At 40.9% G+C, this 263,009-nt stretch overlaps 14 protein-coding genes across 19 annotated transcripts; 6 read left to right on the top strand and 8 right to left on the bottom strand.

Moving 5' to 3' along the window:
- Positions 1-2,223: 2,223 nt before the first annotated feature.
- On the bottom strand, positions 2,224-5,078 carry vma21 (vacuolar ATPase assembly factor VMA21). The gene is made up of 3 exons (XM_006781614.3): positions 4,900-5,078; positions 4,548-4,657; positions 2,224-3,318 (listed from the first exon to the last, which is right to left on the bottom strand). The coding sequence occupies exons 1-3, from the start codon at positions 4,959-4,961 to the stop codon at positions 3,179-3,181; spliced, it is 312 nt and encodes a 103-aa protein (XP_006781677.1). The 5' UTR covers positions 4,962-5,078; the 3' UTR covers positions 2,224-3,178.
- A 14,108-nt stretch (positions 5,079-19,186) lies between these two features.
- Positions 19,187-27,771, bottom strand: mtnr1c (melatonin receptor 1C). Its single transcript, XM_006781615.3, has 2 exons — positions 27,572-27,771; positions 19,187-20,534 (listed from the first exon to the last, which is right to left on the bottom strand). Exons 1-2 carry the CDS (start codon positions 27,762-27,764, stop codon positions 19,669-19,671), a joined length of 1,059 nt encoding a protein of 352 aa, XP_006781678.2. The 5' UTR covers positions 27,765-27,771; the 3' UTR covers positions 19,187-19,668.
- A 7,777-nt stretch (positions 27,772-35,548) lies between these two features.
- Positions 35,549-64,027, bottom strand: neurl1b (neuralized E3 ubiquitin protein ligase 1B). 3 transcript variants are annotated; one of them, XM_035909628.2, is made up of 6 exons: positions 63,862-64,027; positions 42,721-42,968; positions 42,294-42,627; positions 39,923-40,663; positions 36,823-36,948; positions 35,549-36,433 (listed from the first exon to the last, which is right to left on the bottom strand). In XM_035909628.2, exons 1-6 carry the CDS (start codon positions 63,956-63,958, stop codon positions 36,186-36,188), a joined length of 1,794 nt encoding a protein of 597 aa, XP_035765521.1. In that variant the 5' UTR covers positions 63,959-64,027; the 3' UTR covers positions 35,549-36,185. The 3 variants fall into 3 exon arrangements, with proteins under 3 accessions (XP_035765521.1, XP_006781679.1, XP_006781680.1); XM_006781616.3 differs by lacking the exon at positions 63,862-64,027 and adding an exon at positions 46,762-46,990; XM_006781617.3 differs by lacking the exon at positions 63,862-64,027 and adding an exon at positions 46,762-46,990 and having other exon boundaries at positions 42,721-42,965.
- A 9,959-nt stretch (positions 64,028-73,986) lies between these two features.
- Positions 73,987-77,298, bottom strand: dusp1 (dual specificity phosphatase 1). Its single transcript, XM_006781618.2, has 4 exons — positions 76,608-77,298; positions 76,232-76,377; positions 75,903-76,122; positions 73,987-75,235 (listed from the first exon to the last, which is right to left on the bottom strand). Exons 1-4 carry the CDS (start codon positions 77,014-77,016, stop codon positions 74,880-74,882), a joined length of 1,131 nt encoding a protein of 376 aa, XP_006781681.1. The 5' UTR covers positions 77,017-77,298; the 3' UTR covers positions 73,987-74,879.
- A 4,617-nt stretch (positions 77,299-81,915) lies between these two features.
- On the top strand, positions 81,916-102,844 carry ergic1 (endoplasmic reticulum-golgi intermediate compartment 1). Its single transcript, XM_006781619.3, has 10 exons — positions 81,916-82,052; positions 88,226-88,287; positions 93,624-93,696; positions 94,149-94,243; positions 97,048-97,172; positions 97,736-97,840; positions 97,945-98,005; positions 99,235-99,335; positions 100,063-100,185; positions 101,813-102,844. The coding sequence occupies exons 1-10, from the start codon at positions 82,033-82,035 to the stop codon at positions 101,918-101,920; spliced, it is 873 nt and encodes a 290-aa protein (XP_006781682.1). The 5' UTR covers positions 81,916-82,032; the 3' UTR covers positions 101,921-102,844.
- An 836-nt stretch (positions 102,845-103,680) lies between these two features.
- flt4 (fms related receptor tyrosine kinase 4) lies at positions 103,681-151,030 on the bottom strand. 2 transcript variants are annotated; one of them, XM_087848720.1, is made up of 30 exons: positions 150,597-151,030; positions 132,530-132,626; positions 130,925-131,199; positions 129,025-129,146; positions 128,747-128,918; positions 126,110-126,249; positions 125,860-126,049; positions 124,248-124,365; positions 123,926-124,110; positions 123,495-123,660; positions 120,842-120,977; positions 120,202-120,310; positions 117,831-118,190; positions 117,102-117,248; positions 115,516-115,647; positions 114,920-115,026; positions 112,480-112,615; positions 111,919-112,023; positions 111,597-111,710; positions 110,795-110,883; positions 110,380-110,539; positions 110,188-110,282; positions 106,989-107,111; positions 106,731-106,842; positions 106,418-106,517; positions 106,076-106,181; positions 105,864-105,988; positions 105,393-105,513; positions 105,138-105,223; positions 103,681-104,272 (listed from the first exon to the last, which is right to left on the bottom strand). In XM_087848720.1, the coding sequence occupies exons 1-30, from the start codon at positions 150,652-150,654 to the stop codon at positions 104,053-104,055; spliced, it is 4,206 nt and encodes a 1,401-aa protein (XP_087704846.1). In that variant the 5' UTR covers positions 150,655-151,030; the 3' UTR covers positions 103,681-104,052. The 2 variants fall into 2 exon arrangements, with proteins under 2 accessions (XP_087704846.1, XP_006781683.2); XM_006781620.3 differs by having other exon boundaries at positions 125,860-126,031.
- Positions 151,031-155,272: 4,242 nt separating this feature from the next.
- On the bottom strand, positions 155,273-161,431 carry trim105 (tripartite motif containing 105). Of its 3 annotated transcripts, XM_087848712.1 has the most exons (8): positions 161,331-161,420; positions 161,000-161,243; positions 160,542-160,887; positions 157,959-158,054; positions 157,284-157,517; positions 157,129-157,142; positions 156,880-156,995; positions 155,273-156,663 (listed from the first exon to the last, which is right to left on the bottom strand). In XM_087848712.1, exons 3-8 carry the CDS (start codon positions 160,830-160,832, stop codon positions 156,104-156,106), a joined length of 1,311 nt encoding a protein of 436 aa, XP_087704838.1. In that variant the 5' UTR covers positions 160,833-160,887; positions 161,000-161,243; positions 161,331-161,420; the 3' UTR covers positions 155,273-156,103. The 3 variants fall into 3 exon arrangements, with proteins under 3 accessions (XP_087704838.1, XP_035765451.2, XP_087704832.1); XM_035909558.2 differs by lacking the exon at positions 161,000-161,243 and having other exon boundaries at positions 160,542-160,861; positions 161,331-161,426; XM_087848706.1 differs by lacking the exon at positions 161,000-161,243 and having other exon boundaries at positions 155,274-156,663; positions 161,331-161,431.
- A 4,105-nt stretch (positions 161,432-165,536) lies between these two features.
- On the top strand, positions 165,537-170,358 carry npy7r (neuropeptide Y receptor Y7). The gene is made up of 2 exons (XM_006781621.3): positions 165,537-165,638; positions 168,269-170,358. The coding sequence occupies exon 2, from the start codon at positions 168,303-168,305 to the stop codon at positions 169,416-169,418; it is 1,116 nt and encodes a 371-aa protein (XP_006781684.1). The 5' UTR covers positions 165,537-165,638; positions 168,269-168,302; the 3' UTR covers positions 169,419-170,358.
- A 747-nt stretch (positions 170,359-171,105) lies between these two features.
- Positions 171,106-176,174, top strand: prelid1a (PRELI domain containing 1a). The gene is made up of 6 exons (XM_006781622.2): positions 171,106-171,239; positions 171,787-171,895; positions 173,394-173,619; positions 173,735-173,848; positions 174,138-174,216; positions 175,333-176,174. Exons 2-6 carry the CDS (start codon positions 171,804-171,806, stop codon positions 175,452-175,454), a joined length of 633 nt encoding a protein of 210 aa, XP_006781685.1. The 5' UTR covers positions 171,106-171,239; positions 171,787-171,803; the 3' UTR covers positions 175,455-176,174.
- Positions 176,175-176,317: 143 nt separating this feature from the next.
- mxd3 (MAX dimerization protein 3) lies at positions 176,318-180,230 on the bottom strand. Its single transcript, XM_006781623.3, has 6 exons — positions 180,021-180,230; positions 179,247-179,346; positions 179,046-179,075; positions 178,805-178,919; positions 178,129-178,294; positions 176,318-177,966 (listed from the first exon to the last, which is right to left on the bottom strand). Exons 1-6 carry the CDS (start codon positions 180,088-180,090, stop codon positions 177,854-177,856), a joined length of 594 nt encoding a protein of 197 aa, XP_006781686.1. The 5' UTR covers positions 180,091-180,230; the 3' UTR covers positions 176,318-177,853.
- A 1,108-nt stretch (positions 180,231-181,338) lies between these two features.
- On the top strand, positions 181,339-195,029 carry fam193b (family with sequence similarity 193 member B). Its single transcript, XM_006781624.3, has 10 exons — positions 181,339-181,615; positions 183,535-183,813; positions 185,907-186,093; positions 188,638-188,856; positions 189,268-189,679; positions 189,778-189,961; positions 190,077-190,304; positions 192,025-193,087; positions 193,178-193,253; positions 193,372-195,029. Exons 1-10 carry the CDS (start codon positions 181,457-181,459, stop codon positions 193,466-193,468), a joined length of 2,904 nt encoding a protein of 967 aa, XP_006781687.1. The 5' UTR covers positions 181,339-181,456; the 3' UTR covers positions 193,469-195,029.
- A 103-nt stretch (positions 195,030-195,132) lies between these two features.
- Positions 195,133-203,426, top strand: ddx41 (DEAD (Asp-Glu-Ala-Asp) box polypeptide 41). Its single transcript, XM_006781625.2, has 17 exons — positions 195,133-195,311; positions 196,827-196,922; positions 197,171-197,321; positions 197,443-197,517; positions 197,641-197,701; positions 197,790-197,926; positions 198,022-198,094; positions 198,175-198,328; positions 199,665-199,801; positions 200,078-200,240; positions 200,728-200,859; positions 200,971-201,042; positions 201,132-201,228; positions 202,167-202,316; positions 202,414-202,485; positions 202,823-202,933; positions 203,056-203,426. Exons 1-17 carry the CDS (start codon positions 195,285-195,287, stop codon positions 203,190-203,192), a joined length of 1,845 nt encoding a protein of 614 aa, XP_006781688.2. The 5' UTR covers positions 195,133-195,284; the 3' UTR covers positions 203,193-203,426.
- A 10-nt stretch (positions 203,427-203,436) lies between these two features.
- Positions 203,437-209,389, top strand: dok3 (docking protein 3). The gene is made up of 5 exons (XM_006782053.3): positions 203,437-203,850; positions 204,699-205,001; positions 205,293-205,383; positions 207,212-207,399; positions 207,789-209,389. The coding sequence occupies exons 1-5, from the start codon at positions 203,794-203,796 to the stop codon at positions 208,659-208,661; spliced, it is 1,512 nt and encodes a 503-aa protein (XP_006782116.2). The 5' UTR covers positions 203,437-203,793; the 3' UTR covers positions 208,662-209,389.
- Positions 209,249-210,530, bottom strand: atoh1b (atonal bHLH transcription factor 1b). Its single transcript, XM_006782054.3, has one exon. It carries the CDS (start codon positions 210,342-210,344, stop codon positions 209,559-209,561), a length of 786 nt encoding a protein of 261 aa, XP_006782117.1. The 5' UTR covers positions 210,345-210,530; the 3' UTR covers positions 209,249-209,558.
- Positions 210,531-263,009: the final 52,479 nt, after the last annotated feature.

Here is a 263,009-nt window from a genome sequence, read left to right as displayed (position 1 = left end):
TGAGCGTCTGGTCATTAGCACCTAATCTAAAAGCGCCTGATGACGAAACTTTAGTCAGTGATTTGAAGGTATGATAGATGTAGAAATCTATGTGACATATCAGTTGTTTCTGGTGAACCTCCACCTGTAGCTCTATGTACTGAGAATTAAATTGTCTTGAATTCTAAGTTTCAAACACCTACACAGATGAAACTGTGAAATAAAACCTTCTAAATTGTTGAAACATATCCTGTGTCTTCTCAAAAGCGCCTGAGCTGAATTTCATGGGAAATAACAACGCAGACTAGCACAATAAAGTGCCTCCTTCGTTGTGTTTAATGATGGATATGATCTCAAGTGTCCAGATGAGTTATTCTCCTGTCTTACTCTGTTTGCTCCCCGAGGTTTCAGTGTGGTGGACTTTATTTTCCACCAGCTGTAGCGTGGTACTCTACTGCCCTCTTTCTTTACTTTCACTTAAACACCAACACAGCTGCTTGTTTGAGCTTTGCATCTGTTGGGCACGCCATCTGCTGGGCAGGGAAATCTAATCGGAGGAGGCATCTGATACACTCAGCAGCCACTTCATTAGGTACATGTTCCTGGTATTGGGTTGAACTCCCCTTTTTGCCTTCAGAGCTGCCTTAATTCTTTGTGACAGAGATTCAACAAGGTGCTGGAAACAGCCCTCAGAGATTGTGGTCCATACTGACACAACAGCATCAGACAAGCTGCTGCATATTTGTCGGCGCGTCCATGATGTGAATCTCCCGCTCCACCACATCACAAAGGCGCTCTACAGTGGGACCATTCTCCTCTGACCTCCGGCCACAACAGAGCTGCGGCTCACTGGGCATTTTCTCTTTTTCAGACTGTTGTCCGTAAACCCTTGAGATGGTTGTGTGGAAAATATTCAGATCAGCCCATCTGATGCCAACAACTGTGCAAGGGTCAAATGAGCTAAATCGCTTTCTTTCCCCATCCTGATGCTCGGTTTGAACCTATGCTTGGCTAACATTTGTGTTAGGCTGGTGAGTGTATGCTCTACTATATGCAGTATGAGCCGATGTAAAGTGCACCAAGAACATTTGTGCTATGCATGAGTTATCTGAACTCTGTTACAGGACAGAGTATACAAAAGAAAATCATCAAGGAGTGCTGACTTGTATCGCTTGTAACCCTTCGTTTAGGTAGACGCTCAGCTCTCTCTGGCCTGCTTTTCATGTCACTGACACTATGCATTCAACCTGCTAATGTGTGCTAAATGACAAAGAGCCAACAGCAAAGCCTGCCCTTGCCCCATCTTTCTGTTGTTGCAAGGGTAAGCGTATGAAATATCAGCCAAAGGAAGGGGGGCATCTGATGTTTGCTGACTGAATCAGACTGATTGCTCGCAGGCCTGTCACCTCATCACCAACACCAGCCTGTTAAACTCACTGCAGGCAGGCTGCACAGCTCCGACTCTGGAGTACAGCGTGGGAGCTACACACACATAAAGCAGTGCTGGTGAGAAGAGGCTCTCATAGTGTGAAGGGGAAAAACGAAGAGAAATCAGCTGCTGACATGGTTTCCGAGGCAGAAAACATTGTTACGGCCAGGCAGCTGCCGGGTCTTATCCTTGCTTCTTTTACTGCGCTGTCTGTGGGAACTGGCTGACCATTTACTGCCACCATGTGACAATTCAGACTCCCTGCAGCGGTCAATAAGGTATCTTCCCAGACATGTGAGACAAAGCTTGTTTTATTTTGGCAACCAAATTCTAATGGTTTTCACTACAGTCTTTATCAGGCCTGGGAAAAATCTGGGTCATGTTAATGAGGTTTGCAAATGTTTTTTTTATTTCATTAAGATATTTTTATGAATTAAATAATCAGTTTTGACAATTTTCCGCACTGAATGTTAGGATTGGAACTGTTGTGACAATGTGTAAATATGCTTCTGGGGTGGACTATTAAAAATAAGTTTGTTTACGAGGATGTTTGAACTCTGTGCACACATTTTTTGGTTAGTTGTGGCAACAAATAGTAGGGGAAGTCATAACCTCTTGTGTGATAAGGCTCACTCATCACACGCAGGCCTTATTCATAAAAATACAACAACAAAAAACAAACAGTTCATCCAAGATTTAATCAGAGGATTGCAAAAGATAATACTTTAAATGTGTTTTTTAATATCATATTTATAGTAGTCCATTTGTTGTTCTGGTATTAGACCATGTAAAAAAACAGGACGCACACTAGAAACCTGAAAACAAAACTCTGCACTTTATTAAAAATAAAAGATGATTTTTTTAGAGAATCAAATTAATTCTTTAACCAAGCACAAATCGTTTCCTTGCATCTTTGTAATTTAAGAAAATACCACTAAAAACAACAAAAATGTACACTTTCCAGTTTATTTGAACAAGTCGGCACTCACATCTGCATGACGACCAACGTCACTGGCTACATCATCGACACAAAACACACAAATTTAAATACAGTGTGAATTAGGAACTGACTGCAACACCAAAGTTTCATAATGTCGCCACGCTACGGCACACGAACGCACATCAACTGAAAGAAAACCAAATTTAAACACTCTATTTAAAAGGGTTAACAGATGACTCGATGATATGGTTTGCGTGAGAGTTAAGCACATTATGGGTTTATAATGACGCTGAGAGACATCCTCAAATGTACAACAACTAAAATGTGATTAAAATAACATGACTTCGAGCTAATTGAAGCATTTTGGAAGCAAATCTTTCATATGCATTAAACATGAGGCAAAGTGTGTGTGCGTGCACACCTGCACACATCAGTCAAAACCCAAGATGCTTTCCTACAAGACAAACTCTTTGCTGAGAAGGGACTTAGAGCACTTAGCCAAATGGCGGCTTATGACAAAGCCTCTTAAAAACCACGGCTGTCCTCTGTTGACAAAAGTAATATTTTCAAAGAAAAAAAGAAAGTCAAGAAGGCGGGCCCGCTGAGGCTGGTGAGCAAGCACACTCAGCAAGCTCCACTCCCCCCGCCATTGCCGGGGAACACGGAGTAGTTTCAGGCTTTAACCTTGGAGCTCTAATGCAGCTCATTGTAGATGGTCTTACAATGCCCATGACCTGGGAGGGGGTGTGAGGGGAGGGGGGTGGGCTTGGATCCCTCCCCACGTCGGTTGGTCTGTCTCCTCTGGTCTTCTAAGCTGATAAGGATATGCCTTAATCATGTTTGCCCTTGCCTTTAGGCGCGCCTTCGTTCCAGGCCACATACACAAACAAAGCCAGAACCACATGCACAGCGAGCACCGCAACAATGGCTGCGTAGAAATAACTGTCAGAGCTTGACATCTTCATCGAACCTACGAAACAGAAGCAGAGCGTTAATGGCGACGACCAGAAGCTGCATCACAGAGTTTAAAGTGTCACAAGTCAGGTTTATATTAAGGTGCTAAACACAACTTTCTCTGGCACAGAATGAAACCCAGAAAAATAAAAACTGCAGTGGCTTTGTATTCGATTATTGTGGGTAGGGCTGTTCATATAACGATAAGTATCGGATGACGATATAAAAACGTCCATCGTTTCATTTTACGCTATCGTTTGTTTCGTGGTGTCGCAAAATAAACTGTTTATGGCAATATTTTTTCATCGTTTTGATGGTCACTGTAGTGGCTATATTAATTTCTTAAAGTTCTCTCTTTCTCTTATATTTAATATAACCACACTATGGACGGACATGCGCCTGTTTTTATGCGTTATGGTTAGCAACAACGACGGTAACACCATCGCGTGTCCGCTTTTCACAATAAAGCTCAAGATCCTGTTGAGACTTTTCAAAATAAACTGAATCAAGCGAAAGAGCAAATTATTTACGGATGAGAAGTACAAAAGAGCCGCCAGGTGCTACAAAATAGACCTTAGACTCAAACTTTAGAACTTTAGAACGTGCCTGCAGCACGCCGTGTAATAAATACTCACAAAGAAAACGGCGGCCGTTACAACTTATGTCTAAAAATGTATCGTTTCATGCATCGGTTAAAACTGTTGACTCCAGCTACATGACGCGCAGCTGGAAACACTTCACGCAAATCGAGCTGCCGAAGATTCACAGAATTTACAGAAAATGTTACATTTTTGTGATTTATATCGTTTTCCGGACGATAGAATTCTTATATCGGGATATGAGATTTTGGTCATATCGCACAGCCCTAATTGTGGGTGATATTATCCAGTATATTTGTCATTGTGGGTACTGGGGAAGTCGTCAAATGTGATAATTATGGGGGAAAGAGTTCCGATAAATCCCTAGATCCAGAATAAATGCACATTCTCATCTGGATTATCATATTATATCATATGAAATGGAAATCTTGGTATGGAATGACAAATGCTATGCTAAAAGACTCTTACTATTAGAGCTTAAAGATAAACTGACTGCTCTATTAACCCGTCAGCAGATGACCACTGAGCAATAGATTTTAAAATTTGGATGATGTGCTACGTTTACAAAATAAAGTAAAAACCCCAAGAAAATGTGAAAGCAGGAACAGAGTGGAGGTAAGTCCACAATCATCCGGACAAACTTCACCTTCAAAGATGTACGCCTTTGATGCGAAATACAGTCCAATGGGCAACGTGACCATGAGGATGGTGAAGAACAGCAGAGTCTTAAGGGCTGAAACCAGGGAGCTTTCATTTCTGCAAAGGAGCACAAGTTCATGAGTCAGCCGGGATCAAACCACACAGCGACGGGGGCTCTGACACGCTGACTACGGATGTGGATATGTACCCTGGTGAAAATTACATCTATGTTCCAGGATTGTGCCACATAAAAGAACCGTCTCTATGGCAATGAACGGCACCGCAGAGCTCGGGTTTTCAGGTCACTAGGTATACAAGCTAGCCGTTATCTTAGCTAGTTCGTTATACTATTTTCTCACCCTCTGAAATACTGCGGCGGTGGGGCGGAGGCGTCCAGAGATGCTTTCATAGATCCGTCCATTGCTGTACTGTAAATGAAGCGACACAACGACGAAACTTGTGCGCGAATATTCTCGCGTTTATTCTCTGTAAGCGTTGTGTTGACAGCGCTAAAATCGCTTCTTCCGGGATGGTCACGAGACTGGTCACATGATGAGATTAGACGCCAGATAGTCTCGCGATGACAGAATGTATTTGCCCGAGTAATCGGAGGATATAAAGGCTGGCTTTATCTTTCAGCAACATAAAACATCGGACTGTTGACTGCTGTAGAATCATGAGGGTAATTTGCAGCCCAGATGTTGGTAAAAGTAGAATATTCACCACTTTCTGTTTGGGAAAGCCTTAAAAGATTCCAGTTCATAACAATACAAGTATGACTTGTTTTTCCCAGAACTATTGGTGGTAGTGGAAGGTGATGATTTGAGCTTGTTTTGCATCCACAGGACCTGGGCACCAGTCAAGAACTCCTCTGTATACCAAAGTATTCTACAGTTAAATGTGAGGAACAATGAGCCAAAACACAGCATCGAATCTACAGCTGCATGGCTTGAAAAGAATCAAGGTGTTGCAATGGCCCACTCAAAGTCCAGACCCAACTATAATGCTGTGGCAGCATCTTTAGAGAGCTGTGCATATGCCCACAAACTTTTATGAGCTGACACAATGCTGTATAGAAGAGTGGGCCAAAATTCCTCCTCAATAATGTGAGAGACTTAAATAGTCGTACAGAAAATGATTCCTTCAAGTTATTGCCAATAAAAGTGGTTCTGCAAGCTCTTATGTGAAATCTTAAAATTGCTAATTAAAAGGGTTATTGCAATTGGATTAGTTTTAAAAATAGATGTTTTCCTAGCAGGGAGATAGATAAATACAGTCATATAAACAGCACTTCACGGCCCTTCCATTCCCAAAGATATTCTCTGAAAATAAAAGTGGGTGGATTTTAATACGTCAACTATCATTACTTCATTCTTAAATGGAAAAATGTCATGACATAACATAGCCTCAGTGTCCTCAGTGGCTGTGCATGCACAGTTCACATGGTCGGCATGTGTTTGTACACACACTCCTGAATAACACTGCTACACTGTTATCTCCTGTTTAATTGCTGATGTAACAGAAAGCCATTTAGTCCATTCTGAGCAATTTGTGTGGATTTAGTATTGGTGCATTACCTATGTTTCTGGTCAAAGCGTTCCTCTCTGAGTCTCAGGGAGTGGCACTTTCTGCTCCAGTTGGCTTTTGTTGTTACCAGTTTCACGCTCAGCAGGCTCCCGAAAAACACATTCAGTTTGAAAAGACTCAAAAGAGACGAAAGAGAAGCTCTAAGAAGAACCTAGGGACCCATGTTCTAAATAATCATTTCGCTTTCAGTGGCAATTTCACTCTCAAGTAGTTATCCGAGGGGGGGGGGAAAGAAAAGAAAAAAAAACTCGCTAAAGACGTCAGTGAGGGTGAAGATGCAGCCGATTGTCATGGTGATTCATATTAATTTAAAATCTTCTTGCAGATGAACCAACATGAGCAATTTTTAATACTGTTCTCTTTTGTTTTGTTAGATTTTGCCCTTTGGGAGACAGAGAGGAAGCACAGGAGAGCGGTTCCTGAATCGATCGTGCGTTCTTGTGTGTAAACTTGTGAAACCAAGTGTATTTCTCGTGAGGTAATGGTAAATGGCCTGCATTTGTATAGCGCTTTACTCAGTCCCTAAGGAACCCAAAGCGCAAGGTGAACGGGTAAGCCTTGACCTTTATATGTGGAGGAAGGAGGGCGGAGGAATTAGCAGTTTGATGAGATGGCACTGAGGTGTGGCCCCTTTTTCATGTGTGGCATGAATATTACTGCTCACCTGTGTGGGATGATGATCTCTTGCTGTCTCTCTGTTAATGTCCTGTGTAGTTTATACATCGCTTGCTTATATATAGCGCTTCACCAATTCACCTTTATTCCTTCAGTATCTTATATGATGAGCTTAATTATGATTCTGGTGATTGTAGCGACGACTCACATGGATCAGGTGGCTCGGTTTCGTTCTCATTTTAAAAGCTGTCAATCAACAGCCATCATCCCCAACGTTGAACCATGCAATAAACCTGTCAGTGTAGTTCACCTCTTGTGCCTTTATTGTGTGTATGTGCGTGTTTCTGTGTGTCTAACCATACATCCGGTTTTTATCTTCACCTAAAAAACTAGTACAAATCAGCCACTTAATATTTTTTCATTCAGACAGTTTTTCATGTCATTCAGCCTGAAACGTAATTTCACCTCACAAATAATAAACTCTTGCCAAAGATTCTGCTTTTCTTTTCTTCCTTTCTTCCTTTTTCAGCGAAATGGATTCAGTCTGTTGCTTATTTTCAAGAGACTTCACATTTGTGTGGTTTTTTTATGTTTAAATTTCTTCACTTTTCACTTCCATAATGTGTGTTTCGCCCTTGTCTCTCTGTATTTTCTTGGTTCCTCTTCTACTTCCCTTCAACCATTTGAGGTAGAAGGCTGCCCCTCCCTGAGCTTGGTTTTCCCAGAGATTTCTTCCTGTTAAAAGGGAGTTCTTCCTTCCCACTGTTGCCAAGTGTCTGTTTGCTCTGTAATATTTTAGGATATTTATCTTATGATAGAAAAGTGCCAGTTTAAAGCAGTTGCTGTTGCAAATTTGCACTGTATAAATAAAATAGAATGATTGCATTAAAAATGCAGTATCAGTATTTGTACACGTTAGTGATGTAGGGGTTTGAATGAAAGCATTTTAGTACTTAGCAGCATACCTTCAGAGAGTTAAACTGGCAACAAAATATATTTAAAGGGTTCTACTGCTCTGGAAAAGGGGCTGCTCTGGTGTCGTGGCTCAAAGAGTTGGCAGTTCGTCTTGTAACCAGAAGGTTGCCGGTTCGAGCTCCGGCTCGGACAGTCTCAGTCATTGTGTCCTTGGGCAAGACACTTCACCTACCGCCTACTGGTGATTGCCAGAGGGGCCGATGGTGCGATATGGCAGCCTCGCTTCTGTCAGTCTGCCCCAGGGCAGCTGTGGCTACAACTGTAGCTGCCTCCACCAGTGTATGAATGTGAGAGTGAATGAATAGTGGAATTGTAAAGCGCTTTGAGGGCCCCGAAAAGTGCTATATAAATGCAATCCATTATTATTTTAATCACATGTCATTCAAATATTTATTCTATTATTTTTTAACGTAGAGCTTTTCATTGTTTATTTTAAATGTGAAAAACTGGCAACATGTCTGCTCTATCATGGCTGGGATAAAGTCCAGCTGTGATGACCCTGAGTCATCAGGGTCATCACCATCTATCCAGCGATGGATGGATGGATGGATGGATGGATGGATGGATGGATGGATGGATGGATGGATGGATGGATGGATGGATGGATGGATGGATGGATGGATGGATGGATGGATTTTTTACCCACAGTCTGAGCCCACTCCAAAGGGTGAGAAGATAAATCTGAAGGGTTATGAGGCAACTGATTAAAAAAGAATAGAATAAAAGCCCTTAGTTTTTTTTCTCTATTCTTTCCATTGTAATTTTATACTTTCGTGCTTTTTATTATGACACATTCTGAGAAGATGAGATGATACATCCCGTATTGATGGAACGGCAGGACATCTCATGCTAATCATTACAGTTAGGACCAACTATAAAATAAACAGTGACCTCTTCTGATAAACAATAATCCACATCAAAATTCCTTCATCTAAACATGTTGGACTTATATTTTTCCTGGAAGCACATGAAAAACTGGAAATTAATTAGATGGTTTATTGCAGTGAGCTTTGGGAATAGACCATAAACCACACAAGATGGAGTCAGTACAGTCACTAGACGCACATGTTCACCCCGTCATGGTGGGATTACGAATTTTAATAAAACAACCAGCTCTAAAATAGAAGCCTGACAAAACTCGTGTTCTCAGTGGAATACGAGCCTGTAGATTTGGTCCGTAGGCGTCTTTAATTGGAAGTTCATTTGAAGGTTGTCCTTCAAATGAATCTTGACCTCCGACCTTCTGGAAGCATTTCTCATGGCCCCCTGTGTCTGGACTCCCCAGGCTATTTGGACTTCACGTCTCACCGACAGTCAATGCCAAGCATGAGGCCCCCTACATTCCACACCTGTTGTTTAGACCAAGCTACTCAGTCTCCCTAACAACAAGTAAGAATGAAACAGCTTTCCTGTTTGTGCAGCTCCTGATGTGGTTTAGGATTGTTGTTGGAACACAGTCATGTCAGCAAGCACTAGGAATTTGTGGCGCCAAGCAGGCTAGGACCGCCACTGACTGTCATTGAATTCAAAACTGGCGACAGGTGTGGCTCAATAGTTTTTACCATGTAGGGTACTTCCCAAACACGACATTTATGATTGACATAAATGTCAATCAAGTTGTAATCGTCTACTTTAAAAATGTATTAAATTTTGGTAATTGAATTAAATATTAAGTATGAAGAGCTACATATATTTTCGGCACAATGGTCCACTAGACCTGCTGTCAATAGTGAGCATGGGAACATTTTCTCAACCAGAAATAACTGAGTTAAATTAAGTTAAGTCCAATCCCCTGTGTAGACTATGATACAAATAAAGTCGCATCAAATCATTGTCATCTTCCCCATTTCTTGCTCTCCTTGGCCTCTTTGGATGTACGACACCTAAAACCTCATGGTACTACTGTGACCCACAGCCCATCGGGATATGTAGGAACACATCATATGCATGATAAGGCAGGCAGCGCTAAACCCGATGGACAAATGCATTAGGAGAATTGCCATTGTAGCAGCAGGCCCACAGTGAGACTCCCCCGCTGTAAAAGGCAATGGTGCGCAAGCGCTGTAGAAATTCCTCTGTGCAGAGAGCGACGTTACGTGCGGCTTCATCCAGCGGGCCAAAAAAACATCCTGTCACGCAAGAGCTGTGCCATAATGCCTCATTGCTCATTCATTTTGTGTCAGCCGTGTTTGCGACAGAGTTCTGCTGCCGTAGAAATAATCACACACAAACGATTTGTTTCTTTAACACTTCTCATGTGCACGTTAAACTGAAGAGGGGAGAAAATAGGCAAGTAAATGAACAGCTGTTTCATGTCAGCAGATGAATTTGAGTTTATGCCTTGCTCCACTTGGTGCAGTTGCACTGAGCACTGAGAGATCTGCTAAAAACAAGGCAAGAAAACCGGTAAAAAAAACAAACAAAAAAACAACAACAACAGTTATTTACATTTACACTGGACTTATCTCAATATTTTAGGCTGTGACTTAGCTCTAAGCTTACCAGACCGCTGATATCGAGCTGAGACTGAGCGCTGCTCAGAAAGCCCACGTGACTCATGCGGGACAGAATCACATACGTATGTGAAATTGACAAAATAGAGTCATGAGTTATGATGGATCATGCAGCATAAAGCGGGATGGGTAGACTATGCTGTCCTTGAACATAACAGAAAGAAAAATGTCTTCAAGCTTTTGCCCTTCATATTAAATCACAAAGTGACAGGCACAGCGGGGGGATCACTTCAGCCATTCATCCCAGATTCTGGATTCTATTACGGACGTTTCTGCTGAGTAACATGAGTTATGACACAGTCTTTTCAAGCAGTCCACTTAGTTTAAGCACAATTATTATTTTACAAAGACGCTCTATTTTAAAATGATCTAAGATGGTTAGACATATTAAAGTAGTAAATCAAATATCAAAGAGACTGTGTAAGTGATTGATATGATTATTACCAGCAGTGACGTACAGAACTGATAGCTGTACATGGTGTATATTGATGAATAAATGCATATGTATTTATAAATGACTTACTAAGGAGGATTAATGATATATAAAGGATTATTTAAGCACTCGCTACCTTACTAATGCTTAATAGTGTTACATTATTATAAAGTCATACCATTATTTTTATTATTAGCGGAAGCTCAACCTGCATGCAGTTTTTGCCAGATTTGCATCAGATTCGTTACAGTTGAGAATTCTAAAGAAAACATGTAATTGCTAATAATTTGGAACCATTCAAAATGCAGAATTTTTAACTTGTAAAGTGTAAAATGTAACAGTAACAGTCCATCAGCAGGTACAGCTATTTACCTTGACCATTGTAGACATCCTTTCTGTTATTTATAACTTGATTTAGCTGTAAATCATAAGCCTACATCGCTAAATTACTGCTAAATTTGATTTTGAGAACTGTTTAAAGCTGTGCATTTCGTATGTGCAGCTATATATATATATATATATATATATATATATATATATATATATATATATATATATATATATTATAGTCATTATAGTATGATTTAGAAATATTTTTAAATGGTGCTTTGACCCTCTGGATTCAACGAACACACCAGTGCATCCAAATCACATCACTGATTTAAGACAAGCGTGTTGAAAGCGTAGGCTTCAAACTATATATCAATGTCTATGCATATTGATATATGCATAGACATTGATATATGTATATTTTGTGTGACGGTGGTACTGTGTGTACATATTAAAGAACATTCAATTCAATTCAATTTTATTTATATAGCGCCAAATCACAACAAAAGTCGCCTCAAGGCGCTTCATAGATACAGAGAAAAACCCAACAATCATATGACCCCCTATGAGCAAGCACTTTGGCGACAGTGGGAAGGAAAAACTCCCTTTTAACAGGAAGAAACCTCCGGCAGAACCAGGCTCAGGGAGGGGCGGCCATCTGCTGCGACCGGTTGGGGTGAGAGAAGGAAGACAGGATAAAAGACATGCTATGGAAGAGAGACAGAGATTAATAACAGATATGATTCAATACAGAGAGGTCTGTTAATACATAGTGAGTGAGAAAGGTGACTGGAAAGGAAAAACTCAATGCATCATGGGAATCCCCCGGCAGCCTACATCTATTGCAGCATAACTAAGGGAGGATTCAGGGTCACCTGGTCCAGCCCTAACTATATGCTTTAGCAAAAAGGAAAGTTTTAAGCCTAATCTTAAAAGTAGAGATAGTGTCTGTCTCCCGAATCCAAACTGGAAGCTGGTTCCACAGAAGAGGGGCCTGAAAACTGAAGGCTCTCCCTCCCATTCTACTTTTAGATACTGTAGGAACAACAAGTAGGCCTGCAGAGCGAGAGCGAAGTGCTCTAATAGGGTGATATGGTACTACAAGGTCATTAAGATAAGATGGGGCCTGATTATTTACGACCTTGTATGTGAGGAGCAGGATTTTGAATTCAATTCTGGATTTAACAGGAAGCCAATGAAGGGAAGCCAAAACAGGAGAAATATGCTCTCTCTTTCTAGTCCCTGTCAGTACTCTTGCTGCAGCATTTTGGATTAGCTGAAGGCTTTTCAGTGAGTTTTTTGGATATCCTGATAATAATGAATTGCAGTAGTCCAGCCTGGAAGTAATAAATGCATGAACTAGTTTTTCAGCGTCACTCTGAGACAGGATATTTCTAATTTTAGAGATGTTGCGCAGATGGAAGAACGCAGTCTTACATATTTGTTTAATATGTGCGTTGAAGGACATATCCTGGTCAAAAATGACTCCAAGGTTCCTCACAGTGTTACTGGAGGCCAAGGTAATGCCATCCAGAGTAAGAATCTGGTTAGATACCATATTTCTAAGCTTTTCAGCGCCGAGTACAATGACCTCAGTTTTATCTGAGTTAAGAAGCAGAAAGTTAGTGGCCATCCAAGTCTTTATGTCTTTAAGACATTCCTGCAGTTTAACTACATGTCACTAGATATTTAGGATTGAGGTATTCATTTTAGTTTGATATTGCAAAGCCCCATTTGCTGACAACGGTTGGTGTAGGTCTCCCACAGTGCGGGGTAGGATTAGGATTAATCATCAGAATCAGAAACAGAATACTTTCATAATCCCTAAGGATGTGGGTTACAGTTGCTCCAAAACAGTAATGGTAACAGACTAAAGTAATTAAATAATACAATATATTACAAAGTTTACAAATGTAAGAAATAGCAGTAATGTATACAAATTGCTCAATTATAAATATCAAGAATATTACAGAGGAGAAATATATATATATATATATATATATATATATATATATACAGTGGGGCAAAAAAGTATTTAGTCAGCCACCGATTGTGCAAGTTCCCCCACTTAAAATGATGACAGAGGTCAGTAATTTGCACCAGAGGTACACTTCAACTGTGAGAGACAGAATGTGAAAAAAAAATCCATGAATTCACATGGTAGGATTTGTAAAGAATTTATTCGTAAATCAGGGTGGAAAATAAGTATTTGGTCACCTCAAACAAGGAAAATCCCTGGCTCTCACAGACCTGTAACGTCTTCTGTAAGAAGCTTTTCTGTCCCCCACTCGTTACCTGTATAAATGGCACCTGTTTGACCTCATCATCTGTATAAAAGACACCTGTCCACAGCCTCAACCAGTCAGACTCCAAACTCCGCCATGGCCAAGACCAAAGAGCTTTCGAAGGACACCAGGAAAAGAATTGTAGACCTGCACCAGACTGGGAAGAGTGAATCTACAATAGGCAAGCAGCTTGGTGTGAAAAAATCAACTGTGGGAGCAATCATCAGAAAATGGAAGACATACAAGACCACTGATAATCTCCCTCGATCTGGGGCTCCACGCAAGATCTCATCCCGTGGGGTCAAAATGATCATGAGAACGGTGAGCAAAGATCCCAGAACCACACGGGGGGACCTGGTGAATGACCTGCAGAGAGCTGGGACCAAAGTAACAAAGGTCACCATCAGTAACACACTACAACGGCAGGGAATCAAATCCCGCAGTGCCAGACGTGTTCCGCTGCTGAAGCCAGTGCATGTCCAGGCCCGTCTGAAGTTTGCCAGAGAGCACATGGATGATACAGCAGAGGATTGGGAGAATGTCATGTGGTCAGATGAAACCAAAGTAGAACTTTTTGGTATAAACTCAACTCGTCGTGTTTGGAGGAAGAAGAATACTGAGTTGCATCCCAAGAACACCATACCTACTGTGAAGCATGGGGGTGGAAACATCATGCTATGGGGCTGTTTTTCTGCCAAGGGGACAGGACGACTGATCCGTGTTAAGGACAGAATGAATGGGGCCAAGTATCGTGAGATTTTGAGCCAAAACCTCCTTCCTTCAGTGAGAACTTTGAAGATGAAACGAGGCTGGGTCTTCCAACATGACAATGATCCAAAACACACCGCCCGGGCAACAAAGGAGTGGCTCCGTAAGAAGCATTTGAAAGTCCTGGAGTGGCCTAGCCAGTCTCCAGACCTCAACCCCATAGAAAATCTGTGGCGGGAGTTGAAAGTCCGTGTTGCTCGGCGACAGCCCCAAAACATCACTGCTCTTGAGAAGATCTGCATGGAGGAATGGGCCAAAATACCAGCTACTGTGTGTGCAAACCTGGTAAAGACCTATAGTAAACGTTTGACCTCTGTTATTGCCAACAAAGGTTATGTTACAAAGTATTGAGTTGTATTTTTGTTATTGACCAAATACTTATTTTCCACCCTGATTTACGAATAAATTCTTTACAAATCCTACCATGTGAATTCATGGATTTTTTTTTCACATTCTGTCTCTCACAGTTGAAGTGTACCTCTGGTGCAAATTACTGACCTCTGTCATCATTTTAAGTGGGGGAACTTGCACAATCAGTGGCTGACTAAATACTTTTTTGCCCCACTGTATATATATATATATATATATATATATATATATATATATATATATATATATATATATATAGAGAGAGAGAGAGAGAGAGAGATATAGATATATATAGATATATATCTAGATATAGATATTCCATTTAACTCTAACCTGTGAAACATTTGTTATTTTACTGTTGGGCGAGTGCAAAAGGGTGTAACTATTGCAGTGGATTAGCATGTGGACCTCAGAGGGTTACAAGGACAACAAATTAGAGTAGATGTAACTCACAAGAGCTTTTCAAAATAATTTCCATGCATACTTGCACACCTGTAAACAGATCACATTGTTTGGTTAAAAGGAAACCACAGGTTTGGTTGCTTATGGAAATCGTTAGGATTTCCTTTCTTTGTTTAGAAAACTGCTAAGCTGGGTTATGTTAGAGCAGTACCTGCAGCATTGTTCCTCATGTAAAGAAGAAGCTATAGCGATGGGGAAAGATTACCCATAAAAGAAGGAAAACGGGTAAATAGGATCTATAGCTTAAATGTTTTGGCTAATCTCTTTTAGACTGATAAGAGCTAATCAGCAAGCAAACATGTTTCCAGAGTGTCAGCAGCATTTTGCGTCATATTTGTGGATGTACCCAGTGTACTCTCTGCTCCACTCAGTATGTGTCACAATAAAACAGATGCAGACACGTGGACTGTAGGAGAAAAGAGACAGGTAAAATGAATATAACTCGACTTGACAATCAATCGTGACATTGCTGTAAGTGTAATAAAAACTTACTGAAAGAGTGTTAGTGTGCGTTGATGCTTGGCTTTTAAAGACAGGTTTCTTTTTTAGTTTTTTTTTTTTACCACTATCATCTTGCTGGCCAGTGCACACCAGGCACTGAGGTTTTAATGTCCACTGACTTTTTTTTCTCTTGTGATCTGCTGCAATAGGACCTGCATTATAGTTTAAGTACTTTCCTCAGCATTGTGGATGAGTGCTGTGTCGCTACATGTAACAATAAAACTTAAAGGGGAACAGTAGAGTGGGCTGAGAAAGAATTGGTAAAGCAGGGGAAGCTTGGCATAATTATGCATATATAATCATAAAGTGAGGTAAATGTGCAATGGGAGTGCAAACTTTTAGCTTTATTTCAAGGCGTTTAACAAAAGCTTTGCCTAAAGGGTTAGAAGTTACACCCATTTTCATGTTTAGTCCTCAAAGACTCAAAAGTAACTGGACAACTGACTGACAAGCATTTTCCTGGCTGGCCAAAGCTTGTTACCTCATTATTCCAGAATAAATTGAGTAGATAAAAGATCTGGAGGAGATTCCAAGTGGTGAACTTACCTTTAGTAGCTGTTCCTGGAGCTCTCAATGCTATCAATGCCAAGTCCAGAGGGATGTCAAAACAAATAGTGCATGATAATAGAATTATTTCTCTTGTTAAGAAACCTTCATGAAAGGTAAGAAGAGAAAAGTGTGGGGGAAAAGAAACACAGCTCATACTTATATGCCATGCATGGCGGAGTCAGTTTTATGGCATGGACATGTATGACTTCCTGTGGAAGTGGGCCACTGGTGTTTATCGATGCTGTGATTGCTGATAGAAGCATCAGGATGAATTGTGAAGTGTACAGAGCTGTACTCTCTGCTCAGATTCAGCCAGATGCTCCAAATCAAATCAGACAGCACTTCACAGTGAAAATTGATAATGACCCAAAGTATACTGCAAAAGTAACCCAAGGGTTTCTTAAGGCAAAGAAATGGGCCAGTCACGTGATCTTAACCCAACAGAGCATGTTTTCAGTTATTGAAAACAAAAATGACGTCATAGTGACTCACAAACAGCCGCAACTGACGGCAGCTCCATAAAGGTCTGGCAGACTTCAGACAGTCATTGACTGGAAAAGACTTTTTTCAAGTATCCAAGTATCAAAAAACATCCTTAGATTTTAAATTATGTTAGTTTGTCAAATTAGGTTTGAGTCTCTGGAAATCAAATCTTGATAGATTGAAAATCCACCGTGGTTGTGTGCCAGTGTTGTGTCCGCACGCAACAGACAACTTAGAGAAGAGCAAAATTCATTTTGTATAATAAATTAAATTTTGTATCTTTGTTACTAGCAGCCTGTTGGAAGAATGCATCATTTGTTCCAATTTCTTTACTTGAATCTATGAAAAGTCTCAAAGATAACCCAGCTTGACAGTAACAAAACAGCGTTTTTGCACTAACAACGTGATTCCCAAAGAGCTATTAGCCAAAAACTGTGGCATATCTCAGCATGTATGAAGTGTGTGCTTAAAAGATTTGAGGAAACTGGACAAGTGGAGGATGAAAGAAGTGTCAGGAAAAAAAACCTACATCCAGCAGATGAGCAGTATCTGAAAGTCATGTCTTTCACAAATACGAAAAATCCTGCAAAGGACCCTTCAGCTGATCCACCTACTGTTTACTGAAGCCTCATCAGAAATGGTCTCAAGGGAAAGGCGTCTGTCAAGATGCCAGTCTTCAGTAAGAGGGGCAGGGAGAAAAGGCTGATGCATGCCAAATTACACAAGAACTGGACTGAAAATCAGTGACAAGAGGCCATGGATTGGCCTCCCCAGAGCCTGGACCTCAACATTAATGAAGCAGTGTAGGATCATCCTGACAGAGAACAGAACAAAGGTCAGCCAACACTCAAAGAAGAGCTTTGAATGTCCTTCAAGAAGCCTGGAGAACTATTCCTGGAGACTACTTCAAGAAATTACAAGAGAGATTGCCTAAGAGAGTTCAGGCGGTGTTGAAGAATAAAGGTCGTCATACCAGATACTGACTTTCAAGTTTGTTAAATTGTATAAACGCTGCTTTTGTCTTATGTACTGTATTTCCATGTACCTGTTTCACATGTTTCTCATAAAATGAAAACAAATGACTCAAGACTTTTTCACACTCCTGTAACTGTGTCTCATTTTGATGGACAGAGATTGCCTGGTGATGCACTTTGTTTATGTCACAGTGAGCAAAATCTGCAAATTGATTTAAAAAAAGAATCTTGGGTATTTGCCTTGCTCTTTAACAGTGATATGATGCATAATTGGCTAATCAGTGTGACGCAGTGATCAACCTTTCTTCTTTAAGCTCTCTCTCTTTATTAACCTTTTGTTTCAAACAAAATGTGACGCTATTATAAGACGCCTTAGGGGACAAGAAGAGAAAATAAACAGCACAGGTTCAAAAGAGCAGAAAAAGCAGAGAATGAAAAGTAGAAGGTGGAAGCAGAGGGAAGAAGGGTGACCAAGCCATCCGTCTGTGACTCTTTGGTGCCGTAGTGAATGCTGTCATTTTCCCTCAAGCCCCTTTAGTCACTCATCTGTGGCCGACCTTGCGCTGCCATGTGGGCTGCTTCTTTTCTTCCACATCACACACACTGATTCGTTAGAAGCAGAATTGAACAGTTTTGTGTCATTTTGCTGCTCCTGAGCGAGTTGACGCCGCCTGGCTCTGTAAGACAGCTTGAGTGCTGAGCCAACATCCCTCGTGAATTCAGATTCCTATTTCTGCATCTGTAATCCTCCACTGACGATTTAAATTAGTCAGACATCAGGAAAACTATTCAAGCTTAGCTGCCTCAAAGCACAGCAGAATGCAAAAGCTGGACAGTCGACCTGTAGATAAATGTGAAACATGCCGGTGATATTTACAAATACCGAGCTACACATGTGTAATTTTTTTTAAATATTCCAGTAACAGTGCATCACATCAAAAATGTGTCACATTGACATCTCGGAGCCTCCCTGTGAGATGAACTGCTCAGAGTTTGTTTGCTGGGTGGAAGTTGTGCTGGGAGGCTGTCAGAGCTCATCTTGGCTGGGGTGACATGTGCTCAGGCACCCTTGCACTATCACGGAACTGCATCTCCTCTTTCCTGATGCTTATCAGGTCCCCCAGGCGTTTTATAAAGAAGAATCCTAGCTTTGTTTACCATTTGTTCTTCCTCATTGCACATTCTCCCCAATCTTTAAATCATTTAGGGTCTAAAGGGCGATGCCCAGAGCTTTAAATGTCCTAGTCTGATAGGCATATGAATGCAATGGTAAGAAATAGTTAATAAACAGTCGTGTTTGACAAAGATCTGCCAAAAAGCTATGAGAGAATGTTTTTCAAACAACAAGACATGCTTTGTTGCATTAACAAATAAAAACCCATTGTGATATACTTGCTTTCCCCCCTCGTTTCTTCAATTATAACCGGAAGAAAAGCTTCCAAAATTTGATCCACCGCGTCATTGCTCAGAAGATGTACCCGAGGGTGAAACAGCATCACGGTGAATTAATAAGCCAGTGAAACTGAGGCTGAGATGCTCACTCAGGCTGAAGAAGAAGTACGAGGTTTGAGTTAGACTGAAACTGAAATGTGTTTTCGAATTGGCACCTGCCCCAGTTTTAATACTCTTGAGTCACTACCATCCAAATAAGAGCATTAAGACTTTGGTAATTGATCCATAAAACAGCTTCTGTTTAAACCTAAAATTAGATTAAGGATCCTATTGAACGGAAATAAAACCTTGAGGCTTTTCTATCATTATTACTGTATTTAAGACCCCAAAGACACTGTGGCCATAGAAAATACATTTATTTCATTATCACCATGGTGCTGACATACTCGTAATTGTTCTGTGCAAATAGGCAGTGAGTCATTCTCGTACACGTGATATATACATGCTGGGACTTGGCTTTAAAAGTAGGTCCCTCACCCAAAGAGTATCGGACCTTAAGTGTGCGTGAAAGATTTTGAGAATCTAAGAAAATAATTTTCACAGCTGGCCACTATCTACAATCTGAATGTTCTCAGTAATTTGTTCTTTCTGCATTTTTTCCCCCCCAGTTTGTTAATCTGTCTTAAAACTCACTATTGAACACAAAATACTTATAATTATACAATCGATGTTTGTTCTCAACAGGAGTGCAAAGTGTCCAGTAAGCTGGAAGGAATATGATGGCAGCGGTGTCCTCGCCAAACACAAATGCATCTTTACAACATGAAAAAGAAACAGATCCTGAAAAGGCACTCTGTGAATCACAGGACACATCCACGTTCCCGGTAAAAGTTCATACATCTATCTCCGCCACATTATTGTTTGTTATGGCTGGTGAAGGCTTGCTCTTCAGTCCCTCTGTGGCACATCTTGAAGTTTCCGTGAGGAGCAAACGAGGAACGCAAAGAGCGAGGAGAATGGTCTTGTACTCTTTGCGGAAATTTTGGTTGAGCAGTCCATATATGATGGCATTGAGGCAGCTGTTGAAGTACGCCATAAAGTAGCTTGTGACAAAAAGCCACTCGGGTATGTTGGGTGCAACCTTCGGAGGATTTATGGCTACAGCCAGGCCTATGAGGTTCAGGGGGGCCCAGCACACGGCAAACAAGACAAACACCATAAACATAGTCAGGAAGTTCCTCACATCACTAGGTTTCAGTTTGGTCCTTTGCTCCGGTTTAACTCGGTGTTTCACCTGAATGACGAGCACCCATATCCTCATGTAGCAGTAGGACACCACCAGCAGAGGGATCAGAAAATGAATAATCACCACTGAGATAGTATAGTACGAGCTGACGGTCTGAGCAAAGGTGCAGGAGTAGATGCGAGGGTCGTACTGCAGTGAACCGACGAAGAAGTTGGGAATAGTGGCGATGGCGGTGAGTAGCCAAGTAAGACCCAGGTAGCAGAGCGTGTTCCTCAGGCTGTACAGACGATCGTAGTGGAAACTGTGACAGATGTAGCAGTAGCGATTGATGGCGATAGCCGTGATGTTGAAAATGGAGCCCATAACACTGAGGCCCATGATGAAGCCGCTGACCTGGCAGTGCAGGTCACCCATAGTCCAGTCATTGTGAAAGATGGCTGTCAGGACCAGTGGGTAGGGATACAGCGCCACCACCAGGTCTGCCACAGACAAACTCACCACAAAGATGTTGCCTAAAGAAAAAGAAAAAAAGGAGGTTATGAAAACTGACAAAATGTGACCAAAAGAGAAGGTAAAATATGCAGGATCATGTTTGTAACTTTGCTTATTGGGACAGTGGAGGCTTGACTGTGACTTTCCCTTGATTAATAATGTGTTTCATCAGTAAACAGGGTTTTTCTCCTTAATCTAACCATGTAGTTTTAGCATTTTAGCCAAACAAAGAGTGATAGAAAAGGTCAAATCCACAACCAAAGTCAAATAAAAGTGCATAAAAGCAGCGATACATGCATCTGGTTTTTGCACATTCCCCATGTTAGGAAACCTAGCTAGAGAGGTATCCAGGTGCACTGGGAGTTAATGCTTAAGGGGTATAACCCTTCATGCATGAAAACATGATCCTGATGTTAGTATTTCATGAGCTGGGAGCAAGAATCTCTACATCCTTTTCATACTACATTATTTTTTATTGCCCCAATCTGGATGCAGGCCCATACTGAATTCTCTGTGTATGCTAATGCTGTAGACGAGCGGTCTAAATGGGTCCAGCTGGAAATATTTTAACTACTAGGAAGCTGATTGCTGTGAAATTTGTCACACTGCAATATTTCCTTATTGGCACAAAGAAGTTTGCATGCATTTTCGGTCATTATATTAGGTACACCTGTTCAAATGCTCGTAAATATAAATATACGGTCAATGGCAGCAACTACATCTACACATTTAGACATGGTCAAGAAAGCTGCTGACGTTCAAGCATCAGAATAGAAAAGAAAGGCAATTTTAATGATTTTGATGGTGTAGTGGTGTAGTTCTTGACACACTTAGTGCCCTTTAGTGCCAACTGAAAATCATCAAAATACCACAGCCTACCTGATTATTGTTGCTAACCATGTCTTTCCCGTTATGAGCACAGTGTGCCATCTTCTGAAGGCTGCTCCCAGCCATAACGTTCCATGTCACAAAACTCAAGTCATCTCAACTGGTCACTAGAGCTCAATCCGGCAAAGCACCTTTGTGGAACAGGGGAGTTCTATCCTGAATCTGTGGTGCTATCATGTCAATATGAACTAAAATCTCTAAAACTAAAATGTTTCCAGAACCTTGTTGAATCTATGCCACAAAGCATTAAAGCAATTCTTAAGACAAAATAGGGTCCAAAGCTGTACTAGCAAGGCATTCCCGAGTGTATATAGTTTTTATTTTAACAAATATTCGGTGAATTCTCTGGATACTCATGTCCCTTGCAAAGACAAATTATAACTGACTTGGAGCACCATCATCACCTCAACCTATTTTGTCCTGTACTTTGATTAAGCCCAGATTTAGTCAATTTAGCTAGTGTGAGCAAAAGGTTATCTCCCTATGGGCAGGTCCATCCCAATAATATGCTCTTCTCACTATAATGCTTCCTCGCTCCTGGGAAAATGCAGTCAGATACTTAGAACGCAGTTAAAGTACATATCAACAAGGACGCGGGTGGTTTCAGGGTCCGATTACATCCAAACAAGCCCCCATCCTCCAGAGGTCAGTGCTGATTCTGGTGTGACACTGGATCTCCTCAGATGACATGAGTTATAGAAAATGACATGTGATGTTGTTACAGTGCAGCTGTTCTGGGTGGGGAAGAATAAAATAATAAATCAAATTGTAAAGTCAGATAAGAAGACAGATAAGAAAAAGATACGCTGACGCCATAATGCAATTGTGTTGGTTTTGCAAAACAGGGAATAACCTCGTGTGAGGTTAAAGTAAATGTACAATATGTTAAGGACAACATAAAGCTGTTGTTTTACAGCCAATAGATCGAGTTGGTCAATCTTTTTAGAGATTAAGCACTTTATTGTATGTTAAAATGCTGGGTGACAACTTATGAAGCCAGAATGTAAAAGGAGCAAAGCTCTTGCTTGCTCAGGCAACAGCTGAAACAACAGCGCTGGAAGTGGATTTGAAACACATGTGGCCATCAATCCGCATTCAGGTCCTGTTGTAATCTCTGCACGCCAACACGGCCGCGTTATGTTGTTTAGCAACCACTCCTGGAACTTTATTCAAACGGTGTGCTAACGAAGCAGACAAAACAAACAGGGGCACAGAACATTTAAAGTTTCATGAAGAAGAAAATCAGATGGTTGATCTCCCGCCAACCTGGAGTTTTTACAGACAAGTCAATTTTCCAAGTCACTAAAACGGCACCAGCCGTCACTCAAGCCTGCTGGGACAAAAATAAAACGCATTTGTTCTTCATCCTTGAGTCAGCTCAGTGGGCAAATCTGTCAGATTGCATTTGTGATGCTCCCACTGCTCGCTCTGTGCTCTTGTCATTGTGCAGAGGTTTGATTCCTCGTTGACATCACACGGCTCTTCCGTGTGTGTGTGTGTGTGTGTGTGTGTGTGTGTGCTGGCTGGACGGGGCACGGTCCGGCCAGCTCACTCTGGCTGAACCCTCTTACTCGCTTATCATCAGGAGGATGAGGTAAGTGCTAAAACACCGCTGAGAGGATCACTGTGGAGCCACCAGATGACTGTCTCTGTTTTGTTGGCATCGATTATTCAAACCCTGGACGAACCATTACCTCTCTACCTCGGTTTAATTAACCGACTTGGCCGGCGATGATGCTCATGACACCCAAACTCACAGCACTCAAGACCGCTCTGTCAAACAGAGATGTTCACACACGGATACGAGAACGGAGTCGACGTCTTTGGGAGCTATAATTACCAAGTGTTGAATAGACCTTAACCTGAATGCTGATTGGTTACAGGCCATTAGGGACAGCTGACACGCAGCCTTCGACTTGTCTGACACCGCTCGCTCTGCAGTGATCTGATTTTGCAGTATGCGCGCACAAAAAAACTTGTTAAACAAGCGAAACGTTGCATCAGATTAACTGAGACTTCTGTCCCGAGAGAGCCGCGCAACCGCCCAGTGAATTTCCCCAGTGTGAGACTCTGTCATATTTTCTGGTGAATGAAACATAAATTAAAACAGCGCATCACAGAGCACAGTGTCAGAGAGAAACTGGATATTTGTCATCGCTTCGTTCCAACCTGGCGGTTCAGAGTAGTAAAACAACGTGGGAAATAAAACAAAAATATCTTATTTATTTTTTTAAAAAAAGAGAGTGTGTGTATGTGTCTGGGGGGTGAAGCTGGAGCAATACAGAGTTACATTATGAAGATGCGGGCAAACGCAAGCAAACAAACCGCAAGACAAAACAAAAAGGGCTGCCGGTCGATTTGGTTTTCAATCTCACTGCTACGCATGTGAATCTCTGGGGTGCGTGTTCCTATTTCAAATCCACCATCTGTACCCCATCACTCTCACTGCTCATACTGGAAACTTGATTTACTAAGCTTTAATTCACCCGACTATATTTATACACCTTCTGAGGAATTCACCAGGCCATGCAGAAGGGTTTGGCAGTGCCTGAATCCATCTGAATGTCAGCAACGCAAGACTTATTACTGCCAGAGCATACCCTGAATATAATTGCATTCAACTTAGTAAGTCGTAATCATAAATAAGCAAGAATAACCTTTTGGCAAGGACACGGGCGCTGATGAATTAGTGGCGACTTCGTGACCTCGTTTTCGTGAGGCTTTTCTGGCCAGAGAGGCCCCAGAATGAAACTTAACATTAAACTGACATGAGCTGCCTTTTGGTGATACAGCCCGCTATGAGCCTGGTCAAAACCATCATCATCATCATCATCATCATCATCGCCAGAGCCCATCTACCAATCACAGCCCGTATGTCTGAGATAGGAAAAAACGCAGCTGCCTGGAGTTGAAAAGGGGATAAAAGAGGATCACTGGTACACAAACATCGTCCAGTGCAACAGGATTTCAAGGTAGGGTGAAAAGTGGTCATTTTCAAGAAGCCTCTTCCTGTCCGAGATGGATGAGCTGCAAATATGAGATTACATTTCCAGGTGTGGCTTAGCAAGATAATAATAATCTAACAATGCCCCACGACCATGCTGGAAAACTTAATATCATCTGCTCGGGGGGCATGTTTAATGGAGCGTGCTAAGTGATATTCTCCGTGGATCTGTGCTGTCAATTTGAGTGGGGTTCTGGTTTGACTCACTTAAGTCCACTGACTCAATTAAACCCACCCACCCCTACTCCTGTGGACGCTGAAGTGTCTAGGTTTTATTCATGACTGTGGAGCAGCTGAGGGGGGTGCAATGCATGATTTAACAAAAACTCAAGTCCATCTTCAACTCTCACTACACCCCCCCACGACCTAGAGTTTGCACGGCACGGCAGGGCCCAAACTATACGCGCATGCGCAGCGTGGGATCTCTTCTTCCATCTACTTCCCTCTCATCCTTTTCTTTTTCCAACCCTCTTTCTCTCTCGCTCTCGCTCTCTCTCTTTCTGTCTGTGCCGCACTACTCTTTCTCTCTCCCGAAAGCATTTTGTGAGTGTATTTTTAGTATGGTTAACCCCCAGTGGAGAAGCGTAGTGTTAACACCCCATTGGCAGTCCTATAAGTGCCATGCTGTACACTTTGAGGATCTGGTGGATACGCCCTGTTACATTTGCGCACTTTGAAAGACCCCCTGGAAACCTGATACAAATGAAACATAAGGTACCAGATCTCGCCCCCAAGATGTTTCAGCACTAAGAATGTGAACCCCGTGTTTCCATGTACATGACTGTTTGTTTTTTGTTTTTGGGTGTGTGTTGAGGGGTTAAATGGTGGAGAGTATATCGAGGAAGCGTGCAAAGCGAGTGTGTTGAAATGAAACAGAGCGGAAAGGTCCTGCTGCTGCTGTGTGAGGAAGCAAACCAGCTGTCTGAATAATGTGTAATGGAGAGATGAGATAGGATGTTTTCACTACCCCGCCTGACACATCTATATCTGAGTGCGTGCTTTTATATATGTATGTAAACCTTAAACTTAAACTCCTTGCGAGGCCTAAAGAGTAAGGCTAAAGAGTGACGCTGCATGAAATCGTATATGCAGGCCCTGCGCAAACAAGCAAACAAGAAGGGGCCCGTGAATAAAGCTACAGCTGTTCTTTAGCTGTATCCATGCTTCCCTTTTGGAAACTGTACAATTAAACATTCATACAGAGCGAGCCAAACCTATAAATAGCTTGTTAAGAACAGAGAGGAGATTGTTGATAGGCTGACGGCAGCAACAATTTCAGTCACTTAAGGACACACGTGGAAAAAAAAAAAAGCAAAGCGATAGCAGGATGGGCTCTGAGCTTCCACTGGAGTTTCAGGTTTCTATTCATACATGCGAACAAACCGAGCAGCACAACTGTGGAGAGGACTCGCGTGTGACTAGATATGTCAGGGAGCCCAATTAGAGCAGGGGAACACCGACGCGAGGTCTGCAATCAGTGCAGTGCGCACGGTCCACCAGCCTAAGGTGGACTCTTGAACAGGCCATTTAGTCCTGGCCTGTTGTTTGAGATCAGTGGACTGTGCCATTATTTATTTATTTGTCTTTGCCAAGCAGATAATCAAATTATTCTCCGGGATCCTCAACTTCTTGCCAAAATGGCTTTGGGCTGCTGTAAAACGGGTATGTTATGTAATGTATTTGAAATTGTAATTAAAGCCTTGTTATCCCCAACACTGACCTAATCCCGCTGCCTCATTAGCATGCTGCCATTAGCATTTTGTTGTGATCGCAAGGTTTACTGTGTTTTCTCGCTCGGGCTCAGAGGGCGTCCTTCGCTTTTCTTTGAGCCGCGGAGCTGCTGGGTATAATTGCCTGGGTGCACGCTGTTTTCTCCTCCAGACCTTTAAGTTCAAAAGCAGCAGAGTATCAAATGCACCGCCTGCTCGTTGCTCTCTGGTATGTAGTCAGCCTCTGCAGGACATCTCGATGTTCTATTCTGCACTTTTTATTTTTAGTAGGGAAAAAAAATCACGAGATCCGGTCAATTAAAGCAAAATACGCTCCTGTGTCCACGCATCTGTTGCACAGCTGCCTCTCATGCCATAAACTCTGTAGGGTTTCGGGAGGTGGGTCGATTACTGCTCATGTGTTTCTATGCCACACGATATTGGCTACTATACAGCTTTTACAAGTTTATTTACAGAGAGACACGGCAAACTAGTCATGACTGCCAACATTTACTAACAAGAGACTATTATTTGTCATCCAAGAAAAAAGTGGGAGCAAATCATGAGAATATATCTGCGTATCATCTTTTCATTTCCAAGAAGAAGGATGTACTAGTTCTTTGAAAAGTTTCTTATTCTGGCTGATTAATGACGGGGGAACTAAACCCTGCTCCTCCAGTGCTTAGATGAAAAGGCACCTTGAAGAATATTGGTGCGCAAAACATAAAATGCAACTCATTTAGTCCACTGGGTTATGAAAACAGATAGTAGGAGACAAACAGCGCCAGTCACTGGAGATGACCGGCTTCTCAGTGGCCATTAGAAACTGCAGGCTACAAGATAAAAGGGACAGCTGAAAGATAATGCTACTATTGCCAATGAGGAGAAGGGACACAAAGGTAGCCATGATAAATGTCAGCTTTACCTTCTCTCTGCTGTCTGAACATTTCAAATGTAGCCCACAAAGGATGAGGAGGAGGGTTGTGTGTGGCATGAAATGTGTGCAAAGCAACAAAGAAACCATACAACGGTGTCTCTCACCTTGGCTGCTCATCGACACCTGATATAAGGAGGGATGTGATTTATCAGGGATGGAGAAACCAGCAAGGTTACAGCCAAATGGAGGGGAGAGTGCGTGCCATTATTTATGAAGAGATATGAAGGCAGGCAGGCAGGCAGGCATGCAAGGCTGTGGAAACTCTGTCACAGTGAGGCTGGAGGTCCACTTCAGATACCAGTTTGATTGTCATGCAAGAGGGAGGGGGTGTCACAGGCCACACAGTGCATTACATAATTTTAGTTATGAGTGAAGGCAGGAAAGAAAGCTCACTGAGAGAGAAGTTGTTTTGCTTTGCTTGATAAATTCAGCTGGTAAAGGATTCACATGGGTTCTTTTATTTTGAATAGTTAGCATCAATATAAGGAATAACTTCCTGCAATCCTCTGTGCGTCTCACCTGGGTTCCGTAGCTTTTTGTTCCTGTACACGGACAGGATGACGAGGACGTTTCCCAGGATGTCTACCACGATGGTGAAGATCAGCACGCTGGCCAGCGCAGTGGACACTCCAGCCGAGGTAGCGCTCAGCCCGCAGTCGCTCTCATTCCGCAAACAGCTCGAACCGTTCACATCCTTCTCCTCTACGTCCATCTCCTCCACCGCCTCCTCAGGATGCAGCTGCCATGGTGGGCTTACAAGTGTTCAGATGAAAATTTAAAATAAAGAAGAAGAAGCACAAACCAAAAAGGCAAAATGACTTCACGGGAGGGAGTCTTGAACTTATTTGCGCATGAAACCACACTTCCCTGACTGTGGAGTACTAGGAGGCTGAGAGGACGCGAGTCCTGACATGATCTTTAGAATAGTCACACGGGAAGTAAGGAGGTGAGAAAGGTTGGGAAAGCTCGAGTTTCACGGCGGCTCTGAGTGCGGTTAGTCACAGAGGCTCCTGCTGAGCGCCGCTCCATTCTGACAGGGTAGCTCTTCCAGGAGGCATGTGAGCGCTGTCCTGTGCGTAATGGAAATCCGAGGATGCAAAAGCGTGCGCGCACAGAGCAACACGGAGTCTGATGGCTCTGAGAACACTGTGAGCAACACAACATCCGTTCAACTTAAATACTGAAGCTCATCACTTAAAAAATAATAATAAAAAATCTGCCAGAATAAAGACTGGGGTCTGTTTCAAAATCTATAAATATACTCTGCCTCCTGAACCGCTGTGGTGTGCCATTCTTGCTGAATAACAACTCGTGTGATCCAAATGGACACGCGGGCTGTGGAGAATCGTGGCCAGGGCAGTGCTGCTTACTTTTTAATCTGAAAAAATGAGGGACTGTGACTAGCATATTCATCGTGGAGCCAATGTGACACATGATTTGTAAGAGCCTTTATTATGAGAGCATCCAGCGGATCGAGAGAACCTCCATGTGCATGGAAATGGCGCCTTCATGTGTCCAGAAGACATTCTTACAGTCAGATGCATACAGAGAAACAGAAGCTAATGATTTCATTATATATATATATATATATATATATATATATATATATATATATATATATATATATACTACATAAATGTTCTGAAGAGTATCATGAAAGTGGCATGAATATATATATAATGTATACAAAGTCTCACATTTGGTCACATTTCCTCTGCAGTGCACTTGAATTTGTGTCCCTTTAGATGTGGAGAGAACGGGTGCAGCTTGCAATCAGTGTGTCTGTACGCATGAGGTGATCACAGGATGCCAGAGGGTGCAGAGTGGAGGTTTGAGCAGCTGAGGCTGAGCTCTGTCCTGACCATACACTGACCACACAATGGCAACTCTTCTTGTCTTTTCCAGCAAAGGAAATATATACAACGTCGTGTTTTTCCTATTTCCCACTTGCATTGTGTTATTTTGCTTTTAAACCTGTATTATTGTTTACGCTGCTGCATTTTACTGCCTAACTAAGCACTGGAAGCCCTCTTACAAATTCTGTCACCGCTATTGGTCCTCTACGAAACCAGTAGCAGAGGCATTTAGTTCATGCACACACATAGACCTGCAGCACCAAATGTTTTTATCACAGAACAGTCTGCCCCACCTCAAGATTATAATTAAACTAATCAGTAGCTTTTGGCTGTGGAGCTCCCCTCACTCTCTTCAGCTCATTCTTATTCAAGGTGTATCGCTTCCTTCTCAAAACCATATCGAAAAAAAGACCTCAGATATCTCATTGCTACGTGACTAGCCTGGGGAAAACCGTATAGCTCATATAAAATGCTGTGTGACTCCCGCACATGTCCCAATCTGCTGCCAGATGCGAATCATTTCAAAGTGATGGATTTATGAGCAATGCCCAAAACAGCACAAAAGTTCACTCAGCAGCTACAAACCTCCCGAACAGTAAAAGGACAACAAACAAACAAAAAAAACTTTATAAGCCAAGTTCCTCAACCAAAAAAAACCTTCTCACTTCTACTAAACCACTATGAGATGCTCCGTATTTACAGCGTACTGCTACACAAAGCTAAAGTCTCGACTACCAATCAAATCCACATTTTGCATAGTTACCCTGCTCGTGACAGAAAATCTCTCATGACAGTGAACTCAACTAACTGCTGGCTTAATGGTGGGAGTGGCAGGGATGAGGAGAGGGGCTGCGGTGGAAGTCAGCTTGAGTTAAAAAGGCTGCTGTCCTACATTTCTTCAATCCACAGGCAGCTAGCTCTTCAAAATGGAACAATCACAGCGCCCCACCTGCTTCAGCATCAGACACACAAACACCCACGCACTCTCAGCGAGAAGGCGAGAGAGATCTACGCAGATATAAAATCACAGCATCTCCACACCTGAGAAATGTCAGTCAGTAAGGGTTGAACAGATTGTCAGTCTTTTTTAAACCCTTTCCTATAAGTGAAATTCCTGAAGCAACAAGGAGATGAGGTGTTCAGCATCTGAGTCAGTAACACAAAAGGAGTTTCCACTTGGGGTGGATGGGGACAAGATTGGACCCAAGGTGCACTTGGAAACGCTGCAATCTCAGTAAGGCCGAGGCCTCTTTCTCAGTCCAACTGGAGCGTATATCCAATATCCACTACTGAACCATCAACCTTCTGTGCAGTGCCTGTACTGGCTAGTTTTGCACTGAACTGAATGTGTCAGCTTGATGCAGCGGCAGACTGAAAGTACTTCTGAACTGACAGTTTGCATCAGCGTGAATGTTGCGGGTATGAATGGTGATGCTTTTAAGCCCACTGTGAAGCAGTTACTTAAAAGAAACAGACCAAAATTGCAGACTCAGTGGAGGGATTTATACTACCCACTTTTATGACAACATTTTAATAATGCTTTATATCCATAGATGTGAATAAATCTAGGATTCATAGCTGAAAGTATTTCAAATTCCTAAACATAGAGGCTTTGTGTCTCACTTGCACTGATGTGAGAAGCTCCCAATACGATGCTGCTGAAATTAACAATGATGTCTCAGTATGGAGACTCTGAGTTATAAGCCTGAACTATATCTGTGTGACTGCAGAAAAAATTGCCCTAAAAGCAAAAGAAAGAAAAACATGTTCTCCAGTGGTCACTTAAATATTTGCTGCACTTAGAGACAGCGCACAAGAGAGGTGAAGAAGAGAGTGTAGGCAGGGTGGAGTAGGTGGAAACAAGTGTCAGGGGTGATCTGGAACAGCAAGAGCGAAAGGGAAGGTCTACAAGACTTTACTGAGACCTGCTGCGATGAAAAAGAGGAGCTGGAGGTGGAGGTGGCAGATTTGATGATGTTAAGGTTTTTATTGGAAGGGGTTATTAGTGCTGTGCCATACCGCAACTTATGATATCAATCAAATAGCAAGTAAATACAGGGCCAGTATTGCTCATAACACTACCGATTCTTTTGACTTATAAAGGCAGTTTATGTAGGGGACAGCATGTGCCATGACTTAAGAGATGAATAATCATTTTTTATTTGCAAATTAATGACGATTTATCAATTCTGAACACATTTAAATGACCACGAAATAACTGTAACGTTACTTTCCACAATAATCAGCTAACACAACAAAACACACCTTTCTGCTTTTTGTGTATTTTGAAACTGTCTTTTTTTGGACTTTTTTTTTTGAGACCTGGAAATGTAAATGTACCTGTCTCTAAAGGAGTTTGGATACCAAACCTAGAGGATAGAAAGAAACTATCAAGTCTATCATGCCAGTACCAGCTTTGGTATTGATACTATCAATCCGCCCTCCTCTAATGGACAAGATTAGAAAGGAGTACATCATAGGGACAGGTCAGGTCTAGGGCAGTTGGAGGCAAAGTTAGAGAGACATAATATTAACATTAAATATGGAGCTTCCAGCCAGGAGGACATGAAGGCCAAAGAGAAGACTCCTGTATGTAGAGAAGGAAGACATCCGGAGTGTTGATGAGTCAGAGGAGGATGCTGGAAATAGGATGAGATTAAAGCAGATGATCTATGATGACCCCTAAAAAAAGCAGCTGAAAGTGGAAGAATAAGAGAGTGGCTGTAGGGTCAGGTAAAATGTAATAAAAATGTCAGGTCTGAGGGGGGTAAAGAGAGGGAATGTGACTATAATATGCACCATGGAGCCAATGTGACACACAAAATAATATTGGCATCAACTCCCCAAATAAAAGTCAGAGAATCTGACACTGTGGACTTTCAGGAGTCAGACTTGTTTTCATCCCCAAAAACGCTTCAGGCTCTGCAGCAGGTCTGATCAAAGCAAGTATTTGGTAGTCTGTTTTGCTTGACTGTAAAAGTCATCACATATTTTAATATTCTACAGTGTCATTCATTATAGAGGAGGAAGCCAAAATTCAGCCTGGAATAAAAGGTTCCCACTACCATTAAGAGAGGCCAGGCTTTAAAAAGACAAATACCTCTTTACAGTCTCTCTCTCTTTCTCTTTCTCTTTCACTCACACACACACACACACACACACACACACACACACACACACACACACACACACACACACACACACGTGTGTGTTGGGGGGTTCATTGTCCTGCTGAAAAATAAATGATGGTCCAAGTATATGCAAACCAGATGGGATGGCATGTCGCTGCAGCATGATGTGGTAGCCATGCTGGTTCACTGTGCCTTCAATTTTGAATAAATCCCCAACAGTGTCACCAGCAAAGCACCCCCACACCCTTACACCTCCTCCTCCATGCTTCACTGTGGTAACCATGCATGTAGAGACCATCCGTTCACCTTTTCTGCGTCACACAAAGATACGCCAGGAGGAACCAAAGATCTCAAATCGGGGTTCATCAGACCAAAGCTCAGATTTCCACTGGTTTAATATCCATTCCTTGTGTTTCTTGGCCCAAACAAATCTCTTCTGCTTGTTGCTTTTCCTTAGTAGTGGTTTCTTAGTAGCTATTTGACCATAAAGGCCAAATAGATGTGTCTGCTACTGGGCTCTCATCTGAGGTGCTGTTAACTTGCGATTTCTGAGGTTGGTGATGAATTAATCCTTAGCAGTAGAGGTGACTCCTTAGCCCCTTTTCCATTAGTACCGACTCAGGTCAACTTGGCACCATTCACCACAGTTTTTAGGGTTTTCCTTTAGGTCATAGTACCTAGAACTTAGGATGACCATATTTGATTTCCAAAAAAAGAGGACACTTGGCCCAGTCATGAAGAACTTTAACTGTTTGTTTAAAGAAAACTTTAACATATTTAAATGATGCCTTCTCTGTGCGGTTAATGAATGGTGAAATAAAAAAATGTCATATAGGCTTTTACAAGTCAACAAGTGCAAAAAAAAAGAGGACGGTTAGTCACCCTACTAGTACCAAGAAAGTTTTTTAGTACCTGCTCACCGCTGCTCGATTCTAAGTAATATGGGCAGGTACTAAAGTGTGACATCATCAGACTGCATGCCACCAATTGGCTGATCAGTAGCATCACTCGATGAGTCATGAGAAGGTCTTGTTCACAAAATTTAAAAACCCCACTTTTTAAAACCCAGCAACAGGAGAAATGGCTACAAAACAAAACAAAAGAGTGTCTTGGTCTTCCTTTCCTGGGCCGTCCTCATGTGAGCACATTTCAGCATAGCTCTTGATGTTTTTTTCAACTGCACTTGTGGACACAGTCAAAGTTTTAGCAATTTTCCAGGCTGACCAACCTTCACTTCTTAAAGTAATGATGGACTGTCGTTTCTCTTTACTTAGCTGATTGGTTCTTGCCATAATATAAATTCTAACAGTTGTCAAATAGGGCTGTGAGCTGTGTACCAACCTGACATCTGCGCAACACAGTTGATGGTCCCAACCCCATTGAGGAGGCAAGAAATTCCACAAATGAACCCTGACAAGGCACACCTGTGAAGTGAAAACCATTTCAGGTGACTACATAATGAAGCTCATTGAGAGAAGGCCGAGGGTTTCCAACACTGTCAACAAAGCAAAGGGTGGCTACTTTGAGGAATCTAATATAGAAATATATTTACAGTTATTGTTATTTCCATATATCTTGTTTTATATAATCTATCTATCTATCTATCTATCTATCTATCTATCTATCTATCTATCTCTCTCTCTCTCTCTCTCTCTCTCTCTCTCTCTCTCTGCTTATCTGTAAATGTAGATATTTTGTGTATTCTAAAATGCCTTTATACTTTGAATATACCCTAACCATAGCTTCTCTGTCTGGTCTGATCACTGGTTAACATATAGTTGCAGCAACATTAGCTTTTATTTGATGTTAGCTGCTTGACTGTAACTACATTCTCTGGCAACTTCTGAGAAAATCATGAACATTTGGCCCAACTTACAGCATTTGATTTTCAGCCACTCCAAAACAAACCCAAAACCATAAACCCATAAACTTGTGATTTTTAAACTATGAGCTTCTGGCTAACCACTTACCAACAAGGTTCATATTTATATACTCATGACAGAGCTGGAGAGTAATTAGCATCTCACTGATGTCATGTCCACAGTATAACCACAGCATGTATTTTGGTTTGACTCAGAAGGGGGGAAAGAATGAAGCCTCATTACACATGTGCTGTTCTCCAGGCTTTCTGTTTTTTCAAAGTTTTTGAAGTCTTTGGTTCCTTGTTCGCTCGTTTTCTGTCCAGTCCTTGTACCTCACCATTTCAGAGGAATGTTTGGTTTGGTTTCTTAAGGCACCACATACTGACCTGTGGATCAGTCATGAAAAAAGATGCAATAAACTCAATGGATGAACCAGTGTTGTGTCACTCAAAGAACCAATTTTAAATAATATCATTTGGCCTTTGGCAGCATGGTACAGCAGTGGTTAGCACTATTGCATCATAGCAAGAATGTCCTGGGTTTATATCCACCATCTGGCCTGGGCCTTTCTGTGTGGAGTATGCATGCTTTTGTGTTTACGTGGGTTCTGGCTTCCTCCCAAGACATGCGGTGAGCGGGGTTAGGTTAATTCTAAATTGCTTATAAGTGTGAATGGTTGGCCCTAGCGATCTGTTCAGGGTGAACCCTAGATGGGACAGGATAGATAGATAGATAGATAGATAGATAGCTCTACAGGCACTTTGTTGTTAACAGTCTGTCGCAAAAAACACAGTTTGTTCCAATTTGTTTAGTTGAAGGTACAAAAACTGCCAAAGACAGTTTGACAGACATAAAACTGTACTTTTACACCAACAAGGTGGTTCCCAAATCTCTGCATTGTGTCCAGTGTGTCATTAAAAAACTTGGAGGAAACTGTACAAGTAGAAGTGGCAGACATAAAAACTATGCAGATGAACAGTATCTGAAAGTCATGACTTTAAGAAAACGGCAAAATCCAGCAAAGGCCTGGATTTGCTGGACCTGCGAGATCCAGCTGACCCATCCAAGTAATCCATCTACTGCTCACTGAAGCCTCATCAGAAATGGTCACGGTGGAAAGGTGGCTGTCAAGAAACCATTCACAAGGAAGAGAAACAGGGAGAAAAGGGTGAGGTATGCTAAGTTTACAAGAACTGGACTGATATCGGTGGCAACAGGTCTGATGGAACGAAGACTACTCTGAGAAATTACAAGAAAGCTTGTCTAAGAGTTTAGACTGGGTTAAAGAATAAAGGTTGTCAAACCAAATAATAACTTTCAAGCCTGTTAGAACTGTACAAGCTCTGTTTTTGCCTTCTGTACTGTGTTGCCATGCATGTTTAAATCAATAGATTTATAGTCAATAAATGACTGCACCTACTTCCCATTTTCTAGCAAAATATAAAGAAATTAGGGGTGTCTCAAGACCTTTTGTACTACAATTTGTAAAATCATAAAAATTTCTATATACTATAAACATTTCTGCAATATTAAACAATAAAAAGTAACTACAAACTGAACTCTGATTATACAACCTCATCAGATCATGGGTGCTTTTTAAAGTTCTTTATAAGTGTTAATAAGAAAGGCGACACACTTAAACACACTTAAATCATTTTATTAATCTCACGTTGTGCAAAGCCGGGTCCTTTCTGTTACACTTATCAAACATTCCATTCCAACACACTCATATATACTACTAGAACCTTCTTTCTACCTACTACTACAACTTTTATTGCATAAATTCTGTGCCCTTTCCCACCACAAACTTTTAGTACTGTACATTGGAAATATGGCTAGGATTGTTAGTATAATTATTTGGACACATTATGTGACAAAAATCTAAGGCACCAGAAGTCATAGACGATGGTCCGCATATTCTGCTAAAGCATACATAATTCTAGGACGATGACGATGACAAACGAGATATTCAGGAGAGGCTTTTTCTGCTCAACGAATAGATGTGACATCACATGGGAAATACAAAACGGGAGCACGGGTTTCATCTCTTCTTTCATAGCCAGAACCCAGGTGCTCATGTATGGATACTGTGTATTAAAAATGAGCCTCAACACAGTTCAGTCTGTCTCAAGATATAAAATCTGATAGGCACAGTTATGTCCTAGTGTGGCTAATCTCCAGTTGGGATCAAGATCCATGTACACGTGTGCAGCAAAGCCTGAGAAGGAGCAACAGGTGGTATCCCACAGCGGAAGTCACCTCACCTGTTTGAACTTTTGAGCCATCACGGCCGATATGTTTTGATAACATCTTTGATAGGCCTCCGGCATATCGGACAGCAGGCATTAATCTGTCTTTTCAACTTGAGCCCGCAGTCGTTGCACAGGCACATGTGTCCGCAGGTGTAGATAACTGTGTCGACCTCTTGGTCAAAGCAAACGGTGCATTCTCCGTTTTTTCCTGCAGAGGGCAGTTCTGAGGCAGTGAGAGCCGGAGAGGTGGGAGGACTGAGAGGCGAGCTGGGAGCAGTCACTGGAAAAAAACCAAGAAAACATATGTGGGTATTTTAAAAAAGAGCAGACACAGGTGAATGCAGACAGATACCTTTTGGTCATGTTGTTATAGGAAGAAAATTCCAGGTTCAGATCAGCACTACTACTGCTTTTATTCATTTGTGAATGAGTTAGTTTTATGTCTACTTTTAAATGCCTTTTTAATTTATGAACCAATCTTAATCTGAGACCAAAATATTTGCCAAATTATCAACACTTAATACAGCAGCAGAGTTTGCTGGGGCTTAATCAACTGATTGTTGGTTATACATAATACAAGAACCCACACAAACCCACATTACAGTGATCTTGAGAGGGTTTCTATATACATTGTAGCCTTGGGTATGTTGTCAACATTTGGCAACTTACCCAGAGAGGATTCAGAGGCAGAGGAGGATCTGTTGACACTGAATGCCAGGTCTGAGTCACTGTCATCTGGGCTGCTGCTCTGTGAAGTGGTGGGGGATGTAGAAGGAGGACTGGACTGCAGTGTTCCTGTGTCGCAAATATAAATACACATGAACAAACTCCATATAATGTAGTGGCTTTTAAAGGTGAGCTGTGTAGCTGGTATGTTCTGGGGCAATGTGCCCTTGAAATGTTTGACAGTAACACTAGAGATTTGGGATTTATTCTGACCATGTCTAACCAGTCAGATTAGATATGCACGTGTCCTTCGTGGACTGATTTTTCTTTTTCTTTTAGGAGAAAATCGGGGGATCAGAAACCGTTAAAAATGAGACTAGGAAAGAGAGGTCACAGCTCAAGGCTGAACAAGCTCACATAGACGTAAACTATTCAAATGCCTTCAAATTCCTTCAGCCTGGGAAAAAATGAATTGTAGGGGCTAAAATAGACTTTCATTATTTTAGTACTAAAGCAAAACATTTTACGGAAATATGCTCATTTGTTTTGTGTCAAAGAGATGAATATGAAGATTGATGCCACTCTTGTTCTGGACATTACATAAGCTTGTCTCCACATATACAGAACTGCATGCCACAGACAGTATCACTGTGCACAGAAGAAGGTATCACATTTTTTTTACTCTCCCACACTCATTGTGTTTGGAGATTATAGACTTAGATTCACTTCCCTCTCTGCATGGATTTGTTCATTAGTCTGCTTGTTTCAAGAGACACGTGACTTTAAAAGTTTCCTTTTTAAACTTTAAACATTGAGAGTCAGTGAAACAAGTAAGGGCATGCTGTTGGGGGATTAGCTGGAAATCCACTCAGGCCAAATGAATACGCTTACAAAAAAACAAAACACGGGAAATGACACATGCCCAGGCTAAAGGCGTAACCTATTTGCTGAGTGGGAAAACAACAGGCAACTTCTCAGTCATGACTGAACAAGAGGAATTTTGATCACATGATATCTCAGTTATTTTTGTGCCTTCTCTTTAATGCAGTTTTTTCAAACATAATGTAAACAAGTTTATAAAAGAATCAGACCAAAAATTCTTAGGTAAACTAAATCAAAGCTAGAAAGTACCAAAGAGTCTTGTCTTTGATTACAATAGATGTGTCTTTTGCTAGTAGCAGCTAATATAAAACTGACAAGCTTAGCAGGTGGCTATCTGCTACACTGCACTTGTAAATGGAGTCTTTAAGCATTTTTTGGAGTTGCTGTTGATGTTTTGTGACACAGTTTTAATGCAAATTCCTCACTGACAATATGCCCAGCTGTGGAGTTATTTGTGCATGTGAACAAGACTTCAAAGGTAATTATGGAGTTCCACAGGGTTGTGTGCTGGGACCACTACTTTTTATGTTATGAGTGCTTCCTTGAGGCAATATTATTAGAAAATATGGAATATATTTTCTTTGCTTAATAGACGATACCTAGTTTTATTTATGTGTGACGTCAGATGACGAATCAAATAAATTAGTTTATCAACAGGCGCATTTTAAATATGTAAAGGACTGGATGTCATGTAATTTTCTTCTCCTAGATTCAGACAAAATTAAGTCCATCTTTGTCCTTCTGCGTGCGCATTAAACAAATATGCATGACTGCTTTCATTCATATGCACAATATCTCTAAAATTAGAAACACCATCTCTTAGAGTGATGCTGAAAAACCTGATTCTTGCACTCATTACTTCAAGGCTGAACTGTTATATTTCATTACAATCTGACTGTTTTGAAAGTTCACTGAAAAACCTTCAGTTGATAAGAATACTAACAGGGACGAGAAAGAGAGATCATATTTCTCCGATATTGGTTTCTCTTCGCTTGCTTTAAGTTAAACTGAGAATTGAAGTTAAAACTCATCTACTTACAAACAAAGCTTTTAAATATCAGGCCTCATCATATGTTGAAGACCTCATGATACCATTTTATCCTAACAGAGCAGTTCATTCTCAGAGGGAAGGCTTATTTATGGTTCCTAGAGCTTCTAAAAGTAGAATAAGAGGCAGCATTTTCAGCTATCAGGCCCCTGTCCTGTGGTACCAGCTCCTAATTTGGACTCAGGCAACAGGCACCCTGTTTAGTTTTAAGATTAGGCTTAAAGCTTTCGTTTATAATAAAGCTTTGAGTTCGGGCTGAATCAGGTGACTTTGAATCATCCCTTAGTTATGCTGCTATAAGCTCAGGATGTTGGAGCTATTCTCCTCCACTTCCCATGTGTTTATACACCAGTGCTGTATGTCATTAAATCTTGTCTTCTCTCTCCAAAGTGTGTTTTTAGTCCTGTCTCCCTATGCTGTCTTTTTTTTTCTTTCAACTCAACCCCAGCGAGGCATGGCAGATAGCTGCCACTCCCTAAGCTTGGTTCTTCCTGTTAAAAGAGAGTTTTTTCCTTCCCACTGTTGCCAACAGCCGACTGATTATTAGAATTCTGTCTCTAATATTATAGGGTCTTTACCTTACAATGGTGCCTTAAGGTGATTGTTGTTAAGATCCATAGACATATGGGTATACCTTGCTCACCAAGCTTGCTAATATTAGCTGATAACTTCTAACTTAAAATAATGTATTTCATCTAACCCTGGGTACTGCTAAAGTCAGGGCTGCAAATGCATGCTGGCAAACAAACTGGTGAAGTTGTGGTGGGCAAGTCCCTACAGTCTATGGTAATGTAGTCTGAAACTGGCAGCCTCAGAGAGATGAGGAGTAAGCTACAGAGGTCTGGCAACTTCTTTCAAACTCCTTACCCTTAGATATTTATTTCATCTTCATGCTAGTAGCCCTTAGCCTTGAATGACACTGACTCAAGTGACATCAATTGAGGCACATTACGAAACACTGCAATCTGTTTTATGTAATGCAGTGATATTACCTAAGACCTGTAACTTTTTTATTTAGTACTTTTTGTTTTTCTTTCTGGTTTTCCTTCTGATCTAATTGGATTAATTACCTTAATAAAATTCAAGGACATTGGGAATTACGGTGAAAAAGGAATAATAAATATCGGTGTTTGATTCTTGATATCGATTGTGTGCTGCTTTAAATACACGTACCAAGTATCCTGAGTCTGTTAACAGCCCCATGCAGGGTGAAAAAGGCCCACAGGACCTGAGAGGAGTCCACACAGATCAGCCTGCCACGTCCCACTCCGTTCACCCCGTGGTGCACCTCTCCACTGGGCAGCAGACTGAAGCTGAGCACGTCTCCAGAGCAAGGCATCGGGAAGACCCGGTGCACCACCCAATACTCTTTGCGGTCCAGAAGAACTTCCGGGTCTGCTGGCAGGTCCCCAGCATGTAGATTAGCTGGGTCGCAGGATGTTAAACCAAATGACAACGCCCCAAAGTATGGCAGGCCCAGGTGGCCAACCTCCACGTACAAAGTCTCACCCACGTGAAAGGGCCGGTCAGTGAACACCAGAGTCCGACTGCTGTCCAGAAAATGAATGCAAGCAGCTGAACGGTCTGCAGAGAGTATTACATCAGAGCCACGGATGAGGTGAAAGTGCAAATCATTGTCCAGCGGAGAAGAGAGACCCCGGACCACTCTTGGGACAATGAATCCAGTGGAAGCAGATGAGGATGATGTGGAGGAGGAAGAGGTGGAGGAGCAGCAGGGGATGAGCTGAGTGTAGTTATTGAGCTGGAGGTTGGCCATCTTGGCAGCAGCCGCCTGGTTGTTTTCCAACTGATTGTTGCTGTAATTGGCTGAGTCGTGGCTACTCTGGGGGAGATAGGCACTCAGACGGGCCGCACTCAGGCAGCTGGATCCCACACTCTCAGCAAACGTGCTGTCTGTGGTGGAAAATATGGAAAAGCAAGTACGTGACTTGGACATAGAATTACATGATCCTTCCCAGATAAGCTCAGGTCACTTCCTTTCTTGGTGTTCCTTTTCTCTTTGTTCTAGGAATGACATGAAAGCAGTAAGCCCTGGGATCCTATTTGTGTTGCTGCAGACACTTTGATGTCTTTGCAATGTGCTTTTTTAGTTGTTGTTTTTTTTTTTGGTGAGGTAAGCACCCAATAATTGATCTGATTATCACATACTGTGGGAATTCTTATAGGAAAACAATGGTAACAAGGCCCTTAATACAAGTTTGACTTTTTCAGTTGTTTTCTTTCAAGCAATAAATGCTTCAAAATAAAACAACAGAACATAATTAGATTTAAGATTTCGAAATCATGCAATAATTGGTATTTTTAGCTATAAAGAGAACGAACAAAAAATAATAACAAATAAATGGACCTGTTTCAGACACGTTGCTCATTAATAAACAACTATGAAAAGTAGTACATTAAGGTTTTTGAGGATTTCCTGTATTTTTTAGCAGTGCAAAGCCATTTTCGCCTTGAGCATTGTGTTAAAAAAAGACAGAGAAAAAAAAGACATGTTGGCATATATGACATTTCTGCAAAAACACTTCTGTCTATCCGTGGTGGTATTTAATGCTTATTCTTACCGTTGCTGACAGCAAGCAGCTTTGAAATAAGAAATCAAACATGACTTTCACACAGTAAGCAACAACAGTTTGCTGACATCCTTTCTGATAAATCCTCTTGACGGACACTCCAAAGAGAGCTAGACTAAGCATCTGTGCTTAGAGCCCTTCGTACGCCGCTCTTGTTATGATGTTTGTTGTGCCGTTAAATAAACCTTCCCTCTCAGAACAAATAAGCTCTGTTGGTCCTGAGCTCGTGTGTCATTCAATATTTTATTTGCCTCCCTATTTCATTTCCTTTCTTTGCCATTGTGTGCTCTCTAAACGGACGCAGTCCATGCAGAGAATCCACAGCACAGCTGAAATTGTCTGTTTTAGAGACTGATATAAACAAGTCTGCCGCTAGTAGTCCTCCTTTGACTTATGATGCATTCCTTTATTACTATTTCTAGTGATGCAGGAACAGTTGAGCACACTGGCCCCTTACCAAAGCTCCTGGGATCTGCCGACTTGACCAAACAAGGCCAGAGCTCCTGTCAGACTGAAGATAAACACACCCAGTACATATGAGAGGGAAGCGCGGGGGAAAGGGTGATGGAAATGATGGCAGAGTCAAGGGAGAATGTAATAAAGTGCAGGAAACTGATAGTAAGAAAGTGTTAAAGGAGGAGAAGAAGAGTGGTTTGAAGTGCTCAGGCTGAACCGACTACTCACTACAAACTGACTACTCCTACAAACTCATCCTGTGGTGCTGCAGGGCTTTGTAGAACTCCCAAGAAGCTGCTTGAATTTGCTGTGAATATGTTAAAACCATAAAAATATGTCACTGCAGTTAAAGCGTTCTAGCTGACTGATGAAGCTGAGTAAAGTTATTTTCATCCTTTTCCAAAATGTTTGCGGCTCGCCTCACTCAGCTGCAGTCCCAACAAAAAACATAAGCATTTGATTAGGGTGAGAATACAACAACATAAGAAGATGCTTACCAAGCAGTGTGACCTCCTGAGTGATGCCGTAGATATCTATGATGGCCCACAGTGGACAGCCAATGCTGAGTCCACAGTGAAAGAGGATGGGCTCGCCTTCGTTGATGCTATAGAAAACTCTTCCATGGCGATCAGCCCAGAAAGCCAAAATGTTGTCCTTCAGGGCCAGTCTCTCGGGCAGAGCCTTGGCCCAGTAACCGGGCCGAGTCACCAGGTCTGGGCAAGCATACTTGGGGATATCAGCAGCAGCTAATTCACTGGGATCCAAGCTAGTAAAACCAAAACGTAAAGCTCCACTCCATCCAGTGTGCACACCAGTCAAGCGAAGACGCACCTGAATGACACAGTGAAACAACCTTTTACTTTGATTCTTTAAATGAATACCTCCTTAAAAAGTCTCAAAACTAATTAAGGAAAGTAAACAAACCTTTTCATAAAGGTGCACAGGCCGATGGCTGAAAGTGATGCCGTTGCAGAAACTGTTCTTACGGGTGGCACGGCGAAGCTGCCCATCCAGCCTGATGTTCTTGCCTTTAGCGTGTGGGTGAAAGCGAGGTGACTCCATGTTGATACTGACTGGGGGAGCAGATGTTCTTCTCTCAACAGCTGCCCCATTGTTAGGCAGGGTGTAGTACTGCCGAGTAGCCACCGGGCGGGGTTGCAGAGTTGTATCTACTAGTAGAGAAAAGAGGTACAATAGAGAAGAAAGGCAATAAAGAACCTGCTAATTATATGTATATAGCTGGTTTAGAGGTCAGAGGTAAGCCCAAAGTTGCATATTTTATTCCCCATAATAAGTTTTTAAAAACTCTCTGCTCTTCCCAACAAGGAGTTTCTTTTAGCATGTAGTTCATATTTACAGTATAAAAAGGCAAACTGTCCCAAATCAGTCATCTCACCACATCCGTAAGGGGTATTTATATCTCAAAATGAAATAGTGTAAATTCAGTCAAAACCATGTCCACGCAACACCGGGAAACATAAAAAGTAGTGGGCTTGGCTAAAAGTAACATAAACACACACACACGTATCTATATATAGATATATATAGATAGATACGTGTGTGTATATATATATATATATATATATATATATATATATATATGTATGTGTGTGTGTGTGTATGTGTATATATATATATATATATATATATATATATATATATATATATATATATATATATATATATATATATATATGTATGTGTGTGTATGTGTATATATATATACATATATATATATATATATATATATAGAGAGAGAGAGAGAGAGAGAGAGAATAATAAAAATAATAAAAAATAATTTTAAGATTTCCTCCTATTTATGAGGTACACACATCCGTGGCCTAAAATCCCTGAATAGCGCCTTTGATTCTTCAGAAGTGGTGGATGAATCACACAGTCCCTAGTCAGTATAGAAATACCCAAATAAAAAAAGCTTAATCTTTGATCTCATCTTCATAGGAGTCAATGCCCTTCTGGGGAAAGGAATTTCTTTATGAGCAAAACAAATTAACAATGTTCAGGAATCAAACAGGACAAACCATAAAGTAGCTTAAGAGAGAGCTGGGGGTGGGGGGTGGGGGAGGGGGGGGGGGGCTTGGGTTAACTATTAAATGGCATTAAAGCTTTAGATTGTTGTTTAAGGTATAGATTGGCTCAGATTCAATTTTCAAAGGGATGCTGGGTTTCTACACTCCACCGGGGCCGCAGAGTGATTACATTTGTTTAAAATTCACAGCGAAAAAGACAATAACTCAGTGAAATGTTCCACAGTACATTTCCTAAATTAGACATTATCACTGATTATATTCTAAACTATGAAGCAGCAGCAAGAACATCTGTAACATCTCAAATGATGTGCTGGTGCCCCTTCCCTTTCCACTCTAGGAATTTAGCTTTTGAAAGAGTAAAATATACTTTGGTCAAATGGAGTTGGCCAGACTATGTTGGGGCTTAGCCTATAGGCCTTCAGCTCATCTGCCTTGCTGACAGAGTGACATAGTGGGAGTCTGCAGTTAAAGGACCAAGCCTGATATAGACACTTGTTTGCCATTATTAGATGAAAGGCATAGCACAACAGGTCATGCAGCAAGGGACAGCTCACAGCAAGGTCTGTGTTAGCCCTAGCTGGTTTCTCTCATGAATACACATTACATTGGCGCCACAGAGATCACTGGGTACTTATTTCTGAAAAATAAGTACCCAGTGATCTTTCAAAATGTCAGTATGCCATTTAGTAAACCTGCCACCATTTGGCAGAGTCATCTTTAAAACATCTTTTAACAAGCGAATCCTCTGCTGAGCATTCACTCTAGTTGTTCATTCCTACCATCTGAAACAATCCACACCAAAACTACTTTGCTAGTGTTAGAATGAGGTCATAGCTTTGAGCCATTGGATCAGTGCATGGTATTCTATGGCCTTCATAGCCGCCAGATTTCAACCCAACTGAGCAGCTGTAAGACCTTTTGGATCAGGATGTTAAACAACGCAGTCCACTGCGCAGTCCAATCACGACACCATGTGGGGGAATATATTTAAAAAATGGTCATCAGTCCCTCTAGAAGACAGGCACAATGGGTCACTGCGAGGTATTCTATGGCCTTCATAGCTGCCAGAAATAAACCCAAGAGAACAGCTATAGGACCTTTTGGACCAGCGCATTAAAAAATGCCGTCCACTTTCCTGTTCTGACTGATTCTGTCCACTGGTTATTCCTTCAATCTGTCACTCATTTCTAAGTCACCTGCAGCTTTCTGGAAAGAAGCTTAAATTAAGATTCAAAATCAGAAATCTGTGCTATCTAATCTGAGCTGGAGCCATTTTACAGTGAACAAAGTCCAGGCAGCTGATCAGAAATTGTTTTGTTTTTTTTAGTTCAGCTAATGTGGTGGTGGAGGTTATTGCCGTCAGACAAATTCCTTGCACACAGCATATTCAGTATCTGCTACCGTACATGAATCAGTTGGCTTTGGAGAAGAGTTGGGGCATGGGAACGTTGTCTTGCTCTTGATGAATAGAAAAAAGCACAAATAAATGCAATCATAAGACTTCACAAGACAAACTGCCATGCCAAAGATAGCTTTTTGATAGTAAATCTGATTATGTGTATTCGTCAGAGTTATCTTTGGCCACGAGATGATCAGGCTCTTTAGTCACTCATATGTCTCAGACGTATGTGTTCATCACATTGTAAATGATTCAGTGAGCAAGACAATGTGGATTTTAAGGGAATTTCCTGGTAATCACCTCTAAAGCCAACAAAATAACTCGCGATGAGAAGATATACTCTGTGATATGGATTGCATAAATGCAGATATTTGATTAAAACATTAATAGGATCCAGGCTGCTCCTGTTTTTCTATGACTAAACATTCTCAGGCCAAACCCCACTTCAGCTGCTCTGGCAGCAACCACATCGTTTAGCCAGTGAGTGGGTCTGTTGGGGGCGTGAGAGGGTGACAGACATTAAATCAAAGTGATATGTGGAACTGATTATCAAGTAATGTGCTCTAGGTGTCACCATAAAGTGGCTCAGAAGGAGGCATTCTGAGAGCTCATTACAGCAGCTTTATTCAAAAACTAGGGGCTGACAATCAACCCACATGCAAATCACTGGCAATCACTTGAGACTGTACTTTACATAAAACACCTCTGATACTCGGAGATACTGGAAACGATCAGCAGCAAATATAGTTGCATATATTAAGAATGTGGCCTAGTTTCATATTTGTTCAGTTACTGTTTGTGGTGATTTTTCTTGTTTTGCTTCTTGATGTGTCCTTATAGTGCGTGCCCTTGGTGATTTTAGTCTGTAATCATACCAGAATCTAAGGCCAATAAACAGCCAGATATTTGCTGTTAGAGCCACACATAAAGAGAAAAAAAGGAAACGGGAAGTAAAAAGGGGGAAAAAAGCTATGATGACACTAAAAAATGAAATTAAATAATTAAAACGCTTAAAATTTAAATCAATTTAATGTGCAAAGTGTTGTATGTTCAACTAATTTGCAAACAGAAATAGAACTGAGGGCAGGTTACCCACTTCCTCACTGTATGTTCTGTAGTTATTTATGAGCTAAATAACTGCCATATTATTTATGTAGCTACAGTTTATTAATGCCCAAGCATCAGATCCCCAGCATTAGCTTAAATAGTCACTTTTCTGACTATTTTCGATGCTAATGCTCTCAAAATTTTGAGGCCACATCCCTTTGTATAAACCTCGTAAATGATGCCTTCAAAGTGATTATGGGGAGAAACGCGACTGCTGCTGCTGGAGCGCTCGCTTGGACTCGCTCCCTGGGAATCACGCTCTGCGCCCCCGTGATGGGAAGCGCGTCTGTACTACAACACAAGTAGGACAAGCCATGTGTATCCACTGGGTATCAAACCGTTCCGCACAGACACCCTATCTTGTGTAAACATTACCAGCCTCGTTAATGATAAATCGGTAATGAGCCTCACCTATCAAAGGTTTAGGTGTTGAATTTCCCATTATATCCAGAAATGTCTCGCGCCGGCTGACAACTTAATCCCGATTGCAGTGCTTCTCTGTCCATCCATGTATCACGGGTCTGCTGAGTATTTGCCTGGACCTGCTTCAGTCTTTAGTATCAGTGCCTTCCGATCGCTCTGTACCTCCCCGCTGGACCACCGACACGCTCTTCTTAATGTCAACAGCAAGCGCTGCGACAGGCAGATACCTCCAACTGGCGCACAGCAGCCCCCTCCTTTCTTTAGTACGGGCTCCCCTCTGCACGACTTTAAAGACACAGCGAGCATAGATTCTCCCCCTCTTCAAAAACATCTCAGAGCCTCTTAATAATTAATCGTGATTTAATCACCGCTATAATGAAGCCCCGTGGGCGTGTAGCCTTTAAGACAAACAGTATGTTTGATAGAGATGCAAAAGGAGAGTCTGTTGAGATATTTGCATATAATAACTGCAGGCTGGAAAGTTTGGCAACAATAAAATGACTCCGTAATGGCTGTTTAACGGATGTGGTGGTAGTAGTGGCAGGGGGTGGGGGTGAATTAATCTACATAAAGTTAACAGATAGATTGATATATAGCAAAACTGTAAATCACAGAACCCTAAAGCAATATACACACTAATGGCAAGGGGAGCGACCCAGATTTTATCACTCACTCATAGAGTGCACGGCAGATAAGGATTCCACACTTTTGATAAAAGTCCAAGCATTGTATGAGGAAATCCCCTTTTTCCCCACCCTATCCTCTGTCCTCCCACAGCCTTGACTGCTGTGCTTCTCTCAAGCTGTTTCCTGTCTTCTGGACCGCACTGCTCTCTGAGGAGCCATGGCCTGCAGGGCTTGTAGGAATCAGAACATCAGTGAAGGGGGAGCTGGGAAAGCATGAGCATTACAGAAGCCCGAGGTGCAGCAGCAGCAGCAGCAGTGTGACAAATATCATGAACAGAATCTGTTCTTGAAGAAATGGAAATGCATGAATATTTATGCTCGCAAATGATACTTCCGAGACGTCACCATCATGGCAGTGACTAATTGGAAAGCATATGGCAGAATTAGGTGGTTCGTGTGTGCGGGTTGGCTGTGCTGACAGTCAACCCGCCAATTTGCAAAGGGATGGGGGGGAGAAGTGCTGCTGGTTTCTGGTAGATGACAACATGGTCATATTTGATCTAACTCAATCTGAGGGCAAGCAAGCCTTGTGTGAGATGGTGTATGGGTGAAGGCAGACTGTAACTAAATATAACTCAAAGACAAAAGCGTTTGTTTCTTGCTCCTCAATGCTGTTTGTTTTAGCAGGATATGGTGGCTCCTTATAAGCGCCTTGGTGAATGGTGTAGGGGGTGAAGCGAAGCAGAAGTGAAATTCCCCCTGCCCTCACCCTTGCCTCCAAAAGAAAGAGTTGCTACAGCAAAGGGATTAACAAAGGAAGTGAATATGAGGCTGCAATGAGTTCTGCAATCAAGTTTAACTGTAAACACAACAGAGCTGCAGTAACAAGTGCTGCTGCTTCCCCCTGATGCTTGATGTACTGTGTGAGTGCAGACTACGGGGTGTTAATGAAAGCATCATGATTACTAGGCTCACTTTGCTCCAAAGAAAAAGAACTGTACTTTTTAGGATCGTTTTTTGCACAATCATTGCAGAAACAGTGGGGCATCTGCACAAATATTCAGTGCAACTGTGCGATACTTGGGGAAATACACTTTCTAGAAACTGCCTTCCTAAAAAATGACATCATCAATCTTTCCACACAGGGCCCTAATACAAATGGATGATAAATTATAGGGAAAAAACAACAAAGTGTCTTAGTAGGTGCTGAGCCACCACATCCTGCCAGGATAACTTCAATGAGCCTTGGCACCGACTCTCAACTGGAGGGATTACACACCGCTCTTGCAAAAGATATTTCCTCATTTGGTGTTTGGATGATCGCAGCGGAGAACGTCATCTGACACATCAGTCTAAAATCTGCCACAGGTGTCCAATTTTGGGTTGACATCTGGTAATTGTGAAGGCCATAAGAAATAATTTACATAACTTTAATGCTCATTAAGTCATGCAGCGACTCCTCGTGTCCTTTTAATGGAAGCATTGTCATCCTCAAAGAGACCACTGACACTGGATAATTAGCCACTGAATAACTGAGAAATGGACCCAAAGCATGTCAGCAAACTGCTTCCCAGAGTATACCAGAGCCATCAGGTCAGTGTTTTAACTTGTCACATGCCCCTTCTCAATGTCATATACACCAATGAGGCATAATATAAGTTTTTAAATTAGTTAGCTGCAGACCAGTCAGGGTGCCCATGCTGATCTCCATCCAATTATGATGCATGTGAGCATCATAATTGGACCGTGGAGCAATCGAAGGTGGCCTGGTCTGATGGATGACTTTTTCTTTTACATCATGTGGATGGATGGGTGTTTGTACTTACCTGTGGAACACCTGGCACCAGGATGCATTATGGGAAGAAGACAAGCAGAGGCAGTGTGATGCTTTGGATAATGCTCTGCTGGGAAACCTTGGGTCCTGCCATCCTTGTGGATGTTACTTATGTCATGTGGCAGGATGAATGTTATTTCTCGGTTCAACCCACTTTCGGCCTGGCGCATTAGGGGGGCGCTAGTATAAATAGTGGCCATTTGAGCATTCCTGGATCGTTTACCTGTGATCTCCTTTTTGGTCACCTGACTTCCCTTGGTGTTGCAGAGATAATTTGCAGGTTACCCTTCTGAAGCCTCCATCGCGGCTGGTAGGTGTTTAGTCATTGTAGTGCATACATTACCTTACTTGGTGGTAAATAGGTATTGTTTTTAGGTCGTAGCTGTAGAAGCCTCCTATGAGCCACTCTGCTCATGATTCGTGACGCTGTTTACTCAGTTTTGTTACGATCTCTGCCTTTTATTGTTCTTTTATAGTAAATACTTATTATGCTTTGCAGAAAGTGTGGGCCTTCGTTTTACAGAACGCTACGCTAACTGAAGTGCTGCTGCTTTGCTTTTACCATCTGTTCCTGTCGCGAGGTTTCTTTTCCTGCTGCTGCAAGCCTTTTAAAGTGGACAGCGGCGTGGACAGCGGCCATATGCATGCCGGCTACGGGAGTCGGCTGGTGTGCACATTGATTGACTGGATGATTAACTTATAGACAGCAAGTTGGAGCAATATGGCGATTCCGTCCACTCCATATTTTAAAGTTTTATTTAGGTTGTATGTTTGTTTTTTCCATTGTTTTGATTTGTAGTTTGGATTTTTGTTACGCCACTGGTGGGAGGCCCTTTTTCTAGCTGCGGATCACCAGTGTGTTCCTGCAGTTGGGCTATCCCCAGCGTGTGGATATTAGTTTTGTTGTAATATATTAAAATTTTCTTTGTTTCTTTTATTCAGATGCGGAGTGCCGACGTGGAGGAGACTACGGTGCCTTGGTGGTGGGATCCTTTGAGTGTACACACCTGCCTTTTTTAGTTTATTAGTGTGAGTGTGTGATAGTGTGCTGCACTTGTGTCTTGGTGTGTTTTCTCTTCTTTTTTTTGAGTTTGTGCGTGGCATCCCTGCCCCTCCACTGGTAAGCCTCGGCTCTGAATACCTTTTTTAAGCATATTTGTACATTGATTTCATGATTGTGCTTTTATATGTTTCAAATAATTATTAATAAATTGTCAAACTGTTTTATCATTGAACCTCATCTCTGTACTGAGTATAACAAACCTAAGTGCCTTCTTGGTGATCAGTGTTACTTCCAGTATTCTCTGGGTGAAATTCCCAGGGTGGCGTTGTCTTTTAAACTGTGAAGAGTATTTACTTTATTCCCACCTCGTGCTGCTACACTTATATACTATGTACCTAATCATTGTTTCAGACCCTGTACACCCTTTCGTGGATGGCTGTGGCCTCTTTCAGCAGAAATGGTTCAGCAAAGGTTCGAAAAGCACAGGAACGAGTTTGAGGTGCTGAATTCTTCTCCAAATTCCCCAGATCTCAATCCAATCCTTCATCTCTCTAGGATGACAAACAAGTCCAATCAACGGAGGCCCAACCTCGCAAGTTGCAGGACTTAAAGGATCTGTTGCTAACATGTTGGTGACAGATACCCCAGCACACCTTCAGGAGTCTAGTGGAGTTCATGTCTCAATGGGTCAGGGCTGTGAATCAAAAGTGAGACCAGGACCATATCAGGCGGGATGTCATAATTTTATGCCCGAGTGGTGTATTTGTATTTAGCGATATACATATTACTTGATTTTGCATACGAGTAAACACACTGTGTATTCCCATAGTGTAGTTTTTAGTGTGCCAGTTACACTCTAACTAAACTATGACCTTCTCCTAATTCTAAAAAAAATAGACGTGGCTTCTAAAATCAATGAAGCAACATATTTTTGTTAAAGAGCTAAAAAAAAAAAAAAAAAATCTAAACCAAATCAATGTAATGAAAAAACTGTGGTCCCAAAAGGGGCATAAATCACATTCTCCTTGGTAACAGTGTTATAATTTGACAAAACAGCACTATTACACTTGGAAATGGTTTGGTTTAACTATAAGTTACAAAGTCCTCTAAGGGGTGTAATAATTATAACATGGGTCAAAGAAGAAACTGAGGTGGCATTAACCGAACATCAGATATTAACACGTAAGACTGTTGTTCATTTCCCTATTAACTCAAAGACCAACCTTAATCACGCACACCTGGCATAAACCACAATTTGGCCCATCAAACAGAAGTGCTTTAACTGGGGGGAGGTGATGTGCTGTTTCACATCAAATTCATTTTAGGCTCTGACTTTCAATTTACACTTTCCTGTGACACTAAGGAGCCATGCACACTGGCAAGCTTTTGAGATTTTGGTGTGATTAGTGAGTGTGAGGTGCGAACGTGGTTTAATCCAGAGCGGAAAACACCAGCAAAGCCAGCTAAAGCGACATACAGTCCAGAAAAAAAGCTGAATCTTTAGAGCAACGGTGTGCTCTAAAATACATAATAATGCATACGGTCCCCCTTTGGGATATTAAGCATATGTAATGCAGTGATATCAATGGCTCCTACAGCGAATCAAGTTGTTTCCAGAGGAGGAGGGCAGACATGCCTCGTTTGTTCAAGGAAACTTGGCCCACAGCAGCGCGACTGCTGCCATGCAGAGCAGCGCAGTGACTGGTCCTTGGACAGCAAAGTGTTACATTTGCAGTATTTTAAATCTCTTTAAAGATTCAAAGGCATGTGTAGAAATGCTGAGCAGATGGCTGTTTGGGAAGGTTTGTGTGTGGTGGTCTCAGTATCAGGGGGAAGGCTGCTGTCCAAACCCCAGCCACTGATCTAATGGATGAAGTGAGTCATACCCACCTTCAATGTGAACACAACCATCTCCATCAAACACACATGGGCCAGCACAATAAGCCGCATTCATACAACAATGTTTTTCTGGTCACCTTTTTTGTTTTTGTGCACTGTTTTCTACTATGGTGCATTCACATCTGTTTCCAATGTGTCCTCCTGTCTTTTCATTAGGTCGACTCTCAACGGGCCACTGGAGTCAAGCACCTGCTTTTCAAAAAACGCAGTAAGAGTTCAACTATTGCCAAGGCCATTGTGTCAGTAAAAAGCCTCTCACGTAGATAATGAAACACTCAACGTTTAAAAAAAGAAAGAAAGAAAAGGTTTTTTGTTGTGTTTTATAAATCAAAGCAACAGTGCAGCATTTGCCTTTAATTGGAGCCATTTTAGGAGGAGTTCTTGCCATGTGCTTGGTGCCCTCACAGACTGTTTTAATTTGCGAAATCCTCAGATCATAAGACTGAATGCTGTGGTAGTTTCAAGAAGACAAAATGCTTGGTTTCACTTCTGCAATTTCACATTTCAGTAAATTAAAAACACCACTGGTAGTGAATCACTGACGAGTGGTGTAAATTGAGAAGATGATGCAGTGTAATGCAGTCGTTTGACAATCTGAGCTTTTTAAAAATGATGTTATCTGTACATAATTAAAAAAAACTAAAACCTAATTATACATATATATATATGAAGAAAGGGGTGAAAGATGACAGTTAAAGGAATGCAAATCTTGAAGGTGGGCTACACCTGGCTAAAATCCACAGCTGGAAGCAAAGAGTGGATGTCACAGTAATGTGAATAATGGTAAAGGACATAGTAACTTTGGTATGGGGGGGATTTCCTGATTCAATTTCCATTGAGGGAGTCTAAATCATGACATTATGTAACATGTCAGGCTCTAGCTTTAAATGACCTCTGCTACTCTGACAATGGAAGCAGAAGCAAGGCGGCACTGAGAGAAAAACAAAATCAAATGTTATTCAGCATTTTAGATGCACAAAAATTTGCTACATCTTACTAAATTTTAATTTCTGGTAGTGAAACATGAAGCTGTGTCATGGCTCCACTAACATGTTGTTTCAGGCCTCACTGTCAGTGGGAGGCTTGCTAAAAATGTCCTTTCAATGCATTTAACCAGATGCACAGACAGTCTTCTTCCTCCATCTGTTCTATTGTCTCGATGTTCTCTGGGATGAGGAGCGGATGCACCACCAGAGGAGATGCAGGAAATACTCTTGGCCGAGAACTTCTTCTAGCCTCTCGCACACTGTCTTCAGATTCAGGTGTGGCTCAAGATGGTGGTCGAATTAAGGTATTGCCTAATGCGAAATTCATACCCTTACAAAACATTTCCATTACGGTATAAGTTGGAGAAGTCTTCAAAAGCACACACACTGTGTTGCGTAGACATATAATCTTAATGTGTTCCTTATGCATTCATCTTTTAATCTACTAGACTGTAGCTTGTTTGATGTAGTGGAAAACTACAGTTGTCAGAGGGCTCATCGGATCTGGTCTCCAATCTAAAGAGGAATAGGAAGGCTTATTGATGCCTGGGTCAAGTTCTTTGTCATCTTTAACATGACTCCACACAAACAGCCACATGCTCGCTCCTCACAGTCTGTCAGGCATGCTCCAGAAAGAGATGTTTTTGTTGAGCACTAAAATTTACGAGCTAAAGCCATATATTTTTAATCATTGTTGAAGAACGGTGAGAAATAAAACGGGATCTCGTAAAGATTAAAAGTAAATAATGCCCCAATAAACAGAGGTCTGTGTAAATATGTGCGTTTATAACCAACCCGGTCTCAGGGCAGCGTAAATATATTTTTAAAGGATCATATTTTGAAAGGCTGGGTAGATGTTGTCAACCCGCAGCCTTCCACTGCTGCACCGCAGTTGTGTAAAGTCCCGTGCCATATTCACATTAATCCTGTGAGGGCTACAAAAGTGAGGCAGTGAATTCTTGTGGTCTGTATTAAACAACAAAGCTATATTTAAGAAAATTCCAATTAAGCCTCTTAACATCATTAGAGTTTATGACATCGTTCAAAAGCAAACTACCTCCCAAGCAATTTAAGGCTTGTCAGAATTTGCCTTCCGGGTCCCAAATTCGAACCTCTAAATTGATTCACTCTCAAATATTCAGCTGAAAAGAATTCACAATCTCATTAGAGAAACTCAAGTGGTTTGAGGGGAACTAAACTGCTGAGCAGCCAAGTTTAGGGACTTTTCAGCTACAACCATTTTGCCATTTTAATCCATTCCTTTATGTAGTTTCCCTTTCATGTGTTGATCATGTAATATAATGTCTCGCTAAAGCCGGAGCAGCATTTTATTAAAGTTAATGTTCCTGAAAAGTGGAGTGTTCAGTTTGTGAAGCATTGAAGTGCGCTGGTAAGCTTTAAATGACATGACAGAATAATGTGGAATTTATAGGAGACATACAGGCTCGTGTGTTACAGTTAGAGATGGATATTTCCTTTCATTTGTTTGCACATCGCTCCCCCAGTAACCTTGACCACAAAGGGCTCGATGACCGAGGGCAGACCCTGAGGTTATGACACAAAATACTTTTGCTATTATTACCATGTCGGTCACAGTGTACATGAGATCTAAGCCCAGGTTCAGCAACAAACCTGGCTAAGCTCTCAGTTCGAGAAAAATAGTTTCTATGAAGTCAAAAACAAAACAAAAGACACAGGAACAACAGCCAGCAGCCGTCAAACCCAATTCTGAAAATGGTGGGATACTGGGTAAGACGCAAATAAAAACAGAATGCAATGATCTGCAAACCTCATAAACTCGCAATTTATTCATAACAGAAAATAGAAAAGATATCAAATGTTAAAACTGATAAAAAGATGAAGGGGCTAAGGTTGTGGACATGAGGGCGACCAGAGCACCAGTGACCCCTATATCCATCCATGGAGTCTCTACAAGAAGGGCCAAAGCTGTCTCGACTTTCTGAGACGACTGAGGTCCTTTGCCATCTGCTCAGGATTTCTTGTGGTGTCCAGTGCCATCCTATGTGCTTTGGTGCGCTGGGGCAGCAGATTGACAGTAGCGCATATCAACAGACTCAATAAACTGATCTGCAAGGCCAGTAACGTTGTGGCTGTGAAGTCTGACTCTCTGGTAGAGGTTACTGGAACATCTCACGCTGGACAGCCACAGGAGGACATTCACTAGAAGCTACGTCCAACCTGTGGCTGGACTATTTTCACTTACATTATCTTGTTTATACTGTTGTACATTGTATTGTTTAACTTTGGAATATCTAATCTAAAACTATGCTTTGAGTGCCTTAGTTTGACTTATGAGTCTACATTTTCTATTTTTTGTGTTTAAATTTTTATGCCTGCAACAAAACAATTTACCCCCTGTGGGATTAACAAACTGCTATGAGTCGGATTTCATTTTAAGAAAAATAAGAAAAATTTCAGGTCTGGTAGAATCTGATGCCAGCAACACATCTCAGAAAACTTGGGACAAGGCAACGAAAGGCTGTAAAAGTAAGTGGTACTAAAAACAAACAGCTGGAGAGCATTTTTACAACTAATTAGGTTAATTGGCAACAGGTCAGTGACACAATTAGGTATGAAAAAGAGTGATAGTGAGGCAGATGTGCAGATGTTCACCAATTTGCAAAGAACAAAATGTCCAACAGTTTCAGAATAATGTCCCAGAACATAAAATTGCAAAGAATATCTCATCGTGTATTGTCAAATATCTTCAAAAGATTCAGAAAATCTGGAGAAATCTCTGTGCGGAATGGACAAGGCTGAAAATCGGTACTGGGTGCCCGTGATCTTCGGGACCTCAGATGGCACTGCATTGAAAAGAGGGATGAAAGCACTCCGTCGTGGAAATCACTGCCTGGGTTCAAGAGCACTTCCAGAAGACACTGCCTGTGAACCCAGTTTTCCAGGTAATGCAAAGAAATACATACGAAGCCGTACGTAAACGAAGTTAAAATGGACTGAGGCAAACTGGAAAACCGATCTGTGGTTAGAAGACTCGAATTTGAAATTGTTGTTATCAGTGCTCAGTTCAAATGCCAGTATCTCTGCTTTAAAGGAAAACCAGTGCCTATGGAATTGGTAGCTGGCACATCTGGAAAGGCACCATCAATGCTGAAAGGCACAAGTACAAGTCATAGAGCAACATATGCTTCCATCTTTTTCAGGGAAGACCTTACATATTTCAGCAAGACAATGCCAAACCTCACATTGCCCCTATTACAACAGCATGACTTTGTAGTAGAAGAGTCCGGGTACTGAAGTGGCCTGCCAACAGTCCAGACCATTTGACCCATCATGAAACAAAAAATACGACCAACAAGACCCAGGAGCAGCGAGCAGCTAGAATCCTATGTTAGACAAGAATGGGACAACATTCCTCTCACAAAAGTCGAGCAGCTGATCTCCTCACTTCCCAGATGACAGACAGTTATTAAAAGAAGAGGAGATCCTATACAGTTGTAAACATGGCCCTCTCCCAACTTGTTTGAGACATATTGCTGCCATCAATAGAAAATGACCTTGTTGTTTTCTTAAAATAGTAACTGTTCTAAGTTTAAACATTTTATAAGTGTTTTATTGTGAATTTTAAAAGTGGGCTTATGTTTTTTTTCCTTGGAAATCACTGCATTCTTTTTTATTGACATTTGGCACTGCATCTCAGCTTACTGGAATTGCGTTTCTTTGACCATTAAGGTCCACCTGATTTGTCTCACAGTCCAAAAGGAGAGGGGCATATGGAGGAGCAGACAGCTACTGCATTACATAAATGCATATTTCCATTCAGCACTCATCTCTTTCCATTGCTCTGCAGTTTGTAGCCAGAGACAGTATGACAGACATAAGCTGCATGTAGGGTAACCTCCCTGTAACTCTAGCTTTCCTGTTTTTCTACTAGTTGCCCCTTCTCTGGCCCTCTCTTGGGGGTTAGGAGTGATACGCAGGCTGTTCTGCTGAAAATTTCCCATACAAGGCAGAAAAAAATACAGTGTTCTGCACATGTCAAAAGTCGTAGAAGCTACTTTGTTGCTCCGGTCAATGCCTAATTTATCGGCGCCTGAGCTTTAAATGTTATCAAAATAGTAAAACTCCCTCTGGGTTCACCTTATGGCTGATGATAGATGCCTATTATTTTTGTGATTTCACCACAGTTTGTGTATTCTAACCACCTCCCAAAAAAAATTATCCCCGATCAAAAACATCTGAGCAAACTAAAACAGAGGCTCTAACACAAAGCAGTTTTTGTTCTCCACTGGACTGTGCACCATAAAGGACATATAAATGAAACTCCAGGGGGCACATAAGTCAGGCCTCTCCTTCCCTAGTTCTGGGTGCATGAGTCACTCGTGTCAACTGTCATAAAAGAAATTCAAGCCACGAGCAGCACCAGAGGTTCAGTAATAACGTGCTGTTCTTTTTGGTATCTAGGCCAGTTTGAAGGCCCGCAGCTCTGCTCACTGACCCTGAAATGAAGAGGCCAGAGTTTGTCGTATAACACATATCATGCCAACTAGCACATCTTTACTTTAACGGTAAAGTTTAATTAGCAAATTTAATATCATTAACATGTTTAGTGGATGGCAGCATCAAGCAGAGAGCTCTGGTGAGGAAAAATGGAAACCAGTGCCAAAAATTGCAGTTCCTGAAATTGCCACTTGAGGCTTACTCCAAAACTGAGTCAAAGGATAAATAAACATGCTTACAGTTACAAAACCAAAGCATGATTTAAAGGAATCATCTGATAAGATGAACAGAGAGTCAAATTTTATTTTCATTTTACTTGTATGTTACTTATCTAGCACATCTCTATGTCTATGTGAGGCTAATGCTATCAGGCTAATGCTTTTGCTAGCATTAAAGAGCAAATAACTTAGAAGTCCACATTCCTGTCCAAATATGGTCACATTTGGCCCTATAACACCAAAATATTGACAGTCTTCAAATGACTAATAATAAAGTCTTCAAACTACGACATTGCAACCATTTGGTCACATTGCAGTTGCTGTGTTTAACGTCTATATACAGTCCATGACAAGTCTTTGTTTAAAGTCCATTAGAAAATCACATCATTCTGCTTTCAATAAAATAACATTTTTAGCACATTTTTATATATTTTACCTGTAATCTTAGCAGCCCATTTTGCTTCCTTTCCTGCTGCTATGTCCTTGTCTTTTGCCCTATTGCCTCGTTGCATGTTTTTTCCCCCCACTATTTTAAAACAAAGCAGCAACATGTAGTCAGAGAAACATCTTGAGCTGAGGCATGCCCCCTGCCTCGCTGCTGACTCGGGTGGGTGTAGCTAATTACAGAGCAGGTCCTGTATTGTCCAGGTCTCCAGGGAAACAGCTTTCATCCATCCCTAGTTCCCATGGTGCAGCTTGAAGCTGAGGTGTGCGTACTGACTCTTCTGCTAGCGACCATGCTGTTTGGGACGGATGCACTTCACTGAGCACATTTAGGCTGTTTTCTTTCCTGCTGCTTGAGATATAGCTTCAAGATCAACGAGTGAGATGCACAGCATAACAGATCAGTGATGGTGAGTCCATAAAAAATGATCAAATCAGTCACTAAATGACACAAAAATCATGGCACCCCTCTTGTTCTGTGATTCAGGTGTTTATACAGAGGTTTCTCTTACAACTATATATTTGATACTCTACAAACAGAGAGAATGTTTCAGGAAATATGAAAACAGAATCGGGTATCTGCATCTTATCACTGTCTCTCCAGACAAAGCAGAAGAAAAATAAACGATGTATGTGGTGAAACATTGCTCCTCGACAGATTTGCAAAACTGTGACTGTAGTTCAAACATGACGCTAAGACAAATGGGCAGCCAAAGTTTTCCTGCGATTCAGATCATCTTGTTTTGGCTGACCCAATCAGACTTCAATGCCAAAATAAACACCTTTCTCACATAGAAGTGCAAGAATGATTATTTTTTTGTGAGAATTACTTTTTTGTTTGTTTCTAATTGCAAAATAAGACAGATGAATGATGAACTTTCTAAACTTCAGAGTGAAAGCAAAGGACCGCTTTGATTTATTCAAAGTAAACTCATGGTTTTGAACAAAAATATTTGGAGAAACTGATGAAATCTTTATATACACAATTTAGCTACTCATATCTTGTGTTTTTGTAGATTTCATGAGTAACGTGTGGATTTTTTTTCCCCCCCTGTACAAAATATTTTCGATTTTCTTTTCTCTAAATCATATAAAGGTGGCCAGCATCTGACATTCAAATGTAGCTGTTAATTCAACTGTCATCAAAATCTAGCAAAGCTGGAATGTGCTGAACTGGACACTAGCTGCTATCCGCAGGCCCAACTCCAAAGACAAACTGCATGTCAGACATCAAAGACGACTGCCGAGGAAAGGCACGCACCAGCGGGAACTCTGTAAGAGGATATCATGTCCAGGACCTTGTGAGATGTTACAATGTACAGTATGCAGTTAAAATGTTCAGGTAAACAACAGGGCCCAGTAACAGGTAAAGACTGCAGCTCTGGAATTTGTTCTTATTTTATCCAGGAGAGGAAAGACGAAGCTGTGGGTGCCAGAAAACCCCAATGCGTAAACTCTTATTTGAAGCAGGAAAACCGAGTCAATTTCACAGACGCTCTGTTCACCTATAACACTTCTACAGTGCTGAGTGCTTCCGCCCATCTGTTCCCCTTTTCCTGTTCTCCCTCTGCAGCCAATGGGTCAATCACCAGCCACACCCTTTATCGTAACCCCCCTCCCCTTCTAGCATCATTTGGTGGGCTTTTTTGGACTTGTTATTTTTCTTATCTCTCCTTAAAGCAACCCTTCTTTCCTTTCCTACTCCCTGACCCTCTTTTTCTCTCCCTCGCTCTCTCTTCATGACATCGTTCATGTGACACGTGTGGGAAACTTCTGCAGGGCCCCTGCTTCAGACAGGACACTGATATACTGAGAGTGCTGGATGACAGGGCTATTTTTGGAGCTTGTAAATATGAGAACTTCCTTTCCTAAAGTATATCTAATATCCCAGGGGATTAGCAACAACAAGAGACATAATTACTGTGTGTCTGTTATCAATTAGAGCGCAGCTTCTTCTGCTTTTCTCTATGTTTTATTGATAAGACAGAGCTCCACAGTACCAGCCCTTTTCCAAGGCTAGCCTACAAGTTGCACAACAAAATCCTTTTGTCTGTATGATAGCATTTTCAGGCACTTCCACGTATTATGCAGTGTTACACTTAGGTCATAGAGAGACGTAAAGTCCATCATCACAGGGTGAAAGTGAGGCTCAAGTCCTGTTGATGTTTTTGTGACTGCCAAGACTCATCCATGAGACATTACACCACAGTGCACCAACAACAAATGCATACTTCAGGGTGAAAGGCAGGATTATAGGTTGTTGGTGGGCAGACAGCTGTGGACATCGAGGACAAGCGATCCTTATTATAGGTTTTTTTTTAAGTCTGCTTGGACTCCGCCTCGACGAAGTATGCATCCATGTTGGTGCATTGTTGTGTAGCGCTTTGCAAAAAAAGCAGATCTATGATGTTTTTCTCCTTTCTGCAGCTCTCACAATCCAAGTTTAGACTCAATCATTTTTTTACGTTTTGCCAACACCTTGACTCATGAGCGTGCAAGTATAAATGCAAACCCCTTCTACAGTGTAGGCCCTTTAACGCAGTACTTGAAATTAGGCTTTCACCCCAAGATTTATGGAGCCATCCCAGCACACGGTTCAGAAGGCAGCCAAACCTTCTCCCCTGTTTGGAAGTGAAGAGACAAGACAAGGAGCAAAATAAAGTGGAAAGATAATTGAATTTGACCTTTGGAGGAGGAAGCTGAGGCTGCGATAAGGGAGATCTGGGGTTCGTTGCCAGTGTTTTAACAGAAAACAGACCACACAGCATGAGAGCCGGGAACTGCTCTGAACAGCCGCAAACGGATTAGCTCTAACCAACTGACTGGACCTATTTATAAAATTGAAATCAGTATTAAAAATGTATGGCGACTGCTTACAGCGTGATTTCCCATCAATGAAGATGATTAATAGGTGATATATATGCACCGAATATTACTGCCGAAATGATAATGCCTTTCATATTCTTTCTTCTTTTGCCTCTCTCTGTCACAGGCGCACGCACAGCCGAGCGGTCATAAATAACGTCAGTGCTGCTTAATGTTTAACTGAATCCCTCTTTGCCACCCAAGAGCTTTGTTATGAATGAGGGAAATGAACAAGTTCACACAAAGGACATTCTTATTTTGATATTCATATAAAATGCAGGCAATCTGTAAAACATACAGCATGCAACCTAAACATGCATGAGATCTGAAGACAACAAATCAAATTCTGCTCTTTTTTTTCTACAACCACTTCTCTCCTCCGCCTCATTGTAATTTGAAACACCAGCCTGGCCGATGCTATCAGGTCTTCTGCTGATTTAAATGCTTTAAAAGTACTATAAAGAGTCCTATAAAGAGAAACCCTCTTGTTCTGTGAAGCTTTTAAATATAGAAAAAACCCAATGAGCGGTCACTAGACAGTCACATTTGTTGCCTGAGGCAAAAAGACATAAGGATCTACTTGCACTACATTACAGAATAAGCATGCAGCTGTTTCATAGAATGAACAATGGATGCTTAAATAGAAACAAGTGTTTCTGTCCAGTGCTGCGACTTAATCCAGGGAAAGACTCTGATGAAAGATGTAGTTCAGCTTGTCCACAACAGTCCAATGAAGTCATACTTCCACTTGCCAGTTCAATCCTGAAGTGCTGATCCCTCTAATAGGGTCCCTCCATAGAGCGATATCGATATGATACAATGGCACCACCTAGCGGCGTATATGCGCATTTCTAAAACGCATTCCTCTGCGATCATAGCAAGTACAGAATGTTTATATGTACGTGATTAAAGTGAAAAAAGATGCCAATGTCTATTGAAAATAAAATAAATAAAAAATCTGTATAGATGTATAGAGGCATAAATAAATACAGGAAAAAGGAAGAAACAATAGTGGGACCAAAAATTTGAAAACACAGTCAGTTTGTATATTTTCCTTGCTTCGAGATTACATTAGTTCTCCACCAGTCACTTCCTTGTCTGTTCTCACAAGCTTTTTTGTGTGTTTCTCATCAGCCCCTCGGGGGTGTTGGGGAAGCTATGAAGTGGCCTCTTTTAACCTCTCTCAGCCCACATGGACCTCAATATAGCAACAATATGAGCAACAGGCATTTCCTGTCTGTCTGAAAAAGCAAATACAGAAGTTTGGTTTGATTAGGGTGTGGGGGAAAACGGCTAAGACACTGGAGAAGGGTTTCAGCTACAAAATGTGTTGGGTTTTTTTTTTTGTTTTATGTGAAAGTACAAAGTTTAATGTTAAAAGTATATGAAAAAGAGCCAGAAAACATGACTGGAATTCATATTATTGTGGGACAATTGCGTGTGGTGCTATGAATAACCCTGCATTCATTAAGGCTCCATTGTAAGGTGGTTTATACATTCACCTAACACGTGAAACATTCCTAGTACGATCCCAATAGGAGACACAAATGGTTGTGTCAGGAAGGTCATGTGGTCTAAAGACCTGCCAAATCAAAACATGCTGGTGAACAGAGGTGTGTCCAAAAGAGAGGCGTGGGGAGGACCAGTGCCACCTAACCCATAACTGATGCCCCCCACTAAAGATATGATATATGAACTAAAGCACTACTTATATCTAAAGTACTGCTATTATATCTTACAATTAAACACCATTAGATGAGCACATGGATAGGGCCAGTAGGGATGTAACTGAGTACATTTATTCAGGTTGAATATTCTTCTACTTTAACTAAGTAGTTCCATGTTATTCTGCTTTCTGCTTTTACTCCAATATATTTCAGATGCAGTTTTTCCTCTTTGTACTCAATATTATTTAGTTTAACACTTTAGTTGCCTATTATTTTGTAAATTAATTGTATTATTATAGCTAAAGCTACAACAATTATATAATAACAGCAATAATAATGATCCAGTTATATCATGAATAAGATTATGAAAAGTGTCATTCAACATAAGGAGTACTAGTTTTTAGGCCCACCTAAAAACTCTAATCAAAATTCAAGAGAAAGTGATACATTTCCTTGAAATTTTTGTTGAATATACAGATAAAACAGCAGGTTTTTGAATGAAAATTCTTAATGCTATCCAGTCATACACAAACAGATAAGGCCAACGTGTGACCCACCTGCCACTGGGACACAAACTTCATTATGGTTCTGTAAATTTAGGTCAGAGTACTATCACAACCTTACTTCCTCCTATTATCGGTTTAAATTTACTTTTTTATATAAATAAATGTATATAAATATGCAACTGTTCAAACTTGTGAGTAACTTCAAACTGAATTTCTGTTACTACTGTTGCCCACCTGCAGTACCCTCACAACACACCAGGGGCCACTGGCCCACACTTTGGCAGTACTAATAATAATCATCACATTGTCACATAATAACCACTTTGTCCTGGTTCTGTAACAAGAACCAGAGCCACAGATGAGTCTGTAAGTCATGTCTTTTTAAGCCAGTTTCTACACCAAATTCCTTTGCAGCACCTCTGCTGTGCTCTTGAGCTCCCCTGTGACACCCCATTCCAAAAATCCTGAAAGATGTTTTTTGTTTGTTTGTTTGTTTGTTTGTTTAACTAAGATTTAACAGATTGAAATGATACACACAGAGAAATAAAGTGTAAAGCTTACCCTCTGTGCTGCAGCTCAGCTTCTTTTCTCTGCTGGAGAGGGGCAAACCAAGCAAGCCAGAGGGAATGCTCAAGTTTGAAGAGTGGTTATTTCCCATGTTGTCTCCCCCAGAAAACAACACTTCACATTTATCACTACAGAGCTTCTCTTGTCGTGTACAGTCTCTGCAGACTGGCGGGATAGTGAAAGTCTGCTTCTTTTATTGCTAAAACCATCCCGCCAGAAATTTGAAGGGAGTAAACACAGCCACGTGGCTTTAGCTGTCTCTTTATTTGGTCCAATAAAATCCCAGCCGGGAAGGGAAGGACGTTAGCACGTGCGGAAGGTGTGTGAGTATGCGCGCGCGGACCGTTAGCAATACACATGTGGTGGGGAGGCTTTTTTTTCTTCTTCTATTTTTTTTTTCTTTTGCAGCCCAAACGGCAGTTTCTAAAAGAAGGAAGTGGGCGTGCGCAGTAACCCCGACCTTGAAAGGTGGGCGCGAGACAGTGTTAATGTTTGGAGGGAAAATTATTTGTTTTCAAAAGCAGCTCTGCCAAAGGGAAAATAATGGAAAACTAGATTCATTTATAACATGTTAGAAGTGTTCTAGTTCGGCTGGTTTTGCTATGATACTGGACTTCAAGTTTGTTTAATCCTTTGTTAAACACAGCTGCCATGGTGAGGGATTTTTAAATATGTAAAAGTAGAATAAATGAGAAGTAAATGCTAAAATTTGAGCTTAATTGTCAATGTTGTCAGTAACTCCTGCCAAGGTAAAGAAGGCCTAGTAAGTAGGTAGAGGCTACAAGGACCCCAGCAGCATTTATCGTCAAACCTGAAAGCCATGTATTTCTAGCTCATGGGTTTCTGTTAGCAAAGCAAACTGTGCTAAAGTAAAAAGTGCTATATAAGAACAAGTCCATTTACAATTTACTTTTTTCATCAATAAATCAGTGAGCAGATAGTCAATACATTATTTTTTCCATCAAACTTTGTTTATATATCATACGAACAAGCTGCTGAGCTCCAGTAATGTCACTGCTGACCTCTCAGTTTGAAGAACACCAGCTGACCTACTTCTTCTCCAAAGAGTCCTTACATAGTTTGAAGTTGTGCTTTGGCCTGGTGTCCTGCTATGGAAATAAACTGGGTCCTATCAAGCGACAGACACATGGTATGACACTGTGCCGCGAAATGGACTGACTGCCTTCTGTTGTGTATCATTCTGCATCCTGTTATTGTTTTGCCAGTGTGTTTTTCTTTTCTTTCTATTAGGGGAAGTTCACTGACATCTGGGTGAGGTCATCTGTGTGAAGTTGTGGGTCTAAATAAGTGGGGCTCTATTTGGCCCAAACTTCCTTGTTCCTATCTTAACTGTTTCCTTTTTTTTTTTTTTTGCTGGTTTTATATTGCTTTTGTTTTTATAATATATAGTATTTTATTAGAGTTAAAAATGATTTTAAATTATTTTTGTTAAACTGTTAGCAACACAGAAAATGATGACTCTACATCAGGGTGGTAAAGCACAAGGCCAGAATAGACCCAGCATAGACAGCTTTGGAAAACGTGAATGAGTGCACAGATGTTTTACCTTTAACTGTTTTTCCATAGGTTTTACAGCTTTTTCCTAATGAGAACGATCTTGTCATTCATACTACACCAAAGTACCTAATAGATAAACAACAGTTTACTTATTTGCTATAGCAGTATTTATCTAGCCTGTAGAAAAACTGAAAAGTACTATTAAAACTAATTTTTTATATAATAAAGAGGAATAAATGTGTAATTAAACAACTTTACACTGACAGAAAGAGGATTTTTGCTGGTTTGGCCCACTTAAGATTAAAGTGGGCTGTATGTGGCTCACAATGTAACATTACACCCCTGAGGTTACTGAAAAACATCAAAAACTTAGCTTTGCCTTTCTGCCTTTCAATTCAGTTCAGTTCAATTCAATCCAATTCAGTGTTATTTATAATGCCCCATCACAACTGCAGTAGCCTCAAGGCGCTTTATATTGTAAGGTAACGTTCCTAGAATAATACAGAGAAAACCCCAACAATTAGACAATCCCCTAAAGTGTGAGAGTGGTAAAGAAAAACTTTCCTTTAACAGGAAGAAATCTCCCGCAGAACCAGGCTCGTGGAGGGGCAGCTATCTGCCGTATCTGGTTGGTAGTGAGGGCAGGAAGACGGGACAAAATCTATCAATAAGGTAGGGTTATCTCTTGAGTTAGACTTCCAAGGACTTATGAATCTGCCAGCTGTTCCACATCTCATGTGGCAAATATCATTTCTCAAACTAAAGATTCTGATATATTTTTCCTATTAATCAGTTTTCCACCAGACTCTCTGATATTTTTTTCTATTGTAGTTAAGCAAAGATTTCTCCGTTCTATTTCCCGTTATAAAGTATTATACATCACTCTGTTATATCTTTATATTTTGGTAGATTTTTGTATTGGGTTGCCTATAGTAATACTTATAACATACTGATAACTTGCTAAACTTGCCATTAGGACATAGGAGGGATTCCTACTAAAAGTGTATACATGTGTAAATGATACCAATTATAAATAATCCATGTTTTCAAAATTCCTAATCAATTTGGTGGGTTTTTTATTTAGAAAATGCTACTATTCCAAACATTGGAATAGTAGCATTTATTTAATCTTCTGTGTTGTTACCTTTTCCTATTTTAACCTTAAGATATCAATGTTTCATTTCTAGTTGATCATTAACTCTACCCAATACAGATTGCTGAAGTGGTCACATTGCCCTTCATCAGCAGTCTTATAGCACAGTTACTCATTAACTGCTCAAAAGTCTACAGTTTGAACGGAAATGTCTTGAGTTGGACCTATAGCAGTTCAGTCTGTCTCTTGCTTTTTCCAGCTTATTCAGCACTTTCTGTCTATGGGACTCATGGGTATTTTCCGAATTTTAATTTCAATTTGAATAATAAAAGTAAAAATTTAAAAAATTGCATAATGACAATGATGTCATGTTAGTGTGAATCCCCAGGTTAGACTCATGAATGCCGTATCTGTGTTAGACAGTGGGTTATTGATTTTCTATGCCCACACTGATCATTTTAAAACCTCTGTGGTCCCTTGGAAACCTCAGCCTTTCAGAGCATGTGGGATGATTAAGTCAAAATGAAATATGACTTTTATGCTGAAGGCAAAAACTCGTACGCTTCTACTTTCTGTTTAGTCCAGTTACAGGTTGCGTGTCTTAGTGGTGAAACACGCAGTGTTTTCCTCAAGATGGCGCTCACACCCAATGAGCACGCACTCAGTGAGAATCAAAACTCCTTTTGAGTATCCTTTCATTTCATTTGTGTGACAAGCCCCTCTGCATCTTCTCTGGACTTGTGTTTTAACATTTTTTTGTCCACTTCCTGTCAACTATCACAGACTAATTCCTGAATACACAAATTCACGAACGTCGTTGAACAGACAATCCCACCGATGACAAAAGACAGCTTTTAACAGGTCATCAGTGAATAAGAGGACATGTTAATACAACGCAAAGATCATGTGTCCATCTGCAACCACTTTCAAACATGCTCGTGTGATGTGGGAACACATGATTGAAAAAAATAAGCTTAACAATGACTGGAAAGCATAACTGTAACTGCAAATAATGTATAGGAAGAAAGCTGATATTTGGATTTAGAGGAATTGCTGTACTGCTCCTACACAATACCGTCACACACAGGTTGCCTTTAAAGTTGGGATGCTTCTTGTTGTGTCTGAACTTTTAGGTTGCTCATTAAAAGACTAAGATCAACTGTTAGGACAAAGCTGAACACATTTTGACCCGTTTACAGCACTCTGTATGACCTCACATGAAGTATTGTCACTTGACTTGGAACTGAAAATCAGTTTCTTATTCCTCCAGCAAACTGCATCATCATGTGGGACCTTCTACAGCTTTTGTATGCATGAGAGGGCCGGGGTTTAGATTCAGTGAGTACCATATTCTGCCCAAATGCTCAAAGCTTTATTTATCTTTCCAATACTTGCACACGTTTTTAAGCAAAGACTTGTTTTCATCAGATTTCTCATTGTTCGCAAATGTGTAAAGACTCAAAAGGTCTCAAAATTCTCTTAAGTCTCATCTGAAATATGGGCATACTTTTAACAGGCAAACACATCTGCGTGCACCTCTGAGATCCTTATCTACACCTACATGTTCTTTGGGTGTGACATCATCCACCCAGAGTGCAGTCAGCGTAGAAGACAGGATGCCGAGCATTCCTTGAATAACCAACACAGGATCTCATTTCTGCTTGTGAACACAGACCTGACGACGCTTCAGTGAGTGGAAAAATACAGCCTCTGTTCAGTGCCTGTGGGGTGAATGAGGGTGGAATGATGGGTGCCTTCCTCCTGCCTGCGTTTGATGAGTTTTTGTGCTAATAAGTGCTTAAAAGTTGGCAGATATGCAGATTTGGTTTTCTTTATTTATTTTTCTGGACGGGGGGACTTTATAAATGAGGCAATGTTTTGACCCTCGTTTATTCCATATAATTGTTTTATTATAATAAAAAATCCTGCATACATCTTTTACTTCTCTTATCTGACATTCTAGGAGGGTCAGTTAAAGGAAGGGGAGTCCTGCTGACTTCAGTGCAGCTATACATAATGTCCTTAAATTCTTTAAGTTAGTGTTTGGTTATCATGCCAGGAATCTGACCTTATCTCCTCTCCTGTCACGCAACAGCCGCTTGTCTGGCCTCTATGATGTGGAATGTCACGGATGCTGGAAGTTTAAAAAAGCATAGCAGCTTTTACAACATAAATCACCCTCTTGCTGGGTCTTTCTGTCCATTAAGTGACTTTTGAAGCAGTTTCTTTTTTTTTTCTTCAGTTTGGCACATTGGCCTCTTTTATGCGGCCTTTCCTCGACAGTGTCTCGGTAAAAGATTTGACCCAGCAGATGGGGCCTGTGGCCGCTGACGTAAAGATTAGAGCAAGGCATTACAATGCCTCAGACACAGGATGTTTCAGAGGCCGCCCCGTCATAGTCGCAATCCTCTTACTGATTTACTGCAGGTGCATACTATGCAGTGACATCAATGTGTGGAGTAAATCTTCTCACTCGGGATTTTGTGAGCGTGCCGGCTGTTACAAAGACACACTCGGGAAATCCAGTTTAAAGGTGTGATGAAGAGTGAGAAGTGTAATTACTGTGTAATTACAGACTCCTGACACACTAAAAGTCACTTCTAAAGATGTGAGTAAGGTTGTGGTTTCCAGTATCTTCACTCTGTGGCATGTCTGTGTCCCCAAACATGAAAAATGGTGATTAGATTAATAATATTATTTTTGTCATAGCAGTTTGAAAAGTTCAGGTATTTGATTGGTCTTAATACATGTATTTACTTCCTTTTAACACAAGTTACAATGTACTCTACAAAGCACTAAAAAACAGCAGGGTAGCTGGTGGACTCCAAAGAGAAGTGCTCTAATGGATATCTCAAAGTCCCCCTAATATTCCAGCATTTCTCTGTTCCTCCTTTTGCTCTTGGGCTTCCTCTGTGGTCACCTTCTCTTCAACAAAGCACGTCACAGCAATATTCAATCCAGTTCAGTTCAGTATTATTAATGACACAGCAAATCTCAAATCACAACAACAGTCACCTCAAGGCGTTTTATATTGTAAGGGAAAGACCGAACAATAATACGGAGAAAACACCAACAATCAGACAACCCCATATGAGCAAACACTTGGTGAGAGTGGGAAGGGAAAACTTCCCTTTAACAGGAAGAAACCTCTCTAAAATCTGCTGTGACTGGTGGGGGGTGAGGGGAGGAAGAAAGGACAAAAGACACACTGTGGAAGAGAGCCACGGTTTAATAATAGCTAATGACTCAATGCAGAGTGGTGTATAAACGCAGAGAGTGAAAAAAGGTGAGTGAAGAAGAAACGCTTGGCGGAAAGCCCCTAGCAGTTTAGGGCTATTGCAGTGTAACTAAGGCAGGATTCAGGATCACCTGACCCAGCCCTAACTATAAGCTTTATCAGAAAGGGAAGTTGTAAGCCTGATCTTAGAAGTAGAGAGTGTCTGTCTCCTGAATCCAAACTAGCTGGTTCCAAAGAAAAGGGTCCTGGGGGTTGAAGGCCCTGCCTTGCATTTTACTTTTAAATATCCTAAGAACCACAAAATAAGTCTTAAATAAGTCTGAGAACAATGTGCTCAATGTGGGAGATATGGTACTATGAGGTCTCTAAAATGGTTTAATATATTCAGCACAAATTTGGTATATATTCAGATTTAATGGGTAGCAAATGAAGAGAAGCCAATATCAAGAACCTTAATTTTCTTTTATATGCCTTCAACACAAGATCTGTGATTGGGACGCCTGAGTTATTTAGTTACCTTATTTTATTATTCTTGAAATTACAAGACAAATGTGTGCTTTGTGGTCAGGCAAAACCTTATGTAAAGCAAATGGTAAACCTTCTCATTCTCCAGTACCAGCTATCAATGAACAACATTTCCCAGTGACATTAACATGACAGTTAACCTGTGTGTCACCAAAATAAACTTTAATTTTTTCGGTTGGCTTCTACAGAAGCAGCCCAGCAAACCAGTAAATGATGCTGTGAAGGTAGAGGGTACTACTTGACTGAATCTCCAGAAGTTGATTCTGTTCATCTGGACGTAGCGTTTTGTGGGAGAAACGTTTCATCACTCATCCAAGTGACTTCTTCAGTCTCAGCTCACTGCAGGTTTCCCCAGTCTTACAGCAGCACATCAAGAAGGCCCTGAGTAAATGTGGTTATCCCAATTGGACTTTTGTCAAAGCTGGGAAGGCACCTAAAGAAAGCTCCAGCCGATCCAGGAGAGAAGGAAACCTGTAGTGATCCCGTATGTGTCAGGAGTATCGGAGCAGTTGAGACGCATTTTTTCTAAACACCGGGTCTCTGTGGCTTTTAAACCCCAAAACATGCTGCACCAAATATTGGTCCACCCCAAGGATCGGGTCCCCCGACACAAACAGAGTAACATAGTGTACACTGTTAAGTGCCAGGAGGATTGCCAGGATTTATACATCGGGGAAACCAAACAACCCTGGGCGAAGAGGATGGCACAACACAGAAGAGCTACCTCGTCAGGCCAGGACTCTGCAGTCTATTTACACCTACAGGCCAGTGGACACTCTTACAAGGATGAGGATGTACAAATCCTGGAAAGGGAGGAACGCAGGTTTGAGCGAAGAGTCAAGGAGGCAATTTACGTGAAAAGGGAAAGACCATCTCTGAATCAAGGAAGGGGCCTAAGGGTACATCTTTCACCATTTTACAATGGTGTGATTGCAGAACCGACCTCCTAGCCCATTGTTCCTTCAGTGGGCTGGTTTCAGTCATTATGCAAATGTACTGTTTATAAGATTTGGGGAAACCTGCAGTCAGCTGAGACTGAAGAAGTCACTTGGATGAGTGACGAAACGTTTCTCCCACAAAACGTTACGTCCAGATGAACAGAATCAACTTTTGGAGTTTTACTTACCTGGATGATTGAGCATGCATCAAGACGATACTTGACTGAATTTAAAGGTTTGTATGATAAGACATTAACCAATAGGTTACTCACTCGGATAGGCTTGCTGCAAAGACTTCACTGTCATTTATTAAAGGTATGAATACACTCATACGCTCATAAGTGGTGTGGAAGCAACAGTCAAGTCTCACTGATGTGATCTGCTCTGACTGATGTAATAGGGAGGGCTGGGATTCTGTGTCTTCTTGAACATGGCAGCTGTGTCTGACAAATTACATAACTACTTTTTTTTATCTTTTTTTCTTGGGATTGTGATAATTAAAACGACTTTGAAGGTGAGTCAGAGCCCAGCTGCTAAATGGGAGAGTCAACTGGCAAGTTAGTGGAAATTGCAAATGACGTTATGGCCGGTTCTGTCCAACTGATGCCGAGCTAAAACCAGAGGGTGTGAAAAGAAAATGAAGACGATAGTCAAGATGGCGCTTTTTATTCTTATACGAATTGTGTCGTTTTGAAAGCTCCTTTAAATTGTCTCACTCTCACATTTGAATCATCGCTCTCACCCACACTCAAAAGTCACAGCGCTTTAATGTCCCTGACCTTGCAGTTGACTGGGGCCCTGCTTCCCCCACTCTCCAGAGATCTGCATCAGATCACACACAACGACTCACACACATGCAAAAATACACGCTCCTGCCTGCCTCCCACATTACAACGGCAACTCTAACGATGCAAAAGCGTGGGGTGGAGGGCTGGTTGGAGGAGATGTGTGTGTGTGTGTGTGTGGTGTGGAGATGATTGTGGGATGGGGGGAGAGGGCAGGGGGCTCACATATGTCTCCCCCCTCTCAAAAAACCCCCCAACGCTTTCCTGACAGCGGTGGTGTGGTAATGAATGAGCCTTTGATCGCAGAGCCATCACGTCACTGGTAATGGTTGTTGTCAGAGACTACATTTGCATTGCTGTTAGATAAGACATCAGTGCACACTCCCCCGAAACCTGGGCTTCAATGAATACAGACAGTGAGTTTGTATGAAAGGCTTCAGGGGGCTCATCGTTATCGTCATAATCACCATCATCACCTCCACAGGAAGTTTGTCTCCTTTTTCTCACACCCCAGCCGTGGGTCACAGCCAATGTTTTGGCTAATTTGCAAACCAAACATATTCCTTTCCCTTTCATGGCTATCTTAGTCCCCACCTCCTCATTTGAGTTTGAGGCAGGGGATACAAGGGCTGTGCTTGACTGAGCCCTGAATGCTCTTTAGTTGTCACACTTTTCCCAAACGCCTTGCAGCTGCTCCTATTGTGGCAGCAGAGGGAGGTGCTCCTTAGCTGATTCTTTGAGCCTCCTGCTGTTGCCCCGGCCTCAGAGGGGTTCATAGACGGGGAGCGTGGCCTGAACAATGGCTGACGCCATGACATCATGCTTCTTATTTTGGTCGAATCCTTATGCAGATATAAGATAGAGGATTCCATCACATGGAACAAAACAGGGAAGGGTGGTAGAAAAATAATTTGAACACGGCAGTTGACCACTTCCCATCAGCTTTGTTTAGGCAGAATATAAATGTTCCTCTTCTACTGTTCTTTTCATCCAAAATAAAGTAGTTTCATACTATGAAAAACAAACTTATGTACAGCTAAAAAAGTCACTTTATAATGACAGTTTTTATTTTAGGTTAGGTTTTTTAAAGCAAAGATATTTAACTCTTGATTTGTTGAAATTTTAATGGACTAAATGATTTGAGAGAAATAAATGAAAACGATAACACACAAACACACGTGTAGAGTTTGATTTTCTAGACTGGGAAACTGGCTCTTTCATACATAAGCAAACATGTTTATAAATGAGTTATAAACTCATTGGATACTTTATGAGGTACTCACTGCTAGTAGTGGGTTTGACATCCTTTTTGTCTTCAGAACTGCCTTAATTTTTCTTGGCATAGATTTATCAAAATGCAGGAAGCATTCCTCTGAGATTTTGCTCCATACAGGCATGATCGCATCACAGTTTGTATCTATGATACAAATCTCGTGTTCCACCATCATTCCAAAGGTGCTTTATTGGACTCCGTGAATGTGGAGGGCATTTGAGTGCAGTAAACTCTGTGTCATGAGTTGAACTTGTTTACATGGCTGTAAGAAGCCATCAGAAGATGTGTGGATGGCTCCCTGTATAGATAGTCATAACCATAAATAACTAAAAAATAGGGATTTTAAATAATACAATGAAAAGGTTTTGTCAGAGGGCCAAAGAAGAGTGCACTGTGATCATTATGGGATGGGGATGGTCAGTACTTAGGTAGGTTGGGAGCCCAAAGTGGGCCGAGAAAATCTCTGCAACACCCCAAAACCACCAAGGCAGGATGGATCCATGTCTTCATGTTGTTTACTACCAACTGAGTTGCTGCCATGTGTTTAGCTGATGAGATATTTGCATTAGGCAGTTCAGGTGTACCTAACATGGAGGCCGAGGAGTGTGTATTTTTCTGTTGAATTGATATTCCCTGCGTTAGTGACCTGGAAATCTTTGATTATTGTTATGATTCACATTATGGAAGAGATGAGTGTTAAATGATGGGGGGGGGGGGGGGAGAAAAGAAAATGCAACACTGCAACCATGTTTAAAAAAAAGTCAAATGAGATTTATTCATTTGTATAAAAACACATTAAAAGAAACATTTCCAAAAATAGATAGAAATATATTACTTTAGTTAATAAATACGTCATAATGCAGTCGAAGAGGACTATGTGGCCCCATTTTAGTAGTCTTACGGGGCTCCGTCCATCTTCGTGCTGCAGCACACAGTACACATACATGAGGTATTTCACGGTCAGCTTCCCCAAAATGTCAGGATCGTCATGGCTTCATGATGTCTCGTAAGGCAAGTATTTGCATTTGAAATGGCCCCCTGTTCAACTCTAAATCTAACTATGAAGATTTCTGGCACATCTACTCCGAGAAAGAAGGGGATACATTCATTGTTCAAAGGAAGGAGAGACTTCCATGCCATGTTGGGGAGTAGATTAATATTGCTTTCTTTGACCAGTATAGAAAGCAAATGAACATATGAGAGGGTAAATGAACATTCCTGAGACAACTGTTACAGCCCTCTCTCTTAATGATTATGATTATCAGAAGCAGTTGCCTCATAGAGGAGGAAAAAAAATAAGATTTCCCATATAAGACTAAACACAACTATCCTGTCAGTTGTTTCCCCAAGTAATTCAGCTTAAAAAGTGTGGTTAATTTTCACATTTCTCAGATTAAACATCAATACTCAAATGGTGGTTCTCAAAAGTCCCTTTGAAATGATGAAAAGCCAGGCTACAGAGATTTGACCAGCAGATCACATAGCCAAATGATCTGACCCCGAAAACAGTGCCCATTCTGTAAGGCAATACCAGCATCACCATAAATGGATAATAATCAGAAGCGCAGTTTTGTGAAGTCACGCTCGAGTTGCCGTTCAAGTCCAAACAAAGTCTCTGCTGCCAAACCCCTTAACCCCTTCTTCAGCAGCTGGGAGAAGTGGTGATGGGACTGTGGAGGAATGAGAGCTGACCGGCAGAAGTGTGCACGGGGATGGAGACGGGGAAGTTGAATACTGTGCTGCTGCCGCCGATAGCTGGACTGCCAGCCTCTGACGAGCACGTCGACGAGGCCAGGACCTGGGACTCGAACTGCAGGAGCTGACCCATGAAGCTGAAGTTCGGGGAGATGATGCTGCGGCGCTGCTTGACAAACTCAAAGGCCTCGTCCAGCTTCACGCGGTTGGTCCGCATGAGGTAGGCGAGGCAAATGGTGGCGGAGCGGGAGATGCCGGCTTGACAGTGAACAAACACTCGGCCTTCTTTGTTTCTCACAGAGTCTGAAGATGAGAAAGAGAAAGGGAAAGAAAAGTTAGTGGAGTGTAAACACCTGCGAGGTTGTATCAGGGCTGAACTCCTGGCTGTCACAGGAAACCACAAGCACCAAAGTCTTTGCAACACTTTGATATTCTATTAAAATTTGCCAGTGCTCATTACGACACAGGAACACAATAAATGGCGGGGCAGGGTGCGAGCCAGTGGGGGCCGCTACCAAAAGAGGCAGACTGAATGCACAAAAGAGGGGGGATAAACCCCTGCTGGCTGTATTGATCTGGGAGGAAAACTGACATTGAGTGAGGAGAAACTGCCTTTTGTTTGGCCAGAACAAAGAGCAGTGTGGAGGGAGCTATTCAAGCGCAGCCAGTCTACCCACCACAAACTAGTTTAGAGCTGCTGCTTCGCAATGGATCAAAAAAAAAAAAAAAAAAAAAAAAAGGAGGGGGGGCATCCTATTTTCTACGGCTGGGAGGTGGCAATGATGTAACCGCATTGTGCCTGAGCAGGGAGCCTGTGCCGAGCCAGCTGGTCGATTTTGGAGGGAACTTTTTTTTTTAAATCTGGGGGAGGGGGTTTGGTGTTTGTGTTTCTCCTCATCAACAGCTATGCTAGGTGCTTTGATTTAGCAGAGAGGGCGTGCAAAGAGAGTAAATGTGATGATGTACTCACCGATAAATTCGATCGCCTCATTGAAAAAGGAGCTGATATCAGCTTTGTGGTTGTCCTCCACAGGGATGCTCTTGTAGAGGAAGGAGTCCTCAAAGTGGTTGGGGCAGTTGGCAGACACATTGATTAGAGCGGTGATGCCAAGCATGTCCAGCATGTCTTTTCTAGAGGCATGGTAAGCACTACCAAGGTAAAGGAAAGGCAAGATCTCCACTGGACCGCCCTAGACAACCACAACAAAAACAAAAAATCTGTCATAAATATAAAAGTCCAACAGACAGAAAGTGACATTATTTTTGCTTTTTAATCTTTGACTACAATAAAATACCAACCTGGTCATATAGCGGTGTATTGCAAGGGCTACTGTTGGTACCAGCACTGTCAGGATGGTTGGAGCTTAGAGGCAAACTAAGTCCCTGTGGAGGAGAGGGTTTGGTACACATTTCTGGATACTCTGTAGAAAATGTTTCAAATCCGCCTAAAAAGGACAGAAAAGAAACCACCAAGGTTAGATCACACATCTCAACAAAGACATTTTTAAATACAGCTCTCCAAAAAGGTGACAGCTGCTCATGGTGCTATTTTGGAACATCGTTTACTCCAAGCACCAGCTGTTATGGTGACAGGTGTAATCGTCATTTATTGACCTCGTTGTCAGGAAACAGTAAAACAACTCTTTAAACTACTTAAAACTCGGAGTTTTCTTACCTTTCAGAATAAAAACACTGGCACCGCAGGCGTGACGACACAGGGCTGTAGCAGCAAGCATCATTGTGCCGTCTTTCTTCACTTGGCTTAAGTCCAAACTGCGATCGTCGAGCAGTACCACGGACTGGTACTCCCCGGACAGGAGCCGGTTCCTGATATCCTCGTTGGGGACGATGTGTTCAAGTCCCAGACCGCCCCTGGCCCTCCTGCGCACTATGGTGCTGAAGCGCACGTTGGTGGAGCCCGAAATGTGAGAGGAGTTGAAGGATAGAAAAGAGCGACAGTCCAGCACTAGGCAGCCCAGGACTTCACCCTCCAGCAAACCACGGAGGGAAGCGCAGTCGATAGTGGGAACCTCCATTATGACCATAGTAGTAAGGCGGGGGAGAAATGTTAAATCCAAAAACATAAAGTTACGACGAAAGACAAAACTTAAGTTTGAGCCGACTTGACAAACGTTGTTCGTCCAAGTGTTATTCGAAGCGCGGAGTCCTTTGTTCCGGTTAGCTTGTTTAAACAAAAAAAAAGAAAAAATCAAAAACACGAAAAAGTTTTAAGACGATCTTAAAACTGGTCCTTTCTTCTTCTTTAGAGTAGCCTATTCGGCAGCCCCAGGCTTTTATTTGTCTTCTTAAGTTAAAAAAATTAAATGTTATAGTGAGCGCGTCTGCTTGTGAGTGCCTTTCAGCCCGCTTTTATAAACCGGTGGTTGTGAATGAGAGTTCAATGACGTCAAGGGGACCGCCCTCTTGGATGTCTGCCAATTCTGCGAACGTCATCGCCGACCGTACCGCGTGCACGAGGGCAAAAGAAGGCTCGCGCACACGCTGGACATTTCTGTACATGCGTCCTGCACGTACGCGGGCACGCGATGTTGACCAATTTTAATCATTAGCGGCTAATGTGTTTTCTTTCTTCAGTGTGTCAACGTTAAACTCTTATAAAGCTATTCTACTTTAATACATGAGGCTGCTAATTCACCAAATCACAAGTACAATTAACACCAATTTACAGCCTTCTAAGTGTTTACACATCTATTTGTCCTATGCAGTAATTTATAATAGCTGCTTTATGATTGTTTATTTCAGTGCACGCTGCCAGTGTCTTTAAGGTTTTTAATTGTTTAATTCTGGTTCATGTAAAGTCCTAATTTGAAGATCTGCATGTCGGGAAAAAGAGGAATTTGCCAAACCTTTCCATGATGTTAGTGTTTAATTAGATTTTAAATTCGCCTCTTCATCTGAGAGTTGACAAATAACAAGATAATAAATAGATATCTGCCACGGGTGCCATAAAAGTTTACACATTGTTTTTATTAGTCAGCGGTACATAGTGTTCAATGCCCCGAGAGCAACGGCTAACCATAAAAGTTAATCACTATATAGAAATCTGAAGTCCAGTAAATTTCCACATGCTTAGAAACAAAACAGTGGATTGCCAGGAAGGCAACAGCAGATGGAGATCTCTTGACCAGCTACTTTTGTTTCATCCGTGATCTAACTGGAAAGGATGGGTGACATGATGAACTGTGTAAGTCAAAATGAGAGTATGTTTTTAAAAAACAAAACAAAACAAAACAAACAAAAAGCTCTGGGAAACCCTTTTCATTTGTTGTTGTGGTTTGCTGACTCAGTACAGACAACACTTCTCTTTCATAATAAGGAAGCTGGAAGATCACTGTTGTTAGAGACTGTGTGTCTGTTGACTAGCCCTACTGTCTTGAAACTGAACAGCAGACACACATCACGGTTGTTTGGTTGTGAAACAAACATTTTCCAAGCAGAGGTGAACGTGTGATATTACAACACTGGACTTTAGGATACTTTAACAGTCACTTATTAAAAAAATTAGGTCACCTAACATATTTACATTTTTTTTTTAATTGTCACACTGTTTTATCAAATAGGTCATGATGTCATTATGACTTTAACCTGACTGAGTGTGGACTTTCAGGCTTGGTGAGTTCACACCTGTCCTGTTCCTGAGCGTCTCTTTGACTTCAAGCAAGGAGGGGTGAAAAAATGAATTTGTTATCTAAGAAAGGAAGGAGGCAGAGAAAGGTAACCAGTCACGGTTGAGTGCAGAAAAACTCTCCAGCCGGTTTAACCTCACACTCATGTGAGATGAGTCACATCTCACACGAGTGTGAGCCTGTGAGAAGCTTGCAACAAAGCAGGAATGTTACACACAACGCAAGGACGTAGGGTCAAACGGTCTCCAAAAACAGTCTGTACCCAAACATTTTGTCCTTGCAGCAAATCCGCCTTCCTTCCACTTATGAAGCAACAGGCGTTATGGTTAAGGCAGAAACGGAACACCTGACTAAGAGATGAAGACAGACAGCCAGAACAAAACAAAAGCAACCCTGTGAATCAGTTTTGTACTTTCTTGAAGTAAGAGGTGCCCCCCCCCCCCCCCCCCCCCCAAAAAAAAAAAAAAGACAAAAAACACACCATCATTTACCTTTCAGTTATTCACAGATCCTGCTTATATCTGGTGTGATACTGGCTTACAAAATATTCTCGGATATTAATTAAAGTTTTACTGGCAAAAGCCAAGTATCATATTTCACCATCTGCAACAGTGAAGCCGGTATAGTTTTCTCCTTTTGAAGCTGTATGAGCGGCTGTATTATGCGTCATCACTGCAAAATGAGACCCAAAGGATACATTGGGAAATACTACAAAGTCAGGTGTTTTTTTTTTATGTATGTCAGGATGTTAATGTTTTTCTTTTTTTGCCTTTTGTGTTGCAGCCATGCTAGATCAGGAAATGAAGCATGGGTGTGGTTGTCACTTGGGTACAAAGTAAAGGTATTCAGTTACGGGATGAATAAGAGCCCATGACTCAGGGGACCTTTGCAACAAGTAGCTGAGATTGAAACAGAAACCAGGAGATGATGGGTTTAGGACTGGTGTGAATGTGCCAAATTTCTCTGCGGTCATTATGACCAGAAAGCTGGACTTTGCTGTGAGCATGGCTGGATGTATGTGTGAGACTGAATATTAAAAGTGAGCACTGAAAGTAGTTGAAACCATTGCTTTGTTTTCATTCCCATAATAACAGCCTGTAACCAACCAGCGTTCCCATGCAGAAAGGGAAGTGAAACAGAGGATGACAAAGTGGCATTTCCTGTGGTCAGACCGCTCTGTCACTTGCTGACATCTGTGCCTGATTACTGTCATTGTCACTACGGGCTGCACTGAGACATCACTGGGAAAACACAGGGCTTATCCTGTCTTCTAGTGTCTCAGCAACAGATCACTTTTCTTTGAGCCAAAAATATTCTGTTTCTTGATATGAGAATATATATGTGTGTGTGTGTGTTAAGGAAAGAAAACGAAAATACCTACAGTGGAAAAAACTTTAACTGATAGATTTGATGGATTTCTGGTAGGAGAGCAGCAGATGCATTTCTCAACCATACCAGCCTGACGTATAGGCCTCAGTTTCAGTTTTGTGGTGTTATTTTAGTCCCCTAGAAATTTGGACATGATCGCAATGGATGTGAACCAAACTCATAAGTAGTGTTACTGTAAAAACTCACATATTCTCCATTCATTTGTCAGACTTGGAAAAGCTTAGCCGAGGGCTGTTTTGCTTGAAAAATCTATTTTTTACTACACATCAGCTGATTTTCTTTCATGGTGACCTTTTTTTTTCATTTTTGCACGTGAAGGGTAATCAGTGTTGGTCAGATAATGTGCAGGCTTTTGTTTACTTGCCAAAAAGCACAGCTGATGTGCTTGGAGTAAATGTGGGAGATTAGTTGTTAGCACAGTAATACCTCTATTAGTTTTATTAGAATGGCAATATGATTTATATCACATAGACGCCTCGAGCAAAGTAGTAGTTAACACATGCCGCTTGGCAAGCGTGAAGGTTGTTGATTTGATTCCAGCTACAGACATAAAACCCTCCCTGGGTTGCGTGCGTCAAGAAGAGCATCTGATGTAAAACTGCCAGATCAAATGTGCGTAGTTACTCGCCATGGCGGGGGGGGGGGGGGGGGGGCAGAGTGTCTTACTTAATTTTAGAAGTAAGAACAACATGAATAGCAGTAGTGATAAAAAACCCATGTTCTTTTATTAAGTAACACCTTTCTTTAAAACAATCTATTGTTTGGACTCCTGTAAAAAGTTACTCAAAACTAACTTTACCAGGATTAATGTCATATGTACAATTGTATAATAATTTTCTATTCATAATTTATGGACTGGTACTTTTAAAACACTTTTCTACTCAAGTTTAGCACTGCAAGCACTTCCTAGTCTCACTCACCAAATCACATTCATACAGCTGTTGTTTCAGCATTCACACACACACACACACACACAAATGCATTGGGGGCATCTTGGTGTTGTGGATCTTGCCCAAGGATTCTTTCATAAGGATACTTTGAGAATCTAGGGATTCATCCACCAACCTTCTGATAGAGTCCTCCTTAGCCACAGCCACTCAGGTGGCAGAGTTTTATGTTTATCAATTTTCATTTCTTGGTAAGAAAGAGTTGTTAGCATTATTTTAAAAAGTGGGAGAGAACCTTTTCCTCTATGGCAATTTGGCACAGGTGGTAGAGCTGGTTGGCCACTAATCAGAAGGTTGGTGGGTTAATACCTGGCTTGCTATGTTCTCATGATGACATAATGCTTGTATGAATTTGTATATTGAGGCATGTTGTAAGAAAATGAGCAGAAAAGTGCTACACAAGTATCAGTGCAGACCAATTGGGAAAATCAAAGAATGAACTAAAGTATTCTTGGGCAAGATGCTGAACCCTGAGTTACACAGAATTCATCGATCACTGCAGTGAGGGTGTATGTGAATGTCAGCTAAATATTTACTTTTAAAATGTGTAGGTGAATGAGACTTGGAGTAGTATATAATTTTTTTTAACATTTTAAAAATATTTTTGTTCTCTTGCTGCACATATTAGAAAAGAAAGCAAAAAATAAGAGTAAAAGCATAACACATGGATAACACTGGATTAAATTTGAGTTTTGAGCAGTTTGTATTGCCCATTTTTGTCATAAAATTCATAATTCCTTTCCCTCTTAAAATTCACGTTACTAAATAAATAAATAAAACACTGTATAGTTTTCAGTCAATAAAATTATTTTTAAAAAATGTGATCGTATTGCACAAGTTCATCTTTTGTTAATCTTAATGTTAATTTTTAATTATTTCTTAATTTAAAAAACGTTTTCCCATTCATGTTTCGGTCCGTTATAATACGGCTGCATCACTCGGAGGAAGAAGAATCATAGTGAACAGGAAGTACATCTCAGCCAATCAGCTTCTGCAAAGCGTCCTAAGCTGACGTCAGCCCGGTACCCATGAACAACCGGTAGCGTTGAAGATAGTATGGTCTCCTGTTGTTTGTAGTTTTCTTCTTTTTAACACCCCTGTCCAACGTGCAAACATCATGACTTTCGATGTTAGGAGGTGAGTACGGGGGGCTTCCGGTTCTTTGTGGCGGGATATGAAGGGGAAAGTAGTGGTGGTGGTCTGCTGTCTGTGAGCTCTAGATGAAATAACAGTTGGCTCAGCATCACATGCTACTGAGGCAGCCAAAGTTATCACAATGATGTGTTGCGTTTGACATGAGCGAGCTGAGTTTAAAAAGAAAAAAAGAAACATTTTTTTATGCACGGGTTTTTCGTTAAGTCGCCGCAGTGATGCTCGGGGTTTTGTGTGGGTTTCTTTTTTTGCGCATGTGCAAATGTCCTCGACCAGCTTTGCAAGACGTGAGCCCGATTACAATCAGCACAGCGGCAGTCTAAACAGAGGTGATGTCCTGGGTTGGTTTGGTTTACAAAAGAAACTGTGTAGCACGTTCAGTACACAAACATCAAAACATTCAGTCATTAGCCACCAATAAACAGTGAAACCGGAACACAGCCATTGCAGAGCCATTCAAGCCATTGAACTGCAACTTAAACTTGTTTGCCACACCTTCTCTACAGGGCTGTTAACACCCTACCTATCAATAGAGTTCGGGCAGTTAGAATAAAAAACAGGATGTTTGCATTGTCCATTTGCATAATGCTCACTTCATCCTGTTTGCCAGTGCCAAGACAAATTTAGTAACAACACATTTTGAGCCAGCCTTTAGATTTTGAATGGAAATCTACCATATCCACAGTCACAACTGTTAAGTTCACAGAGATGAATCTTCACACATTTGAGTCTAAAATGGTATCTGATAAACTCAACTGCAGCGTGTTCTGGAAACCAATTAAACACATACAAAACGTATGTCTTCAGAGGCTCTGAATAAGTAATGTATTACTTTTGCAGTTATCCTGTTGCTCACCAGACCCAACAAAAGTCATTTTCTAACAGTATTTTAACAAAGCAGCTGCTATATTGGAGAAAAACATTTAGCAAAGTCAAAAACAAAATATCTTCTATGTATTTTATTTTGAGGGCAAATTAAGTTGTAAAGTGCTTGTACATTAATAATATTTATGTTTCCTGCCTGTGGATTGCAATGTTACATTTTGGGCTTAATCAAGTGCCTTTTAGTTGTTTGTCTGTTGGTTTCTTACCATCTAAATTAAAAAAAATTCTCAAAACACTATCTTTGACACACAAAATTAATGTAGCACAATATTTGAGTATGGACTGGTTCTAACCGAGCACTCAAAGTGCCTTTTATTGTAAATGGTAAATGGCCTGTATTTGTATAGCGCTTTACTTAGTCCCTATGGACCCCAAAGCGCTTTACACTACATTTAGTCATCCACCCATTCACACACTGGTGATGGTGATTGTAGCCACAGGTGCCTTGGGGCGCACTGACAGAGGCGAGGCTGCCGGACACTCTGACCACCACCAGTCTCTTGAGCCACGATCGCCCCTTACTACAAGCTTTAGTCACCCATTCACACAGTGCTTTGTTTTATGCCCTCTGGAGGAGTATGAGGTTCACTCCCTTGCCCAAGGACGTTTTCGCAACTTTACCATGACCTTCCGAATAGCAGATGATCCGCTCTGTCTCTTGTGCAGAGCTTGTGCAGTTAATCTTACCAGGGAGCCACATTTAGGGCCTAATTGTAACATTAATTCTTACTGGTAGCAGTTTATAAAGAGAGAAAGTTCATATTGAGCAGAATTGAGTTCGGCTTACTAGCGCAACAGTCACAGTTTCTCACATGGACCCTAGGAAAAATCAATTGGCCATCCCAGGTCCTGAGCCACAGAATGTTAACGCAGAAAAATCGGGCAGATTGATGAAAATGATCAACAGCACGGTCAAACTGGAAATCAGTGTCTGTCATCTTTTTCCAAAGATTACAGCTGTGTTGTGCTGACAGAATGATTTTACTACAGAAGAAAAAACACTCTTGATGAACTGTGTGTCACAAGAGGTTAGATTCTCATCGTTGGATGCTTTGCTTGATGCCTCGATCATACAAAACCCGCATTGCAACAGCTAGAAAAGGCTCGAGTAACTGTTTCGAGGTGTTGTCCTTTCAGAAATACTGCAGGGTTAGTCACCAGCGTGAGGGTGTGTAACACTTTTTGGCTACCATAGATTGCACCATCCACAAAAGTAGGATGTATTCCCAGAATGTGCATGTTATTTATTTCAAAGCGCACAACAAATAAGCTAAAGTGCGAAGCTGGTGTTTGTCTGCTTTTATGTTCATAAATCTAATGAGCAAAAATAATAAGGTGCTAATTTAAAATTTAAAACCTAATTGCATGTACACATTTTCATTTCTTTTAAAAAGAAGACACACAGAAATCCTTGCAGTAGCTGGACAGTTAGTAAGTTAGTCAGCTTTCCTCAAAGAGTTACTTGTGTATTTGTTAGTGACTATTTTAAGCTCTGGATTAATGTACAGTTGGTGTTCTAGGGGTTTTTTCCAGCAGCAGGATGGTGTACACATATACGGTCTTGTGTTCCCCTTCTAATATGTGGTAGTAAATTTCTGGGTTTGGTCTTTTCTAGAAATGCATATCTTTTTCAGCTGCTGTAGATTGACATTTCAACAGTAATAAAGTTCTTTCACAAATGCCAACTTCCAACAATGAGGATCATCTCATTCAGGATGACCGAACAGCGTCACTGAAGGAACGAGTGAATCACCGAAAGGCTTTTATGCCCAAGTTTAATGTCCTTTAGATTATGTCATTTATTGGCACAAGGACATTCTGTGTTAGCCAACCCGATGATCTGCTGTGTTTATTACATGGTCACTTTAGAGGCTTAATATGGATTCTCCCTGTTTTTTCAATAATTGCAGTAATGACTTTATTGTAACAGCAATTGGGTTACCTACGTAAAGAAAGAAGTATTGCTTATATTCTGTGGTGTAAGGTGTGAAAAGAAGAACCTTGATCGTCTGTAATGTGGGTTTACTCGGCTATACATGGAACAAACTACTGACTCACCATGAGTCATTTGCGAGATTCGGCTTATTTATTTAAGACCCTTGAAAAGTAGGCTTGTGCTTTCGTGTCATGGTGTTAACAGTTAGATGCTGGTACATCATGTCCTCCCTAATCGCATAACATCTGAGCAGTGAGATGTGACGGAAGGAGATGTGTTGACTGTAATTCAGGAAATTACGAATGTAAGTGGTACACCGAGATGTGAACCCTTGAACCTCATCATAAATATTCATGAAGTGTTCTGAGTAGAGATAGTTCGATAAAACCACAGTGTCGCACAGGCTAAAAATACATATACTGAAAGTTTATGTCAGTCTTTTTTTTTTTTTTTTTTTTTTTTTTTTACACTTCAGTAAGTGTATAGTCATGTTTTTCTTTAAAGTATATTTTCTTTCATTTTAAATAACTCCTAGATCTTTTAAATATTTTTTTAAATTGCTGACTTTAAAAGGTTTATAACTTCATAAACTGTACTTTATTATAATAAAGTTACTGACTACATTTTTAACTTTTTAACCAGTTACTTTAAAAGTCGAAAAGCCTGCAGCTCTGCTCTGCTCTGCTCTGGATTCCAGTCTTTATGTTCTCGGATTAGTTCTCCACACTCTGGACTCTCTACTCAGTTCAGCTACAGTTCCCCTGCTGCTCTGCACAGCAGGTGACCCACATGTTTCCATGTGTCCACAACCTGCTCTGTCACTACTCAATATTCCATCCAGTCAGCCGGCAGTAATTACTTCTGCTAGCCACTACGATGATAATAACAGACAGCTAGTGTAGCTAATTAATTATACTGCTTATGTTAACGTGTGTGACAACCAGGTTAACATTTATGCTAACTTTTTAATACTTGTTGAAATGTGAGCTTTACTAGTGTCTGAAGTTTCTCCTAAGCTGTTGTTTAGTGTAATGAACATATTAATTTTACTAATGAATTCATTAACCTTTGTCATCTCAGAGTGAAAACATTGTAGGACTGCTTTAAAATGTTACAATAAGTCTCTTTTAAAAACAAAAAACTGAAATAGTTTAGCTGTGAGGCAGTAAACACAACTCATTTTGGTTACTGTCAAGTGAAAGTTGTGTGTTGTGGCCTTGTCTATTTTTGTCCTTTTGTGGTATAATCTTACATCAGACCTTTATTTACCTACCCCTGGTTTGAAGTGCGGGACACTGTTTGTGAAACAGCGGTGTTATTCCAGTAGGATGACATGATCACAGTATGTTTTTACTTTAATGTCAAAGCAAAATGACGTATTTGAGTGAGGAAGCGTGTCTGCATGCAGCTCATTGCTTTTAACTAGTGAATAGTGTGGTTACATGGGTCACCTTTTAAAATCAAATGATGTGTAATTTGAAATACTTGAGCCAATATTGTATGTGGAGTCAGTGATAGTGATGTCATATTGTTCTTTTTTTTCAACATCTTCAACTGTTAAAAACAAAGTGTGTGTGTATATATATATAATCTCCACAGATACACATGTAGTTTTTATAAGGGGAATTTATAGCTTTTGTTTAAAGAAAAAAAAATCCTGTCCACGTAACCAATGCTATGGAAACTATCTCAGTTCTTATGAAAATACAAGAACTAATGTCATGCATTGTCAGGAGCACACAAGTAGTGATAAAACACTAGTTGTATGGAAATGCTAGCCAATCAGAAGCCTGACTTTAAAAAAAAAAAGACAGTAAAGGCTCACACATTTGACACTGAAAGACAACAAGGAGTATTTTAAAAGCTCAGTTTACATGTGTACAGAAGGCAAAAATGCATAGAAAAAGGTCAATTTTCTAAAATACACGTGCATGTAGCTGAACTGTTTCTCTAATTAAGCTGAAAAAAACTGTATTTGTATAAACAAGAATAATCCAAATATAGTCCAGATGAACTTCCTTTATGTAAAATGATCCTTTCCTGCCATAATGCTGAACTTGACAAACTGCACAACTCGCATATTCATAAAATGAGCTCAGTTGTTTTACGTTCTTATCAGTGGCTGAATACATATCTCGAACATCTCTGTTCCAAATAATACCACTATGACCACAATCTGCCTTCAGCCTTAGTCTACTCATACCATCTACACCGCAGAATGCGTAAATAATACTTGAATAAACTCCAAAGACGTGGAAAAGACTAGAACTTGACTAAGGCCTTCACATGGTGGGGATGTATATCATTTTGCTCCACCTGTCAGGTTGTTTTATGTGAGGAAAGGCAGTGCACATTATCTATCTACATTAGTATAGATGTATGCTGTGTATACCCTGATGTATACATATAGAGGAATGCTGAATGAGAGTTTTGGGATCTAGGAGTGCTTCACATTAAAACAAAGGCGTTAAAGCAGGAGGTTATGCAACACCGAGAGAAGAAACAGAGGTGGATTACAGGAAGCCCACCCTCATACTTCCTCCCCGGCCCTGCATTGCATTAGCTGTGATTATTTTTCTGGACGCTCTAAGTGGAAGAAATGTAGACAGATGTGATTGTTTTGGTAGGAGACGGCTAAAGAGAGTTGAGTGGGGAGATGAGAATATCGGGGTGTGGGAGGAGTTTGCACACTCAGCCAAAAGATTTTTCACTGCCCAAAAAGGACAAGCGCAAGAAGTCCAGAACCGAAATAGTTTTGGTGTTGAGTAGCAGATTTTTTTCTCCTTCCTTTTTCTAGCTCCCAAAATTGGCAAGAACAGTATTTCACAAGCAGAGTCGATTGTGTCAGGTGGAAATGATCTTCCCATCTCTTAAACGCTGATTTACGAGCAGTTTGAGAAAGGTATTTTTAGAAATATCCAAAATTGTTAAACTGAGGATTTTACCGAGCGTAAATCAGCAGTTCTTATATCCACTTACTGCCAAGAAGATGAAACCATATGATTTAAAGTTGTCGGTGAACTTGTGTTTATGTTTCTGTGTGTGTGCTTTTGTTGGCTTTGTGTGTGTGGAGTGTTAGACCTTTGTTGGGGTCAGTTCATAATTACAGAGCAGACATTCAAAGGAAGAGGTGTAACCCTGTAAAAGTGCGTGTGTGTGTTTGTATGTGTTGCGGTTGGCCGTCTGGATCTGTTATATATATATAATGGCGGACGTCCAAAGCTAACATTCCACCGTGCTTCTGTAATATCGCAAGGCATGATGGGTACAGAATGTGCAACGTTTTTCAGCACATAATATTTACATTTGCTATATATTTCTTTTTGTCTCTCCTCAGATTTGATATCTACAGGAAAGTGCCAAAGGATCTCACCCAGCCAACATACACAGGAGCTTTCAGTGAGTAGTCCTTCACTCACAGGCCAAACTTATGAGCATCTACTTTGAGGTTTTCATTTTTTTGTAATTTTTTGGGGGGGGATTTTGTTCCACATATGTGAAAGGAATTCCTGAATCTCGCTTCTATAAATGGAAGATGCAAAATGTGGCAAAATAAGATGTGAGACGTAATCACTTTTTCCAGTGAAAGTTAACTGTAAAAGGTCATCCTTCGTGACTGTACAGCTGCTTGCAGTAATTTGACATCAGCCAAAACACTCGTTCTGACTGCTCTGGCTGCTGGTAGCAAAATCTGCCTCTGCAGGACTTAGAGTGAGAATTAACACAAACCAAAGTGTAAAGGCGATAAACCATATTTCGAACAAATAAGATGGCATGTGTTAATGTTTGTGCCATAGATGCTTAGATTTGTGTGTGTGTGGGCTATCTTTGTGCTGATTAAGGCTACGTCTACACTAATGCGTTTTCGTTTTCTCTCCGTTTTGGCGTCCCATCCACACTGAGACGGCGTTTTGAAAACGCTCTCGAAAACGAATACATTTGAAGACGGTGCGTTTGCGTCGCAGTGTGGACAGTGAAAACGTAGACTTTCTAAAATGATGATGCATTTTAGTCATGTGATGCAGTCGTGTGACCAATTAAACAAAGATAGCGGAGGGCATTATACAGCAGTTGTTTTGTTTTCTCTCAATTTTCACAGCCCTATTAAAGATTAATATCAGTTTGTACCAAGGTTATTATCGTTAACGAAAACTAACAAAATAACGAAAACTAGAAGTGAAAAAACATTTTTGTTAACGGAAATAAAAATAAAAACAAGACTTTGCAAAAAAAGGAAAACTAACTAAAACTGTAATGAGTGTTCACAAAACTAACTAAAATTAACTGAATTTATAGCGAAAATGTGTTTAGTTTTCATTGATGTGTGTGTGTCATACGTTAGTCTAGTTTCCAGGTTTTTTTTTCTTGCTGTGTCTCATTAGGTGGCAAGCAGGTGGCAAGTACGTTAGTCGAGTCGTCTGTGTTGCTGCTCCGTCCCACGCAGAATCGTGTCAGCAAAAGTCGGGAGAAATCGCTACAGTCCAATTTCAGATTACTTTGAATATGATTGTGTTTTAGATAAAAGCAAGTGTCTTGTAATAGAATGAGACAAATTATGCGGTGCATTTCTAAAGGGAAAAAAATCCCACAAACCTTAAAGTGCACTTGAAAAGCTCGCACAAGAAGGCTAACCTAGCTTACCTTGAGAAGGTAAGGGAGCACGCCCAACCCCCATCCCCAGAAACAGAAGCTAGTCCCAGGCAAGGCAGTGTAATGCATCCCAAGAGAACTCCACAAAAAACATTAATCCAGTGCTTCCAACAGCGACCCAATGGCTGCTGGTTGGTCAATTCGCAGGAACATCACAAGCGAGAGGAAGCGTTGGTGAATATGTTTATTGAGCCTGGGATATCTACACAACTGTGTGAGTCAGTTGCCTTCAAAAAGTTTAGCAATTCACTTGAACCAAAATTACGAAGACCCGGTGCTGCAAGAGTTAAGTCTCATTGGGGCCAAGATATATCTTTTATAGTTGCCTGGTATCAATGGTTGTTCATCTGCCCTAATTTTTATTTATTTATTTATTTATTTTTTAATAACCCATAGGTTCCCTATAGGTGGGAATGTGAGTTGTCTGTCTCTGCGTGTTAGCCCTGTGACAGACTGGCGACCTTTCCAGGGTGCAGGGTATGGTAGCTGGAATAGCAACATACCCAAGGATAAGCAGAAGATAAAAATAAAAACTAAACTAAACTAGCAAACAAATGGTAAAAACGAATTAAAACTGATATAAAATTGAAAATCTGAAGTCAAAACTAAATAAAAATAAAAACTAATGAAAATTGCAAAACTATTAGCTTTTCTTCAAATTATTTAATTCTCACTCGCTCTTGCTGCTTTGTACTTTTGTGTTACTCGCAGCAACAACTCCACCTCATTGTCAGTCCATTTAAAAAATTTTCCTCAACCTTTTGCCGCAACGTTTCAAAGAGCCGGAAAGTAAATAAACGGCTGACAGAAATGAGGCAGGCCGAATCATCTTGCGCTTCACGCATGCGCAGGACTGGAACGTAAGCGTTTTCGGCCGTTTCAGCTTATTTCCATAGTAGAGTCAGTTCACTTTAGTATAAATGTCAGTGTTTAATTTCAGTGTAGCTTTTAGTAACTTTAGTATTAATATTTTAGTAGTTCAGAATAGGTGTTGCAAAATAAACACAGCACTTTTTGATTATAGTTGACACACAATTATAGACATCTCAAATGAAATAAAGGTATGCAACAAAGTAGAACTACAACATACTATTTTTGTTCACTATAATAAAAAGAACTTGCTCAACTTTAAATAAAAAAATGTAGAAACATGCTAATTGTTGAATATCAGCGCCGCTAAAAACTATTCTTTTAAGCTAAGCTATGTAAGCAGGGCTAACCTAGCATCATTTATCCTCTTGGCTAGCAAGCGAACAAATGGTAGAGTTCACCTGTTTAGTGATTCACTTTTCTAGCAATAGTTAATTGAAGTATATTAACAGGAACATTTGCTTGTCATGAATCAACCAGACTGAATCAACCAGAAATAAAAAAGTAACTTTCATCTATAGCTAGCCCATCTTTATGCTAATTACATTCTAGCTCTGGCATACAATACACCAGCTAGTTAAAACACACACACTTTAATCCAAAGTTTGTTTTTGGAGGCATAATGGACTTTGTATTTTTTTTTAACATAGAGTACTGTACAAAGCTCTGAATCCACCACACATTGCTTTATATTATGCATGGAGAGTTGGTGCAGTAATTCTAACGAGACACTCACTGTTGTACCTCTCTCCAAACGGTCGGGTGCGAGAAGTAGACTGAAAATATGTGAAAAATGTGCAGCCAATGTCCAGTGTAAAGCTTAGAAAGACCTTCAGAAAGCCTGAGGAACTATTGTTCTCTTACAATAAAGTCTGGCTCCTTGGAGTTAAAATACAAAGAAATTAACGGTGACTCGAGACTGTTGCACAGTACTTTATTTTGATTACTCTGATCTCTTTAAACCGCCTCATTCTTAACTCAAAATGACATTTGAGTCATAGCAGGGCTTCACAGTCTGTAACCTTCTTCTTCAGCTTGAACATAAAAAGTAAATAGAATCGGATGCCAGTCCCTGCTCTGGGAGGCAGATGTTTAGGAAAAAGATGACAAGTAATTGTGATTCAAGTACTTCCCTTTTGTCAGCACAGAGGTATGCCCTTATGTAAAAAGCAAACAGCTTGGAGCAGTACCTGTTTTAGCACATCTGGTATGACAAAAATGCTAATAATCATGCTGTCTCATAGTCACTGGCACCTCAGGAGTCATCAGTGGAAATCTGACTGTTTTTTCCTATCAGGTCATGAGTTTTCCTACTTGTCATCAATAAGTCATTGTGTAATCAGGGGCTATATTGATTGTTCACTGCTTGATAGAAGACAAGAGCTCTGATGACACATTTTTGGCAGCAGTCTTATTCATTAGTCAGCTGACAAAGACACATAGTAGGAAAACTGTCAACAAAACTCAGTGGATAAACTGAAGTGCCGTTTCAGTATTGGACCCTTTTAAGGCAGAGAAAAATAATTTTCTGTATGGACAGCAGAAAGAAGTTACTAAAGTTATACACTAACGTTTCCACCCAAGAGGAAATGGATATAAGTTTTTCCTGCACTCAGTTAACTCCCTTCCTGTCTCCATCCGCTGTCTAGGGATGACGTCACTGGTTAGATTGGGATATTAGAAACCTGTTAATGCTTCATCCACAGCAGGCCGAATAACATTCAGGCCACGGTGGCAAAAAAGAATCAGAGCCTGCCTTTTCACAAAAGGCCAAATATTTGACCCTCATCTGCTTTTGTTGCCCCAGGGCACATTCTGCAGGGCTCAGTTTACCCTAAACAAAAGCTCTGTTTGGCCACTGTGGTTTCTGGAACTGCTCATGTTTTGGATTTAATGTATCAGTCTCTTGTTTGTCAGATTTTTCTCTCTTAGTATTTGTGTGGGGTTTTTTTTGCCTGGGCTGGTGTGAAAAAAAAAAATCAAATTTGCCTGTGCTATGGTGGGGAAAGATGAGCCTTAGAAAGAACAAAGATGTTACAAAAAAGCCACATCTGATTGCATAAATAGGGCTAGTTTCAAATGTCAGTGACTGATTCATGGTGTTACTGTAGCCGATTCCTTTGTGTCACAGTCCAAAGAATGTCCGAGCTGTCCGGATAAGCTGGAGCGTAAATAGAAGACAGTCATGTCATGTCTTTGTAAATCATTTCGGGGTGTCAGTATTTCTATTGTGAGACTATTTAAAATCACTCATCTTTAGTAATCATCGTCCTATATTGCATCCTTTGAAGGCAGGGAAAACTTACTGTACAAGTTTTTTAATGAACCTGAATTCGTAATCTATGTGTCACAGTGACACTCCCTTGTTTGTTAGTTAAATATTACCTTATGTAAAGCTTCCTCTAGCCGCAGGTCCGCCTGTGACGCCCTGCTAAACCACAAGGTCACATGACTGTGCAAACCTAGGAGACAGTTGCCACGTAAACATGCCTCACCTGCTGAGCGAGAGCTTTCTGACCGAGGCTCTCACCATACCAGATAGACCACAGTTGCGCAGACACAGATCAGTTCCTTCCATATTTATCTTAGTAAACACATGGCCACTCTTTTATTTGACTCTTCGGCTGATTAGTTTGGCACATGGAGGGAAGCGGACGACCTGGCTGCTTCTCCTCTAGTGTGTTTTTAAGCTTAGGCTTTATGTCGGCACAAAGACACTGAACAGTTAAAGTTAATTTTTTCTACTTTGGTTTCTGCTCAGCCTCCTTTGTGGAAGCCACTTTTGGTCTGGGTGACTGTCAGTGTGTGAGTTTAAGGAAGCCTAAAATGTTGTTTGTAGGGCTTACTAAGGCGTAGCATGAGATCACCTCTCTCAAAGAAGAAATGCTGTAATGGCCGCCTGCTGTGCTGGTATTTAATGTGTAATTACTGTAGGAGGTTCTTTAAAAGAAAGAAAAAACAACATAATGGCAGGGCTAACACTGTCAGTAAAACTGCTATTTAGGGATTTATTTTTTTAGCTGCTGTGATTTCATTAATACCAATAGCATACGTCAGCCGTTCCTTAAGACCCAGTCAGTCCAGATCATTTGACTTGCATCATTCTGTGTAAAGCTTGTGTAACTTCCATGTGAAAGAAGTGATATATGAGACATCACCAGTGACCTAGGTTTGAACAGTGTCTTCATTCTGACTTTCTTCCTCTTTGCCCACAGTTTCCATCCTCTGCTGTGTCTTCATACTCTTCCTCTTCCTGTCTGAGCTGACGGGATTCATAGCCACTGAAATGTAGGTACTGCCGCTCGTCTGTAATATCCTCCGGCTGAAACGCACAGTTCCCTGGTTACCACGCAGGCACAAACAGGGACTTAATTATGAATGTCAATGCCCTCATTATGATGTATTCTGCCCAGCCAGTGTTGTAACCAATGAATGGAGTCAAATTTGTGACAGGAAATTGTCTTTGTGCATGCGTCAGCCTCTTGGCAATGTGTAATAAGCGATGACTTGGTAAGGGTGTGACAGAAAGGAAATTACACCGGCAGAGATACACAAATGCTCTCTCCTTGCAATTTGGCAGAAGATGAGTCCCCTACTATTAAAGTGGCGCACAATAGCATGACGTCAAGGGAGAAAAGTGTCTTTTTCTAATGAAAATACCACATTTCTTTAAATTAAAAGTTGATTTTCTGTTCTAACCATCTCTAACCTTTTTTTTTTCTTTTCTCCATCCATTGCAGTGTAAATGAACTGTATGTGGATGATCCCGATAAAGACAGTGGTGGGAAGATAGAAGTGAGTTTAAACATCAGTTTGCCAAACTTACACTGTGATTGTGAGTATATACATATATACAAATATCTATTTCTTTGCATTACATCTTCTGTTTCTGTATTTTTTCTTCCGCACTTTGTAAGGCCTCTTTTAACAGTTTGTTTTCCCCTTTATCTGACTCATGCTTACCGTGTGCCCTGTCATTTAACATGTCATATTAGCAAAGGATAAACTATCCCTTAGATAAAGAAACAGACTCTCAAAACTATTGTGATGTGCAAATGTCTTGAGCAAGCCCTCAGTTCTTTATTAGTTCATATGATTTTTTTTTTTAAAACCACTTAGCGCTGACCTATGAATCATTCAAGTATAGAAAAGGCACAACTTAACAATTCAAGGGACAAATCAGGTATTTTGTGTCCACGCATAACAGAAACTTAAATTTTTAACTTTAAAAATAGCGGTTAATCAGCATCAAAGACCTGACACAGGATGCGTCTGGACCTTCAGTTGATCCATTTACTCTACACTGAAACTTCAATGGGCTCGGTGAAAGGGTGTGCTCTCAGGAAGCCATTATTAATGATAAGAAAGAGGGAGAAAAGCCTGAGGTATACCAAATTACACAAGAATTGGACTGAAAATCAATGGCAACGAGTCTTATAGAGTGATGAATCCAAATTTGAATTATTTTGAGGATATTGTGAAAATTGATGGAATTATAAATGCAGAAAAGTCTCCTAAGATTTTGATTTACTATACAGTATCATCTGGAAAGTGTTGACTGGCAACAGCTTTATATTTCAGCATGTCAGTAATCCCAAACACACTGTCGGTGCAGTAAAGGTGTAGGTGGATAGAAAAAAACACAACGAAACAGCTTCAGTCAAGGATTGCCCACCACAGAGCCTGGACGTCAGCATTTTTGAAGCAGCGTGGGATCATTTTGACAGAGACCAGAACAAAAGGTAGAAGCATCCAAAAAAGAGAACAATTAGACGATCTGTCTAAGAGAGTTCAGGCTGTGTAAATGAATGGGGGCCTTACTAAATATTGACTTCCCACCTCATTAGAACTGTTTTTGCCATATAATACTGTATTTCCATATATGTTTCAGTAACCTGCTGCATTTATTTTCCATTTTCCTAGCAAAATGTAAAGAAATGAGGCATGCTTTAGAACATTTCACAATACTGCATTGGCAGTTTTGGTCTGGCATGCTCGTAGATAAGACGAGAGCATCCTCTGCCATGTATCTCCTGTTGAATTTCGTGCTGCCACACAGCTGTGATCTGTGTTTCACATTAAGTCGCCTCTACTGGCTCGTACCCTGCGCTCAGATGTCTGTGGAACGTGCGGTTGAAGGGTGCCAGGTCACTTTTGTGCTCCTCATGCCTTCCCCCAGCCCCTCCTCTAAAACTATGCCAAATGACAAATCACTTGCGCAAATACACCGGCAGGTCTCGGGACAGCGCAGAAAACTCACACATCGATTCAGCTCGGGCGATATCCAAAAATGGAAAAGCTTATAACTTGCTTGTGTGAAAATTAAGTCCAGATTTGTGCGATAGAGGCTTTGGCACGCAGACACACAGCTGCTGGCCATGTGTTCAGACGAGCTCACTCACTCATGGCATTCCTAAACAAAGGCCGTCCCCCTGCTCTTGATGATTGTATGTATAGGTCGTTTTGTTTAATTGCAAAATTGAAGCCCTTTCCCTTCCCCCTCAAGTTTGGGTCCCATTTAAATACCAGCTCAAACACGTCGGTTTGACCACACAGTGCAGCTGCACGTAATGAGCAGAAATGTTCCTCTCCTCACGAGTTAATATTCTACACAAGTGAATTTTCCAAAGAGGTTGTCATCCGCTGCAAATTTACTTCAAGGAAGAGGCTCTTTCATCATGGAAAACCTGACATTTCCATCCCCTGGTTTTAGCGTTTATCTGCTCTGCTGCTCCAGAGTTAAACATCATCTCTCTTCGGTGACCTTTACCGGTTGCCCCGCCTTGATTTGTGACTTCATGGAAAAGCACATCCGTGTGTAAATAACCTTATACTAACCTCCACTTTCTATCAACCTGCTTCCAGTCCGAAATGTCTTAAAAAGGAGAAACAACCATCTTTCACTGGCGCATACACACACACACACACACACACACACACACACACACGTCACTTATATTTATGCACTGTATTTTGAGATCTGGATAGAGTTGGAGAGGGGGGAGAATCCCGTCTTGAATGTCAAAGGTCAGACAGACGGCATGTGGAAGTTTTTAGCACAGATCAAGCAGACATCCCTCTCTCTCTCTGTGCACTCGTGGGTGACATAAAATGCAGGCAGGCTCTGAAAATAGGCCACTGCCAATGTGTGCCACCGCAGCCTAAAAGAAAGGGGTGAAGTCTAGATGGAAAAACACCGACACGGGGAGACGGGGGTGATTGGGTATCGTAAATGGTCTGATTGTGTGTTTACTCTGTGGGTCACTTTGTGCAGTAATAATCAGATATTCTCTTTTTCTTTTTGAATAAAAAGTGCTTGTTTGGTTTTTCAAAATAAAATGAATAAAACAGCAACAACAAACAGCTGCTCATATTTAACCAGAAGGTGGTGATGCTCCCAGATTTTTGCTGAAACTCATCAATAAAATAGGCAAATATTTGTCGTAGAGTTAAAAAAAATCACTTGAGTTCGTCATTGTTTTCCGGATATCTTAGAGATTAAAGTAATCACTAAAACAAATAAGTCCCACAAAAACTGTCAATGTTTTTTTTTTGTTGATTCCTTTCTGTTGTTTAACGAAACGATTTATTGGCCGATCGTCTTGGCACTCGTCTGAGTTTGTGTTTCTTTGCTTTCAGTGGTGGGTTTGGACATCCAAGATGAGATGGGACGCCACGAGGTCGGTCACATAGAGAACTCCATGAAGATTCCCCTCAACCAGGGTGATGGTTGCCGCTTTGAGGGAGAGTTCAGCATCAACAAAGTAAGACCTCATCTGAGAGTGCGAGAAGCCTAATCCATACATGCTGTGTGAATCACTTATACTACTGCTTCCCTCCAGGAAATTGCTATTCTGTGCCCAGTAACACTGTGATGGACTGGGTCGGGCTGATATTTGTATTTTACTGACAAGCAAGCTTGGATTGAATGTCAGCTTGTATATTTGAGTTGGACTCGAGTTAAAAATGGAGATTGCCCCCACCAACCTCTTGGGTCTAAATTGAGTTATGCTAAATTGAGGGTGCGCTTGGATTTAGTTACACCTATCCGTATAATCTAGGCTCCATGAAGCTGTGTTTGTCTCACGTCTGCATCTTGTGCGTCAGTCTTTCCACTGCATTTACAGTGATTAACCCTGCAGTTGAACAATTGACACTCGTGCTTGGGGGAGTAGTTGGAAATATGTAAAACACGCGCGGTTGGGAGGCAAGGAACATTTAGTTTCCAACCAAATGCATTCAGGCTCCCTCATTAGCTAACTAAATGTCTTGCAGGTGCTTGTGGTGTTAGGCACAAACCCACCTCAATGTGTTTATTTGTGTTCAGGTACCGGGAAACTTCCACGTGTCGACACATAGTGCCACAGCACAGCCTCAAAGCCCTGACATGACCCACACCATCCACAAGCTTGCCTTTGGAGAAAAGCTCCAGGTGGGACACATTTTTTTTTATTATTATTTTTTTAGATGGAGAAAGTGGAGAAGAATATCTGCAATAATTATTAATAATAATTTTCTCTCTTCATTGTCACACAGGTACAGAAAGTCCAAGGAGCCTTTAATGCTTTAGGAGGGGCAGACAAGATGTCATCTAATCGTATGTATCTAGACAGCAAATGTAATAATTATGACCAACTTATGACAGTGCTTACGTACACCATATTGCCAGAAGTATTCCCTTGTCTGCCTTCACACACATATGAGGTTGAGTGTCATCATATTCTTAATCCATCGGGTTTTATATGCTGCCCCACCGTTTACAGCTTTAAATCTTCTGGGAAGTTTCCACGAAGTTTAGAAGTGTGTTTATGGGAGTTTTTGACCAGAAGCACATTTGTGAGGTCAGACACGGATGTTGGACAAGAAGGCCTGGCGCACAGTCTCCGCTCTTAATTCATCCTGTTCTGTTAGATTGAGTTCAGGACTCTGTGCAGGCCATCAAACTTGCTCATCCATGTCTTTATGGACCTTGTTTTGCACACTGGTACGCAGTCTTATTGGAACAGGAAGGGGCCCTTAGTTCTTAATAGAACTTAAGGGGCTGAGCCCAACTACTGAAAAACAACCCAGAGCCATAATCCCCTCTTCATCAGACTTTACGCTTGGCACGGTGCTGTCAGACAAGTACTGTTCTCCTGGCAACCACCAAACCCAGACTCGTCCATCAGATTGCCAGAGTCGTCACTCCAGAAAACAAGTCTTCACTGCTCTAGAGTCCAGTGGTGACGTGCTTTACATTACTGCATCCAATGCTTTGCATTGAGCTTGGTGATGTAAGACTTTCATGTGGTTTCTTTGCCATGCAAACCCATTCTATGAAGCTCCCTACACACTGCTGTTGAGCTAATCTGAAGTCCACATGAAGTTTGGGGGTTTGTAGCGATTGACTCTGCAGAAAGTTGGCGACCTTACAAGGCGCTTCATGGCTGATTGCTTATGACTTCCGCTTTGTTATAATACCACTAACAGCCGACTCTGGACTATTTAGTAGTGAGGGAATTTCACGACTGGACTTATTGCAAAGGCAACATCCTATCAAGGTACCACACTTGAATTCACTGAGCGACCGATTTTTAAAAATATGTTTGTAGAACATTAAAGGTGATTGATTTTATACACCTATGACTGTGGGAGTGATTGGAACACCTGAATTCAATGGTTGGTAGGTGAGTGAATACCTTTGGCAATGTAGCGCAGGATGATGTAATGTCACAAGACACTCACTGGACAGAACTACATGGGAACTTGTTTTACAAAGACAGCATTCATCTTGAATACTGAAGATGCTTTGTTTGTCTTATTTAATTAATGTTATGTCTCTTGCAGCTCTTGCTTCACATGACTACATATTGAAGATTGTACCAACAGTGTATGAAGACCTCTCAGGCAGACAGAGGTTCTCTTATCAGTACACAGTAGCCAATAAGGTACCGCATCTCTGCACTTATTAGCTGATGACCTTTTCTCATCATAGAGGCAACGCGTCCATGTCAGCATACAGCCGGAGCACGTATAGCTCGTGTTAACATTGCACTCATCTGAAAGTGAAAGCTCAATCCTAGTGACTGGAAAAACTCTCAAGATGTCAACAAACCATAAAGGAAAAAAAGAAAAAACACTTCCTAGAACTGTGTAGGAAGACAGCTGGGAGTGGAGTGTGGAATAATAACACTGCAGGTCAGCTGTGAAGAAGGGACAATAAGGGCCTGAGCAAAATATTTCCAAAACCTAATTTCCAAAGCATAAATAGTGGTCCAGCTGAGGCCCGCATCCGAGCTTGGACTGCGACATTCTTCTGCGTTGTGTTAAATGTGTTTAATGTGGTCAACATTATTGTGTCGGGCAGTTACTGCAGCGCTGATTTTGGAGAAATGGAGTTATATCCACCGCCTGATAACCTTGTCAGCTCGTAACAATAATTCAGTTTACATTGTAGCCTCCTCGAGATTGCTTCATTGGAATAATATTCAGCTGAGATTCATATTTAATGAATCATTTATGACTGTGGAGTGACTTATTCTGAAACTGATTCTGTAGTGACTCACAAACACCACTGCCACTGCTGTAGATGAGAATATGTGCTGATTTATTTTATAAACGTAATGGGATTAAGTTCCTCACTTGTAATCTTTTTTTTTTTTCCCCCACACACAGGAATATGTTGCTTACAGCCACACGGGAAGAATTATCCCAGCGATCTGGTTCAGGTACGATCTCAGTCCGATCACAGTGAAGTACACGGAGCGGAGACAGCCCCTCTACCGCTTCATCACAACAGTGAGTAAACACAAAGCCGCTTTTATTTGAATTACAGGTCTTTCAAGTTCAAGTCCAAAGATCAACTTTTTACTATCCTGTGCAAAAGTCTTGAACCACGCCTTATTTCATTATATTTTGCTTTTGATGAGCCAGATATTCTTGAATTGTTTTTAAAGGGCTTAAGTAATCATTTTCCAGCTTTTCTGAAAGTCTTTCACAGTTTTTCTCTGGACTTTGGCTGCTTTTTCACTCATTTTCAGTCGTGTACGTGACCTTGTCTGTTTGTTTGTTATGCCACCTATGAATCATTCAAGGATAGAAAAGGCACCTGACCCAGTGAATGAACTAGTGTTGTGTTTACACATAACATACAACTCGGCAAATAACACATTTTAGATCGTATCTTTAGGCACTTTGTTTTTATCACAAAAGCTCCTTTATTCCAGTTTCTTTAGTTAAGTCTATGAAAAATGCCAAAGATAACAGTTTGGTGGGCATAAAATAGGATTTGTGCAACAACAAAGTGATTCCCAAAGAGCTGGAGACTTAAAAAAATGAGAAAACTGTAGAAATAGATGACAACAGAAGACGTGTCAGGCTTCTGAAAGGCATGTTCTGAAGAAAGTGACCTGAGAGATACATCTGGCCCTTCAGTTGATTCATCTGCTGTTCGCTAAAGTTAAATTAAAATTTGACATCAGTGTAAGGGTAGCGGTCAGGAAGCCGTTCTTAAGGAAAGGAAATGAGGAGAAAAAGCTGAGGTATGGCGAATTACACAGAACATCGACTGAAAATTATTTTTAGGTCAGGGGAGTGGTACAATAGTGTCGACAGCCCTCTGTAAAACACGGTGGAGGTACTGCCATGGTCTGGGTCTACATTTCAGCCAGTTTTGTTGTAGATCACAAAAAGCAACAGCTTTATGGTTCATTGATCCTAAACAGAAAACATATACGTGGAGAGAAGTCCTGCACTTCCCTTCAGTTATGTTTAGCATTCATGCATTTTAGCTAAATATCTCAGCTTTGTGATTGAACATCCTCACTGCCCAGTAACAGATAGAAAATAAGCCGTTCAAATGTTTGCTAACATGGTTAAGAATAAAGCTGCTGGGTTGATCTCTGATCAAAGCCTGGCTAGCCATTCCCTCCTTTTTCTAGTTTTTGTGCTAACCAAAGTCTAACCATCTTCTGAATGAAGCTTTCGTGTTGTTGGTATGAAACTTAATGACCATTTCCTAACTTGCTGAACTCCCTTTGTCATCGGTGGAATTTTGGCGTAGCCTGTAGCACCTCATCAGAAAGTTTCCTGTTGACTGATAATGCGGTCAGGCTTGAGTTGGCAGCCTGCCTGATGAGCTACGCCATTATTCGTCTTGTGTGTTGTTTAGGTTTATCATGACTTAAGGCATGGGTAGGAGATGACTGTGTTTTTAATGTGATCATGAGTCACGGCTCAAGATTGTGAGTCAGCCTACAGCAGGGCTTTTTGTTGGATTCCAATAAATTCCGTGGCGTTGGCGCAGAGCATTGTTTTGATAAATAGGATTAGGCCCAGCTGATATTGAGACTTAAGAAGAAGACATCAAAGCTCAAATATGAAGCCTGACAGGATTGTTTTTTTCATTTTCTTTCTTTTTTTGTAGATTTGTGCCATCGTCGGGGGGACGTTCACAGTCGCGGGGATCATCGACTCCTGTATTTTCACTGCTTCTGAGGCCTGGAAGAAGATACAGATTGGCAAAATGTCATGATGACCGCTTCCCACCCCTCCTCACATCTTATTTATAAGTGCAAAGTTGCTAGCCTGTTAGCTAAATCCAGCCCGAAACGACCTCCTTCAGGAGATTGTATCACCTTGTCCATATAAGAGTCTCGGGCACTTGATTTAACTACCAGGCTGCAGGGATGCGTCTGTTTTATTAAAGATCCTCTCGGGCTCCTTCTGCTCCAGTGACGTGAGAATGCTGACTATCACATGTCGGCTTCCTCCGTCTTCAGTGTCAGGAGGGGAAAGGAGAGGAGATGATATCTTTTGTTACAGAGTGTGCCAGGGATTCATCCTGTATTTTTTTTTTTTTTTTTTTAAAGGTTACAGCTGATATTTTTAGAAAGACACGAAAGAATAATAATAGACATCCACATATATTAAATCAAAGGAACATTTTTAAATCATGGGTATAGGAAATTATATAATTCAGGGAGTAAATGGGATCAAAACAGGATCATCTCAGCCAGATGTGTTGTAAATTAGGAGACCAATTTAGATTTTTGGTCCTTGTGTGAAGGAAGTATTGTCAGGGTTCATAAAACGTGCATAGGACGGGGTGAAATCTAAAGCGTAGTGTGTACAAATAGCATTTTGTGTCATGCAGCGTGGTCTGTCGTTTTTATCTCCAGTATTCCACCTGTGTGCCTTTTGGCTTACTGTTAAACCGTACAGGATCATCACCAGCTCTTAGTGCCACTGAAAGCTTTTCAGTTTCTCCTGCTTGTTTCAGTATCGATGCAGCATTTATCATTGTTACTTTACAGTCTCTAGTTTCCACTTTATTTCTACTCCGTCTCAGTGATGGCAAAAATATAGTGAATGTCTGTGTTTGTTTGTTTTTTTTCTATTCTCTTTTCTCTAAAAATGAATTTTAGTGTGGTTTCAATAAAGGTTTGTTTTTAAAAGGGAAAAACCTGTTCATCAGGGCCTCTGCTTCCTTTTATTCTGTTGTCATTACAAGCTGAGTTAAAAGCACCTTAAAACCTGTTTTTCTACTCTGAGTACCATCCTTTTCTCTTTAACGCTTAAATTACTGTAATCCCTGCGCTGTCCTCAGAGGTTACGATAAAGGTATGATTCGTGTTTCCAAAAAAACCTCAGAAAGTGATCTGTGAACGAGTTTTGGCTTTAAAAATTTTAGGTGTCTTTTTATTTCTTTTAGCTTCTTTAAACTGCAAGAAATGTATTTGTAATAAAAAGTCAAATTATGAAGGCCAGATTACGACTTTTTACCTGAACAACATGGTAACAATTATTCTTAGAAGCTGAAATTGGCACCTTTGTGACATTTACAACTAGGAGAGTGTGCGTATACAAAGTGGACTTTGCACCAAGCCGGTTCTCATTTCCCTCAGCTGGCAGCCTGGGACAACACCCTGCAGGCTGTCATTTGTGATGTGAGCTTGTAAGAGGGCGTTAAGCTGTTACAGCTATCATCGTGCTTACGTCCAGCTCTGATAAAGGTGCTTACCGTGAGTCACTCCTTTTATTCGCCCTCCATCCCTCTGTTTACTTCCGTCACTTATTACTTGTTAGCAATGTTGTGAGTCTAAGTGTGTCCACCTCCACTGAATGACACAGATGCCACAAATATCTGTTTACTTCGCTGACTAAATCATCACAGAGCTTGTGGCTCTTTCTCACTGTGGGCCAAAACACAAATTGACACTTTACTCCACTGAGCTTTTACGACAGATCCAACTCTAAATTCATATTCATCATTGGGAAAAAAACAAGCAGAAGGAGATAAAATTCTTTATTTCCTCATGTATGAGTCATAATTTGCACAAATAAAGAAAGAATTCTCTGCATATAAAAGATAAAAATATATATATGTGTGACTAGAAAATACTTGTGGTTTGTTTTTGTCATAATGCTGCCACGCAGTGGCTGGTTAGAGGAACTTCAGGCGCATGTAGCTCAGTCCATTTGTTGAGGCAACAGTCTGAGAGAGGAAGGATTTCGAGATGAGGAGAAAGTAATCATGAGAATCTAAAACCTGATCTTCAATATAAAAAAAAGACTAGTTACATGTCAATACTGAGATGTTACTGCAAACCATCCTCAACCTCAGCTGTCTGTGTTAAACCCCTTTTTTATGCATCTTTGGTAAAATTACACATTCGAAGAAGCCGGGGAGGTGGTGTTTGGTGAGGAGTAGAAGTCACAGAAGCCCTCCTCGGACAGGTGTCCGTACTCGTTGTTGTAGAAGGTCTGACCTGACAGCTGGCTGAAGAAGTTGGGCCGGAGCCTGGAGCTGCCTGTGGCACGGCTTTGATCCGGGGAACTGTGGGAGGCTGTCAGAGGCTCCGTGCTGCTGCTACTGTTTATACGACTGAGGAAAGAAGGAAAAAAATTACAGACTCACAACTCAGGCTAAACAACTCAACTTTCTGTGAATTTTGATTGATACAATTCTCTATAACCTAGATAATCATTGCTGAACTCCCCTGCTTATTACCATGAGCTTATTATTGCAAGACGGTCCCGAATACACAAATCCCCAGCATGCACACTTACGAAATATTTGTGCAAAATGATGGAGCCCAGCTGCTTGAAGACATTATTAAGCAAAAGACTTTCAGAGGCACCAAAGATACTGACACACTGATTTATTATACGTACTATATTATGTGTAAGAATGAATAATATATCCTCTAAAGAATGGGATAGTTTATTTAGTTTTGACTCCTTTTTGATCAGAGCATCTGCTCACATAGGCTCCTCCTACACTTTGCTGTAGGAGTAAGTTCTCCATAAAAGCATGCTTTTTTCACTTTTAGTTTATGTTGGCTTTTTACAACATTGCAACTCTCAAAATGTTGCTAATACCCAGGTTTGAATGACTCAGACAGTTGTTTACTCCCACTTACCCATGCATAGATCGAGACTGCACTGATGCTTACTTCCTTTGCAAATCTAGTTTCGTTCCACATAAAGCAGTGGGTGACTGTTCTGCAGTTTCCGAGCAAAAGAGCGCAAATGTTTTCTCGTATTGACTCTGAAACATGTGGAGCATAAAGGCATCCATTTCTAACGCTTTTCTTTAACTCGACAGTCATTGTGCTGTTTCACGGTGAGAAATGAGTGTGTAGCGGTCCAAATGTCAGATGGTGTGACTAATCAGCTGGCTGCGTACGTCTAGTGCTTCGATTCCGGTTTTCACAGATATTCCGATTTTTGCTTTCATATCATTTAACCTTTTCAAGACGACACCCCCGTGGTTGTGCTCAATTCTCTCAAATTCTTCGGAGGCCAGAACCATCCCGCTGTCCGTCTGGTTGTCCTAGAGAAAAGAGACACAGGTTGACGCAGGTGCTACATCTGTCTCGACCAAGAACGACCACTTTTAGTAATAAACATAGGTGATAATGTCTAAGTCTGAAAAAGCTTTCAGAAAATGTCACCAGTCAGTTCACATTTTCCGACAACTGATAAGAGGATAAGAAGCTTACTTGAGGAGGTTTCTGTGGATGCATCTCAAGAGGCAACTCTTCAAAGGTCTTCACTCTGGGCTGGCATATTTTGGACGGCCCCATGAACACACAGCCAGCAAAGGGCACACAATTATAATACCTGACCGAAAGACAGAGAAAAGGCAATGATCGCAAACAAACTTGAGCTGCGTATTGCATTTCTATTTTTAATTATTGAAACAAATTTCAGTTTACCAGCATTTTTGGACATTAGTTGGAATCTTTACATAGCTATTGGAATCCTTATATATGTCGTATTTATGATGCATTATGTTCATGACAAAAAGTGAGAGTTTGATAAACCCAACCATAACAATCTGCTCAAGCAAACACCTCAGAAAAAAGGGATTCATGATAAGAAGTCCTACTCATGTGTGATCTTTAAAATCAAAGTATCATTCATATCGTTTTATGGGGTCTGATGGATAAAAGGGGATTGCGCTCTTGTACCTTGTGGGCATAGTGTTGCAAGCGAGTCTCAGTTCTTCCTCAGATGGCGGGCGCGAAGAGACTTGAGAGAAACCATCGTCTTCAGAGTTCTGTGAGTGGTTCAGGGGGATGTAGTCCTTCCCATCCTGAAGGAAATAAGAACGAGATCAAGACCCCAAAAAAGAAAAACTACAGAAGAAAGTTGGAGACATTATCTCTCCAGCAGAACTTACAGGTAGACTGTTGTCCTGCAGCAGGTCTCCCAGGATCTGGACCAAGGCGGGGAAGGTGGGCCTCTCTTTTGGCTCGCCCTGCCAGCAGGCCAGCATGATGCCATATCTACCAGCAGAGGGCAGCGGAGTCTTAACAAGAATAACATCCTCTAAAATGCATCTACAAATGCCATCCTATATTGTTCCCTAGATGTGCAAATCAACTTAATGACATTAAAACGGAAGTCACTCTTCTAACTGGTTAACCCAGTTAAAGACATTAAGAGCAATATTTTCTTCCTGAAAGCAGAAGCATTTTTTTTCTCGAAGATGCGGAAAGAAAGAGAGAAACTAAATGCTTACATTTCAGGAGAGGCAGTCTCCGGTGCTCTCATCCTGACGCCCTCTTTCAATCGCTTGCAAAACTCTTCATCAATCTGTACCCCGGGATACGGAGATGCACCTAAGAAAAGACCAACATCAACCACCACATTAGGAACAGGAAGACAAATGACTGAGTACTTGTATAATAGGGATGCTGATTCGTTCTGCTAGTAAAAGTTCATTGCTTTTGGCACTGGCTGACATTTATAGATATTGTCAATCACAAGAGACTGAGTTCTGCACAGATGACATAAAAGATGCGTGTGCATGTGTTATGATTCCGACTTTTTACCGAGTGAAAAGATTTCCCAAAGGAGAACTCCAAAGGACCACACGTCACTCTGGCTGGTGTACACTTTGTCAAAGATGCTCTCTGGGGCCATCCACTTCAAAGGGAGGCGAGCCTGAGAGAACATTAAAACAGATATGACAGGCAGATAAAACACAGCTGAGACTCACCATTAAAAGTAATCTTTATGTGGGTGGATAAAAAGAAATAATAACAATTAAAAAGTGTAATCTTTCCCAGGAAGCTAAAGTGGTGACTTACGTTGCCTTTCCTGACGTAGTCGGGGTCTTTGTAAATGTCTCGGGCCAGCCCAAAATCACAGATCTTCACAATGTTGTTCTCTGATAGGAGGATGTTACGGGCAGCCAGGTCTCTGTGGATACACTGTGGATACACACAGGACCACGCGTACATCATAACTCCGCAGACAGGTGTTTGAGTATGTGCGTGCTTTTTAAGTGGTTGCATGCGCTGTGTCCACCTTGTTTCCTCTGCGTAAGTGTTATTTGGGAGAGTGTAAATAGCAACTTGACCATTTTTTAAAACCAGGGAGTGTGTTTGTGTCTGCGTGTGCCAGTTCGTAACTGGGGCTGGACTGTATCTCTTCCAGCACCATTCACAAACCTGGCAAGCAAACACAGCTTTGAGTGGTTTGGGGGAGTCAAATAAATCCAGCCAGTCTGCTGTTGTAAGTCTAAGTATCACATTCATTACAAGTTGCAGCTGCTCCCTTTTTTCCGATTTAATCGTTTATCCAGTCACAGTGCAATGAACCATAGCAATGCGTATCAGTGTTTTGGTAAAACACAATTTTTAAAAGCTCATTTTGACAGTGTTTTGAGTTCATGGGGATCAAATCAGCTCACCGTCAAACCGAAACAATCCAATAACACACCTCTCTAACGCCTGGAAAATGTGAGAATTCAGTTTGCATCGAAGTGCCTTGAAACATCTCTGCTGTTTGCAAGGAGTATTCCTCAAAATTAAAACACAATCTTAATTTTATTGCTTTACTTGTACCTGAATGCTTTTAATGTCATTTTATGTGCAGACAAAACTTCAATTCTAAGTTGATTTCATGTTTTTTAATGTTCCTGAATTTAAAAAAAAAAAAAAGTCATATAATTTTAAATCAGTTTAGTCCTATCTCATTCAGTGTACTTTCATTTTAGCTTATACTGACAGTACAAAGTGATCATATTCCTTCTTAGCTTTGGACTTCAATAAAAACTGCTCTGAGAAAAGCTCACCTCTTATCTCTTAAGTCAAAAGATTTTGCTAGTTAGACAGTATAGATACTTTGTGATAACACTCCTGATGCACTTCCAGTGTCAAGGTCAGGTGGCAGAGTCACTATAAGAAATGACAAGTACTTAGGAATAGTTCTTAATATTTAAATTGAGTAGTCCCAGTTTATGCTACTGTGTATTTTCTCCACATTACCAGAGCAACAAATGCATTTGCTGCAGAACAGATTGAATGATCGCTTCTTTAATCATAATACACTACTGTTTTTAACCTGCTCACATGTATTTCGGGTATCTAAAATAAATTTGAACATAAAAGGCACTATAATAATATAGTGATAATAATAAAATAGTGATCATACAAGGTAACAGAATATATAAAATACCATAACACGTCAAGCGCCTCTACAAACTGTGCTATTTCTAAGCTGGAATTTAGTTTCTTTTTCATGTTGTCTATGCAGTTAGTACACAACGATTGTCTACTTTAAACACGCACCAGTAATTCCTCTCATAAAGAGAACAAATCTTAGTTACGGTGTATAAAGTCTCACCACTAGATGTCAGTAGATTGCAGCTAAATGAAGTGCATAAGCTTAGCTACGGTGGCCACTGTAGGACAAGTAATCTGTAGCGAGTCTAGGCTTTAGTCCAGCTGTCGATATTTACATTAGTGTAACTAACATTGCTGAACAGTGACGCTTAGCGAGTAAGCTCTTGTACGATGTGAGAATTTAATCAAAGTGTTTGTCGGAAGGAACGTGTGATATTTAGGACAATTTTTTTTTTTGAACAGCCTAACATTAGCTGGCATACTGTTAGCTTATAGCGTTGTGCGCTGTCTGGAGATGGGAGGGTTGTATCCAATCTGCTGACAACAGGTAAGTATCTCAAATACATAAAAATATTTATGCAAAATTCTGTGCGTTAGAACCCTGAGTTCAGTTCATCGACGAGTTTTGAGGTAGGAATGAACAGGATTACATTTTATTCTGATGCCGGTTGCATTGTCTGTATTTTTAATGGTTTCAATATTTTAAACTCAAAAGAAAACTACGGATAATGGTACCTTTAAATGACATTTAATGTACTGATGCTGGTGACTTTATTGTTCTTGTATATAATGTATTGGTATTTATGGTAGTACTTCCCAGGTTCAAGTCTTTTTCCATCAGCACTGGTAAATGGCCTGCATTTGTATAGCGCTTTTCTAGTCCCTAAGGCAGCCTGGGATCGAACCACCGACCTTCCGATTAGTGGCTGACCTGCTCTGCCACCTGAGCTACAGCCACCCACAATGGTAACTACTCTTCTTTTGTGGTGTATCTCAAGGTTCCATTCTGGGTCCAGTTTCCTTTGTTATGCTATCACTGGGGCTATATTTGTAACATAAACCCTTGCCAATTCTGGTAAGCAATGCCTCTGTCAAATCCTTAACCTGTTCTTTGGTTGATGTTAAAACCTTAAGAGTAATTAGTGATTCAGCAGGCAGTTACACCATCCCCTAACGTCTTCATATTTTGTGTCCCCGGCATCATATTTTAAACCTCAGGAAAATAATCAGTGTTATTTCTGTTTCTTTTCTTAAGTTTGATTTCCAGATTAAATCAGCTGTTAAAAACAACTTTTCTTTCTTTCTGTTATTGACTCTGAAATGGTAATTTGTGCTTTCATCACAGTTGGACTGAGTTGTTGTATCTTGGACTGAGAAAACCACTAATATCATAACTGCAATCAATTCAAAATGCCAATGTTAAACCTTTTTTTTTTCGTTATTAAAAATCTTTCTAATTTAATTTGTGTATTGCACTGTGGCATCAATACAAAAACATCCATATTCTTCTGCTAGTTTTAAACTGGGGATCATTGTTAGGCACAAAGGACTGAAAAGTTGATGGTAAATGGTAAATGAAATGCACTCATATAGTGTCCTTCCACCTTAGTGCACAAAACACTTAACCGCTCAATTACCCATTCAGATGCATACTCTATGCCAGTGGAGCTGTCACAGGAAGCATGGCAGAACATGACACTCTGAGCCAAGGGATCGGAGATGCCAAGCATTAGCGGTCGACCCTGCTCTACCACCTGAGCCACTGTGGACCCCTCATAAATGCCCCAAACTACAAGCCGCTGCCTCTGAAGCTAACCTCCGGTGACAATTCATCACAGCTTAATCATTAATTGTCCACACTGTAATGCTGAGAATGAACCTTTCTGGAAGCCAGGAACTCCATCCCACGAGCCACCTGGAAACTGTAGCAAATCAAATCTTCTATTGTCAGAGGAGTTTTCCACAAGTCCTCCACTGGAGAGAGAGAGAAGGAGAGGATGAGGGCAGTCACGGCGAGAAAAGAAAACAGCGTGGTGTGGGATGAGGAGTTCAATCACATAAAATGATTCACTTTTCTCTACAGCGGGAGTCTGACTGGACGTATTGGATGATGGACTCTGAGGAGCGGTGAGCGGGGAGGAGGATGGAGAGGGTGGTTGACGAGTCCTCTGGGCAATCTGACCCGCTTCAATCATCCGCCTCACCTGGCTCTGGGTTTTTGGAGAGCGATCCTAAGTGGGGAAGCGTTTCAATGAATCATCTCAAAAATCAATATCGGGCTTAAGACTTACAGAACATGGTAGATAACTGAGTTTGTGAACAGAAACTACATAAAGGGGACAAAGCATAGGTAGAAAAATGAGACAGACTAAAAGGTTAAAATGAAAACATGATTACAGATAGTCTTTCTGAGCTTTGAGCTGCCATCAGAGAACAAATGTGAAATTGCTTGAATAAATTGCTTGAGTTCTGCAGCGCTGTGTTACCCTGTAAGGGAGGAAGAACTCTCGCTTGGCTCGTAGGAAGTTGGAGAGATTCCCATACTTGCAGTATTCCACAATCACCATCAGCGGGCCTGGTAACAGAGATGTTTCAAATGTTTCAGCACATGTTCACTGCTCGTCTACAAGCTCTTTTTTTGTCTTTTCTCGCACCGTATCTGAAATAGAGACGCTGCAGCTTGAGCTGGACCATTTCCCGCCTGAGATTAGCTGCCTGGCTGCTTTTTGTTTAGGATAAACACTTTCAGATGTCCGTGACTCAAAAATGTTCTCTATAGGTCAAAATCATGCATGGGTGAAAGGGAAAAAATGAAGGCATCTGTTTTACCTCTCATTTGGTTACAGGCTATAAGGGAAAGGGGGATGGACAAAATGATGTAAGGACTTTTACACTTAACAGGACAAAGAGCAGAGCCGGAACATGAAGGTTTCCCAAAAATACTGACAGAGGAAAATAGATGATCAAAGGCTGAAACAGTGACAACATTACCAAAACAATCCCACGTTCATTTATCTTGTTAGGTGACTGTGTGCAAATGTATTTAATACACTATATGGACACGAGTACTGGGCCACCTCCAGATTACACCTACAGGTGCTCCTCGGCCATGTTTGTGCTGATGTTAATGCCAAAGCAGATTTGGAACTCTGTCACTTTATATGGTCTGCTACTTTGAAGTTCAATCAATGTGGTTTCTAAACACTTGCACTAATATTACTAATACCACTTATTACATTCTAAAAATAGGATTTTGCAAGCATAATCCATGTAATTCTTTGGCCTCACCATTTGGTTTGGTGCAGGCTCCCAGGAGGTTTACTACATTCAGATGGTTGCCAATGTGAATCAGTATCTTTAACTCTGACATCAAGGCTTTGTGTTCACTGGCCGTGGCTCCGTCTGCAATACAAAGTGAAATGTTACAAATAAAACACATCACATTGTGTATTTTGACGTGTGCATATCTTGTACAAACATGAACTGCGTGGGCTGCACTGCACTGCAATTTCTCCTAACTTTGATTACTCTGACTGCATCAAATCTGTTTAGCGTTTGCTTCACTTTGGGTAACCTTCCAAGAACATAAACACACAAAGCCAAATCTCACCCTTCAGCATCTTGACAGCCACCGTGTCCAAACCTTTGCTCTTGCTAATGCCGTAGATTGATGCTTCAATTACTTTTCCAAAGGCACCGTGCCCTAAAACCTTTCCTGTATCAAGAGAAAGAGCAGAAAATCAACAAGATATTCATGTTTATTGATTGATGCGTGCTTGATTTTAGCCTCACTGGAATACATAAACAGTTCCATCTGCAATGGGAAAAAATTGCAGATGGCATCCATGGAGACAAGGAGGAGCAACGGGACATTAGACAAGATGGTCCCATAAGTTGCTGTCGTGGAACAGATGCTTTTCTTCTGGGCATTTTTAAAAAGCTGTTCTGGGAATGAGCACATATTTAACATTAGCACTATTGCTGGCAGCGCTCTATCCAGTTGGCAGCAATCCAGAATCATGCCATTATGGATTGTGGAAATGGAAAAGTAATTCAGTTTCATCCATCTATTTGCCTCTCATCCACTCCTGCTCATGTCCTCACACATACCTCAGGCTCCTATGCTACTTTAGCAACCATCCCTTTTTTCTCACCATTCCTTGTTACCCACCTAGCCGGAGTCTGTCTCTGGAGATCTCCCACTGCGATGAGTCGTAGGGCAGGTATTCGCACTGCTCATCCAGTGGCACCTCCCCCGGGTCCATAATGATTGACAGATAACCTGTCTTTATGTCTGCTGGGTTAACCTGAAGTTCAAGGAGAGACGAGAGGTGGGCTGAATAACAGGGAATCTTGGAAAGGAAGCGCTGGACACGCAGCGCAAATGTGAAACGTAAATAACACGAGGACAGAAAGAAGGAAAGGTCAGACAGCAAAAAAAAAGTGTGGCCTCGATGGTATACTGCAAACGAGTGAAATTACCTTTAGTCATGCTCTTATTAGAGTTAGAAATATGTCAGCATGCTCTTTTAAAGCACATTTAGTGTTTTTTTTTTTTATTGCTGAAAGCAAAGAAAATTATTTTTATTGAAATATTAACTAAAGTGGCCCATCTTGACTGACAGCAGCCACTGAAAACCACCGAAGGATGAGGCATTGTTAGCAGGAGTCTTCATGACCTCATCACTAACTAAATGCTGCAGCTGATAAGCTTAGTAGCTACTTAGCATGCAAAGTGACATTAGTAATGCACTTTTAGGGAGTGAATGTTTGTCTGGTGGCTTAAGCACAGGCCGTGTGCATTTGTGGTGCTGTGTACAAAGCATTAAAAGCACACTTTTAAAAAGTAAATGCTTTTGTGCTCTGTGTTTGTCTCTGGATGTGTATTTAGTTAAAGGACACCTGTTTGTTTTTTTTTATTATTTGTTTTTTGGCAGCCTTCAAAGCCCAACATGCAACAGCAGCCATGTTGACTTGAAACAGAAGGTAAACACGGGTGCTGCTGATGTCATTAACTGAGCTTCTTTTCTATTCTTGAGTGAGCCTCAATTAACGTGAGAGCAACACCTTTGTTTACTGCCTATTACTGTAGTTACATGTGGTATGTTCATGTTGTGTTTGCATATGTTTTATAGCCTCCTGTCATGACCTGCCATTTGTTAGTGTTAGTGTGATGCTACGGTTTCAGTTAAGTTGCAGTGCAATCTAACTAGCTAAGATGAAGACCTTAAAGTATTCTGTTCAATTGTTACTATTAAAAGTGCTGATCCAAATAAAATATGTCAAATATGTCCTGTACAAAGTACAGCCTTCTTCAATTTTAAGGTTTTATATAACAGGACATCATAAAAAAAATAATTTGGTCTTTAGCAGGTCATAACATTAGGCAAATACAATCTGAGATGAACATTTACACCTGACAGGTGACACTGCGTCATTATTTATTTAACAAAAATCGAACCACTAATGCAGAAGCAAAGAGTGAACAACTAAGTGCATCCTTTTTGCTTCCACATGAATTAAGAGATAGACAAGTGCTGCTAATGATAAAATGGACTGGTACTTCTATAATGCCTTTCACCCAGTCACACACATTCATAAAGCACTAAATTTCATGCCTAAGCAATTTTATCTAACATTCAAACACACACTCACACTCAAATGTATGCATTTGAGTGTAAGGTTCAGTACTTTGCCCAAGGATACTTCGACAGACTGGATGATCAATCAATCCACCCACCTACCCATTGATTGAGGACCCAGTCTACCACCTGAACCACAGCTGAAATCAAATGTACTCGAGTAACTGATTATCAGCAAGTTATGTGCATCGGCACATCGGTGAGCACCTTGTAAAAGCACAAGTTTGTTGGTTTGAAGAATTCAGGTGTGTGTTAACATAATGACAATCTTCCCAGGATTGGGCACCTTAGCACATCCACCCCAGTGTTAGATCGTGGAATACTCTGAGAGGCTGCAAAAAAAACCAAGAGCTACACCAAAGACTCTATAGGCCTCAGTGAGGAGATTAAATGTTACAGTTAAGTAGAAAGCCCTCATCTCTATATAAAAAAACCAACATGGCAGCACAGCTTAGGTTTGAAAAGTTAGGTTTAGGTTTGAAAGGTTGCATCTGGAACAATGTGCTCTGGACAGACAAGACTAAATTGGAGATGTCTGACCATAATACACATCATTAGAAAGGTATTTGAGAAAAATGTAGCATAGAGGAGCAGAGCTAGAGACAGACGAAAGGTGGAGAGACAAAAACATTGAGACGCTGCAAGCAAGACAGAGAGGGAAAAAAGGAAAGCCATCTCTAATTAAAAGAGAGACTCACCCTACCAAGTGTGCAAATAAAGAGCAAATGGATTCTCATTATGACCACGTTTGCTGCTGTTGCTAACAGCAGCAAACGATTCGCTCTATGCGCTCCTAGAAAATATCACTAACTGTCTTTGGATGTAAATGACAGACTTATCTCTAACAAACAGATTGTGCTCAAAGATAGACAAAACAGGGGTCAAAGTGCCTCCGTCACAGTCTGTCGGCTCCTCTCGAAACACACACAGACACAAACTCAGACACAGTGATAAGTGGCGCCCTCTGACCCGCTTCACATTGCAGAAGATGAGAATGAGCAAGGCCCAGAAGAAAACAGCGATGACTCCAGTCCCGATGAGAATTACAATCTCCACGTTGGCCCGGTCACTTGACCCTTATCGGAAAGAAAGAAAGAAAGTCAGTGTTAGATGCAAAGGGTTTAAAAACACACACACACTGCTGAAAACTACTCAGCCCTGTCACATGGACTGCTCTTTTACCAACTATAGGGGGCACTAAATTACAAAGTATTTGGCCCACAGCTTTCTAGTAAACTCCTTAAATAAAATCGTTAGAGTTAAATAAATGTGCTGGGCTGACTTTCAGCCATTGGCCATAAAACCACTTCCAGCAAACTCATTCACCAGCTGAATGAGAAAACACAGTGTTTCACTGGCTGATGACTATGATTTGAGAGCGGCACATAACAAAAGCACACAAACTAGAGTTACGGTGAGAGTGTGAGAGGTGAAGATGTGAGCTCAAGGACAACTGCGATTTCAGGCCTGAGTGCACTCGAAAAAGCACACGGAGAGAGCCGGGAGAGCGTATGGTGAATAGATTCAGGTGTCTCTGTGAGTGTGTGTGCGTGCGGCTGTCTCACCGATGACGCTGACGGCGGCTGAGGAGTTGACACAACCGCGCTGGTTGCAGGCGGTGCAGGTGTAAAGACCGGCGTCCTCCTCTCTGACCCGCTGGATACTCAGCGTGCGGTTTGAATCCTGCAGCTGGATCCCTGCGAAGGAGGCACCGGGGGATGGGGTGGAGTTGGGGGGGGGGACTTGTTAGTGACACGCACTCAAACCCATATTCGAAGCCTGTGCTGTGTGCTGTGACTTTAGTGCCACTTCTTCACCCTTTCGCATTGTGAATTCAGCACCATTTTCCACAGCGCCTTTTTGAATTCTTGTCACACCTCTGGACCTCCATTTGTCGCATTCATTTATTATTCCATCATCCCGCCGTGCACCCCAAACAGTCCCCTCTGAGTGATCCCAGGGCATCAGCTGTCATTCAGACTTGCATTGACCCACCCGACAGGCTCATCACCTTCAGATATTAAGAAGAGACTAAAAAGCTAATGAGCTGTGTCGGCCTGAGAGGGTTTTATGTGTGTGGGTGTGTGTGGATGTGTGAGGAGCTCTACAGCAAAAACATCATGACAGGAACTCCTGATACAAGTTCTATTTTGACCCACTTGTTCCACAGTATGAGTGTGTGGGATTGATGTGCGCTTGTAAAGGAAAGCAATGGTATCCTAGAACCAGACCTTTCCTTTCTATTTGGTTTCTGGATTGATAGCTAGGACAAAAACATTCTGAAGTGGTCCAATGTTTAGCAAAAACACTGCAATCTAATCCCAAAGACCATTTATCCATGACAGTGGAATGCTTGATCTGCATTTGACTAATCTTTTAAGTCTGAACTCTCGCATTAGGTGAATTTTTCCAAGAAGACAACGGTGTAATCTTGAGAGATGGCAATGTCACAGACTCGACAAGGGGGCCGTGATAAAGTTGCAGCCGGTTGTGCCAAAAATGACTAAATACCACTGAAAAACACTTTGTTGTGCACACACAGCAACTTGCAGAGCATCGTGTTTGCACTGACGGTGCTGACCGGGAAGAAAGTGTAGAAGAAATCCTACACCGAGGCACAATTTACATGAGGAAAAATATTGTTCCAAGAGTGCAGGCTTGCTGGAGAGAATGTGTGACGGCAACGTTATTAGCTAAAGGAGTGTTGTTGACCAGGCACGTGTACTTGCAAAAACATGAGAGGGTAATGTCAAAAGCAATCGCACACACTGAGAAAAAACAATCCGAGGCTGTCACTCACAAAAAGAGCTACTTATGTTTCCACTTGGAAAACTGCACTACAGTATTATAGCTATAGATTTCAGCTATTTTTGCGCCTATCAATCATTCAGAGGCAGAAGAGACAGAAAATAAAGCACAACATTAAACATACAAGAAGTTTACCTGAATAGCTGGACTGACATTTGATCACACTTGATGTATCTGTGTAAACATTAACAAAGCCTACTGAGATGTAAAGTGGATAATTCGAGTCCCATCAAATAAAGCCTCACAGGGGCAGGCTTTCTGACTTCTTGTCGGCGTGCGTGTGTGAATGCGAAAGCCCCGTCCTACAAACACGTGTATGAGCTGCTGTGATTTATTCATGCACCTGACATTTGGTGGAGAGGCTGGTTGTCTTTGAACCAGAAGAATCGGGGCAGAGGTCTGCCCTCCACGTCGCACTCCATCGTCAGAGACTCGGTCACATTCACTGTTTGGTTGGTGAGGCTGCGCTTATAGCGTGGTGCCTCCAGGGCTGCGATGGGAGAGAGAAGGGAGAGAAAAAAGCCAGAGACAGATCAGCAATGGAGAAGGTGAAATCAAAATTATATCACTATATCGACACTATATCAACTCACAGAGGGCAAATGTGCAAGATGCACTCTTGTGGGTTTGAAAATCAGGGCAAAAGGAAGAAGATCCCATTAAAGCGTACATATGTCCTCCAGGCACTGACGCAAGCTTACACAGCAAACACCACGAGCGAGGCAGGAATTTGTTTGTGCTTTTCAGCCCTGCTGCATCTCAGCTCTGTTTTCATGTCCCTACATATTGATGCTGTGCAGGCATCAAGTATTTTCTCCATTATGTGTGGATGTGGGTATCGAGCTGCGTGGGATCTTTTGAGTGTGGGTATTTTTAAGCCTCTAGCATCTCAGCGCCAGTTCCGCTGCAACCCATGTGTGTTGCCACTGCCAAGGGTTGAGTTTTTCTCTATAATTAGTGGTGCAGCCTAGTGTGCTGGAGTTAGAGTGACTCTGCTTTCTGCTTTCTGCATTCAGCGGTGTGTGTGTTTGCATCTCTGTGTCTGGAGCTTTAATTCCCCCTTATTGCTCACCTTTGACAGAGATGTATCTGAACAGGCACTGTTTCTCCCCACTGCGTCTGCTCTGAGCCTCACATACGTAATGCCCTTCATCCTGCAGCTGTATGGAGTTAATGGTGAAGTCCAAGACCCAGCTGTTGGAGGGCTCCTGGAAGGAGAGCTCACCACGGAGAGCCTCAGCATATAGGTGCACGCTCTTGCAGTCCAGCTCCTGGGGCTTACCCTCCTCGTCCTGCAGGGCCCGAGGGTCAAGACGGTACCAGTGGAGCTGCTCATAGGTGTAATTATCAGCACTGCAAAGGAGAGACACTTTCTCCTGCTCCAGGGGATATTCAGACTGCTGGACATCTACATTGAAGCCCTCAGGGATGGCTTTAAAGATGAGAGAAGAACAGGCAGGCTGGTATGTTACCCTTACACAGAAAGGCTTTGAATTACACATCAATAAATACTCCTCAAAAAATGCCATTTATATAAAATATAAACCAGCAAATGCATGTAGGACGGCCTTGTTATGAGGATCCCAGCAAAAATGAAAGAGAAGTTTTGTTTGTGCTTGCTCACAGGATTAAGAAATTCTGCAGCAACATTAGGCTTTGTTACACTGCCATTAGGCCCTTAATGGCAGGCCAACCTCAGTGTGAGTTATTTTCACAAGGACTATTTCTTTGGCATGGAAGCGTAAAGAGGCAACAGGGTGTTGGCCACAGACTTCTAATAGTTCTAAAAGAACAACCCCACAAGTTGCTTTGAGTTTTTTGAGTTGGGCTGCTATCACAAAGGAGCTCTACTTTTTTTTTTGGTTGCGCCCTGATGTCCTGTTCTGGCCACCAGTGCACGGATGCCAGCGATTTCAGCCGGAACATAGAATGCTGCGTCAAACCAAACCAACTTTCACATGGAAGATCATCACTTTTAAAGTGAGCAGTGCCCAAGCCAAAAAATGGCACATTAAGTCATGTGTTCAGCCAGAAACCCATCCCCCTGGCTTTTTTGTGGGGAGTGTACCCTGTACTCCTCCTCCAGAGTTGGGCCAGAATTGGACAGAGAGTTCTACTGTGGCATGTGCCATCGTGGAGCTCTTTTGTCCCCACAAACAAAACTGCAGCTCACCATCCACCCCCATTTGCTCCCCTGCGTCTCATGTTCTCAAAGGGGAATTCGAGTTGAAGTGTTGTAATTTTGACTCGCTGGATGTGATCCAGCACACGCTGCAAACGGGCACCTGCAAGTGGTCAGACCGTGACTTCCAGAGCGCAATCCAAGCTTAGCTGGGCTGCTGGAAGCGGCGCAGCAACCTTGATGTGCCAAATTGAAATCAGACATGCTTTTTGTTTTTTTATTGGATTACTGAAACATTTGAGCACAGATCATACTACATACTGCAGCGCGCATTCTGTGTAGGCTTATCATATATTGAGTAGCTTTATTATTCCTGCAGGGGATCAGAGCTGACTGAGTCCTGTGAAAGAACAGAATGACCCGTTGGCTCTTGTGCCCGGGAAATCAATTTGAAAATCTTTCCACCTTTTTTTTGGAGGTGATTAATTTTTCAAATCTAATTTTCCACCACAAACTCTGCTCAGCTTTATTGTAATAGAGTGCAGCAAAACTTGGATCATCATCGATCAACCTTTGGCTTTAAAACCAACCAAGCTCCTATTTTTTTCTCCCAGCTGAGGAAAGGCAGTTTGTTTGTTTGGCTTCTTTATGGATCGTCTTTAAGCTTCAGAACAATACACTAGGCCTCGGGGGACATGAACGCCTGGGTTGGCTAAGCATTTGACCTTGACCTTCATTGTTAGTGCTCAAGGTCAAAGTTTATCTTGAAAAACATTTAAAGAAACCATGTCAAGTAATATATCATATGATAGAGCTTTACAACACACTTTTCGTCTTTTCAATATGACACCCTATGATGTCACAATGACGCCATAAAGTTTTGCAGAATCACACACTGGATGAATATGTCTTAAAGCTTGAGTTTTTATACCTTATAGAAGCCAAAAATGCTCCAATCATATACTAAAGATAATAAAATACACAATTTTAGTATGTAATACTTCAAGGTCAAAGCTCAGGGTCACAAAAATAAGGTAAAAAGCTTTAGTTTCCATTCAATCCTCTCCAAACTTTGAAGCAACATAGTCATCATTCTTTGTTTAAGCTCTTTAAAACCGTATTTTTTTCAATACAACATAATATGACTTCACAATGACACAAAACGAATAATATAGCACACTAGATTATGACCTTACCAATGCTAACATGAGTAAAGAATATCAAAGTTTTAGTATAGCCCTTGGCCTTTGGCGGGAGTTGCGCTCTGTGAGTGCTCCTGTTTTGCATTGTGTTTGAGAGATATCTAACCACACATACTCACTGGTTACATAGAAGTAGATAAGCCGCTCATCTTTGCCCACTTTGTTTTTAGCAGAACACTTGTACATGACGGACACGCTGGCATTGCGAATCAGAAGTCTGCTCACTCTCTGCGAGGCGAGGAAAGGAGGACGAGACTTTAATTCATGCCGTGGAGACGCACATTTTAAAAGAAAGTGCAATCTGCTGTCGTGTAAAAATCAGGTTTTCTGCTGACAGACCAACGACACACAAACTCGCTCAGGTGTGAGTGAAAAAAATAGGGCGTTTGCAGCGTGAGCGTGTGTATGTATAATTTCCTCTTACGGCTGTGGTTTATAAATGTGCAGGCGTGGGTACGCGTACATGTGTGCCTGGATGTGTTTATAACTAGAACTTGCAGGAAGTCTGCAGAGGAAGACTGTTCTAAATATTTCTACTGTGGAAATGGCTCTTGATTGACAAATTTTGTTATGGAGCTCAGAATTTGGGACGCTTACATAAAAACATCACAGGTCACAGATAGGTCCACTTACAGAAAGGCCTTCTTATGGGTTAGGCCCTAATTATATTCTGTAATCTTTTTCCCCAGAGATCAATTTATAAGCAGAGCATGTCTGTCCACAGAAAACCAGTAATAATCGCAATGAGGCCTGACGAACCTTCTCTCGTCCATCCACAACTTCGAGAGACGACTCGATCGGCTCAATTTCATTCATCGCATTCTCCGAGTTAATGTCCTGCCAGTTCTGACAATCTGCGATCCTGTCACTCCGACTCTTCCGGTCTTGTCGGGCCCTGGAGGGAAGCAGAGACACATTCATGACATCTCGCCTCATTGACATGTGCAGCACAGAGTGGGCAGTGGGTGAGAATTAAGGAGCACGTTGAACGATATCCTGAGGTTTTATGAGAAGTCTTTTCCCGCAGACTGTATAGCATTTCACATCAGCTTGAAGCCCTGAGCCAATGCAATTATGTCCTAAATGTCCTAGCAGCTAATGGACAAAGTACGCTATCAATTATGACTATCCGCAGTGCGAACATCACAGGAAAACTAATGAAATTTTTATTTAGTATTTTCTCCCATCTGCACTACTCTGCATTAGCAGAAGGCCACAGGGGTCAGTTTCATTTTACTCTCTACATAATTTACTGGTGGTAAATGTGCATACGAAAAAATAATAACTTGTAAATACCAATTTACAGTATTGTACTTTGCACATTAGATGCTTGCCCAGCCCTTGTACTTAACATATTTCAGCCAGTGATGTTGGGGATTATAAACACAGAAATCAAATACCATCAGATTTTCATTTGAGCCGTCTGAAGAGTGTCTGATTGACAGCAGCTTCATCTTTCAGCATGAAAAGCACACCTGTGGAACACTATCAGCCCTCCCAGAGCATGGACCTCAACATTATTTTGACAGACAACAAAACAAAAGGCAGCCAACATCCAAACAAGTGCTTTGAATGTCCTTCAAGATGCATGGAGAACCTTTATTGAAGACTACTTAAAGAAATGTCAAGAAAGCTGCCTGACAGAGTTCAGCCTGTGTTGAAGAATAAAGGTACAAACTCTGTGTTTGCCTTAGATACCATATGTTTCAATAAATAGGTACACCTATTTCCCTTTATCCTAGCAGTATACAAAAAGCTGAGGAGCAATTCAAAACGACTGTAGATAGGCAGAAATGTACTAATTTATAAAACACAATATCCTTTTACTGACAGTAAAGAGATCGCACGCAGCATTTGGACCACAGGCAGAATAATTTGCAGTAAGCCTTTTCTCTTGCTCCTAAATTACTTATCAAACTCCTCTTATTGGCACGTCTCTGGCTCAATAATTAGGATATTACACCTCCTTTGTCTAATCCATACTGTTTAAGAAGTGATGTGCCCCCATAAAACCACCTACTTGTGAGCCAGGGGATTATTTGCTTTTCCTAGTTCTAGTCTCGATGCTAAGCTACGTTGATGAGGCTTCATTATTTCTAGCATTTCTAGCAGCACTGTGTGAGGGCCTGCTTTTTGTGTTCACTTGTTTTCTGTTGCCACATAAATGACAGAGCTCCACAATGTGCTTTATGAGCAGATTTGTATATGCAACAAACACGCACACACATACAGAGATAACATCAGTCAAGACATTACTCTCCTGAAAGTAATTTCTCAGGCTCTGAAGAAAAAGACCAGCACCACTGAGATTACAAAAGCAAACGCCTGATATTGTAAAATTACTTTCTTTCATCAAGCACACTTCATCAGGAACACACTGTGCTGCTACACTTAACAGGAGCCTGTGAGGAAGGACAGGTTTAGCTGGAAGTCCTTCGCTGTATTTCAGACCGTCACAATGGACAAGGAATTTCAAAATATTCAAAGAAAATGTAAAAAAAAAATAGAAGCAGAATTAACTGTCCATGAAATGCATATTAGATCCACAGTGGCTAAAACAAAACACGAACTGAGCACTTTCAGCCAAAAGTAAACCAAAGCTGCCACTGCTGTGAGTTTCAGACTGCCTCTTAGACCAGGATCGACACCTTGCAGCTGCACTCCTGTTGCATGCTGACATGGAAAGGTCAGAACAGCAAAATTTTCCAAAATTAAGCCTGGGAGGAAGACGGTAGAGGCAGGTGGATATTAGAGCGATATTCAGTGGAAGCGCACAAAACACTGGGGCTAGAGAAATAGGAAACAAGTGAGTATGATTGCCCCGAGAACTCATAAAATGGGTTTTATTTGACAAGAGAAGCCTGGTAATGAGCGAGTTGTGTTTCAGTGTTTATGTACATGTTTTAAGTGTATTTGTATTGTGTAGCACTCTAGTTAGCTTCAATCACACCTGGAAGATTTATGTGCGTTTCATGTGTGTTGTGTCTGTATGTGTGTCTTTGCTTATGCACAAAGCTGGACCATAGCACAGGAGAGTGACAGGCACATTATTACTGTGTGGGGGAGGAAGCTGGCTGGACGTCGAGCAGACACTTTCCTTTAGTCTCCTCTTTCCTCCTTCCTTACCTCCCCTCTACCTAACTCTATATATTAGCTCTTTTCACCCACAGCCACCTGCCCCGCCGCCCCCTTCTCTCTCTTTTATATCACCTCCTCCCTCTCTTGTTCACTCAGAGCCAGTGGATAATTTCACACTGACCTCTTCTTGTTATTTGGTCTCACGTAACGCTTCATGCACCGCTCTTCCCGCCTTTCCTGTCTTGTCTGATCAAACCTTATCTTCACACACACACACAGTTGCAAAACTACCAGTGCTATATATGAAGGAGTCTGGGGCTGAGGTTTTTCTTACACTCTGCTTTGGGTGCTGTTGAGGACACAGGGGCCCCAGGCCCTCCACTGCCAGCTGATGTTGGGAATGGGGACACCGTAGGCGGTGCACGTCAGCGTCTGGCTGCTGCCGCTGGGATAAGGGCTGGATGGATCTGCCACCTCTTTTTCATGAATCTGAGGAGGAACTGGGGGAAGAAGAGAGCTAATAAATCAATTCTTCCAGGAAGTCATAACTTTTTTATGCTAGATAGGGGTCTCTTTATAATTGATTCATGCAACTTTTTTACTCTTTTGTTCCTTTCTTTTGTAAGATTTTCAAATTAAATCTACAAAAATTCGACTTTCCTCACTTGGGAAGGCAGGGAATCTCTATAACTTTACACTGCTGCTTTGTTCCTAAAATATCTGGAGGGATTTTAACTGGAGGTTCACAGAGCAACACACACATACCGTTGATGACAAGCGTTATGTTGAGCTTCCTCTCTAGCCCAGCATCGCTGTTTTTCAGGACCACCGTGTACAGCCCGGAGTCCTCCTGACAAACATCCTTAATCTCCAAAACATGTTTAGGGTGCATCCTCATCCTTTTCATCTTGAATTCTGGGCGCTGATTTATTAGCTTTCCGTCTTTATACCTGGTGGCACACACAGATACACAAAATGTGCTCCTACTGAGATGTCCTGCTCTTTAATTGAGCTACAAATCTCAGATTTGCGAGGCCTAATTATGCTTTTGGACATTTCCAATTACATTTAATGAGACTCCTCTTACCATTGCGTTTCGGGTGCCGGTAAGGCAGAGACATTTACTTGTAATTTGTATGACTTCTGGCCAGCAGTTATCTCCACAATCGGTCCAATTCTGTAGTCGAGGTGGATAAATGGTCCTTCTGGAATCAGAGGCATTCACATTAATTATTTTGCCTCATCTGAAAAAACCCTTTAATCCATAAACACTGCTCAATTCCAAACTCTAAGGTATTTTTCTAGAGCTTGTCCACGAAGTAAGGATGGTGCGCTGGGTTGCACGTGTCGTGGTTTTGGAGTTAGACACTGCTCAAGCAGATCTCTGGACAGACTCACGCGAGCCCTTAAAGCCCTTTTCCTTCTGGAAAAAATCTGAACGTGAAGCTTTTCAAAAACATCAAAGAGAGAGCATACGACACCTTTGGTGCACCTTTAGATGTCAGAGTTCGCCTTTCATGTTTTCTGTGTTTAGTTATGTTCCTTTTACTTTGGTCTGTTTCACGTCACACATGATATCACAAACCAAAATGTTTGAAAATAAAGCTTTACAGTGATAAAGACCATGTGTCGCAGGAAAAATTAATGAATGTAATATGTTTCGTTTTGATTTTTAAAAAATCGATACCAAATCGATATTAAATATCGATTCAATATTTTATGAAATTAAATGTTGCTATTTTATTAAATAAATCCAACTACTCTGGTAAATGCAAGTGCAAGACGGCTCATCTCATGCACAGAAATCCTGAAGCAGCTTTAGAGCCAAACTCGAGGGGACTCGACTGAGCTGGCTGCCAGCTGCCTGTGTTCTGGTTATACTCCTACAGACCTGGGAGGTTGCAGAGTGCAAATATAATAGTTAAATGTGAATTTCTGTGAAATGTGTAAATGTTTCTGTCTGTGTAGAGACAAACAGATGATTTACCACAGTTAACCGCTGCATTATCAGAAGTAGATTGCATGTAATTGCCAGCTAAGTGGCAACATTTATGGTAGTTTTTTTGTGCTGGTGTTGGCATGTTATATAATCTCATTTTGCAGCAAAAATAATAGATGAAACTAGATAACTTCAGCTTATTGGATAAAACAGATATTATAACAGAAAGCAATATATGTTATTGGAATACTCGGCATGTTGCAAAAAGTTAAAAATCACAATAATATCATAGTGTGAGTAAAGATAATTGTAAATATCAACACTTCACTTTTGATTCCTCAGAGGTATCCGATGGAAGACATAACACTTATTACTAAAAAGCATAGCATTATTGAGGCACTGCAAATTATTTAATCCCAACATAATATGGTATCGTGGGGTGATTCTTACCTCTATTAAATATGTGACTTCATTAATAACTTAAAACTATAACTTAACTATAAACTACAATTGTCATGAAGGTAGCATCAAACACAATCTAATGGCAACTGATTTGGTGACAGAGGAGGATGCTGAGGACAGGGTGAGATGGAGGCAGATGTTTGGTCAAGTTTTTCATTACAGGGATTATTGTGGAGACTGCATAACTGCATATAGAGCTGGATTATTTGCTATGTTTGCCAGCATAACTGTAGATTTGGATGGTTAATGCAAACTTTAAGAAGACTAATGTATGGACAAAAAAAAAAGAAAGTCTTACCATGAACTACGACCTGAGTTTGTTGGGTGTAAGTCCCGTCCATGCTGGTAACATTGCAGGTGTATCGGCCGGTGTCTGTGACATTGACACTGTGGATGGTCAGGGCGCTAGAAGCCGTCGTGGCTTGAGACAGAGATTCACGGAGGGTGGTAACTTGCACCAAGTCGTTCGTCTGGTGAGGAGAAACAAACTGTGATTGTGAATTCAGGTTTGCTTCTTACTAACACAACATGCGATGCACTGCTAGTACCTGTTTGCTTGGGTAAGACCACTGGATGTCCACCCCTGCGTTGAACTCCACCATCGCTGTGCAGTTTAGGGTGAGGGCCTCCCCCACTAACAGCTGTACTGGCTCCTCAGGAAACAGCTTGACATCGTAAACCTGACTTCCTGTCCGGGAAAATAAAAGGGCGAGGTAGACCCAGACAGAGGTAGGGAGACAGTGAGAGAGGTCAGAGTGACATTGTCAGCAGTTTTTCCTGAGGAAACTACTTTCCTTTGGACCTGAGAAGCCATCCCAGGCTACTCTAAAACTTTATATATACATACACACACACACACACACACAATTTTATATATATCTAGATGTGTGTGTGTTTGTTTATATACGTGAATAAAACTGAAGTGAAGCATCAATCCTGTTTTGCACACTGGACAGCGTATCTGATGTTTAGGTCATTCTCTCTGCATGGAAATGACTTTGCACGTAAAAAAAAAAAAGGCAGACTGTGATTACTGATTGTTTATACAGTCCATTAGTGTGAAGAGTGAAGCCTCTCTGAGTTTCTCCTCTGACTGATGTGGCTATTACATTTGGCTGGGAGCGGTGAATATGAGTTTCCATTTGCCCTCTGAAGACAGAGGTGAATGAGCTCATACAACAGAGCGTAGAGCATCTGGATCACCCTGAGTTCACGCGCTATGAGAGGGAAACTCAACATAAAGTCTCTCGCCTTTTCAGCTCAGTTTTTCAAAATTTGATTATGCCTTCCTTTTCCATCTGCTTCTCTTTTCTTCTTTTCTTTTAGTGTTTGTGACATAATGACTCCATCCTTACATAAAAATGGAGTTGTTTTAGAGGAAATTACATAATTAAATAAAAGCCTCGAAATTGTCAGCATTAAGGCTTAATTGGCTCGCCGACTGCCATGGAAAATTATGTGGACAGGGCAGTCAGTCTAGCACCACCTTTGATTTTCTAGCTAATTTCTCTTTCAACAAGAGCAGAGAGTCAAATCTAATTCAAATATTTGTCCTGGGTCGGGAGTGTTTTTGTAACTCCATTCACCCATCCATCCAATTTTCTGCTGCTTTATCCGGGTTTGGGTCGCAGGGGCAGCAGTCTAATCAGAGATGCCCAGACCTCCTTTGTCCCAAGTCACCTTTTCCAGCTCTTCTGAGGAGGTGGAGCGGATGCCAAGGTGTTCCCAAGACCACATAGAAATAATCTTTCAGTTTGAGCCACAGCAGAGATAGCGTGAGCTCCTCATTTCTACTCCTTGCATCTTATTCTTTATTTAGCGTACCAACATACTGATACGCCATCAGCATCAGTGCAGATGCTTCTCCCATCTTTTCGTCAGTCTCCTGCTCCACTCTTCCCTACTAGCCGTGGCCTTGGACTTGAAGTTGCTAATTGTTATCCCTACTGCTGAAAAACTGCCCCAGTGCAAGTTTGCGATCATCCCTCAGTGAAGTCAAAAAAGCACAGACATGATCCTGAAACTACTGAACCTGAAACCTTTTGCCCCTTGGCTGCACCTAGAAATTCACCAAGAAACAGATATGGTAACAAAGGGCAGCACTGCCACAGTCCAGTACCCACCGGGAATAAGACTGATGTCCTGCCAGCAATGTGAACCAACCATGTTAATTGTACAGGGACTGAAAAGCTCTTGAAGCACCCTACAGAACATCCCAAGGGATGTGGTTGAATGCTTTCTCAAAGTCTATAAAAAACGGACTGGTTGGGCAAACTCCCAAATATTTCTACTGGAAAAGCAAGAAAAGAGCTGGGCCATTGCTCCATAACCAGGAAGTAAACTGTGTTATCTTTCCTAAATCCTAGCACTCCCCTGGGATAAACATTCCCAGCGAGGATAAGCAGTGTGATCCGTCCCGAAGTTGGACCACCACCCTAGTTTGCAAATCCAAAGGTAATAACTTGCACTTGGTGTTGCAGAACTGTGTCATACAGGATAGTTGCTCAATACCGCCCAGCCAATATTATCAGTCAATATTAGCTATTTGCCGATACATTATATGAGCAAATAATTGACATTTATTTTACAACAATGAGAATTAAAACAGAAAAAAAACCACTGGAGAAACACCCCTCAACTATGTTACAAGTGTTGACGTTGCATAGTTTGTCCACCACAGCATACTCTGCGACTTCCCTGTTGGCAATGCAGGTGTTTAGAGTGCCATTAACACAACAACCGATTGATCTAAACAAGTAATCCACAACTTCGTGTGACAAAAAAACAAGATTGTTTTTACCCTGCATTGTTATATTATCTCAGCAGGGACACATTATCTTGTTTTGTGTACTTGAAAGAAAAAAAAAGATATTGGCTGATATATCCGATTTTTAAGTCAACAAATATTGGTGTCAGTCTTAGAAGTCCTATATCGTTCAGGCTCGAATCCAGACCTATGAGAAACTCAGAGCGGATCTCATCCATCTCAAGGGATCTGCCTAAGTTTTTTAACTAGCTTAGTGTTCTCAGTTACAGCAATGACCCAGTCTTCTCTGTGTCCCAAAGCTCTGTGGTGTGTCATTTAATGCTTGAAGTTGAAAGTTCAGCTATTGCATTTTGGCAGGACTTTGTGATAAATACCTAAGGATACTTTTGAAACCTTTGGAGGAAACATACTGTTTTACCTGTAGTGTGGAACACGTAGTTGTCCGAACTGTACCAATTGCCTCCCAGCATAGCAGCACAAAAAAGCATCAGGAGAGGTTCCTTGTCTATGATGTTTTTGGGAATGGACCAGCCCCGCTTGTTGTCCCATCTCAGCTTCTCCTTCTCCAGTTGCCAGGGATTGTACAACATCTAAATGCACAAAAATGATTGCTGCTGTTAAAATCATCAATTTAAGCACCAGCTGAAAACTTTAACTGGATGAACAGAGTGTGAGAAATTTGGTTTGGGCACAAACCGTTTTCAGGGTGACATTCAGATTAGGCACTGTGACCAGGCATGGCACTATTACATCCGTGGAATGGCTCTTGATGAAAATGGTCTGCACGCTGCCGCTGTTGAGGAAGGGCTGCTCTGGGTCTGGATGCAGACAGAGAGAGACAGGGAGCTGTTAGAGGTTAACCCCGATAGCAGCTGGGGTAATGGCAGCTATTACTGAGTTAACTTCATGTACGGACAGCCAGATCTCCCCCGTCCTGATAATGACCCCCAAGGACACACCTCATGTGTAGTTTATCATGATTACCAACAGCTCAGTCTGTCCCCGCCTAGCAAATAGCGGTAAGGACCTCTATTACAAAATAAACTGAGAGACAGACAGCCAAGAGGTTTAATCATCCTCTAAACAGTGTTACAATTTCACCTCAGGCTCTCTGGTGATGGAAAATATCTCTCCACTGTGTTTCATTCTTAACACCTTGATACTTCCCTTTTTTGTTGCCGCAGCTACCGATGCTCAGGACTTTGGGAGACATCGCAGCAATTGTTTTGGCAATTTAAACTGCAGCTCTTATCACCATAAAAGCTACTATTCCCTCAGCAAGAGATTATGCTATTATAAAAACGTTGATCTCTCCCGCTTTGCTGTCAGTACCGGCGATGTTTGAGCAGCAGCAAATATGTTATATGACATGCGAGCTTTTCTTCTTACGTCTTGTTTTGCATGATAAGCCTTCAGTTATTTCCATACTTCTTCTTTTTTCTGCACAACTCAAACCTATCACTTTAAGCTGCTGCGAGGCCAAACAAAGAGTCATATCAAGAGGCTTATATTTCTGCCCTGCAGTGGACTGAACACACATACACACACAAGCAACAGAAATAATACACAGCGTCTCGCACTTTAACTTCTTCTCAATAAATCACCCGCAGGTATCAGACTGCAGTTGGTTTCGGAGGAAGAGATCTGCTACTTGAGGTGAGGACAGGTTGCAGAGCAGGCTGAGCAGGTGTTTGTGTGCTTTGCATTATTCTACACATGTAAAAATACAGTATATTCATGTATTCAGATCAGCGTCTGCACTCATATGTGCGTTTAGAGCATAGCGTTAGAGCCCTGAAGGAGTAAAAGGCTGACATCTGCCCGTCTAATTGAATCCACATGTGTCCCCTTTATCCTTCAACACACTGGGTCTAATTTATGGCTGCAATTCCATCTGCTTATGATCAGCCCCCCGGATAGATCTGTGGAAACTGTTTTGGCACCTTGTCAGAGGGGATAAACAGGCGTTTCACATGAGTGGACTGGTCAGCAGGATTCCCCGCCATGACAATCATCTGTCTCTCCATGTGCCTCCTCTCCCTCAGCACATGGAGCGAGGAAAAGTAAAGAGACAACCCTTAGGGACAAGTCCTGAGTTCTAAAGTTCAAACTATGAGCTAGTCTGACTTGTCAACTTGTATATGACAAAAAATATACTGATAACGAAACACATTTCATTGGTGTTCTTTGATATGTTATTCATTTCGATATTACGAAAAACAAATAGCGCATTAATGCTTTAATTAGCTTCCCATTCCTGTCTTTATCAAAAGCTTTGCATCGCTAATATCTGAATCCTGCCAACCTCCAGGGTGTGACCGAGGCAAACTCAACAATTTCCACTTCTAATAACAGAGCGTCTGCTTTGATATTAAAGTAATATTCAAAACAGGAGATCTGCTTCAACAGGATGGCTACCAAAGAAAACAGAAATAAGGACTAAAGGTTCCACATAGCCAAGCCAAAGAGCTGCGGACCACATCAAGCAAGGGGATGAAATTTGCTCTTTTTCGAAACAAGTTCAAGAGTAAAATGAACCCACAAACATCCAGACTCAGTGTCAGAGTTACCACATTTGCAGGCTTGTGTGACTCACCCATGACAAAGACATAAATGCTGGTGGCAGTGGTGCCTTCAATGATGGCCTTGGCATCGTTATACGAGCAGCGGTAGTAGCCCGTGTCTTTGGCCTGTGCCCCATTCAGGACAAGCTTCTTGCAGTACGGCAACTCCGACTTCCCCGGACACTCGCTGACTAAGGCCACCCTCTGCCCGGGGGCTGAGGTGGTCTCCAGCTGGGAGTGACGCTGGGTTAGGTCTCGTCCAACCAGAGTCTGATCAGGCCAGGCCCAGACCAGAGTATTAGATCCCCTGAAGAGATGTGAAAAATCAAAGGACACGGAACAGATTTAATCTTAATACTTAAAATGAAAAGTTGTATTATTTGAATTAACACTCAGATTGTCACATTACTTGTGGTGTACCACAAGGTACACTCCTAGGTCCTTTAGTTTTTTTCTTTTTTTACATGATTCCATTTTACCAAAGTATCCAATGTCATAAAGTCTCTCTTCATTTCCAAGCAGACAATATGCAGATATGCATTAGCTGACATCTACCTGTTCTTAGATTGTTTATTAGTGATGTTAATTGTTCGATTGCATAAAACTTTCTTTCTGCTTATCAGTCAAAATACTCTGTGCTAAATAAAGACATTATTATTACATTGTTGTTACATGTTAAGTAAAAAAACGACAGTGTTTGTGTGACTGTGAGTGTGCTTTTTGCACTTGTAGTGATATACATTTTCCAGAGCATCTGCACATCCTTGTTTGCTTTGAGCTTTGTCACATAAATTCAGTTATGTTAACCCAGAGGCATTACGGTTGCAACCATAATGGCCGTCTGAAAACCGATAGCTATGCTTTCATCACCTTGCTCCACTAAACAGTAATGTCAGAAATGTGCACATGGTGCCAAAATGTGATGGCTGGAAATGACACAAACATGACAGATGATAATTTAAGTATTTTCAGCCCCAGTGAATAATTTTCCCTTATGGGAGTTTTTTTTTTTTAAGATGAAAACATTTATCTGAGAAATAATCTGGAAAAGACCAAAAATAATATCAGCTTTAGCAAAGACAGCTTTTTTTTCTTCTTTTTTTTGTTCACCACAAAAACAAAATGGTTAAAGGGGGGACTGCTTGGGGCAGCAGACAGCACAGCTGAGATTTTATAGGAATATAGGATCATTATCATGAGTTGACTCATATATGACACAGGCTCAGTTTAAATCGGGCCTGGCTTTGCTTTAGAACAAAAAAATCTCTGTCTTATATGACATGGCCCATTGTTTATATGGTTTAGAAATAGCAGAGTAAAACAAGTGCAGACTTTTCTTATTTAAACTGACAGTTTGCATCACAAATGTAAGACGTATAAAATGCTATGAAAACTATTAGCAATGCATGAGTGTCCAGATCCTTTGTTCACGAAAGATGTAATAAAAATGGTAACTTTATCTGAAAAATGAACTGTAGCAGAGTCTAAATGTATTATTCTCATTTGTTGATTGCAAGTAACACATTTTTTTTTAATCTATCAATGATGATTTTTTTGTAATTTCCTGAAAAAACACACAGTTTGTCATGCACAAGTGCATGTAGTCAGTCCAAAACGAGAAGAGCAGACACACATACCTGCATGTAAGAGTGAGTGTTGTGTGGGCTGCAATCACTAGTTCGTCTTTGGGGCTGTCGAGGACGGGTGGAGTCATAGAATAGCCTATCACCAGACCTGCGGGAATGAACAAGCCAACTGCATTAGAATCATGTTACACAGGTCAGTCATGACCTAGTGTTTTTGACAGAGCTGCTGGTAAGCTGTCAAATCTCTGAAGCACATCGGGAATCTGAAATCTGACACAGTGGTTATTACATTTACAAGCTGTAAGGCAATCTGCGGCTAAAGGAACCGGTCCCTGATGCTGAAAAACACCCAGATAGAGAAATTACGGCTCGCTCATGAGGCAATGCTGGTGTGATCTTTTTACCTCCGCCTCTGAAACAGCCACACAAACCATTTGCCCTTGATTTATTACAAATGCATTCACTTCACTCATCGGTGCTTGGTTAATATAGCTGGCCTAGAATGTCATTACCATAGTAGACTCCCCTCAGGGTGCTATTAGCGCTTAGTCAGACTCTGCACCTACAGTCGATCATATATAAAAGTGTCACCATGACTTATGCTCCACCTGGATATCATTAGAGATGAAAACACACACTGTGCTATCACAGGGACTGAGTGGCTGTGCGGTAGTGCAGAGGCTTTCTGAGCATTTACAAAACAAATCATGACCATTTTCCCACATCAGACTGAATAAATAAATACATAGTGTGCTTCAAGGCACTTTGTTACAAAGCGATGCACAAACATCAAAACAAACTGAGAAAATACGCATGGATAAGCATGATAAACAGTAGACTACAATATAAAAACCCTGCACTCCATATGTAAAATGTAAATAAAAACAAAGCAATGATTTTTATTCTCAAAATTTCCTCTGCACAGGAGACGAGGCTGAAAATCAGTATTGAAATCTAAGATCTTCACACCCTCAGGTGCCACTGCCTTGAAAACAGACATGTCTCTGTTGTGGAAGTCATTGCATAGGCTGAAGAACACTTCCAGAAACCACTATCTGTAAAAACTGTTGACCGTCCATAAAAGCAGGTAAAAGCTCCATCATCCAAAGACAAGCTATATGCGAACACAATCCTGAAACACTTTCTAAGGGGTCAAGCTCATTTAAAATGGACTGAGGACATTTGAAATTAGCTTGTGGAAAACTGATCTGTGTTCAGAAAAATTTAAATTTAAATATCCATGTTTTTGGAAAACATGGATATGGCATCTATGATGGTATGAGGGTGCATTAGTGCCAATGTATCTTACACATCTGGAAAGGGACCATCAATTCTGAAAGGTAATACAAGTTTCAGAGCAACATGTGCTCCCATCCATCATGTCATTTTAAGAAAGGCCTTGCATAAAACAATACTTAACTGCATATTGCAGCTATTACAACAACTTGGCTTTGTAGCAAAAGGGTCCAGTTTCTGAACTGATCTGCCTGAAGGCCAGATCTTTCACCAACTCAAAATATTTTGTCCCATTATGAAACAAAAGACCCAGGACTGTTGAACAGCGAGAATCTTATATTATCCCCTATTGGATTTGTAAGTTTCCTCACTTCCAAAGAAATGAACTACCTCCAATTTTTATGGTAGTTTCATTTTAATGAAGAGAAACAGAATATCATCTAAAAATCCAGAAAAACACCTTACTTGAAAGTTAGAAAGTGATTTGCAAGGCATTGAGTGAAATTGGTATTTGATCTTTAAGCAAAACATGAAGTGGTACTTGGTGAAGAAACTTCTGTTGGCAACCACAGTGGTAATATGCTTCTTGTGGTTGGTCACCAGATTTGAACACATCTCAGGAGGGATTTTGGGCCACTTCTCTCACCCAAGACTTGAGTAGGGAGACCTGCAAAATTTCAGTCCATTACGGCATATTATGTTACCTGTAGTGTCCTTGGCCACTGTGGTCCCAACTGCCCTCAGATCATTAACTAGTTCCTCCCGTATAGTTTTGGACTGACCCACAGCTTTTCTCATGATCATCTTCACGCCATGAGGCACTGTCACCTTCTCACCAAGCTTATTGCTGATGGTCTTGTAGCCCATTCCAGCCTTGTGCAGGTCTACAGTTTGTCCCTGATGTCTTTTGACAGCTCTTTGGTCTCACTCTTGGTGGTGGAGAGGTTGGAATGGAAGAAATGGATTCTGTGGACAGGTGTGCTTTATACACATGATGAGTTGCGATTAGGAGTATTTGTAATTGATTGATTCATTGACTGGTTTTAATCTGCGTGTCACATGGGCACACAGCCAATCTGTGGGAGCCAGAGTTTTGGCTGGGTTGTAGGGGGTAAAATGCTTATTTCACTTAATAATATGCAAATCAATTTACAATTTTCAGGTATGTGTTTTTTTTCTGAATTTTTTAGTTGATATTCTGCCTTTTTCCATTAAAATGAAAAAGTCATAAAAACTAGAGACTGATCCTTTTTTGTTAGATGTGAACAAAGCTACAAATTCAGCAGGGCAAATGCACAAATAGAGTTATACAAGCAGCTGAAAGACTATACAAATACCTTTCATATATTGGATCAGTATACTTTCTTTTATAAGCACACAAATCTATCTGGGGTCAAAACATTTGTACAATGGAGCTGCATATGCGCATTTTATATTACTTAGTCACACATCTTCTAGGTCTAGGCAACAGCAATGGAACTGCCCAGCAATGGTTTCACAGCAGCCAGTCATGACCTGCTGCCAATCAAAACTCAGAGATCTGTACAGCTGCGAATCTTAAACACCAGCCTCGTTCCTCCTACATGTCCCGCCGCCCAGGGAGCATCACAGAGCCAATTTATTCATATGTAAATTTTTCATTTTTACAATGTAAGCCCAGCTTCCTTTCAAAACTGCAAAGATTTGAAAACTTCAAATGATAATTTCTTAAAGAAATCATAAGCGATTTCGAAAAACATGCTGATTTGCTTTCTTGCTGTGACTTAGATAAGAAAATCCACGCCAGTCTCACATCTACATGCAGCTGCAATCAACAGGTGGTTAGCTGAGCTTATCACAAAGGCGAAAACTGTGGCAGCCTAGCGAGCTGCAAATACACAAAATACAACAAAGCTCAGAAACAAAGCGGACTAACGGAAGAAATCTGCAATAATAGCTGAAACATCTGATGCTTGACTAACAGGCAGAAGTATGCTGTAACTTCCTGTGTCACAAAACACGGTAAAAATAGGCAAAAATTACAATAAAACAATGCCCCAGATGTGTCCAGGTTTTTATTATAGCCTGTGTTATTTGCAGTGTTTCTATTTTTGGTTATGTTTTGTATATTTGCAGTGAGCTGCTTTTGACATGTAGGTGGCAGATTACTCAGAGCCAAGCTAGCTGTTTCCCACCGGTTCCAGTCTTTATGCTAACTTTAGATAAACGGCTACCTCAGCCTCAGCAGTTATCTGTAGTTTTGCCAAGAAAGCAAAGAAACATCTCCCCTATAAATTTGAACGTTGTATTATATTATTATTCCACTAAAAAAGAAAGAGAAAGCTAAAATAATCCCCTTTAACTTATCCTGATTTATTGCTGCAGGAGATAACAACTGTTAACAGTAAAACTGTCACCAACATCTTCTCACAGATGTTAAAACTGACATTAGTGAATCATTCAGAGCTAATATTGGCATTCTCTACAAAAACAAACATGCTGAAGGCTGCAGTGGGAGTCGGTGGCAGTCCATAAATCATTCCCAGTTTGGTGCCCAGCAGGATCTTCCTTCCTTCCTTTTTTTCGAAATCTTTACTCTGCCTCGGAGGAATAGCAGAGACTCCCCCAACGTATTGTCTCTGCTGTCATGTGAACTTGCCACCAGATTCAGTCCCATCACCGTTTGAGATGCTGCAAAGTCAAACAGCGGGCTGTGAAAATTGCACACACAGAGGCCAGCATCAGGCCCCCCAAAGAGCTACAGACCAGGGGAAAGTGAGAAAGGAAATTCCTGTCAGGACACGTCCAAATTTCTATTTTAAGATGTGTGGATTTCCTTCCCACAGGCACCAGGAGAAAAAGATCATCTCGAGGATTCTTTGCTCATTTTTTAAGGACAGCAGATAGCTCCAGCAAAGCTCTGGACCACCCACACCTTTCCATTCACAGACCTGGATGCAGAGTGTAATGGGAGACCTACAATATTTCATCAAGTTCATGAATTTTTACATTCAAATGACTGAAAAAATAATGAGGTAGCTTTAGAATAGAAATAAACTTTATTTTCTTTATTGATCACCTTAATGTTCTAATCAGCATTTTATGTCAACAGTAGATTAAATGATGTGTGCTAGTAAAATGTGCACAAAGATATGAATCGTTTATTGTGACAAATTAGCGAAAATTGCTAACTGTGCCTTTCAGCACTTTGGATCTCTTTTATGTTTGTCAGCTCTTTGTTATCTTTCCTGCCACAAACTTTCATTCTCTATCTTTTGTCCATAATTTTGAAGAATTAGGCCATATCGTATTCATAAGGACCTCACGGTACCTTGTTATCCTAACAGAGCACTTTTCTTTCAGACGTCAGGCTTACTTGTGGTTCCTAGAGTTTATAAAAGTAGAATTGGGAGGCAGAGCTTTCCCCTCACTCCCAGCTCCGCCCCTAAACTAGCCTGTTTCTGCAGGAGGTTTCTTCCTGTTTAAAGCGAGGTTTTCCTTCCCACTGTCTCCAAGTTCTTACTCATAGGGGGTCATCTGATTGTTGGGGTTTCTATCTAATATTGTTCAGTCTTTACCTTAGAATATAAACCACCTTAAGCTGACTGTTGTTGTGAATTGGTGCTAATCAGAGCGGCATGAAAAATGCTAATTTCTGATAGCAAAAATTGTTACCACCACTTAGAAAAAAATGCTTTATAGACATGCATTTTTCTGAACATGGCCTCTCATGCCTCTGTGAGTAGTAACTGTTCTAAAAAATTAAAGGTAGAGGTAGTGTTATGTCCAGAAGGGGGTCAGTGTGGATGACTGGGTGCACAAAATGTCACACTTGGACAATGAAGTCTACTGTTTACATCCCTTTAAGCACCACTAGTGTTTACTTAGGTGCATAAACTTTTTTAAAGAGCTATTGTTAAAGAGGTTTTGCATCAAAAACAATAAAAGAAAGTACAAATGACAAATGACTTCACTAAGCAGACCCGCCACAGAAATAATATCAAAGAGGTGGCAGTGAACAGCCCACACTCTGCCACCCACACATCTGACTTTATTGATTTCTGCCATTTTTTTATTATTCCCCACAAACCTGAACCACCTTCATTACAGCAATCTGTACAATAGTGTTGGACTAAAATGATATTGATCTCTGACTCTAAGATACAGTTGACTATATATAATATGTAAGAATCCTACGCACAGGCTGACATATGGTGACAAATGTTAGACGTGCAGACTGAGTGATGAACTGGGTCCTAAATCCCCTTTGTAGATGAGTCTCTGTGATGGATGCTTCCCTGAGAAAAATCTGTTGGGAGATCACACACTGGCAAGCCACACGCAGATTGTACATCACTTTTGAAATGTCATTAATGACTGGCATGCCTGAGAGATAAAATGCCAAGCTGTTGGAGGTGTAGGTTGTTGAAGGAGGGGAGGCTACAACACAAACATTTACCATTACAGTGAACACCTCAGCTGTGGATTTTTTGTAAAACAAAAGCTACAGCGTGCAGTAGATGTGTGTGCGTCACAGGAAAGGGAAAAGCAGCATCACACCCACACGGAGTCGAGCTAAAATCTCCCAGAAATCACAGATCATTCAAACTGACAGAATTAATGTCATATACGCCGCTGTTTGCTGAGCTCAGCACCTCTGCGCTCTATCTGAAGCGGCAGTCTGAAAATAACGTGCACCAACTCGATAATTTGGATTTCTTGTGTATCACTCGTCATCCTAAGTGGCTATCTCGCATCTGCTGAAGGAGTCGGAACTTATTTTGTGCTGGGTTTCGCATGACTGCAGGTCGAAGCACCGCCGACCTCTCTGCTGATTGATGAGTGGTGGAAGGGAGTATATACTGTAGGTGACTCTCATCCATGTTAGTGCAGAGGCTGCTGTTTCTTTCACCCCGTGTTTAACAGCGATGGCAAATTTTTGTGCCAGATGTCAATATCTTCCATATGGATGTGCTTCAAAATGTATACACTCCCTTTCCAAACCGCGAAACCCCAGATATGGAGACCTGTCACTCCATCAGCTGCACAAAGCGTTTCAGCACATATATATAATCCCATTAGTGTTTGCTTGCACTCTGTCAAATACAATTAAAAACACACGAGGCGAATGCCAAAGTAAACACGTCGGATCCTGAAAGTTTGGGGCTGATACCGTGTCTTGTCATGATAATAAACACTTTTTCCTGGTTTGAGCTTACATGCTGCTTTTCATGGCAGACTGCAATGACAATCACTCGTTTATCTGGGTATGCCTTAAACTGTGAAGAACAGAAAGGTTAATGGTCACCGTGTATTGCAAGGGCTACGTTCCTGAACAAGAGCTTCAGCTGGAGGTCAGTCGGTGGGTGGACAGTGAGTAATCTGAGCTGCAGTTGTGAACTCTGGTTTAAGGTGACTGTGTTATCCTTCAGTACACAAGGCTTCAAGCTTCCAAAAGAAAAATGAGTGTCTCAGTTATGTCTAGTTTGTCTTTAATTTGCTTTTATTTAACTGGTTTTAGTGCCTGAGCGACAGTTTAAAATTAGTTTGCATTTCTGGCCACTTCTTTTTTAAGTCATGGCTTATGTATAATGCATTTTGCTGACATTAAACGCAGCCACTGATTTCTCATCATTTGTGTGAGACACACAGTCTTTTATGTCCTGTGTCATTGCGTTGTAATACAGCAACTAATACAGGACACATTGCATTGCTTGATAATGTCAGTGTAACTGACAAAAAAAAAAGGTCAGGCATAGATCAGCTAACTCATCTCCAAATTTAACATGAAGTCACATTAGCTGACGAACACCTGGAGCTTCATAAAGTCCAACTACTTGTACACAAGTTCAGCTGCTCGTTAATGCAATTATCAAATTAGCCAATCAGTTGGCAGCAACGAAATACATTTATGCATGCAGACATGGACCTGATTAACTTCAAACTGAGCATCAGAATAGAGAAGAAAGGTCGTTTAAGTGAGATGTGGGGCTGGTCTGAGTATTTAAGAAACTACTGATATACTGGGATTTTCCCAGCAACCATCTTAAGGGTTTACGGAGTCTGAAAAAAAAGAAAATACAGAGAGAGAGGCAGTTTTCTCTGCAAAAATTCTTTGTTGATATCAGAGGTCAAAGGAGAATGACCAGACTGCTTCAAGCTGATAGGATGGCAACAGAAACTCATTATAGCCAAAGTATGCAGAAGAGCATCTCTGAATGCACAGCACGTTGTACCTTAAAGCAGATGGGCTAGAAGACCACACCATGCGCCCACTCCTGTCAACTAAAAATAAACAGCTGAGCCTACTATTCACACAGGCTCACCAAAATTAGACAGTAGACGATTTGAAAAACATTGCCTGGTCTGATTTGGAGTCAGAATTTGGAATAAACAACATAAAAGCGTGGATCCAACCTGCCCTGACAGTTAGTTCAGTGTACTCGAGTGTCCTCCACAGTCACCAGATCTCAATCCAACAGAACACCTTTGGGATGTGTTGGAGCAGAAGATTCACTTCATGGATGTGCAGCTGACAAATCTGCATCGACTGTGTGACGCTTTCAAAAATCTCTGAGGAATGTTTCCAGCACCTTCTTGAATTCAGGGAACACTTAGGACCAACCAGCACTAACACATCGTAACTGATGAAGAGGCCAGTGCGTGTATATTTTAAATGTAAAACACAATAACACACATGTTAACACTTTTTTCTAACTGCTACAGAAACTGGAGATTGAACCGCTGACCTTCCAATTAGTGAACAATGTGCACTCCCTCCCAAACCACAGCCGCCCACACAGGCATACAAAATTAAATGCAGACATATAGGGAATGGTTAACAGCGATGTACACTTTAGTAGGTTTGCTGGAAAATGTATTGGATCGTGCCAAATCATTGGTATAAATCATTTTTGCAGATGATTGTATGTCGAAACCCTATTCGGAATGACTCCCTGGGCTGAAACAGCAAAATGAGTGGTGACTGGCCCATTTACAAGCACCTTACAAATGTGAACACGGACAGAGAGCCAGAAAAATATTTTAAGCCTGGTTCCCCTCTTTCCCATGCATTCCAGCTGGTGGTGCAGAGATAAGCAGCAGCTTCGGGAGATTAGCCTCGACCAACAAATATTACAGTAATTTCATGCTGGATTCTGTTATCTAATGATTACAGATGATATAAACACATAACATTAGATTTATAAATGACTTCAGGCACTTAAGTGTTGTGTTTACATGCTCTCATAGAGACAGGCTAATTCTGAGTCTCCTTTATGTCTGAAGCAGCTGAAGTGACAGCAACTCGATGACTTTAGAAACCTTGTGATTCGGCTCACCGACTTCTCGGTATCTGACACTCTGATCACCAGGGCTTGTCAAAAATAATTAAATTCTGTCTTCAAGAGTCGCAGAAGATTTAGCCTCTTCACTGACAGTCATTTGACATGGCTTTGTAACAGAGAAGCAGCTCACTCAACATGTCCTTGTAAAGACACCTGACATTTCTCTTGAGAAAATAGAATTTCTCTCTTGTTTTGAGAAAACCCATTCTTAGATTAGTTTAAAAGATTTGTAAAAGAGAAGAAAGGATAGGCACAAAAAAATATTAAAAAAGCAAAAAAAGTTCCATCCATGTTTGACACCAGCCATATAAAGGGATATGGTTACACCGGCCGGATGACTTCCCAAAGCAGGCCCCTCTGATTTTCTACAATATGGAAGTCCCAGATGTATATATGTGAGCTCTGTGCCAGAAGTCAAACACTTGCAAGGACAACTGTGTCTGTTTACTCCACGAGTGCCATCGGGCCTCGCTGATGTGCCAGCCTCCTAACTGGTTGACAGGGAGGAAAGAAGTGCAACTGGTTTCCTGTCAAATAAAATCTGTAAACAGCATTTTATTAATTCGAAAGACTCAGAATGCCTAACAGGCCATAAAACGTCTGCAGCCCAGTGTTTTGCAGCAATTTCCAGCTATTCCTTTGAATACAAAGAAAAATGATCTTAATAATGCTGGAAAAGTTTAATTTATTTGGGACACTTGCAGATGCACAGCAAAGCTTATTAGGCTTGGTTTACATTAGAACAGCAAAATATGCATGCTTGAATGCACAGCATGCTAGAGCCAGCCAGGTCCAATTGTTTCCTGCCCTCGCATTTCCTGCCTGATTTTCACCCATATCATTCAGCTCAATGTAATCTTATTTGCATTATGCCAAATCACAACAGATGTCATTTCAGGGGGCACTTGACATAATAAGGTCAAGCTCTCTCACAATATTTCAGAGAGAAGCCTACTGCACGGCTTCCTTTGATTCTAGCAACAACGGGGGGAAAAAACTCCCTTTTATTAAGAGGAAACCTGTGCGCACAGCAGAAATCCATAAATCAAACAAATGTGTGTTTCAAATCTCTTGTTCCCGTTTGTGTTTCCCCTACTGATGGCTGGGAGCTCAACAGAAGCAGTGCATCAGTGTGGTTTCTCTTTCTCGTGCAGTAAACAAGAAGAATTTCCAGATAATCGGAGTTCCAGGGGCAACATTACATCCAAATGTACTACGTTTGCAAGATGAACTGCAGAACTGCTGAAGTTAGTGGACCTACGGTGATTCATACACACTGGATTTTTAACCCATTTAAAAGCCTCTTGATATGCGCACTCCCATTTTATTTGCTGACCTCTCTGCATGGCTCACATTGGGAGTTTTTGTCACATTTACGCAATACTGAATGTGGGCATCCTATAGTCTGTGAAGGACACCTGCTGACTAGATAAATCGCACACAGAGAGAAAGCTTCAGTGCCATAGGGCACTTTAAGCCCGTTAGAAATGTAAAGCTTCTCTGAGAAGCAGCCGGATGCAAGGCAGGCGGGATTCGTGGGCATTAAAGGCGAGTAGGCGTGAAGACGAGTCCTCCTCTCTTTCGCTCGCTCTCCTCGGGAGCGACACAGGGCGCTCGTGTGAAAAGCAGAGCGATGTTTTTCACTGCGAGCAAATTTCCTGTTTTCTTTATCATATCCACGCGTCTCCCGCTTCCCGTTTTCATGGACACTAAAGATGATTTTGCCGTCAGCGTTTTCCTCTCCCCTCTGTAGTTTTGTTTCTGATCAGTCACATGACAGGAACAGGAAAAGAGGAACCATTTGCAAACAAATAACTTGTCAGAGTCTTAGTTTTAGCGCACAGGAGGGACTCAAGGGAATTTAAAAATAAAGGCTTTCACAGATATAATGATTATGGTAAAGCGTGTGCGGAGTCGCTGTGTGGTTATATAAAATGCGCATGAGCAAAGTTCCAATGGAAATTCAGTTTAGATTCAATTACAGTAATAAAAAAAAGAAAGCGAAACACACATGAATGAAAAGAATGTGCAAACTGTTTCAACTTTTTTTGGTGGCGAGGGTTAAAATCAAGAGCAGCTTGAGGATGCAGCTACACTGTTACTGTGTTACTGGCTGAGGTCCAAGGCTAGAGGGCTCTGAAATAGCACCATATATCTGCCGAAGGACGGGAGGCCAAGCAGGCCACGGAGCAGACCTGCTCTTTGGATGTGAAGTCAGTCAGCCACGGGCTCTGACACGCTTCCCTCTCTCTCCCAGCTTCCTCTGTCATCTGGACACAAGGCCGGGCCAAATCCAGGCGACTGGCTGACTGGCAGCCTGGCTTTGATTTCATTGTTACTACATAGGTGGATGACATCCACCACATCCCTGTCCTCTCCACTGCTGGGGGAGAAAAAGCCTTTCCAACATCCTGCCAGAGGAGGGCTGCAAACATAAGGATGCCACGGCAAGCCATCTGGGCCAGCTTCCTATGTTTAAAACCTCTGACCCTGACTAAACCTTCCTGTACCTGCCACACAGGCACACCGGACAGCTCAACTCTTCCTTTGCAGCAGTGACTCTTTTTTTTTTTTTTTGGCTTGTCATCATTTTTATAACTGAGATATTGCTTCCTCCACTGAGAAGGGAAGCAAGTACATTCTGGTAAATGCTTTGCCCGTGTTTCTGGCAATGATGATTTTGTGTGGAAGAATCTAAAATGTTCCTTTTACAACTAGCTGTACAAAAAAAAAAAAAGAATGCCAACATTAGTGCCAAAGATTAGCACAATCCAGCCCTGCTGTGATGGCTTGCATGCTCATAAAAATCACGCTGTGCCTCTTTAGAAGCCAAACGTTAAGGAGCTCCATTGCTGTGCTCGTTACCTGATTCGTGCAGACTCGGGCCATAAACAAGTCTCTGCTGCTGTCGTGTCAGATCTCCTGGCAAACTAAATCACCGCGGCAGCTTAAGATGCCGGAGAAAAGAAGGGCAAAGTAGGGAGTACTGGGTCAGCAATTATGGTGCTGAGTGCCTAAAGGGAGGGAAGCTGGCAATTTCCTCAGGCTTTGCCAATAGACCCTTTCCCATGAACCTCAAATGACCTCCAATGCACAGCAAGTACTGTGAGTGACCAATAATATGCTACACGGACAAGTCACAACCCTAAACCCGCACAGCTGTCCGAGCCTGAGCAGCAGTTTGAAAGTAATAGCGATGGCAACTCTAGCTAGAATTACGAGGGCTCCAAATCATGTTTGTTTCTAAGCAACAGAGGCATTTTGGAGTGCTGTAATATAACTGCGATACAGGCACTGTGTCCAAGGAGCCGGTCTCTGCCTTTAGAGGTATCAGGCCACGGATGCCACAAAGGAAGAATTTTCCTCCTGTGCCTCACAACATAACTTACAATAAATGTCGTCACTGCCTCGTATGGCTGTTGGATCCCATGCAATTACTTTTGCATTAGCGTGTCATGACAATTTGTGAAGTCAACACATTTGTAGCTGTGAACTGAAACCCCCTGATTATTCTGGACTCTCTCATTTGATCATCAACCTGTCGCCCCCTAGAATGACACCCAGCTGACTCGACAGATTGTGCACGACTCCTCACAGTTGTTTTTCTTTTTAATGTCGATTAACAACGGCAGTGACACAGCACTCACTCGTGCAGTTGTATAAGCTCTTCACCCTCCATGGGTGGCTCTGTACACTCAGAGACTCACAGTTCAAGTATTCAGCCATCAAAGCGTCACTAAAATGCTGTCCTTGTGATGGACTGCAACATGAAACTCAGGCCTGGGTGAACATGAGAGACAGGGGGAAAATCAATAGGTGAAACCTCGTCTGCACAGTAATTATTCCAAGTGTGGGAGAGATTTTTTTAAAAGAGTGCAAAGAAAATAGAGCCCACTGAAACATTTCATTTGCACAGCAGGGACACTGAAATGACCATGGAGGTATAGTTCTGAAAAATCCCTTCATGGCCCTTTGTATAACTTCTCTTTTTCATACGACAACTCTATTGATTTTGAAAAGGTGCTACAATAAGGGCTGAATAACCAAGAATAACCATTATTTTCTTGTGGTGGGTCAATGGAACCATTCATACAACAAGACAAAGGCAGATTTTTCTCTTTTCTGATTGTTAACACACAATTATCTGTCAGTTTATACATCACCAACTGAGTGCAACATGATGAAAGTACTGAGTTAATTTTCTATTTGAACTGTTTTGACATCACCTGTGGCTTTGTAGCAATTATTTAGCTACGAACAACAAGTGGGTCACAACCTCCCTTTTATCAGGGCAATCTGTTAACCCATCAGCTAGCTGACTCTGGGAGCAACAGCCAATATTTTTGGGTTTCCAATGTATCAGGATGTCCGGACGGTGGACACCGGATGGCTGATTCATATTCCTGTTCCATCTGTCGGTCGCTGCGTGCACATGTGACGATTACAGCTACATGTAGAAATGACAAGTAAAACCAGAGAAAGCTTCTGGTACCAAAACTCTCGTCCCTTGCCTACAGACTGCAGACTGAATGCTGTAGACTGCTCCTTAGATTGTCTGTGTGGGCCTATTTGTGTATGTATTTGGGTTTCTTGTTTGTTTAAATACGTTTTAATATGTTAATGACCTTTTTTTATGCCTGCAAACACCTTTGAGCCTCCAATTAACTGAACTAAAACTCTATTGGCAATTTGGAAGTTGGAATGGCAAAGTCTTTTCCCATCTCGTAAATGGATTGACATTTAAGTGTTTTTATAGTATTATTAACATCTCCATACCACATTTACACATTCACAGACATTCATATAGTGCTTTATACAACATATGAAGCATGCTTATCTCTCAAACATACACACTGATAAACACTTTTGGGCATTTTGGGGTTCAATATTTTGCCCAAACACACTCACAGCCAAGACCCTAGGCAGCAGGGGTGCTGCGGGTGCTAGGGCGCCCCCTGTTGCAAAAGGCAGACATCACCAGAGCCACTGAATGGAAGAGTCCGTACCACAAACATGAAAAAGGTCCAATGGGCCTTTCCCCTTTTTACAGCAATGGCGGATCATGGAGTCTCACGATAGTTCCAAAAGTTAGCAACACACACTAGCCGCACCATAGAGATAAAGCAGCGCAGACTTTTTTAAAACGTAAGAAACAAGTTAAAAAACTAGTCTGCTTGTTATCAGAACACATTCCAACTGTCCACTAAACCCTTGTGAATTTTGGCCCCCTGCTAACAAGACTCTGACTTACTCAGAGGCTTTGCCCATAACCAGCTAAATATGCTCAGACTCTGAACAGGAGTGTGCCTCAAGAGTAAAATTAATTTCTGAGTGTAAATTTGGAGGTTTATAACCTGCACCCAGATGAAGGCAACTTTTGGCTTATTATGAGCTGCTGCTGAGCAGTTTAATACTATAATTAAGCAGTAATTGTTGTTCTTGACTGTCTGTGTAAATCTGGCTTTTGGGCCAAGTCAAATATTATCCATATTTGGATAGGTTCAGTTTTGGCTGTTTATTCTTGTCTGCTGTGTGCAGCAAAGTCTGGTGAGTAATATTAGAAAGTGACAAGACAAATACAATAATATATATTTTATATCTTAGACTCTAGTACCCCGTCGCCTGCCTGCCTAATTCAGCACCCCCACCTTCAAGGCCCTTCCCACGGCTGATTTAGACTTGTGCAGTGAATCTTTGGACAGCCTACGACATAACCTACGTAAATGGCCAGTGCTGTTGCCAGCACTCATCCTTGTGCGTGTGTGATATGTTAGTTTCCTTGTGATTGTGTTCCGGTGTTTTATATGCCAGCCACAATAGAAAGAAATAAAATACTGGGATGTTTTATTCCTCCTGGGCCCCCGCTCTTTGTTGTGGTTAGTTTTGGTTTTTGATGGGTTTTAAAATGGTTTTTATTTTATTTTTTTTGGAGGCAAACATATTTGTCTCTCAACTTTTTTTCCACTTCCCTGTCATTTTCCTCACGTCCGTTCCAATTTTTGATTTCCGTTCTGCAATCTCCCTCCAGGAATTTGATGAAACATGTGAGTCCTTACGTTAAGGCAGTGATTATGATTCCCTTAGTTCCCTCAGTTACTCTTCCATTGAGCTGGACATCAGGTTGTGTCATAAGTAGTGCTGTAGGGTTTCAGAGAGGTCTGCGATTATGACCCACCTATGGTGTAAATTTAAAATAGAGGTATAAATCCCCCATTAATCCCCTGTCACATTGGAGGACAGGCGATAGAGCAATCAAACTACTTCATGAGCCACGTGGGAGTGGGCTATTCATTTTCCCAACTGGGCTTCATGAGAAACTGGTATTGTTGTGGAGGGCTACACCAATAACCTTGTAAAAAGATAACATTAACACTGAGCTAAACTGAGTTCAGCTTATTGGCCCAGGTTTTCATGTGGGCCCTTAAGAAAATCATTTTTGCCACCCCCGATAGTCACCCTCATGTGTGCAAATGTCCAATTAATAAAGAAGACGTGCACCACAGAGTAAAAGGAAAAAATTCAAAAGTCCCTCGGCTTGTTCCTCGGCTTGGCTAATAACATTCAAAATGGGTGGTGAGGCTGGTCACTGTATTATCTCACAGCGGCATTACTATACTATATTTTTACATGAAAAGCATGTGGGGATCGCTGAAGTGACTAAAGCTCATTTTCACAGACAGAGGGAGCCTTTATCAAATCTCATGGCATCCCGAACGGTTGTTAGTGAGATGTTGCCTCCAAAACCACTAATGTCACTCTTAAGGTGCTATTAGAAATGTCGGGGTATCACCAGAGTTCTTGGGATTTTGTGCTATGACAGCTGATCCAAGAGAAAACGAATGAAATTCAAAAATATCAACAAAGAGACAAAATAGTTTAATAGAAAAGTGGCGCCTCTCCAAAAGTTAATGGTTCTCTTTAAAATAGTTTACATCGGGACCAGAATGGTGGCCACTGGATACTGCAAAGCAATGCAACTAGCATGACTAGAAACTGGGCATTGAAAACATGCAGGGGTCAGATATTTGAAAACAAAAATACCACAGATGGTTTCCATCGACTGTCTAACACCAACTTGGACACATATTTGGCCTCTGCTTCAGATTCCTGGTGTTGAAAGAGCTTATCTCTCAGTTCTAGCTGTATTTGGGGTATTTGCGCTGTAGCATAATGAGAAAGTGAGTGACCAGAGCCCCAAATGCCCAGGGGGCCTCACTGCTCCATGCCAGCGATGAGTGAGCCACTGGACTCCTTATTTATTTGGACTTTACTGCAGCAGCAGCATTCCTCTCAGAGGAGGCTCTCTAGCTGACAGAACAAGATATTCAAGAACGGACACCGTGGACCACAGAGTCCTGAGGTTGAATCCTGAGATCAGCACTGAGAACCAGGAGGGGGTATTGTTAGCTAAAACAACTCAACCTCTATAAGGGTACAACTAGAATAATACCCAAAGTTGAGAGTCAGATTTCTGGGATGATCTGATCAAGCAGAGGTATGCGTACAGAAAACACTCTGCTAAAAGCAATATCAACACTGTGCACCCAAGACAGAGAGCAAGCCAAAGATCATTTGGCTCAGGAGCTCAGGTTTTCTTTTTTTGTTTTCTCTCTTTTTTCTCATATGTGGCTCATTTTGACTGGAAAGGGTTTAAAAAGCCAGTTACGGCGCAACAAAATGAAGGAAATTATGAGGAGAGAATGAAGGAATCAGTGACTCGCTATTCATTCCAACGCTGTCAAATAGCAGCAGAAGTTTCCCCCGTGATGTCTTTCTTAAATAAGACAGAATTTCTGTGATGAATGTCTTTGCACTGCTGTAATTCAAACCAGAGGCAGAGCGTGACAGCATGATGGGACAAAATGACTCGGGCAGGAGCTTTTTTAAATGCAGCTGCTGCGTAGATTATCTGCTCTCCCCATCTTATGACAATGACTTCTGGGCTGGCGGGTCTACAATGGACTCACCTTTAATCTCTCCCTCTGATCATTGTTAGGGCAAGTCTGTGATCTAGTTACAGTTACATCAAACTCAGAAATGGCTTTTTAATGTCACGCATTTGAGAAAGAAAGAAATCTGGGGAGTGTGGGGTTAGGAGGGTTAAGAAAACCCCTCGGACCAAAGACGTGCATACTCTTTCAACACAAGACTTTGTTTTGTTGAATTTATTTGATGAGAGATTTTATAAGTGAGGCAGACACAGACAAAGATCTCTGATGTTTCTGTCTTGGATGCTGTTTCACGAGTGGGAAAAAAAAAGACAAGAAACACTTTGCTTTAACTCCACATCTCCAACACCTCAAGACCATATTTAGCCCTCAGCAAGTCTGCATCCTATATAAAGCAGCTGAGCATAACATGGCGCTTGACTTGATTCCAGTCAGAAGTATTTCAAAAAGCGGCAATTCTGAGCTTCAAACTGCCATCTTTCTCCCACCTCTCCACTTCAGAGTGTCAATCAATCCCATAAGTTCCCACTGTGAGACTTGAAAAATGCCTCCAGGTTAGTTCTTCGACATTCTGTTTCATTTTTATGCTTTCTGTACCAGTTGAGAAGCAGAGGGCCTCTGTATGGATGAACACCCTGCAGAATAGGCTTGTAAGATGAGGAAAACATTATACAGAGCTTTAAATATTAAATTTTTTTTTGATTGGAATGAAAACTCGGGTTTGGTTCTTGTTCTCAGCGGATTCATGTGACCCAACCGGCACAGCTCAATGACATTAAGTATTCTCTCCATATGGTGACTGCCCCTCACAAAAAGTTCTTTACAGACAGCTGCTCACCAGCAACTGAACAACTCAAACATCCACATTCAGTCATTTACGGAAAGCTGCGAGCATTCTCAGCCGTAGATGTTTCATACATCTAATTTAAACCGTGCGTAGAGGACCAGCGTGCTTTAGATTATTTAGACACAGCCTGGCTGAACTTGTTTGACTTTAAGACACACAAGTGACAATGGAAGACATGTGCAGGCAGAGCTTTTTGCTTTCCACAAAAAAACAGAAGATTGCAGAGAAAAGATCTGGACCCTCACCGACATATGGGAGCCCAGTGAGCTCTACACACACAACTGATGCAAAGTCACTAAAAGTCAACTCAGCTGAATCCTCTGGTGTTTTTGTATCTCCTGAGATTAAGGCACCATCAATTAACAGCTACATCTTCATCAAACACAACAACAACATGCCTCCCCCTAGTGCCTATCTGCATGTAGACTTGTTGAGTCTTACACCGTACCAAAAGATGCGCACTCTTAGTGTTTGTCAAAAGGATTGATTAAAAGTGGGTTAAAGTTTTTACGCATAAACTTTGCAGCTAATAACACGCTGATAACACGGGAAGTAGCCCCTACGCACAAATGCGCACAATCAATATCCACCTGGCTTTGTTCAAACCTCGAGTAAAACTTAAATTAAAAGCTCAATCCACCTCACAGCAGAGGAAAGCCGGTGTAAACCTAGAGTGCAACACCTCACTTTGTTTTTCGTTTAAATAAAGTTGCGCTCAAAACTTCCACCGTGACTCAAGTCGTTATGAGATGTCTCCTCACCTGAGGCGTATGCTAGTCCAATCCAAGTCCGACAGAACAGCGTAAAGTCTGTCTTCATCTCCAGATCTCCGGTCCAGAAGTGCACAAGCTTGAGCTGAGTTTCTTTCTCTTTAATTTTTTTTAGAAGAATAAAAGAAAAAGGACAGGTTGGTTTTAACAGGCTCTTAGTGGAGAAGCTGGTTTCAATGAAGGTCCTTGGGTGGGATTAAGGGGGGGAAACTCAGGTGAACGCTGTCTGTCTGTGGGCTGCTTTGCGCAGAGAGGACATAGCCGAAGTGCTGAGGAAAAGGAAAAGCACACACACACACACACACCACACACACACTTTCCCCCCTCGTTTAGTTTAAAAGGATGCATAAGGCACTGAATGGGATTTTCAACGATTTCCCTTTCCTTTGCTCGTGACGGGAGCGCATCCACATCTACCCACCCAGTTCATAAACCAAGCTGAAGTGGAGAGGGGTGTGAGCGTGTGAGGTGGTGTGTACGGGCTAGGGAGGTGGGGTGTGGGGGTCAGCCAAACATCCATGACAAAGTTCCTTCCTGCAAAGTCTTGCGTTTCATCCTGCTGTATTAAAGACTTTTAGAACTGCTGATAATAACTGTGGAGGATAATAAAAAAGTACAATAAGAGCACTGCAATATTGGAGCTGTGGGTTTTCCCATTTGTTGCGTTGCTGCAGAACCGTTTGGCATTGATTTTCTGTCATGGATTTTTCCCAAAGCATTTAAAGTCGTCCTGACACCTAAATAGCTCAGCAGGTAATCCTAATACCATCAGAAATTCTTACAAAACCACCACGGGAGCACTGAAGTCACCACAGGAAGGAAACAAATGCCACTGCGAGATAAAGCAACAGAGGCAGCCTTCAGACAAATATAAGAATGTAAGAAGGAATGGTATTTTCTATGTATCAAAAATAGGCTCAAATTTAATGTTTTTAAATCCTTCTGACACCAAACTGTCAATGCAGTTTTATGTGTTTAGGTCAAATGCTGGTTGTTAATTTGATGTAAAGGAAAGATCTCTTCTGGCATGCTTCTGGACACAAATTCTTCCTCATGTTAAACAAACATAAGCTGAGGGAGTGCCTCTCTATTAAGTGTCCGTAATGACTCATCCAACGGGTCAGATGTAAGTAATGATGCCTCCAAGACTAAACTGCACAGAGTTTCTTCTAGGCTTGACCAAATCATGTTAACCCCCACCACCCACTCATCCATCCTCCTCGGGGAGTCCTCAGAGTGTGAATAAAAGTCATGTACTAGGAGCACAACATGCCCGTAGCGAGCCGCTATCAGTCCCGTTCTATCGTACAGGGAGGCATTTGGAAAATTGAAAACCTGTGTACCATAAGTCAGAGAGGGCAGAAGGGGGTGTGCGCTTGTGTAATCGTGCGCACGCACAGAGATGGGCCTTCAGGTGCAGGTGTGTGCTTTATCTGTGAACTGTCAGGGTCACCTTTGCGGTGGTCAGACAAACATCGTATGGAAAGTGCAGAATAATCAGCGCAAGTCCAGTCAGATATATATGATAATGTGCTGCTTCACTACTTGAAAATCCATTACAGCATTAATGTGTCTCCGGACTCCTCCCTTGCTGTGCCTTTAGAACAGTCCACACATTAAGCAGCAGCTGTTAATGAGACATATGAGAAATAATATTTTTCCTTGATGTGAACATGGTGTGATTCCTCAGCTATGAAGAGCCTGACCTCAGGGAGAGAGCTGAATAACAGGGAGTCAAAGGATCATTGCTTGTTATTGTGGGCATGCGTTTCCACTCCGGATCCCTTACGGCAAGCCACCTCTCTGACCTTAAAGCACAATGTTGTGATTGAATGGTTGTAATTAAAATGTTCCCTCGGTTTCAGGCCGGCAGAGCTTTCGGCTTCACAGAAAAATAAACACGTTAAATTATGATGATAGCCTAACAAAGCGCTGTCCAGGGAGTTACTAAATCTCATTACGAATATAAAACAGATAATGTCATAAACAAACGAAAAACACTTGAACAGCCAATTCAATAAGAAATCCGCACACATAAGCCATTCAGGCAACAGCGATAGCAAACAATAGGCTTTACGCAGGATGGCACAATCGCCTCTGCTGTGTCAGATGAAAAGGTTTCAGTTTATAATTCGTCCGACCCCTGAGAGACAACCGAGGGCTCAAGGACTCGTCCTTGAAGTGCCAGCACTCCATCCGGCCCATCCTCAGGTCAGGAAACAGATTACAGCTCTACAGCTACTATCATAGGAAGGATGTGGAGCAAGCGTGCAACCCCCTCGCTCTTTCGCCGAAGTTCATGCCCATGGGCCTCCACGCTACACTGCACTTTTGCCAAGCTACTTTGAAGAAGCTGTTACAGTTCAGCAGAGTTCCTTTGGGTTTGTTTTGATTGTGGTAGCCACCATTCTTAGCATTTGTAGATCATGCCAAATTACGGTGCCCTCCTGACTGTAGGAGCAGCGCGGTTTGCATGTAAATTATTTACTATGTAATCAGGATAGCAGTGGGACAAGACAACTCTCACAGCTCAAGGCAGATCCAAACTTAAGTTTGAATCTCAATCTCAGATTTGTTTATTTGCAGCTTTTTTCCTTTTTTGCTGAAACTTCTTGTAGACAACTTGTATACAAATCACACAGGCTCATGCATAGACCTCCCCAAATCATTCAGTTCAATTTAGTTTCATCTTATCAATACTTGTGATTTGGCGCTTATATTAAGCAACGATCAGACACGCCCTTATGACAAAGAACTTGGCGACAGTGAGAAGGAAAAACTGCGTTTCAACAGGAAGAACGGTCCAGCAGAACCAGGCTCAGGGAGGGGCAGCAATCTGCCACGGCCTATCTACACTTTCTCTTGACTTAGCCACTCCATAATCATTCCCGTTCTTTATGAGGAGACATGGAAGGTATGTAGCTAATGTTGGGTATATTTATTTAAGATGGCACTGTGGTGCAATGGCTGTGTGGAGTTTGCATGTTCTCCCACCTGTGACTATTATGTGTCTTCCTCCCACAGTCCAAAATTGGCCGTAGGTGTGTTGGTCTGAGTCTCTGTGTCAACTCTGTAGCCTTCTCCAGAGTATACTTTGCTTCTTGCCCCGTGACACCCAACCTAAATCCGGTAAATAAGGGAAAACAGCTGGATAGATGTGCTCTAATAGAAATTTGAGTTTCTTTAGTGTTTAGTATTTATACCACTTTCTACTTCTCCACTCTTTACTTGACTACATGTATCACAACCATATATCACATACAACCAGCAGATTAATCATTGAAAACTATAAGAAAATAGTTTTTAATACAGCAGTATAATCCTCAGGGCACATCTTTCTTTCCCTTTGTCTCCCTTTATCAAATTGTCACTTTCCTTTAATCTTCCTTTTAGACAGTAAATCCAAGGTCAGATTTCTGTAGTCTTTCTCGTAAATGCCCTTTGACACCAAACAACTAGAAAGAGTTACAGTACTTTCAGATTCTGCTTTACTTCCCATCAATGTCGGTGTTCCCTTTTTTTTTCTCCTGTCCTTTTTCCTTTTTTGGAGTGGTCAGTGACGCAGAAACTGGCAGCTATTTGAAAGCTACGCCACTGGTGGAAGATTTTTCTTACAGTGGAATGATTTCTTTCAAATTATTTTTGAATCCCTCGCTGCTCGAGGACATTCACAATCTAATTTTTTTCCATGAAGACCTTGGAGAGCTCTTTAGATGTGGGCATGTCGATATGAACAGATTTGAACAGTTAAGAGAACAGCAAAGGTTAGATAGTTCAAGTTGTTATGAAAAGGACTTATTAATATTAATATGTTTTGACTTTTTCCACCACTGTTATTCAGTTGCAAATGAATATGTTAAAAAGGTCAATAATTTCCAGAGGGTACTTCCTTTTTCACAAAGCAGATTTAAGAGGAAATGGCGAGGAAAGCTAGAAGTAATGGCTTTTTGCATAATTGCATTTCTCGAGTTTTAATAATAAAATATTAAATAGTGTCGCTTTGAGCTACATAGGATACCCAAAGGCTCTGTAGAGCTGAGTGTCCCATTAAACAGACTGGCCACTGTTTAGCTCTATTACCATTACATTGCCTAACATGTTTTAATTACAATAAGAAACATCTTGTAGTATATAGATGTATATCACACCCAAAAGGCACAAATGTGTTCCACAGAGTCAAACAGAATGACCTGTAAAGAGAAAAACAAGAATGTAAAAGGTTTACTTCATCATTTACGGCAATTTTGCTAAACCTGAACACATACACAAAAGAAAGTGTGTGATAAAAGCATGATGAATGCATATTCCGTGTAGCTGCTGTGCAGAAAAGCACAGTTTCCCCACAGGTCCAGTTTATTGTGCCACTTTCCCAATCAGGAGGAGCAGGCAGCAGCATCCTGCTTCAGCAGCCCCCCTGAGGCCTGTCCAGAAGACCCACAGGCAACCCCACTGTCACTCTGTTTATCTGACCTTTCACCTGGCGGGAGGAAACAGGACGTCGGTGCTGTCGTGTGTTTGCAAAGATAACCAAAAGCCCGGCTGTTTTCGCTGTGGAAGTGTCAGCGATGGCTCACGCGTTTAAAGAAAAAAAAATTAAAATAAAAAATTCCGGTGCAGGCGAGTCAGCAACCCTCCACCGCGTCTCCTGTTAGGATAGCTTTGGATTCACATCAGTTGCAGTTGCGAACTTTGCTTTGATGATGCTTAATAGCATCCTTGATTGTTTGAAGTTGTGTTGGGTTTGCACTACCACAGCGTGTGGCGTTGTAGAAAAGAATCAAAGGCAGTGTTTGAGGAAGAAAAAGTGATTCGGTTTATTTGCGTTAGCACTTTATACACGACGAAAGGAAATGACTGAACGTGCACTTGGTGTATGTACACAAGGACATGAAACGCAAGGGAAGAGAGTGGACAAGAGGCATAAGACTGCTTTTTAGCATCTTACTAAGCTAAGAAAATTAAACTCATGATACATGGCTTCAAAATTAGACACATACATAATGAATAGAAATGAATAAACAGAGTTCTTTCCTTTTCCTACACAATCACATACAAAATCTTGTAATAAAGTGAATAATAACCTCACCCTGACTGAACTTGGTGATTTTACAAGTCAGTCTAAAGATAGTCTAACCTGGCAATTATTCCAATTATCATAGAAAAAGTCATTTATCTACATCTATTAAATATTATCTGTTGAAGGCCGAGTATGCCATTAATGTAATTTGATGCATCTAAGCTAGAGCACAGTGTTTTAATACTGCATTTAAGCTAATTGGTGCATAAGCCTTGGCACGATGATTACTAAAAAGTGGATTTTTTTTTTTTTAACTTTGATGAGTAAGACAATTTTCTGAACATTTTAAAGCTTTTAAGATAGAAAACAGCATCTGGCAAAATCAAGTCAGAATTTGTGAAAAGAATGTTTACATCATGCTCATTCAAATAATGGCTGATAACCGTGTTGTGTGAGAAAACATTGATTGATTGCATCGATATCAGCCGGACAGAGCGGCAGGAGGGTAGTGGAGGAGCTTTATGGGCTGAGGTTTGTGGCGGCTGTCTGTAATGCACGGGCTAAAGAAGGGGAACGCCTTGGCCCTCGGCCCGTTGGTGAACGAGTAGAGCAGACTCATGTCGTCGGCGTTGTAGAAGGAGACCCTCCTCTCGTCGCAGTCCAAAAAAACCCCGAGCCTCCGCGGGGAAGATCTGACCCGCAGCCTCTCCCACGGCTGCTTTCCCACCGAGTACTCGTTCCCGTTGCGCAGCCGCAAGGTCCAGTAGCCGCTTTCCGGGCTCAGCTTGATCCGAGCGTGCCTGTTGACATTCTCCAAGGCCACTCCCAGGTCCCACTTAGGGCTGGTGCCCACTTCTACCTCCCAGTAGTGTCGACCCGACTGGAAGCCCTGGGCAGCCAGAATGTTGACGCACTGGAGGAAGCGCTTGTTGTGGTTCACGTGGTGGGTCATGACGTTAGATTCGACCGCCACGGTTTTGTCTCTCGAGACTTGAATGCTCGGGTGTGCTGTGTCGACGTCAAACGTCAATAGGGAGGGACCTATGGGGTGAAACAATCCATTGGGAGATAAAATGACAGATTTTTAACGCAAAAAACAACCCTTTCACAGCATGATAATGGTGCCACTGCTGTTTCCACCTCAATAGCTTATCATAACACTCCACTCATTTTCCCTTAATTACTCCCATTATTGACTCAGAACCAGTTTTCAGCTCCAGTCATTTTGTGTCTAATGAAGCATCGGGGGGAAATTACCTGGTTTCAAAGATTTGAACAGCCTCCTCCATGTGATGTATTGTAAGGGAGCCAGGTATTTGTTACTGAAAGCATTTATATCAAACTCCGGGGCGATATCCACCTGCGCACATGGTCTGTGCAAACAAAAAGAACAGAGTTTGGATCGTTTGCTCTCAGCGTAAATTACTATAAATGTCACATGAGCACGATGTGCGCAAAAACTGTCACGAGCAATTAATCGGTCACAACACCGAAATGAACGCTTACCTTAGCGCTGGGAGCTAATGAGAAGAAAAGAAAAAAAAAAGTCACGTTAACAGCTTGTTTGAAACGGGTTTGTGAAAAAACATTAATTCCCAATTAGATGATTTTATAATATCAGACAATAATATAAATAGGGTGACATCATTTTCAATTCCCACCTCAGCCAGTACGATGTCCTGGGTGGCAGTGCTGGCCTCCTGCAGCGCTTTTATATTGTCCTCCAGCTCCTTCGCTGCCTGCTCCGTGACCTCCAGGTGGTGCTGGACTTTCACCAGCTCCTCCTCCTGCTCCCTCCTCAGCTGCTCCAGCGTACAGACTTCCTCATCGTGCAGGATCTGATGGAGAGCTTGGAACTCACTTTTGACACGCGCCTGGAGATCTGCCGCGACACTCTGCGAGGGAGAGGGATGATTAACGTTATAAGAGCGGGACTCTCCGTGTCGTGCCACGCGTTTACCGAACACGTGGCTTGCTTGCTTAAAGATCTAAAAATCTTGCAGAACAACACACATCTCCAGAGATACAAACAGATGGCAATGAAGTCACAATTAGCATAAAAGCTCCATGTGTCTGACAAGTATTGCATAATGAAGGAAACGATTTCCTTTTCATCATCTCAGCCCAGCGCGTGCGGCTAAAATTTAAGCTCTTATCCCACATCTGTCTGCCTCACTTTGTCATTTTGTTTCCGTCGCTCCTGCTTTTGCACAGTTTGTCATGTTCTGCGCCACTAAATATGCACATTAACATGCTGTAAACAGCCATTAGAGACGGCCGTGCTTGTTCTTATTTCTTAAGTGCTGCCATTCCTTTGGATTCCCACATGAGCGTACCTTTATAACATTCATCTTTTCTTTGTCTCTGTGAATGCTGTTGATGAAGTCCTGCTTCCTCAGGCGGTGGCTCTCCAAAGTCTCCTTCAGTTGTTTCTGCAAAGTGGTATGCAAATCTAATCAGCGTGGGGGATAGGAACACTAAAGCAAAGAGACTACGCAGAGAATGAAGGAACTCGATAACGGTAAAGGGGGGAATAATTAACGACACGAAGTAAACGCTATTCAAGACACGGGCCCATCTGAGAACTTTGCTTTTGTGCTGTTGTTGAGCTGATCCGCATCACATTCAGAGGTTTTTCTTATATTCTGCATGTATTGAGGAGGAAACATCATAATACATAACAATCTAATGGAATCTAGTACAACTACAGCACAAAACACAGCCTAGGAAGAACAAAACATTTTAAAAGGTCCCATATTATGGAAAAACATTTTGATTGTGTTTTATTATGTTCTTAATCCACTTGCATATGTAACATAAAAGCTGCGAAAATACACCTGTCTAAAGTTTGGACTAGTGATGTCATCAGAAAAGAAAAAAAAAAAAACCTTACACAAAAACCCCCAATAGCAAAATCTGCAATACTACTCATTTTTTGCAGAGTATGTAACAACATGGGGATGCATAACTACAAACCACAACACCAAAGATGGCAGCTAGTGCAGTTGCAGTAATAGTGCCAGCCCGACTTGCGAAGAAAAGTAGTAAGAGTCGAGTACGGAAGCACTTGAGGTAGATGACCAAGGGTTGGAACTACATTTTTAAAAGATGATATGCAAACGATCTTGACTTTCACACCAAGTGTGGAAATGCTTCAGAGAAGAGGCTAAAAGATAGACATCTACATATGCTTACATTCTGTTGTGAAATCAACTGTGTCTAAAGTCAAATGCTTGAGCTTGTGACGTTAGCAGGATACTTAGCAACCATGCTAACACTTCTGGTAACCAAATATATTGGTAACATTTTCGTGTCATTCTGAAATGACACGGACTCAAAGGATTAGGGTAACGTCTGTGTTTTTCTTTTTCTTTTTTTAATTTGAATTGAATTGAGTTTTAAGCATCAGGTAATTATGCTGGTAGACTTCCAGGAAAACTAAAGAATGTACTGCCGAGGATGAAGACAGTAGCAACATACACTGAAGCCAAAATGTCCTTTTTTGTTAAGTATAAGCTACATTATAAATTTTTTGACTGCTCTGCTTCAGACTGAACTGACAAAAACAGGTATTTTTACTGCAAACATATGACTGTGCCATCTTAATTAGAGCCAACCCAATATAGGTTTTTAAGACAAATACTGATATTTTGTGATTTAAAAATCAGATATATCAGCTGTTATAAATGCTGATAGTCATCAATCAGCAAATAGCTGACATTGGCTAATAATAGTGATAAAGCTTAGATTAAGCTGAAGTTCAAACTAATATTATTAAGAAAAAAAACTGGCTTAAATGTTTATAGCCTGAAATACATGTTAAGGTATGTAAAGTCAGAATTATAAAGGGTGTGGGCCCCATTACCTAATTGGAATCACTGAGCAGGAGTTCTCAACCATGTTTGTGTTGTTGGTCATGATCCATTTTTTTTTATTTTAATGCAGTTATCTTACCAATATTATGGGTTATTATGCTGTTAGCTGGTGTAACAGCTCAAGGAGGCCTGCGCTCCATGCGCACGCATCCATGCGCACGCATCCATGCGCACGCATCCATGCGCACGCATCCATGCGCACGCATCCATGCGCACGCATCCATGCGCACGCATCCATGCGCACGCAATGGACCTACGCAACCGACACAGGCACACAGCCGATAATTTAGTAATCAAGTAGTTTGTTCACATGTGGTGTCTTTTGGCCTAAAAAAATAACAGAATAAAGAATAAATACATTCTAAAATTCAGGTGACTTTACAAACCAATGGCTGATGCTGCCATGGTCTGTGGTTTGTTACTTTAGCTTTTTATGTTTTGTATGGTTTCCAAAAAACAAAAGCAAAAAAAAAAAAAAGCAAAAAAAAGACAAGTTGACAAGTTCATTTGTCAATCGGGAATCCTTAGAAGTACCTGTACTTTTTATGTTAAGTGAAAGTAACCAGCTGAGGCCTCGAGCCTTACATTTGCTCGACAGATCAATTTCTTATCTGTTCTCTTAGGAAAAGTGGAAAAGGATTTTTTGTCTTTGCTAAAACCAGCAAAACAAACAAAAAACCCTACAAGTGTTTTTATTATTCTGTCAGTGTATATTAATGCCTCTGCTGTGCGTAAGTTGCATAACCTGTTATACAAAGTATCATGAGGGTGAGTGAAGAGTGAACTTTGGTCTGAGCAATTCAAATAAGGTAGGCTGAGGGCGGAACAACAATAAAACAAACGTGGACGTGGACTGAAACATGAATTATATCTGTATTGAACCCAGATGTTACTTGCTGGTCAATTGCTATTGATCGGTCTACTTAAGAGCACAAGGTTATTTGTATAACATTGCAGAAGACTTTATTTCTTGCTGACCCAAAGAAACTGTCTGGAAAACCGCCAGCACGACAGTTAAACATGAAGTGAGACTGAAATACAAACCTCTAGGTTCTTGGTGTAAGCATCCGAGGTAGTGACACGGACCTTCTCCACCATGGCTGCCACAAGGTAGTTAGTTTGAAACTGCTTGGAGCTGAACTCCTTGCGGCATTGTGGGCAGGTGACAGGCCCCTGCGTTCCTCTCCAGTACCTGGATATGCAAGATTTGCAGAAATGGTGCATACAGGCCAACATGACAGGCTCTCGGAACAGATCACAGCATATGGCACATGTCAGGTCCTCTCTCAGACTGCCTCTGGTGGACTGAACAGCAGCAGCAGCAGCAGCAGCCATGATGAAGGGTGCCGTCCTCTTTGAGATCCCTTCACAGGAAGTGAAAGCAAAAAGTCTGAAGGCAAACAGAAAAGATCACCAATCCACTTCTGCAAATACTTTACAAGGAGATAGCTTCGATTTTTCTGTCAGCTGCCAACAAATGAAAGGAAAAACAAATAGTTCACCTTCAAACACAACAGAGTGTGCAGCTACAGTCTGAAGTCCATCACTGATAACAAAGCAGTGCAAACAGCTTAATACTAGCACTAAGCACCTACTTGATGGTGCTCAGCAGTAGAAATCAGGTGCTATATCACGGGGCTTGCGAGCTAGCTTGTGATTTGTATTGTGAAGGCAGTGTTTACTCAGGTGGCGTGTTTGCTCTTAACTGCCTGGAGCCTGTTAGCGTTTAGCTACGTGTAGCAGCCTCTACAAAACAATAAGAAACAAAAGACATTTCGGAACTTCAATAAAGTGACTATAATCGTCACATAATGAATACTTTGGTGAACTTACGTGGTCTGTTGTTCGGAGAAATTCAAAACCGAATACGTCAAAGTTCGCCCCTCTGCTCTCTACTCCCTGCTGCTGCTACTGTTTGGGAACAAATAGTCTTATATTCTGCGCATGCGCGCGCCACAAGCCCGAGTTTGATTAGTCAGTGTGTTTGACGGTGAACAGCAGATGGCAACGAGTTTTGTCAGCAATTTTCGATATAAACTAACTGGTCATTTTATTAGGTACACACGTTCAACTGCTCATTAATACAAATATCTAATCAGCCAATCACGTGGTAGCAATTCAGTGCATTTATAGGCATACAGACAAGGTCAAGGCGACCTGCTGAAGTTCAAAGTAAGCATCAGAATGGGGAAGAAAGGGGATTTCATTGAGAAATGGGTATTGGTGCCAGACAGATCTGCTGATTGACTGGGAATTTCCTACAAAACCATGTCTAGGGTTTACAGAAAATGGTCTGAAAAACTGAAAATATACAGTGAGCTGCAGTTTTCTGGGCTTTGTCGATACTAAAGGTCGGAGAAGAATAACCACACTGCATAAAGCTGATAGGAAAGTAATATTAACTATTAATAATGACCACTTAACAGGTAATTCAGGCTAGAATTCACACAGACGCCCCAGAAATGGGCAATAAAAGATCAGAAAGATTCTGATGAGTCTTGATTTTGCTGGTACATTAAACAAGTATGGTCAGAATATGGAAAACAACATAAAAGCATGGCTCCATCCTTGCTTGTATCAAATGTTCAGGGTACTGTTGGTGATATTTTCTTGACACACATTGGGCCCTTTAAGTACCAGATCATGATTTAAACACCACAGCCTGCTTGAGTGTTGTTGATAACCATATCCATCATTTTATGATCACAGTGTACCCATCTTCTGAAAGCCGTTTCCAGTGAAACTCTCAAATTAGCTCAAAGTGGTTTCTTGAATGGGTTCTCTCTGTATTCAAATGGCTTCCACATTCAGCAGATCTCAGTCCGACAGCTCACCTTTGGGTTGGGGTGGAAAGAGAGATTCGCGTCATGGATGTGTACCAGACAAATCTGCAGCAATTGGGATGCTATCATGTCAATATTGACCAAATCTCAGAGGAATGTCTCCAGCACCTTTGCCAGTCAACCAATATTTATTTTCAATCTACCTTTTTCACTTCCTCCAATGTCTGTTGCAAAAGCAGGGAAGGACTAAGACTAAGAATACTGGGTCTAATATTGATTCTTAAAAGACAGCCACAGTTGCATCTTTTTACTTTTACTTTAAAAAATAGATTAAAGTGTGTTATTTCTAGGTCATTTGCACAGATATATCTGTCCATTCATTCTCCATCAGATATAATTCTGATGGAACAAATCCCTTATAAATGACTATTAAATCTCCATGAATAGTTGTAAAGGAAACATCTAATAAAATGGGATTGGACTCTAGTCTCATGTAGGTCAGGCCCCCATAACAGTTTTGCCCACGTTTCACCCTAGTGGGAGTTGTGCCTTAAGAGGGTCCTCTTAAGAGACAACTCCCACTAGGGCTTAAACACCTGGGACTCTCCATCACTTGGTGTTAGAACTGAAAAAGCTTCTCGGATGAGAGGTGAAACGTCTTCAAGAAAGTTATAGAAGTCCGGTCGCTTTTCTTTCCAAGCTCCTTAGATTTAGAGTTATTTGTTCAGATTTCTGAAAGGTTCCTCCGGAGCCACAAAAGACGTTATACAACAGATTACACATTACTTGCTGCGATAAGTGAACTGAACTCAGTGTGTAATATGAGTGGATGGTTTGTGGAATTATAATGAAATTTGCTTGATATCCACTATTTCAAAAATCTACAGTCTGTCTCAAGTTGCTAAAAACCTCCAAACTCTCTGAAACATTACCAAGGATACGACCTCAGTGTCATTAATGGTAGCTCCAGGCGTGCTTGCAAGGAATTGTGGCTATTAAATTTCAGTTTAATAGGGGCGATACAGGACCACTTCTGCCTTCTTGGACATGGTGACCAAGTCCTTTATAAAAGAAAAGTTCACCAGAAGGAACGACTGGAACATCCCACAGAAATGTTTCTCTGAGGAATCCAATCTGCAAGCTTCAAAGGGAAACAATCCTTTAAAATCAATATCTAAAATCAAATGACTAAAGGGTCTAATCTGCATTGTACGGCTACCATCTGTCAAGTGTGTATCCCCGGTAGGAAATAACAAAAGGAAAAGGGGGGAAAAAAAGCACAAAAGGGATTTCTTAGCTTGGGTTAATTAGAGAGAAAGACAGACAGACAAACAAGTTGCGAGGACACCCACAGTTTGTGAGCAAGAGACAAGAAGTGAATCTCAACCATTCTCAGTCCCAAATAGCTCACTAACCACTTTTATGAAGATTAATTTGAGCCCTTCCAGGTGAATCAATGACACAGCAGCCTGAGAAAACTCTCAACACCGGCTGAGTGACCCAGGCATGGGGAGGCTGGCGGATAGCTCTTTTAATTGGAAGCAAAAGAAGTGGAAGTGAGAAAGAGAAAGAGCCAATCAAGTATAATCTCCGGTGCTGAGATAATCGGTGCATCAAATTATTCTGCCACAAAATAAAACCAAAGAGGTTCAAGGATCCTATTAAGATTCTGATCAGGTGAATTCCTTTCAAACAATCATGTAGGTTGAAAGTACAGTAAAAAAAAAAAAAATTTCAGGACATTTTTAAAGTCTTTTAATACCATTTATTTCAAGGGACCTTATGATCTTTGTTGCTTTTTGCGTTTCACTTTTCAGTTCAGTTCAGTTCAGTTCATTTTTATTTCAAACATTTCAAACATGAGCCTTCACAATCATTACAATATATTATTCCATTATTTGTTTGAAAAGGAGTAGGTAGAAGTATTTACTTATTTGTCCCTACCCCCTCTCATTCATTTAAAAAAAAATTTTTTAGTCTCAAATTAAACAAACAACATATGAAACAAAAGTAAAGCAAAACAAAACAAAACATACATAAATCAAAAACAAGAAATTAGCAAGCCCCACCACAGTATAGTTTCTTTCATATGAAAAATACAGAAGGTGTATATTTGCAGATACACAAATTATGGAAAAACAAACAACCAAAACAAAACAAAACAAAAAAAACCCAAAAAAGAACCACAACACCATTACCAGCAACATTACCGTCCTGGGTTAACCCCGTTTTCTTCATTGTTATACTTATTTAAAATCAGGTTTTTATATTTTACTTTAAACTGTTTTATGTTTTTACTGTCTTTTATTTCTTCTGTTAGACTGTTCCATAATTTAACTCCTGCAATTGAGATAGACATCTCAATTGCTTTTGAAGTTCCTCAAAAACTGCCCAAATCAAAACAAAAAGTAATTTTTGTCCCAGATGATTATTTACTGTCGTCTTGTTACAGAGGGAATTGCTCCAGGCACAATAAAGTCATCATCCCCCCCGCGCCCCTCCCAATAGAAAATAATCCAGGTAAATGACACACTCTGAATACTAAAATATTGACTGACATCTCCCACGACACCCCACCGGGTCAAAGGGACTACAGTTTAGTGACTTTCTGTGCCATCAGCATGAACTTTAATCTATTTTAGGTATCGTGGGAGCTCACAGGGGAAAAAAGCCCACGAGAGGCTCGTTGTTGTCTTGTATTGTTTTCTGGGCTAATCAACTCAATATGATAGTTAGCTTAACAATGGCTCTCTGCAAAGCAACACGAAAATTGCGTTAAGCTGCACTTTAAATGTTTTTCATTAAAGAAATTAGATCAGTTGAGACAGTGATCCCGAGAATCAAATATACAGCCATTTAAATTATCTGCTTTAAAGCCATGTTTTGTTCCAAAGTTCATCAAATATTGTACACATGAACAAGGGCAAAGCGTCGAGGAGGGGAAAAACGGAATACTTGGCAGGAAATAAATGAAATAATAAATGGAGATGAATTTGGAAAACTCAGTGACGTAGCCTGAGTGTGCTTTGGCACTTTAAACGATGCTTTATGGTTTTTTTATTTGATTTCTTTGCCTGGTGAAAGTAAATAAAATAAATGCTGAACATTACAAAAAAAAAGTGTGATTTGCAAAGCGCAAACCCTGCGCAGATCTCCAGCCTCTGTCTCTGGCAGGCTGGCACAGATGTGGAGGCTTAGACTGAACCCTGTAAACCTGACAGGAACACACAAAACAGTCGAGCCACAAGATGCGCACCAGGCGCTGCACGCTGGGAGGAGCTTCGAGATTTTTTTCCCACTTGTTTCATGACACTCTCCGGTGAAGACACGTTTGCACAAAGGAGATATAGGGGGACAGGTGAGTCGATTAATGTGTGGATAGACTTAAAATGGATATTGCGAAGCTATAGTTGTGGGACATACATGGACTCCCCCTTTGAGGTGCAAGACATGATTTCTCTGCTCTTTTGTGACAGCGTAACCTGTAGCTGATGGAACTATGAAATGTGCGTAATTTGGATAAAAGAAAACGTGCTGGATGAAAAGAGTCCAGACTGCGTACCTGAGACTCTTTGCGTTGGAGAGAGACGTTTTGCACCTGTCAAGTCGGTTAACTAATCTCTCAGAGCTCAGTTGGAGATGTTTGAATGCGCACTGCTGAGTAAGTTGAACAATTTGGCACAAATTACGCACCGATGCACACTCAATTAGAAATAAATCGCCTCGTTATTATTTGGTAGTAATATGTAGAGTTAGCTTGAATTGAATCCTGTTGTGCTGAGGATGTTTGATCGAGCAGGTGTAGTGGCACAATGTTCCTATCATTGAACAAAAAAGGGTAAATAATGGTTTATAAAGTGCATGGCTTAACCTGCCTGGTGCAGCGGTGTGTACCAGGCAGGTTAAGGCAAGGTTTTCATGTTCCTCGGGTTACTGGCACTGCAACACCTGTTGTAGCACCATGATCACATCTTCGGTGATCCCTACATATGGATTTCGAGGCATCTTACAAATCAGTCAACTATAGATTCTTTTGTCCGATGTCCTTGAGTCTCTGTTTTCTCTTCACCGCTGATATTTCAAGGAACCGACACGTATGAATGGTTTCAAATATCAGGGAATTGTACAGGAGCTTGGAGACACGACACATCTGCAATGCAATACCTTTAGTTTAACCGTAACATTATGGGCGAGAACACAATGCTTCCAAATGCCATTGGCTTCACTGTTTTACTGTTTTAGTAAAATCGTGGAAAAAGCGATGATGTCAGTGAAAGATAGTCTTTCTAGTGGTTCTCAGGAAATAGGCTGAATCCCCCGAGAAATCAAGGAGTGTCTGTCACCAAAGAGATGACCTCTCACTAAAGGGTGACCTGGTTTGTCTCAGAAAACTTTAAGCATTAAGTGTTGGCCACAAAAAATTAAATCAAATAAAAATCAATAAAAATTGCAAAGCTTAATCAGGTCCAGGTTTTATGATTAAGAATCCCTAGGAAATGGATTTCCTCAAAGCATCTTACTGTGGTTAACACAACATAATGCAATTTACATGCATTTGCCTAATAAGGATGAGACTTGGCTTTTATCATTTAAGAGCCAAGCTGCAGCTGTAGTTATACATGTCAATACAACATGCACTGTCTGCACTCAGCAGCGGCTCTTGGCTGTACACAGGGAAACTGCCATAAATGACTAGATGATGAACTACAGAATATTTTTACTTATTTAATGTTAAGCACAAAAACACAATGTTCCCTTTATAAGATTCAGACTATGCATGCAACCTGCCTGCAACTCTAATGATGCAGCTTTGAACTGGCTCACTCTTGATCTCACTGCTTCCTCCATTATGTTTTCTTTATTCTTTCTAATAGTACAGGTTTTCATGTCTCTTAGAAAAAAAATGTTTTTTTGCACAGCCCAGACAAAGATATTCCACAGTAAATAGCTTGTGATATCTGGTTCTATTTTTGCATAGGGCTTTCGAGAAGCTGCTACAAAGCAAGCTGTTCTTCAGTTGATTGTAACTGTCGATCTATTCATTAAAATACATGTTTAATTTTCTTACTTTTTCAGAACATCTACCTCCTCAACACAGTCGTGGACAAGTGTTCTAATAATGAGGCCGTACGAATTAGAGGCATCTCATATCTACTAAATTGCAGCGTTTCATTATCTTTTGGTTAAACACTACATCTCTTTAATATCAGAGTGGCATTTGCAGGTGATGTAAAGGGAACAAAGAAATAACTGTGGAGCCATGTTTTTTTAAGAAAGTTGGATTTGAGCTCTCTTGCAGTGCAGAGTATGGAAAACACCCTGAAAATAAAAGACATGGTTTGAAGTACAATACATCACTAATAATGCCACTTGTCTGTCCTAATACACTGACAGGAATGTCTGCAGTTCACTTCTGTGAGTGACAGAAGGTATTACAGCGTATAAAAGACACAAAACAAATGGACATAGAAGAGTAACACACCTCGACACTTGATCAAAGAGCTCTAATGTTCAGGTTCCCATAGTTATACTGCCAGTATCCAATTCAATTTGACTTATTTTATTTAGAAAATTCTTAGCATTGTAAGGTAAAGAGTCTACAATAATACAGAAAAACCCCCAGCAACCAGACAACCCCCTCTGAGAAAGCACTTTTTGACAGTGGGAAGGAAAAACTCCCTTATAAGAGGACAATATCTCAGCAGCACCAGACTCAGGGAGCCGTGACCGCTTTGTGGTGAGGGGAGAAAGACAGGACAAAAAACATGCTCTGGAAGAGAGCCAGAGATGAATAATAACTAATATTTAAATACAGAGTGGTGTGTAAACGCCAGTGTGCATGTATCTGGCATGAGAAGTCTGTGAGGGCTTAATTGATGTACATCCTGGAGGTAAGAGTTCAAGAAATATTGATCAGGCGTGATGAGAAATCTGAGACCTCTGATGGGATATTCTCTTAAACAGTTATTTTCTGTTTTCTCTGCTCAGGTGTAAAGTAAGCCTTGATCTTGCGTCTTCCAAAATGAGCCCACCAGACATATCCAACAGCACGGGAGAAGAGGAGGCTAGAGAAACCGATCCCTTGTTTCTGCTTAATGACAGCATGGGCTTGCACCAGCCTGGATACCACACTGACATCATCAAGCACCTTGGAGTCCAGATCAGCCTGATCACAGCTTACTCGCTTATCATCCTGCTGGGGCTGCTGGGCAACGCTCTCGTCATCTACATGATAGTTCGCTACAGAAACATGCGAACAGTCACCAACTTCTTCATAGCTAACCTGGCCCTGGCAGACCTTCTCGTGAACACCTTCTGTTTGCCCTTCACGCTGGTTTACACTCTTCTAGAAGAGTGGACATTTGGGGCTGTGTTGTGCCACATGGTGCCCTTTGCCCAGGCTCTGAGTGTGCACGTATCCATCCTCACCATGACTGTCATAGCTCTGGAGCGCTATCGCTGCATCGTGTTCCACCTCGGAATGCGGCTCACGTGGCACTCGAGTTTCCTCATCATGGCATTCACCTGGACTGTGTCTGCTGTCCTGGCAGCACCCCTCGCCATCTTCAGAGAGTTCCGCTACGAAGAGATCCCGTCGATCAACCAGCGCTTTCCCGTCTGCACTGAGAAGTGGCCCCAAGTGACCGGCAGGGATGGGCTCATCTTCAGCCTCTCAATGCTCCTCCTGCAGTATATCATTCCTCTAGCCATCATCAGTTACGCCTACATCTGCATCTGGGTCAAACTGAGAAATCACATCAGCCCATCAAGCCGCAATGACAGCATCAACCGCCGCAAAAAGACCACAAAGATGCTGGCGCTTGTGGTGGTGGTGTTTGCCATCTGCTGGCTGCCCTTCCATGCCTTTCAGCTGGCCATCGACCTGGACCTGGTGCTCAGGCTCGAGGAGTATAAACTAATATACACCGTGTTCCACATTGTGGCTATGTGTTCAACTTTTACCAACCCTCTCCTGTACGGATGGATGAATAAAAACTACAGGAATGGCTTCCTCATGGTGTTCCGGTGCGAAGACAAGCCGGATACTTTCCACCTGGAAGGCTCATTCAGGACTCGCTCCTTGAGGAGGATGACTCTGAACGGCCGTAACGGCGGACACCCTCCCACTGCTGTGTGACTTGATTTGCATGTTTCAAGGCATCTGTAGTATATGAACGTATGCGCGCCCCTCTGCTCCGTTGGCGTTTGTCTTTCAAAAAGTAGCCTTTTTTTGACTTTGATGGTTTGATCTTGAGTATCTGTGTCACTGGAGAAGACCCAAAGCTTTGCATGCATATTGCTTCATGTGAAGTTTTTTTTCCTTTGCTAACAGCACTAGTAAAAACAACAGTCGTCAAACCTATTAAGAAATGTGTTTAAGGTGTTTACTTAGGTGTTATTTAACTAGGTACAGTGTATAATGTGTTCTCGTGTAAAATGAGGAGCTCTCTTTCGTTTGTCATGTCCAAATTTATGACACAGTCTTAAGGGAAGACTGTTATTACTGTGACAGTGAGAGTTTCATTTTTCACACCTGTTTTGTTTTTTCTACTTGATGTCTGCTCAAAAATTATCTGGATGGTTTTCAGCTAATTAATCCAACTGCTACATTCTGGATTAATTATAAGTGTTCTGGCAGCGTAACATTCAACCCTAGTTCAAGGAATCCAGAGGAGGCGATCGATACATTACTGTCCAAACAGGAAGTTAATTGTCCTCACCTGGCAACCAGCTGTTCCTGATTGGATGAAGCAGCAGGACCCTGTTTCCAGAGGAATGGGACTCTGTGGAGCAAGAGCGAGAGCAGCGTATTATTGATGTCTTTAGCACAAAATGCAGCCAGCTGCTTCGCAGATTTCTTAGAAAAAAGAAACGCTTTTGGAAGAAGTCAGAATGCGTGATTCTACATTTATTGCAGTGCTGATAAAGTGCCCTTTGTTGACTGTTTAATGAACACAGGAACATTAATCAACCGCAGCACCTCTTGGTAGATATAATGAGCCCCTATTACAGATGAAAATCCTGGACCTGATCTGACTATGGGGAGAAACTATGTTTTGTGCATGTCCTTGTCAAATAAAGAGATCCAGGCTTGGATAAATATAAGTAAGTCAAGTAAATGGCTGTCATATTCTTCTGTGACATAGTTTGAAAATGTACTGAACACTGGCAGCATGCAGGGACTCCCCACATGTATGGTAAGCCTGATTGATGAAATATCCATGTGAAAATTAAAAGAGGTGGATAGGAGATCTTTTTTTAGTACAAGTCACACATTTATGAGTCTTTCACATTTTTTTTTGTTTATTTTGAAAAAGAAAAAAAAGTGGGTCAAGTGAATCCAGTGAAGCATTTGTATGTGGCCTACACATTGTGATTCATTATACAGCAGAGAAAATGCCTATTGCTCTCGCATTACTGGCTCCTGACACCCACATTGCTGTTTTATTCCCTTGTTTGACCTATATCCCTTTTTAGTCCTCTAAATTATTATGAGAGCTGTGAGTGCTATCAGTACAACCAGCAGAACAGCACTCAGCTTGTATCCATTGCATCACACACCATTACAGTGGACGTGTGGACACTATTCTTTTTTAAACAGGAACACATTATTTGGGATTCTGGGATGCATATTTGTTCAGGGAGTCCTAAAGATGCCAGTTCCAGTTGTTGAGAGCTGACAGGGTTACATTAAAATTCCCCCTCACACGTCATTATTAAGTTCAGACAGAAAGTTTTGCGACTCTTCTGTAGTGTCTTGCGCGGTCACCTGCTGCCCTCTAGTGTCCCAAGCAGGCGTTGCACACGCCCCACCTACCCGGATATAGCGTCTCGCTTGACCTTCCTTTTTTGCTCCAGTTACGTTTGACATGATTTTCGGACTTTATCCGCGGTGAAATTCTTCCCGATGGGAGCGTAAAATGCAAATTCTCATTTTGTAAATGGTATCGCCGTGCAGGTAATCGCCTTTTCATCTGAGCTGATCCTAAAAAATGTGCTTATTGAATGTCGGTAGTAGAATTTTCTGGGGTACGCTGTGCCATTCATTCATGTGGCTTGCCTCATGCTAGGCTATGCTAAAGGGGAAGCTAAAGAGTGCGGACGTCATAAAACAGGATAGCAGTGTTTTGTCTCACGTTAGGCCTCTCATTGTTGAAATATGTCACAGTCTGCGGTCTAAATGAGGCTTACATTGTTTGTTGTCAGTCACGAGACGAGACACGGTTGGACACAGCTGGAGCTGTGAGGTAAAAAGGTGTTAAAGGTAAAGCTCTAGTGTTTACCTTCAGGTGTTTATTAAACTTGACACCTGTGGTTGTAGCGTTTAGCTGAAAACACCAATGGCTTGGATTTATTTTGGAACATGTATATATAAGGGTTGTCATCGCTGAGTTGTTTTATCACATTGACACCGCTATTTACAGCTTCGTCCTGATGTGGCATCTGAAAATTGTCTGAACACATCTAACGCTAACTATCACGCTGTTTGTTCTGTGTGTTTGCAGGGTAAACCAAGGGAACAATGGTGAAATATTTCTGCTGTGCAGGTCTGCTAAAAAACACCTGGGACCAAGTCTGTGTTGCTTTCTGGCAACGATATCCCAACCCTTACAGGTGAAGTGAGGGGTTTATGTGTGGATACGCATTCGTATCAAACATCTTTCTTATAACCTGTTCTATTTTTTTTAATGGACTGGAAACTGCACCCAATAAGGCAACAAAAAGTCACCTTGCAATGTGAAGAGCCTACAATTTTAGAGTCAACGTCCCAAACCCAGCTGATTGCCTCTTTCTGTAAGCACTAGATGACTGTGGGGTGGAAGAACTCCATTTTAACAGGAAGAGACTAACAGGTCCAGACTCCTCTGCCATGCTAGTTGGGGGAAGGGAGAGAAAAGGGAAAAAAGGAGACAAAGACACAGGGATGGAATACAGTCTGCATTATCATAGTTTTCCTAATCTTTACGCTTAAACGCCAAGTGTTTTGAGACTACGACATCATCAGTGTGATTTTTTTTTTTTTTTTTTAAAACTTCCCCTTCATATGTTTTTGTTTAAGATAAACAAACCGATATAGAGATATAGAAAAAAATAATCAAATTAAAAACACATTTTATGCATCCAAATGTTCAGTAAACACTCCAGTTTAAACATTTTTTAGCATAAATATGAGACGGTGTCATGTTGTGATGATTAATGAATTTTGTTTCACTTTAGTTTCTTATGAGACAACTTTTGAGACATTATGTTTTACAAACACAATGCTCAGAGAAGTCATGTGACTTACAGTCAGGTATATCTCCCAGACTCAATAAGCGTATTCACCAACACTTCCTCGTGCTTGTTCTGCTGATTCATAGGACCGTTTGTGTATTCCCACAGCATTTTTTCCACTTGGTTCATTTTTGTTTTTATCTAAAGTCTATTTATTTTTATTATTAAGAACATTTTTGTTGTTGTTACTTCAGTGAACAATATTTTTTTTTTCTGCATCTCTTTTTAGTTTTAGATTACAAGAACAACATGATTAGATTACATCTTAGCATTCACCTACTGAGATGGTTTAAGTGGAAGATCCTGGAAAGTCATTTTCGGGACACGCAAAGTTTTGACTTTATTTTGCCAATTTTCTGCTGAAGATTGTTCACATAAAAAATAAATGGAGATAAAAAAAATAATAATAATACTTTAGGGGTTCAAGCAGTTTCTAAATAGCTCAGTTTCTTCACCATTTTTTCATTTTTCTCAACCGAACTACCATTCGGGTAATAAAGAATGGGGGAAAAAATCACCGTAATCAAGTCACAATGAGTGTGAAAGCAAATGTTAGTTGTGCTTTTAATTGGATCATCAGTTTGTCCATTTAATTAAAGCTTAATAGTTCTTGTCAAGCTAAAAATACAGTGTCTAGTTTAGTATTTCTGTGTTTGTCACCGTTTCATAGAATGTTTAAATGTAATAGATTTAGATTTTGAACTGTTGTGTGGATTAAAAACTGTAAATTCTTATTCAACTGAAGCAAAAATAGAGATTTTTCAGGATCATAAACCTAAATAATCCTTGCGTAGAGGTTTCACGTCATCTTAATCCATCCGTCCTCCTCCTTTCACAGTAACCATGTCTTGACTGAAGATATCATTTTCCGAGAGGTTACCCCAACCAACTGCCTCATTTCCAGGCGTCTTTTGACCAAAACTAGCCGTGCCCCTCGCTGGATGGAGCGCTACCTTCCAAAGCACATGGCCAGCTCGGCGTACATCATCGAGGACTCCATCGTGGACCCTCAGAAAAGGACCATGACCACGCTCACGTGGAATATCAGCCACGCTCGCCTAATGGTACATTGGCGTTTGTGTGCCTTAAGCAGCATTCATCAGCAGTGCACAACGTGGACTGCTGGACCACAACGTGGTACCTTTGGCTCATTTTGCTTTTGTTTTTTCTCGCTGACAGTCTGTAGAAGAGCGGTGTCACTACAGAATTAACCCTGAGAATGGCAGCTGGACCGAGATTAAGAGAGAAGCTTGGGTCTCCTCCAATGTCTACGGGCTCTCTAGAGCTATTCAGGTCAGTGGAGTAAAGCAGAGTGCTGCGCTACATAACAACTGAGGGAAAGTAGTCGGGGGTGACCGAGAGTAACACTCGCCCACCTTGCATTTGTTCTGTATTTAGAAACATAATACAGTGTTAAGATGCAACAGCTGAGCAGCTGAAGCTGTCGGCCAGGACCTGAAGTAGTAAATGACTTATGACAGAGAATTACAGTAGTTGTTGACAGCCCATATGTGAGGATGTGAGTCATGTGTTGTTATGCCTCATGCCTATATCTTTTATAACTTTGTTTTTCACCTTCCAGGAATTTGGGCTCGCAAGATTCAAGACCGGTGTGACAAAAACCATGAAAGGCTTCGAGTATGTGCTTGCCAAAATGCAAGGTAAATTATCCTTAGTTCTTATTCCCATTTTATTCCTATTTAAGTTTGTGGCTGATGTTAATATGGGTTTTCCAAATGGGTTCAAACTGCTCAAAATAATTAAGGGAACACTTGATCGCCTCAGTGTAACACACGAGGATTGAAGCCCAACGTCCTTTAGCAGGATTTGTGCTCACACACCAATACTGTGCTGCTGGAGTGGCATTTCCTGGAGAACACTAGAATTGTGAGCGGCAGGCGACATAGTGCTTCCCAGCATCTCCAGACACCTTTATGCTTGTCACATGGGCTCCGTGTCAGTTTGCATCCTTTGAAGAGAACTGGCACTATCGGAGGCTGTATAGCATTGTTCTGCTGGCACAGGTCCCACTTAAAGACACTGGGACTTTATGCCATTTTCATGGAGTCTGTTTCTGATGGAAGCATCGAGGTTAACATGTGTAGCCCTCTGGAGTTCATTCTTTAGGGCTCTGGCAGCCTTCCGCATGTTCTTCTTCAAACAGAGAGTCACATAGTGGTGCTGCTACTGGGGTGGATGCCCCTGGGAGACACCGCAACCCTTCTTGCAATGGCATGTATGGATGTGTCATCCTGGAGGAACTGAACTACCTGTATATGCTGAATGGATTGCAGCTATTGTATCAGTACTGACTAGTGACACAAAGAAAACGTAGTTAGAGAAAAATCAGCTGGGGAAAAGGTGAGAACAATGGTCTGTGGTCATCGCCTTGCAGAAGTATTCTCTTTTTGATGGTTGCCTTCTCTTTGCCTCCCACTTTACCTGTTGTCGCTTTTATTTATCCCAAAGCAGGTTAAATGGAGTCAGTGGTTGATGCTTCCTAATAAGACAGATGGATATCGCTTAAGTTTAACAGACTCTGTGTTAAACTGTGGTGATCAAGTGTCTCCCTTTTTATTTATTCATTTTTTTCTGAGCAGCATAATATAATAACATCAGTAATTTGTGCATGGAACTGCATATTCTTCTAAAATAAGGTGACTGTTGCTTTTTCATGAATCTGGAAAACTGATTATAGTAATAATTGGAAGTGTTAGCTGCTTGGGCACGAAAACCTGGATGAATCCAATGAAGAGCTGCATTTTGTCCCCGTGTAGGTGAAACTCCATCGAGAACTTTAGCGGAGACGGCTACAGAGAGGGCGAGAGAGACGGCGCTGGCTGCTAAAGAGAAAGCCAAAGACCTCGCCTCACATGCCCAGAAGAAGCAATACGTGTGACAAGCTACACAAATAAAGTCATTCTGCAGCAGAACTCACCGATCCCAGTCATGGTTAGACACCTCTGTGAGGGCGCATCCAGCTGAAATGGTGGGTGGACCATAAAAGACCCGAGCTGGGTTAAACAGCCTGTTCCTGCCTCCCTCTACATGCCGCACTATAAATATATTGCCGAGCGTATCTACGCTACATCACCTCAGTATTAACCAGAGACGCAGGTCTTAGACAGGAATGGTTGGTTATTGCTGGGACTGCCATAAAATGATTGTGAAGTTTTTGTTTGACCTTTGCTCCAGTCGTGCCCATTGTCTTGTTTTTTGTTTGTTTGTTTTTTAAACTCCGTTCCTTTGAGTATGCCTCGTCTAAAGTAAGTCACATTGTCTTTACAGCTCCAGTAGATAAGGTCACTCCGAATTTGTGATTAAGGCATTCTCGTTTATGATTAGTTTTATATAATCTTGCATACAGTTGCTGGTTTAGTTCGCTCTACAACACTGATCATCTCCTTGCCTCAAGTTGGACTGAAGAAAGTTTGGTACAGTTGGTGTCATTGCTCAAGAAGAAACCTCTGAAAACTTGAATTGTGATTGTGCATTTAAAAAAAAGGCACAAAAGCTACCTTGAACTGTACATTCAGCTAAGCTCTGGTGATGCAACCCATGCAAAAATGTGTCTTTACTCTATCAGCTTGTCAATAAATTGACTTTGTCTTTCTAATCACTTTGCTGTCTGTCAAGTGTATGTCTGTGCGCCAGCCCTGCTCGAGTTAAGGGTGAATGGATTTTTACCTCTAAAATGACTAATAACAAACACAACAGCAAATAAATACAGAAAATATTTATTCATTAAAAAAAGGAAGCTTACATCAGTACAAAAATGCTACATAATATTACTGGGTGGAGAGACGGATAAAGTAATAAGGCCTCTTGCATATACAAAAGTGAATTGAGGGGGTAGAAAGCACCTTAAGTTATTAAATACTAGGGGTCGAACAGTGTTCAGAGTTTCAAGGCCTTTGAAGATAAACTGTAAATGAGCCGCGCCGGCTCTGATGCAGTCACCTCTTCTGTTTGAACACGGCTCATAAATAACAGCCCATCAACACCAATGTTATACAGTAGTGCAGTTGCAGGCTTGGAGCAGCTCCCGGCACCTGCTGCAGAGCTGTGTTTCCATGCTGAAGTGGCAGAAGTTGCAATAAACACTGCGATGTTATGTGTTTCTATGACTACAAGCACGGCGATTTTTCCCAATTACACTGAAAAATCGAACAATGCACCTTTTTGTTTTTTACATTGATGCAATTTACTAAAACAAATTAATAGTTTATGTAGCCATAGCTTGCCCAGAGGCATTTCAGCAAAGTGTTAGGTTTATCTAAAAGTTTCAAATATCTGTTATCGGTGTCTTTGAAACTAAAAAATATAGGTCGACCCCTATTGAATACACAGAAATGAATATGTAATACAGCATTAACTACATAATCATTAAAAGTACAAACTGCCTACCTGACTGGTGAATTTGTTATGTGTATAATTAACAATTTAATTGATAAATGCACAAGTGAAGGTAGGAAAGACTTCTAGGAAACATTAGCAGTGAATAAAACTGCCATTAGGCAGCTCCCAAGTGCTCCTCTCACAGTTTTAAGTTCTTAAATTGTGAACTAATTCATATTTGGCAATGTTACTGAATTTTCCTGATGTCGATGTGCAAATATGACCTGCTTCTGTTTGCTGCTTTCAAATCTTTTTGAGACAAAACAAGTGCAACATTTGGAAATTATGTGCAATAGAATAAAAAGGAGCAAAGTATATGACTGCACTTAGATATACAATAGGACACAAACACAAAAAAAACCCCGACATAGCAAGATTAATGTTTAAGTCCATGCTAAACGTGGCATACTGAGATATAAGCTTAGTGCTAGGTAAAAGCATACTAAATCAGATGTGATTTAAGGCAGAATTCAGTACAGACATTCTGTAGTAAAGAATAAGTTAAAAGTTTAGAATAAAAGCCCTTATCTGAATTTTAAAAGCCCTTAAAAAAGTGAATTATTAGAGCTGCATGAATGATACGAAGTTTGACACCTCATGGCTTTGGGGGAAAATAGCATTAATGACTGATGCTAGAACACACATGAGTATGTGTTTGGTGACGACACGGCCCAGTGAATTTTACTGCTATTCAGTGCAAATGGACACCTCTCTTTCATAACAAAAGGTTAGCATTTAGCTTTTTGTCCGACGTGTGCTGACAAGAGAATGCCAAAAAAAAAAGTTCAGTTGTACAGTAACATCTTCCTCCATTCTCCCCCGTCCTTTGTTTTTGGAATGTTTTTCTCCTCTTCCTGTCCGTCCGGTGACAATAAACCAGTTACCACTCGTGTACCGCCGTCATAGCCAGGCCTTTTCCAGGCTGGAGTAACAGTGGTCCACGCCGGTGTGCGTAATGCTCAGTCCATCAGAGTCCACAAACACAATGCTCTCCACATCAACCTCCACGTCCTCTGCAACAAACCCGAGCACAGATCCGATCCGTCAGCAGAAATACGGCAAACTTCGCTCGTCACATTAAACTTAAACTTGCAATTTGCCTTTGAGGAGACAGCCAGCTCCTAGTAGGACTGAAATAATTTGAACGTGAAATAAAAAACCCCCGAAGGACTTACCTCTGTCTGAGTCCGACCTCTCGGAGGACATGGTCGACCCCTGGCTGTCGTTCCTCATCCTCTCCGTGCCCCTCTGCAGCTGCTCCAGCCGAACCCGCAGCTCTTGCTGCTCCCAGCGCAGACGATCCTTCAGCTGCTCTGCACGCTCATCCTGCTCCTGCAGCTTCTGAATGGGAAAAAGGTGCAGGAGCAGAGCAATGAAGAAAGAATAAACAGTACAGGCAAAAGCAAAAATCAAGATTGCTAAAAGCTCTGTAACATGCACAAAACAAGCCACTTTCTATACACACAGTATTCATATATATTCAGAATATTTAATGTTCTTGACTAATTTAAATGCTTAACTTTAGAAACACCAATTACATGCATGTCTTTGGACTTTGGGAGTAAGTTGAACTACCCGCAGAGAGCACATAGACAGAGGGAGAACAGGCAAACTGCACACAGAGAGGCTGGATTTAAACACAGGATATTCTTGCTGTGAGGCAGCAGTGCTAACCACCACACCACAGTGCTACCCCACTTTATGATTCAGCATTGTTCTCTGTTTTGCCTTGTGCGGTCTCCCTTTAACACGTATTGCGGCCCTGAGAAAAGCACCACATTTTAAACATGGCTGGAATGACAAGTAAACCAAACTCCAGTCAGATTCAATGCAAATTTAGACATCTCGCACCTTTATGTGAAGCTGAGCTCGTCTCAGCAGGTTCAGAGTGGTGTTCCTCATCGAGTCCGATGACAGTGGAACCTGCTTCTTCAGCTGCTCCAGGCAGTGCCTCAGCTGTGCCCGTCTGCAAAGCACAATGAGAAAGAAGTGAAGCTGCAAATCCACACTTCCCTCTTTTTGGGTTTTTTTTAATCTCTTGATCTGACACATATGAACTTTTACTGTAGCATTACGAAGAAAAGCCCATTACCTGTTTTTCTCCAGCTCATTATGAACAGACCTGCAAACAAAGTAAACAAACAGACAGTTTGGTCAAACATTCACAACAGTGCACTCCTACTCAGCAGCTACTGCGTGAGAGGTATTCAAGGTTAAAAGGGTGCCTTAATAAAACTGAAAGTCAGACCGAGCCACACCCTGTCGTCAGTTATTTGTTATGTAATGCATTCACCTATTGCCACCAGCAGATATCTTCTTGCTCTTCTGCTTGCTTCTCCTGTCGGACTGAACTGGACTGAGTGGCAGGACGGAAGCATACCCATGTTCTGCCTCTGCGCAGGGAGACACATCACAGCTGTGTTACACAACAATCGCCGGCAAAATCACAGTGCACACTGGCTGCGACGTTAAAGGCGTCCTCATATTAACATGTGCGAATGCCGGTGGGACAAATCAACCTTTATTACGGCGTAATTAAAGTGTGATATACCATCCGTGCTGTAGGGGCGGTGGGAGAAAAGGAGGCTGAACGCAGTCTACTGCTGTCATCAGCTGGACGTTTTGCTTTTGGCGCCATCATCCACTATCTGTTCGCTTTTATCCAACCAGCCTTACAACCTCACGCGTAAAAAAGGAGTCGGGATAGCGTCTACAGCTAGTAAGCAATGAGTGAAACTTATACTTTATAGGCTTTCCTCATCCCCCCCTTTCATTCACCGGAGCGAACGCTCAGCGGCGCCCGGATTCATTTTCAAACTGGTCCAGATTGGCGCCTTTGAGTACAAAGATGCGACCGATATGTAGGTCAGAGTCAAATGGCAAAACACCGCCCAAAAATAACCTTGCACCTAGAATCCCGGTTAAATCTTAAACAGCTGCACGGTATGATGTTTCTACGTTATGTGTAGGTGCATACTTGCCGCCGGTTTATTGTGGATTTATCGTTGTTTTAACAATAACCAACCAACTCCCCTCTCTAGGCAGGCAGTTGACATAAAGCACTTACCCCGCTCTCTTCTCTCCAGAAACTCGGCAGCCCGAAGAAGCACCTGGATGTTGCACACTTGTCCTTCCATTGTTTTGGTTTTTTTTGCTCAAATGAAACGGCAGCAGGTAAACAAGCTACTGTGGTACAAGCGTCAGGAGCCCGAAGTGGATGAAGCAGTGTCTGAGCTACGTCCTCAATCCACACAACGCTAAACCAGTGGTGCGTTCAGGAGCTCCACGCAAACTCGGACATTTTCATTAAATTGTGTATAAACATTCCAGGTTATACCGTTCTACGTAATATTTTGACTAAATTCCCTAACCACTCGGATATTATCATTAAACTTATCACGCCACATGCCCCACACTATCTATCGATTCAGCCAAATCAATATGCTTTTCTTCTGAAAAGTCTTTTTATTAGGGTCAAAGTTGAACTTCAGAAAAATAATGGTCAGCAGGATAGCGTCAGCGCTTTTTGTTCTGTTCAAATTATTTTTCATATTTCCCTTCGTGTTCAACTTGCATTGCTAAGTAGTGGTGTTTTTGTCTGTTTGTTTTTCTAAAAGTCGTTTTTCGCAAATTTGCTCATTTAATCCAGGGAATTCTGGGTTTTGGTGGAATCTGTACAATCGTTGTTTGCAACCTAGAATGCGCCATATGTCTATAGGCCCCGAAGGCGTCTAATGTTATAATATAGCATTTATGTAAAATCCTATACTATGCAAATGATAAACCAAGAAATAATGCTATAATTGTACTCTTTATATATAACAAACAATATCTGTGTTATACCTCCATCAAAATATTTCCGAAAGCATTGAAAGCACCTTACACTGATTGGTCCCTGTCCTTCCATAAAGTTTATTGAAAAAATGTCTTTCACACGGCACTATTTTTCTAATTTTGTTTATCGACATTGTCAATAATAACATTTCACAACAAGATGATTGTTTGTGAGGTAGCTCCTGTTACCAAACCAACTGTTACACATTTATTTCAGTTCATATATTTCAGTTTCACTGTCTCCCTCAGCGTCTAAAAACAGCTCAAGTCTAAACATTTTATTTCGATAACAAAATGTTTAAGGATAGAAAACACTCAAACGTATTACAGTTTGCTCAATAAAGACAATAAACAATAAAAATTCAATAAACATTATATATACCAATGGAAAGTGGGAGGAGACGTTTGCCCTAACTAAATATGGCGGCCCCTGGCTTCACCGCGAGAATATGCTTGCAGCCGCATACTCCATGCGGGAGTGAAGCCTCTTTGCCAGCAGTATGTTTAACCTTTGAACTCCTGAGTGTGCGAGTCCTCCGCCATATTGACTGTTGTCTTGACTGGAGGAGATAGAGAACATTTTGAGGTCCGAGAAGAAACGAAAGTGTGCTCTTAAAATCACCGAAACTGGTGCAAACTTGGTCAAAGCGTACTATAAACAAGGTCGTAATGGCAAGGAAGAAAAGCAAGCAGCAAGGGGTCGCCCAGAAGGAGCTTGTGCCTGGACAGCAGACCGCTCCGAAGAGCCCCGTCTCTCCCGGCGATGCAGCTGGCGGTGGCGGCGGAGATGCTGGGCTGGATAGGCTTCCCACTACCAAGGCGAACCAGGTAGCTAGCTGCGAGCCAAACGCTGCCTTTAAAATAGGCTAGCTAGCCTAGCTAGCACTACTCAGCTAATCCAAGCATCCTCCATTGTGCTTCTATTCTATCAGCTCAATCATGGAGAGGTGCAATTATATGCATCCGCTTGTTGGTGGGAAGCTATTTTAGTTGTAATTTAGCAGCGATGTATGTATACCTTTATGTCGTGTGAATTGTAATTAAATAAATATTAAGCTCAACTTACCGAGTAGAATAGTTCCCACCAGACGGATTTTTAGGCACTGTGATCACCATTGCAGCCAGTCCCTTATACCGGACAGGTGACATTGTACCTCGGGCAGGGTCGTCCCATTTCCATCGCTTACAAGACTTCATCCGCCCAGCTAACGTTAGCCAAGCTATCATCTTCAGCTAGCGTGCTGCAAACGTGCTTGCTGCCTGCACTTGATACCCTCCACAGGACCTACTCAGCCAGCAGAGGCTAACCAGCTACTAGCTAATCAGCCAGTTAATTAGCTTAAAAACTTGAAACATAATGGGTTATCAATTAGGGGAGCTGTCAGACTAGTTCGTATTAGTTTTTTTGTCGTACCAGAATCAAGCATCAATCTGTAACAGGAGCTAATGTCAAAAAGTTTCAGTATAAGCAGTTAACTTGTGAGCTAATGATGCTTAGCTGAATCAGAAGTGTCTGTGATGTTGAGGGTAACCGCTTAAAATAAATAAATAAAATTTATCCACCTGCAGGCTGGAAAACTGTCTTATTAACAACCAGCTGATATTACACCTGGCCTGAGCTTTATAACCTGCGACCTGTCCGCTGCTGCTGGGACCTGTTAATTACGTTTTTATAACGCAAACTTAAGCCCCTACACGGAACTCGATCAGCTTTTTTCCATAGAGCTTTTTAGTACTGTACCAAAAATAATTGAACTAAGTCCTATCATAACAGTGAATGTTCATTTTTATGTAAACTGTTATGGAGAAGCTCTATTCATGATTTATTGAGGTACCACACTATATAGGATATAGCCAACCGTACCTTCAAACTGGCAACACAGCACTTCTACAGTCATATGCACATGTTTTGATGTTTCTTGAAAGTTGCTTAATGAGCTCTGGCTTATATTTCTAATATGTTTGTAATCTGGTATTCTAGAAGTTTGTCCCTTTTGCAAAAGACATATAATTCCAATTGATCTTTAGTTTTTTCTCACCTGCTTTTTCCTGTTAAGGAGAACTTTTCCCTCATCTAAATCAAAGTCTAGGGACTGTGGGTGCAAGAGTATTGAATGAAATATCCCCCTACTGTAACGGTGTGAGAATGGTTGTGAATGTTATACACAAGGGTTAAAGATAGGTAATCCACCCTCATTGAACATTTAAACATTTATCTAGAAAAATCACCAAAACACCAAAGTTTCTTGACATTGATCGTTAAGGATGCAGTTTAATTTTGAGCTGACTGTGAATGTGTTTTGAATCGTTTCCCCCTAAACCATGAATTACAAGCATAATCAGTTTGCTTTTCAGGCTTTGATCTAGGGCACAAACCTTGATTGATTAAGCACGGAGCATTGCAGAGAGTAAATCTACTACATAATTTTACTATGTGTTAAAGTTAACATGATGGTTAAATTATATTTATTTGTTATTTTTATTTGTTTTTGTGGTGCTACTTTTTGCTTTTTGTTTGTTTTGTTTTTTCTTATGATGGTTCTGTCACACAATGCTTGCAAAAGGTCCAGCGAGGAAATAATTTGATCTTTATCATTGCTTTTTGGCACTTTGGTATTTATTGCGTGCACAGTATTATGAGCTTAATTAATATATGTTTTAGTCTGTGATATCTATTGCAATTATATGCATCAATCAGTCAACACATCTTATATATGGAACGCTTTCTTCTCTCTTTTTCTGCCTAGCCTATGCACACCTGCTGTCTCCTGTGCCATCGTGAATTTAAGGACTGGGGAGCGAGTTCTGTGAACGGGCTTCCCGGGGGCCATGGAACGAAGCTGGCCAACGCCGTGCCTGCGCTCTCCCAAGCTTTATTGCGGGAGGCGCCAGGGCGTAAGCTCGCTGATGCTGTGCCCTCACTATCTCAGTCCCTGCTGGGAGAGGTGCCTCTGTGGATCTGTCAGAGCTGCTGCAGGAGTGTAGAAGAGGAGGAGAAGCGGAGCACACAGGAGCAGCCAACACCGGTAAATAAAACAGGACTGATCTGGGTCACATGTCTGAGTACTTTTCAAAGCCTCTGTTTACTAATGTTTAGTTAAACTATGTTTCTTTATCCTACTGAGGTTACCTCATTATTAGTCATCATTTGTAACACTGTTTCTGCAAAATAAATCTTTCTAAATCTCACCTTTGCTGTTAGGGCTGTCAAAAGGTGCCAGAGGTCACTTATTTGTCCAAAAGAGCCACACAGGTTGGAACTATTTAAATATTACATCATGCCCACAAGAGGGCAAACCAATACCACAAATAAACCTGTTACTAAAGATCGAAATACCTACAACTGACAAAATAAGCAAATATAATTATTAGATTAATTTTTACTGAATGAACCTTTGAGGTTCTGAGAGAGCTCTGCTTTCAGTTACATGGAACAACAAGGATCTTTTCCTCAGAATGAGTTGTGAAGATAATAAAACCATTAGGAAACTATGGCGTGAAGCTTTTATCTCTGGATTATTTGTTAATCAGTCAGGACAGTTAAGGTTCCACAGTCTTGGTCTTCTACAGACCAAAATCCCAAGTATTCCCAAATGGGACACCAAGTGTTAAATCAATCTTTCTGACTTGAGTTTGTTTGTCACCTCTATGGCATCCTTACTGTTGATCTGTTCCAAAACAAAACAGACCTAACCTAACTTGCCTGCTGTTACTGTTAGCAGTTTTGTACACATATAAAACAGTCTGAAACTCCAGGTAGAACTAAACAACCTTTAACAAGTAAAAAAACAAAACAAGAAATTTTTATGGCTTGAGACTATTTAGCTGATATCTACCCACTTATATTCCCTCATTATGTAGGCTAAACCTGTCCCTTTTATCCTTTCTTGCACCTGCAGCAGTGTGAAGCACGCATCTACACCACACAGCTGTTCCAGCTTTGCCAACCAATATGCGCTTTTGCAGGTGGATTATGCTCCGTTAACCCTGCAGCAGCAGTAGGTCTAACAACTTCTCTGCTGGAAACCCAGCTTTGCACTCTGCAGTTCAGGAGACAGATACTAAGGGCGCTCCTCCCCCCCAGTTTTCTTGTAAATGTTCATTCATATTTAAAAAAATTTGTTCATATCTGCTAGATATACAATTGTGATTAGAATTTTACATACACTCATCATGGGCATGAGGTGTAAATCTAAAATTGTCTGCTTTAGATTTTCATTGAGTTCTTTGGACTTTCTCATTGTTCTGAGATTTGTTAAACAAATCCTTCTTATTCTGACAAAGGTAAAGTTGTAGTCAACTGTGATTAGTGATTACTAACGAGAAGTTAATAAGCCATGGCCTTGTCAAGCTAAAACACATTGTAGAAGCTTCAGCATCAGAGTGTATGTATAATTTGACCATGTGTGGATTAGAGAAAATTTCAAAATAAATTAAAGCTGTGCACGAAGTTATTGTTTATGCACCCAATTACATCCTGGCAAAAGAACAGTTCAAATAAGTCATTAAAACCCCCCAGAATTACCATGTAATTCATGTCTAGGATGAGTTTATATGAATCTCTAACCATAACTGTGATCAGAAAGGCACTTTGAGAGCATAAGGTCCACCAAGGTCAACAATTCTTCTGGTGTTTTTTTCCTAATGTGACAGAAACAAGCCTGCAATGAAGGAAAGTAATTGTCTGCTTTGGTTTTTCCGTAATCTCTGCTGCATATGTAAGACAGAAGCAGCCATTAAGCTTTCTTTGTTAGTTATTTTTGTAAATAATTTACATGGAATGCATTTTTTAAACTTATTTAACTTAATATATCACAATACTTCAGCTGGACTGCTGATGAGTGTCGTGGTCATGACGTTTTGCTGACATGTGGGTTAAATGTTAAAAGTTTCAAAATGAGAACAGCAGACAGAGTTGCAAAAAAGTGGCTTATGGTGACTTAAAGCATTCTTTAATATGTGGGGTTTTTTTCTTAAGTATTAAAGCAAAACACGTAAGTAAAATGATTTTCATTGCTTATCTGCAAGTTAGTTGCAGCTGCTACCAAACTGCAAGACACTGTTTGCAGCCACATAATTTATACTGGGGTGTTTTCTTTTTGTTTGTTTATTTATTTAGGTACCGTTGTCACACTCTTCCTCCTGTAAGTCCCAGAGCTGTGGGAACGGTTACCCAGAGCAAAGTACTGTGGACTGGGACCCGAGTTCTTTCCTGTCGGCTCACAAACTGTCGGGTCTCTGGAACTCTGCCCACACCAACGGAGGGGAACACTGCAACCACAGCACTTCTTCACACTCACAACAAGGTCTGTCGTCACAGAGTAAAAGAAAAGCATGCAGCGACTGACAATAAATGCTGAAAACATCACCATCCTGAATTTCAGGCTGTGTTGCAAGCTTCAGTTTTGGCAAATGGGCCGAATTTTGGTTAGATTTAGTTCCTTGGCTGTTTTAGCAGTACTGTGTGTGAGGTTCGTTTTAGGTCACTTTGTTCAGCTGTTAATCGAAATGATCATAGAAGAACTTAAATGCACGATGTAAAAGATTACACTCATTAAAAGTCAGCATTATAGGACATGCAGTAATGTTTTAATGTTAAAAAATGTAAAGACTGTGAAATTATTTTTAAAATACAGTTGCCTGTAAAGGTCATCATTTATACAATGTTGAGAAGGAAATCATGGGTACTATTTAGTTTGTGTAACAACAAGAGAGAGGAAAGATGTATGGAATGAAAACAGGGTTATACAGCTCGATGGCTCAGCAGTAGGAAAGACTGATGGTGGGATTAACAACAGCTAAAGCAAAGTAAATGAATAGAAAGTTATAAATACGTTTGTAGAAAAAGCAGTTGGAAGACACACTTCATCGATAGATGTGCAGGTATTCAGGCCACATGTCAGAGGAATGGCTCATTCTTAAGGATTTCATCTATTATGTGCAAAGTATATAGTTTTCGTTTTAATGAATTACTTACATCTTTTGGTTGTAATATTATAGTAATGTTATATCAGCGTCAGTCACAAATCCAAAGTGAAAGAATTATGCTGGCAAAACTCCAGTTCAGGTTAATCATATTGATTAGTCAGAAAGAAGCATTTATTATTAGACCTCACAGTCCAAAACTCAAGAGTTAATCCTGGAACATGTCGTCATGGGTTAATGCATCATCACGCATACATTGAGATTCTTCAGCGAAACATGACAGGTAGACCACGCTGCTTGGCTCCCATAACATTTTTTATTTTGCTTTTAATGGAAAGCAAACATCCATCATAGCTCATTTTTACTTCATTTCATTTGCACTTACACACTTGCAAGCACCTTGCCTGTTATTTCAAAGTAGAAATATGCATTGTATAGCATTTTAACTCAAGTGTATAAACAGAATGAAACACAAGTTATTAATCAGACTTTATACAGTTTTTACATTTCTGTTCCCGAGAAGAATGCAAAATATTTAGTTAGGAAATATCGCATTTATATTTTTACACAAAAAAATCCCCAAATCTGAATATAAGAAATCAAGAGAGGAAGGTGCATGGTGATTTTTGATTGGATAAATCTTACTTAATTGTAAGAAACTGTTTAATGATACTCATTTGCAAACAGTACAAGTGTGTTAACTACATTGTTTAAACAAAAGGATAAATAAAAGAGTTTCATACTGTAAACTGGGTGTATGATGAGCAGCAGGAACAAATATTTCATTCATTTCAGTTTATTAATTTTATTTTTTTTTAAATTCCTTAGTAAGGGCAAGACTTCAGAATAACAGACAGAAACTCCGCAATTCCCCATAGCGCAAGTGCTTGGTGAAGTGTAACGTCAGAGTAATGCAACAGTGAAAAGCACTGAACAGCAAGTTTCTCCTTAAACATGCATAAAAATCCAAGGATGCACATGCAGAGACTTGTGCACGTGACACAAGTCACAGACTTTAATGTTCATTCAGTTATATTGACATTAACAAACTTTGAGAGTCAGCCTCGCTTCCGAACTGGATTAATCCTCGATTTTAAAGTTCTAATGCTGCGAGTTATGCACAATTCACAGGAAGTCTCATTAACTGTTTTTAAAGTTCCCATTTCACATGATGAATGATGCATTCAGTGGGAATGGATCATTAGGCTGTGATTTATTACTTAGACCTGACAAACAACTAAGATGACTTTGTTTTTGTCTGATTTCTTACTTTTCTTTGCTCCCTTCAAAACCCTTTCCCTGCTGCGTAAATGTGATTGAATTTCTAGTTAAATATTTGAATGGTTCATGGCACCAAATGGCATTTAAAGAGGAGTAAGTGAAAGACTAGTTAAATGATCCATGCCCTTTGTGAAGGCAGCTGTTTCCTTTTAAAATAGACTGGTATGTTTTCCTTAAATTAATTAAGAAAGAATGAAGCTGCAGGAGAGGTGTTTAGCTGTGAAATACGCTACCAGCATCCTAATTGGCATCCCAATTATATTTCGCTGTATATAGCAAAAAATGTTTAAGCAGGCATTATGTTACGCGGATTTGTAACTTCTCCTGGCAAGTGTGTGTGATTACCAGTAAGAGGTGCAGTCAGTTTTGCACAGCAGAAATAAGCATGTTAAATAAATTATTAAAATTTAGTGCTGTCTTGATGTTATTTTAGCTAACAGAAAGGGATTTATGCTTCGGGACTGAAATGTTTTACATAGCTGTTTTCCTTTTTAATGTCAAAACATGTCCCCAAAGAAAAGAGAGTTATTTTTTAAAACACAAACTGCCCTTAGGTGGTAAAAACTCATTCATATTTTTCCCATGGTGAAAGTTAAAAGCACTGTTCCCCTTTATTTGTAACGGTCTTTTTTTAATGTCTGCAGGTATAACAGGAGTTTCAACCTGTCACGAGAAAAGAGGACTTAATGAAGCGCCAGGGAAATCGGCTAAAACGTCAGGGAACAAAGTATGTCCCTACAGTCACCCATCAGCCCAGAATTCCAGTGGATCCTCTGCTGGGAACGCACTCTCTACCTCAGCAGACCTTTGTAAGACCACTCCCAAGCACTTCAAGACCATGTGCCGTCGACCAACGCCACCAGGTAATTATTCTTCAACGAGTTCAGGAGCTTTTATTAAAGCCAGCAAAGAAGAAAACTCAAGTTTCAAATCAAAATGTGCAGCATTTAAGTTAAGAGTGTGTAATAGGCATCCAAATCGAATGATTTAAGTTTAACAAGATATTTTTATTTTAATTGTTTCTTTATTTTTTTAATAGAAACACCTAATTATATATTACTGTAGAAAACACAGTAACTGTTCTTTCAGACTTTGCAAGCCTGTAGTTGTATTTTGCTCTGAGCTCATCTTTGAAGTGAACTTTAATAGGATACTTTAGCTTACAGTCAAAAGATTAGTGGTAAGTGGACCTGAAAATTAACTGATGTACTTTAGAAAGAGATGATTCTGTTTGTGTGACCTGTGACTCATATTCATGGTTTGTTATTGTCCAGGTGAAGCCTTCCACCCCAGTGACCACCATCAACATACAGACTTATCGGTACCCCCCAACAGTCCCACTGGCCTGTCTTCCCAGCATTCCTCTCTCCTACCTGCAAAGCCGAACTCTGGGCAGCACGGCCATGTGACCTCCTCCTGTGGCACTGGCGTCGCAGCGCACGCACCATTCTCCCCTCTGGTACCAAACCTCCATGGCCCCGCAGCCAAAATGAATTCTCTGAGCCCAGATAGCCCAACATCTGTCCATAAACCCAGCCCGTGCAAAAACTCCCACATTCCCGCTGTGAACGCACAACACAGCAAACTGGGCACGTCTGTCGTGGGTTGTAACCACTCCTGTAATGGGCACAATCCGGGAACAGTAGCCACCTCCAATGTAGGTCATGTAACACCTGGGGCATGCAGGTGAGTTTTAATAATCAGCCTTGTTTTTTGTCACTTATTTAGCTGTGTTTATTCAGAGAACAATTATATCCTAAGGGTTTATCATTCTTTTTTTGTAGGGATCAAGCATGTAAGGGGCACAAGGTGACTAATGGGACGTTATGCCACCCTTCGTCTGAGCTGGAGGAGGGTGAGGATGAAGACAGCAGCTCTGAGAGGAGCTCCTGCGCCTCTTCTTCCACAAATCAGAAAGACGGGAAATACTGCGACTGCTGCTACTGCGAGTTCTTTGGACACAATGCGGTACGGTTTGATCGACCACTTTAAAAGTTTTGCTAACAAAGAGGTATGCTCTTTCATTTATCAAATGTGACTCTGTGAGAAGATCTCAGTATTGTGAAATATTATTTGCTCACAGCCTCCAGCTGCACCGACCAGCCGAAACTACGCCGAGATCCGAGAGAAGCTTCGCTCACGACTGACACGGCGTAAAGAGGAGCAGCGCCAAGATTCCGAACTGACAGTGGCTGGTGCCATCGACAACCGGGACGTGGACGAGCTGCTAGACTTTATAAACAGTTCTGAGCCCAAACCTGTCAACAGTGCCAAGGCTGCCAAAAGGGCTCGACACAAACAAAAGAAAAAGGTGTGGTAATTTTATTGAATGTGTGTTGTTTTCTGTTTTTCAGTTATAGTTCAGTCATGTTTATTTACGTCTAAAGCTGAGATTATTTGGCGAACTTTAATATTTAACATGGAATCTATTAGATCCATGTCAATAACATTTCCTCTTATTGAATAGGAAAGGTTAACTAGACACTAGCAGCCCAATAATAGAGACTTCAGATGAGATTTCAGTGCAAACAGCAGGAGAAATCTGCAAACACTTACACTGGATTAGTTACATGCTAATCCTGTGTAATCTCATGGGTAGGTGGGCCTCATTAATTATATGTGGGAGGAAGAAGTGATGAAAAGCACATTGCAAAGAAGTAAGTGCAAATTCATGGAGAAGCAAATGATGGAAAATTTCCTCTTAGATAGCATCAAAGACAGTTCGATTTATTGAAAATATTTTAAATTTAGATGAGACACTGCAGCTAAAAATTTTGAAATGACCAGGATCTTTGCATATTCATAAAATGTGGTCTGATCCTTCTCTCAGTCAATAGACAAAATCAGTTTGATTAAACTAAATCCACACAATGTACTTGTTTTGTGGAGCAGGGAATGATGAGGTAGATTTTGGACTGTCACTTGCTACCAAACTTTCATTATTTCTGGGACATATTAATTGAACATGCACCATCTCAGCAGGGTTAATTTGAGGACTCTGATTTTTTCCAAAAAACTGTCTTCTTTTTTAACCATTCGTTGGTTTATATAAATATGCGCAATATTTCATTGTCTTGTTGTATTGCTTAACCTCTCCTAAATGTCAAAGAATGGTCTGCTTTTCCTCTGTTTGTTGCCCTTACTGTTGATTGAGTAATTCCAGCAAAACTCTAGATATAGTTTTTAGCCTTTTCTAGCATTGTACATTACTGTAATTCTTCCTTTTCCCTCCTAAGACTTGAACTCTTCCACAGCATGCATTTTTAATTTCTCTTTGATATTTGGGCTGATTGGGACCCGATGAATGTAAAAACAAAGAATTACCAGATTTTTTTTTAACCTGATTTTTGTTTCTAAGAAAAATGAGAGCCACGTATGAGGATATTCGTTTAAAATTTCGATATAACAGTGGCAGTATAATGTTCTCGTAAGTGGATATCAGGCCCTTGTAGAGCAAAATTGAGTATTTTGGTCTAAATAACCCAAAATGTGATGTCCACATATGTGGACACCAGGTCCTAGGAGGTTAAGGTCTTGTTAAAAGGTCACTGTGGTTGATAACCAGACTTTGTATGCCTTTATTTACCATTAGTAGCACTTGTACAACCCATGCTTACAATCTCCACTCCTTAATTAGAACCGTTGAGTCTTATCTTTTCAATAACTCATTAGCACAAAGGTCCATTGACTTTTTTTCAGACTGAACTGAGAATTACTCAGCGTCTTCTATGAAGACATAAACACTACTGCTTTTTGTGTTTTTCTGTTGTTGTGACTTGGGTGAGATAAGACAGCCTCTGTGAGTAATTAAGTATTCTTGCAACTGTAAGTGACAATATAATAACAGATTACAGATATTTGATTTCAGGCTTGGGTATTTTCTAATACTCAGTCCTTTAGATACATTTTGGTCAGTATCAACAAAGTCCTTTAGGGTATATATTTTAACTTTATGCAAGTGTTCAGTACAGAGTCCTTGTGTCTATGTGAGTACCGTTTTCACTTTCTTACCTGTACCATGTCTGTTGTAGGAAAAGGCTCAGCAGGGCAACACGGGCGCTGCAGGCAGTGACCCCCACTCCAATCCATCTGAGCCTGTCGACGAGCCCATCCCTGATGGTTCTGAAGCCAGTCGATTGCTAGACTGGCCTCAGCTGGAACTTGAACGCGTTAATAGTTTTCTCACAAGTCGGCTAGAAGAGATTAAAAACACCATCAAAGACTCAATCCGGGCATCGTTTAGTATGTACGACCTCAATCTGGATGTCAATGACTTCCCAAAGAAAGCAGCCACGTTGGAGGGAAACCATTTACTGTCCCATCTGAATGGTTCCTCTGACTTGCAGCAGATAGACCTTGACCTCTCGCCTCTTTCGCTGGGAACCTTTAAAAGCCACCTGGACCTGGTTAACGGATGGGAGGACACAAACATTGTCTCATCTTCTAATAGCACCACCAGCACCACCACTGCATCAGGGGTCAGTGCAACAACAAAGGACATCCAGCGGTTGCACAGTACCCCTAGTCTCTCTAAGCTCATAAGAGTTCGCTCACCAGAAAGATGCACTTCCACTGGATCTGACAATTTACCACAGGTGCCAGCTCAAGCGACAGCTAAATCAAAAGAGGACGCCTCTGATCTTAAGAACACAACTGTCGGGAGCAATGGTGCAAAGTCGAAAAAGAATAAAAAGCAGAGACAGGAGCAGTCTGCGTCAGAGCAAAATTCCAACAAACCAACCAAAGCCGGCTCTGGTAACGAGGCACAGAAAACCAATGAGTCTAAAGAAACAGCATCTAGTGGCTCAAAGTCTGGAAACAAACAGCCCCAGCTTATCGCAGACCACCAGAAAAATGGGCCTAAGAAATCTGAAGAGAGCAGACCATCCAAACATGCAACAAATGGAGCAAACGGTGGCCCCTTGAGTGCACAAAGGGGGAAAAGCGACCCAGAGACACGAGGAGGCCGGTGTGAGCAGGATTCAGAGAGCAGAACACAACCCGCTATTCCAGCGAATGGACAACAACAGCAACAGTCCAAGGGGAAAAATAAGAAGAGCAAGAACAAGGGTGAAAAATCCAACAGTGCAATTGGTATGGAAAAGTAACTGTAATTGCATGCTTAATCATTACTGTTTTTTTTTAAATTATCTTGATGTTCAATTCTTTATGTTTATACTGTAGATGATGTATTTCTCCCTAAAGATGTGGATGCAACAGAAATGGATGAGATCGATCGGGAAGTGGAATATTTCAAACGGTAAGCTCATCACAATAAATGTCCAGATACGTGGAGGGTTTTTTTTTATATATTTGAGCTCAGCTGTTATATTTACTTGACCTTTTCCCCTCTCTTGTTTGTCTTTTGTTCCCTGTAGGTTTTGCCTGGATTCTGCAAAGCAAACTCGCCAGAAGGTCGCAGTGAATTGGTCCAACTTTAGCCTCAAAAAGGTTTCTTCCAATGCAGCTCAATAACTTGAACGAGTGCCAGAAAAAAAACTTCCCACCACAAACTCTTTCGGTAGAGCGCTATTTGGCCCAAGGCCATCTCTCATTCCCAGTTTTCTTCTCTTCCATACTAAGCCAAGGGACCCTGGTTCAAAATCATACTCTCCATTCAGAAGACTGAAACGTGTGGCTAGCAAAGCCAGGGATCATACTCAAAGCCAACTCTACCCTCTGCTACTATTTGCAATGTTCACTAAGTAAGAGATGCAAAAGTGGGAAAAAAGTCTGTTGAATCAACTGCATCCATGTGCTTAAGTATGTAGTATGTAATCAGTTACCGTACATTAAATAAATGTTTTGATCATAAATCTGAGACATTTTAACGTCGTTAAACGTCTGAATTCCACTTGATTGAATTTGGTGCTCATCCATTACGTCCTACATTTTTATTTTCCAATCCACTCCACCAGTCGAAATAGACACTAGAGGCCATGTGTCTTATAAACACTCGTACCAGTCTTCTCTTCTTGGAGCAGAGGAGACAGTTACATTATATTACTAGCAGAGAAGCCGCAGTACCTCTGCTGGTTGCTCACAGTTTTGAATTGGAATAATGTTTACTGGTAATTTTAAAGAAAATCAATAACCAAAAAGTGACAATGCATGATTTTTCTGCCAACCTGTTTTATTATGAAATGAATGTTTGGCAGTTGGTACACCAGCAACACTAAAATGTTTTAAAATAAATTTCTGTTAAATGTATTATTTGGCCAACAGAATGCATCCAAAAAACAAATCCAGTTAAGTATCCCCGCAGATACATCCCCATGCATGACGTGCATGAAAGAAAAATCTAAACACTGTCCCAAAATTCAGTGTCTGTCGCTTCAGTGTCAGTCCTCCTGTGATGTTAGTCTTGAACAATTATCTCTTATAAGTAATATCCAGTATACACTCTGTATGTGTATATCTTTAAAAGGACACCCTTGAACACGGTTTCTCAAAATCTTTTTTTTACCCTTCTGAATCCCAGCAGTAACAGTACACCAGTGTGAAATGTTCATTCTGCCACTGGAACAAAACACCTTGTTTGTTGTACATACTGAATGAATAATTTTTGCCAACTTGAGCCCTAGTCATGGGTTGTGTCTGGGATGCATTTTCCAACCATATTACTCACTTTCCCTTTACTGTGACCTCGATGGCACCCTCCACCTCAGCTAACCCAGTGAGACCCCAATCTTGATCTATGTTACAATGGCAAATATCACAAAGGAGACCTTTGGTTTTGACACCGGCCTTGAGTTTCACATCAGTATCAATGTTTTAGCTGATGGCTTTCATTGAAATGAATGATGTTTTGTTTTTTTCCTGAATCTGTGCTGAGATTTTGTTTTAATATAATATCTCTGATGCTTTCCAGGTTATATTCAATTAGAGAAGATTATCTTAATGTTTCGAATGTAGATTTATACTATACCAGTAATAGCCAAGTGTATGTTGGCTTGTTTCTTCTTTTTTTTTAAGAAAAAAAATCACTTTTGATACTGTGAAAAATCTTTCGTTCGGAAAGATTAAAAACAATACAGTTTTGACAAAAAGTGTGGTGTTTGCTTTTTACATTTCTCTTTTGCTGCATTTACTTGAAGCGCTTCGCGATTGGGAAATTGCTCGCTAAGTTTTGACCCTTCCAGCCCTCCGTCCGGTATCAAGGCTTCCTCTCCTCTGCGTACTGTGTAAACATGCGGATTAGATACGTTTGTTAAATTGTATGCTTTCGTATTTTCCCGAAAAACTTCGAAGCAAAGGCATTTAAAGTGACGTTGGGTTATTCTTAAATAAAATGGAGACCGAAAACCGACCTCAAAAGGTAAGTTAAACAGCCATACTTTAAAGAAGCTACACTAACCAAGGTTAGCTAACGGTAACATTAGCTAGCTTTAACCTAATCTTCGAGTCGTTTTGCTATCTGTTGGAGTCGAGCTCACTTGGCAACCTTAATAGAAGCAAATTAAAGTGGTTGAATAACAGACGGTTCATCTTAATTCTGTACAATCGTTTTTATTAAATCGCTACTATTAGCATTAGCCATGATGCAGTGCTAAAACATTTACTATAAAGACGTAAAGTTGACGTATGTGGTATCAAGCGGTTACAGTAAGAGACAGCATAAATGTGGCCCTGTGGATGTAAAATTAGGATGAAACTTGAAAATATTTTAAAAATTGGATTTCATTCTTTAATAATTATGATTAGTAAGGAGCTTTTGGGGCAAGAAAACAAGAAATGCATGATGTAGAGAAAGTCACTGACGTCCAACAGTCTGAAAAGGGTTACTAGAGCCAACCGCAGTGAGAGGCATTATAGTGAAACGGAGAAAGCTTGGTGGAGAACCTTCCTAGGTGTGGCTGAACTGTAGGCCTCGCTTCAGTTAAGTTCAGTCTTCATGATTCAACAATAAGAAAGAGACTTCTACTGTAGATGCATGTAGAAATGGATGCTACAAAGCATGACTGCTCATCACTGCCTTTGTTACCTGTTGACAATCAGGTTCTGGCTGCTGAGCTGGGATCAGCTGACACTCCACTTTAACATAACTCTGAGTTGCCAGAAAGTTTATTCTGTTCATCTGAATCATCTTTTTGGGATTCCTGGATGACTTAGCATGCATCAAGACATCACTCTGGGTTCTTTTCTAGCTTCATGTTAGCATGCTAGCTGTGCAGATGTTTGCAAGTGTTGTGATAGCAGTATAATGCAGTTGATGCAAGATTACCATCGTGCTCCTGTCCTTTTGTGAAATAAAATAAAAATAATGTTCACATTTCCACTTCTGTAAAGTTGTAGACTTCTACACATTTTTCCTTCTCCCTATGGGAAGTGAAATCGGTCTATTGTAGGGAAGAAAAAGATGTTAAATTGTTCTCACATCCTGACTTTTATCTCTGTGGCTTAACGAGAGTGTAATATGGATTAGTGACCATTTGCTTTGATTATAGTAATGCACTTTGTTTTTATTGACCAGGTTTCACTGTCACGTTTACAAGTGGCTCAGAATGCTGCTGCTCGTCTGCTTACAGGGACACGCAAACATAGTAGTCGTATACAAGCATATGATTTGAGTGTCTATTGATGTTCAGTAAATATCATTTTATGAAATAAGAGCATGGTTGTTATTTGGATGCTATCAAGAGTCTACCATCATTAGACTGCTTTTATATAATCAGCTTTGTGCTCCATAATGTTCTGTGTGGCAGAAGTTTTATTCAAAGGTCCTGGTTGTATCTGTGGAGAGCCAATATCTCTTAGAGAATAACAGAAACACACTAAGGCAGCTGTGTAGCTGATAATATGTAAATTAGCATATGTATATATATTTTCACAGAGATCCCATGACGAGGATGAAAGGACTGGCTCAGAAGGATCGGAGGATGACGACTACGTTCCATATGTTCCAGTCAAAATCAGAAAACAGCAAATGGTGAGTTACTGAACATTGTTCTGATTGAGTTTTATGCAGGTAGTAACTGCCAACTCTTGTTTTCATAGTGGGAAAACATTGACCTTATTGAGTAGATTGGAGAAATTGACTAGATCTGGTTTATCCACATTGACTGCAGTTTTTTTTTCTAATAAATAAAACTTCTAAAAATGTGACTTACTCTTTCTCATCACTGCATTTTAACATGTATCAAAATTAAATACATTTATAACTTTTCTGACTTATAGCTACAAAAGATGTTGCGCTTGCGAGGGAAAGCGGTGGATGAAGAACAGAAGGACAGTGGGGAGGAACAGAGGGATGAAGATGAGGCTCTTGGTCCACGCTCCCATATTAGTCTCCTCGACCAGCATCAACACCTCAAGGAAAAGGCAGAAGGTATCTAGTTCAAAGTAGACCCATTCTGTGGTCTGATACTTCTGTGTTTAACTATTCAGTTTTTAACTTGACTACATAAGTTTTTTATGACTTTAACTTGTTTTTATTTTTATACCTCCAGCTCGGAAGGAGTCAGCCAAAGAGAAGCAGCTGAAAGAGGAGGAGAAGATCCTGGAGAGTGTTGCAGAGGGCAGAGGTAAACTAATGTTTTCTGTTTAGCCTTCTTGAATTAGATATTGGTAGGCATGAGAAAAGTGTGGTAAACTATCTGAATTTGCACAAGTTCTTTTGGCAACTTTCATCTCTCTTCTTCTGTCAGCTCTGATGTCTGTGAAGGAAATGGCCAAAGGTATCATATATGATGATCCTATAAAAACAAGGTAAGCTCCTTATCACAGAATTCCATGTAGTCAGTTTCTCTTTGTAGTTTCTTTTTTAATATTCTTTCATCCCAAATATATTGTATAGCTGGAAAGCACCACGCTACATCCTGAATATGCCAGACACCAGACATGAGCGCGTCAGGAAGAAATTTCACATCCTGGTTGATGGCGACGGCATTCCTGCTCCTATCAAAAGCTTCAGAGAGATGAAGTTTCCACCAGGTGACAGCGGACTCTGCCCAGCACATCAAAAACACTGACTCATGGTTCACAGTGATCATCAACTGACAACAGATCTGTGTTTGTTTTTCCTGCAGCAATTCTGAAAGGTTTGAAAAAAAAGGGAATCATCCACCCAACACCAATTCAAATACAAGGAATCCCAACAGTGTATGTATAAATATAACACAAAGGCTGTAATGTAAATTCTATTTTTTAAGTACATTTAAAGGAACCCTGTTTGTCTGTAGTCTTTCAGGTAGAGACATGATTGGAATTGCCTTCACTGGATCAGGAAAGACTTTGGTCTTCACTCTGCCAATCATTATGTTCGCGCTGGAGCAAGAGAAAAGACTGCCTTTCTTTAAGAGAGAGGGACCGTATGGACTTATCATCTGTCCTTCAGTAAGAAAAACATAATCGGCACATTTATTTCGGTCATATCACGTAAATTTAAATATCTGATAAATGAATTCCTTCATTTCTTAAAATGTACCACTTATGCACATTCATATTTTTTAGACCAAAACTATTACTTTTACTAAAATTACTTACTAATAATATATATATTTTTAAAAATCTTTTAAAAATAGAATTCAAGATGTTGATTAATGGACATTAAAAAATGTTCACCTTCATTGTGCTGTTCTGGGCTTCAGGGTGAAATCTCAGAGAAAATAGCCTCGTGTGGGGCCACTTTCATGTTTGTACTCTAGGAGTGCTATCTCCTCAAAATCAAATACTCAAAGTGTATATTTCAGCAGCAAAGTCTCTTTCCAGAGAGCTAAACTATAGCTGAAGATGGTGCTTACTGTCATAGGCAGGTGTAATTCAATGCAAATAAAACAGTGCCTGCAAATAACTCCCAAAGATGACAGTTTGACATTCATAAAAATGATATTTTTGCACCAATGAGGTGATTCCGAAAGAGCTATTAGCGAAAAACCTGACATATCTCGGCATGATGTAAAATACATCCTTGAAAAATTTGAGAAACTGGACAAAGAAAAACATTGAACCACAAAATTCATTTTTCTGTGCAGGAATGTAAGAAAACACTACAATTGGCATCTCAATTTAAAAAAAAAAAAAAAAAAAAAAGTAGTTTACAAATGTTTCTGCTTTTTTTGTAAAACTTAAAATTTGGAGATTGATCATTAACAATAATTATATATTAGCAGTATAAATATCATTTTGATTAATGAACTTGTGCATACTGCCAAATTAATAAATGATACAGTGGAACCCTAACTTGCGAAATTAATTCGTTCCCGAGGGTCTTTCGTAAGTCGAAAATTTTCGTAAGTCAAAGCACCCATCGGGCCTTTTGAGTGAACAAATTACAATGCCAAGGGGATTGTCACATGATTCGGAAGGCCAATCGGAGCCAGCGGATTTTGTTATGCGGGCATTTTGCCGTAACACGGGCAGAAATATTGCCGTTAAGTGCCTTTGTAACTTGAATTTTTTGTTAAATGGGGTATTTGTAAGTCGGGGTTCCACTGTAACATAAAATGTAACATAAAAAAATAATGTAGGTAATTACCAATACTGTTAATTAAGGGCAGTTGTGGCATACTATGATCTAAATAGAGGAAACAAAGCCTTTTCAAATATTCATGCACTGTGAATTTTTCGTGCCCTTTGGAAAAGATGACATTAGCTTTGAGAACCTCTGTTTTTCTCATCCCTCTGACTCCTGAATCCTGTGTGTGTTTTATAACCCGGTGTGTTATTGCAGCGAGAGCTGGCGAGGCAGACACATGGCATCATAGAGTATTACTGCAAGCTGCTGGAGGAGGAGGGAGCTCCTCAGCTGCGCACAGCCCTCTGCATCGGAGGAATGTCTGTCAAGGAGCAGATGGAGGTAGTAAAACAGTAAGTACAGCTGAAGGTGTTGTGAAAAAAATCTGGATTTCAACCAGAATTCCCATTTCAGTGTCAAGCAAAAAATTGCACGATTCAGCCCTAACGTTCAGCGAGGAACGAAAAAAGTGGCGTGTTCCTGAATCAATGCTTTAACATACAGCATGCATAAAGCTCAAAAGCATTACTACCTAAACACTGATAGTACTACACTACTACACTTTAAAAAGCCAAAATGTCATGTGATGTTTTGGACTAATTTTCTCTTCAACTCTGTCTTGGTTAAAGCGGCGTCCATATGATGGTTGCTACACCTGGAAGATTGATGGACTTGCTGCAGAAGAAGATGGTGGGTCTGGACATCTGTCGCTACTTGGCTTTGGATGAAGCTGACAGGATGATAGATATGGGTTTTGAAGAAGACATCCGAACCATCTTCTCTTACTTCAAGGTGAGGCAGTCCTTCATGGCTCTAGCTTTTAAATGTTACAGCACTATTGCAGTAGTTTTTCCTCATCCATTTTTCTGTGTTGTGCTTGCTCTATCCTTCACCAGATAAGTAGCTTTACAAAGCCAGCCTACCAAGGCCAGACAGCATAATGTTTTTTACACTAGAGAACTGAGATTCCTCTGCTTCTCTCAAACATAACAATAAATTCCTTTTTTCTCGTTTCACAAATCCACACCTTGGCAGAGTACAATAGTCTTTTTGTTGTTACTGCACTCACTAAAGTTCTCCATTCAGTCTGACTTTAACTGCTTTTGAGACATCAGTTTCCAGGTAGTCATAGTACTTTCAGAGGTAATACATTTCTTCATAATATAAGCTCTACTAGCAGTTGCAAAGAAATATTTCTTCCAGTTGATGCTGGATTTTGTATTTTCATGCCAAATTTGTCATGAAAACATTTGCTTTCTGTTTGTGTTTCCTAATCTAGGGTCAAAGACAAACCCTGCTTTTCAGTGCCACTATGCCCAAGAAAATCCAGAACTTTGCCAAGAGTGCACTGGTCAAACCCATTACTATTAACGTGGGCAGAGCAGGAGCTGCCAGCTTGGATGTCATCCAGGTGACTTTATCTTTCACTAAAATAGTCGTTTGTCTCAGTCACAGATATGGTTTGCCTTCCAAATACATATGTAAAAATATTAATGAAATAAATATTTTTATGTGTGTGCAGGAAGTGGAGTACGTCAAAGAAGAGGCTAAGATGGTGTACCTCTTAGAGTGTCTCCAGAAAACGTCTCCTCCAGTTCGTACTTTCACGTGTTTGACACTTTTATAAAGAGTTCTTATAAAGAATTAAAGCAACACGTCACAAGTCCTTTTTCATTCTGACAGGTGCTGATATTTGCTGAGAAAAAGGCGGATGTAGATGCCATCCATGAGTATCTGCTGCTTAAAGGAGTAGAGGCAGTGGCCATACATGGTGGAAAAGGTATGCAGAGTCTAAATATTTTATTGAAATCATTGTCAGAGTGCCAGTTCATTATATGCACCTTGCTAGTACCAGATTGGAACCTGTTTCCTTCAGAGCTACCTTAATTCTTTATGGCAACTTCAACTAGCTACTGGAAACGTCCCTCAAAGACTCTGGTCCATATTGACGTGATTGCAATAGCATCACACAATTACTGCTGATATGTCGGCTGCATATCCATGATGTGACTCCCCTGTACTACCACACCTCAAAGGTGCTCTGTTGGATTGCGATCTGGTGACTGTGGGGGCCATTTGAGTTCAGTGAACTCACTGTTATGTTCAAGAAACCAGCTTGAGATAATCTGAGCTTTGCAACCTGGAGCTTTATCCTGCTTGAAGCAGCAAGTAGAAGGTGGATATATTGTGGTCTTAAAGGGAAAGACTTGGTCAGCAGGAATATTTAGGTAGGCTGTGGTGTTTAAATAGTGTTCAGTTGGCACTAAGGGGCCCAAATTGTGCCTCTATGTGCAACCCCCATTAGCCTGAATTGTTGATATAAGGCAGGATGGCAGCATTCTCTGTAAACCCTAAAGATGGTTGTGTGAGAAAATCCCAGTAAGTCAGCACTTTCGGTACCAGTAAGTATCTCATGTGGAAAGTCATTTACATAATGCTCAGTTTGAAATTCAGCAAGTAATTTTGGCCATGTCTGCATGCCCGACTGCACTGAAATTCTGCCAGGTGTACCTAATCAAGTGGCTGGTAAATGTATTTAGTATGTGCAAAGCCTTATCTTTTAGTTGTTTTGTAGTTCCTCATCATCACCACTAGATGCCATCTTTCTTGCAAATGTCACCTTCATGGTTTCTGCTTCATGGGTTCCGGTGATGCAGAATTGTTTCTGCTTCTTAGAAAATGCTGTTTTTATTGAGATAAATTTCTGTATTTTTCCAGATCAAGAGGAAAGAACAAAAGCCATTGAAGCATTCAAAGAAGGAAAAAAAGATGTGTTAGTGGCCACCGATGTTGCCTCCAAGGGTCTGGATTTCCCAGCTATTCAACATGTAGTGAACTATGACATGCCAGAAGAGATAGAAAACTATGGTAAGAGAATAATATGTATATGGCTTTACCTTCATCACGTATTTGTTAGTTCTTCTAAAATTTCTCAAGCTGATTTGACAAAATGTTCCCGTTTCAGTCCATAGAATAGGAAGAACTGGACGATCGGGCAAAACTGGAATTGCCACAACTTTCATCAATAAAGGCTGCGGTAAGGACACAAACTAAAGATAAAATTAGATTGATTACTACGGAGGGAGAGTAGCCTCTCTGAGAATGCTAGCAAGTGTAAGCCATGGTCTATTTATGTCGCTGACCAAAGTAAAAAAGTAACATCACTGTTAAGGTTTGTCCAGTAATTACAGATACTGGATGTCTTTGAAACACCACTGTATGGTTTTAAACATGATAATTTACTCATACAGGCATGGCATAGCTGAAGTGGTGCCGGCTTTTTAATGTGAAATAACTTATCGTAATAAATTTAGTTAGGTGGATCAGTGTTTAAGTACAGTTAAAATTTAACCAGTCTATGTGTTTGTTTATAGATGAATCCGTTCTGATGGATCTGAAAGCTCTGCTTGTTGAAGCCAAGCAGAAAGTTCCTCCAGTCCTCCAGGTACTCCAGACCGGAGACGAGACCATGCTGGACATCGGAGGCGAGTTGCCCCACCTCAATAGCTACTCCTTAATCATGTTTTTTGGTTTCTTTTTGAATATTGACTGCCTCGTGTGATATAATAATCCTTTCCTTACATCAGATTCTTCTTTCTTTCTTCAGGAGAGAGAGGATGTACATTCTGCGGTGGTCTTGGTCATCGTATTACAGACTGTCCCAAGCTGGAGGCCATGCAGACCAAGCAGGTCACCAACATTGGAAGGAAAGACTACCTGGCTCATAGCTCAATGGACTTCTAAGAGTCTTTCATTAGGGGCAAGATTCTCCAGTGCTGAACAAAACTTGAAAGCATTTCTGAGGAAACTGTACAGCAATATGTCACATCACTGAAGAAAGGAAGTGGATATTAAAACCCCCCCAACATTGTAGATGAGATGAGCGATTGCTTCGCCTTTCCATCAGTTTTTTCACATTTGTTTTAAACTTTGTAACATAGATTTCTGCAGCTCTGTAAATAAAACCACTATATTTGTTCTTGTTTTTCTTTTGTGTACATTTCTTTTGTCTGTGTCTTCTGGAAAAAGTGACAGGTGTGGCTTAAGTGTGGTATGGTGAGGAAGTTGCTACAAGATATAGACAAATGCAAAGGGAAGTTGACACAAGACAACAGCAGCACACAACTCATGTCCTTTCTTTTGCAACAGCTAAAATGCAGATCAGAGAGATACTTTATCACACACCAAAGTATGCAAGAAAATAAAGGCTGTTAGTGACGTAAAGGAAACATTTATTCTTATGGTTAAAGGAACCTAATTTTGACTTCGTTGGCAGTTTCATCTTGACCACAGAGCAGCGACTGGTGTAAGAGACTACAGGCTTTCACAGTCAGCGCTCACAAGCATGGAGGTCATCTTCAAAGAGGGAATGCTGTACCTTCAAGCTGTCAAATTTGGAAAAGTAAGTTTTATAGGCATTCATCACATGTGAAATATATCGACTGTTGTTTCTTACCTGCTAGTTGATCAAAAGACGTTAGTGACTCTAGTAGTAAATCTAATGGAAATGTTTACTCCGATTTAACTTGTTAAACACTGACATAACCAATAGGTGTATCTCAAAATCTTTTTTAGTATTTCATGAAAGTCTAAAACTTTAGTGTATAACCGAGCGCTCTTGCACTCAGATCAGTGTGAGTATTTCATCCTTTAACCCAGTTTGGCAGCAGTAGATTCACAGGAATATTAACCTACATGAAAATGAATAATCCTTCCGCTACATTAAGTAAGAGAAAGGTGAGTGTGAAGCTAAATCTGTTGAATGTTTAAAAAGTCATGCGTGGATATGTGGATAAAGTAGTAAAGATCTTATATTTGTTCTTTTATATACTAAACAGCGTTAAATATCAATAACCAAGACTTACTATACCTGTGTATCATAGTATTTAAGTCTTACAGCTGTTTTGTATATGTCAGGCTGTGGTTTGTGAACATCCTGGCATCACTGAACAGCGGCTCATTTGTTCTGTGAAAGTAACCTGTGATGGACAGAGGACAATTTCTACTTAAGATCTCCTACAGATAGTAAATAATGATATATATATATATATATATATATATATATATATATATATATATATGTATGTATATATATATATATATATATATATATATATATGTATATATGTATATATATATATGTATATATATATGTGTGTAGCCACTTGGTAGCCACAAAGGAAAGATGCCATTCTTGCTTAATATGTCTTATTACCTCCCACTTATAGTCACTTTTTATCATTTCATCAGAAAACATGGCGGAAAATGTGGACGGTGCTTTATAAACCCAGCTCTCAGGGGGTTGGCAGATTGGAGTTCTATGCTGTAGCTGACAGCAGCTGTGTTACCGAGCAGAAAAGGATGGGCCGGCAGAAAACACCAGAAAGAAAAGTCGTGCGTCTAATTGACTGTCTCAGTGTCACGTTTGCACCAAAGGAGTCTTGCCCGGCTGGCTGCATAGCCTTCTACCTAAACACCACACAGTCAACCTACATCTTAGCCTCCACATCAAGCCAGGACTGGGTGAATGCCCTCTGTCATCTAGCCTTCCAGGTATCACACATCTCCAATCCTGAACAGTACAAATATGACCTTTCCTTTTATGTCACTGGTTAGGTTTTAATTTTTGGGAAAGGTCAGTAAGGACAGACTGCCCACATCCAGAGACAAGTAGCATAATAAGGAAGTTAATGCAGTATCTGTAACTTCTGTCCCTTTACTTCTCTAATTCTTGTGCTTGCACAAGCTATGTACCTTCTTGCATCTTACCACTTTAAAGCCATAAAACAGTGATAAGAGGTACTTGTACACTCCATGTAATGTTTACCATGCCACTGTTTACAGAAGGATCCTGGAGAATCAGACAAAGGGGATTTTGAGCAAGGAAATGGCTTGACCATGGCGGACAATGATCTTTACGCGTCTTGGAAAAGCGGTAATGCAAGCACGTCTACACATGATAATTGATCAGGCACAAGAAATCGAAAACAAATAAAAATGTGCAGGTCTTATTTCTGTTGCTTGTCTATTCGTCCTACACACACCTGTTGAACTCTGTGTACTGGTTAATAAGAGAGTGCGTGAAAACTACTAGTCTTAGAAGATGAGGTAAGAAAAAGGGGAAGGTTGGTGTAATTTTTTCCCCGAAGATACAAGGAACTATTTTAGACTTTTCTTTATTTTACTAATATTTCACTAGCAGGTACTATTCACACCCAGGTTGAAAGAGCCAGTGTGGCTATTTACATCCAGGAGCATGGCACAGAGAAGCAATCAGGTGTCCATAGTAATGTTATTTACACACAGGAACACGTTGCCAGAATTTCTGATACAAGTATTAACTCAAGGTTATTGTTGTGAAAGGGTCTATTTTAATTAAAATAACACACCTATGCCACTTTATCACATGTTTTGAGAAACCTAGTTTCAAAGTCAGGATATAATAGCTAGAAATTACATTTGTTGCTTTTACTTCCAAATTCCCCAATAATAAGCATAACTATAGAGCTATGACTATAGAGCTAAAAGTATGGCGTTTGACTCCTTCGTCAACGCCAACCTCCTCCAGCAATCAGCTTGCATTTTACTGGTGTTTCATTTTAGCCCGTTTTTGCTACACTGCTAATAGATTTGAAAAGTTACATTACAAAAATACTTCGACTTACTCCCCAGTTATAAATGTGGCCAGCCGTTTCTTTATCAGGGTTTTATTGCGGTGTAGTAGCTCACATTAAATTTTCAAAGGCTTTAATGAGCTTACACAACTTAACAACCTGTGCCACTTTATCGCATGTTTTGAGGAAGGTACTTGCAGGGTTGCGTTTTTTTTTGTTTGTTTTGTTTTTAAGCAGGAAGTGATATAAATGAAAAGGTAAACAACCCCTGTGAGGGCAGTTATGTTCTAAAAATGATGAATACGTTTGCGTCGTCCCCACCAAGCTCAGCATCACTGTACAGCCCTCAAATATACGTCAGACAGGTTAAGAAACGCACCACAAGGGTTCATCGTAAGCAAAACCACAGCTTAAGACAAACTTCCTGTTTCAAAGGCAGCCCGCTTTACCCAGTGTTTTTTCCTTCCCACAGATTTTACAAGCACTAACAATAGATCACCTTCAAACAAATCCTTTAACAGTCTGTCTGGCTCTCTGACTCTCTGATCAGTGACGTTTCTTCCGGTTTCCATCACTGTAGCAAAATTACTCAGCTGACGTCAGCAGGTAACTTGGTGACTGAAGTGCTTCCACAACCAAAGGATATAATGGGCGATAATTTGATTCATTATTATTACTTGTAAATTCCCCATTAATAAGCCTAAACCTGTGAGTATATTATAATAAAAAAGAGATATTTCAGTAGGATAAGCAGAGAAGAAAATGGATGGAAATATTTCACAGCATCATAAATTCAAGACATCAGCAGAAATTCCCTATATATATGGGAGCGGGCGCTACAACCGCTAATTTATTCAAACATGAAAGCCAGAATGTATCAGCGTCAGCAAGCTCTGACTTATACAAATGCATTTCTCTTCATTTCCTAATGGATTACACTTCTCAACAATCCAGAAAAGCCAGCCTCACCGAGAGATTAGTAGAAGGCAAGCATTTTTAAATCAGATTTTTCAAAATTAAAAAATATATTTGGTGTGCATTTATTTCCTGTGCTGCTCAGACCTCTTGTGGGGGGAAAAAAAACGCAACCCTTTGTGTGTAGTTGCGAAACACTAACCCTTGTGTGATGTCATGTGTTCCTATCTTTAGAGCTGACGCTTCCTCCAAACCAGTACCAAGTAACCATCCAGAGCACAGAGGCATCCAAGAGGTGCAAGCTGTCTGGGAAGTACCTGGTCTCCATAGAAGGGGAGGCAATAGAGCTGCTGGACATGAGAACTCGTTACATCATCTTCGACTGGCCATACAAGCTCCTACGCAAATTTGGTCAGATTGAGGTAAAGCACTAGACGTTGTGCAGTCCCTGTGCTGATGATAAACCAGGTATTCCAGTGGGTTTATTTAGAATTTCTCAAAGGGAAAAGCTTTGTAAAACACACTCATTGACTTTTGTGCCAAGAGTTGGAAGAAAAAAATTACTACCACTCTGTTTGTACTCTAAATATGAAGCGACAGCCAGCAGCTTGTTAGCCCAGAAACGGAGGAAAACAGCTACTCTGGCTTTGTTCAAAGGCAGCAAAATCTCTAAAGCTCACTAATTAACATGCTGCTACTCGTTTGTTTATTCTGCTGCAAAAAAAAAAAAAAATTAAAAGCTGAAGTATTGCATATTTTATAAAATGGCAAATGTATTTCCTAACATGAGCATCTTTGGCTGTGATTGCAGGGGGGATTCAGCATCGAAGCAGGCCGTCGCTGCAAGTCGGGACAAGGCGTGTTCATGTTTCTGACCCAGCATGGTCCCCAGATCTTTCAGACTATATCTAAGCAGTGCACAGTGGAGAGGAATACAGCCGTGCAGCCTCCCAGTGCCAACAGAAGATCACTAATTGACCCGTTTCCTGCTCCCCCGCCTGCCACAGCTCAATCTTTTGTCGACCCTTCCATCTACAGTTTTCCAGATATTTCAGCCGACACAGAGGACAAGTTTACCAGCGATTACCCCATTTATGACGACCCTGTGCAGCAGATAAAACAGCTATCACTCAAGCCTCCTCTCTTGGGCAGCAACGAGGCTGTGGCAGAGGAATCTGAGGATGAGGATGAGCAGGAATGGTGCTATTCCCTGGAGGCTCTAAATCTGGATAACAATATTGAGGACAGCATTTACTGCAACTTACCGAGAGGCACGCCTCCTTTGATGAGAACAGCCGAGTCAGATAATTCAGATTGCATTTATTCAGGGATAAAAAAAGTCAATTCTCTGACAAACCTCCAGCAGGAGCCTTCCTATCCCCCCTTACCATTGCCTGTACCCCCACCTCCTCCTTTATCATCCACTTACTCCTTAGCCAAACCCCAAAACCAGCATGCGCTCCCTGTGAATAACTCCTTCCAGCCAGAATACAATACACAAGCAGACTACGATGAAGACGATTTGAATGAGACTGAGGAGGCCAATAGCTCCTCTGCTCAAGTTACCCCCTCAGAGGTGCCTGGCAGTTTTAAACACAGGCTGGCAGAAATCATTTCTAAGGACTTGGCAAAGTTCCAGCCTCCTCTTCCCTACGGAGCAAGCAGCCTCACATTTTCTCAGTAGACTATCAGTTAACAGACAGACTAGACAGGACAATTTTATCTGTGATAAATTGTCATAAAACACAATTAGTTTCTTTACTTCTATAAAATCCCCTCCACTGGGAACATGCAGTTAGGCATTCTGGCTCACAAGTGTTTGATTGTTTTTGCAGCTTGTTATATGAAAGATGCATCTGGAATACTTTTTAATCTGCAAATGCTGTTGCCAAAAAGAGAGATTTATTTTGTTTTCTTCTGCGGGAATGCTAGGCGAATACCTTTAATGTGACATTAACTGAGAAGTTGGGCGAGCATTTGCCCGCACTGTTTCATAATGGGAAAGCTGGGAGAGAAAACAAACGACCTCGCCTTGTTATGGTTAATGCGTTACAAATCATCTTCATTATCATCGTCTCTGGAATCAGTTTGGTTTCTTAAGCAGAGTCAGGAGGGATTTGTCACATCAACTGTCAGTATCTGTAAAACAGTGGAAAAACCAATAACCCACATTGTGTTTTGCTGTAATTACTGCATGTGTTTGCTGACAATGTCCATATAAAAACCACTTAAAAAGCACACTCTTATGTTAAGTATATCTTTATTGTACCAAAAGAGCCATCATAAAATACGCTATACATAAATAGAAAAATACTTGTTTATTGTTTGTTTGTTTGTTTTATTTGACAAATGTCACTAATGAAACTGGAAATGTGTCTAGTAATGGTTCAGAGTATAAAGTGCATAAAAAGGGCCTGCAAGAGTCCATCACATCCAAGCAGGTTTTTCTGAGTTTTACTTGTACTTTTACCTGTACAGGTAGTGCAGCATCTCAACTATTATTAAAAACAGGACTTTATGCTGTGAGAGCGTCTCTGCTGGTCAGCTGATATCTTCTGCCTTGTAAAGAGCTGCAAACAAGTTAAAAGTCAGTGGCACTGACTTTTTGCCACGGTTTCCCGCTTTGACCCTCCTCTGCGTCACTGAGATGTGAATATTCCCCATCGCTGCTGCTGGAACAAGTGCCTGATTTATTTGATTCCATGTCAGATGTAGGTCCAAGTAAAATCAGATGACCGATAGATGCGGAGGGGTCTCGCTGCTCTCCGGTCAGAGGTTTCGGGGACTGTGCAGCGGCTGCTGGCAGCAGAGAGTGAATCAGGCTCCTCCTGGAGGTCTTGTCTCCAGAGCCTGCACGAGGACTCCTGCACTCTGGGTGAACCACGCCGGCCAGGAGCTCAGACAGCTCTGTGATGTAAATCTGCGCCATCTGGAGGGTGTCGTATTTGGATAACTTTTTCTCGTTTTCCAGGGAGGGGATGACACTCCTGAGCTCGTCAAACGCTTTGTTCAACCCGTGCATCCTCCTCCTCTCCCTGGCGTTGGCCGCCACGCGCCTGTGTCTCTGAGGGCCGAAGTGGCTCGCCTTGCATCCATCTGGCGCCTTAGCAGGGTCTGTCTCCGTCATGCCTTTGGTGGTAACGCGGTCAGTGAATTCGGTCACTGGCACAAGTTTCTCCCGCGAGATGCCCGCTGCCTCTGCAGCCGCGTGCGCGTCCCTAATTGAGAGCGCACGGATTGAAGTGGAGGAAATCCAGGCTTTGGAGCTGATGTGGGCCAGGTTGTGCTGCTGCTGGTGATGCTGCTGCAGCAGAGTGAAGTCCTCTGGGTACTCCGACCAGCTCGAAAGTTCTGCTTTTGCAGCCATCACTGCAGTGTCCTGATGTGGTCGTGCACGGCAGGATATAAAGGTCGCACTTTCGCTTCAGCCGGTGCCCGAGTCTCTGGAGTGGTTTGCGCTGCGCCTACAATTTATACAGCCTCCCCTGTAGTCACCTTGGTGTCACTCCCAGCCCGCAAACAGCCCTGACAGCACTGTAGCCTCAGGAGGCAGCAGCCAATCGCACAATCCCCTCTGACCCTGTCTGTCAAAGAACAATTAGACAAAGCTCGACTTTTTCTCCTATTGTCCATTGTAACTCAATCACGACCTTGTTATCCCTAAAAAGAGACGAGTATTAATCATTTAAGAGCGTGCAATAGCCGACCTATGCTCTACCTAACGAAGCTCACCCTACTCATGAATGAAAATGTATAGAGAATGAATGATTATGTAATAAATTAAGTTATAGTCTATATTATGTGTCTATATTAATAAACGCGAGCTTGTATGGGAAAAAGTTTGTCTTCTTTTTAATTACACAAGTGTGTTAGTCATATTTCTATAGTAAGTATGTATTTTTCTATAAAGTAGCATTCATCATCATCATCGTCATCATCATCCTTTCCATGGAAAATGCATTTCGGCCTCTTTCTCACGAGCGCAGTAACCGACTCGTGATTGGTTCTGACCCGCTGAGAGCTGTGGTTGTGGAAAACAAACGTCCAAGTTTGTTCTCAAACAAACAGTAAAAGGCGCCCAATCATTCATTATTTGCAGAAGAATAATAAAACTAACAGGTGTGAGACAAGGATCGAGACACACCTATAGCTGAGGCGCAATAACTGATAAGTTGTCTGAAGGCGATTTATGAACCATTAAGAAAAGTTGGAAAGAAGAAAAAAAACACTCCGTCATTTATTATTTATTGCTGTTATTTATTTTATTTTATTTTTTGCCGTTGTTGTCGTTACAAGATTAAGATTTTTTCCCCTTTCAGACCCAGCCTCGAAGGAAGAAGATAAATTAGGCTACAAATTTTTGCTCAGGGTCACGTGGCCCCTGGCCTGTGCCTATCAGCTGGTGTCCCTTGGCACCGCTCACAAGTCACGCACCTCCGAGAAGGTGTCACCCACGTCTCCCATATGCTGCCCACGGCGCTCACTGAGCTCTGACTCTGACATGAGAGCTAATCATTCATTAGGGCATCAATTACGGCGGAGAAACAACTTCAGCACCGGTGACGGACCTGTCCGCTGAGAGATCTGAGATGTTGTAGTGAGGAGTGACTGGGACAAATTTTGCATTCAGTGATCTCTCTCTCTCTCTCTCTCTCTGTCGGGGTCGAGTAGTAGTGAAGAAAATCACCGTGACCTGCCCCGCCGCCAGCAGTTTAATGAGGCCTGGTCTTAGTTGAATAAATCGGCACGTTCTTCGTCCCGGGATGTCCATTCTTTTTTTCTTTTTTCTATTTAAAGAGGGCTGGGGGGGGGGGCTACATGAATATTTCATTCCTTTAGCCCCAGTGCCAGCGCAACAGCCCGCAACCCTGCGTGCAGGCTTTAAAAAAATCCAGCTACACTTCCCATCTGGTGCGGGGCGTGAGGGGGGAGTGGCAGCGGAGGCCGAGGAGGTGTGAGGAACATTTCTAAGGTCAACTTGCAGCGACCTTCTGTAGGAGACAGGCGAGAAGGAAGGGAGAGGGGCCTTACTTTATCTTTACTTGAATGCGTTCTTCTTGAGTGGTGTTAGGCCACTGTACATCACTGTGACTAAATGATGCAATGACCCTGACTAAACTAAACAAATCAACTCTGTAACTGTTTCCTGCTGAAAATGCACAATACAAAAAACACTAACCTCAAATTGCACAAAAGTGTTTTGCAAAAAATTCCTCAGCAATTTCACAATGCAGTTCATGGCCATTGTGGCTGTTGCTGCTTTGTAGTGCTGTGTTCCCATATCAAGTAAACACAGGGCCAGTATTACCCATACCAATACCAACACCATTACTTTTAACCTGTACAGCCAGTGTATGTAGGGGAGAGCAGCAGTGTCATGAGTTATGAGATGACCATCGTAATTTTTTAAACACATCTGACCATATTGTAATTACCACTAATTCATCGTGATTTTTACTTTCCACTTTCAGCTTTTTGTGGATTTTAATACTGAGGCTTTTGGAGACCTATCTCTATTCTACTAGTATCCACTTGACTCAGTTTGGTTGTTTTCCATTACAACTGAGTGTGCAATGCGACCGAAAGTTCCACAATGTCATTTTTATGTGACACAAACACAAAACAACAATGGAGAATGACGAGGCGATGGTATAATGCTGCTTGGTCTATGGTTTTTGTCAGAATAAGGGGTTCGTTTTTTGTGTAGCCATTTCCCTTGTTGCCGGGTTTCAAAAATGGTGGTTTTGTTTTTTGTGAGGTGGTTGCTCTTAACTTGTCAAGTGATGCTGTTGACTGCTCAATAGGTGGCATGCAATATGTTGACGGCACATTTTTAGATTGACTCAGTTTTCTCGGAACCCAGGCTGAGCAGGTACTAAACAAGTACGTGGTACCAGGTGCTACCACATAATGGAAAACTCTACAAACTGAGTTGAGTCAAGCCAAGTAGGTACTGGGGAAAAAAAATACATAAATGTGTTTGTCTTTAAAGCACCTTTGATCAGCTTCTTCTATTTAAAATGTGCTATAAGCTATAACTAAAATAGACATGACAGACAATAAAGAAAAATTTCACACATTTTTTATAGGGCATGCTTCAGGTGTTGTTATCATTTCCAAGAAAAATATTTAACACATTTAAGACATCATATTGAACTTAGAGGACAGAAATAAACATTGATCATGTTGCTATCCAACATCAATAGCGGGACAGGTATCGACACTATCAATATTTGGATCTATCTGTGCACATTTATTGCTTTGTAAACAGTGAATAACAAACAAAGTTAGGTGGTGATGTAGCCCTGGTACAGATCCCAGCGATTACTCCTTACCCTTGAATCATCCACAACCTAAACTCAACCAGCAAACCAACAGCAGATCCCACTTGAGTCAACACATCTTTCCCGTAGCTGCTGTTTAACTAGCACTAACCACCTAAGTTGTTACACTTGTAGGTGATTGCAAGTGGAAGGTACAAGTGCCCTTTGACCGGTTCGTGTTTGCTGGTAACTGAACTTTGTAAACACTGGGGATTTTTTTTCCTGTGTGGGTTATTCTTATAATGCTGACAAATAAGTCAAATGCCATAGTTAAAATTATTTACACTAATGGTGATATCACTGGGGATGCCCTCATCTTCTCAGTTGTTACTGTTGGGTGACTGTGGCCCCGAGCAATCTTTAAAACTATTTTTAAGGCTTTTTAAATGAAGTGTGAACCATATTTATATGTGAACTAAGTTCACATATAAATATGACTATATAAATATGACTCTCTACTTTAACGATGCATTTTCTTGTTTCCTGGAAACAAATACAACAATACCTGAGTAGGTGACAATAAAAGAAATTAGATCTCCCTCTCTCTGTGTGTGTGCAAAAATAAGCAAACCATTTACTAAAATGACAAAGTACACTTCACCTCCCGACTATTTGTCTAACACACCAAATTACAGTAGAATTAGTATTACAGAATACCAGCAATTATCTGGAAATTATGACCCAACAAAGCAGAATAACCACAGTTCTGATTGTAATATGTTCTTAATAAACAAATAAATAACAATCAACACATATAAATGTGCTTTTGATGCATGCCTTTGAATTCCTGTTTACTATCCAGGCGTCCCCTTTATTTTGCTCCACCCACTGAATCGCATCTAACCCTGGTTTGAGCGTGCTTTAAGGTTGCCTAGCAACATGCAAACAGCCACACTAGTAAACTGTAGCTCAGCTGTTGGATTTCCTTCCTCATCGCCAGCATTCAGTGGGGATGAATGCTCTATAAAGTGCGCCGTCGTTTCGCCTTGTGTTTTAATTAAAGACCTGTTAATTTCAGAACAAAAGACTGTTTCATTTTTTTTTCTCGTGCACCAGGAACAGTGAACCTCTTGATGTTGAGTCTGGTCTGTAATTATCCTCTCACACCCCGAGCTACGGAGGTGGTTCTAGTGAGCAAAGAGAGAAACCGTAATGCCCGGGTTTCAGGCGCAAATTAGGACAATTAGTGGCCTCATTAATTTGGGAAAATGGAAGTAATATTCTAGTTAAAGTAACGGTTCATTAAGTCATTGCTATCTGTGGCAAAAGGCTAATTGATGAACTCTGAGAAGGACAGTAATAATGAGAGAAGACCTTTTCTCCGTACAGTAACACTATTAGGGCTTTGTGTTTAATACCTGCTAATTTAGGAACAATATACTTGAGTGGTCGCCCCTGTCATCGCGAGAAGACCTCAATTGTTCCTTATTGAATTGGAAGAAAATGTCGCGATACCTGAGACAAAGTCACTGCAGGGTGCGGTTTAAGTACGAGGTTTGGAGTCAGCCCTGCACCACTGATCACAGGTGTTACCGGATACCTTCCTGAAGACACGTGTCACGTGTTTTCTAGCCTACTTTGATTACTCATTAGCACACTTATTCTCATTCTGTAATCCTGTAGATCACACCGAAGCAGTAAAAAACAAAAACAAAAACGTTTTATTTACTTCTTACACCATTAAAAGGTTTAGTTTCTAATTTGCTTTGGTATTGTCACTGAAATAGATGACAGCAGTGGCTGAAAGTAATACGTGGTAAAAAAAAAAACCCAAACCAAAACAAAACAAAAAAAACCTAAAAGACTAAATTATAAGGCTATTTCAATATCACACCCACCCTACTAACCTATGATTATATCTATCTATATAGATAGATAGATATGACTGTGTGTGACTGTAACAAGCGTTAAAGTCAGTATTTGGTATGACTTCCTTTATTATTATTGTCTTAATCAAGCTTTCTTGTATTTTCTTTAGGTAGTCTTCAGGAAAAGATTTTAGTTCACTGGCAATGTGTTTTGGGTTTCTGTCATGCTGAAGTTGAGGCCCAGCCTCTGGGGAAGCCAATCAATGACTGAAAATGATAATGCTGTTTTCTTTCTTCCTATTTCTTAAAGCCTTGACTTTTAGATCCTGTTCATTTGCTGTAGGCGTTTTGTTTTTTAGGCCCACCACTTCGATCTCCGCTTGTCTAGTTTTCTCAACCTTTGTTAAGGACACACTGCACACCATGCTGAGCTATGTCAGGATTTCTGTGGAAATCACCTTGTTGGTGCAAAAGTAGCACTTTATTTCTGTCAGACTGAGTTATTGTTGCCATTTCTTTGTAGATTCAGCTAAAGAAATAGGAACGAATTATGTGTTTTCACAACAGGCCTAAAGACACATTTTAAAATGAGTTCTTTGCTAAATTGTCTGTTATGTGTCATCCACTGATTTATGTGCTTTTTTATATACTTGAATGATACAATTCAGTGTTAAGTGGCTTTAAAAAAAAAAGCCCTTCAGAAAGCTTGGCGAACTACTGCTCACAGACCACATTAAAAATGACAAGAAACTTTGGCTTCCAAGAAGCAAATATAAAGAAAATGAGAGACATTTAAGCAGTAAAGTATTTAAAATAAATACATTTCACTGGTAAATCTATATCATTCTTAAATAAAACCTTAGTTTCTGTTTGCACAAGCCTATTTTTCCACCTTGTGATGCTGTGTGCTCTCATTAGTGATGAATCCATCTTTAAAACTTTCAGCGATTAATAAATCTTAAAAAAAAAAGGGAGAGTTGCTTTAATGGGAGCTCCTCAGTGTTTTGCTTCATGTATGATGGGTTGAAAATGCAGTGTTTGAGTGCGCTCTTTTCATGTACCAGCACACCATATGGCAGATAGGCGAACGCCAAGTGGGCTATAAAGATCCAGTCCATCAAAAGAAGAAGAAAGGCTTCCAGACACTTGAGCATCAGGGACTCTGAAAGCTGTCAGCAGTAGATAGACACTTATAGTGTGTAATGGATGCTCAGGCTATTGTGCTTTTAATAATACCATTATATGATGTTTTGATGGGCGGACAAGCACACGAGTGAACTAAAACCTCTACTGTCCCAACTTATTTTTTTTATCATTAAGGACTTTGGCGATTACCAAAAGTAGCACTGAGTCCTTATGAAAGTTATTGATTTTAATTAGTGTATTGAAAACATATTTAGGATTTAAAAAAAAATAAAAATCAATGGAACCAGGAATTAGTAACCTAGTTTTCATTTTCATGATAACAATTTTTAATTTTTACCCTAGCAAAGGCTTTTCATGCCACCTGCAGATTTGAAAGCTACCAGAAAACAAACAAACCCCCCCCCCCCCCCCCCCACACACACACACACACACACACACACACAGTATAAAAAAAAGTGACAGGTCTTAAGGAAAATATTATTTATTGTGTGGCTCGTGTATTGTATTGCATTACATTACATCAGATATTTTTATTTTTCAGGTCACATATGAACTTGAATTTTTCATCATGCAGTTCTTGCAGCATTTGAATTATATGTCAGATTTAATGGTACTGTGTCAAAAATTTCTCCCCTGCTTGTTTTAGTTATTTTATGGGATTTGAGGGATTCTTTTCTACCCTCTGGCCATGCTATACCGAATTCTAGGATTGCAAACATGAACAGATGGGTTATTTGACAGTTAATTTAAAAATCTTAGGTGAACAACACACATAGTTGCAATCGCTATGTGTTAATAATACAAAACATTTATGAGAGTGGAAAAATCACCCCACATTCGTGTGTTTCCACCAGTTACCACCAGATGGAGACAACACAATATACATGCCAGAGGCAGTCACGATGGCACTCAAATCAAATAAGGGCTTTTCATTGTTCAGTCTCAGAAACAAAGATGCTGATTATATAAACACCATTACACACTCCTCAAGCTAAATGAGCCTTTAAGTGCTGATAGGGTTATTTACCAGCCGCCTGCCAGACATAAATCCTGTAAGAGATAGGCAGTTGTCTGAGAAGGGGATATCTCTGGAGGCTTCAGCGATGGTTTGCAATCAGAAAGCTATTTACTGTGAGGATAGAGATGTGTATCGTGTAATAATAAAGCCCTGCTCAGTTCACTTGGGATTACATCCATCATGATATGGGCTATGAAGGGATGCGATCATATCCTTAGTACATGTTACTCTAAAGCTTGGGGGGGGGAAAAAAAAAAGATCCTTCAAACCTTTCTCCAGAGTGAAACACAGAAACAGAATCATGTTTACCAGTACTCTTTTCTTTTTTATTATTTTTTTTCAGGGACGTGGTAGATCTCAATAAGAAAGCATCACTCCATCAGGCAAGTGATGTGCAGCTGTCAGTAGAGAGCAGTAGCGCTCTGCGTGTAGAGCTGAGCAGAGCACAGCAGCACGAGGCTGCTAGTCAGTTAAGATGAGCAACACTTTGTCCACTGACCCCTTTGACCTTGCGGGCTGAATTAAACTCCTGGCACAAAGTGGGAGCTGTTATGAAGTCATCTGATCATCGCAGAATCAAACAAGGCCGTTTTCAATGAGTGATCCTTCAAGAGTGCACGGTGACCTTTAGTGTCTTCGGCGTCAATGCACCGTTTTGGAAATCGCATCTTCCCCGTCATCCGTTTTGACTCGATCCTGCCTATTATGAGGCACAAATGCGCAGTAAACAAAGCAAGTGCCCCACTTTTAAGCGACAGCCTTCATACCTGCAAGAGTGTGGGGTGATGTGAGGAGTAAGGCACAATAAGGCACAAAACTGATGATTACGTCTGTCATGATCACCGTCAGGGGGTCAGTTCAACGAGATTATTTCATTAGACGGATAGTGACAGCCACAACCAACTTCATTTACAATCGCGCGAGATTGTTCATCAACTTTCAGTATGGATTTTCCACGGCTGATTAACGTAATTGGATCGAGAGTCACGGATGTCTCAGTCTTAACTGACATCTGAGCGGATGTCAGATTTCCCAGCAGCTGCCTTTATGTTGATGTTTGTGGCTTTGACTTATGGGTGCTTGTATTTTATGAATGGCTGAAAAAAAGGAAAGGAAAGGAAGTGAGAGGAGGTGGAAAGAGAAGGAGCCTTGGACACTGAGCCTGGGTAACAAAGAAGCAGCGTGTCCACCTCTGCGAGGGGTTATGTATAAATATCCGTCATTATGAAAAGAGCAATTTTCTGCACCTGCCTGCTAATTGTTCCCATGCTGACACTCGGGGTTGGTGAGATCTCTCCTTTTAGAGCACTAACTTGAGATGGGGGTGGGTGTGATTTAAGGGTGGTAAAGAGAGTGAGCGAGAGAGGGAGAAATGAGGGCGTACGGCTTCTTAAAGCGAGTAGAGCTGATTTGCAGTCATAATCCGCCTGTGACTTCCATCTGTAATGCGAGCTGGTGGGGGTGCCAAAGGATTAGCAAAGGTGGTCATGGTTCCTGCATGGCATTCAGTGTCCATCGCTGCCCTCTTCTTGGTCATCCCCGCACTTAAAAGAAGATAAAATGTTGATGTCATAAATCTCAGGATTTATTTCCTGCATGCCAGAGGCTAAAAGTGAGTGAAAGTCATTAGCACCTTGTCCTTCATTGTGATTCTCATTCGGCAAAAGTGCAAGTGAATGCAACATGAGGAAGTGCCATAGGTGAGTGCAGAGATGGATGAGACTGGCAAGGCAAAGGTGAGGGGTGAGCAAGAGAGAAACAGAGGGAGACTTGCAGGAGCTGGAGTTTGTAGCTGGGAGGAGGTGAGAGCCGTTATAGGGGATGAGAGGTGTAAAGCATGTGTTATTCCTCTGATAGCTTAATCATTTGAAAGCATGAACAACTTTCTCCCCCCTCCACCCCTCAAAGACTGAATAACCATCTGATATCAGCTGTGAATCAGTTTTCTGGTGTGCTGCACTGTGCTTTTATTTATTGTCAGAGAGGTTGCAAAGTTGCGTGTGTGTTTTTATTAACCTTCAAAGGGGGATTTATGTGTCAGAATCTTGCTGCATCCACATTTGTGATAGATAATAAGCCAGATTTCATTTGTATGATTTACTCAGCTGGAGGCACAAGGTAAACTGATAGGCGGGGGGAGAAAACTGGTGTTAAGTGCTGACTAACATGCCTCTATGTCGACTGAAGTCACTAACAGAAATGAAATTTGATTCTCTAAATATATTTCTCTCTGCCAGCGTGGCTGAAAACAAACCAAATGCTGAAAATGTAGCGAGAAACCAGAAAACTCACTCTGTTCCTTATGCACAAATACTTGCCTTGTTCTGAAGCCTGTTATATTTCTTCAACACATTTCAGAGCTTTGCCTGTTTTAGAGTTGCCCTTTAAAGCAACAGTTTGGCATTTAGGAAACCCTGTTGGATATAACTTGTAAATTACAGAGCGTCTTTAAAGTACTGGTAGGTAGATTTTCTTAGAGAGCCTTGCGTGTTGCTTCTCCCCGATTGCAGTGCTAGGCTAAGATAACCATCTGCTTTGCATCTTATGAACAGAGTTGAGAGGGCTATCAATCATCTCATCTAACTCGAGTAAGAATCCCCACGTGTCAAGTACTCTGACTTTTTTTCCCAAAATTTGTCCCACTTGATACTGTGATGAAATCAAACACAAAATGTGATTAATTATAACAGTCTACTGGGTGAAATGAAAAGAAAAAGTCTCAATTTCTCAAAATGGTAAATGGCCTGTATTTGGTTCGGGTTTTTTTTTTTTTTTTTTTTTAGGAATTTGACGCCATTTGTGTCTCACTAGCCATTCAGCATAATACACACATGTACATACAGGTTAAATCTGCAACCATTGGTCATAAGGGAAAAACATGTTTGGTGAGTAGTGGCTGAAGATTGATTGCAGTTGCTGTGAAATCGACTGCTAAAGCCTCAGTCACACAGGTCGAGATTGGTCAGTAACTTTCTGGTAACAGAGACCATTTGCCTCTGCTGTGCATTTTGAAACATGTTGGCTGCAGCGCTGGGACCCAAAATGTAATTTGAAGGTGAATGTTTTTCAGTTTTTAAGTTACAGCTGGGTTAGCAGTTAGCAAGTGTTTGCAGACAAGTTAACATCCAACATGCAACCTACTGGCAGTCTGCTAGCGACCAAAGCAATTACAAGAATATAATAGCAAAATTCTATGACCAAGGATATTTGTCATAGATGCAGCCAGGGATCCTCGAGCAGGTTAATATTCTGTGAAATGCTTACCTCCAATGAAATTGTCAGGGCTCTGTGTGCAGGCGGATGGAGAGGAGGATCCAAATGCGAGACTCTGAGACTGAATTGAAACTGAGAACCTTAGCTTTATTGCTGGTGATAAACGAAAACATGAACTGACCAATGACACTGAGAACTGAACACACAGGCATAATTCTGAGGGTACGACGCGACACTGAGCACAGGAAAACACAGGGCTAATATACACAGGGTGGTAATCAGGGAATGGGCAACAGGAGGGAGGCACAGTTGGGAGAAATTGGACTAACGAGACAAGGGGAGCAAAGCTGCACACACTAACATAAGACATAGACTTTCACAATAAAACAGGAAATAAGACACAAGGACGCAGACTAAGAAACACAGACTTAACACGGGCAGAACTAAAAATAAACCAGAATAAGCAGGAACATAGAACATCATCATCACCACAAGCACTAAGAGAATAAGAAAACAATCAAACACACCAAAGTAACTTGAAACGCAGATTCATCATAAAACCCAACAAAGCACCAGAGAAACATAAAGAACACTCCATCATTCAAAAATACACCAAAACATAACTCAAAATACTGGGTCAAACTCACCCAGAACCGTGACAGAAAAGTTCACTGATTATCTACTGCAATCCAACAACTTCAATCCAAATCAGGACGAAAGTGATAAAAAGAAAGATTCTCTTTCTGTCCTTGATGATTTCTGCAGCCAACAGCGTAGCACAATATAGGCACTGTGAGTACAGTATTAAAAGGTGTGTCAATACGTTATGTTACAGCTTACATCGCAGAATACTCTTGAGCAATGTGAACATGATTTCACATGGGAAACATGAATATAAAATGTGGATGTAGCCCCCACCAGCTGCCCTGTTTTAAAGCTTCAGTGCTAGTGTTACTGGCCCCCGCCACGCTGTTTTCTTGAAAAGAGAAGACAGGAGGATGGAGTACAATGTTATGAACTAACTGTTTGGCAGAGTGTAGACTTAGTAGTTGTATCACACAGACAAAGATATATTGTAATTACTGCTGCGTAACTAAATAAAATACTCAAATTTTGCTCATCAGAACTAGAAACTGCTTGCATTGTCTGTATCAGAAAGATAAGTGCATTTAGTATGCTTAAGAAGCACTGATTGAGAAATCCAGCTCCATGACTCCAATAACACAATCACCTTTGTACAGTTGCTATGAAGAGATAAGTGAGCTACAGAGAAAAAAAAAACATACTACTGTTTTAACAAGGAAATATATATGGGGACTTTAAAGCCAACCTCAACTGGCCACCTGAGACACCTATTTTATTCATCCTAGAGCTTGATGCTTGGTCTTATCATGCATTTAGTCCCCAATACAGACTCTTAAACACATGATATTTATTGTCCCTGGAGAGGTAAATTGATTTAGCACCCTGTTGTATATGCTACAAAGAAATGACTTAGCCAAGCCCATCCCTTCCATAATGGATAATGCACTAGATAGCAACACAAACACATCAAAAACACACCAGAATCCATTTTCCCACCCCCCTCTCACGCTGGACTCGATACTTAAGGAAATAAAAAGTGGCTCAGGACATCTGCAGGGCATCAGTAAACCAGGAGAGTGGAAACACAGAGTGGAACCATGGCTCTTTTGTTTTCTTGCTTTGGGCAAGGCTTGTTTTCCCTCGCACTCACTCACTCACTCATTCCCCCACACATGCTTGACTACAAGTCTACAAAAAAGTGTCCACGATGAAAAATATGAGAGTATTCTGCTCGACAGTTAATTTTCCCTTTATTTTGACAACCATTGTGGGGCGATAAGCTCATCCGGGGGTGAGTGGCGTGCCTGCAAAGCAAAAATGATGGTTGTCAAAGTAAAAAAATGCGTAAGAAGGTGCTGCTGAAAGGAGGCAGGGTGCCCAATAAGCCTGGCATCCCAAGGTCAGGAGCAATGACCTCTGGCATGAAGGGCTGTGAGGAATGGCAATGTCAGTCAAAAACCTCCCTCGTCTTCCTGGTCCTGTCAATTTGCTGGTGATAATTAATCTCTCTCTGGTTAAATATAAAGATTGTAAATCACAGCGTGGTCCTGCACCGTAGGGGGGCCTTCATCTGTCAGCTACAGACCTTGGCTAATGGCCCTTTGTAAGCGGAGCACTGACTGAGGCAGCACACCAACCACCTACGGCTCTCGTCATCATCTGTTTCTCATGGAGACATCCTGTCTTCAACCTCCAGAATGTGATCACCGAGCTGCAGGCTTCACTATACTCAAAATTACGCTTTACTTTGCACTCACAACTGCTTGGTATCACCTGAGGGATGAAACTAAATTAACAAAGGGTTTTTAAACATTAAAGATCAGTTATTGCAGAGGACAACTGTTCGAGTTGCTGTTTTTTGTGGCCCTGCTGTTGTTTAACATAGTTTGGGACTATAGGAGGTTACAAACTTGCTATTTTACCAGTCATTTGACAAAGAGGAGTATATATAAATATCATTAATGATAACGCTATTTATAACTGAATGCATAATGGCTGTCATACAAGAACACTGAATGGGGTTTCTAACAGGAATAACACCTATATATTAGTATGCCTGTCAGTCAGTTAGAAAGCTATTGCATTCTCATGTTCTAATCATGTATCAGTAATGCTGTTGTAAATATTGCAAAAGTTGTTAATAAGTCTAATGCCTGGACAGTCACAGCAAAGTTGCAAAGTAGGTCCTCTCTAAAGCATAACCTACTTAATGCTTTACTAAATGAGCATCATGATTTATTAACCACAGCTAACAACTAGAAACTGACACCATACACTCTGGACCAGGGGTATTCAATTAAAATGTATGGAGGACCAGTTAGACTGAATTATCTCTGAATAAATTATTTGACTGGCTGAATAGCATCACATAGCATGAGTTACCATGCGCGCCATTAGTCTGTGTATGCATACTGGCTATCAGAAAGACAAAGAAATTCAAATAACCTCACCGTAGCCTTAACCTTATGAGACAAGTTGCACCGAGCATAATGGAAACGGTCCATCAAAATTTAGTAATGGCTCTGGGTCCATAAAAAATGTCATCTGGGTCTGGATCGGTCAAAATATTGGTTACCTAGGATCTAGAACAGGAATGCCAAACTCACTGGGCTGGATTAAAGTGTTTGCTGGGCCAATTCTGGCCCCTGGTGTCATGATCCTGGGTCATTTTGACCCAGCGTTTTGTGTTTCCTTGGATTTCATTTTGTGTTTTGTGTTTATTCTGATTTTGTATTAGTTTAGGGTTGAACCTGGAGTTTAGTGTTTTATCAGCCCTACCTGTGTCTGTCCTCGGTGCTCTGTTCGTGTCCCCGTGTTTGTGTTGTCGTGTGTGTGTTTCCTGCTTTACTTTGAAGGTTCGTGTCTCGTCTGGTGAATTAGGTTCAGCTGTGCTCCCTCCTGTGTGCCATTCCCTCATTACCTTCTGTGTATTTATAGGGTGTGCCTGCCTGTGTCCCTCGTCGCGTCGTCTGTGTTTCTTGGTAATCCCAGTGTCTCTCTGTCCTTTATTCCTGCTCTCCTTTCTCCGCTCGTCATCCCCTGTGTCACTTCCTTATGTTTTTCCGTGAGTTATGGTTTCGGGTTTGATTTGTTATTAGTTTCCCCAGTTTAGGTTTATGTTTAGTTCTGTCCTGGCTTTGGTTCTTTTCCACTGTAAATAAATCCTCATTCGCATCTCCACCGCCATCTGCATCTTGGGTCCTCATTCATTCCACAACACGACTGCTGCCCCAGCCGTGACACCTGGGCCTTATGTTTGACACCTTGATCTCGAGTACACACTCAATCACAGGAAAAGAACTGAACTTACAAATCAGCTTAGAAGTATGATTTTTCTCTCTCTTTTTTTTAGTAACCCCCTGCTGGCAATAGGAAAGAATGCAGGTATAAACTACGTCCATCTTTTACATACAGGATATGTACCCAGATTATTGCACACATGAAATTTTAATAAAGGAATTAGCTTAAACTTATAAAACATTTATGAAATCATTTAAAAAAATATATTGTCAATACTTGATAGGGAGTGGTTTGAAGTAGTTCTAGTTAATAAGTGTGCAATTTCTTTTAACAGTCTTAAAACTTTAATTAATATAATCACGGCAAGACAGTAACACACCCAACTTCATTCCCTCAGGCTTCCAATCAAATTTCAATGATATCTTATTTTCAATAACATCTTGTGTAATTGAATATTACAAAAACTAAGGTAAACTAACCTGACAGTCTCTAACTTAATACTGAAGCGTTTCCTCGCCTACATTTAGACCAAAGCTGTCTATTCTACCTCTCTCTTAACCTTTGAGTAAAGAAAGCAGATGCTCAGGTGCTACGCAAACTGAAATCACGATATAAATCTAGTATAACCTGCTGTGGCATTAAAATACTAAATCTCAAGCTGTTACACAGGCTGCTCATGGTCAGCATTGATCAATAGTGAGTAAAAAATGTCTTCAATGAGCAGAGTAAAGTGTATGTGACTTTGTGTGGCCTTCATGTTCTCACATCTAAGAATATGTACTCTCAATGTAAATTCTTTCATAAATGTCCTTGCTGTTCGGTGTACAGTGAGCATATACTTGAGTATTTAATCACTCATATTGAACTCTGTGAGCCACTTCATGTGGATCAGTACATCACTTCACTGTAGCCTACTGCACAGCACCGTTTTAAAAAAAACAAACAAAAAAAAACTTCCCTTACATCCCTTTGGACTCAAGCTTATATCAGCTATAATAAAGATGTTTGTTTGTGTGCTTGTAGGGGGTAAACTCTGGCATAGTCTTTGAACGAGCTGTTAGCAGTGTGCACTGTTGTGCTTGTTAAATGCTTTGTTGGAGGTTTGACACTCAACTTCTCAGGATGCACTCAGCGCCTCCGACGCTATCCTTAAGTCGTGAAGCTGTTTCATGCTGGGCCCCCATGGGTGAGGGAGGTATGACAGGATAGCACAAGAGGCAAACAAAAATGTGGGCACACACAGAGTCACCTTTAAAGTGTACGAGAGCTCCCTGATGCCAGCGCTGCCATGCTGCATGACTAATGCAACCCGCGAGTCACTGTTTCTCCTCGCAGAGTCCCCAAGAGCTGAATTAATTGGCTGTCATCATGCTAGCTAGCTCTCACTCTCTCTTTCTCTCTCTGTCACACACACAAACATGCATGGAATGATCAAGATATAAATAAACTGAGTCTACATGGCATTTAGGTGAAAGGCAACCATAAACATTTATGCTACAGTAAGTGACAGGCTCTAACTTTGGGGCCTACCATCCAAGACATACAGCATAATAATAATTAGCCTGTCATGTGACGGTTTAAAACCACGCTTCAATATTTTGGTGAATTTCTTGAGAGTTTATGAGAACATCAGCAGCCCAGTGTGTTTCCATTAAGGTGTTAGCAGGTTATGAAAAGTTGTTAGCTTAGTACAAAGTAGTAAGAAGCAGGAAAACAGAATTAGCATTAGCCTAGCAATTAGCACATAGTATTTTGCTTGTTTTATTCAAATACAACATAAAATATAAAAATTGCATAGTGTTCTTTTGGACATAGCACACTAAGAAACTGTTAAATTTCCATCTCATTACATACTGACACTCGGTCAAAACACCTTGGGAGTTAATACTCTGGCTGCTCGTTAGCATCATTTTTCAGTTTGCAGGTTACTGCTCCCCTTGACAGATATATAAAAATTACAACATGAATTTCACCCAGAGGACAGGAGTTTGGGATAGTTTTCAGTTCTTTTCTTTACATTTATCTTTTCTTTTTTTTTAAATTTTCGCTTTATATTTTTAGCTGCTGTTTGGCAAAGTTTATATAACAAAAATTTCAGTTTGGGTTTAGAATAGTGTGCATGCTTTGGATTAAAAATCCACCCTTTCACAATGTTAAGTCTGTCTGACAACCAAACACAATGATGCTTACAAGGGCACCAAGTGCGTGACACCAAGGACTGAGCAAACATTTTTTCGTGTTTCCTGCCAAACCATTACTTTCTTACAGTTCTTATGCTGCATTCACAGACTCCTGCCAAAATGAATACTAGTGGGAAAGTTTACTTCACTTATACCTAAAAAACTATTCATGCATTTTCACAAGCTGTTTACTCCCGGCTGCTAAAGACCTAGAGTTGCATCATTATTTAGCCTAAATTAAACACATTTGTTATATTTTGGTAAAAACTGAAATTTTCCAGAGATGTGCAAAAATCTTTAGCCACCTTTTATTTTTTTTATATTTAGCTAGCAAAGTGGTAAATGTATATAGTGATTTCTCCAAAGAGATTAAGATTAAGGAACTGACCTCCCAGCCCATTGTTCCTTCAGTGGGCTGGTTTCAGTCATTATGCAAATGTACTGTTTATAAGACATATATAGTGATTTCTTGAAACATGTGAAAATACAATACAGCATATAACAGAAAAAACAAATTAATACTCTATAGTATGACTACCTTTATTCTTCAACACAGCCTGCACTCACTTAAGCAAGCTCTTTTTTGTAATTTCTTTAGGTAGTCGTCAGGAATAGTTCTGCAGGCTTCTTGAAGGACATTCAAAACACTTCTTTGCATGTTGACTGCCTCTTTTTCTCTGTCAAGATGATCCCACACTTCAATATCATTGAGTTCCATGGCACGAAAGTGTTCGACTGTTTTTCAGTCTATTCAGCTATACTTTTACTGCACTGGCAATGTGTTTGAGATCAATGTCATACTGAAAAATGAAGCCTTGCCCATCAGATGCTTTACAGATAGCATTGCATGGTGGATCAATATCTGATCTTTTCTGTGTTGATAATTTCATCAATTTTTAACAAGACCACTATCTGAAATGTAGCCCCAATGTGTTGGCACATTACTGGTACATCCCATCCCATCTCATCACTCATAGGTGATACAAAGCAGAGCTCTCAAATGCATAGATGTAAAATATCTCAGTTGAAAAGTGAACTGAGTATACTGAATCACCACTGTCTCTTGAATTAGTAGCTTTTAGCAGCGGAGCTCTTCGCTGACGAGCGTGATTGCTGTTGTCAGCTCAGCAGTGACGTCGGTGCCTCATTCAAAGCTGTTTTAAAGACCACAAAAGCCAAATAAACAAAAGTCTGAAAATGCTGTCAAAAACAACAAGCTGGTACGCACTCGTTTTTGAGCTGAGCTGAACTGAACAGGCTATCGTACTACTAACCTGGAGCCAGTCATACTCAGCTTTGAATGTCAGGCCGTGTGAGCGTCGAGGCGTTCGCTGACTGATGTATGCAATGAAGTGCATTTGAACCATGATTTAAGCGGTGCATAAATTGAATCAGAAATGTACTTTGTAATTTCCACCTCTACAGTCTAGACAGATAACATATTGCTTCTTTGTATACAGCGCCATGAGCAGATGATATTTTAAAGACCTATTTATATGAACAGGTTTGAAGTCCAATTGCAGTGCACTTAAAAGACAAAGCACTCTGCCTTTCTATTTGCCTGGGCTTTGAACCATAAACAGTGTTTGTGTTTTTCAACAGTTTGCTCAGAATGAAAGGAGGTTTCATAGCGGCCCCCTGTCTCTGCATAATGCTGTCTGAGTAGTCATGCAGTATAATATCTTGTCTGTCTGAAAGTGATTCTTACTAAAGGATTTCGCTTTTGCTCTGAGCACGATCGTGAGCTTAATATAGGAGCAACTGAAAACTTTCTTTTTGCACTGTGATGGTGATGTGTTGTGATGTGTGCGTTATTTCACACTGGGAGGGCTTTATCATTTAATGGCCTCGGGCGTGTTTTACCCATGTATTTGTACATGCATGTGTGTGTGTGCGGAGGAGGGTTTGTTCTGTCTTTCTCTTTGTCCTCAGAGCTTTTCCTTTCTGTAAGCCTCCAGATGTTGTCGTTTGCTCATTTGGGATAAGACGGAGCAGTCAGGTGTGAGAGAGATCCTCGACAACAGAGTTTGAACGCAAATAAAGCCCTGCCATGTGTTGCTACATGAAATATGTGTTCACACCTATTTAGGAGGTGTCGTACAATCAGTGCACTGCTCATTTTCTACCTTACTAGGCTGCAGAGGCTTAAGTGAGAATTATAGACTGCTGCATGTTTTGAATACAGCTTGTGTCATAAATAAATGTAATAGGAAAGCAATGGAAAATTAAAACACAATGAGAGGGCAAAAAGTAAAACCACAATTTTGTAATCATAATAACCTCTCTCTGCAATGCAAGTGATTGGCTGACAAATAAAGCATACCTGGGGAGCACCGATGGGGTGCCTACTTTGTGCATTCAACACAGAAGTATAAATCAATCATATTAGGAGCTGTGATGATGCCTTGAGTTAAATGATGACAACATCCTGACATCATATGCACATACTGGTGCATCTCAAGAAATCTAAATAATGTAAAAAAATGTTACTTTTTTGTAACTAAATTTAAAAAGATACATTTTTTTATATATTCTGCAATAACTACTTGTGAGTGAAATATTTTAAATCCTTTTAATTGGAGTCATTATGGCTTTTAGCTCTATGTCAAATTATCAGAATATTTGCAATTAATAATATTCAATTTATACAGCACCAAATCACAACAACAGTCGCCTCAAGGCGCTTTATATTGTAAGGTAGACCCTACAATAATACATACAGAGAAAAATCATCAACAATCATCAACAATCAGATGATCTCCTATGAGCAAGCACTTTAGCAACAGTGGGAAGGAAAAAATCCACTTTAATAGGAAGAAACCTCCAGCAGAATCAGGCTCAGGATGAAATTAAGTCCATTCATTGCTGTCTGGTCATAATAATCAGCGATGTGAAAAGGCTTCTCAGATGAGAGCTGAAAACATCTTCAATGACCTTAAGAAAGTCCAGTTACTTAGCTTTCCAAGCTCCTTAGATTACCGTGACCTAGATGACTGAGAACCCACACAGACAAATATTCAGTAATGACTTTAAATGCAGGGTTTTCCAGGTAATGACAACCATGGTCATTTATAAACTATAACACATAACTGGGGCTTCTTCACAATGAACTACTGCATCAGTATGGTGTTGTATGGAGGGGATCAGCTCATGGCACAGCTGAGGTGAAGCCTTTTTTTTTTGGCTTTTATTGTAGCCTTCATTTCAAATTTATTTTGGGTCAGGTGTTTCTCATCTTCCTCTTGACAATACTTCACTGATTCTCTATGGTGTTCAGGTCAGGGAAGCTGGCTGGCCAATTAAGCACAGTGCTGCCATGGTCAGCATATATTTTTAGAACAAAACTGTGGAGCAAACTTGTGGAGAAATTGCAAAATAATGTTCCTCAGTGTAAAATTGTGAAGACTCATCATCCATGGCACACAATAGCATCAAAAGATTTGGAAAATCTGTGAGAAAGAACCTCTTGTGTACAAGAGAGAAGGCCAAAAATCAATACTAGATGCCCGTGATCATCAGACTCTCAGGTGGCACTGCATTAAATAAACAGGCCTGTTTCTGTCATGGAAATCACTGCACAGGTTTAGGAACACTTCCAGATACTTCATCTGTGCATACAGTTCACTGTGATATCCACAAATGCAGGTTAAAGCTCCATCAAAGAAGAAAAGAAGAAGACATCTGATCATGACAGTTCAGACCTTTTGCCAACTGAACACATTTGGCCCTTAATAAAATGAAAAATATGACAAATACAGTAAACATGGGCCTGTCCCAACTTTTTGACCTCTTTTTAAAAAAATAAGTATTCTCAGTTTAAACATTTGATATGTTTCCATTTTCTGTTATGAATAAAATGTTGGTTTCTAAGATTTGGAAATCATTGCAATGCATCCCAACAAGTGATGACAGTACATCCAGATGTGCATGTGAATATCTCCAAGGTAATCCATCTACCTAATACAAAGAAAGACCAAGAGACTCTCCTTCCAGCTGACCCAATTACACTGACATCCGAGATGAAAACTTGTAAAGGCCCTTCAAACACAAAGGAAAATCTACAAGGACCTCTTAGCGAGGGTTGGTGTAATGGGGCAAAACATACAATGACAGTGTTGACACTTATTTTGTAGCTAAGTAACTGTTCACAAAGGTAGACTGTGCATAGTTCTCAGCATTCTTTCAGTTCACTTATATTTATATCTTTCATATGCATTCATAGTTACCAGGCAACATTTAAACTTCTTCAGAGGGTGAAGGTGTTTTGCTGAAGGAGCTTGCAGCCACCACGATAGGTTGAACGTGTTGTAGCGGTGGCATGCCACTCCAGCAAACCTCCACAAACTAGATAGCGACAACGCTGGTAATTAGTTGGCCTCTTTACCTTTTTTCTGCCAACTCACCAGCTCTCCAGAGTCCGAATCAACTGATCCACTTATCCCTCATGGAAGCGGTTGACACCACTTGAGAAAAATCTAATCATAAAGCATAATCTTGTTAGCCGGGTAGGCGACAAATGTAAATCCTTCTAACGTGCCTCACAAACAAAGACAATCATCACTCTGGTCTCTATTTTTCTGACCTAGAAGAGATTCAAGGTGCCGAGCAGATGAGGATGATGCATCACGGTGTCGTTTAGTTGTGAGAGGCAGAGAAATATTATCACATTAACACTTGATTTCCATTTTCCATGAATAATTTCTTTTCTGTTCTGTTTTGGGGAACATAATTTATCCTTCATCTGAAATGAAGAAAACTATATATTTCCTGTGACACCGCTTTGCCACTAAATTATGATTCATAGTTGAAATTAAACAGGAAACATGTGAAATGTGCCCTTTGGAAATGTTCTCACCAACAGTCCGCTGTAATCACGCCGCTTGACAAGCAGCTATTTTGATTCCATTATCAGGCAAAACACAAACTGTGACAATGGTTCAAAGTGTCCGCTCGGTCTCCTTTAATATTTGTTTATCTTTATGCCATATGTTCTGTGACAACCCTGTAATATGAAAATTTGAGTTGTTATTCACGAGGTATTATGATATTTGACAACAGATTTGAGAAATTAATTCCAGGGAACAGGCTATGGGTGAGTGATAACAGCACCTTTCTATTGACAGAGCTTTCACACAGATCAAAACTTAATGGGCTTTATAATTAACAGTGATGATTCCTCTCCCCTCTGGTTGGCCTTTGTTGGGGTAAAGCGAAAAGGACGGCTGGCATTTCTCAGATTACTTCAGATTGATCTTGCCCATCCTACTGCGAGTGACAGATGAAAAGGGCTAACTAGCTTTGACTTTGAACCTGCGGACCACAGGCTTTGCCATTCAGTAAAGACAGCGTTGACAAGAAAACACCTCATTAAATGTGTTTTGCTACATAGCATGCCAGGAATAGGTGCTGTTAGTCTTGTTACTGTCAAAAAGCAAATAAACAAGAAATACTTAATCCTCGTTTCGATTTAATCTACTGCTCAGAGAGTGCAGCAGCACGCTGTTGCTGCTCTTTCAAAACTGGCAGCGAAGAGGCTTTCCGGTGATTTAGCTTCAAGATTCCACAAAATAGTGAGGACAGTTTATTGATGGTTGAACTCAAGGTTGCTTTTTGCTGTAGCGGGTATTACTGCATAATTTAAATAACCTACTTATCCCAGTGGGATTCACAGGATATGATGCATATGCGTATCACGGCTTTTAATTTTACCTCACTCAGAGGACCCTGCTTACAGTTCACTCTCTTATAGTTATATTAGAGGTATGCCACGTTATTGATGATGCCGAACAAATGTTTCCTGCTAGTGACAGCTCAAATAAAAAATGCTAAAAGCGGTGAGAACTTTATTTTGAACAAAAAAAAATCAGCTTCTGAGGCGGTTTTACCATTTTTGCCATATTATACCCATGCTTATTTATCAGAAATATGTGATTAACACAAGTATGTAGCTATCTGATTTAATTAAAAGAATTCTAATTATGAAATACTGTTAGCTGAGTCAAATGATTCATTTTAAAATTTATAATATAAGCTACATAATTTTACACTTTGAGAACGTAAAGCTTACAGCGTTATTAAGATTTTGACTGCTACCTTATTCACAGAGGTCGACAGGGGATGGTAACAGACAAAAATCAAAGCGTCGCCTCCTGATCTTGAATTGAAATTAAAATAATAAAATTTCCTTAAAGCCATAATGGTTTGAGTTGAGCAAAAGAGCTGCATGCAGTTTCAGAGCCGCCGGTTCGAGACCCCTGTCTTAGAGCACGCCAAAGACAGGCGTATATGCACACACGCGCCCATCAGCCTCTCAGCAGACAGCAACGTCTGGCTGCTTTATCATGATGCTGATAATTATATAACTCATTCTTTTTTATATATAAAGAAGGAGCAGTTTTGTGTGCCTCCCCTCCGAGGGATCGTTACATTACAGGTTACAGTGGCTAAATTTCTAAGTAGCCTTTAGCGGTTACAGCACCAACTAGGGTTAACCTACAAAATGAGCCATGTGGTAGTTTGGGTGAACATTGGGTCACCCAGGATGAAGTAAAATTCTCAGCTTGAATTATGGTTTTAATTCAGTGTGTTATACAGTTCTTCAAATTAAGTCTTCTGCTATTAGCTGAGCACAATCCAATAACCTGACACCGTACGTGAGAACATTTTCAGGCTTTTGCAACAAAACCTGACAAATTGTCAGTCATCATGTTTCAGCATCAGATCTGAGATCTAAGGACAAAAACATTAAACAACCCTTTGAGGTGAAATTAGGAAGAAGTCTAGAGCATGCACTACGTCTCTCCTTGTTGGCCTCATTAGCCACATGTAATCTATCACACCTCATCCATTTGAGAGTCAGCCTCTGAGCTGTGTGATCTGTAACACACTGGACTCGGGAAAAGGAGGTTTATTTAGTCCTGCTGCATTGATTTTATTTGTTTACTCTGTGCTCTCAGTATTTTTCTAATGCTTCTCCTTTGAGAAGTCTGTAAAAATACTTCCGGGCCGAGAGTGCAACCCCGTTTTCGCATCTCTCGTACACCTTGTCCTTCTTTTCATGCAACCTGATGCTTGTAAAATAATGGAGACGGGCCTGAAAAAGTTTTTAATAACAAAAACATACGCGTGAAGCACTGCTGTGTCTAATCACACTAGTGCTCTTTGGTGAGACCATAAAACATCCACAGTTAACCGGCAGAGGTGGGCCAAGAAAAGCATCTATTGCAGAGACTCAGTAACAAGATTAAAAAGCTTTCATTAAGTGGCTCATTCACAGAACGTCTACCAAGTTGTTTCAGCTTCTGGTCTTCATGCAGCCAACACACTGACTTGTTTTAATTAAATCAACCAAATGTACTGACTGAATAGTATTATTACTCACGTCAATTTAAAAATGTATTACAGGCTTTTCCTCGATTAAAAACTCAGACAGCCCCCTCATTTTCTTTCTTTAGCTCACTTTGTCATTTGAAAACTTCATTCTCCGTGCATCTGTCCGACTTTGAACAACGTGAATTTACCCACAAGCCTTCCAAACAGTCGCAGACCATCTTGTTATTCACCCCCACAGTGTATTAAAATGCCAAGCAAAGGAAATCATAATGAGTTTTTGAATCGCGCTCGCTAACCAAAAGTGGGAGGCTGCAAGTGCAATTTCCATTTCCATTTTCAGAGACTCAGAGTAATGCCTTCTTTGCTATACGCTAATGTGCACTGTGTCATTTGTATGAGTGTGTGTGTGTGCATCTAAGATATTGTTTTACAGTAATTAGACTTTATGCTTGAGCGATTCCTTGTTTTAATTAAACGAAACTCAAACTGAACAAATGTGCCAAAAGTGTATTTTCAAGGGGGGCGAGGGCTACTGCAGAAATATATATATATATATATATATATATATATATATATATATATATATATATATATATATATATATATATATATAAGGATCTTAGGTATTGATTTGTCTAGAAGTGTTGGAGACAACTCTCCTGGCTATCTATCTGAGGTGGCTTTTGACCCAAACTATGACAGGGTGCGAACCAGCACTGCACACAACAAGCACCGAGCAGCGAGTAATGAGCCGCACGTTGCCTCTGTTTGTGTTCCTGGAAGAAGAATTTTGTTTTTGTTTTTCCCACAAGCGCGCACACACACACACACACACACACACACACACACACACACATTCCTGTTTCCCCCTTGTCCCTTTAGATGCTTCTCTTAAGAAAATTGCTCTCGTATGAAAATAGCACGCCATTCCTTTGTTCCTCCAATAAAAGATGTAACAGCTGCTTCTCAGGGAGTGAATTCTAAATGAGGCTTGGCATTGCCCTCCGCTGTCAGATCCAACAATGACCTGGACTTCTCCTGCTTCCTGCCTCCCCTCGCCCGCCTCCTCCTTGCCTCTGTCATCCTCCACCTCTCTGCTCTGCTTCCCTCTACTCCTTAAGACGAGCCCCCTGAGCTGGACGTGTTGACAGGGCTTTCTCACTCGGATGCAGCCATAGGGAAGCTGATGTGTCCCAGGCCGCCCAGGAGTATCACAGCATGTGATGGCACCTCAGCCTCTGCTCTTAACAGAAATCACCAGAGCAGCCTGATGTGCAAGAGGAAATTAGGAAAAGAAGAGGAAGCTCCTCAAAGAGTTGCCAAACAATTGTTGTTGCAGAGCTGATGAGTTATGATGTGTTTGTGCTGCAGCGCTGGGATTAAGGCTGAGGTCCTTAGTGTGGAAGTTGCTGCTGCTGCTGCTGCTGCTTGTGATTGAGGCTGTCAGCCCTGAACGCCACAGATCAGCACCAGGTGACACCGGGGGGACATGGCAGAGCCCAAATCCCAAACATGCAGCCTCTTGAACCTTGCTGCCTGCACGGTTTGAAAACAATTCTCATGCTGAATGAATGATTCATCCTCTAAAAAACATGTGATTGTCAAAGGAGGTTGAGGGAGGGAAAAAAAATGTGTTTTGTGAGGTTTATCATGCTGATAAAGCCTCGCAAGCCTCACAGCAGCGTGAGGATATGATTACCGAACGACTGCGTCACACATTTCTGAGAATGCTTTGTGAGAAAGGGAAGATATGGAGCAAAGGAGGGAAAGCGGTTGAGTAAAACAGCAAAGATGTGACAGAATCAGGAGATTTGTGAAAAGGGTAGAAATCAGGCTGTGAGGAGATATTTAGGCCATGCTGGGTTTTTTTTTTAAACTGCTTACACAATATGCAGTTTGTCTGCTACTTTGGATGTCCAGCTGCTGCTCTTCTCCCGGGTAACGCAACTCCAATGAAATTATGCTGCGACTCCTTATGCAGAACATGCTATTATTCTCCCAAAGCAACAATCTGATCATTCAGCATCCCTTACCAGCAGGCTTGCAAATCCCATGGTCTTTGTAGTATTTTCCTGGATTTTGTAGCAAATTGGGCTGAGGGATTGAATCAGCTTAACCTTTCACCAGTAATCATAGGTGATTATGAGCATTTGGACATCCTGTTATTCAGCATTACAGGGACGGGTGGCCGGCTCAGCAGTAATTACACTGCAGAGGGCTACCTGACTTATATGGTAGATTTTTGTCCCACGCAATTTTCGATTCAATAGGTAAAAGGTTCCGCTGGACTGCAATAAAAAGGAATCCACCTGGCTTATTTACAACAAGCCGGCTCCATTTTTATATTAATAACAGTGTAGCAGAATCAATAAAACCTCTTTCCCTTTGGAAGATATGTTTTATTGGAAGCATTCGTCCAACTAGGCTGAGTGTTACTTATTCCTTGTTCCAACCTAGCAGATGGATTCTCTAAAAATTTCACCGAGCAGATTTTTTTTCCGTCTTTGTTTCCTTGACAACACATCTAAACAAGGAGTGGTCTCCCAGACAACAGGTCTGAAAGTACTGCAAATATCCCAGAGTGTGTGTGAGGTGAGAAAAACGAGGAGAGGTTGTTGTGTTTTTTTTTACCATTCCTGCAGCGCGGCCGTGGATGTGTGCGCTGATTGATCTATTTACTGAGCTGTACATACATTACACACGCTTGCAGTCTACGACAGGTGTGTAATGTATGGAGATGCAATACAATAATATGATTATCTGTTTAGTCAAGGCGCTGCTTGCTTCAAATTGTTAACTGCGATTCCTTCCAAGGAAAGAAACGCGGCAGAGCTTGCCAGCTGGATTCTTTTCATCGCCAAAACAATACTCTCTGTGTGAAGCAGATAGTATTTTTTGTTGGATATGCCCTGGAATATGTTTCCTTCACAGAGAACGCACATCCCTATCTCAGATCCACTCAACAGGGCCAACAATTCATCCCTGCGTCTGTTATTGACCCATCCTCTCTCCTGCAGATGACTGCATCAGCCGACAGGGTCTCTTTGTTTTGCTGAAAATTTCTTCATCTCCTCCTGCTCACTCTACTGTATCAGTAGTTATTACACAGGACTGTTACTATGGCAGTGGGGGAAAATGCTATTAAAGGGCTTATTGTGAGTATTGTTTGCATTGAGGCATCGTTTCATCTTGGCAGACTTGTGCGCGAGCCTATCAAGCCATCTGCCAGGAAGAGGCATCAGTATAGAGGGCGAGTGTCTTTGCACTTTCATTAAGAGGACAGGGAACCTAGACGGATCAAGCTATTTGTGGCCTCGGAGCATTAACACTACATTATCAAGGACGTAAAAGAAAATATAGCATCCAAAATGGATGGAAATAATCAAAGCAAGGCTCAAGGACCTTGATATCACTGAGGGAAGTGTTTCTACTGAAAGCAGAATTAATTTCATTGATTTATTCATTCAGCAAGAAATAACTGTTCTTTATTTAGGCATGCTAAAATACATCCCACGTATGAAGGAAGAACCTTGCTCTCCCAGCAGAGTACAGACGAGTGGAAGCTGAGCCCCTGTTGTACTGCCTTCCTGCAGAGCTTCCTCTGTCAGTATGGATTAGAGAAGTGAGCTGGAAAACTTCAGAAACAGAACAACACCTCCCAATTCTGCTCCAAAAACTGCTTGCATCACATACAACAGACGGCTATTTTCAATATTAGTAATGCATATTTAATGATTGCCACCGTGCCCAATGGTACGGGAACTGAGAGGCAAAATTTCATCAAAAAGAAGCCAAGAAATATTCCAAATTAAATATTCCATTCAGAAGGAATATTGGTTTATGTTAAGCTTGTTATCAGTCAATATTTCGTGTTGCGTGTTTAACGGACATTATGATGTCGTGCGGTCCAGATGGAAATATTTAAACAGTTGGGAACATTTTGCAACAGTAAAGATGGTGGTAGAAGTACAAACAACCAGGAGAAAAAGCTTCAAAATCCTTTTTGGTGGGCAAACTCGGCAAACTTTCAGTTCTCAGATTTGACTGGATATTGAACATGTAGCCCAAATATGCAGTAATGCAACAGCTATTCTTCCTGGGGTCACAAATCTTTAAAACGTGTCAGAGCACTATAAAACACACATAACATCATCACACAATAACACACATGCAGGCAACAAAAACAGCTTCTTGCAACACAAATTTTGCCCCATATCAGGCTTAGGCTCATTGATAACAAAAAATTTACATAAAATTCCTTCAAACCAATGTATAAAACTGCTCTTTTAACTAAACTGCTTCTTGCTAAGGAGGATAATATAAATTATACCCTGTCTGGTAGAATATAAATGTCCAGCTACACTGAAATCCTAATTTTATAAAAATAATTCAAATCTTTATAACAATAATATTTCTGAAAAATACAAGTAAAGGGTAAAGTCAGAAATGTTTTGCTGTTAACCATTTCAGACATGAATGCATTGTTACAAGATTTGTTCTCTGCCCACAAATGAGAACCATATTTAGTTTCTTAATCTGGTCCATTGTACCACTGGACAATAATCAAGATGAGACAAGATCAATGCCTGGATTAATTGCTTGATCGATTTTGGTGACAAAAACGTTTGCATATCTTTTACCTTCAGAGATACCATTTCACATTTTAGCAACTTTTAAGAACAACTTCATTAGTATGTTCTGTCCAGGTCTAAAATTACACCTGGAAGCTTGGTCTCATGGACTTGATCGACAGGCACATTAATGGAAACCTTGCAAATCAGATTTTTTCTAATAGCGTGGTTTGAACCAAATGTCATGCTATTTGTCTAAGACACATAGGAAATAATTTTTTTGTTCTTTATACATTTACACTGATTGTAACACTTTTTTTTTCAGTGTTAGCTGCCACACATATTATTGAATCATCTGCATACATAGAAATAGTAGCCTTATTAAGGTTGAGTAGCATGCCATTTTTAAAGATAGTATAAAACAATAGTCCAAGGTGACTTTGTTGGGGTATTCCACACTCCACGGCTGCTACGTAACAGGACTTGCATCCAGGCGGTTTCAGGTAGAAGTCAATTAAACTTTAAGCTGATTACATCTATGGATGGGAATCGATAAGTATTTAGTGATTCCGTTTACATTATTGATATTACTTATCAATTTGATTCCTTTTTGATTCCCTTATTGATTATTATTGAGTTCTCATCGGGTCACCAACGTCTCTAAGCAACATATCAAAGACATTACATTCGTGCAAATTAACTGCATGCTGTATCGTCAAAAGTTGCACATGCTGGAGTCATTTACCATCTTTGTTGTGATCAGTGTTGGGGTACTCGAAAAAGTAATAAAAACCCTTCAAAACCAGCAAGTCAGCTGATCAAAGTCCATCCACAAAGGCAACAAATCTACTGGAGATCAAAACAGAAATGATTCAGTGAACGAGTACAGACAGTGTTTACCAAAATATCTTACCAAAGTATGCCTGATTTGGACTGGTTTCACTGGTTATTGTTGCTGTTTTTTAACACACAAAACTGTTTCATATTCATCTATAGGACTTTTTCCCTGTTCAAAGTTTTGTTTTATGCACTATTCAATGTACAGTAATTATATACGTATTGTGAGCAAAGCTAGCTTTCCTCTTGGGGCATTTAAGGTGTGTTAGATCGTCTGAGATTAGAGAGCCAGCTGCTGAGCATCAGCATCTTTAGGCCTTCTATTTACAATGTCCAATGTTTGTGTGGTTTCGATTTGCTGACAATATACAGAAGCATGTCAGCTTTTGGCAAATGGTCACCGATTTGTGTGCTTCCTTGAATCCATGACCAAGGAGATTAGAGTGAGCTCACAAATTAACTACCACAAGTTTAAGTTTAATTTAATCATCAATTTAATTTCCAGATTGACTGCAAATCAATTAAAATATAAGAAACAAAGAAATACATGAGAAGAATTTGTTCTGATTAATGTTATCACCTTTGTTAGCCATTTGTAGCCATTTGAAGATTTTAGATAAACCCACGGTATCCTGTGGAACCTCACTGAGTGGTCCCAGCAGGGAGCCGAACACATCTGTGAAACCACATGCTTCGCAAAGTTTTATTAATAAGTTTTGAGCTTCTCCCTCTCTGTATGAGAAATTAATTATCAATGTTACGCTTTCAAATTGTGCCAGAAATCCAGTGTGGCAGAATACAGTTGTTTGTGGAAGGCGTACTAAAGAAGGCACTTCAGCATTCACTAAATATTCATATGGTCGAACTAGTGCAGGTGGTAATCTGAGCAGAGAAATATCTGTGACCACTACATCTGTCAGTTCACTTTGCCGTGCATCTGGCCTGTGTTGTACCAAAGCCAGTTTCTCTAAATAAAGACAGACTTTTTGCATCCCCAGCTCCCACCCTCTGTTCTGCACACAACACTTTCCCTCGCCATTGCCAAGCAGCCCAAATTAAATCAGGCTTAAATAAGATATATCTCTATCTCTGTATGCAAGTTCAGACTGATCCTCACAGCAGCGCTCTGACATTTCTCTCAGGCCGTGGGATGCCTCTGAAGGATTACCTCAGTGGGAGTGGGCTGCATTAGCTAGCCCATGACGACTCACTCTATTGATAGCCGTGGCAGGTACACCTCAGTAAGGAGCCCTTGTGCGGCCTGTGGAGAGAAATGAAATGAGTATAAATTGTGGGTGTCAATTCCAAAGGGGAAAGCTGGTCATCTGTAAAAGAAAAAGATGTATGAGCACATAAAGAAGGGTAATTCCACTGTTCTGCCAAGAGAGGACGTGGAGGAGATGACATTCCCTCCTTTGGCCTGTGACAGGGCATCAGAGTTTCTTCTACTCTCCTTCAGACTGCTTCTTCCCCTCCCCAACTTCTTCTTTCTTATTTTCTCTTTGACTTTCTGTCACAGTCACAAATATCCAAACTTTAGCGTTGGACAAGCCGTCGCACACACACACAAAAAAAGCGGACACACACCCTGGTATCGATTTAGGTTCTGATTCGTGCGTCGCCGGGCTGTTGTTTCTCCACGTTAGAAAGTGAAGGGAGCCATGACCCAACTATCAATCACGAGTAAGACAAAAGCAACACCTTCTTCGTCAACGGGCGCGCGCGCTATTTGTCAGGCGATGCATCGCATACTCAAGGTCGCATCAAACTGACAGCTGTGCCAGAACAAATGTTGAACACCTTTTGATGCAGCCTTTACAAATTAGTTTAATGAGGAATTGATTTTCACTCCTCCTCTTCTATTCTTTTCCTTTTTTTCTTTGTGAACGAGCCAGGCTGTCCCTCAGGCCCCGTAACAGCAGGCGGTTCAGCTCCGCGGGAGCAACAATCAGGCAGAGAAGGAGAGCTGCCCGCCATGCGAACAGGCAGCAAGAAGCAGCTCACTGGAAGGAAGGAGTCACATTCAGATGCAAGCAATGATGGCCACAACCTGCCTCTTTCACAAGCACACCAGGCTGCTGGGCTCGAATGGATAGATACCTCCCCGCACGCACGCCCACCCCCCCATCGTAATGCTAATGCATTGTAGCCTAATGTTGTGGAAACAGATGGAGCTCAGTCATCAGGGTTGAATGAAACAGCAGACAGAGAGGTGGAAAACATGCTTCGGAGTGTGAGTGATCTCATCAAAACAACAGAGGGATCAAATACATCAGGTCTGCTGCTTTTAAGTTTGGCTGCCTGGACGGGCAGAGTAATGAATTAAACATGGGCGAGGTCTGAAGTAACATGGCTGCCCACCAAGAGGGAGGTTTGGAATTTCTAAGCTAAACATTTATTCACGACCAGCGCGGTGAATACAAAATATTGTTTAAAGGAGAAGAGCGTCTCTGACAGGAATGGTGAAATACAATTGATGGATCGCGGCGTTATTGATTGGCTAAACACGGGGATTTATCCACCGCTGACTGAAATGCGTATGAATAATCGGCATTATCGTTTCTATTCCGCGGGCTAGCAGAATGAGGAAAAACTGCCAGCCTCAGAGGACGTCATCCTGGCTAAAGAATGCTTTTGGCCTTCTTCCCTTTTCATAATAACTCACAGAGGATGGTCAAGTCTTTGTAAATGGGTTAATGAAATCCTAGACTTTACCCAGCCGAGGAAGAAGATATTGATCCCGCTGTGGGGAGGAAATTCTATACCACTGTGCCAGTTCAGATTAATCATAGGACCCAGTGTATGACAACGCTTTTGCATAACGGCGACGATCACACCCTCTGTGAGAGGAGTTTGGAATAGCAATCAGCGAATGATTACTCAAAGTCAGAAAAGAAAAAGGAGCAACAAATATAAATGAAGATGAGTTAAGCGGTCAATTCAAAGAAGAAAAATCTAATCAAACTATTCGAAAAGTTTCTCGGCTGTATTTGACCTCACTGTTTGTCTGGTGAATGATGGCCAATCCACATCAGTGGTGGTTGGGATAAAGTGCGACGTGTTCCTGTGTAACGAGCTGACTGGCTTAATTATTTTCATTCTGTGAAAATCACACTTTTTTCTTTGTGACAAATGTCTTTGATTGACCCGCCAGCTTCACAGGGTCATCTAGCAAATGAGTGGCTTGCAACATCCACACTAGACAATCTGCCTCCACTGAAGGAAGGAGAAAGAATACATACTCATATTTGTTTCATTATAAAACGTCCCTGAACAGCGATGACTGGCACGCCTTCAGACCTGAACAACTCAAGGTGCGGATCTGTCAGCAGCGATCCACAATAAGCCCTCCCGCCAGAATAAGCGGGATTGGAGCAACTAGAAGTCCAGCTGGGGTGGATGTCTTCGCTGTGACATTGTAGACTATGACAGGCTTCTGTTCTTGTGCAGACAGGGAGAATTTATGGAAATGGAAGCAGAGTGTTGAGACGGATGGTAGCTGATCATTGTCTGTCCCGTGCAGCAATCAGGTGAAACCCTGCAGGGCTGAATTTAAAGCAAATGTGCCCTATAAATCTCCAGGTTTCCCTGGGCCGCCTAATGAAAACTAATAGACAGACTGTGAAAGGAGCCATCCATCCTCATTGTTTCCCCGCCCAGTAACGGGATACTTTCCTCTCAGTTGTGAGGTAAAGCTATAAAGTGTTTACATGCCAGCTTCTCAAGGGGAAGTCAAGTTAAAAGTAAACAAGCTTGGGCTAAAATGATTTTTTAAACTATATTTGCCACCTAAATATAAGAAAAGGTTGTAGCCTGTGTTAAACATGGAATTTATCATCTATCACCGGCAGCTTAAGGGAGAAGAAACTCTATTTACTGTACAGTGTCCCGAAGCCTTTTATTTATTTTTTTTTAGATGCATGAGTTGTTGTATTTCATCAATATTTAGAATTTAAAAATGAATTTCTGTAAATATCTGTGTTGAGCATTGATTCTTTTGCACTGAAGAATGACATGGAGATTGGTTCGTGAGTGGAACCGCAGGGAAAAAGGCAGAGAGAGGATGGGAGGAGAAGCAGAGGCAAGGGGAAGAGGAGGAGGGAGACAGGGAGCCTGTTGGTGATCTCAGCCTGCAGATAGGCACCACGGAGACGTTCCTAAATAGAATGTGACTTTGATTTCTCACCTCATTTCACTCTCAGCTGTCAGATAGGTTTCTGCTCAGATGACATCTCCTTCACAACGATGCGCAAAAATGTGGAACGGGTCAGAAATGAGGCAGCTGCTGCCCTACATGCCAGACAGTCTCTGGGACATCATCACCTCTGCCGCTCTCCTGTGACTCACAACACTGACAACAACATTTAGAACAACAAAACTTAAGGCACAGCCATGCAAATGATGCCCCGCACTTTTCGAACACCCCCGCCCCGCGCGCCACTTCTGTTCCCCACCTCGGAATTTTTGTCTGCTTCTGCGTCTCCCTGCGAGCAGCCGTGACCCATTTACCTCTGATCAATCAATGTCGTGGTTTTACCTGTGCAGACATGTTGATGCACAGCCGTCACACAGCAGCTCTATTAGCAGTTCCCTCTTAAAAAAAAGGTGGTTTTTGGCATCGTCTGCTTAAGAAATGGATTGTTGGATATGATTTTAATTACACACTAAGCAATTAAATGCTAAATAAATCATTTTATAAAGCTTTTAAACCTGCAACAGCATCAACATTTTAGGTGATAGATTGTTAAAGTAACAGGAAAAATATCTGGTAAATTCGTTTATTTATGGCTTACGCTCCAACTAAGTGAATAAATAACGACTGAAATGACTGAATTAGACGAAAAATGCATAACTCATAAAAAGCTCATCTTTTGGAGATCGGTGGATTTCACAGGTCAGCGACAAATAATGTTGGTTATTATAACAAATGTTATGAATTGTAAACATTTTAATGACCCCATCAAGTGTGCAGCAGTACACTAAGTAATACAAATGCTTATTAATAAATAGGTAGTCTGAAGGGTCTGCAGAGCTGTTATATAACCAGAGAAATGTAGCTATAAAAAATGTATGGTGAAATAATTAAAAAGCAAATAAAGCTATTGGTTGCAACTTAGAAACCATTTATAAAGAGCGCCTCGCCTGCTAGCACATTACCTCTGCATTGCAAACCTTTAACTTACAAAAAGATTTCTTTTATATAACATAGACACACTTTAACAAGGAGCACAGGGGGTTCAGAGAGCCTTCGCTGTCTTATAGGTGTATAATTCATTTAAGAATGTGTTTGCAGTGTCTCAGATGATGTCAGCCGAAGGTGTCTCGGTTGGAAAATGATGAAAAACAACAGCAACACATGGCTATTTCCAGCTAAGCTCAAACCTCCTGTGCAGTCTGACCACATACAATAAATAAGATATGTGTCTCGTTCCGTAACTTCATCCTGCCTCCCCCTCTTGATGGTGTTCTCATCTTGAATCCCACAAGGGTTTAAACAGGATTGGGGAGTATAGCCCGAGTCACGGACAGGCTGACTGGTACGGAAGGATCAACCAGCTCAAACTTCAGTCCCAGGCCATAGATTTTTTCAGCCATCAGGGACAGCTCTGCAACAGTATCTACTAGAGCCGTCTAGTGAGAACATATCAGACTCATATCTGTGATCGGCCAGCTCGGTCTGTGTAAGAGACACCAGAAAAATGCTGCCGTCCTTGTGAGGGATTATTCTCGAAACATCCGCACTAGAACAATCTGCCTGTGCTTGCTGGATCGGGTCATTTTCAAACCTGTTAGCAGTTGCCCCCGTGGTGTCATGAGGCCTACATACCACCTGCTTGGCTTGTATTCCGACCAGCTCTGCTCCACTTGGCCAAGAATACTATCTCAATGAGACAGCTGGGTACTGGTAACTACTCTCCAATGTTTCATCAACAGGGATTCATGTGTTATTCATTCGCCTCGGCTGCTGGCCGATGGCCATGTAATGACTGTTGATCACTGCAGTTGTATGCTGGATTGAGATTTTTGCCCTGGTAAAATCTGCTGTTCATTATTCCTCAGACATCCCTAAGCCAGGCACAGAGCCGCTATTTAAACCATATGAATAACCCAATCAAGTCGACATCCTCGGGAACTATAGCTGCCTTATAATCAAATTATAATGAAATTCTCATGGAGTCTCAAAAGCATCATAAAACTCTGTTCAATAATTCACGTGGCAAATATGATATTACCAAATCTTGTTTATAAATTTGCTAGCCTGCCACCCATCAGTGCGCACTTTTTGCCCCACAGCAACTCCGGCTGATCCTTCAGCTGCAGAAGTCAGAGAGGGCTGGCAGCCACAATATTAAAAAGGAAAAGCCACTTGCTGGTTCTGCAATATAAGTGTAAATATGGGCACCTTAGAACAGCTGGGTTATGAATAATGGAGGCAGGTTGCCCTTGGTATTCATGGGAGGGGGAACATTCTGGCACTCAAAAAACAGAGAGGGAGAAAGTTCACAACCCCTGGCTGTACTTCTCTTTTCTTAGCTGCCTATTTGCACACACAGCCGTCAGATGCCGGTCAGGAGTGAAACAGCAGCAGCAACACTGGCGGATGCTGCAGGCCTTTGGTTGAATTCGCTTGTCTCTTTTATCCCCTTTCCTTCAGAGATGCATCTAAAATGCCGCTGGAGTGGGGTCTGCTGCTGCTTGTGACAATAAATAAATAAATGACTCAATGCCCTTGCCAGCTAGCATTAAGAATAGAAAGAGAGGTCAGACGCCTTAGGGTGTGAGACAGTGCAGTGGGGTAATTGTGCAGTGACACTGCTGATCATTTTGCAAGAGGAAAATATAACAGCCCCCCACAGCAAACTGCAATCAAACTCAGCAGAACTCAAAGGGCAAAAACATGTATTTTTACACTTATGTTTCTTAAGACCCTCTAAATTGTTTATATTGATTTTTTTCTCTATTAACCAATTACTGTCTCAGCTCCGAATTATTGTCTGTTCACTGATGAGTCGCGCTGTGGCAAGCCAGCTGGGTCAACGGTCACATCAGGCGGCAAGTTTTGTAGGTAGACTTGCTAAAGTGTTAAGACAGAAAGAGCACACATGATATATATAATAAGCTGGTTGACGTGTCATCACTCAATATTATTTCTTGACTTGATATGAGTTCAAGGCCACATGAAATACTCTCACTGCTGCATGTACTATACTTTCATTTTCCGGTGCAACCACTTCCTTTGAGTCTTCCTCATTTACTTCTGCTTCTATGGTGACTTCTGACCGTGAGAATGATTTCTGTATTTTCAGCTGCGAGGAAATGAAAAGGAAGCAACAAGACTAATAGTGGAGACACCGAAACCGTAAGTCATGGCACTTTCATATCTGCCCTAAATATGTTGTGCACACTTCTTCATTTGCACTAAGCATTGAAGAGGGGGCACAACACGCCCAAACCTCTCTGAAAAACTAGCAAATATTGTACAAGTTATACAGCCATGGTAAGGTTTTACCTATTACGATATACTAAAATACACCGACTGCTTACATTGGAATTAGGAGGGTAAGTAGCGGCCAGGTGCTAATAATCAAATGCACCTGATTAGTTGATCATAAGTGTGAGCAATTCGAGGTGCACAAGGTGAATTTGCAATCCTCAGATAAACTGCAAAAAAACAAAAAAAAGCTGCATCCTAACTCTGCAGGCCTCAGTCAGTATGTCAAAGTTCATACAATGACAGTACATTTAGAAAAAAACAAACAAGTGTTAAGTTCTTGTTGCCAGCATGGCTTAGGTTTGCAAAGTTACATCTGTAAAATACCTCAAGACTCATGGAACAATGTCCTTTAGACAGATGAAACCAAGGTGACCACGTCTGGCCATGTTATGGCCATAATGCACACCAGCTCTCAAGCACTTTGGTGGAGGGGTGGTGATTTGCTGCCACAGGACCTGGGCATCTTGCAATCATCGACCTCTGTACACCAAATGATTCCAGAATCAAATGTGAGGCCATCTGTCCCACAGCTGACGCTTGACTGTAAACACTGATGCCATAGGACAATGATCCCAAGCACAGCAAAAGATTACAACAGAATAACAATTTAAAAAGCAGTGACAGAAAAAAACCTGCCTTTATGAATGTGTTGATGTTTTATAGCTTGTATGTCAGAGGTAACGCATGTGGAACGCTGCAAGCACAACAACAAAGGATTTGGGCAGAACATAAATAAGTAATCCACGACTTGTTGCAACAGTAACATAAGATATATTATGACTACTAATTCTTTTTTACAAATAACACATAATAAGAAAAATATCTAGCTAAATAATAGATTTTTAATTGACCAAATGTTACAAAACGGTCTTAAACACCCTACGTTGATCAGGCTGCAGTGACAACAATGGTGCAAGCTCTGTATTTTATTTTGTTGGTACGATTGATAAGATGATAATATAAAAAATAATAATGATAAAACTCCCGTAAACAAGCTTTTCCACGCTATAAAGTCCAGGGAAGCCAATGTTCCTGAAGGACAGTGAACAAAAGGTCACATAATGTCTCAGACATCTCAGACTTGCATTTTGAAACCTTTTTTTCACTCCTGACATAAATGGAAATCCAAACTTTCTGGACATGAATCACAACAAAGTTTGTGATGATTTTGGAAGGTATGTTTTATATTTGAGAGTTGTTTTTTCTTTAAATTTGGGGACACTTTTAGCAGTATCTATCTTTCTGTTTTTTGAGTCATCCAGTAGGATTATTATACCTAGAAGTCGTGCTGGGTGTAGTTTTGTGACACCAGTAAACCAGTATAACGTGCATGGATGTGTAAATAAAACTTGTACACAGCCCAGTGGCAAATATGCCAAAAACATTTTCTATTCTTTCACTCTGAGACACCCAGTGTTCCTTTTGTCTGCGAATGTGTGTGGGATAATTGCTTTTTGTTACAGCGCGCATCAAGTGATGAATATGGAAGTCGCAGTAATGAGCTCTTCTGCTACGCCAAAATGGCCATGCAGTCCTGCAGCGTTCCTGGCGCCATGGTAATACACTTGGGCCAGTAGGCCGGGGGCATGCACTGGTCTGCCACACCTGGTGGCCCTGCAGTGTACTTGGAAGCAGGTAGAATTAAGTGCAAATCATTATCATGCATTATAAGTGCGTATCTCGGAGGCTGTGATAATCACGGTGAATCACAGGAATCTCCCCGTCACGACACACTGCTTGTATCCCATGGAGAGTTTTTCTCAGTGGTAAACACTGTTGTCTAGGATGTAAAGAATTATAGGTGAGCTACTATGCATGTTTATTTGCTGTACAAGCATCTCCAACCATCTGCCATTAAATCCCACTACAATGCCAGAAGTACAGTTTAAGTAGAATTAAAAATGCCGTTTTCCCCACTGGGTTTCTTTTATTCCTAATCTAACAATCTGCTAAAGCAACACTTGTCTGATTAATCTTAAAGGTCCGCAAATGAAATAGCAAGAAAAAACAGTTAATTAGGGAAGAAAACAGCAGTTTGCCACTACATCCCTGCGTGTTGCGTCAAGCGCCAGCGCAACTGCAGGGCCCCAGGATTTCAGTGCACAGCTGGATTTGTGTTCCTACATCTGCTGCTGCAACAAAGCACAGGTGAGTCTGAGTTTTTCCTGTATGTGTTTAGATCTTGTCAGTTGCTCGATTCTTTTTAGATACTGTAACCTACTCAGGGGTGAAAATATTTTGAAATACCAACTTAGACGGCATGAAAAACCTGATTTATACAGGGCACACTCAACACTGACGGAGTGCAGTCCACATGAAATAGAGTTATTCTGTCTTTTTTTCTTTTTAAAAAGGGCAGACATTCAAGCACAAAGTCAATAACAGAAGGTGGAATTTTTTGTGAATATTCGTACGCCGCCTCCATCAGAATAATAATGTGTGAGAGAGCCTGACCGTTGCATTTCTGCTTTCTAAAACATCAGTCAACTCTGGTGTGGTGAAGAAAACAACTTAGTCTGTGTGATCTGTTCTGACTGAAATGATCAGTGCCCCTACAGTACAGAATTTCTCCATAGCTAACGTGGTGGAGCACTCTGCTTCCTCCCCCACTTTATTCATTTATGAAGGGGAATCACTGTTGTCATCAAGAATCAGAGTCAAATCATCACAGCTGAGGATTCCTGCCTGTATATTTCATTTGAATACTTTCATTTATTTGACCTTAGATATTGATTGCAACCTTAGGACTCATTGAGATTGTAAGCAGAGGTTGAATTTTGTGAATTATTCATTTAATTGGACTTTTATTTATGATTTCCTTAATAAAATGGGCATGTGTTGGGCCTTTGATTGCCTCAGGTCTTGAATTATAAGTCATTTATCTATAAGATATAAGATATTATGTTATCTATAGATGAGATACTACAACTGACCAGAAGTCAGTTCTGTTTCCTGACATAGTAACGTGGAAAATAACGTTTTCGCCAGACTCTAGTCCAATTTTGGGTCATGCAACAGTTTAGCTGTTACACAGATTGGGTCGATAGTACTTTGTAGTGATGGGATTTCCGGCTCTTTTTAGAGATCCGGCTCTTTCGGTTCGGCTGACTAAAAAGAGCCGGCTCTTTCAGCTCCGAACCGGCTCTTCAGGTTGTTTTGTTGCTTTAATTAATTTATTATTAACAATAATATTAAATTATGCACAAAAGGAATTACTAACGTAAAAAAAGTGGTTTTATTTATATATGTTTATAAATAAATATATGCGGTGGCCCCTAGAGACAAAACACGTACAAACTCCAAAACACATTTCTAGCATGAACTGAACTTCCAAAGCAGAGCTACTAGATCACTTAAATTACACAATTGAAAGCATGTTTGTGTATTTATACACAGGCACTCATATATATTCAAATAATTTAAAAACAATGTTCATTTACCTGTTACTACCACACACCAAATCCGGTCGTTGGTACTTGCTGGCTTGTGTAGCCATAGGTAACAAAAGCTCAACACTGCACCTAGCATTCTGGAGCACTTCTGTTGACTTTTGTACGTGTTTTGAGTTTTTATGTGCTTCTGAGTTTGTACGTGTTTTTACATGTTTTGGAGTTTTTACGTGTTTTGGAGTTTGTACATGTTTTTACGTGTTTTGGAGTTTGTATGTGCTTCAGGGTTTGTACGTGCTTCAGAGTTCGTACGTGATTTGAAGTTTGTATGTGCTTTGTCTCTAGCGGCCACCGTAAATATACTTTTATTTATTCACTCCACATAAAATGTAATAAATAAATCATATAATACAAAAATCAACTATTCACATTTCAACTTTTAACTATTTAAATTTTCAGCTTTTTCCTTTTACAAATTTAAAGTGAAACAACACAAAACCCTGCAAACCACAACACAATGAAATATAAATTAAAATATGAAAACAAAAATAACATGCATATTCTCTGTCATATGGGCCCGCATGAATAAACTTTCTGAATCCTTTATCATCTGCAACTGAAAATAGTTGTGGATGATTACTATACCTTTCTAATGTGACGTTGTTGTCCCTGGCTTTCTTTCTCTCCCTCTGGCTCTGTTCCTGTGCTACTGAGTGTAACTACCGCCCCTCACCCCTCTGCCCAGCGTAAAGCACAATGCTCGCGTGCTGAGTGAAGCAGAAAAAAAGTGCGAGAGAGAGGCTGAGAGAAAGAAAAAAAAAAAAAAAAAGCCACGTGACGGCTCGCGATAAGGAGCCGGCTCGCGTCGTTCACGTCAAAGAGTCGGCTCTAAGAGCCATTTCGTTCGCGAACGACCCATCACTAGTACTTTGTTATACAGAGGAGTTCAAGGTTGGCTTAATGATCGCAGATGCACGTGGCTTCAAAACAAGCGTAAATCATCACCCCTCCAGCGCCGTGCATGACAGCTGGTAGAGGCGATGTTTGCTTTTCACCAAATGTGGCACTGTGCATTATGGCCTGGCCACTTTGAACTTGCCTCTCCAAAAGATGTTGTTCATGACTTCTTGTGGTTTGTTGCCAGCATGGCATGTTTGTTTTAGATAGAAGAGACTTCCTGCTCTAAAACCCTTAAAATAAACCATACTTGTTCAGTCTGTTTTGAACCATGCTGTCATAAACTTTAACATTTATCAGGCTAACTTACGGCTGTAGAGTTTGGTGTGTAGCTCTTGTTTTTTGTAGTTTTTCTTGCACAATCTGGGACATTGCTAATTGCTTAAATCAGCGGTGCACAACCTTTTTTGCAACATCGACTGGTTTATGTCTGACAATATTTTCACAGATCAGCCTTTAAGGTGTCGCGGATAAATAAACAAAATAAAACCAGTACCGGTACCAAAAAAAAAGATTAGATTTATTCATAACACACAGGAAAAGACCCAGGGAAACCAAGTTAACAATAAAAACAATTTTAAAAAATAACGCTAAAAAAACCCCGAAAACCATGAATTTCACACCTGAGCCTCAACTCTTGCGGCCTGGTACCAAACGACTCACGGACCGGTACTGGCTTAAATGTTTTGCACTTGTGAATAACCTCTCTCACTGTACAGTAGAATGATGGACTTCAAGTAGGCGGAAATGGCCAGATTGCTTCTCTAAGATTGCTGATGTCTTTCCTCTTCGGCATTCTCTTAAGACACACCTGAATGCTTCAGACCCACACGGTGCCAAAACCTCTGCTTTTATAGAGGTGCTCGCACTTGTTGATGGTCATTTAATCAAATGCCTTTGATTATCACCATCTGGCTGCTACTTACTCTTTTAATTCCTATGAAAAGATTTTTCCCAGTCATGTGAAGAAGAATATTTTCATGACTGAAATGAATGCAATTCTTAAAGATATATTATTTGCTATGCTGAGCAAAATACTTTTTTTTTTTATTGTGAAGAGGATCTGAGTGAAGCTTCATTTATATCACTTTACCTACTTGCCTAAAAATGTGTAACTTCACTTAAGGCAATTTCTTGAGCCACACAGAGCGTTCATCAAAGCTTCCCCAATATGAATTTTCATTGATTCCTTAATCACTTTTGTCTCGTTACATATTCACCCGACTAACATTTTAGTGTAGTCTAACAAACTGTGTGCTACTGCACTTTGGTAGGTGTCGTGTTTCCCCCACAGGCGCAGCTGTCCTTCATTTGATCCATAAAAAAATAACACTTGAAGAAGTCCCATGTATTTTGCATTGACTGCATTTGGTTGTATAAGCTGGGACCGCTAATGTGATTTGTAAGGAGAGCATAAGATGTAGCATCCCATTGCGGCTGACACATTTGAATACAGAGTCAAGCGATTAACAGAGAAATCATGCATGAGTGAGCTTGCTTACCAATCTGCTTTGTGTATTAGCCAAAACATCCATATATTAAAGCTCTCTGAGCCTAATGAACATCCCGCTCTTATTGATGATCCCATTGTTGTGTGGAGGAATTTACATAATCGCTTCTTTACTCAGATTAAATTTACCTCCATTAAAACACACCTCTCTTCCTCTTCACTTTAGCTGCGATCATAACACTATCTCATATACATGTTTGTGTTTTGAAAGCGCTCTTTCTTTAAATCGTCTTTTCTAAAACCAAATTGCATGTGAACAGCAAAGCTGTTTTTTACTACTTTCTGCTCCCTGTGACGCATCATCATTATATCTCACAATATTTTCTGCTGAGACAGGAACTCGCGGAGAGTGTTTTTATGTTCTTGGCGGGGAGAGAGAGGGGAGGGCGGTTGGGGGCGAGGTGGAAGGAAGCAGAGAGATAATAGTTTGAAGGCTGTGTCAGTGGTAGGCAGGCTTCAGAAAACATCAGGGCAGCATTCGGAGATAAAAACAGGTATACCACCCTATCATGTCCTCAGAGCAACTGTGCTTTGATATGTTCTAAAAACCCCATTGATGTCTCTGACAGCACTTTTCCCTTTTTTCTTCCTTCTGTAATGATAGTATGCTCCGAGAATGCTAAATCAGGTCTGGTTTATTATCAGTGAATTTCATCAAATTCAAAGATTGAATTTGCGCTCAGATATTAATAAGCTGGGGGAGAGAAAAAAAACCCCTTTAAAGCCCAACAGGTTATTGGCTGCATTACATTTAATAATTTCTATGAGGTTTTGACCATGAAAGAAATAAAAAGGTTTGTGTCTGGTTTCTCAGGAATTTTCTCTTGAAAAATAGTTTTACAATCATTGTGACACAGTAACAGAGAAACAGAGCATAAGCAAATGAAGAAACACAGATAACATCTTAACAATGTCTTGTTGGTGGCAAACACAGACAGCGCAACCAAATACAGAAATGCATATAAATATATTAAGAGTTCAGAGGAAAACGAGTCTATCTGATATTTTTGCTTCTTTTCTTTCGAATCAGGCAGTTCAAATGTCTGATTTTCTCCCAAAGTCCCTTTGCAGTTTTTATTATTATTTTCTTCCCCCCCCCCCCCCCCCCCCCCCCCCCTTTTTTTTTTTTAAAGAAAGCCCTGGGTCCACATTTTTTGATAAGACATAGCAAAATCGCTAAAGCCGGAGACATTACAAATGATGAAAGCAGAATTCAAAATGAAAACCGAGCAAACTGATCAGCAAACAGTATGACCATACAGTGTGACACGCAATGACAGCACACTTTATTGCCAAACAGTAGCAGAACAAATAATAAACAGAGGACAGTCTGCAATAACTACACCATATACTATGCTCAAAATAAATAAAGAGTAATATAAAATTTATATAAAATCTGACATATAAAAATAATAACAAATATAGTATGAAAAGATTGTAAGTTAAGATACTTTGAGTGTCACATCATCTAAATTTGTGGTGCGTTCTAGGCATGACATGTCAGTTGCACCACCAATCAGATACACAAATAAATATATAATATTTTAAAGGATACACATTCTTTACACATATCTGAAATAAGTAAAATCAGAATGTTTAGTTTTAACACAGTAATCTACAGGTTTTTTTCAGATACTGTAGCTAAAACACTTCCACGTAACTTCCTCTGTGTACACATAGCTCAGTGCATGAATTACAGTTGTGTTTTCTCAAAGGCCTTTAGTGGAAATTATTGCAACACTTAACTAGCATTGTTGCACTAACCCCTGCATTTGGTGGTCTCTGACCACACATGATACCAAGTTCTTCTGCGGTGAAGATGACAACTTAACAGGAATACACAAGAAATTATAGTTTAATGCCTGACAGGAATCTGGCACTGTTAGCTAGCTAGTTAGCGCTGGCAGCAGCAATTTGAATTCCTTCTAGTGGTTGAATATTAGCTTGTCCCTCCCCCACTGTTGCATCAGGCTAGTTCATGCCCATAGTTTGTTTAATCTGGTCCAAATCAGTTTCTAAGCTATTCACCTATTTGCAATTTGAGAAAACTTAAAGTGGACTCCAAACAAACCAAATTTAGTCACTCCAAGCCACACGTGACTGTTCAGTATGCTTATTGGTCAGATGTGTCTGCGGCGGGCGCAACAAAACAAAATACAGGAAGAAGGTGCTTCTGGACCAGTGGGTAATATGGAGGATTTACCCTAACTTTCCATCAAATTTAAAGCTAGTTGCTACACATTTACTCTACACATTTGTGATATTTGGCCACGTCTCAGATTCAAACCTGCAAGGTGTTTAAGGCATTGAACTCAATCTTTCATACTTCACTAGTAGTTACCTGGTAGATGTTCACTAGTAGACCAAGACCATCTGTACAAATGAGTTAGGTCTAAAAATACCCACAGCTAAGATGCTAACTATTGCGTGTGAGGGGCGTAGCTTGTTCCACATTTATTCGACTGTTACGAATACACTATCTGGGTACTTGTAGTGCACTTTGGATTGCTAAACTTCCCAATATAAAGTCACTTATGGACTCAAAATAGCAAGTATATAATTTTAAACATAGCACTGAGTATTTATCATTCCAGGAAGCACAAATAACTCAATGCTCAGATGTGTTCATTAGATTTTAGCATCTTCCAGAAACATTTTTCTTTTTTGTAACTTAGTTTCCTTTCTTCCTCTCGAATATTGAGATTTTTATTTTTATTTTTTAGTATTTTCCGTTGCCTACATGTGCTGTTAAATTGCTGAATAAATATATTTAGTTGCACTTTCAGAACCCCCATCCCACCGTTGTATACCAGCCCCAAAGTAAAAACATGATAAAACGTGATTTGGAATAGCGAATATTGGTCGATAATAATGACTGCTGAATAATGCTGCTGGACAGAAATTATGTAACTTTTACTGTCTGTGGTCAGCACCTGAAGGTGAGTGTGAAGCATTTGGAAAGGGTGTATGTGTGAAATAAACAATGACATTTTGCTGTGCCATAATTTTTCTGATGTTACTGTCAGGGAACTCATTTCAGCTCTTCAAGTTTTCAGACAGGGTCGTGCACCCAAGCACATCATTATAAACTGCTCTGGCCACCCACAAAACACACACACAGATATGTTTTATGCAGTGCATGCACATAGACACACACACAAACACAGCTGAATAGAGACCCATTTGCCAATTCCTGATTAATTTGTTTGTCCATTTACTCAAACGCACAAGGAATTCAATTAGTTTCATAAAGTGGAACAATACTGGGCCTAATCTAAATAAATGAATCCACAAAACCATGTCATTGCTATTTATTACAAAAACACATTTCTTCCAGTTTTGCACTGTGCATTCCAATATCCACAGGCTGACCTGTTAGTCCTATACTTAGCTGCTCTTACAGCAAGTCAAAAAGGCATGACGCAAATCTGGCTGCACTTTTGCCTTACTTTTTATGCCACATAGTGGAAAGTCATGCTGACTAAGTGGCGTTCAAGTTCATTTACTCCTTACTCCTTATTGAATGTACATCTCAAAAGAAAACAAAAAACTGTGGTTTAAACCTTTGCATTCATTTCTGCAATTAATAAAAAAAACTATAGAATGCTTTAAGTTATTAGTAAGTGTTAATTTATTTAGTGTCAAAGGATAATAGCTCAGATATACAGCAACCTACTAATAAGTACAATTAACTCAAGACTATACTTGCTTTTGAGAAGTTTCATTCTGAAAGGGATCTTTCTTTTTTATCCTAAATAAAAGGCAGCATACAGGTCTCACTTATATTCATTGTTGTCTAATGAAGTGTGTAACCTGGTGCCCCGTGTTTTAAACACAGACAGCGGCAGCTCCAACAGCCCTGCTCCACAGCTACAGACAGAGATCGACTTGTTTTGCCTTTGCCTTTCCTGTTCTATAGACCCACTGAGACTTGCTGTGCTGTGCCATCAGTAACCTATACAGTGCTGCATGTCAACTCACAAGTGACTGCTACAAATATCAGACAACCCGGATGAGACACTTTATCATATTTCATTGCTTTTCAAACGTATTCCAAGACAAGGGCAATGTGATTTATTATTTATAGTCCCAAAGCCACCTTATCCTCTCTGCCAACAGGCAAACTAAAAATAAACAATTCATTTAGGACTTCTAAGCACAAATCATGGAAGCTTTGAGATTTTCGTCTTAGACATTACGTGCTTTGACATATGGTCCTGCTCTTCATTAACACTGATTGAGAACTGTGGCTCTATTTTCTATATCGCTTGAGGGAAAATGCATATTTTTGCATAAAAAATATTTTTGCTGCTGTTCATTACAGAGATACACAATCAATGTGCAGCTATGTTCTTTGTGTTCTTTGTCCACATTTTAAGCACTTACAGGCCTGAGAAGGCTATGGGAGACCAGGTTATAGGACAAGGTTACCTTGCCAGGATGCTTATCGTGGAAAAAGTGGCCTGCTAGGACAAAGCAATTAAGAATTTTATTATCATTCAAATTAGAACATATAGAGGGTCTTCTATCCGATTGGTGAAATAATGGGAGTCATTTATCTAGGTCTCACCGACCTTTCATTTCCCATTCATGTCTTATTAGTGGAGCATACATCATCATCCTGCCATAATTAAAAAGAGAAAATCAAATTGATTGTGGGAAAAAAAGGTGCATAAAGGTACGGTCTGAATAGGGTTGTGTGGTCCTTGTAGTCGTGTTTCTGTTGTGGGTTTTTAACTGGCCTTTTCTGTGTTGATTTTCTTTTGTTGGTTGGATTCTTGGCCAGAGCCCAGGAGGGACACTAACTGGACCTCGTAGGTGTTTATCAGCTCTGGGCAAACCTTTGCCTTAATCAGAACAAAAGCAAATTGGAGCTCCTGTGATTAATGTGCCATAAGATTGAAAAAAAAAAAAGGTAAAAAAGAAAAGTGTTTCTCACGAATATTAGCCTTCATAATGGATTTATGAAAAACAAAATTAAAACGGCATGAGCTGATGGCTGAGATAAGGCAGGATTTATAAAGTAAAAGTGCATATTTTCGCAGTTTGCACTTCTTGTTTTCATTGCCACACAGTACTAGGAGGAAACGATGTTATTCAATAACAGATGACAGGCAGCATTTTAAATTGAAAGTGATGGTACAGTGGAGCCGGGGATGTCAGAGACAGAATTTTAGTGGAGACTAAGAGATAAGAGACAGACTCATCAAAACCTAAACAAATTGAATATGGAAGGAAGTTCCATGTTTACAGGCGTCCGCAGCGCTTTCAACTTCAACAAATCCAGATAGGAACTGAAAGGAGAGTAGTTAACTACTCATCATACTGCAGTTCAATGAGCATAACTCAATACTGTGTCTCCTCTCTTCCTAATCTGAAGCTTTCAATTCCCCAGGGGTCCACATTGGAGAAGATAAATGGGGTGAGAGTTACCCTCAAAGTGGCCCTAATGAGAAATCTGTGGGAGATGCTCATATTTTATCTGCAAAATAGAACAAAACAATTCTCCCCAAAGCCCTCTTAAATGCTAATTGAATAGTAATGCAATGCCTCAGGCATCTTGTTGTCAGCTCATTTGGGCAGTGATTTGTCTCAATCCGTCATAGGATTCTCACTTTTGGCACGCTCTCAATGAACTGCTCAATGTGCCATTGAAATTCAATTTCATAAATCCCTGTGCAGTACAACAGCCTCTTTGCCAGGACTGCTTTTCACTTTATGTCATCACAATTCCTCTTTTGCAAGGAGATTTGGTACTTGAATACACCAACTTTGGAAAATCTACATTATCTTCTTTTCTGTTTTATTTCGGCGTCTTCTTCTGCAGCACCAACCTGGACAGAGGTCCAGCAGCTTTGCAATTTGGCCAGCCTCCCTGTAAAACATAGTTAATCGGCATTCTCTATCACGTGAAGATGGATTCCCTGAGAAACATAACAAAGTCTTATCTCACTGCCGCACTAATAAAAATGATGGATAACATGGGAGCCTGAGATGATTGGAGACAATTGGATTTTGTCCACATTATGTAATTCAAACGCTGCTTGGAGAACAAGCCGTGGTTTCTGGTTCCTCTTTGACTTCTCTGCACCCGGCAGGGTTATGAAGAGGCCACAGCCAACCCTGCTGTGACAGAGCTGGAGCTGCTTCTGCACCAGAGCTGTGCTGTATTAGTTTAGCTGCTTGTAACATTCAGCAGAGATGCAGCTTCTGGATCAAGTCAGAGGTTAACCTGTTGTATTTGTAGTAGGGGTGGGGGGAAAAATCGATACTGTGTAGTATCGTGATATTTTGTTGGCTAATAATGTATCGATACAGGGACAGCAGAAATCGATATTTTGTTACAAACAATTTTTTTGTGGACTGGAACATGCTCTGACTTCAGAACATGTTGATCAGCTCCTTTTTCTGAGCAAGAATCCTGACATTCCTTCACTGTCCAAATGTGTTTTATGGCAGCAATAAACATGACAGTTTACTTATTTTAATTTAAGACATGTTTTATTTTAATTAAGTTTAAAACTTTTTTATTTAATGTAAAATTATATTTTGTTTTCATTTACTTTCAAATTCTTCAGTTGCTGAAGGGGCTGCATAGTTTTCATAAATTTCATAGTTCAGAATAGCTATAATTGTAACAGATGGTTGCGTTCAGTTAAGTTGGACTAGACTGTAATACAAACCGTTCAGTTTGTCAACAATAAAACTGAAATGAGAGAAAGACTGTGTGAGAGTGAGACTTTGTTATTAGATAAAATGAATATTGATAAAGTTTACCTTTATGTACAGAATTTGAATATCGCAAAATATTTTAAAAAATTGCAATAATATCGTATCGTGCGTTAAGTATTGTGATAATATCGTATCGTGAGTTGTATGGTGATTCCCACCTCTAATTTGTAGGCAGATATGAGATAAAACGACCGGCATTAACAACATTGCTATTAACTGAGAATTGTGGTGTACAAAAGGTATTTTTTATTAACAACAAACAGAATTTTGGCTCTTTGAACTCACTTCAATAGATCTAACAACCACATTGTTTCACTCCAACTTGAATTCCAAAGACCAACTACTGCTGCTTTATAGTTAGGATTAAGAACACTAACTTTGCCTTGTTAATAAAATGCTGTGTCACATTAAGTTAAATATTAGAAAAAAACAAAAATCTTGTTGTCTTATTAAATTGCCCCCTTCCGGATTTTTCAGTTTTTTGCATATTTGTCATTCTTACATGTTGCAGATCATCAAGCAAATTTTAATATTTGACAAAGATAACCTGGGTAAATACAAAATTCATTTTTTTAAAGGATGATTTCATTTATTCAAGGAGGAAAAGCTCTACAAACCTATCTGGCCCTAAACCTAATAACTGGTTGTGTCACCCTTGGCAACGAGAACTGCAATCAAGTGTAACGAGTCCTCCAGATTGCTGTGGAGAAATTTTGGTCCACTCTTTTTTGCAAAATGGTTTTAATTCAGCCACAATGGGAGATTTCTGATCACCAATGATCTACTTAAGATCGTTTAAGCCCAAGTATCTCAATCTGACCAAGACTCTTCAAAACCTTCATTTTTGCCTCTTTTTAGTTGGACTTGCTTTGGATCGCTGTCCCTCTGCATAACCCAAGTTCACGATGACACAAACTGATGGTCGGACATTCTCCTTCAGGAGCACAATTCATGGCTCCATCAATTACAGCAGCAAGGCGTCCTCAAGCAGCAAAACACCCCCAGACCACAATACCACCACCATGTTTGACTGCTCTTTTTATGAAATGCTGCCTTAGTTTTATGACTCAAACACTCCAAAAAGTTCAGCTTTTGTCTCGTCAGTCCACAGATAGTTTTCCCAGAAGTCTTGGAAATCTTCTCTCCCATGGATGCCGTTCTTACCCACTCTGTTTCTTACTGTTGAATTGTGAACTCTGACATTAAACCGAGGCAAGTGAGGCCTGCAGTTCTTTACATGCTGTTCTGGGTTCTTTTGTGATGGCGGGTGAGTCATCGATGCGCTCTTGGAGTAATTTTGCTAGGCCGGCCACTCCTGGGAAGGTTCACCACTGTTCCAAGTTTTCTTTATTTGTGGATAATGGCTCTGACTGTGGTTTGCTGGCGCCTTAGAAATCGCTTTGTAACCCCTTCCAGCATGACTTTGTTTCTCAGGCGATCTCATGTTACTTTAGATAATGACATGATGTGTTGCTTTTTGAGATCTTTTAGCTTGCTTCACTCTCTCAGCTTTGTGAATTTATCTGCACACAGGGCCAGGTCGGTTTGGATAACTCTGATCCCTTAATAAAGGAAATCATCATTTTGAAAAACTGTATTTTGTATTTACTCAGGTTATCTTTGTCTAGAAGTAAAATGTGTTTGATGTTCTAAAACGTGCAAGTGTAAGAAATCGTGTAGAAGGCACTGTAATTATGTTAAAACCTGATGCATGCAGTGAATGTTTGCATGAGTTTGTGATCTAAAAGCAACTTTGAACATGTCTTTTCCTCCTCTGCTGAGCGCCGGATGTCAGCTTTGATTTTCAAGCTCACTGCCACCCCCTGGTCCCTTTTAAATTCATTCATTTGCCTCATCTTAAGTTCAGCTTCAGTCCAGCAGCCCTTCTCACTGTGAGGTGGCAGAACAGGTTAATCGCTGGGTTTTTGATTGCCATGCTGTAACACATGAATATGGAGGAGAAAGTATGGCGTTAAAACAGAGATAACAGATTGCTATCTCATGCTCGCAGCACTCTGGTGTGGCATAGCAGTGTCGGAGTGGAGAAATTTTAATCACAGAGCTATGTAATGACATAAATCTACATATCATGGATGAGTAAAAATAATAGATGAACTCCTTCCAGCTGAACACACTCTCTGCATGTACTGTATATGTCAACGAACCGCACGATTCCTATCTCATGATCAACTTTAAACCAGTTCCCGTATCCTGGAGCTACTGGGATTAGAGCACCCACTCTAAAATATGACTCAAGGATTTAAATAACACGCTCATACTCTATGTTGCAATACATCAAAGACTGACCTTTACAACTTTTGAGGCTCAACAAATATCTAAGACTGAGCCTCATGTTTTTACTCATAAAAGAGCTTAAAGAATATCTCCTGGTATTTTCAACCTGATCCTTCATCTCTTTTTGTACTTCTAGACTTTCTCTTTTCCAAGGACTGGTGCATCCGATAGGCCAACAAACACTTTTTTTTTTTTTTTTTTTTTACTGTTTCTTCTGCAGTTCTGATGTTTTCCCCCCTTTCTAAAATTTCCCTAAAGAAAAGAACCAGATTCAGAATCAGTCAGATTAACTGACCTTGAATGATGGATCTTCCTTGCTACTTGTCTGTCAGTCCATGACACAAGCATCTTCTGGGTTTGTCTGGTTCTGTCGCTGGTTGACAAATCAGAGGAAAGGAATATTACGCCATCATCGCAGGATCAGACATTATTTTTCGTTGTTGCCAATGCCTTAGCCCCGTCTAAGCCCTCGTTATGTTTAATGGTGTGAGTTATTGCCTGCCCTGAGCATTGTAACTCACGGGACGCAGAGCATAGAACATTTATAGACCCTTCAGCCACTATACAGGCTGAGGCCTTCTTCTGCAGTGAACGGAGGATAAAAGAAGAGCAATATGCCTCATTGTGGTGCTGCTCTCTGATACCTGAATTTTAACATTCTCACCTCAGGAGAAGATGATTTAAATAATTGATGTCCTTTACTGCATTGTGTTTGCAAACAGTCTTAGCTTTTCAAGCGTGGAAAGTACTTTGGAAGGATCCACTGAAGTGACGTGGACGGGGTCGTATTAGGGGTCAACCCATTATCCCTACTAATGTGCCGTGAGATTGGTAGCTAATTGATATTGCATGCTAATTGATATTAGCGCTGGGCACACTACCAGTTTTAGGTTTTATATACTGTGCACATATATACAATTAAGAGAAGCTCATTTACTCCAATCTTCCTTTCTTTTCATGGTTATGTCTTGGATTTACATTTAATATTCAGAGTCTAGAGCACAGCACCATCGCACAACAGCTGAGAAAAAAAAACACAGAGAAAGCAATGAGTCAGAGAAGTTTTAGGCTACAGAGGGCAAAAACTCCCAAAACTTTTAAGGTTTTGTTGAATATTTCCTCCAACAACAATACTGTACCATTGACGACACGTTCATCGACCACTTTGGTGGCTTCACCTCTTCAACTGTTCGACATGAAAGCAAATTGCTAATCAGTCAATCACATGGCTAATTAGATGAATTTAAGCATGCAGATATGATCAAGATGATCTGCAGAAATTCAAACTGAGCATCAGAATAGAAACGAAAGGGGATTTAAGTGACTTTGAATGTGGCGTGGGTGCTGGTGTGATTATTTCAAGAACTGCAGATCTACTGAGATTTTCCCACAAAGACATCT

Source organism: Neolamprologus brichardi, chromosome 2, assembly GCF_056152115.1.
Source record: "Neolamprologus brichardi isolate AB-2024 chromosome 2, ASM5615211v1, whole genome shotgun sequence".
NCBI classification, from domain to species: domain Eukaryota; kingdom Metazoa; phylum Chordata; class Actinopteri; order Cichliformes; family Cichlidae; genus Neolamprologus; species Neolamprologus brichardi.
This window is presented reverse-complemented; position numbering and strand designations above follow the sequence as displayed.

What these genes read in the sequence shown, in the direction of transcription:
- dok3 (XM_006782053.3), top strand. Translation starts at nt 203,794, where the DNA reads ATGGAGGTCATCTTCAAAGAGGGAATGCTGTACCTTCAAGCTGTCAAA. An exon ending in TCTGTCATCTAGCCTTCCAG is followed by an intron (nt 205,002 to 205,292) that starts GTATCACACATC and finishes CACTGTTTACAG; the next exon opens with AAGGATCCTGGAGAATCAGA. An exon ending in GCAAATTTGGTCAGATTGAG is followed by an intron (nt 207,400 to 207,788) that starts GTAAAGCACTAG and finishes CTGTGATTGCAG; the next exon opens with GGGGGATTCAGCATCGAAGC.
- trim105 (XM_087848706.1), bottom strand. Translation starts at nt 160,832, where the DNA reads ATGGCTGCTGCTGCTGCTGCTGCTGTTCAGTCCACCAGAGGCAGTCTG. An exon ending in AAAAGATGAATGTTATAAAG is followed by an intron (nt 157,518 to 157,958) that starts GTACGCTCATGT and finishes TCTCCCTCGCAG; the next exon opens with AGTGTCGCGGCAGATCTCCA. An exon ending in GTTCAAATCTTTGAAACCAG is followed by an intron (nt 156,664 to 156,879) that starts GTAATTTCCCCC and finishes TTCACCCCATAG; the next exon opens with GTCCCTCCCTATTGACGTTT.
- dusp1 (XM_006781618.2), bottom strand. Translation starts at nt 77,016, where the DNA reads ATGTTTTTGGATTTAACATTTCTCCCCCGCCTTACTACTATGGTCATA. An exon ending in CAGTGTTTTTATTCTGAAAG is followed by an intron (nt 76,378 to 76,607) that starts GTAAGAAAACTC and finishes TGTCCTTTTTAG; the next exon opens with GCGGATTTGAAACATTTTCT. An exon ending in ATACACCGCTATATGACCAG is followed by an intron (nt 76,123 to 76,231) that starts GTTGGTATTTTA and finishes GTGGTTGTCTAG; the next exon opens with GGCGGTCCAGTGGAGATCTT.
- fam193b (XM_006781624.3), top strand. Translation starts at nt 181,457, where the DNA reads ATGGCAAGGAAGAAAAGCAAGCAGCAAGGGGTCGCCCAGAAGGAGCTT. An exon ending in AGTTCTTTGGACACAATGCG is followed by an intron (nt 189,962 to 190,076) that starts GTACGGTTTGAT and finishes ATTTGCTCACAG; the next exon opens with CCTCCAGCTGCACCGACCAG. An exon ending in GAAGTGGAATATTTCAAACG is followed by an intron (nt 193,254 to 193,371) that starts GTAAGCTCATCA and finishes TGTTCCCTGTAG; the next exon opens with GTTTTGCCTGGATTCTGCAA.
- ddx41 (XM_006781625.2), top strand. Translation starts at nt 195,285, where the DNA reads ATGGAGACCGAAAACCGACCTCAAAAG. An exon ending in CCTCAAGGAAAAGGCAGAAG is followed by an intron (nt 197,322 to 197,442) that starts GTATCTAGTTCA and finishes TTATACCTCCAG; the next exon opens with CTCGGAAGGAGTCAGCCAAA. An exon ending in CCATCTTCTCTTACTTCAAG is followed by an intron (nt 200,241 to 200,727) that starts GTGAGGCAGTCC and finishes TTCCTAATCTAG; the next exon opens with GGTCAAAGACAAACCCTGCT.
- vma21 (XM_006781614.3), bottom strand. Translation starts at nt 4,961, where the DNA reads ATGGACGGATCTATGAAAGCATCTCTGGACGCCTCCGCCCCACCGCCG. An exon ending in CCGCCGCAGTATTTCAGAGG is followed by an intron (nt 4,658 to 4,899) that starts GTGAGAAAATAG and finishes GCTCCTTTGCAG; the next exon opens with AAATGAAAGCTCCCTGGTTT. An exon ending in AAAGGCGTACATCTTTGAAG is followed by an intron (nt 3,319 to 4,547) that starts GTGAAGTTTGTC and finishes TCTGTTTCGTAG; the next exon opens with GTTCGATGAAGATGTCAAGC.
- atoh1b (XM_006782054.3), bottom strand. Translation starts at nt 210,344, where the DNA reads ATGGCTGCAAAAGCAGAACTTTCGAGCTGGTCGGAGTACCCAGAGGAC.
- mtnr1c (XM_006781615.3), bottom strand. Translation starts at nt 27,764, where the DNA reads ATGGACGTAGAGGAGAAGGATGTGAACGGTTCGAGCTGTTTGCGGAAT. An exon ending in CAAAAAGCTACGGAACCCAG is followed by an intron (nt 20,535 to 27,571) that starts GTGAGACGCACA and finishes CTTTTTCTTTAG; the next exon opens with GCAACATCTTTGTGGTGAGT.
- npy7r (XM_006781621.3), top strand. Translation starts at nt 168,303, where the DNA reads ATGAGCCCACCAGACATATCCAACAGCACGGGAGAAGAGGAGGCTAGA.
- ergic1 (XM_006781619.3), top strand. Translation starts at nt 82,033, where the DNA reads ATGACTTTCGATGTTAGGAG. An exon ending in GAGAGTTCAGCATCAACAAA is followed by an intron (nt 97,173 to 97,735) that starts GTAAGACCTCAT and finishes ATTTGTGTTCAG; the next exon opens with GTACCGGGAAACTTCCACGT. An exon ending in AGACAAGATGTCATCTAATC is followed by an intron (nt 98,006 to 99,234) that starts GTATGTATCTAG and finishes TGTCTCTTGCAG; the next exon opens with CTCTTGCTTCACATGACTAC.
- neurl1b (XM_035909628.2), bottom strand. Translation starts at nt 63,958, where the DNA reads ATGGGAAATAACCACTCTTCAAACTTGAGCATTCCCTCTGGCTTGCTT. An exon ending in TAACAGACTCAGGATACTTG is followed by an intron (nt 36,949 to 39,922) that starts GTACGTGTATTT and finishes TTTGCGACACAG; the next exon opens with GAACACTGCAGTCCAGTCCT. An exon ending in TGCCTCTGAATCCTCTCTGG is followed by an intron (nt 36,434 to 36,822) that starts GTAAGTTGCCAA and finishes GTTTTTTTCCAG; the next exon opens with TGACTGCTCCCAGCTCGCCT.
- mxd3 (XM_006781623.3), bottom strand. Translation starts at nt 180,090, where the DNA reads ATGGAAGGACAAGTGTGCAACATCCAGGTGCTTCTTCGGGCTGCCGAG. An exon ending in ATATCTGCTGGTGGCAATAG is followed by an intron (nt 179,076 to 179,246) that starts GTGAATGCATTA and finishes CTTTGTTTGCAG; the next exon opens with GTCTGTTCATAATGAGCTGG. An exon ending in GAGGTCGGACTCAGACAGAG is followed by an intron (nt 177,967 to 178,128) that starts GTAAGTCCTTCG and finishes GGTTTGTTGCAG; the next exon opens with AGGACGTGGAGGTTGATGTG.
- flt4 (XM_087848720.1), bottom strand. Translation starts at nt 150,654, where the DNA reads ATGAAGACAGACTTTACGCTGTTCTGTCGGACTTGGATTGGACTAGCA. An exon ending in AACTCAGGTCGTAGTTCATG is followed by an intron (nt 124,366 to 125,859) that starts GTAAGACTTTCT and finishes CTCTGATTCCAG; the next exon opens with AAGGACCATTTATCCACCTC. An exon ending in TGCAGGACAACAGTCTACCT is followed by an intron (nt 105,989 to 106,075) that starts GTAAGTTCTGCT and finishes TATTTCCTTCAG; the next exon opens with GATGGGAAGGACTACATCCC.
- prelid1a (XM_006781622.2), top strand. Translation starts at nt 171,804, where the DNA reads ATGGTGAAATATTTCTGCTGTGCAGGTCTGCTAAAAAACACCTGGGAC. An exon ending in GGCTCTCTAGAGCTATTCAG is followed by an intron (nt 173,849 to 174,137) that starts GTCAGTGGAGTA and finishes TTCACCTTCCAG; the next exon opens with GAATTTGGGCTCGCAAGATT. An exon ending in TGTGCTTGCCAAAATGCAAG is followed by an intron (nt 174,217 to 175,332) that starts GTAAATTATCCT and finishes GTCCCCGTGTAG; the next exon opens with GTGAAACTCCATCGAGAACT.